The sequence below is a fragment of the Thunnus albacares genome, chromosome 18 (assembly GCF_914725855.1).
Source record: "Thunnus albacares chromosome 18, fThuAlb1.1, whole genome shotgun sequence".
In the NCBI taxonomy this organism is placed as follows: Eukaryota; Metazoa; Chordata; class Actinopteri; order Scombriformes; family Scombridae; genus Thunnus; species Thunnus albacares.
This window is the reverse complement of record NC_058123.1, coordinates 15,920,055-16,130,924: the sequence shown is the minus strand read 5'-3', so window position 1 is coordinate 16,130,924 and position 210,870 is coordinate 15,920,055. Positions and strand designations below refer to the sequence as shown.

Genomic DNA, 210,870 nt, shown 5'->3' with positions numbered 1-210,870 from the left:
AAAAAATATTTGTGAATGCACTCGAGGCTTGCACTTCTGCTTTACGCCCTCTCTCAGCCAATCGGTTTCCCCCTCTCAGCCTCAAGACCAAGTCAGTCATTGCTTTTCATTCATTTGAATTGATTGTGGAGATTTTTTTTTTTTTTTCCACCAGTGATGTGTATATTGTATATGATTACTTATTGTACAGAAGATCTAAAAGCTTTTTTATCGTCACAGGGGTAACACTTTTAAGATGCATCTTTCTCTCTCTCTCTCTCTTTTTTTTTTTTTAACAAAAAGACTGAGTATTTAATAATATTTTCAGGGATCTGTAAAAGGAATCTGAGGGTTTAAAAGGCTGTTTATTTAAAGATAAAAAAAAGGTCCACTGTGTACAGGAAAAGTCTCCACCTCCCTTTTTGAAAGATTGTTTCTTGTAGAAACGTCTTCATTTTCTGCCTGTTTGCTTTGTAATCCTACAATGTGTAAATACTGTAACTGTGAATACTATATAAATATATATATATTTTTGTTCCCCGGGGATTTGCTACACAAACACAGCTCAGAGATCTATGTAACATATGAGGTGAGCGACGAGCTGGGTAGCAGGAAATTCAGCTTGTGTCAAGCTTTGTTTTTTTTTTTCTTTTTTGTTTTTTTTTTAATTTTCTGTTGTAAATTCTATGAAAAGTTGTTTGCGGTGTGGAGAAAAAACAAAAAGGTGCAGAATCGGCATGTGAAGAGGACTGAACAGTCAGCCTGTTTCTCATGTCTATTTATTACACAACAAATGTATGAAAAAGGAAAAAAAAAAAATGGAAATAAAGCAGTTTTGCATACATCCATAAACGGTGGTCGTTTTTCATGAAGACGGGAACAAAGAGAATTAGTGATAGATTGATAGTCTGAGATAAAGCCGCACAGTCCTACTGATGCTGAATTTTCATGAATGAAATCAGCTGACGAAACAATGACTCCGTGTCCGGCAGGTCATGTGATTCGTTGTCCTCAGACACACACACACACACAGTCAGGATGTTCACACTACAGATAACTGACTGAGTAATAGAGTTTATTACAAATAAAGGCAAGCAGGACATATTTGATTAAAAAAAACAAACATTTGTTTAATTTAGGAGAATTTGTTGTGTTAAAACTGTAAGTGAATAATTCTTTATTTAGCATTTTTCACAGCAAAAGCGACACAATAGTTCACATTAAAAACATCTAACAAGCATGATAGTGACAAGATTTTTATTTACAAAATAGCATATTGAAGCTCCTTCATGCAGAAATTCATGATCCGCCATGTGACTGAGGTTTTTCCTTCCAGCTGGACTCTGCAGCAGCTGGTTTTTCGGAGCTGTTTTGAAGTATTTTGGAGAGAGTCACAAGTTTGTCAGAACAGGTCCCAAGCCAATTCTCAAATCTTTTGAGAGTTAGTCTGACTCTTCTCCCGAGTCCTCATGAACAAATTGCAAGCTAAAAAACAATCTGATTCATTTTTTTTTTTTTTTTTACAACCCCTGAGCAGAAATCCAAATGAACTGGAACCCAGTACTCTGTTCTTGTTGGAGAAAGTGGATCTGCACCGGTGAACCGTGTCCGTTTATTTCAGATTTGTCCACATATTCAGCTTTAGTTTTATTATTGGTTCATTCTCTCTAAAGGTTTGTCTACCTCCTGAAAATCCTCATGGTTGCAAGTAAAAAATGGCATCAAACTCTGGCATCAGAGAAGCATCTTCTTTTCTTTTAGACACTCAACTATATACTAATACTGGATGAGATGGGATTGTTACTGTAAGGACACATAACATTTAACATTATTTCTCTTTTTGTCTTCAATTCTAGGGCGGCGGTGCTTAAATCTCTGTATAATAAACTGCACCTGTGTATTTAAATTTAAAATGTTACAAAAACTAAAAGTTAAAAACAAAAGATGTCAGTGGGTTGAGGTTAGAGACCGGCAGGATGAGTCTGGATCGTCTGGTTGCCCTCAAACACAGCACAGGTATGAATGTGTGTGACTGAGTGAATGTGAGCGGGGCTGCCAGTCAAACTTCCCTCCAGAAATAAACATTGTTTTTCAGCTGTCTGAATCCTGAGCATTAAAATCAGCATGCCATTTGAACATTTTCCTTTTTATTTTACATAGCTGACACAAAATCCCTTTAATGCAAATACGTAAATATGTATTTGTGTGGCTTATTTTTTTTAGTTTATTGGGTCAAAACTTGTGATTTTAATGTTATTGCTTTCAAGTCTTAAGTCAAATCAAGTGTTTAGAGAGTCCAGTATCAGATAAATCAACTCTCAGGTCATTTTTGTGGCTTAAGTCTGTCTCGAGTTAACGGTTCTGCTGATTTTCGCTCATCGTTTCCTCCTCTGATTAAAGCTTTGACTTGTTAATCAGTGAGTTCAGCTGCTGTTGTGTTTGGTTGCAGTGAAAATCTGCAGCCTGACGTCACCCTCGCCCAACCCCGAGCTCACATTCACATAGTCCAGAGAGTGAGAGAAAGGCTGACAGTGTGTGTGTGCGTGCGCATGCATATGTGTGTGTGTGTGTGTGTGTGTGTGTGTGTGCCGACCACGAGGCCGTATCAGGAGGAGGATGGTGTGACCACAAGCGGAGAGGATGGGCTAGGAGAGCATGATGGGAGCCTTTTTTTTTTTTTTTACACTCGTCTCCAGCTGCTGAATGATATCAAACACACCAACAGATGAACACACACACACACACACCTCCACACCGAGCCATCTGATTGGTCAAACGTTATCAGTCCAACTGTGCTCTCTTGTTTTGTTGGTTTTCTTTCCAACTCCTTTGATAAACATGGACCTTAATGATGTTGAGCAATAATGAGACCAATCTTAGTTACAACCAACAGTTTAGCAACAGTCACACATATATAAAAAAAAGAGGTTGTCCTACATTCTTAAGAAACAAACAAAGAGCAAAAAAACTGTGAACAAACCTCCACAACAATGTGTATCTAGATGAGATGTGGGGTGTTCAAGTCCAAGGACCCTCAAATCCAGATGTTCCTTGAGCCAGATCTCCAAACTGAAACAGTTGGGTTTCCTCACTTTCCACTGGATGAGTATTGTCTTCTTCACTGAGAGACATGCCGGTCCAATCAGCACCAGCATCTGTCCATCTTACTGCCCAGTAAACACACTGTAAGACAAACTGGAATATTTAAAAATTGGAATTTCTAACATCAACTCAAAATCTGTTTACCGCTGAGTGATGCGTTAGTGTCCCGTCACACAATCATGCCAACAGAAATCCAAAACATTTGGATGCATTTTCTTTAATCTTTGTGAAGTTATATTCAACCTAAATATATTTTTTAACTGGATGTTATGTTTTTATTGTTGCACATTTGCTGGTAAAGAGTGACAAATTCAATAAGATTCTTCCACAGGTGATGTGCTGTCACAGACTTTTTTGTTTTGTTCTGGGAAATCATGTCTTTTTTTACCCTTAGATGCATATGTGGGTCTGTGACTGAACTATTTCAACATGTCATATTTCAGGTGTTGCTCAAAGATCCTCTTTATGACATCTAAACGTTGACACCTTTTATTTACCTCTTTTACAGAAGAACAGTTCTGTGTCATTACCAAAACCTTCAAAAAGTGGACCAAAAATGACTCGTATGCATTTTCTATGGACGTTCATGGGAACTGTTCATCGTTATAAGTTATCTCTGTCAGGTATCTACAGTATTTACTGTGGACCACATCTCTGTCGTTAGCATCAACACTAATGCATCATTTTACACAGCATGTATTATGTATATTTTTATTTCACTACATTTTACACACTCTTTGCACATTTATTACAACTATGTTGAAGAGAATCTGATATTACAATCATATTAGCCAACTAGAGAGATAGGACCTATATGTTTGTAGTTTGATAGTTTGATGAGAGCTTTAATTAAGCTGTTTATTGATTGATAGGTGGCATTCTGTATGTGTTAATGTCCTGTATACGCTGGACGGAGTCAGTTTTAATCAAAGGACTGCTACTAACACTCCAGTTCATTGAAGGAATGGGGAGGTGTTGGGTGGAAAAAGCCACAGCGTAGCGACACAAGAGGAGAAAATAGGGTCTAGTGGAAAGAATGTCAGATCTGATAAAGTAAAAGTCAGCATGAAGTAAACAACTTTGTAAAATGCAGCACACCAGCGTGTGGTGATCACAGCCAGAAACAAGCTGTCTAAAACACAAATGTTTCCTAATATTTTCTCATAAAATGTGTATAAAAATGACAAATCTTCAATCATTTTTGAGTGAAATTCAGATAATTACTTATGAAGAAAGTATATATTTATTATTAATATGAAGAGAGTGCAGGTTCCAGTGACCTATCAGTCATAATTAACAGGAAATGGTCACAATGTCAAAAAAAAACCTGGTGTTCATGCCTCATATTTAAAGGTTAAAGGTTTAATTGCTGCCAAACGTTCACAGCACAGTCAGTATTGTGTATTTAAGTGGATTATGAGATGATCAGCTGTAAATGTGATGTTATTCTTCTCTCCTTTATGTGAGGAAACAGCTACTCATGTCTAAAAATGTGTCTTAATAAAGTTGTCAGTGATGATTTTGCTATTAACTAAAGTCAGCAAGGTTCATATGTGATTTAAAGTATTTACATGCAGTTACTAAAGTTTTGAAATGATATAAAGAAAGATTTCACAACAGCATACATTCACATCTATGATTTATCCTCACTTTGACATTGTTGCAGTATTTACACAGATTTTCAGCGCTGTTGCACATCAACATCTATTCAACACCTGTACGTACCTGCTGACGTGTGTGATTTTAATATTTCATGCTGCTGACACACCTCAGCCGCAGATTTTCAACTCATCGGAGCCTTTTTTGCATGATCTCCATCACCTCGCAGAGCAGGAAACGATGCAAACGGGGAAAGCAAATGTCTCTCGCTACTCAAAAACAACAACAGCAAACGTGACATTGAATAAAACATGTTTATTGTTTGAATACAGAAAATGTTATAACACATTCAGTAAAAAAAAAAGAACTTTAACACTGATATTAAAGCTCATATTTGATATTTTATCTTGCAGTTTTTCATTCAGTGTTGCCTATTTGCATGCTTGAAGCGCTTCTCTACATGCTGCTAGTTTACAGCGATGCTCGGGGGTCCAGGCAAATATGCAAATTGAATTGACACACAAAGCAATGATGCACAGGCTCACACACAGAATATTTTGCATGTTGGATGCAGGAGAGCCGGCTCATTAGGAAAACATTACTTCCACTTTATTTTAGGTCTTTTTTCTTAATGGGCTCTTTGTTCTGCGACAGGCCTTTTTTTCACAGCGGATGTTTTGACTTGTCACAGCAGGAGAAGCACAGGTGTAATTAATCACGTTAAACGATGGCTCGGTTCCATTTAAAGTTCATCAGCAGGTCAAATGGAATAGGTAACGCTTAATATTATTAATAATACCTGTGGTTTTCCTGTTATGACATGTCAAATGTCTGCCAAGAAGAGACCATTATAGGAATAGCTTGATGCAGTAGAGCAGACGTTGTGGTTTGTTTGGGGTTATAAATAACTTTCAGTACTTTCTATCCGCCTCTATAAATTCCAGCTGACTAGACTAGACTTCAAGGTGAGTTGCTGCCACCACATACTGTTTGTTTTCAACTTACACTTTGAGATCTGTATTATAGAGACATTTAATGTGAACAACAGCCAAAGATCTTCATGATTAATACTTTCTATTTGCCCTCCCTTTTCTTTTCAGCCATGCTAGCAGCATATACAGTGTCGGTCTGTCAGCCAGTTCAGCACTTTGGTCCAGACTGAAATATCTCAACAACTATTAGATGGACTGCCATGAAATTTTGTACAAATGTTCGTAGTCCCCAGAGGATGAATCCTACTGACTTTGATCCTCTGATTTTTCCACCATCACCTTAAACCTTGACTTTTTTGGGGGTATTTAATGAAATATCTTGACAACTATTGGATGAACTGCTGTGAAATTTCAGAATTTGTCCAGTTCTTTGTTTTATGACCAAATACCTGCAAAACTCATGACATTCCCGGCTGTACTGGGTGTTACAAATGACCTCTGACCCCAACCTCACCTAGCCAGCTAATGCTAAATGAAAAGACAGTGTATGTTAGGATTATACCTTTTCAAGAGCAAGCTATAAATGCAACAGGTCATAAATGCATATAAAACATGTTTCAACACCAGTGTTCAATTCACATTGTTTTAACTGTTAGTAGGTTAAATGCACAAATGGAGTTAAATAATCCTGCAGACAGCAGGGTACAATCACAAAACATTTAGTAACAATCCAACATATTACAGTACTCTTCTTCACAGTTTGTTTTTTTATGTTTATTCTTTGCTGGAGCATTTCTACTGATGTGAAAACTCTACACGGTACCTCAGGTTCAAATAATAAACTTTACTAACTCCTACACGTTGCTTTCAGGGTAAAAACTGAGTGGCAAAAACATTAATTCATCTTTGTAGTGTTTCAACGCAGCGCTAAAGTCCAGAGATAAAAGCTCCCAGCAAAATGATTTGAAGCAGATGCACTGACACGGCTGACCTGAGGGGATGACTCGCCGTCCCTCTGAGCAGTTTGGCATCTTTGGACGCAGAGACGATGCGACTGAAGGTGGGATGGATGTGTCTGAAGTTGTTCTGTAGAGGTGTGACCTGCTCTGCGTCTTCCTCAGTGGAGAAGATCTGTGAGGTAAACTGAGCCAGCTGAGGAGGAGGAAACATAAACATCATGTTCAATCACAGCACTCGTGTAGAGGGTATGATTTGAAATGACTCAAGAGACCTACTTGAGACCATGAGATGTAGATGGGGACCTCATACAGGGTCCAAACAACCACTTGAGAACACGGAGGAGTGGTGAGGCTGCCGTAATAACGATAATACTGACTCATGTTGTGCTTCGGCAGAAGGCTCATCAGTGGAAATGGTTTGACTTTTGCAGTTTGGCCTTGGGGAAGGACACACAGCCGTAATGAGAACAGAGTTACAAAAAACAGAAAAGAAGCGGAAAGGACTGAATATTTTGTCTCTCTTCCAACCTTTGTAAGCAACAGAGGACAGTTTTTGTGATATGTGTCCAAAATGCACATTGTCTGCATAAACAACCTGCAAAAAAAACACAGAATCAGGATTTTTTTTGACTGAAAATAACTACAAATGCTGTAAAATAAAGTTTTAAATTCAACTAACATCAATGAAGAATCCAAGAACAGCGAGCCCCGTTGGATCATCCAAGGCCGCCGACATATTCGGATGGATGGACTTCATGTTGACAACGTGCATCTGGCAATAAATTAAAAAAAAAAAGACTTTTAAAGACATTAAAGGGTGGCTGCACACAATCAGTTTGCCAAATCAGTTGTTTTGTGACAGTGTAGAGCTGTCTACTGACCGTACTGTACCTCCATTGGGTATCTGCGTCTATCCATCGTGTGCTCTGAGCCGTTAGTGGCCGGGCCTCCCCAGTGGAAGTGCAGCTGGACGGTGTGGTACACATCTGGCAGGCCTCCGCCTCTCACTGACATGCCGCTGTTGACCTGCAGCACGACTGTACAGCACAAACATGAGATCACTAACTCAAACAGACAATAACACACACACACATACACATGTGCGTGACGACATCTGCTGTATATTCACCAGAGTGTCCGTCGTTCTTTAGCGTCCAGTGGCCTGTTTGGAGCATGTCGAAGCCCTCCAGATGCAAAGGCCCCAGAGATTCATTTCTGGTCATCTCGTGGTCCAGATTGATGGGAGAGTGGTGCTCTTCGAGTAAAGGGTGACATGAGGGGAACGTGTCTCCCCAGGCGTAAGGATCTGAGGGTGGCAGAGAGACCACATGAGCCCCAAATACACCAGTGGAAGACTGTGTTTCTCCCCATAGGGTTGCAAGATAAATCTGAGGCGTCTCGAGATTATTATTGTGTCAGGAAATAAGAAAAATATTGATTCTGAAAGTTCATTCATGATGTTGTCTACCAACAAGGTCCCTTTAGTAGCTGTTCTGGAGCTTTTGACTGTAACACACGATCTTCAAGTTATTGGAATTGTACATTTTCAGTGCAATTTTCAGTTTTTCTGAGCACTTTAAATTACTTATTTTGTCAACAAATGTTCCCAAGGTCAAGATAGAGCAAAATCCATCTACTGAGGAAAATCATCTGACAGAAAGCTCCAGAACAAGGACTTTGTGTTGTCAGTATTAGAGAGATACTCTTCTGCCACTTAAATTTAAATTATTTTGCACTTCACTTTTCTCTGTTCTTTGCCTTTTTTTTCTTACAAATTACCCAGTAGTTAAACCTCTTGAGGCCTTTGACAGATATTCATATTCTACAATCTGAGAGCTTCAGAGTAAAAAAAGTCACTCGTTGGATGATTAAAACCTTTTCAGCCTGTAATGAAGGATCGCAAACAGACACTGCTTCATTTTAAGGTGGCACCTGCCAAAAAAAGCTACACACTTCATTTGGATTTAATTTGAATTTTCAATAATAGAAACAGAACTTTTGTAACTTTCCCAAACTGTAAAACTAGTCTTTTTTTAAGTTGAATAATGTCTTTAATTGGCCGGTAAGGTCGTCTAAGTTATTCACACACAAGAAAGCACACACTTTAAATATTCAGCAAGATATCAGAGTCTTTGAGTTACTCTTTTTTTTTTTAATTAAAGTGTCACTTACCACAATGTGGTTCATTATAACAGTAGTCATCTGGAATATAAAAATAGCAACATGTTAACATAATTACTCCGTCCTCCTACCGTATTACCTTAAATTGGATATAAATGACACATTTATATTTTCTATATGAGACTCAAGCAGCATCCTCACCTGAATCCACGTACGAAACAACGATCACCAGAAGAGCAGCAGCTAAAATCATGGTAGGATCCCGCAGCGCGACGACTCCGGACAGGTGTCAGTATATCTGAGGTAGAGCGAGCAGCAGTGGAGCCGGAGGTGAAAGCCGAGTTTTATTTATTCTCCCGGTCTGATCAGTGAACCGTGTCATTACCAGTCTAGTGGTCTTTTCTGATCAACAGGCTCATTGATGCAGGGACAGCTTCACTTCACCGCCCCCCCCCCATCCTCCTCCTCCACCCTCAGCATAGATGCCCAATGACTAGTAACAAGACCCATTCATCCCTCCACCATGGGAAGAGGCAGAGGATGTGTAGCGCACTGAATTAAAAGGTATCAGAATTTAAGGTTTTTCTTTAAATGCTGAACTGTTTGTGTATTTTCAAAAAAAAAAAAAGGTGGAAATATAAAATTCTAGTTTAAAAAGAAACATTACTTTCATCACTTTATGTGAAAGCACATTTTATGTATGTTTATTGTTAAACACATTAAAAATAAAGGGAATGTTCACTAATTTCCTGTCAGTAAAGTGGATTATTGTTGAAATTTTATGCTTTAATATAAATGACTTTAACATGTTCTTTCCAAAAATGTGAAAAAAAATGATGAACTACTTATGTAGCACAAGAATGTGTCCTTAAACTTGAAATATAAAAGCTCAGATTCACATTCTGACATAACTATAATACGTTTTTATGTGATGTTACATTTTCCCACCGTCTCATAAATCCAATCATCATGGACAGCTCAGCGTTAAGTGTTACGTCTCTCCCATCCAGGAATAGATTATGTGATTCTGTCACTACTTGGCCCGTGTGAACAAAGCCTCTTTTCTTGCTCTCCAGCAGGGTATCACTATCTCTGCTCTGGCTGCTGCCTTTATGAGTCACAGCGAGGTGCGCTATATCCACTTTCTTTAAATTATCTGAATCTTTTTGATTGCTGCCGTGGGTTGGGATTTAATCGAGACAACCTACGTCTCACTGTTAAGGGGAAGAGAGGGATTTTCCCTTCCATCCCACCTTAATCCTCTTTGACATTTGGTCACAAACGCAGACGGGAGGAATTTCCTAAACAAGTCACAGAGCGGCTGAATGTCGTGATTGATGAGGCTCGATGTAAAGTTCAGTCTGTGTTCACACTGATGCAAGAGTCGTCCTTCATGGTGCAATTTATTTGGCATTTGATTAGATGTACATCTACCTCAGAAAAACACAAGCCCCCCCCTCCCGCCCCCACCCCTGTAAATTTAAAGGCTATGAAATAAAAGACAATGAAAATGTAGCATCTGTTGTTTTATACATAAAACATTTCAAATCCAGTAAAATGAGTCGTCACACCGCCATGGTCGAGCACAGAAACTACAGTGTAAATGCAGCTGTTTGGGTCGTGGGCAGGTTTTTTTCGATGCATACGGAGATATTAAACTATATGCAAGAGTCTTTGAACCTACTATACAGGACTGACCGTTTTGGCTGTTTCCATTAAAAAAAAAAACAAAAAAAAAAAACAAAAAGAAAAAACATCTGAACAAAACAAAAAAAATCTCTCAGCATGCCAAAAGATAAAAACATGCACTGCAGGTCCAAAAAGCAAGGTTGAAAAAATAAAAACCAAACAAACTTGATGATGGGAAAAAAAAAAAAAAAAATCCAAACCAGTACACCATCTCCTATACACACATGCATGTTACTTTTTTCCCCACAATTTATGAGAACATGAGTTTGTTTGTTGGATAATCCACGGTGGATTGTCAATGCCAAAAAAAAAACAAAAAGAAAAACAGGGGAAAATAAGCTTGACAAAAATAATAATAATAATAATAATAATGTTTTATACACACAGTACATTCAAACATGAGATACGCAGATGCTCAGACACACAGTTTTTCTCGAGGCAGATGAAAAGCAGGTTGAATGCTGGTGGTTGCGGGTCGCTCTGACTCCGACCTGAGCTTCTCAGGCCTGAAGATCTGACTCCTTCATTCATGTAAAATTCATCCTTGAGTGAATCAAACGATTGTCGTCATAATAGGGGGTCTAACTCGCTCCTAATATGCAATTTACACTTTTTCCTTTTATTACAATTTTTTTTTTTTTTAATCCCATTAAGAAACAAAAACGGTTAGACCCGTCAACACCAAATCAGAAACAGACTCGCAGCTGTGGTCGGTGACGTCACCTTCATCAGTAGCTGAAAACATCATCGGTAACTAAGATCACGCATAAAGACACATCAGCGATGGAGTGGCAGCATCCAAATGTGACACCTGACAAATTGTTCTCCCCCCCCCCAAAAAATAGTTTTTCCCGAAAAAACAGAAAAAAAAAACCTGATTTAATGAACAGATGAGCGTGCAAAACATTTTAGCAAATACACAGTTCATGATAAAGAAGAGATGATAATGTAACAATGGGACCATCTGCATGATTCAATGACTTCATGATTGGAACAGTTATTTTAAATAAATTGATTTTTTTTTTTTTTCCAAATTCAATGGCAGGATATCATCCCTAATCTTAACACACATATACTCGAAAAGCTTCATCGCTTTTCAACGGGGAGTTCAGACTGCTTCTATCCAAGAATAAAACAATCGAGATTACAGCCTGCGGTCATAAATTATCAAAAGAACACAATACCAAACTCAGATTTATCAGTACCACAACATTCGTTGATACATAATGCTTCTGTGCCAGCATTACTTTATAAAAACCCACTATAGGAGGGACCTAACCGTACCTTCTTGCAATGTTAAACTACAAAACACCTTTTGCTGCAAATATGCGCTATAAACCTGGAAGACAGCTTCATGTATCAGACTAATAAGAAAGTGAGGGGACAGCAGGGTTTCTTTTATGAGCGAGTAGAAATCCAGATGTGGGACATGCCGCGACAGGCAAGGCTGATAAGAATGTTATTGTAGCCTGGAGACGGACAGATCGATTCAGATTCATCCGCTTGACTGACGGTATGATGCAAAAAAAAAAAAAACAACAAAAAAACAAAAACGCACAAGCTGGCTTCATTGTCCCGTCTGTCATTCTTCGCCTTGTGCTGGACACACACACACACACACACAAGTATAACAAATCTGACTGGCACAGACCTGAGGGGGTATTTACATCAGGGCTTCTCGACCAATCAGGCCAACTCTGAGATGTTTGGAAAGCTTTGCTCAGTCGATGCGTAAAAGTAAAAGTGCAGCCATCTCAGCCTTAATGTAGTGTTTTTCTTCTCTGTACAGAAACAGTCTTCTCTGCTCCTTTTGATGCCAGTGTCTTGAAAAAAACTCTGACTGCAGAGCCTTCGCAGAGTGATCCTCAAAGAACCAGGCGGCTCCACCTCCTGATATGCCTGTACAAACTTTTAACTCTCTCTGCAGTCAGCATTTTTGATAAACGACAGATCAGTCTGCTGCGTCCTCTCCCCGGCGCAGTGGGTGGAGCAGAACACACTCGTGACCTTCCTCAACCAGCAGGGAATGTCCTGCTGTCCGTCTGCAGTCCTATACCATGGTGCTGAGGGAGGAGGCGCAGTCTGCGGGCATGGGAGCGGGGGTGTGGCCATCTGTCGGGGTGTCGGGCCCCACCAGGAGGGTGCTGCTATCTATGGAGTCCTCCCTCTCCTGAGAGGACGGCGCCAAGTCTGGCACGGGACCAGAGGTGTTGGAAATGTCGGCCTGGAGCCCATCTACCATGACGTTCATCTGGCTCGGAACCATGGAAACCCCGCTGTGACCTGCAGGTAGCGACAAAGAGAGAAAATGAAGACTCTCTTCTGTACATAATGAGATAGATGAATAACTAAAGAAAGGATCTGCGCCTACCGAGGTCCACGTAGAGGAGGCTGTCTGGGTTGATGGAGGCTTCGTACGGAGGAGGGGGGTCATCGGGGTGCTGGATGTCGGGGTATTTGTAGGCTGCATACGGCGGAGGAGGCTCTTGGAAATGGAAAGCGCCGCCCTCTCCATCATCAGACAGATGCAGGGGAGTGAGGCCGGTGCCAAAGGCATCCGGGCCGTAGTCAAAGCCTGGGACTCGTCTTCCAAGGTTAAAGTGGTGCACTGAGCAAATAAAAACAGACAGATACACAGGATGATGTAGACAGCACTGAGAATGCACAAACGCGTCTTATTAAAAAGAAACCCTCAATTACAGCATAAATTAGATCAGCAAGAAAAAGTAGAGGGTTTTATGTGACTCAGGTTTTATAGAAATGGAAAGATGTTTCCATCAATAGTCTTGAGCTGCAAGAGTCTCAACTGTTTAATAAGCAATGACTGTTTAGTTTCGAGCTCAAGCTTCATCTCCCACAGAAGCTGAAAATAACACAAAGTAACACTTGTTACAGTGTTTTAACTGACAGGAAAGTATGACAGGAAAGCCTCATTAAATAACCAAAGTATTATCAGTCAGAGAGGGGTGTGTACGAGTGTCCAAAAGGCTTAATGCTTACAGTTCCCACCAATCAGTGTTTCTATGCGTTCGCGCCTCCGCTGACGGAGTCTGTGCACCATGAAGAGCAGCAGAGAGAGGATGAGGAAGGATGAGATGCAGCTGACGATCAGTCTCATCCCGCTGGCCATTGAGTCAAACAGACTGTTTCCATCTGAGTAAAGAGAGATGGAAAAATGACAAAATAAGAATATTACTTCTTGAAAGCTTGTTTAAAATAACAAGTTGCTAAAGGCTAAAAGTTTCTGCTGGCTGAATGTTCTTGTGCACAAGAAAATATTTTGCTGAGATGAAACACTGCTTTGATCAGCGCGATGTGTCAGTACCTGGATCCAGGCAGGTGAACTTGCAGCACTCTTTGGGATCCTTGCGGAAGTGCTGGCAGCCCTGCGGCCGCTCACACAGCGCGGCCACGCACATCTCAGGCTCGCCGTCGTGACATGTGCAGCTCAGACACGGGTCGTCCCCCTTAGGGGTGAAGTAGTAGCCCTCGTTCACGACGTTGTCTTTAATATCCACACACGTTTGTCCTGTTGAGGAAATACGACATTAGGGCAAAAAGTCAAAAACAATCATATGACTGTAATGAAATAAAAACATGACGTCTGATGGACAAAACACAGAACGAGCACATACTCCTCTTGCAGAGAAAGGGGAACTTCTTGTAGCAGTTCTCAGCGTGCCAGCTGTGCAGACCTCGTTCATTCATGCTTTTGATCTGAAAGCGTTGAAGCTGGGCGCAGAAGACGTTGTCCTGGGTGGGAGACGCCTCCCCAAAATTGGTCAGACCCTCAGGTGGGAGAAACACCTGCATTGACCCTGCTCAGAAAATATTTTTAAGCATTACAACACTCAAGTTACAGATCAGTAGTTAGCTTTCTGGATTTTTTTTTTTTAAAAAGAGCAAATAAATCTTAATTACCTTTATATGCTACCTCCCAGCGGCCCTCGAGAGAGTGGTTCTGATTAGTGATCACATACTGGTAGCCTACCCAAAACCTTAAAGAAAAGGAAATTACAATAATGTTTTCATGTAAAACGGTTTATACATCAATCCAAAGCCAATATTGAGCACTTTAAACTGCCGCTACTGGCCACTAGATGGCCTGCAACAAAGCGCAGAGCATCATCACTGACACCATCCTCTGCTGGGACATGCTGAAACTAGACTCACAAGTCAGTCTCTAAACACTTTGCTCAACCTGAGACCGAGGACAATATCCCAGCTTTCCTTGTTAAAACTGGGTGGAAACAATTAGAGAGTTTTTTAAAAAAAGCCATTTATTCAGAAATCCCCAGATGATCGGTAGGCTGGGAGATCTCCGATTGTCTGGTATCGCGAGACTGTGCTGAAACATGTGACTGTAGATTTTATATCATATGAACTAAAAAGATCAACAAGGGCACAACATGGGGTTTGATAAGTTAGAAAGAGAAGCAGACAGGAAACTTAAATGTTTTAATGTCTAGAGATTGAGCTGCTTCCTCTGTGACTGAATAAAAAGCTTGACGGTTGTGATTTCAAGCGCGCATGTTCAGCCAGTTAAAGTTCATCACACTGTATTAACTAGTAAATGTCTGCAGAAAACCACAAACTTCTGATTACACAGTAAAAACATCCATACAGTTAAGCTCTTTCAGGAACTTACAATTTAAAACTTCTGCTTGTATGTGGAGCGACAATTCTGATGTTAAAACATCTTTCTAACAAATCACAGTGAAGTAAAAAACTCACTTGCACTGATCTCTGCGCTCGCAGACTTTGTCGTCAAAGTCCACCTCGATCTTCAGTATGAACTGCAGCTCCTCGTTGGTAACGAACGTGGCCAATGAACCGTTGACTTTCTGACAGGTGTCCACAGCCTGCCAGTAGTTTTCATTCCTCAGGTACACTTTGTAGCAGCTGGCTGTCTTCTCGTAGTGGTGCCACCCGCTGGGGCATTTCTCTGCGGATGAAAAAGAAACTTTAGCGTCGTGGTTGATGAAAGCTGTGTACGCGAACATAATGCAGATTCAACAACCATATAATTAACTACAATCAAGTGAGGGAGAGTTAAGCGCTTACTGTTGAAGCGCACAGGCTGAGCCACACCGATGACGTCTTCCACCTGGTCATATCCGTTGCCGAAACGAAACCTTTCTTCCTTTATAGCTGCAAAAACAAACGACTCAAAGTCAACAATCAATCATCAGTTCTCCTAAACTTTGGATGATCTTTTAGTGCAGATATTGGTTTGTATTGTGCAACCTGTTAAAAGCCTGTGATGTAATGAAGCACTGTCAGGCCGCTCCTGAGGTTATCAAAGCCCACACACATAAAGTGTTTGCCAGCCAGAATAAACCCCTTTTCATTTGTTTGATAGCCTGACAGATAAATGGATAAACTGTCGACGCTTTTAAAGTTATCTGTGTGCACAAGCGACAAAACAATTCAGCTACAAGTTCCCATGTGAAGTTAAAATATCCATTTATAGCTCTTGGATAACTACCTCTTTCTTTCACTTGTTATCCACTTCATGTTTTTTCTGATCAACATTTCCGCCCGTGTTGAGATACATCACTTAAGATAGGAATTTAGCAACATGAAGTTTGTGTCATGACAACCATCTGTGTCTCAAAAACATGATTGAGGAAGTTGATACAGGTTTGGGAAGATAAAAGCAGAACCAAAGCATTACTTAAGTAAAATTAAAATTCGATGAAACTGACGTCAGGATGAATCTCCTGTAAATATTCCTCTCAAGCGTTGAGCAAGTCCTCGGTTTTATGCAAGATTAGGAGGGAAGGAAGAGGAGTCCTGCTAAAAATGACAAAAAAAGAGAGATGCATCACTGTGCCTCTTTTTGATGTAAAATTCATGAAATTGGCCAAATACCAACAGCCATATTTTAGTTTACCCACTTTTCTTAGTTTAGCAGTGCTGTGTTTTAGTTTGCAGCACTGAATATACAAAAAAATGAACAGGTAGAATTGCTGCTCTTAAAAAAGGGGAAACATAAACACACATTAGATTTGTCTTTTTTTGTGTGAATAAAAACACTGAACAAATGCAGGCTGATGTTCACTATTACTTGTGTGCTGAAAATTTAATTATTTACAGGTAGCACTAAACCCGATCAACTAAAATAATCTCAGCGTTGATTCATTCCAAAACTGAAACAAATCTGCTGACAGATCGAGCAAAAAAAAGCAGGAATTACTGGTTACAAAAATAACAATAGAGGTTACCTCTGCTGCACCGTTTGAATTATTGAGCAAGAGCAGCTCCTCGAATTCAGACATTAAACTGAACTGAAAACATAACTGGTGACATTTTGAGAATCTAAAAACTTAAAACTCTCCAATTTCTTTAATTTTATGATAATTATTTCTATTCTACTTTGTTTCCTCCATCTTTAGACTGTATTATTTATGTATTTTGTATTAATGTACAATGTAGAATAACAGCGACTGTTTGCAGCCTGGTTTACTTCTGTACTTTTGTGTGTGTGTGTTTTTTTTTTTGCCAAGAGTGTATTTACAGTTTCCTCTTTTCAGTTTTCTCCATTATGAGCTTGAACAGTTTCATCTGGTGTTTGTCTTGCTAGAATTTGTGTGAAGGATTTCTCCACCATGCCATGTTATTCAACAAATAGCTAAATCTCAAACCAGATTGATTTCTGTGTGTGCTGTTGATTCAGTCGACAATAAGGCCTCACTGAGGCGAATTGAGTGAGCATTGTTTAGGGTTTTCTTGCATTTAACCATGAAACCACAACAAGTCTGCACATTAGAAATGGGCTTAAACATAATGTTTTTTTTGCTTATGATCACACAGATTATACTGTATATGCCTTTGTGGTAAGCAACCATTTAATTGGTGAATAAACATTGTTCAGTGCTGCTGTTTATCTCTAAACAATTCCTGCTTTTATTGCCTGTTCTGAAATTGTACTTTTACTCAAGAATAAATTATCCAATGTAAAAACAAAAAAAACTGTGTTGTTGGCAGGCCTGCAGTGTTAACTCAACGCATGCACCACTACTGCTGTATGGAGGTCACATGCTGTACTCAATCCTTTCAATAATTCCCATTATGCGGTCAGAGATCTGGGGATAAGGTCTCTCTGGATTTAAGAAGGGAAAACAATAGGATTTCGGTCAAAAGGCTTTGCGCTGAAACATCGATGCAGTGTTGAAGAGATCAACAAATGGTAAACAAAAACACAGACACAGACACATGTGCAGCCACTCAGAATAAAACCCAGCCTCCCCTCTGCCATCTGACGCTGTCAGTCCAGAGCTGCCGGTCCTGCATTTTGATTCACTGTTGGCTGAGGACTTAAAACCACGTCTGAGCTGTTTGGTTAAAGCAAATCAGCTGCTGTGTTTGGGGGTTTTGTCGAGTTACGCACTGCTACACATACTATGAATGTGTCTGGGTCAAAATACATCACTTAACCTCTCTGAGTACTGCTTGATTAGATCCCAGTGTCTTAAAGGCATTTTTCTAAAGCATTTTTCTGTGTATTCCAGCTGTGACCCCATTGTCCAAGTGTGAAAAGGCGCCCCGTGTCGCTATTCTTTCCAGAAATCAATGGTGTTATGGGTGTTAGGTAACAGGGTGGCTGTAAAAGGGCTTAAGTGAGATATACTCACGGGGACAGTCCATCTCGTCGCTCTTGTCCTCACATGCTGTCCAGCCGTCACACTGCCAGGACATTGGGATACACTGCATCTTCCCACTGCGGCAGGCAAACTGCCCAGGGCTGCAGCGCTGCTCTGAAATACGACAAGAGAGTTCGTGTGGTCATACCTGCACGTGACTAAGCCTTTTTCTATACAAGAGAAAAACGTTTTAAATTAGAGTCCAGCAGAGGAGTCGGTGAGGCCACGTGAGATTTTATGGCAGCTAATAAAAGGAAAGACCTTAGATGGTGATGGGGTGAAAATTAAGGGGATGGAATAGATAAAACTGATTTTTAATGTTCTTCCCGAGAGCGAACAAAGAAATCACAGTCAAATAAGACCGGTAATAAATGAACTAAACCAGCAGCAAGTGGACATTAAAGTGTAACATAATATAGGCTACATTTCCTTTCAGCCTTTTTAGCTCATTCGCCAATTTAATATACAGAGACAGCAACAGAAGGGGGGAAAAAAAAAGATAACTGGTCGGACTTAGAAAAGGGATCCTGGCAAAAAGGAAAATCCGCAGTGGTTGATAACTCAATATGTTCAGATTAGTTCAGACAAACTTAGAAATCCACCAAAAGAACATTTTTCTGTTTCATGTCAGTAGACAAGTTTGATCATGTCTTAAAGCTACTGCAGTTCGTTTTTTTTTTTTTTTTTTTTTTTTAAATCAGGCCTCTGAAAATAAACCAACTGACTGTTAGGAAGGAAACTAAGAAGTGGTAAACCTACAGCAGACACACACTTACACACACTCTCTATAGGCCTTTTGTCCGCTTTTATCCTCCAGCAACACCGTTTTGTGCTAAGTGGGTCTCCACGCCATGTGTGATTAACATAAAAGATGCCTTTGCATCAGGGCTGCCAGTGCCGAGCCTTCCCCATGTGATGAATGAACGAGTCCATTGAGGGACTCAAACAAGACCCAACAACGTTATTGATCACGGGAGAGGAAGTTCAACGGGCCTTGTTTTGAAATAGGTCAATAGATAAACTACATTAGCTACTTAGAGAAGGATTTAGAATAATAAGGGATGACTCTTCTTCTACTTTAAAGTACTTTTAAAATGTGAGACATTAAGATAATAAAACAATCACAGGTCTTTTCAAACTGAAGGAGCTTTTTTTTTTTTTTAAATATTCTAACAAAAAGATCAGACAGCTACACTGAAACACATACTGCTTGCTTACCTGACAATAATCTTGCCAGAGCTAGCCGCGGACCTGAAACAAATAGAAACAATAGAGTGAACTATCCTGTATGTCAGTGTGATGCCAATTTTTTTTGTTTTTTTTTGCACTTGAGCCAAAAAAAAGGACAATATTCATCCTGTTGTCTGTAAGGGAATCTATTATTTAAGCTGTCAACACTTCTCTGGCATTTGTCAGTGATTTCCCAAGCTGCTTGCACAGTACAGGGTGTATTAAACCATCTGTTCTTGGTATACAGGTGGCTGTGTTTACCTAAAATGAAGCTGGACCACCCACTCACCTCACAAATAAAGCTACACTATTTACTTAGATAAACCTCAGAGCTATTTCAAGACTGTGACTGTTGTTTCATCTGTGTACCAACCACCTTAGTTGATGTACTCAAAACACACCGAACGACGTCAAACCTAATCTGAGCTTTGACACAAAGATAAAATAAAACTGGTCTTTTGTATTACTTGGAAATGTACTGACAAATTCAGATGTCCCACACGATTATGGATGTACTCTTCAAACCAGATGTCACACTACATCCTGTTTATGGCCCAGAAAAGAAATAAAAGTTATTAAAATATAATAAATAAAGTTTTCACTTTGTATAACATACAGACCTGTGAAGTTATGCTGTGAGCTTCAAGTTCAAAAAGTTCACATAAGGTGATTTTTGAAGGCCTTCACCATTTCCCCATTGGACCCAGTTTAAACCAGTGTGAGACTGCAAAACAATGTTTATAGTTTCAGAAAGCTAAAGCTACATTAAGCTGTGCTGTTATTAACTATAAATGAAGAGGAAAACAAACATTTAAATATAGTCTGGGCTAAAAAAAAGTGAACCTTTACGGCTGACCTCAACGCCAATAGAGGTGTTTTGAGAGCCCTCTAACACAGCAGACGTCACCTTGTCTTAGTTGATGCTAAGTGGATTGAGACGCATTACAGGCCTGTCTGAGTCTCCTGGGACTGAGTGCATTACCGCTGATCCCATCAAACCTGAATATGTGTCAAAATGATGGATAACATTAGAGACTACATATCCCGAAAACATTAGAGAAGATTTGCGATGTTAATAATTAATGTAATAAACGTTCTTGGCTTTAAAAGATGACAAGTAAATCTTGTTTTGAAGTTCCCTGAAAGATATTATAATAATGTGAAAGTATAACATATCCGTCATATTTAACTCTCACTCTCATGCTCTGTATATTTGCTAATTTTCTGCAGACATCAACACATGAGCTTTAAACACCTTCACTGGAGCGTTTTCCTGGCCTGTACACGTCTGCCAGGCGATGAAACAAATTTTCTAGCTCTTTTCAAGTTAAATCTACATTTTCTCGGGGCTAAAAAAAAAAATAATGCCCAATTTGTGCTTTCTGATGCACGTGAGCTCTGTTTGAATAAACTCTCGCTGCCTGCATGCATCAATATTTATGCTTTCTGTGCTTTTCCTGCTCAAATATCCACATGAGCAGATTTTATTCAGATACCAGTGCTGAACCACTCTAGGTTATCAGATATTACTTGTTGAAGGCACAGCTCGAGCATTTCTAGATTAAAAACAGCCTTTATCTAAAGCTATAACAGCTTCGATTTGAAGTGCACTTCGCGTGCCATTATCTGAGCCGCCTGGTGATTGGAGTATCTGAATCAGCTGTGGTCAATAGCTGATTGAAAGCTCATTTTTTTTGCTCCCTTTTTGGCAGGGACTTCACACATTTGATTAAGAGGTTAATGTTTCGGTTTTTGTGATGAGGCAAGCTAGAAGAAGACCGCTAATGGCTCATGATTAACCACAAGAAGTCCTATGCGAGGTATCATGCAGAGGTCTGTTTGTAATTCCTAGATCAAGTCTGAAAACCAAAGGAGACTGAGACTTTGGAGCCACGACTCTGGAACGACTCAGAGGAGAACAGGCAGGCATGCTCTGTGTCTGCTTTTAAATCTCTCTTAAAAACGCACTTTTTCCAGAGTTGCTCTCTCTTGAATTGGTTATTCATCTGTTTTTTAGTAATTCATACTTCAAATGTCATTATTACTGTAACAATTCTACTTTTATTTATCTAGTAATTTCTCGTTTTTATGTCTTTGTAAAGCACTCTGTAACTTGTGTTTCAAAAGTGTTATATAAATAAAGTTATTACTGTTAAACATGCTTGACAGTTTATATGGTTTGCGTGCACACTGTGAAAGCAGGATAATAATCTAGAGCTATTTCTCTCACAAGCTTTGAATTTTGTGTCTACAAATGAGTGAACAGTAGCTACCCTGAGAAAAGTGAGCCTCTGAATCTCTTACATAACCAACAGGAAAATACAATAAAGAATAAGAGACTGCCCTAACCAAAGTAGAACGGCACAGCGAACTGGCCTTGTGCACACACACACACACACACACCCCATCATCTCCAACCACTGATGATTCACATCAACACTGAGACTCGCTGTTAAAAGCAGTGAGTGGGTACAGGCACTCATTTCTTTTTCCTTTACATCTCACATTTAAAAAACTATTTATTTTCTCAACAGTGTGTGGATGAAAGCACTTAAAGTCAAACTCCTGCACAAACCAAACTGTTTTGCATAAGTGTTGACACTTTTATCACCACACCATCAATACTTAAATGGTTAACAGAGAGAGGATTCATTTAAACAGCTGATGTGTTAAAGAGACGATAAGGATGATCTTTACTGACCTAGAGCTTAACATAATCTATCTTGGTGGGACATCAGGTCCAAGGCCTCGTATTGTCATCCTGACTGAAATCTTTCTGCCCTGTAGCACTCTTCAGTCTCCCGTGACGTCTCCATTTCCTTCACACGCACTTCCCGCTGCTCAACAATACAGGACAGCGACATGGACAAGATGTTGCTAACCATTTCAGGTGCCGTGGCGTAAAAGCCGTGTGCTCGAGCCAGAAATGTGTAGAAGGTCAGAGCTGTCCCACAGCTCCCTGCAGCAGGAAATAACTCTTCTGTGTTCTTTTACTCGTTGCTAATGTAGGCCAATAAAACACAACTCTTTAAATACTTAACTAGGCAGAATAACATTAATTTTTCCAATTTTTAGTATCTGTTTTACTGCTGATTGAAAGAAAAATATTTATTAAGCACTTTTAATTTTTGGTGGATCATTTTTCACCCTTTACATAACCTACTCAAGGATGAGAGTTATGCTGTATGTATGAGTCAATGGCTCTGAGGACTACAGCTAGGATGATTTTATGAAAACTCATTAAGAACAATCACAATGGTGCCATAATTTAGCTCGATATTTGGAGAAGGCTTCTGATGAATTTCAAGACTTTATTAACAAGCTGTATAATCTCCTTTACTGGTGCTTGTAGCTGCCAGAAAACACTTAACTGTCAAAATAATTAACACAGCTTATTTCTCAAATGTTTACTTCAGTAGTCTTTCAAAAAAAAGCACATCAATGTAAGAATTAGTGACTGTATTTCATGTCTGCTTCATCTGGGTCACTGCAATTTGGGTCAACCCTAACTGTAGTCTCGTCGGTTGGGTATCAGGTAAAAAAAATAAAAAATCTGACTGGGTGTCGACGGATGTTGCCTGCCAAATGTTAAACTACGGCCAACTTTTTGTAAACGCAAGTGCAGTCTTTTCATGAGACAAAGTTAGCAGTGTTGAGCCTCTTTACATTTATTTAGAATCTGGATTGAAGTAGTCCAGCCTAATCCAGGCTTTGTAAGTGGCCTACAAATGCTCCGTATCTGCTGTGCAGTCTCACATTCAAACCTACAAGCTGCCTCCAGCTTCTAATAACACATTTATGACTGTTGTGTTTAAGTATGTACGTAAGACCAACTTGACAGTAAGTCTTTATTTCTCAACTTTTAACCCTGCTTTGAGTAGGAAGTTGAGTAACACAGTGGGATAAATTGCCACAAGTACACGTTTCAGTCAGTCTTATGCTGATGGACAATGTATTTATGATCACATTCATATCCTTTAATGGTTTCAAGACTACAAATCACCTGACATGCATGTGTTTGTATCATGGGAAGAACATACAGCCACCACGGAACACATGTGCACTAACCACCGAGCCACTGTACTGCTTTGTCATGTGTATATGATCATATCCATTCCTGTTTTTACATTTGTGACATACTTTTGCACTGTTATGTAGTGTTATGTGTAATGTGCATTTACGAGTTAAATCACATATTTTTATTTTAAAGTATCATTAGCCAAACTGCATGCAAATTTTTGTACTTTAAAGTTGCCTAGCGCAAAGGTAAAAGTCCAGACCTAAAGGTACAAGAATGAAGGCTTTTTTTTTACAAATATCTGAATGTGGAAATCAGCTAAGCCAAATATAAAAGTTTGAAATTCGTCAAAATCAAGTACTGATCGGTGATTCAGAGATGGTCTGAAGCAATAACTGTTTATGTGCCTCTGCTAATCAGATTTTGTAAGACACCGTGTGACATGAAAAGTGTTTGAATCTTTGAATTGAATTATATTACAGCAAACTGGATTATTCTTCAGCTTAATGTCCAAGTCATGCAGGCATCAAGCTTCGGGAAGCTCGCCCTGCAATTGATGTGCACCAGCACTCTGCAAAAAAAAAACAAAAAAAACCAACTTCTCCAAAAAATCCTGTGAAAAATACAAGAAAATATGGAGTCCCTGTGTAGGAGCACTGGCATGAAGGTCACAGTATCACCCAAACAAATAGCAGAGCACGAAATACTCTATTCAAAAGTATTAGGCACAAAGCTGAGATATAGATGGATTACCCACTCCACTTATGTAAACAAAAAAGGTGTTCACTCAAGAACACTGCAGCAGATAATGAATTCAATTCACCTTTGAAAAGGTGCATAATTACAGCTGATTACACTCTATAATTGAGTGAAATGAACCACAGAGAGCCTCCTAATACGAACTTAATATCTGCCCGAGAGCTAAAGCTGCAACACAATGTAACACCAAGAAGCATGCTGCGTTTTTGTTGTGTAACATGTTCTCAGGGCAGGCGTTGCTCCTCTGGATCGGGCCAAACAATTCTGTGTTTATCCATAAATTGAATTGATAAGTTTCTCCCTACCACCCAACTGTGAAGATCACAAGACAGAGCCTAAAAGAAAAACCCCGAGTTGCATCTGTCTTCCTGCTGATAAGAATGTATCCAGGGACAACAATGTATGTATTTGCATTTGAAGTCAGAATACATGCCTTTTGTGTCAAACATGTCGTAAAATCTCAAGTGGATTAGGCCGATATTGTATTGAAAGGGGCCAGTTTTTGCAGGAAGGGATGCAAACACTTACTAGAATTTAATTTTGTTTTATTCTCAAATTGCGTACCGTATTGTGTCTTTAGTATGTGCTGCACCTGTGACAATACATCAACCTGGGATACATTTTTTCCCCATTTCGACATATAAACTTACAAATCACATAAATGAAGTTCAAGGCATGTTTATGACAGTGTTACGACATTGTATTGCTGTGTAGTGCAGTGTTTGTCAATCCTGGTCCTGGTGCACCTCTGCCCTGCATGTTTTAGACGGTTCCCTGCCCCAACACACCTGATCCAAATTAATGTCTCATTATCAGGCTTCTGCAGATCTCGATGAGGAGCTGATGGTTTCAATCAGGTGTGCTGAAAGAGGGGAAACATCTAAAACATGCAGGGGCAGGGGTGCCCCAGGACCAGGGCTGAAAAAAAAAACACTGGTGTAGTGTATCAATCTACTATGTTTAACTGTGTAACTAATGGATGAGTCAATGAGAAGCAGAGGTTTTTGATGCAGGAGCATGAATCTCTGACATGCATTTCAAATTACATCTTCACGGATAAAGCGGAGACCGACGAAGGGATGTAGTTGAGGATAAACACTGTTTACACATGTAGACGAATACAGACACCCATCTTTTATTATGAGTCAATATATATCTTTTTGATAGTTTTCCAATACAGCTGCATCAGTTAGCTAGAGTCAAAACTACTTATAAAGAAAGGCAACGGTCTTTATATGGAAAAAAACCCCAAATAGCGTTAATTGTTGTTTTTTTTTTTCTAGAAACAAATGTGGCTAAGTGGGCTGCACTCGCTAGGTGTTTGTCGTTTATAATTTGCCGAGTGAAGCTTTTAGTTGCCTAATTTTTAAAATAAAAAAATCAAATACTGTCACAGTGCCGACGGCAAGGGGTCAAGCCACGCCGTCCAGCAGGAGCACAGCTGCGGTTTAAAAATCACCGGAGCCCGTGGTTTCTCCAACAGGCCTCCTCTCCTGACCTGCCGCTAGCGTTACAGCTGTAATCCCTGTTTCTCCCAGTTTCACGTCGAGCCGACGGGAATGTATGCAGAGGAAGAAGGGGGGAAAAAACACAACAACAACTTGAGATTTATTTACCTGTCCGTGGCGGGTCCGTTAATGTGAGGACGAAGAGAAGAGAGAAGAGGACGAAACTGCTGCTGTCAGCCTTCGGCAACATTTATCCTCCATTCATAGTAACTCCTCTATCCAGAAATGTAACAAATATACAGAGGATCTGCGCCGCCGTCGACCTCTTCGGATTTATAACGTTGAACGTTTAACTCGATTTACGCCCATTTTTTATGCGCCCAAAGCGGCAGCTAACGTAGAAAAATAACGCCTGAAACGCATAGTCACAACGCACAGCGACGGTTTAATCTGACCGAGCAGCTAACGGCAGCCAACTGGCTCAACCGTTAACGTCCTCTGCTGCTGCTCGGTGTGAAGCGGCGCTGATCCAAGATGGCTGCGTCGTCCCATCACAACAATCCCAATCATGCAACGCACAGGCTATCAACCGGAGGAGCTGCCGGGGCGGAGTTGAGCCGATTATACCCAGCGTGACACACGATAACTAAACGTGTGTGTGTGTGTGTGTGTGTGTGTCCGTTTACATTATTATATGATGAATCCAACCCAAAAATATAATCGCTGGTTGACCTGAGTGTGCAGCGCTGACGATGGACGCAGTTTATCACAGCAATCATGAAAGGGGCTGTTATTGTAGTACTAATTAAAAAACTAATTACATGTGACAACATCACTTACCCCAAGGTCATAAATGAACATGACCCCACATCATCAATCACTCCAGCCAAGCAGAGATTTATTCTAAGTCATTATTTTACTAAAAACACTCATGAAATTAGATTTGCATTTTACTTTTGGGGTCCTTTGTGACAAAATAAAGCATAAATATGCATTTCTACCCTTAATGTGATCATGTAATTTTCTCTATTTTATGGTCTTCCTTCCCTTCTTGGGGCAGTCTGACCTATTTGACCTTGTGAGATGGCCCATGGGTCAAACTCAAAGACTGCAGTTATCATAAGGAGTCAGTCCCTGTCCCTGTCCTTTATGGGAATTCACAGCCTACTTTTGTAATCATGATGGAAGACATCTAATGTCTTAACATCCGCTTTCAGGCTTTCATGTGCACATGATTTGTGTGTGAGTGTGGAGAACCATTATCATACTATCACAAATCATACAACCACTGAGCCACAGTTCAAACGCCACACTCGAAATGAAAAAGAAGTTGTACAAACACTCCTAAAAAATCAAAAGATGGTGCTATTCAATGTTTTTTGTCCTTTTCAACATGTACATCCATAGTAATCCATGCTATTTACCAATAATCTCACAGTATCATTATATGTTCACCTATAACCAGCTGGATGAAACTGGTGTTGAGTATCAGAGCCCTTGATAAGATAAGTTCACTTTCAGGTTTGCCTTAAGACAATACTCATACGCCCATAGGCACATTGAATAAGTTATGACTGTTGTAATTATTCCCACTGTGCATACAGGCTGTGAAGTGATCCCCTCCTAGTGTGACTCAAATATAAGAGATGGGGGACAAAAATTCACAATCCTTATTCTGTGCATAAATGCATTCTTAAATTCAGCTGTCGCTAAAATGAGGGTAAAGCAGTCTGAACAAGTCTTTCTAGTACAAATTTCTATTCAATTCTTCCACTGCAGCACAGCAGGAAAACGCTGTCTCTGGGGAAACACAAAGGGAATTTCTTATTAAAAAACCTGTACTGCTGGAAGATACCCACTTGACTTAAAGACTGCTGAAGTCTCATATTAGCTTCAGCTCATGTTTGAAATGCATTTTGACACAGTGTTGCACTAGTAAGGAATTACTTCACGGCCACTATGGAGAGAAAGACAAATTAAAACAACCGATAACACTTTTAAAGTACATATAGGCATGCAAGCATTGTTTTAAGGCAGATTTAAAATGCACAACTATCCTATTACTGCTTTTGTGGAAGGATATTTCTTACCAGAGATAAACATGCATATTAAACATGAACTGGAAATCATTTTGGGTGTTTGTGACTAAGCGCATATCGTAAACAACCAATTTAAAATGTTTGACTCACTCCTGCACACCATCCTTAGTTTTGAAAACACTGCCCGATGAATCATGACTCCCCTGTTGACTTTCACACACAACTTCAGCCTTGTAAGCTCTAATGTTCAGAAAAACAAACTTGAGATCATGTTGAACTATTTCTGTTTGTAGTTTAAACCCAGAACAGTATAACTACATCTGTACATTTGAAGCTTGCTAAAAAAAAAACAACTTATTATCCACAGTTCTGATCAACCACCAGTAGAAAACAGACAGGAAACAGAGCTGTTGATTAGGTTGTCATCTGATGATACATGGTATGATATTCTTTTGCAGACCATTTTACATCAAAAAGGTCCTATTCCTTTATAGATTTTTTTTAAAAAAGGTGGTCCAGTTTTATGTTGCTGAGTCCAGCTCTGCTTGTTGCATTTTCAATTTTAAACTTGAAGGATAAATGGCAAAAAGAAACATGGAAAAAACATTCATCATTTAAACTCCACGCCAGCGAGCTGTCTGACTGAAACCCATTTTTGACACAAACACAAAACAGTGAGATTAGTTGAACTTGTTTTAAGGTAACAAAACAACACTTTGTCTCTGCATCATAGAAATGACTCAAACACTGAGATGCGACCGCTCTTGGATGCTGTGTGTTGAAGCCACATTTGTGTGTGTGATTCTCAGAAACAACTGCTGGATTACAATCATGAAATAAAAATATCAGTTAAGCATGTGCTGCTGGGTATGAGGCAGGGATAACTAAAGTTTGCAAGGGTGTAAACAACTGAACAAAAATCAATAAAAACTGGATTTTTGAAACAAAACTTAAAAAAAAATAAAATTAATTAAATAGAATATGGCCACTAAAGTGAATTTTACAGTGAACTACATTAATCCATCTCTGCAAAAATGTAACAAATAAATCCTTACAAATTCTTAAATCCAATGTATGTTCCTCTATCCAGTCATCCAGCCCAAAGATGTGCTCTGTAATTCGAGAAAACTCGGTATTTAAAGTTATAATTAAGTTCTCCACATTATAAGAACTGTGTTTTGTACGATCCCAGCAGAGAAAAGGGTCCTTCTTAGAAAAAGTCTGAGGCTTTCCGTCTCTTGGGAAGCTGCAGCAGATTGTCTGTGAGTGAAGTGAGGTCCTGAGTGCCTGGCGTTTTGGCTTTGTTTGGTGTTGGTGTTCCTGAGGGAGTGGACGGGCCACCGAAGGGAGACTTGTAGCCAGGGACTCTGTGCGAGGGTGATGGGGTGTAACTTGCCCTTAAGGCTTTGTCCGTGTATTTGCTGGATGTCCGATTTACAAGCCTCTGCAGGGCGGGGGTGAGGGCTGGGCTCAGACCTTTAGGCGTAAGACTGCAACACAAAGGTTGATGTAATCAGTTAATGATAGCGGCAAGTAATTCACTAAAAAAAAACACTGTGGTAACTAGTGAAACTCTCTGTTTTATGGAGAGGAGGTGACAAATGTAGTGATCTTTTTACTTGCAGAAATACTCTAAAGAGTGCAGACGGTCTAATGTCTTTACCTTGCAAGGTTCTCTGTGACCTTTCGCAATGCCTCCTGCTTCTTTGCGCGGTTTTTAGCAGCAGCTTCGTTGGCCATCTTTATACCCAATCTCTCTCGTCTTCCTGGCTCTGGGATCTTTCAAAAACAGCGTATTTTAAGTCTCAACATTTTACAACTTAACAAATAACTCAAACTTAATGATTTACAAATCATTACAGCCACTGAAACTTTATTACCTTAAACGATGGGCCGTGGTTCCTCTCGACATATGGAGTTTCTGATCCATCCAGACGAAACGGGGTGCTCTCGATCTCACCCCACGTCATGAGAGGTGACTCAGCGACACCTGAGAGGACAAAACGAAGCATTCAAAACTCTACTAAGTAGGTTGCATCATTAACCAATGTAGTTTGATCTGTCTCAGGATTGTTACAATGTTCAAGAGGATTTTTAGACTTGCTTACCAGGTGCAGGGGAAGGCGTTCTTTCAAAGCCATATCCGTTGACTGTTGGAGATTCATGTGGGATGAGCTCTTTCCCATCTGGGCCAACTTTACCCTGTTTGAACTGGCCAGAGAACATGATAGATGAGCTACATAATTCAGGGATTAAAGTATATTAACAATGAAGCTTTCCCTAATGCGGCATCATGCATTTTGTGATTTCATAATATATCATAATCCTATATTTTACCTGTGCATTTAGGGCTGCAGCCTGTTGAATCTGGCTTTTGTTGAGAGCTTTGCTGAATGGGTCTCCAACGAAGCGTGTGTTCTTGTGAACTACTTCCCTTGGCTTCTTAAAGATAGCATCGTCGTCTTTAACACCTGATTTGAAGAAGAGAAAAACGCATGAAATTCACTTCCCCCCCCTTTCACTTAACTTTATTTAACTACAAGATGTGTTTTCATAGCTGCCTTTACTCAATCCAAGTTTGATCCTCTTACCTTCTGGATAATACATCAAGGCATTCTTCGCTTTGTACTCCCATGTTTCCAGTCCAGCTTTGACACATTCAAGAGCTGCCTTCTCCACTGATGGTAAGGCAAGTTGCTCTTCATGGCGCTGGAAAATATTATTGAGTGTTTATAAATGTTATCAAAATAGACTAAGGGTGTGTCATAAGTTAAATAATCATCTGGATGACAGTAATCAAATGCTGCTACAAATAAATTTAAGCAACCTTTCTTTTCATAGCTACCTTACAAGCCTACTGGTGGCAAGTGTTTGAAACTCAACGGACTGATGCTTTTAATTTTAAGTCCCCCTCAACTCAAAAATGGATTTTGGTTACAGTTTTTTACTTTGATGTTTGAGCTTCAGAGTGCCTACCTGTTTGAATTCAGCCTCAGCTTCATATAACCAGGCGTGCTTGAGCTTCTCCTTATCTTTTGCTAGATCCATTATCTGCTCAAATGATGCATTATCCTCGCTGGTATTTTTAGCGAGGAAGCGATCCAGACAAGGCAGCTCTTTCTCTTCCTTTTCATCATACTTGTTCTCTATAAAACACAACATCAATAGAAATCGGGTTAAATTTTAAGTATTTGAAACTCCATTTGTTAGTGTATTACTGCCAAACATGTCCATTCATAAGACCGAGGAGAGGAAGAGGAGAAAAATATACAGAACGGAAACAATTTAGGTCAATTTAAAAGTTGGAAACAGGTCTGTGGGTTCATATGAACACACAGATAAACATTTGAACATTATATCACCAACGTCTTGAGAGTTTCGGCTCTTCATCTTAAAAAAAAAAAAGAAGAGATACTTACCACCATCTATACCCTTAGCACCATGAGTGGAGGAGGGAGATCCTGAACGACCCACTGGTGTCTCAAAACTAGCTGGTGTCACATCTTACACACAAAGAGGACGGAGAAAAAACAAACAGATGTAAAACATGTTTATGGGAACCAGAAGAGATATCTAACAGATACAATTTGTATCTTTTGTGATATCACTAACTAATATAATCAATTTTTACATGGTATAACATGAAAATACAACTTTAAATGTATTACTCACAAGGTGCAGTTGATCGTGGGGTAGATTTTGTCAGAGATGATCCATATCGGATGGATATCTCTCTCATTCTCTCAAGATCTCCATTTTCCTCTGCATCAAGATAGTCCTTCTGCGCCTGCAATTTTGTCACATCTGGGAAGAAGTCCCTCTGGATGATCTTCTCTAAACTCTGTTAGAAGTTGACAGGTAGGAACATTCAGCTTTGTTTAAGGGCAAATAATGACATGTTCAGTTACATAAGGGACCTGTATTTCTCAAGCAAGTCTCACTTTCACTCTCAATGTAGTATGTTTTCTAGCTTGCTAGTGTCCAAAACAAAACAAGGTAGGTCAGCAACTAACTATTATTTTGACTCTTGATCTCAATCTGTAGATTATTCTCTTAGCTCTTCAATCCTTTCGTCTATGAAAATGAAACACCAGGAAATAGTGAAAAATGATCACAATTTCCCAGAGCCCAAGAGAGGACGTCTACAAATTGTTTGTTTTGTCTGACCAACAGTTCAAAACCGTAATATATCCGAGTTACAATTATATAAAAACAGAGAAAAGCTGCAAATCCTCACAGTTGAGAAGCTGTGGGGCTTATAGAGAAATGTGAGGCTTTATTGCTTGAACATTTATATAATCCAATAATCTCTTATCAAGCTTGTTGATTTTTATTTTTCTGTTGATTGACTAATTGTGTAATCAAATTACTATTTCAGTTTTACAAGATTGTATCTTGTGACCAGGATAGTTTTAGTGAGTGAGCAGAATATTTCTGGACTCAACAATTTGATATAATTAATATGACAAGTCCCAACACATCTCAAATCCTAAAACATGTCTATTTAGTCTTATATCATGATATGACTCCAACATTTATATACTGTACATAATGTTACCACCTTAATTTGTTTCTGAAAACAGCAGGTGGGGTATCTCTGATTTGTCACATTTCTCACAAGGCACTAAAGAGTTCCTTAGTTACTTATTCCCTCCTTAAAAACACACAGAGCTCAACACCAAAAGTAATACTTGTTTCACTGAATAATTAACCTGTTCAATTGTTTTTTTAACCTAGTAATATGAAATACAACACGTCTGTTATGATGTCTGATAACTAGCTAACGTTACTGATAGCCCGTCCCCGCAGGTCTCCCTATCATAGACCATCATTTAGCTACCTCAATGTACTCCTCTTCATCGAGGACCTTTCTCGTCAGCTTCTCCTTGTCCGTCTCAGGCTGCTGTCGGAGAGCCACAGTTGTGACCGCTGAAGGGACGAGAGTACCGGACAGCGATTTCCTCACGCTAGCGCTGCCCTCCATTGTGGACAAAGTTAGCCTCCTAGGCTAACGGCTAACGGCGAACCTTCTACGACAAAACACCCACTGAATGGAAACAGAAGGTGGCCTTTGTATTTAACAGGTACCGCTTCAATAGTTTAGTCTTATTGTAGAAAATTACACCTTTAAAGTAGCGTATATGTCACCAACTGTAACCCGTAAGCTAACTTTTAGCCACCTCAGGGCAGCAGCATACAAACAACGTAGTGATTACGTACAGTCTGACTAGTTACGTCACCGGAAGTTTACTTCAGCTCAAGAAATTTCCACTACAAAAGAAAAAATGCCTACTTTTTCTGTTATTCTTTATTTTTTAAGTTATTTTTCCATCTATTTATTATTATTATTACTTTGATCCTTTGTCCTGTTACCATGTTGATTGTATCAACAAACTGAAAGTGAAGTCATGTCCTTTAGGTTATCTTTATTTCATTATGATGCCCAATTGTTTTATTATTGTAACACATGTTGTAAGTGATGCTTTCTATAAATAAGGTGATGGGGAAAAGAAAGAAAGAAATTTCTAGTATACAGGCAAGAAAAGGAAATGTATTTCCAGTAAACAATATCTCATTATTTCTAATATAAATTTTATTATAACTTTAAAGTTAAAACGTTGTGATATATGATCAGTTTATCAGTATATTTTTGTGGAATGTGTTTCAGTGCTTCATTAGTCTGATCGACTCATATGACTAAACTAACACAGTACTACTCCATATAAAACATCTCTGATTATGTTTTTGAGCCTCCAAGGGTTATTGACCCCCACACTGACAACTATTGGTCTAAATTAACTACGTTATATGAAGATCTTTGATATAAAAGTTGAAAGTTGCTGAAAACCTTGGAAAATTTTCACTATTTTTTTCATCCACAAAAACCTGCATGAAGGTGTTTTGTAAGCTGAAAAGAGGAGATGTATGATGTGTATATTAATATTCTAATTCTAAGCCAGCTTTTGAATTGGTATGACACTTCAACTTGTGCAGCTTGTGTTATAGCTTGCGTAAAAAATGAAGTTCCTCCATCTCTCTGAAAAGAACTTTATTTGTCCTCAAGGACACTTTTTTCACAACCAGTGCAAATTAAATCCATTCACAGACTCATGATTTAAACCATCATAATTAACATCATAATATACAGTCAGTCTTCTATCATTCACTCAACAATCAAATAGGCTACAAAATCGTCTACAGTCACGCAGTTTGACTGACAAAAGTCCCATGTTTGTTTATTTTCTAAAACAAAAAAGTCTGGCTACAATATTTGATAATAATAGCAAGAAAATTTCCTTGTATTTATGTAACTCTCTCTCTCTCTCTCTCTCTCTCTCTCTCTCTCACACACACACACACACACACACAAACACACACACACACACACACACACACACACACACACACATTGCTGGACACAAAGCTGTGGTCCAAATATACATTACAGTACACAGTCCATATATACAGTACAAAATCTAGTTTTCTGTGTTTCCCACAGTAAATGTAAGTCTTTTCTGGCGCCTCCACTTCGCTCTTCGGTTTTTAAACCAAACCTATAAACAGAAAAAATATAATGTTATTTTTTATTGTTTCAGTGACATACTGTACTTATATTGTTTGGCCCTTACAAATTCACATTTACATAAACAAGTGGAACAGCAATGGCCATCATTATTAAACATTATCAACAAAAGTATATAATATAATATATATAATATAATTAAAACATGACAAATTGAACAGAGCTCAGGTGTGATCATATCCAAGCTCAGCTGAAGTATTTAAACTATGGTCTAGTGGTCTTGAGATTCTCCTCATTCACACACATATAGATGACAAGCTGCAACACAACATCCAGTTGGATCATTTTGAAAGTTATTTAATCCTCTGTGTGGCTCGGCAGTCTTACCTCTACTCTTTCTTCTCTTAAGTGTGTGCGCTCTGCTAGTTTTTCCCTCGTGTTCACATCTGGATACTGGTTCTGCAGGAACAGCTCTTCCAGTGCGTCCAGCTGTTCCTCGGTGAAAATAGTGCGGTGACGTCTGGTCCGCCTCTGCACCTGACCGGGCGACTGCTCTTCTCTGTGAGCCTCTGCCAGCCTGCACGGGTCCGAGAGCATCGCTGTGGCCCATCCATACTGACAGGCAGCAGGCAGGAGATCTGATTTGAAGTTAAAGTGTTATTAATCTCAAAATCAGTTTTAAAACAAGTACCAACAGAGCTGATTCTTCTCATAAAGAGAAAAGGTTTTTATCTTACCTTCATGCATGAAATCAGTCTGGAATATGTCCCCACAGTGGGAGCAGTAGCAGCAGTACAGGCAGGCGTGATGAACAGTCTCTGTCTGGCCTCCAGCAGGACTCATTGCCTTTTCTTTTAGTCCAGCACCACTTGTTCCACATGACTGTATGTCCCCATTACTGTTGGGGTATTTTCTCAGAATGTTTTCAATAGTGAAAGGAAACTTTTGTTTCTCCACCCTGATCAGTCCATCCATCTCCAAAGTATCTCCAGTATAACAACGTCTGGGATATCGACACACGGGTCTTTTTGATAGTTCAGCCTCTGCTTCTCTTCTCCGTCTCTTCTCTCTACAACAGTGTGTCAGACCCTTATAGTGAAATTGGGAGGCAAAAAAAAAAAAAAAAATAGTAAAACTATAATCCCTCTATGGACCAGACACATAAAACGGTTGAAACTTAATTCCAAGCTAATCTGGGCAGTTTTGTGAAGAGGTTAGGGAGGACGGCAGATTCAGTTAATCTTACCTCATTCCTTTCTCCAAAAGAAATCAGATTTCACTGCATAAAATGAGAAGTGGAGAGCTCCTAAGATCCTTATTGTTGAGGTTTTAGAGAAAAGGGGATTGCTTGGTATTAGAAACCTGGATTTAAAGATGAACGTTTCTTTTTTTTTTTTGGTGTGGCCAGAGACTTGTGTATGCTGAACTTGAGGATTGACTCTTGAATTTCATAATGTCACTTTCCCTGTTTAGCTTTATTAACAAATGATCATGTGCAAATTAGTGGATACGTTCAGTAAATGGCACAAGCTGAGGCAGCACTGATGACAACAATGCATGCAAACGACACACACGCTTATTAGCCAGTTGCAGATGAATGAATGAGGCAGTTATCTTGCTGGTGATGTGTGTGGTGACACTAATAGATTTGTATGTGTTACTCAATACAGATAAGTAATTCAGAGAGGGGGCCCTTCTATGTGGTTTATATTCACAATCATGCATCATGTGTCTTATCTGTGTGGTGCAGTCTTTTCAGTTTGACTTCTCTGACAATGTGTACCGCTGAGGTAAAGCTATTACAGGTTAAATTCATCCCCCCTCAACAAATCCTGTGATTTCATACAAGGCAATACACCTTCTTTTTTTTTTTGCCCAGAGAATTAATGGATTTCCACAATCTGTCTTAAGCTCCTCTTCTAAGGGCTTTTGAAAACAGATAACAATAAACACCATCCCATCCTTTTCACTTGGGTTTAATAGCGCCCAGATTGTTGATGTATAGTTTGCGGAGCATGTGAGATCGCTTATCTGCAGTTATTGTAGTTCTCAATAGAGGGAATTGTACCACATCCGCATTGGTTCAAACAGTTCAAAATTCATTACTGGGGATTAGAATGATAAAGGTTCATTTTGTTGTTGTAAGAGCAATATTTGGTGCAAGAAGGAAAGTAAAGAAAGCCACCGCCGCCTCATGGCTGATACAGTTTTTCTGGATTTTAAAGAAACAGCTTGGAATGCTGTCGTCAATGTAAAGTGATTTTTGCCCCAAAAATGTTGGTAAACATGATTTGTGATGCATCAGAAATTATTCCATTTCACAAGGCCTTCAAACAAACAACATGAAGTGACATATAAAGGGGAAATTGACAATAGTGAGATCTGCAGAAGTGTTTTGATTTCTTTTATCCTCTTTAGACTCAAAGTTAACCCAACACTGGTCCAGATATGGTGACAAAAAAAAGGATATCCACGCCAGGCTGAGGCTGAGAAAGAAATTGTAATTGCTTCTCTGCTTTATTGGGATGTGATGTTGCAGCTCAAGACAGTAATTTCTGCAAAAAATTACATGGCTAACATGCAGAATTGTAATTGTTCTGCTGTTGCTGATGTGTGAGATTCTATTCAATGTGATCATCACTGACTAATGTGCTCTTTAAGTGAGGTGTTGGGATCCAACGTATCAAATAGCAGGTCAGGAGGAAAATATTTAAAACATGAATAATAAAGGACACATGAGTACAATTCAGACAGTAGACATAAACACTCCTACACTGGCTGTTGATGAATGAGCAGAGAAAACCCACATAGCATCAGAATATTCACATGTGAAAAAGCTCAGTGTCTCTGCTTACTGCTGGACTGAGGCCCTAACCCTCCTGGGGAATCGGAGATCGCAGCTGTGTGACCAGGAAATGCAGAGGATCAGCCTCCCCTCTCTGTGTTTACTCCAGTCTTGCTTTTGAGCTTTTCGCAGGGAAACACATTAACTGCTAAAAGCTCAGAAAAAAAAACTTTTCAGATACTGATACCCTGGAGACTTGAGAGGAATCAAGAAAACCACCCTGTTGCAAAACTCCGTATCGAATAGCTGTGTAAAAACAGATGTTATGGGGTTTTTTTCCCTTCTCTCCCCTGAGATCTGAAAATGAACTCTAGGATCTGGTGCCTTTTTTGTTTGGCTCCATAATGTTTTGATATTTATATATATTTATGTTGCTGCAATTGACACATAGAAAGTAGAATAATATCCTACATATATATTCTAAGTTGTGTTACATTTTGTTTACCGCTTTTGTTACATGTACATCTGTCATCCTTTGAACTTTTTTTTAGTTTGTTTAAATCTTCTTTTAATGCTTTCAAACCTAAGTGAGACTACCAAATTCCACCAAAGAGTGTTTTTTGTGTTTCATGTAAAGGATTTATAAAGGCCTGAAAAGCTTGTGTAGTGGGCTATTTTACAAGAAAAACTCAAATTCACAAAAGGTCAGAATAAAATAAACAGAATTGATGATCTTCTGTCTTTCTCATCCCTTTAATCACCTGACAACTCCTCAGGTTTATGTTGAGACCCCTCCTCTCCAGGTTGAGTACCATTAAAAACCCTCTATCAGTGTGATTTGCTGCCTCTAAAAGCTGAAGTGAGACCTGTAAACCCTGAAATGTAATAACAGATTATGGGAGCTTATTTTCTTTATTATCCTCACAATGGAGCAGAGTATTAATAAGGGCCAACGCAGAGTCGTTCGTGCGCCCCCGTGCGACAAAAAGACTACAATGCCCGCCCACCGTTGAACGGCAGAGCGACAACAGCGCGGCAGACAGCTCGCCACTCGCGATAACTCGCAGCAGCTGGGCGGAAAAGGCGGGAGAAGACTGCCGCTTCCGCGTCAGCGCAGCACAGATACAACACTAGGGCAAAATGGACGATAAGTTAATATTGACTGTATTTAATCACCCAGAGCTGTACAATGTCACTTTGCCGAATTACCGCTGCACAGAAAGTCGGGCAAATGCTTGGAGAAACATCAGCATGGTACTGGGTCTCCCGTGTGAGTATTTTTGATTGTTTTTTGTTTATCACAACTTTACTGCCAGTTATTATTTGCTCAGCCGTTGTTGGAAAGGGCGACTAAACAGCCATAAATGACTAAACGCTAGTTGTATCTAGGATAATGGAGGTATTTCGCATGTCTATGGCTGCCAGTTTGTACCTTTTTTTCATCTTTTTATCCGCGCATGTACAGCCCGGTGGTGTGGATGCAGCGGCGCGCACCGTGCTAGCGGTAGCAGCCGCGGCCCGCACGCCGTAGCTAGGCCGCGCTGCACCGACACGGCACGGTCCGGCTCCGCCACTGCGCCGCCAGCAGCCGCGTCTCCAGCAACGGCACGGGGCGGAGGAAAGGCAACATGCTCAGCGTCGTAGCGGACTCGCGGCTTCATCGACCGAGCCGCATGTCTGTCGTCTCGCTCGTTAACACACCGCGAGGTCCGTGAAAGTGAAAGCGAAGTCTCGTGGCAGCGAGCGCGGTGGCGGCAGCAGCAGTATGTCGGATAAAGTCATACATACATGGTGGAAATAAGTCAGAGTCAGAGGGATGGAGGCCCCCTGTCTGAAATATAACCTGAACTAGCCATGAACTCCAGATGGGATCCATGACGAGACAAACCAATATAAAGAAAAGGTCACACTTAGCACCAGAAATAAATTATTTTTAGGCCTCGTTCTTGTGTTACTTTATAACTTGCATCGGTCATTTGGACTTCATTTTACTTGGATAAAGTTTTGCTCCATTTTCATCCACTTTCATGACACACATAAAAACACCATAATGCTGAGAAAATTAGTCAACTTTTTGATTGACTTGAGAGTCATCATTTAAGTCGTTTATCAAGAAAAAAAAGGGAAAAATTATAAACTTCTCATATGTGAGAATTCAGTGTCTTTTGGATTTATTGCTGCTTGCCAGAGAAAACAAGCAATTTGCGCAGCTTGGGCTTTGTGAGCTCTTGACAAGAATTGTTCACACTTTTCTGATATTTTATAAATGAGGAATTGAAAAATAATAATAAGTAATGAAAATTAGTGATGCAACAACTGATTTTTTTTTTATCCTTAGGCTTTCAGGAAATAGTGGAAAATCCCAAATTTCAAGATCACATGGTGATGCCTTGAAATGATTAATGGGTTCCCACAGGTCCTTGAATTCCTCGAAAGTTTGTGAATTTTAGAAAAAAATCGAAGGCCTTGATAGTTTTTGAAAGTAGATGTCAATAGCTCAATAGGTCATTGAAAGTGCTTGAATTTATGTATTTTGTACCAGAGTAGAATATTATTTAGCTGTTAGAAGAAGACCAAAGACCACATAGTCTGAGATTCTGCTAGTTCTCATTATAAAAATTCTGTGTTGTAACAGTCTCAAACTATGCTGTGTTGTGTCCTTGAATTTAAGGGAATTGGGTCTGGAAAGTCTTTGAAAGTCCTTTAATTTAGTGATTAAGAAGGTGTGGGAACCAAATTTACAAATAATATAAAACAAAGCAGCACATTTGAAAGAGTGGAACAAGCTCGTTTTTGCTCTTCATGTTTGATATATTTTTCTGTTGATCGATTAATCAACTAACTGTTTAACCTCTGATTAAAAAATAATTAATTGCCTCTGTCTGCAAAATGACCACACAAGACAATCAACGTCACATAATGTTTGTTCAGGAACTCCAACAAAATTGTAGTTGTTAGAATAACTTTTCTCATGTGCAGCTGTTATGAATGTCCAGGTTGCAGACTGTTTCACTGTTGCTGTCACTATTATTTACTCATCAAAACAGTCATTTTCATTGTTATTAAATGGCAGAATTTTGATTTCTTGCTTCTTACACTATTTTTCTTTTCCAGCCGAGGAGTGCAAAAGAAAATGGAAGAACATGAGAGACAGGTATTTGAAAGAAGTCCGGATGGAGATCAAAAGTAAGAAGCAAGGAGAGGTGATGCAAAGCAGATGGAAATACAGACAACTTATGAACTTCATTGCACCCTTCACCGGATCCAGAAGCGGAGTGGCAGACATCTGCGGCAACAACGACGATGACCACGACAATCCAGACAACGAATCTGGCTGCCCGGAGGGAGAAACCACATCGTCTGAGACGGTCAAGACACCGCAGTCCACAATGAAGGTCCCAGCGAGCCCAGCTGACCTCAAACCCCAGGTAGCGTTCGTGTCGCAGCTTCCTTCAGTGTCTCAGGACTCACAGATGGCCCAGCTGGCTGTTCTGGCTAACATGCCGTCAGGCTCACAAATCACCCCCATCAACAAAACTGGACGGAAACGGCGCCTGATGCAAGAGTCGCTTTCACTGTCTTCGTCCCAAACTACACCGTCCCCGACAAAATGGCTGGTCAAAGACAATGGCTCCTCATTTCCCAACAGGCCACGGGACGAGGACGAACTTTTTCTGCTGAGCTTCGTCCCCGCTCTGAAGCGACTCGCTCCACAGAAAAGATGCGAGACAAAAATAAAAATCCAGCAGATTATGTACGAAGCAGAGTTCAACATTGCACAGCCAGAATCTCATGAGAAACAGCCGGATTCAGAAACGCGGGACTAGGCCAAACTGACTGTTTGTTTTTTTTTTGTTGTTTTTTTTTAAAATACTTAATTGTATTTTCTGAAAAGCTCGTCCACAAAATGAACAAAATATCCTTTTTTTTAACAGCGCAAAGTGGTTGAGTTTGAGGTACATCCTTTTTTCATGTGAAATAATTAACAATGAATAATAATAAAACTTTACTTTTGAACAGATCTCAGTACGGAACGATTTGATGATTTTTTTCCACAAGTTTTGGTGTCTTGATTTGCATATTAATGTGCAGACTTATGTCAGAATGAAGCCCCAATAAGAAAAACAGACAGACTATGATTAACTTCTTTATTTACATAACTTTACTGTCAATAGTGAATTCACATTTAGAAAAGTGGTTTTATGTTCGACCAACCAATCTTCATTGTAATTCTGTAACATTCTACAGTATTTTACAATTAATTACAGTAATATACAGCAAACTGAGCAAAATAAAACCATCTGGAGAAGAACACTGTTTCATAAATTAATCTTTCAGCTGCTTGCATGCATCAATATATTCTTTTTAATCTCATCTATAAAAAAAAAAATAGAGACAATATCTGACATTGTTTTGATTCCATGTGTGTAATCTTGAGTACATTTTTCCAATGAGATGCATCATTGTAAGATCAGGTAGAGCGAGATTAAAAACAAAATAACATTCGTAGTAGTATTAGTGAACAGAGAGAGAATACCGGGAAAATATATGATTGTATTAGGATTCTGTTCATTTTTACATGTCAAAGTAGAAAAAGCGCAGGTGTAAAAGATAAAATTAATGATGTCTGAATTCCATTTAGCTGCTTCAGTTTCAGGGTTCAGGGACAGTTAAATACAACAGAGACATCGTTAATCTGATTAGTAACACCTGTGCTTTTTCCTACTATGACAAGTTAAATTATCCGCTGTGAAAAAGGCTCCATTTTTTCCAATCCTGAGCTGTCAAGTTGAGCGAACGCTGTCCAGAATACACATTTTCAGCACAACATAAAAGTAAGGCTGAGATGTTTATGGGCAAAGTATCATAACTGTTGGGCCAATGTCAGTATAACAGTATAATCTTACATACACAGTCATATAAAAGTAGGGCCAACTGACTCAAATCCTTTTTTTAATAAAAGCTACCCCAAGAGGGATCAGGTTAACTTGCCACATATAAGCCGAAAAGTGGAAATGTGCATGAAAGTCCAAGTAAACGAGCGCTGATTTGTCTTTGGATACAGCAACAAAACTACACTCAAAAGAAACTTAATTAAACGTTTTAATTAACGTGATTAAAAATGCAACATAAAATGAAAGAGCACCAAGAATCACCTCTTCCACTCTCTCTCATCTGAACAAACTTCTGTATGTGTCTGATAAAAAAGAAAAAAAACACAACAGAAAGACAGACTCATGCATAGGGCTGGGCGATATGACCAAAATCTCATATCCCCTTATGGGTCATTTCATATCCTGGTAACAATACCTATCCCGATATAGCACGTTTAATTCAATGAATAAAGAGTTTCTGGTCTGTGCCCCCCCCCCCCAACCCCTTGCAAGTGCAGCAGAATAGAGACAGATGGTGGTGGAGTGTTGGAGAGTTACGTTACTGTGAGTGCAATAAAAGCTTCACCAGTAAAAAGCTGACAAGAGTAATTTATCAATGTAATCCGCGCATAAGATGGAGAGACTCCAAATGACGCAAAATATTGCTGTAAAGAGTGTTATTTGCATCACAACGAAATAAACGATAGAACATAATATGAAATAATTGACTTTTTCTATCGTCACACAATATATATTGATATATCGTCATATCGCACAGCCCTACTCATGCATGTAGATATTTGAGGGGAAAGCTTGTATCAGGTTTGAAGCTGTTACTTGATGATGTTTGGATGAAAGAAATATAAGGAAGAATTTTGGTGTGGTGCTTTGTAAGCACATTACATAACCATGTTAATCAGTTCAAGTATAAGACGACCAAAGTTGGTTCACCTTGAAAGTTGTTATCGTTAGATTAGCATTGACGCCTTTATTTTTTAGAAAAAACAACTCGTTCAAATGTCATGTAGCTCATAAAGGACTGTAAAATGTATGGAGGCAGAATTATCGAGGAGGAAAACTGTGACGATGTGCAGTAATGTCTCTGTCAAATCTTTTGGGTTAACTTGAGATGTTGTCTTTTCATGCATCTACGCAATCAGGAGCCAGAACATAATCACCAGAGCGACAAATAGGAAGAGTCGAGACAGGAACTGTTCATCCATGTGCTGCGGTGTCCCAGGGGCTGCTGTTTGGGGAAATTGACAGAGGTTATTTAATATGTTGCTGATAAAAGGCGCAGTGGTCATGATGAAGTATGTAAAGCACTAATACCTGGAGGAGGTCTTCCATCATTGATGTTAAAGGCTGTAGCAAAAATACCGAATGGAAAAGCACCGATTCCGAATGACATCTGAAAACCTCCATCTCCAAAGCCAAATCCTTGAAAGCCCTGTAAAACATATATTTAATCAAAAAACATGAAAATGTGTTGATTCTCTTAATGTTTTCACAATACCTGAGGTGCAGTTTAACAATACAGCAAGCATGATGTGACGCAACACTGTGTGTGATTTGTGGTCATTCTCAAGAGAGGCTCCTGCACCTCGGCGCATCTAATAGATCCCAGAGGGAAATGTCCTTTTGTCAATGAATTAAGTGCCGGTTTGCACAGCAGCGCCTACATCATCAGATGTAATGGTTTCATCATGAATGCATAATGTTACTCAACAGCTGACATAGCATTGAGAAACTTCATACAGCTGCCTGTCACGTTTGGAATCAAGAAAACTTAAAAGGTATTGATTGATGCGGCAAAAGATAATGAAATCATGTGCTTTGTTGTTGCCGTGTGAGTATATTTGTGCATACAATAGTACTTACACCACGGTTTTCTGGCTCTGGCCTTTGTCCTTGTGGTCGAGGGGGTGTTCTTTCTCTAAAAGAGACAAAACCACATCTTGTAGAACTAGTTTGCACGATTTGTATATTCAGAACATTTTATAACTGCTAATTTTAAGTAATTACTTGACCAGTGGTGTTAAATGTTGCATCACAAAATGTGAATGGAACATATTCACCACTGGATTATCATGGGGAGGATTGTGATTACGAAACACAAGAAATAACAGGAAATTTAGAGTCAGCCTGACACGTTATACTAAACAAAGGTTCCCACCTGGGGTCCTGTTGACCTGTGCTTCCCCGGCCATATAAGGGGATAACTTTGTCTCTGCTGATGCCAGCTTTACACACCGGACACACTTGTCTGTTAGGTCTGGTCTCCAACCACTGCATAAACACAAAGAGGTATTAAGGATCTGACTTCAGTTACAAACCATCATTAACAATGCATGATGTCACTGGTATTTAAAAATAGTGAAAAGGGAGAAAACATTGAAAGGGTCAGCTTACCTGATGCAAGCAAGGCCAGCTGATCGTGGAGGGAGGAGAGATAAGAGGTAGTGTGTTGGACAGGAAAGAGGTTTGATTAGCAACACATTACACGCATACAAGGTCAATCTGGCTGTGCAACAAATACACAAATATTTAAAGAAAAACAGATTGAAAATGCATCCATGTGACGGGACTCACTGGAAAATGAGTAATACCACCACTGAAATGAGACCAGATGCTACACACCTGACCTGTCCTGAATGGATAGAGGTTGAGATATTTGTTTGTGGACGTGGAAGATGATTACATCAAAACATGTTGACTTACATATACTGTTTTGTACTATAACGTAACTATAGCATGGTATTAACAGACTATACTTTTTCACTATTAGACCAACTTTTCTAAATTTTAAATCAGCAAAATGAATTCATCTCCAAATTCAAGTATTATCATATAAAGCTGGAAAAAAATAACAAATTCATATTAATAACTAGTAATAACAAACATTGTTTTCATTGTGGAGACATGCTTGTATGTATCACGTGTGGAAATACATGAAATAAACAAAACCTTTCGACTCATGTGATACAAAAAATCTTTTACACCATTACTGTAATGAGTTATAATCACAACTGGCCAGATATTAGTACAGGTGATGATGGTTGTTGTTAGTTTTCAAAAGTGCTATGGACCAGTAGGATGTATGCCAACAGACTGGTGTTCCCCCAATTCATCCCAAGATAGATCTGAAGATCTCTCAGCTTCTTACGGATGATGATGATGGTTTGTAACTGTGTGCTTGAGTGACAGACAGCAGCTCTTACCAGAAGAGGTGTCCACACAGGCTGATCACTGCATCCTTAGCTGTGTCCAGACATATGTTACACTCGAAAGTGCTGTCCTGGCTGCCGCTGTCGGCCGCAGTCGAGCTGCTGGCTCCGGGACTTGTGTTTTCAGTGGCCGCAGTAGAGCCAGAGGCTGGAGGAGGGGCAGCGGTGGCCATTAAAAAACAGATCCACTCAAAAAACAAAAAACAAACTAATAAAAAAAAAAAAACAAGTTCCAGGTGGCGAAATCAAATCAAATCCATCTAGAAAAGGTGTCGTTACGGCGTTGCTAACGTTAGCAACGGAAGAAGACTGAGCAAAAACGTTTATTGTCTTACGGATAAAACAGAATACAAAGCAACAAACAGAAAAGCGTTAAACTATCGTTCAGGGTGTAAATGTTATTCCAACCGAAAAGCCTAAGATGTGTTGAGAAGTTGTGGGAATATCTTTACAGCTGGTTGCATCACACATCGGCTGCAGTGCTAACCGGAAGTATATCCTGAGGGGAAGGCAGGGGGCGTGGCTACCCGTATGCGTGGATTTGTGTTGCCCTCAGTTCAACCTATCAGGTAACAACAACAAGAAGCTCTACCAGTCAGGCATCTTTACCTTTTCAGATGTTTATACCTGCATTAATGGACTCTTTTTGGCTTCTTGGGGGGCAGCGTCTTATAAACCTTATAAAAACGATTTGATGAACGTGTTTGGAAACATTTGCTACAGACGCTAACTTCCTTTTTAGTGTTTAGTAAATCCAACACTTCACTTTCTCTCTTCTTTCTTCTTCTTTTTTCTTTAAATGTTATAAGACGGGTTCACAATTTTTCATGTCTGTCTTAAGACAGTCAGGTGCCCTTTGAAATAGTTTTTCTTGCCATAATCATTCCTCCTGTTCATACTGACCATTGGAATATCCCTTCATAATGCACTTACCGTGTAAGTGATGGGGGGCAAAAAACAAGCCTCCTTTCATGCAAAAATGTATTTAAAAGTTTATCTGAAGCTAATATAAAGTATGAATAGGAGGAATGATTATGGCAAGAAAAAACTATTTCAAAGTTCATTTGGTCAGCTGACTGTTGACAGACTTGAAAAATTGTGAAGGTATCCTTTAAATCCTCCACCATGTTCACTAGCAATTCATTAAGTAGCCTGTCACCATTTGGTGCTTGGCAGGTAGTATATACTTGGTTTTTCAAAGTTTTTTTGTCAAAAACAACTAAACAGCTGTGGCTGGAGACGGGGTTGATGAGAGCTGTGAACCGGGCGGCGGCAAAACCAAAACAATGACCTGAAAGACACTAAAATGGTCCGTAGAGCTGAGGGATATTATATGGTCGGATGATAATTCTCTGTGGGTTCATCACTACAGGCAACTTTCTCCACCTTACATGTAGTCATTTCTTCCATGGTAAATATAGAAATATTGACAAGTGCAGCTCTAATTTTTTATTAACTTAATTGAGCACAAAAAACACAAATACAATGATTGACAGTACTGCTTACTAGTAGGGCTACAATAATATACAGAACTTTTCAGTAATTACAACAATGTAATTACTTTTTACATTTAGTTTATTTTCCATTAAAAATTCTAAATATGAGAACAAGATTGAGAACAAAGATATTTTTCAAGAACATTAGCGGGCACATGGTTTTCAAAGCAGCATAAATCTTTGACCTGCAAGAATGAAACCTGACCAACATTGCCCAAATGACCAAATGTTGTCATTGTGAGGTTTTATCATAATGTTAAATAAATCATCAATACATACAATATACATCCTTACCAATATTTCATCCAATCAATTTTGTCCTGACATATGATTTTGTAAAAATCAGTCAGATCTATAATCATTTTTGTGCATTGTAAGGCTTCTTGTCATTGATAACAAAGGTTTCAACTTTAATCAGGCAATTTCCATCGATTTTGACCGTGAGTGATTGAGACCACCTGTGCGAAAATCCTCTGCCATTGCCTCCTCTATCCTTGATGTCAAAGACCGCCTTAAGGTTTGCTTAAAGTCATGACCAACAAACACATATAGAACTGGGGATATGAAACTGTTTGCAGCAGCCAGAGTTGCCCCCACTTTTAGCCCAGTGTTAATTACTTCCACGCTGAGGTTCCTCAAATCTAACTCGTAAAGAACAAAGATATGGTAAGGGACCCAGCAGAAGACAAACGACACGATGAGCGCTGCCATGATTTTGTAAGGCTTTGTTGACCTGATGGTCAAACTTCTCAGCTTCACACCAAGCACCAAGCAGCAGAACATCATCACGAGGACAGGAATCAGGAAGCCGCAGATGAATCGAATCAGTGCCACTGCCTTGTGTTTGGGGTGGTCCACGTAGTCTGTGTAGCACTGAGTGACGGAGCCGTGGACTTTGGTTTGTCTGAAGATCAGTGAGGGCAATGTCAGGAGTGCAGAAAGAACCCACATGAGGATAACGATGCCGAAAGCTTTCCGCACTGACCGATGGTTATGCGACCACACGGGAAATGAAACCATTACACATCGGTCAGTACAGATAAGAACCAACAAAAACACACTGCTGTACATATTGAGAAACAGGGCGGAGGATGTTAGCTTGCAAAACAACAGTCCGAAAGGCCAATCTGAGGTAATCATGTAGTATGTCTCCAGGGGCAGAAAGGCACAGAATAAAAAGTCTGAAATGGCCAGACTGATGTACCAGGTGTTGATGACCGTTCTTTTCATTTTCCATCCACAGATCCAGATCACCAATGAATTTCCTATAAGGCCAATAACAGATATGATGATATTGACTGTCACCAGGGCATGAGTCCAAGAAGACTGAGAACTGTCAAAATGCAGTCCAGCTGTGGTGAAGTTTTTTTCAGTTTCATTGTCAGGAGTGTAGTCCTCATATTCAATATAATCCACATTCATGTTGGTTACTTTTCCTGAAATATGAGGCACAATTTATTTCTTAATAAACATATAAAATCATAGATGAGATAGACAGATAGATGTGTTTATATCATATAAAACAAATTTACTTAAGTACTCACCTTATGTCTTAGCTTGTTAGGCAGGAGTCAATATAAAGTGCCTTCTCACTGAGTTCCTTGCGACTGAATGCGACTTCTCACTTCTCTTTCCTGGGCAGTGTCTCTGACGACAGTGATGAAATTCATCTGAAGTGATTTGTCATGGAGAAAATTATGCGTCTACATTCTGTGTGCGTCTATATTCTCTGTGAGAAAGGTTTTTGGCAGTTTAAAAGGGCTGACTTGGTCACAGAAGTTAAAATAACAGACAAAATAATATATTGAATATGCTTTTATATGGCTAGTCTCATTCAGTAGTTTATTTCAGACTACAGGTCTGTAGTAAAAATGATCAAATATTGAACCTCAAAAACAATCATCATACACTCCATCTTAAGAACACAGAACATCAACAAATTAGAGCCCGACCGATATGTTGGTCAGCCGATATTATTGGACCGAGCCCAAAAGGCAGAAGACTACTGTAAAACAATAGTCCTCACCTAAGGGCAAGGACCCTGTTGTTTTTCGTGTGTTTGTTTGTTTGTTTGTTTGTTTGTTTCTTTCTTTCTTTCTTTCTTTCTTTCTTTTTTATTACGGGACATCACACCTAAATTCGATCCCCTAAACATGCTCAAAAACTCACCAAATTTGGTACGCACATCAGGTCTGGTGAAAAATTTGATAAAATGTAAGAATGAACCCCTAAAGTGCCAAAATGTGCTCTCTAGCGCCACCTATCTAACTAAAATGGCCGCCACGGCCCGTAGGAATGTCGTAGAGAGATCAAACCAAAACTCAATTATTCGTCTCATCAAGACCTACAAATCATACACTGACACCCCCGACCTAAATCTGACAGGAAGTCTGCAATTAGCCTTTCAAAATAAGCTAATACTAATAAAAAATACTTTGCCCCAATTTTGGCTCCCGAACAAACACTATCTCCTCTGAGGGTGTTAATGGTATCGGCTTCAAACTTAAATAGGTGACTTATGACACTATGCTGAAAAAAGTTGTTAAAAACTTTGTAATAACTTGAACGGTTTGGATTTTATAAGCCCTGAAAGTTGCAGTGCCACATCACTCTTACAATGTAAAACAATGGAGAGGCAATCTATGGGCATGAACTTTGTGTCAAACAGAGGCTTCTGACATCTAAACTATAAGTCTGACCACTTTCAAACCTGTATCAATGGATTCACAACAAAATTTCCTACTAAAAATATGATTTTTAATGTAAGATTTGGCCAAAGTCATGGGATTTATGAGGAAATTTCACAAAAAGCGTACTTGTAGTGACTTGATTTCGACAAAAAAAAAAAAAAAAACCTAAGCCACAGTGAGGGGCTGTTACAGAGATATGTAATTGACGCGTCGTCATGCGGGAGCTCCATGTAGTAAATCAAACATCTGTGGACTTGTGCTTAAGATGTATTTATTTACCATCGTGTACCAATAAAGCATTTGCTATACACACTTGAACTATCGTTGTGATGTCCTTGTTGTTCATAGTCAGGTTATTGCATAGCCACACTGCTAGGTTAATGTTAGCATGCGTAGCACGTTACACCCAGTAACTAGGCCTTGCATGCAACTAACCTCTTCCTAACCTGGCACCTTGATCCTACATCAATTGGTCTTGAACAGAGAACCACACAGTTAAGAGGTTTAAAACCTAGTTTTGCAAACTTTGGTTCAGGCAGCACATGTGGTTTAAGACACCACATGGTCTGGCCTTTTGTCTCGGTATTTCCCTTTGTCAACCACATTGTCGGCATGCCATGTGCTCAGTCACCAGGTGACTGCAGCCATCTTGCCATTGTCTTCCCCACACACACATACACACTCACACATGTATATAGGTACACTTAGTTAGATTAGTATTGTGTGTTTTGCTCTTTTACCTGTTTGTTAAATAAATGCTTTTGTATATACCTGTTGTCTGTTTTAATGTTGCACAAGAATGAGTTTTGCCAACCTCTGCTCTGCAAAGAACTCCAAAATCCTTCAACCTTAGCTAGCTATTGATATGGTAATTTTGTTTATAGTTATTAAGTTAATTGTTAATCAAAGTTCCAAATTGATAGATTAGTACACTTAGAGACTGAATTGGCTATCTTTTTCCCTGACTCCAGGGAGGTGCCCTGTTATTATTAATTATATTATTAATTTTTATTGATTTTAATAATTAACGATTATCTTTGATAATCGTTAATTATTGCTGATAGCCAAACTTGTAGCCACGGCCCAACAACAGATATGTCTCACCCTGCAGAAAATTCTCATCCTGTCAATCAAACTTTCAAAAATAAAAGCACACCATACTTGTAAGAAATATCCCTCATATTTAAAAAAAATGATCTGATCCTGACGGGCCAGAGTGCGAGGTCCCGATCAACACTGCTTGCAGCTTTAATTTTTAAATTTATAATTATTAAATTATAGTGAATTATACTGTTTCAGTGCACTGATATCATTTTAACTATCATGCCTCCATTACATATCTTTATCACAAGTGTTTGATAACCATATTTGAGAGATCATTGCATATTCTGTATATATAAGATTATCAGCCAGTATATCGATATAGGAATTTTTTCACTCCCTAATATCGGTATCGGCATCAGCCCCAAAAATCCAGAATCGGTTGGGCCCACATGTCTTAGAAATGTAGCATACAACTTTTGGTAGATTTGTGATTGTCTCAATTATGCTCCTATCTGTAAAAAAAGGCCATAACTGCTTGAGGTGGTGACAATTGAAACTGTGAAAAGCTCTGTACCCATAAGTGTTAAGGCCTGTTAGTATCTTTTTTCTGAGTAGCGGTATGGCATGTTCACAGTTAGATTTCATCACCATCCTATAGCAAGCTATGAAACAGCTGTGGTGTTTGTAGATTATTAAGGCTTTCAGTCATCCAGGTAAAGGAATATGTGAAGGTACTTACATTTTTTTGTGTACATGGTGAACGGTGAAACATCTTCAAGGTCAAGATGCATTGACCATTGTTCAAGAGCATTATTCAGGAGCCCCAATGCAGAATTCCTACTTTTACCTGCTTAGGTGACATATTACATACCTACCCACACAGTCTGATTCTGTTCATTTATCAAGCAAATGTACATTTAAATTCAAATTCCCACTGACAATGTTATTCTAAGTAAGCATTTCTAAGTTCCCTAAAAATCATATGATACAGTTACGTGAGTTGTGGCTATTGCTGAGTCAATTATTTTCACTTAATGAATCATCACGAGATAACTAACCAAAAAATCTGTTTGATTCAAGTAAATACTGTATTTCCATAAAAGCATTCATCTTTTAAATCTTTCCATATCCCCATATACTTATTGTTTTGTATGACTTATTAGGAATGCTGGAAGAAGTATTCATATTCTTTTCTTAGGTAGAGCAGGTAGGTTACAATAGCTTAACATTTAATTGGATTTAATGAATTGGAAGTTACATTGAATTCTTTCCAAGAAACTTTCCAGGGAATTATTAGGAAGTTACAGACCTGTAAAATGATTTTTTTTTTTTTTACCAAATATTACATGTAAACATACAGTACTGTGTGATCAGATTTTAAAATATAATGCATTGCTAGAGATTAAACAACCCAAAAGTACATTCAGTTGTTAGAATTATCTCCATTTCAACTCACTACAACATTAAAAAGATGCTTAATCAATAACATCAATAACAATTCATATATCACTTTAAAATTGACCATTCTGAATATGTACTTATACTTTTGATACTTAAAACAATGAAGTATGTAATGCTTCTGTACATAAGTGTAATTTTGAATGAATGACCATTCATTCAGGTGTTTTCTAATCATATCAGAAAAGAGAAGGCAGATATCACATTTGGAGAATAAATAGCAAACTGAACTACTGCGATGCGTTCTTCACAGGGATCCCTGGCAGGAGCATCCAGAATCTCCAGCATATTCAGAACAGGATCCTGATGAGAGTGCAAAAGCATAAACAGATAATTCTGTTTTCATTGCATTAGCTGCCTGTCTCCCTCAAGATTAAATACAAAGTCCTGCTATTCACATATAAATCCATCAATGGACATGTGCCTCCCTACCTACAGGAACTGGTCACACCACAAACCTCCAACCGCACCCTCAGATCTGCCAGCAGCTTGCTCCTCCGGGCCTTCAGTACTAAGATCTGCATCATGAGGGTCCAGCCGTCTGCTCTACTGCACCACACTTGCGGAGCAGCCTTCCTAACCACCTGAGGGCAGCACAGACCCTAGTCTCTTTTAAAAAAGGCCTAAAATCCTTTCTATTCAGGAAGGCTTTTTCATCTTAACTCTTATTATTATTAGTTTCTTTAGGCTATGCTGTGTGTTCTATGTTATTAATACTGTAGCACTGCGAGTTTTACTACGAATGAAAAGTTAAATGTGTTATTATCATGTATTATTATTAAATATAAAAGTGTTCCTTGTGCCAAATTGTCCCAGATTATGTGCCTTTCCTGATATGGGACAGTTAACGCTGAAACCTGGGACACTCACTGGGAGGCTGGAAAGCCTTTGCTGAAAGGTTGGTTTGATTATTGTTGCTGTTACAAATAGTATAGTGTTGTATTATACTATGTATTATTAAGTATGAATATTAGTAATAACATAATTTGCAATCTGACTAAAAAAAACTAAAAGTCAAGCATTACAAGACTAAGACCCCTGAATAACTATGATATTACACATTTATTGTGCTTAAATGCATATGTCACTAGTTTAAAAATGTATTTGGCTGTCACACATTAGTAAAACCGTGTTGTCCTACATTTCAAACCAAATTTTTAAACTGGGACACTGAAAAATGGATTGAAATTAAACAGACAACAACTATGAAACCTGTTTCACCATATTGTAACTATATTTTGATGCTTGAATATATCATAAACACAATCTGATACAACTGGCAACATTGCATCATTTTTAGACAGATTTATATCCTTAATCTAAATCACTGAGAATTAACTTTTTAAAAATAATATAAAAATAATATTAGTATTGGTGTTATATATCTATGGTAACAATGTCCCATATTTTAGTAAAAAGAGTAAAAACTACAATATTTGCTTCTGAAATTTAAGTATAATGTAGCATAAAATGGAAAAACTCAAGTAAACTACAAGTAGCCACTTAGTTTATAACGTTGTTTATTATTAGGAATAATAACTGTTTATCTGTTTACCACAGATTATATTGCCTACTATATTATGGAAGGATGTTTACCCTCCTCTGGTTAAATAATCTTGTGCGCATGCGCAGACGTAATTAGATTATAACCCCGCCCTCTAGCGGTGACGTCAGACCCGGTCTACTGCTCAGAAGCTGCTCTTCTCTTTCAAACTGCGTCATTCCTACACTGTATCTCAACATGGCGGGTACAGTGGCAAAGAAGTGTTTCAGTCCTCTTGCTTTCCTCACCAGGAGGCTTTCTGCTCCGGAGTTCATCACCCAGTGCTGCTACCACAAGAAGGTAAAACATCCAAGTCTGTTTATTAATTATTATTAACTCACTAAAGGTGATTTAACGGCTCCAGCGTGCTAGATGCTATTTGTCTAATGTTTACAAATGTTATCATTTAGCTTTGAGTAGCTGCAGTTTAATCTCAGAGCATCATAAGTAGGAAACAGTGGTGACATGGCTCAGGTAAGTGAGGTTAAACCATAGGAAGTTAGCTTGGCTTTATGAATGGTTGGGTGAACACATCAGTCTGCTTTCATGTGGGTTACATATCACAGACATAGTGGGCAGTGACAGCAACATAAATAATCAGTTATGAAATCCCAGCACATTAGCTAGTTAACATTAATTGTTTAAAGACCAGAATAACATCACTAATCTGCCCCCCAGATGGCCACTGAGACAGCTTTAATACTTGAATTACATCCGATTAATAAGCTTTAAAGGTTGTGAAGAGGCATGGTGTGCTAGAAATCTGTAAATTCTTATTGATAATGCACAATATTTCAATTATCTGACACTAAAGCCAGTTTGTGTCAGATAATTTAGATGTTTAGATGGAGTTTCATTGTGTGATGTGACAGTCTGATGCAACAGGGTTGTGACCCCCAGAAACAACAATGCTTCAAGTTGCTTTATCAATGTTAACAGGTGATTTGTGTCCCTGGGTGTTTCTATGACTTCAAACTGATGAATATACATTTTTATTGAAAGACTTTTGGCTGTAAAGTCTTGTAACATGTGGTTATTATTGGTGAGCCTGGCTTTAGAGTTGACATCTCATTTGGCAAAAAACGGTTAAATATATCTGCTATCATTTGATGTACAACCAAAAAAAAAGCTTTAAGATCATAGAAATATCTTAAATATTCTATTAAATACCATAAAACTGGTTAAATAGCTGACCGATCATAAATATGTTGTTACACAATTTTGAGAAAAACAAAAAACACAGAAATACTGTTATTTATTATTAGTCACATGTCATTTTGTTTAATGAATATAGTCCTTGTTAGGACATTGTCTTGATACAAGCTCAGCTATGTTCATGTTGTTTCTAGTCAGAATGACTCAGCAGAAACTAGGGGGAGATGGCAGGATGCAGCAGCGGCTAACGTCGACAATGAAATCCAGTCCTAATCTGTTTATTTCAATGTCCCTTATGTAATGGTGAAAACTTGCCGTTGTATAACAGTGATATGCAAGATGTCTAGACGTTATTTTTCTCATGGTAGAAGAATATAAAAAGCATCCCAGGTTTCTACTGTCATCTGGTTTCCTCACATTTATTTCCGTATTATGGAATATCCTCAACAATGCATTTTTTTCCTAACACAATGGCTCCCTTCTCTATTGTCTGAAGGTGGTGGATCATTATGAGAACCCAAGAAATGTGGGCACACTGGACAAAAGCTCCAAGAACGTTGGGACCGGCTTGGTCGGTGCTCCAGCCTGTGGAGATGTGATGAAACTTCAGGTATGTTTGTCACACATGGATTAATTACAGCCTTTTATATACACACAAGAGCCATTAGTCCTGAATTATAATAACAAATCTTAAGAGTCCTCAGAAGCACCACATATCACTGATACATAACTCTCTTGTTTTACCAACTAGATGGCGCTAAGTAGTTGATGATTTAGTTTAGCATTGCTATTGAGCATTTCCTGTTTTGTTTTTTTTAAGCATGCAGTTAACTTAAACAGTAAAAAGAGTAGTTATTTAAATCTACTGGATGAAAATGAAATGGTCACTTGTAGTTGTTAAGAATACAAACATTATCATTAACTTGTAAAGTGATGTAAGACTTCTTTTCTCCTCTGGCACTTGTGTAAAACTCTAAAATCTTTGAAAAAACCTCCAACAGATTGAGGTGGATGACGAGGGGAAAATTGTGGATGCCAGGTTCAAAACCTTTGGATGCGGCTCTGCCATCGCCTCCAGCTCTCTGGCCACCGAGTGGGTGAAGGGCAAATCTGTGAGTGAACACATTAAATTCTTTTTTTTAATCTTTGCCTCTTGGAGTGTGTTATTTAATGCTTTTCATATTTATTCTCCTCTGCTCGTGTCTTATCATTGTCTGGAAGGGATTTTGTGGTTAGTTGAGCTATGTGCTTTTTCCTTGCAGGTGGATGAAGCTCTGATGATAAAGAACACTGACATTGCTAAAGAGCTCAGTCTTCCACCGGTTAAGCTTCACTGCTCCAGTAAGTTTATTCAGTTATATATATATATATATATATTTTTTTTTTCCTGTCTTTTCCAAATTACTCCACACATGTATGTGTATTTAACCTCTACTTGTTTCTCTTCAGTGCTTGCAGAGGATGCTATCAAGGCTGCCCTGGCTGACTATCGCGGCAAGCAACAGGATGACCAGCAGGAGGCAGTCAGGGCCGTGAATTAAACAGAGCGCACACACTCTGTGCTGGACGCCTCTGTTTGCTTCCTACTTTAAAGAAGAGAAGTAGCAGTGGTCCAATATCACTCCCTAACTTTCCTGCCGTGTTGATGTGGAACACCTAATATGTTGATGACACCATCGTCAACCCTCTGCAGTAATGTTACACCAGGCTTCTGTGTTAGTCAGTGGTCTTCTACCCTCTATACTGTATCTTTAGCCTGTCACGTAAACGCACAATGTAAGCACTTAAGTATCGTGTCTGCACCCAAAGCACTGACCTTTTGATATGTGAAGAAGTAAAAGTGGCTTGAAACAATGAAGGGGTCCACTGGTTTTGAGTGTAATTTATAATATTTTAGAAATGCTTCCTTGAAAGTCTGCAATAAAACTATCCTGAATCACATTTGTTTCAAGTGCAAATTTATTACTTTGAACAGCCAGAATAAACACTAGACATTTTGACCTGGAACAGCACAGGTGAGACTAGTTTAGTTAACGATGGCTCATTTCCATTATGTGTCCAAGTCAGCCATGTCAGTGAACTAGATGCATGATATGATTTTGGAGCTGCCTCACTTGATGTTGATGAAATGCATTTAAATATTTGTTTGTTATAAATGCTATTAATTACTCCTGTTTAAATGTCAAAATCTCTATAAATGTGGAGGTCTGCTGATAAATTGTATGAATTTTACTGTGCTGAATGTAAACCAAAACTTATCTTAGGCAGTAATTTTATACAATCCTACTCATGAACCTTCAAATACTGGTTTGTAAAACTTAGTTAATGTTAAGTGTTTTGCATGGAAGTACAAAGTATTTGGGACCACACCACACGATGTTTACAGAGTTAACTTCTCTGCAAGAATGTTTAGGGAATTAGACAAACATATGCAGTAAGCAACATTTCAGATACTCAAAAATCACCTAATAAAAAAAACAGATGTTATTCCATTAGGCATGTTTATGAAATGGCATAATGATATATCCAGTCAAAGCAAAGCAACAGATTGCTGCATGTATCGTCCCTGCGCTGAATGAAAAATGCGTGATATTAACTGATATGGCAACTTTTTTGCTTTTTTCTCTGTAAATCTGTAGAAATCTTTGAGACGGTTTAGAGGACAAACTGCTGCTTGTGGCTTCAAAGCTTTAGAAAATATAGTCAGCTTCTAGTGTTCAGAATAGTTAGAAGGCAGTTTTCTCTCCGGCGATCAGCTGGAGTGTTGCAGAGTCATTGTGAATATGCAGAGAGGGGGGCCGGGGACTCCTGCCAGTTAAAGGCTCCTCTGGATCGTCTTCATCTGGATGAGGCTGCTCTGGAGAATTCAGCTCAGGGCTGCCTGCTGCTGCAGCTGCTTCACTGTCAGAAAGCTGATGAGACAGCTCCTTTTCCTCAGGGAGACTTGGTAGCTCCTTGTCTAGGATGCTAACATCTGGTTTAGAGCTGCCCGCAGGACTGTGGTCTGCTACTTTCTGACTGGGGTCACTTCCCTCTGCAGCATCGACAGATTTATTTGGCGTGCGAAGGCTCTTGGCAGCCTTCATGATGTCTGCCTGGAGCTGTTTGTGAGAGTCTACTGGTTCACTTTCCTGTTTAGGAGCGGCCTTTTCTGGCACTTCAATAAAGGGTTTAGCACCTCCGGTTTTGTCTCTGTCGTCCACATACATTTTCGAGGGGAAGGAGGAAGGGTAGTAGGCATTGACTTTCCGCCTGCGGCTCATCACAATTGCACAACAGATGATAAGGAAGACAACAAGGATTAAAGTGCCAGCAACAAGGATGAGGAGCATGTTCTCCTCTAAAAAGCTCACAACCTGACTGAGAAAGTCAGCATCCACATGCGTGGGGCCGATAGGTGTGGTTTGGTAATCAGTCGAAAGGTCGCTGGTAGGCAGAGAGGAAGTGAAGTGGTTGAGCTCTTCCTCATCTGTACTTCCCTCCAGTGAATTTAAAAAAGGTATAGGTGTGGCCAAAGTGCTGCTGATGCAGAACACCGCAGACAGACCAATCACACGAAGGGCCATTGGGAGCTTCATTTCCCCTGAGAATCTGCAAATGACAGTAGAAGTCAGTAATGGAAGTGTCCCCAGTTTGTTATCGCCATTTCAACATGAGTCACAGAGCTAAGCATCTGATATTCTGAAAAAGGAACAGTGACCTTTGAAACCCCAAGATGGTCGTTTCACAATACTTACTGCTGTGCTGAAGATTTTTCCAGATTTCTCAAAGACTTTTCTGTCCATTTTAATGAAAAAATATTGTGTCGACTGTACAATAAAAAAAGATTTTAACCCATTTCTCAAGTTGTGCCACAGTCTCTTAAAAGTGTGCCCAAATGTTTGACTGGTACTGTATGTCAGTGCTCAATTTGTGCAATATGGAACAAAATAAAAAGGTTTTATTACCATTGTCTATATTCATGTTACATTAAAATGTGCATTTTTTTTCTTGTAAATGAACAAGGAGATATGTCATTTCTGGCTACATGGATGGGCAATATAGTCACAACTTGGGATACAGGTTAAAGATCTTTTCTATTGTGCAGCAGAGAAACATTTTTTTCATCCACATGGACAGAAGATTCTTTGAGGGTTCTGGAAATACAAAACCACAGAATGTAATAATAAGATAATACATGAGAGGCTCAAACTTGGCCTTGGCCAATTTTGTTGAAAGGCAAGAATCCATTTGGTGAAAACATCCATGTAAAATACATTAAACCTCCAACAATCTATACTGTTTCTCAGTGGAGGAAAGTAACTAAAATGTAAAAGTACATTTACTTACATTTACTGAAGTACTGTACTTAAGTACAATTTTGAGGTACTTGTACTTTACTTGTATTTCCATTTTATGCTACTTTATACCACTCCACTGCATTTCAGAGGGGAATGTTGTACTTTCTACTCTACTACATTTATTTGACAACTTTAGTTACTTTTCAGATGAAGATTTGACACAATTGATAATATAACAAGCTTTTAAAATACAACACATTGTTAAAGATGAAACCAGTGGTTTCCAACCTTTTTGGCTTTTGACGTCTTACAAAAAGCAGCGTGTAGTCGGGGTCACATTTCAGATGTCTGTGAGTTGTTAACAGCAAATAATGATTTTTCCCTCTAAACTTCTCACATGGCTTCAATTCAATAAGAGAAAAGAGAAAAACTCCTAAAACTGAAAACAGATTCGTGTATCAGAACTTTGTTTTTTCTTCTTTCCTCTCACAATAATCATCATAATAGATTTATCTGGTGACCCTTTGGAGGGGCCCGACCCCTAGGTTGGGAACCACAGGACTAAACTAGCTAACTGTATATAAAGTAGTTCAAACTAGCTCCACCTCCAACAGCTACAACAGTAAAATACTGCTAACACACTGATGTTTCAGTATTAATCATATAATGATGTGATATGTAATGATATATCAGTCAGAGGGACCAAACCTCTACTTTAACTGCAATAGTTTATCTACATTTTGTTGCTAATACTTAGGTACTTTTACTTGTAATGGAGTATTTTCACATTGCTGTATTGGTACTTTTACTTAAGTAAAGGATCTGAATATTTTTTCCACCACTGCTGTTTCTGTGTAACATGCAAGAGGCATATGTTACACATATTGAATGCATATCATAACAATATGAGGGTGGCATAAATCCATGATATAAATTCCCTGGACTGTAACAAAACAATAATTTTATCAGTTGTTAATCTTAATAAATTCTGCAGAAAGTTATTGGCTTCAATCCAGCTCAACCTGAACTTTTCACTCACATTTAGACTGAACTGGACTGGTGGATCATTTACAACTTAGAATTACTTTGTGGGGAAATGGACTCCTCATTCATCCAGACTGCTCCAGTCTCTCAACCAGTCAAGTTGAGGACTGCTGAGGTTAATCTTATTGCACTTAAGTTATTGTGTGTGTATTATATTTTTGGAGGGTTTTGTGCGGCTGGTATACAAAAGAAAACATTGTGTCAGACTGAGGTCTGACTGGCACCCAGACAAAAATTATACCAAACCGCTACAAAATTAGTCTACTGAATGTGCATGTTGTACAGTAGAAGAAACCTAATAAAACCCAAACCTTCTGCATAGCTAGATGCCACAAGGGGTAAGTGGGATTTTTTTTTTCTCACAATAGATGATCTAACCCTTTAAACACTGCTTATATTTTATTTTAGTTCTGCATTTAAATCACAATAAGCTCACTGCTCAGTCTGTTTATCAACTGACTGCAGCTCACACACACTTTTATCCTTATTCAGCTCCATCTGTGTGCAAGCTGGGCCACATGAAACTCTGCTCTCATCTGGAGAAGGGGGTTGGAAGTTTTTTTTTCAGAATTAATCACCCACTCGCTCCAGACCAAATAGTCGCGGCCACACATGCCAGTGCAATCAGACGCATGAACACATAAGGCAGTCAGATGCACACTCACGCATACACATGGAATGAATCTTCACTACGCAGATTAAAAAGAAATGTTGGAAAACAAAATGAAAATAGAACTGTGACCTAGATTCACTCAGTTAGTCAACTTAAATGTCTTAAAGTCACACAAAATATTGTCCCTACTAACTTTAATTAGCCATTTTTTAAATTCCTGAGATTTGATGCTGCTCTGAAGGCATCATGATGCTTCCACAGCCCTGATGCTGCTTGAGTGTGAAACATTCATATTGAGGAAAAAAAACAACCCAATAAACTATATGAAATATCGAAACATTTTACTCACCATTCACTGTAGCAGAGTTGTCTGTGTTGGAACTGCCTCTGATGGAAGATGAATGACACCAGCTTATAAAAGTGAACTGAGACAGAGAGGCAGAGAGAGAGGGAGCACAGTGGAGACCGGCGAGTGCTCCGTGAACCACGCCACTTCTACAGTTTCAAATTTCAGGCTTGAGGTTTGTCTGGATACTGCGAAAAGATGTCGTTAACCATGAAGACAAATCCCTCCTTCCTCCCTCTTCCATCTCCACTTTTCTCTCCTCCCCCTCGACTTTTTCCCTGAGAGTGTCTGAGCTCTCCGGCCTCCACACAGATTGTTCTTGTTAGGTAGGAGTTTATAATGTGCTGTGGGGGCAGGGACCTCTCCTCCACGCTCCTGTGTGGTGAATGTGCGAAGCCAAGACACAACACTCAGGATGACAGAATATTTAAGAGACAAAGAGATGTAGACGGACAAGAATTTACTTTAAAGACCATTTCTGTATCTTTATGTTCTTGTCTCAAATATTCTGCAGAAGGAGCCTCTTTGATTGACAGCCTGGACCTCCCTGTTACCTCCCAGACGTCTGACACTCATGACTTTCTGCAGGCCTGCTGGGGTAAAAAGAGTCAGTTTGTAAGAGTGACCAGCAAATGCAGGAAAAGGTTAATGTTTCCTGTGTGGACAAAACACCCTTAACAGCCAGGAGAAATGGGTGGGGGGTGTGGAGAGGGGGAGCACACGCGGAAGGCTGTTAGAAACAATGCGGTGTTATTTTCTCCAGAGGCGAGGCAATTAAACTCACACGGTGTGTGTGACCAGTTTAGGGAGTGAGTGTGACTGCGTATGTGTGTGAATGCAATTTTTGGCAAGTCCGCTGTGTTTGTGATCAGTCAAGACAAGTCTAACTTTATATGGTCATCGAGAGCATGAGATGAAGTCCTGCATCCTCCAGGTTTACATTTGTCTCAGCTCTGTTGAGAGTCACAGCTGGCTGTTTTAAATGCTAGCTGAACATGAAAAAAAAGAAGAAGAAGAAGGGAAAACAAAAAAAACAAGGCTGCATGGCCCTAATAAGCATTCAGGGCTCTGTTTTCTTTTCGCAGGAAGGGAAGTGAATATGAAATCCAGTCCAGGCTAGAAGAAAAGCCTTTTTATAAAGTCTTTCATAAATAAGGGAACTGACTGAGTCTACAGAGCTCTCTGTTTTATTGTGACTATGTACAATATAGAGACACATAAGGACATATAACAAAAAAATCCACTTTTAACATAGAAGAAATAGTTATAATTGTACTAGTTGCCTGATTTTCACTGCAGCTTCTTATCTTTAATCATTTTCAGTATAAGGTTTATCTGATTTCCTCAGAACAATGATCCATCTTACTTTACAGGTCTGTCATATTTTTTTCAACCACCTCTTGAAACTTTTCTGAGAAGAACTTTGTAGTTTGGTACACATTTTACAGAAAAACAAAGTTCAGGGGATTTCCAGAGGAAGTTCCTTAAAAAAAAAAACCAAAACAAAACCAAAAAAAACGCTCAATTTAAACCCAAAGAAAAAGAGATTAATGGAAACTGTACTCTTCATATATGTTGAATTCCTCACTTTCTTGTAGACAAATTGCACATTTTTGTATGTTTAGCTGACCTTGTGCACACTGCTTAGCATTTAATTGGATTTAATTAGTCACTGTCTGTATTTTGCCTATAATAGTTCTTTTTAGGAACCTTCCTAGATAATTCAAAGGAAGCGATTAAGACTTAACCTGTAAAATAAAGTGTTACCAAAACTTTAAATAAGTTTAAGATAAATAAGCACAGTACAGCAACTGCATCTGTACACAAACAGAGTGACATAAAGGTAACTATCAATTCAAACAGTGCGTTCATACAATGGCGGCTCACAGCTACCAGAACAGCTCTCATAAACTGAACAGTGTCAGTGAAGAACAGTAATCCCTTGACAAAACAAGCCTTCCTGTCTCCCGTTGCTAAGTGAAATACCATCAGGGCTCAGCTAAGGATATTTAAAAAAAAAAAAAAAAATCTTTGATCACTCTCCTCCTCCTCATCCTGACTGAAAGTCTCCAGTGGATGGCAAGTGTAAAAATATGCAAAAAGTCTTGACTCTTGCCAAAAATGCACATTTGATAAGCTGACGTCACTAAATGCTCGCATGGTTAATAGTACGTGAAAATGAAACAGCAACTGTTGTATTTGTGTGGTTTCTAGGCTTCTTCCTCTACACGAATAGGACGTGCAGCGAAACCAAACCACCAACATCAAAAGGGAAACATGAGTTGATTCAAACAGAGACTGTTTTCACATCACTGACATTGACAGACCAGTCAAATCTGAGGCCTGATCAACACATGTATGCACAATAATAATAATAATAATGATAATAAGTCCATCTAAGTAAAACGGTCATGTTCTGGAAGGAAGCTGCTGAGAGTGAGGTTATCGCTTATATCCTCATCGCTGTCTCCGCAGTGGGGGATCACCAGGACTCCGTTACTGACTGGGTTGCGTTGCCTTGAGTAGTTGTAAGTCCTGTCAGGCAGCAGAGACGAGATGCATATCATCTCAGTCTCGCGCTGAGGTTTCTTGACCTTGTACTTCCTTGCTGAGAGCTTGGCGCAGAGTGCAATGGTAGTGACCATGAAGATGGTGGCCAACCCAGCCAGAGAGGCGATGGCGATGAGGCAGTGCTTCACCACGCCATGGATGGAGCAGGGTTTGACCTCAGTGACCGGTGGACTCTTTGACACTTCTCGAGGAGCTGTTGTATTTGCCGGAGTTGATTTGTTTGTTGGAATCGGCAACCTTTTCGGAACTCGAGGGATCAAGATTCCCGCAACACTGGTGGAGACAGCGGTGGTGGAGTTGGCAGAACCTGTTGAGACTGAGGGAGACTCAGTGGTAGAGTTCGGCATTGCTGTGTCAGGAAACTGTGATGTGGAGATCAGGCTTCTTGTGGCAGAAACAGGCTGAGATGTAGAGGAGAGCTCAATGTTGACAGTGGATGTCTCACTTCTTTTGACAGGAGGAGAAGTGCTGTCGGGGACAAACACATGGGACGCCTCAGAGGTTATGTTTGTTGATATTGTGGTTGGAGTAAAAGCTGAGGGACTGCTGAGGTTCTGGTTAGCCTGAGTAGAATTATCAGAAGAAGTGGTGGAAAACACAGCTGCTGTTACTGAAGATGTTTCAGAAACTGTTGCAGGAGCCGTTGCAGGAGCCGTTGGAGGAGCTGTTGGAGGAGCTGTTGGAGGAGCTGTTGAAGAAGCTGTCATGTCAGTAGAAGTGGTTGTTGACTTCTGCCCCTCTGTAGGTTTAGCTGTTTCTGACATAATCGTATTGTGGAAAGGCTGTACTTCACTTGTAGCAGTGGTCACAGCTGGAGCATCTGTGGAGCCATGAAGCAATTTTGGACCTGAGCTGCTTGTAGTTGCAACCAAACCAGCCGTTGAGGTGTCAATTTTGCTGCTGACGACTGCCTCATCAGTTTCCACTGTGGCTGACAAAGTGAACTCTGCTGCTGCAGCAACACTAACTTCTGCAGGACTGTGAGTTGGATCCCAGGTCGCGGGCTGCGTCTCTGTTTCATTGTGAAGTACATGTGAAGAGGTCAGCTGCTTGGTTGTCTGTTGGTTGTTGGGTTCAGCAGTTGTGATAGAAGCACTCCTGGACTCCATAGAGAACAAAACAGATATTCCCCATAGCAGCGCCAGATACATCTTCATGCTGAGGACTATCATTGTTGAATAAAAGATCTGAAATGACAGAAAAGATTCAAATTTACTGGTTCAAATGCCAGAATTTAAGGAGACATTTAAATAGTTGTAGATGTATAAAAAGACACACACGGCTAACAAATCTGTGTCATGTGGTTTCTAGTGACATCTTATGATGAAACAGTCATGCGTCTTACACCACACCCTTTGCAACATGTTCATGAGAACTAAAAGTACTCTGTTACTGAGTAAATATGAAAGTTTCGTAAAACCAGTCAACACGAGGTAGAATCCACACAAAATGTGTTCTTCTATCTAAGAAAAGTTAAAAACTGTAGTAAATGAATCAAAATCAGATATTCTGTAACTTGAAGTTAACTGAAGTTAAGACTACAACTGTGACTTAAGGCAGGAATCAAAGAATGTAGATAAATCAATTTCCTTTGGTAAAAATGATCATAGTAGAGCATAACATTTTTACAAAGCACTTTTTAAAAAAGTTAACTTCATCCAAAACCATTACAATTTAAAACAGTAGGTTCCAAATGCAGAAACACTCAACCAGAACAATAAATTTTAAAAGTGGCCTCTGCTCTTACCGTGCTGCTGGAGAAGCAGGGAGATGGATGTGAGGATAGAAACTGATCAAAGTAGATTTCAACTCATTTCAGTCTCTCGGGAGATCATCCTGTGAGTACTGACACGTTGACTGTGGCACTGCTTGACAGAAGAAACAGGAAATGTCACAGTCTTTTTTTTTTTTTTTAAACCAGCACTATGAACCATTTTGAGATAAGTGTGATACAGTCGCTTCCAAACCCACAGCTGTGGTTTGCATCAACAAGGAAGTCAAATTCATGCGCAGCTTCCCTCTAATTGCTACCATGGTTATGATTTAGATTCAAGCATTTTAACATTTTTTACAAGTGTCTTACCTTGCTGGTGGAAGCTCAGGTGATATGAACGTGTTTGCTGGTTCTAATAACTAACTTATATAACGTATCAGGAAGTACTCAGTTCTGTAAAACTGTTCAGATGTTTCTTGCATGTCAGTGATGTCTGATCACGCTTCGGTTCTACAAGATTCAAAGCTGCTGTATATGTCATGTGGGGGAAAGAGGAGTGACTCAGGAGCTCCAAGGCACTGACAGCAGACCACAGTGACAGAAGATCAGCTATGTGACAGAAAACAGTACAACAGTCAAAACACAAAGCTTTTGCATTTATACCCTGAGAGGAAATAGACATGTTCTCCTAGTGTGGAAATCATAACTGTCACTTCCTGTGTTGGTGAGTCATACTGCAGTATGGTTATAAAAAAAACTGTTTAAAAAAGGTGAGACACCATCTATTTGTTGTCAGTCTGAACGTTGCCATGATGACAGAAACACGTAGTACAGAATTGGCCCAGACTGAGTCTAAAAACAATGAAAAATGTATATACTTCTTGTCAATAATTTTTACAAAACCTGCTGTAAAAATGACTTTGGCACAAGTATATATACAGTTTATTACTCTATTCCATCTATATTTACTGCTTTAAGTTTTAATCTGATGATGCAATGACTTTTAATTAAAGTATTTCTTGTATATGTGATGGAGACTTGTAAGAATAAAATGTATATTACATACACAGGGCCATAGCTACTATTGAGGTCACAGACGTCATGTCGTCTGTTATTTTTCTGCAAATTTGAGGATGAGGAGTGCAGTTTTATCATTTAAAATGATACATGGTACGGTGTTACAAGGTGACACAGAATAAAACGGGGCCTCGTATACACAAGACTGAGAAGAACCTTAATGAAAAACTGTTGGATATCAGGGAAGCGTCCACCAATAAAGAGTCACAATTTCTCCACCTGCATGTAACATGCAAAGTGTTGAATAAAGGAATTCTGGGAAATGTAGTCATTTGTATGTATGTCAATAACATAAGTGTTAAAAAAGTGCGTATGCATTACGTAAAATAAATATCAGCCAAAATCTCATAAAAAACTGAAGTAGACCTCACACTAAAACAAAATATTTATTTACCACAACAGAAGAGCCGAGATCATCGGATCAGCATTTAAATGACCACAAGTACACTCAGTTTCCTCAATGTGAATGTGTATGTTGTCTTCGTCTTCTGGGCTTTTTTTGTTTTTGCTTTTTTCACTATGTTCTATAAAATGTTTTCATGGACTAAGCAATTAATTGAGAAAATAGTTGATAGATTTATCAATAATAAAACTTATGGTATTATACTTTGTATTATACACATTGATGATATATTTTGTGTTTAAAATATTAACCTGCAATGCAACTTATTAATTACAGTCGTCAAGTAAGTGTAGTTGAGTAAAAAGTACAGTTTTTACCTCTGAAATGTAGTGGATTGGAAGAATAAAATATAATGGAAGTAAAATGGAAGTTCCCAAGTGAAGTACCTCAAAGTTGTGCAGAAGTAAGCGTACTTCATCGAATCTTTCTTGGCACCTCATGCTAACTGATGACAGTTCAGATATACAGTACTTCTCCAGCAGAGATGTTTTTAAAAGGGCCTGAAAAGTTCAACTTTGTTTTTCTTCACCGTGTTACTCACTAAGATTTCAAATCCATATCTGATGTTACTAGTGAACCTGAGTAAATATAACACTCCCACTGACACAATGAACACCACACTTGACTCAGAGGTTGACAGAAGTCAAAAAAAGACAAAGCACGGGAGGAAAAATAGAGGTTTTCGTGTGTAAAATCTTTATTATGTGCACAGAACTGTTTTTCAGGGGTTCAGTGAAACACAAGCTGGGTGAGTGGTCCCTTCCCAACACCAAATATGCACCGGAGAGGGTAGTTTTGACCCTAAACAGTGACAAGAGGCACCACTACATTTGCACAACATTTACACCAGAGATGCAACCCCACCCCCCTCCCCTCCCCATAAAACTCAATGTTTAATTTCAAGCCCAGAAGAACAGGAATAAAACATTTTAGAAGGAATTCTTCCACATTCATAAATTTGATGGTTATCAATGAGCAAACTGGTGGGAGGAGAAAACGAGTTCAACAGCTATTGTTTAAAAAAATCCTGCTCGACTAAGTTATTCTACCGGGTTGTGACTGGAATGTACAACAGGAGAGAAAATAAATGTAAAAGCAGTGCATAAAAACCGCACACGACTCATATTTGGCAACACAAAAAAGAAAAAAAATGGAAATACTGATGCTACATACAGTTTTTGAGTAGTAAGTACAAACTTCACATGAGAATGTTTTTACCACAATTTGAAACAAACAAACAAAAAAAAAAGTTAAGACTTTTCCTTCAACAAAAATGTCTTTTCTTCAAACGGGTACATGAGCTGCAAGAGTTTTTCCTTTTCTCTGCGTGTGTGTTTGTGTGTGTGTGTGTGTGTGTGTGTCGGGGCAAAGTGTGAAACAGGAGGCTTGATGAGGAAAAATAAAAGTTCATCTTGGAATGTAAGCTTGATATCATCGCGTGGGGGGATGACGCCAAGCTGAATGAAGCCGAATCTTCAGAATTTGGCCGTGGCTGACCCCGTCTGTTCGACTCTCTCCAAAACAAATGAACGGTCCTGGGAAGGGGCCGCGTCTTACATGGCAACCTTGGCAACCTGCTCTTCCAGTCTGGCGATTCGACGGTCTTGAAGGATGACACGGTCCCTGAGTGACTTGAACTCTCGGAGTACCTCTTCCAGTTTGTCTTCCATTTTCTGCTCAGAAAGTGAGGAGGAAGTTAGCTCGACATGGTTCTTTTTACATTTCATATGATTCTTAAAAGACCTCTTTTAAGAGGTCTTACAGAAGATTTTACAAGTTATTTGTCTCATATGTCAAAAATAAATCTGTTGTTATTCCTGGCAAAATGAATAGAGATGTTACAGCAGTTAACATTTTTTTCCTGGCTTTACCAAAAACAGACTGAATTGTGACCCAAATACCAAAATATGTGCTGATTCATAACTTTTCAAAGTTGTTCCAACCATAATAATTACTGCGAATCGGGAAAGTCCAAATGTCAGCACAAAACATGTGCAAGTCTGAAAAGTGTGAATTATTACAATGCAGAGAGAACAGAAATGTTAATCTATCCTACTTTATATGAAGAGTCTAGTTATGGTGGGGAGTAAAAAGAATCATCTGTAAACAAAAATAAAAGGTAAATATGTCCCAACACTCACTACTGAGGGCTGTGGAGATGCTTGCTTCTGGACAGTTGGCATTTTCTCTGCTTTTGTGGCTGGCTTGGTCTCCAGAACGTTTGTTTTGACCACTTTCAGATCCCGGTTCTTCGTGGAGACGTAGCCATCTTTGAGCGAGATCAGGATGGGGCCTCCGTTCTTCCCGGCGAACCACTCCTCTGCCTCCAGGGTGGGATCGGGGCCGGCAGTGTCTGGATACAGGTCGTCCTGGAACAGGTCAGACTGGGGAGGTGGAGAGGACGCAGGAAATGTCATGAAGGTCTTTATAGCAGCAATTCAACACCAGTGTAGTTATTATTAGATATCAAACACAGACTTACCTTACGTGGGACTGTCATGATGATTGGTTCACATTTTCTCTCATGTAATTTGTAAAACCTATAGAGAGGATTCATGGGATATTAATTTCATCATCATCATACAAAGCATTTCAGTTTTAAAACATATAAAAACAGCTGCTCAGACATAACAGTTCTATTAATTTAACCTTTATTTTTATCCGAAAGTCCATTGCTTAAATGTACACATTAGTAGCGTTTGTTATTTAGTTATTTTTTAAGTAATCAGAGTATTTTTCAGAGTAATTCAGTAATATATTTGCTCCAGAATCCACAGGAGCACATACTACATGAACAAAGGTAAAAAATAAAACATGATGTCTGCCATACCTTGCGATTTCACATTTGTTGACATCCAGCCCCCTCTTGGGCATGTATCCCATGCCCCTCTGAGGCTCCTTGGTGGAAAAGGTGTTGAGGTAGTGAACATACGGCGCCTCGTCGGTGATCTCAAAGTACCGAATGCTGCTGTCACCCTGAGGACACAAGGTCACAGCTTAAAGTGAGGCTGTGAATCTATATGCGTATGGCTACAAAAACAGGAATTTCTTTATTATAAGCCTTGCTCACCTTTCCACACAGGTAGACTATATTGGTGTCAGGGTCATAAAAGGGCAGCAGGACTCCATTACTGGAGTCCATCTCTTGGACACATATTGGCTCATCCATGTTTTCCTGGTGAGAGAAAATTCAGCATTTGAAGTGATTTTAAACTTTGCAAGAATCTTAAGTTGTATAATTTACTGGCTGTGATTTAAGTCCAGTAATTGCTGACTGTCTGTATTAGTTGCTCCTGGCAAACAAACAGGAGCAAATCGCATTCAGCACACATATAACAATGACTCCTCACAGGTTTCATGTTGCTCTTTGTGTTCAACGCCACCTACTGGAGCTGAGTTGTTGCACACTCAAGTGGCACAGAGAAAAAAGCACAACTGCATGTTTTCCACACAGGAAGAACTGGTGAAGATTATATTTTGACTTACATCACAGGCAGGAAAATGTACAAAACAAGGTTCTATAAAAGTTCAAAATTACTATAATGTGTGTGTGTGTGTGTGAGATGTATCAGTGTTACAGATCAAATGATATTCACTACAGTGACATACAGTTTTCCACAGGGCTAGCTGGCGCTCGCTCATGCGGCTGAATCCAGTGGTGAAAATGTTTCCGTCTGCTAAAAAGATCGCTCTCATTGGCCGAGCTCCCTCGTGGGCTTTGTCCTTCTCCTAAAAGCAGAAACATACTTGTGAAATTGGGCAGCAGTGTTTGCAGGCTCTGTGGGTGATTCGGGGAAAGATTACTCCACATGTCAAGCGTCCTAGCCCCAAAGCCCCTCGACGTTTTAACTTACCGCCACAATCTTCTTTTTACGGGGGTCGATGACGCGAACCTTCTTGTCCTTGCAGGCAGTGCAGAGTAGGCTGCCATTGCGGCTCCAGCTGATACTAAAGATAACATCGGGGTGCATGTCCTCCAGGTTGATCATGGCCTCTCCCGTGCCCACATTCCAGATGATGATCTGGTTGTCACACCCTAAAATGGACACACACACACACACACACACAACACAGGCTGAGTACACCCACCTCCATGTCCAAGTTTATTTTAAGCACTTTACATCACACAAAGCAACACAACAGAAGGCAAACTGTGAGATAATTGGTCAGATTTGGAGCTCAGCTGTGCACAGTGGACAAATGGCAGACCAATTACCTAAACAGACGTCATTATTATACTTTGAGGGCATGAGGGTGTACCAGAGGCTCGAAAAGTTACCTGCACTGAGGAGAACGTTGCGAGCGGTGGGATGCCAAGACACGATGCCGACCCTCTTAGAGTGGCCCTCTAACACCACCACTGGCTCTGAGAGGGGATTCTCCAGCCCATTCTCAGGGATCTGCCAAACCTGAGTCAGAGAAAAAGAAAAGTTACATAAGAAACACAGAGAATTACAGTACTAATACTAAAGAGTAGATGACAGAAATACAGCAGATTAAAGCTGAGTGTTCCTGCAGATGATATTCATAATCCATCTGACAAACAAAGGAAAACAGCTCTGGCAAAAATCAAAAAATAGACCCATATCTGCACTTACTAAAAGATGCTGGACAGGATACTTGCTCAAAAACATTACAGATTACTGCCTCAATAAGTGGTGAATATATATTAAATTCAACAGACATGTAACTTGTGCTTTGAAAAGGTACCAGAATATAATCTATCATGTTCACGATTCAAGACTATTTGCCATTTGCTCAGGTACAAGTATACAAGGGCATTGGAATTCTTATGTGTATTTCTCAGTCAAATAATAAGAAATACAATAAAAATATGCACAAAATAACGAATAAAAAAGATACACACCATTAACAGATAATAAATGAATGTGTGTTTGTTTTACATCTTACTGTTATTTGGTCCATTCCCATATTCATTCACCCTCACCTTTCAAATTTGTCAACAATTTTGTTTCAAGTAAATAAATTCTTCAGATTCTTTTGGATCATGCAACAAAAAATAAAAATGTCACAATAATATTTGTGATATTGAGTTATTCATACTTACAAAAACAGTTTTTGTTGTTTGTATTGTTATAACAAATACAGTTATTGTTCAAAATAGTTTGAAAACGCTACAGTAAAAATAACCAAACCTAAAAAATTGTATTTATTCATTACAGCACATCATGTCCAAGACGTCAGATCAAGAGATGTCGGGTTGTAGTGTAATTGATTAAATAAGTACTTAATAAACAAGGAAAAACTCATGTGATCCTTTAGAGATTAAGCGCGTCCTTACCATGACTGTGCAGTCCTCTGAGCCGCTGGCGATGACAAGGTCATTGTGAGGACACCAGTCGATGTCCAGCACTGGGCCCGTGTGACCGCATACTGTAGGGTAGACCTTGTCTATACGGCCGGTCTATGAGACAGAAGACAACTTTGTTACAAAGGGGCGGAAGAGTGCGAGCTGAAGCAGAGCAATAAAGTTAAGTTAGGTGATATCTGCTGGAGAGATATGAAAATGACTGACGGACGGAGCTCATTTAACTATCCTGTGTTCTATCAAAGTTTGTATATTTAGTCCTTTGTGTGACTACAAGACTATTCTTCACTCTTCTATTACCATCGTCATCAAACATTAAACACCTGACTTCATGCTACATTTAATTATTTAGTTGCTTTACTGGCTAAAATGAAGTCAAACATTGTGAAATCAGCAAAAAGAGATCTTTACATGCAAACACTGAACTAGCAGCTTCTCTTGAGGCAGAACATTATACAGTGAGTGAATATAAATTTAATTAACCCAGTGCCCTAAAATAATAGCACAGCACCCATCCCCTCCGTGAGTATCATGTTCAATGAGGCATACATCAGAAGCCTTTACTATCAGGCAGATTGAAACATTGATTATCTCTGGTTTTTACTATAGATGAGAGCCTCAGGGACGAACAGTAGGACAGGGTCACAGCAGCAGAGCGCTGAAGGTCTGGTGACTAAGAACAAACCTATACTGTAGAATTGAAGTGCTATAAGCTCTGAATGCTATTATATGATGATACAGCCTTGCTCCTCTGGGTATGCTTTACACACTCTCTCACACTTTGTGTAGAACATTTCTGACTTTGACGTTTGGATCAAAAACTTGCCACCAGAATTATAAACATGGCTGGACGATAAGGACAAAATCAAATATCACGATATTTTTGACCCAGTACCTTGATATCAATATTGCAACAATATTGTAGGGATGACTATTGGTGCTTTCACAAAATATTTACACAATGATATTTTTCATAATCATCAGTAATAGAACAGCTATGCAGCCTTTAAAACCAGCAGAAAACAACACTTGCCATATCACGATATTACGATATCCAAAATATATCGTGATACTAACAAAATCTAGTCTCATATCACAATATCGATATAATATCGACAGATTGCCCAGCCTTAATTATAAAGATGCCATAATCACACAAAAATTGCAAACTTAGTGGCTGTAATGACAATGTGTTCAATGGGAAGGACTTGTGAGCATTAGCATCATCAGACGGGTCAAGAGGGCAACTGTCAGTGTTCCTATTGAAAGTGTAACGGTTGATGGTTGTATGTAGAGGTGCAACTTTACCATTTTCCAGCCGAGGACCAAACTGAGTAGATCAACCCATGCTTGAGTACTAATGTGAGTATTGTCTCAACTTCATGCAGCTGATTCATCATGCAAATACATCAATGTTTATTCAAATGCTAAGTGGCAATAACATTTGATCTTTAATAACCCCTTCCTCTAGAAATACTAGGTTGTCTGATACTTAATGCAAACATAGATGTCACAGCTCTTCTGAAATGGGCCTTCAAAAGATCTTTTTCATCTCTTGACTGAAACAAGGAGGAGGTGATGGAGGAGCGCTCACCTTTTGTAGAGGAAGGACAAGAAAGGCTCCGCCCCCGCTGGCCTCGATGATGATGGCAACAAACTTGGGATTGACGGCACAGAAGGAGCTGTCCCATGTGACCCTGGAGACACGGATGTCATCGTAGCACTGGTCGTTCCTCAGGGCCTGACCGAAGACGTGACGGAACTTGCTCTGTCGCACAACTCGCCGCAACATATCTGCAGAGAGAAATAAGACACGGTGAGTCAGAGCTCATGAGTGTTTTAGCGTTTATGCCCACAAGTGTCCTAATTTCAGAAATGTGGAACTGTGCATGCTGAGGAAACCTTGGGGTAAATTTGGTTTACTGCCAACTTGGTCTGTCTGATCTGAGATTATGTTTATTAACTGTGACTGAGTTTGTTCCTGAGCATGCAAAGGAAATAAAGCAGCTCCACCTACTGGCAAACATCTGAGGTAAACTGTACAAGTGACAGATTTTCCTCCAGCTGTGTTTACTTCCTTATATCTGAGAAAATCTTCCAGGCTGTTGTAACGCCAAGTTCTGTCAGATATCAAAATCATTTTACATTTTAACCTAACATATAACAAGAAAAATGGGTCATTAACTAGCAGGGAAAGTACGATGAATGAGAATCAGTCAGGTTGGACATCTTATTACATCATCCAAAAGGAAAGATACAAATATTGCAAACCATATGAGTAACATTGTGGGAGTAGTTGGAAAAATAGAAGTTTCCAACAATATGTAATAAACATACTCAGAGGGTGTTTAGTGAATTTCCCTTCCCTATATGAACGTATGATTTAAGTCAAGAAATCAATATTGTGACACAATTTTAATGCCTCCTCCCTGAACAAGCTCTGTAGATTCTCCATTTTGTTTATATATGTTAAGGTATAGGTATAAAGGTGTATTTGAACTAGGGCTGCAACTAATCTTTATTTTCATTATCGATTAATCTGTCGATTATCTTCTCAATTAACTGATTAGTTGTTTTGTCTAAAAGATGTCAGAAAAAGGTGAAAATGTTTATCACTGTTTCCCAAAGCGCAACCTCAAATGTCTTATTTTGTCCCGACCGACATTCAACAACCAAAAGATATTCAGTTTACTATCATAAACTGTAAGACTAAACAAACCAGAAAATATTCACTTTTAATACCAATACCAGAAAAGTTTAGTATGTTTTCTAAAAAAAAAAAAAAAAAAAAAAAGTTACTCAAAATGATTTATCGTTTAGTTAATTAGTTGGCGATTCATTTTCTGTCGATCGAGTAATGTGAACAGCCTGATTAGGCGACAGAGGCAGTTCACTCTTTTTTGGGTTCATATTGTAGATATTTCTTAATTCCATCTAACAACTCTTTTTTTTCTCAACTCAGTAGCGCTGTGGCTCATTAGACTTTCAACTAAGAACTTTTTCAACTAATTAAAATGTAGGCCAGAAGAAATATGCTTCACCATTTCAAGTGAATTCATTTAGAAGCAGACAGTATACTGTTAATTTCACTACATCCATTTTTTTAAGTGTATGGGTGTCATTTATACTGGAGAGCACTCCCAATTTACTGCAACTGGATGTTTTAGTGGTCATTAATATATTATTTTAGGGTTTACTGATATGGATACAGTAAAAATGAAGCATTTATTGATCATATCGTGTCTCAGTACACCCTTAAACATGTTCCCCTCTTCCTTCTTTTAACTCTCATATCTGTTTCCAGTTTCAAGGGAAGTCATTCATCAAGTGTAGACACAGACTCTACTGTTGGCATCCTGACAGATTTGGAGATGGATAGATCTGATCTGCAGCCAAAATATGAGGACCAAACACAGTGGAATTTCTCCAGAACGTTGATTTATCTCATCGTTGTCTGTTGTAATTCTGAAAACTCAAGTCTTAAGATTCCTGAGGCAGGTTTTTCATCATTTAAGTGAAAACGCTTTGCAGTGTAATTATCTGGAAAATACAGTGTCTCAGGGTGGTAATTAAGCTGCCAGTCTGAAGCAACATGCTGAGCCGTTTCTTCAGGCTGCAGGATTTTTCTCCAGTGATCCACAGATCCGTCATCACACCAGACCACCTGCTCCTTCACATTCAGTCACAGATTTTGAAAATGTGTCACTGCCTCTTGGATCAAATAAATAAACTTGGAATTTCTCTAAAATCCGATCATCTTCATGCATATTCCTCAGCAACACTGGAACATATTTTACATAGTTTTGGAAAGGATTCAATGAACTATACTTGCATCTGTAACATCAGATTTAATTTTGACTTGTCAATCTGTATTTGAATGTCAGGTTTGGTTTTTATGTAAGTGCATAGTTTTCAATATTTATGAATGATGTACTATATAAATATTCAGCAAAATACACGCCAATTAGACACCCACACAGGTGTTTTTTTTTAGTTATTTGGCCTGATCAGACCACCTCAGGCCTGTGTGGGTGTACAGACTGTGACTGACTGACATGTGTCTCGCTCTCTTGTTAGTTCTGTTGCACCCGTTATAGCAGGACAACTTTTTATTTACTTTGTTATGACTACTTTTTGTACATCTTTATAATTATTACAGAAGTTGGGTTCATATTGGGTGCCCAACTTCAATCTGAGCAGGAGATCTTATCAGCCAGACAAAGTGAGAACACCTGTGGGGGTATGTAAGGGTTTTAAATTGAAGAAAGAAAAAAAAAGTGGACAAAAATGAGTATTTAGTAAACTTTAGAGAGTTTTCATGCCAAATCATGACACAACAAACCAGATGTAAACAGTGCATATAGTTCAATGTAGATACATGTTTATTTTTTTAAAATTTTAGTTCATTTTACAGGTGATTCTAGTTTAGTTTTGGGTTTTGTGTCTTTAAACTTTTTATTCCTATTTTTTTTTAAAACTTTAGTTTAGTTTATGTCAGTATACTTGGTTAACTGAACAAGTCTTTCTTAAAATGTGGAAACAAATGAGCTTTTCCTTTAAGAAAGGAGTGCTGCTAGTGCTACCACACACATACAGGCTCACAACTTATAGCAATACTACTTAGATTGCAGAGAGTGATTTGTCCTCTTATCACAACAGCACATATACACAGCAGCATACAAGTACATGTAGACATAAAGGCCATTTTCCTCTTCATCTATAACCATAATTTCATCTGAGACTGAGATATGAGAAAAACTGGTCAGTTTCCAAGTGGATTGCTGCACATGTCCGTTTTTATGAATCAAATACTCACCCTACATATGCTTTGATTCATATCACAATATCCCACAGAGCCGTAAACACTGATCACGCTGCTGCAGGGCAGCATAATGCCTGGCCAGCACAGGACTACAGTTTACAGCCGACCAGAACAGCATGTTCCCTCAGCCAATATTAGTGCTTCATTCAAGAGCAGCAGCCCTCACTCTAAATATGCATCTGACAAGAGGAGCTGCTTCATCCCCTGTAGGCTTTAGCTGATGCCATTCATTATAACATGCTTCTCTCTGCCTTTAAACCAGATCACTATTAAAACAGCAGCACATATATGAGCATCATGATGCTGGCTTAGCTACTAGCAGCTAGCTGCATTCAGTGCTAGGCCTTGTTACAGCCATTGAGTATGTGTATACAATCAATAGTTACAGCAGACCAATGCTAAGACATTAGTGTAAGCTGAAAGTGAATCTGATGGGCTTCTTTGATATAAAACTGCTGCCTGCAGGAGTCTGGCCTCACTGACTGTCTGGACAATACATGGGTGTGCACAACACCACCACAGATGCAATCACTATCACTTTATTTCAGCCTCAGCTTATCATAATACCGGTATTTAAATTGTTTTTGAATAAGACTCATGATACCCATTTTGTCTTATTCAAAAGGAGGTGGAAACAGCTGCACTGTGCTAACAATGGTTAGCTGATGTTACCACACATCTCGGCGTGTCCCCTCCTCCCCTCTCGAAACAAGCAGCTGCAAACTAATGAGAGCAAAATAATGAGACTGGGCTGTCATTTATAAAACTATCTCGCCACTAATTTCATAACAGAGTGTGGGAAAGCTTTAAAGATAACTTTGCTAACAGAAACAAGGGGGGGTGGATCGAGTGTGCAGATTTGTATTTTGGTGAGTACGCCCCAGATGTGACCATCACTTGAAAACGCCACAAAGCCTGGCGGGGGAGGGGGGAAATGGTTATTGTAATGTTTAGGGTTCGTAAAAATGAGATATGATAATTAAATGAGATATAACGTTGGAGATGATGGTGGCGATAATCGTAGCCAGTGTTCCGCCGCACTGCCCGGAGGATGGTCCCCGTCTTCAGCAGCGTCTGACACGGACACAGCGAGCGAGGAGGAGGCGGCTACCCGTGGGGGCTGTTTTTAAACATTTTTCTGTAAAATACCACACAAGTAGCCATAGGTTGCATGTGTTATATCCACACATAGCTGCCCACTTAGAGTAAAATGTGTTATTTTTCTATGAACTAGCCTGCCGGTGTGTTTCCTCAGGATAGCGAGCTAGCTTAGCTGCTAACCTGCTAGCTGCGGTGGACCGCTGCCAGCTGACGCAAGTGCAGATATTTCCACCCAAGGTTTTTTAGGCTGCTCCCATTCTCAAACCCATCCAGCGAGCTTAAAAGGATGCTGCACAGCCCCGACCGACCACATGCAAAATGCACAATGCAAAGAGACTTTTCAGGCTTTCTTACCTCCTAAATCTATGCAAGATTTTCGTAAGCACGGGGGGGGCAATCAATCACAACACATGAATGTGGTAGTTTAGGCGCGCCCTTATCCTGCAGGACGTTGCTCTAGTATCCCTTGTCTCCACACACACACATACACACAAAAAAAGCTCAGCCGCTGTGCTGTTCCCCCTCCTGGCTGCAAATGTGTGGCCCGGAGGCAGCGTTTTAGATGTAGTAGTATTTCAGGATGCCAGCTGACAAATAGAGCATCTCTTGTCCGCTCCTCACCTGCGGAAGACTAGCAATCGCCTATTCTCATCGTTATTAAATTCAATAGGGTACGCTGACGACCGGCTACGGCACATGCGCAAACGAAAAGTCAGATTTCATTACCCAAGGCTGTGAATGGGGATGGGGGGGCTGCTGGACAACTGGGGGGGGGGGGGGGTTCTTGCTGTGTATCCTCATGTGTTTTGAAATAAAGTCCAGACAATTTAGCTTGTGCATTTTGCTGTGCGCATTCATAGCCTACAACATTTTGTTTTTTTTAAAATCAGGGTCCCTCCCTTCCCCCCTCTGTCCCATCCCACCCCATCCTATCCTGTCTTGTCTTGACACAATAAAGAAACCTCCCAGACTGTGATACAGCCACACATCACAAGCTGTTAACCCTCTGTTTGCCTTTAATTAATAAATAATTATGTTGTCTCAAAACACATTTGCACTCCTCGGGGACTCGCATGTAAAGGTTATTCTGCAGTCTGACTCAGTGTGAATTGATGCCTAATGAGTTTGCATACCAACAGATTTATCTCCATGACAACTGAGAGGAAGCGTGATACAGCTGAAAGATCCGGAAAAAACCTAGTGAGTGGACTTTGAGTTGGGATTGTTTTGTCAAACTATAATGTGAGACTCCAAGTTTCTGGTTCTTTTTAAAGACATCTATTCTTTGTCATATTTTGTGAGTTACTGAGTGATAATTGCATAATCTTTTAATCTAATCTAATCTAATCTAATCTAATCTAATCTAAATCTAACAGAACACTTTCCTTAGATGCATAAGTATGATTATCTAGTTTAAATCCAGATCAGTGAATGGGAGATGAGAAGAAAGTAAGAGGATTAATTTGTTAATTTATTATTTCTTTACCTGCCTATAAGGACAACCGGTTTGGAGTCTATCCCAGAATGAATCTGCAGAAGGCGGGGAAACACCTTGGACCCTTCCCAAGAATGCTACAGGGCTTACTAAGGTAGACAAACATATTAATACTCACATTTACACCTCGGAGTAATTTGGAGCCTCCAGTTCACCCTGAGCTACATGTGTTTGGACTGTGGGTTAACACACCCTGAGGAGAACATCTGAACTGCACACAGACCAGGGCCGAGATTAAAACCCAGCAGGGTCCTTGGTTAGAGGATTAACTAGTTGAAACGATAGGGAGATGAAACTTTCCTTTTTTTTGTCTTTAACAATCATAAAGTTAAATGCTTCTAAATCACAGTTCAGCCATGTGAAAGGTTGTTCTGTTTTATATTGAATTATCCTTCCAACCAGACAGGAAGAAACAAGACTCTTGATAGAAGTACACTTAAAAGTGTAGATGTTGTATATTACGTAACTCGACTTGGATCCTGTTGGTATGTTACTGTTAGAGCTGTTGACTTTTTCTATTGAGCATGAACACATCGGTTGCTTTCAATAAAGTACAACTTTTAACAAAAATACCTGCAAAAACAGAACTAGCTACCAATAATAACAATACTAATGTTATTGCCAGAAGGATATCTTTAAATCAGCAAAAATATTATTTTGCATTAATAATAATTTGAATTTTTTTGCTTCTTGGGAACAACAATGACCTGTGACCATGATTTGTGACATCACAACTAGTTTGGAGCCAATCGTGGTCCAGTATGCAACTTACACAAATATGATGTGGAAATTTGAAACCTCCAGTGCACATATAGTGAAGAACAGTGAAGTTAAATGTTTTGAAAATTAATATTATTTCCATATTCATAGATTTTGGATTTTTCAAAAAAGGGATAAGGAGTAGATTTTGATGTTTAGAGTTTGTCAGATTAGTTTTGTAATGGGTTTTATACGCGATTGAAAAAATTGTTTAAATCTAGTAAAGTTAAAACATGAACATTATTAAATTTAAAATGAAGAGTTTCTCACATGGCAGTGTATGGTATGCAGCTTGGAAAGTACCCTCGAATCCTAAATTAACACATGTACTTATTCATGAATGAATGCTTTGACAAACTGTTGGATGATAAAAAAAAAGACAGAACTGATGTGTTCAAGCATCTATAAGCCAAACAACATACCTTTCTTTGGAGATGGCTGAGCTTCTTGTGGTCTCTCTTTGGATTTCTTTGGGACATCAAAGGTGTTCTTCATCTGGGATACTTTCACACTTGGGCTCTGCTCTGCCACCCGAACCTGAGCTTTGGGCCCTTCAGGTTTTACCCGGCCCTGATGTCTCTGCATTTGGTTTGTTTCCTTGATGATTTCAGCTACAGGCCTGAAGGAACTGATCTCACTGTCATCTACTCCATGTCTATTACTCCTATGGTCAGTTACTGCTTTATGGTTACCATAGTTGCCATGGTCTTCATTGCAGACCTGTGATCTGACTTTTAGGAGCTCAGGGTTGATTTCTCTTTTCCCTGAAGAATCAGGTTTTGGTCTTTGCATTTCATTGTCTGGTTTTACCTCGGATGTGTGAAGTGTCTCTGTGGACGAAAAAGAATTTGGGGGCTTTTTCGCAACAGGTGGAGGTGAGTTTTTAAACCTAGATCGTCTCTCCAGGAATGTTCTTCTCTGCAACATGTCCAGGTTTGTTGGCTCTTCATCTGGAGATAGTTTTGCCATACGTACACAATAGTCAAAGTCGACCATATCTCCATAGTGATCGTCCATGTGTCTGAGTGACAGGTGTTCCCAAGGGCCAAGGTCAACTGACAGTCGACGTATGTTGGGTGGAACGGTGTAAGTGCCCCTTTCGTCCCACAGCAAGCACATGTCCTGATTAGGTCGAGCGTTGTATGGAAGGTCTTTGTTAAAATGAAAAGTGTGTCTCCTCTTGACCTTCTCCTCAGAACGCAGATGATCTTTGCCTCTTCTTTGCACATCAGTAGACATTAATTGCCTAGTTTTGAGCTTTATGAATGGGTTTTTAGGTTTTTTGGCGACAGGTGGAGGTGGACCTTTGACTTTAGGTTTTTCTTTTGGAATAGATTCCGCTGCAGGAACACATGAGGCGGGCGTAGCCTCTGGCACCATCTCTGAATTGACTGTACTTGTACTGGGTTGCGTTGCTACTGATGTGTCTCTTTTAGGTAACACATGAGTTAGAGGTGGAGGTGTGATGACAGCCGAGAAGCAAACCAGCTCACTCTCCCTCTTTAAGCTTGCGACTTGCAACTGTCCACCACAGACGTCATTTTCTGGCAGAGGAATCAAATCGCATTGTTCCAATGTAAATGAGGGCTTGTCTTGCAGTTGTGGTACTTCAGAGCTAGGCGTCTTAGCATTCGAAGGGTGAGAGTCGGCTGCTCGATCGAGCGCTTGGCCACCCTCTTTCATGGTACCTGAACTAAGAGTACCTGCTTTAGCCCTCTTAGAGACAGCACTAGCAAAACTTCTCTGATGGGACTGATCCACTCCTTCTTGGGTATTTTGTACAAGAAACCCTGAATTAGGGTTTCTCATATCTTGATTTTTAGATTCTACTTTTTGCAAGCATGGTTCCCAATTTGACTCCATCTCTCTCTCCTCACCCAGCTCCTGTGGTTTAATCATCTGGACTGCTTCATCAAGCATGTTCTCTGAATCATCACCACCCTTTCTCATTCTTTTCACCACACTGCTGTTGTTCTGTGTTGACCGATGAGAAACTTGCCCCTTGCTGTGGTCATTCATGTTTCGCTCCCTGTCCACTTTTCCTCTACCAGTTGTCTCAGCGTGAGCAGCTTCAACATGACTGGCTCCTTTTAGCCGACACCTGCTGCCTGTCACTTCAGGCAAATGTTGACCCTTTTCCCTTTCAAAACTAGCTCTGGATGAACTCCCAGCATGTGCTTCCACAGCGTCAGTCGTAACAAAATGAGTATCCGGTTTTCTTCTGCTTTTCTTCTCATAACCCTTTTCTTGAAGGGTGTTCCTGGAGGGTTGTGGAAGGTTATCATCACTGTAGGTAGCAGAAGTGTCTTCCTCAACTCTCCTTTTAATAGATGATTGAGGATTCTCTGTTTTTATTCTGTTGCCAAAAGTGATCGAATTTTCCCCATCAGATGACATCCAAGTCTCATCCTTCTCAAGCACCACAAAGTCTTCCTCGTTAGAGGCTGTTAGACTTCTGAAATGAGTGTCAGGACCTGACCAGTTACGGCCAGTTTCAGATTTCTTTCCATTTCCTTGCTCCTCCATAGCTGTAGTCCTTGTATAGGCCACAGCCTTTTTCTCAGAACCTGAGGTTTGTCTGAACTCCTTTGGGCTCAGGATAGTTTTTGACTCTGTAGTTCGAGTGGCACTCTGGCTCTCCCTGTCTCCACCCACCCACTCTCCCCTGGTGTTCAAAGGGTGCTCTTGCTGACCTAGAGGCCTGATTGGCTGCCCAGTTTGGGGGTCTGTGCGTGCAGAAGTGACTGTGTGCTCCCCTGTGTGCCCTGTGGCCAGGCGGGAAGAGACACCGATCCCGCTAATCCCACAAATACTCTGCGTATTCACAAAACTGCCACTGTCCTGATCTCTGTTCTCATCTTGTCCGGCAATCTCTGACTGTTGTGTCTCTCCGGTTTGCTCGGACCAATCTGAATTATCCAGTGACTCTTCATCCTTCTCCGACAGCTTCTCCAGCTTCTGGCCCATGGTCGCTGTTCTGTCTTACCATTAGGGAAAGATAAAGACAAATGTCAAGACACAGCAGCGGATTTATAAGCAGGTCACAATGGCGTAATGAGATGCCTTGCCTCTGCATCCCAGTGATATGAAATCATACAACAGGCATTGCTGTCTATCTTTAACCATCCTGGACCTTCTATCTCTATTTTTGTATATTCCTCTATATCGCTCACACTTGCCCTCCCTTGGCCTCCTTTGGCTTCTCTATCTATCTCTCCCTATTCTGTTGGGAAGGAATGCTGTGGTGGCTATAATTAAAGTTGGTCTGACTGCTGCCAGTGAGTCAGGAGGCCAAAAAGGAAACGAGACAAGTGAGATAAGAGGTCAGCCGCCAGGCGCCAAGGTCAAATAAAACGGTCAGAGAAAATGTGATCTGTCAAATGCTGCTAAATTCACAAACACTAATTCATATAAAATCATTTTGATTCTCTCTGGAACAACATTAATAAGTCTTGAATTACACCAAAGCCTTGTTTTTGAATGATTTGCAAGTTTAGTAGCTCATTCTGTAAACATGTCTCTTCAGAGCCAGCACAGTGTGAGACATCATGCACTGTCAATTACTGGTTTGGAGACAAGGCATGTTTGTCCCATGTGTGTGTTTCCCTTCAAACTATCTGAATGTTTATGATTGTTTTGGTTACGGGGTCTACAGAAAGGTCACCTGGAATACGTGATTCAAGTCACAAGTTCCTTGACTTCCGAACTGAATTGTTTGTCTGGGGCTTGATGAGAGCAGAGTTTAACCACAGACATGATGGATGGTGGATGAGAGATTATGCCAGAGGGGAAAAAGCTCAACAGGCATTAAAGCGGCATGTGGAATCTGAGTATTTTTAGGTTACAAACAAACAAGTAAATGTGTAGTATTGTGGTATTGTTACATCAGGTGGGTTTTGCAGGCCTTAGTTAAAATGTATCTAGACGAATCAGATGAAATTTTGAGCTGCCATGAAAACATTTTCCCTCGTAAATGTTCTTTGATTTCGTTGGCTGAAAAGTGAGTGAGGAAAGAGAGGTGCCTGAACCTCTTCACCCTGCATCTACAATCATGCGCTCTGCTGCTTAAGCTATTTCAAGCCTGAGAGGCGTTGAGTGACACTTCACTTCCTTCAAGCCTATTTAACCAACGCGCCTGTCCACGGCACGTAAATTAAACTATTCCCCTCGAAGCTCGGCTCCTGTTTGTCTGTAAATTATCTTGTTCTCTACATCATACATTCACATGACTAGAATTTGCAGAAAAGTTGGTTCAGAGCTGATTTTATTTTTGATGTGTTGGAAGTCCTTTTGCTGAATTTTGAGTCTTTCACACTTTACCTGGTTCCTGGCTGACATTGTTGAAATACAGCTCTGGTTTTCTGGTATGACATGACTCACAACAATCCAACAACTTGACAGATGTATGCGCTTGCAGCTTTAGTGTATCTGAAGTGTTATTTTGGGACGTATGTGTTATAATGGCAGCTGTGGGAGGCATCTGTGACATTGGCTTGTGAAACCCCGTCTCTCATTCCCTCTATCTATCTCTATCTCTCTTTCCATTCCCAATTCTTATGTCTCTCATGCGTCCAACAGTAAGCACACAGATTATAAGAGACTTGTGACTTAGAGTACACCAGCTATTAGCCCAGTCTTAGGATAGGGCTTGTTTTTCCCAATAAAATAACCTGCTAGCCCTTTAGAGCATGAACTGTATGACATGTAGTGTAGCTCAAATGCAAATAGTCTGTACAACAGAATGATGTTCAGATGCATAATCTAGTTAGTAAAATTTTCATAGCATTCTGTAAGGCAGGACTTAGGGTCATAAAATAGATAAATGTGCTGTTGCTTTAAGGTGGCAAGGTGGATTAATGCAATATACCAGCTCATAATTAACAATTTCTGTGACTTGAATAATAATAAATAAATAATAATGCATCATTATTAACCACAGGTGTGTACAGTATGACCATATACATTACAGACATGGCACTTTTTGACACCGTAAATGGAGATTGTTCCTTTATTAAAGCAGAAAATCTTAACTTTTGCTTGAACTTTATTATTTAAGTTCTCCTTCTGGCCTGCTGTTACAGTACTGTGGGATTCAATAGTGGCTATTCTTATAGATACTTCCCTTTTAAAGAACTTAACTGTCTGCAGTTTGGGAAGTTATCTAATAAAAAGTACAGTTACAATGACAAAAAGACATTTAGGAGGCTGCAGGGCACGAGATTAGAGTAAGTAGGTACTTACTGAGGTTGGTGTTTCAAACTGATGCTCTGCCTTCCCTCCGTCCTGTACGCCTTTGGTCCTTCTGGGAGATCTTCTCCTTCAGCTGTCACCTGCCCCGTGATGTCAGAATGACTTCATTTGACTAACTCAATAAGAGAGCTCTCAGCCCTGTCCATTTAACTAAAAGAGCATGTCAAAACCAGAGGCGCACAGAGGCGTTTAATCAACGATTTAAATTGCAGTTCTGACTTCTCTCATATTTTTCTATCTTATAGTGATATTACGTAACTTACAGGAAAAAATAATATATTCTCCGTGTTATGAATGAAAAGTTGAATTTATAAGGAATAAAGTGCACGCTTTCATACCACTTACTATCCAAAGAAGCAATATTTCATTTGGTAATGCAAATGTCTTCTCTCTAGTACTGAAATAGTAAAAAAAAATCCTGTTAATTTTTGGGGGGGTAAAATTTTAAGATAAATACAAAGTTATTTCTTTAGTTTGAAGATTCTACAGAACAAGATTGTTCTACATGCACAACAATCAACAGAACTGGATAAACAGATTATGCAGAGGAAATGGTTTATTTCCATGATAAACATTACATCATTTTAACAAAATGTAAAAAAAGTGCATCACACATGAACATTGGCAATGTACAGTACACAAAAGTTAACAAAAAACAATTAACGTAACAAAATCTTACTCCCAGGTAGGTTTTTCATGTTCTACATTTTCCACTCATTCAGTCCAAACAAGCTCACATGCTTTTGGGGCAGACTTGTGCTCTATAAATACACTCTATAAATGCCTGGATCCCCTTTTAACTTACAATATGTCTTAATGTCCTTCCTCACAAAGTCCTCAACATCTGGCTCTTAAGTAGGATTGTCAGTGTGACGCCTGCTGCCTGGGAATAATGCGATAAAAAAATTAATCATTGCCATTTTTAATAGAGCCTGAAGATGTTTGCCTAAATTAGAGATGGCCCAAAGTCATTTTTTGCAGTGGTACAAACACGAGAACTTAATTATGAGTACTTCTCAATACACAGTAGCATTATCCGTGCTTTTCTTAATATCGACCACATCTGCAAGCTAATGTACTCAATAGCAAATTGTAGAGAAAAATATATACAGACTGGTAAATTTCAAAAACTTAAATCAATCCTATCTAATGTTTTAATGTCAATGATAGTTCTCATTCCAGCAAGTAAGGTTCTTCAGCCAGCTATTGAACCAATACAGTGTACCACAAGTTTCAACAATATCAAACAAATACGATATTAATATAGGCTATTAATAAATGGAAGTCCATCAGTTATGTGTGTGTTGGGAGGGAGGAGGAGGCTGCTGTGAATGAGCTTATGTGTGTTTGCATACATTATATTATGTGCCAAGTTATACATTGCCAGGAGCATGGTTATTATTGGGAGTGAGGGTAATTAATGTACAAAAAAGCCAGACCATCAACACACACACAAAAACTTTGCAAAGCCGTGATGCTTTATGATAGAGCTAAGGCCAAGGTTAAGGCACTTAAATACAAAAACAAACCCAAAACATGAAGCAAACATAGTGCTGTGGTCTGGGAACACAAGGATTTAGTGCGTATAACCTCACACGAATGTTAAGCACCCTGATCAGGCCCACCTGTCGAGAGCGTTAACACACTGAGAACAACTGGCTTAAATTAGAATCAGATTCATGATATATTAAAAGAATAGTTCGACACTTTGTGAAGCACGCTTATTCACTCTCGTGCTGAGAGATGACACCAATATTATGTCTGTATGGTAAATATGAAGGTACAGCTAGTGGCGGTTAGCTCATCTTAGAATAAAGATTGGAAAAAGGGTGAAACAGCTAATTTGGCTCAATCCAAAGGTATAAAAAATCCATCTAATAGCACTAATGCTAACACTTAGAAGTGTAAAAAGCGCCTGGTTGAGATATAATGTGCTGATTAGTGAGGTTTACAGGTGCTTGTTGGTGGATTTTGTTACCTTCTGACAGAGCCAGGATAGCTGTTTCCTTTTGTTTCCAGTCTTTATGCTAAGCTAAGCTAATTGGCTCCAGGATGTAGCCTCATACTGAACGGACAGACACTCTCAGATCTTCTTATCTAACTCTCTGCAACAGAGTGAATAAGCTCATTTCACAAACGTTTGAACTATTCCTTTAATCTGTTTTTCACAGCCTTTGGCAACCTTTCCACTTTGTAACATTTCTTAATTATTATAGTTGCAATATTTAACAACAAACTTATGGCAATTGCAGCTTTTTTCAGTTTCAAACGGGCGTCTCACCAGTTGCTGTCAACAACTTTGCTGAATGTTAAGTTACATCATGCTTACATGGCCACGTGAGGGAAAGAACAGGTTAAAGGCAAAACCAAATTATTTAAATCTAACTAGTGGAGCAAGCCTGCAGCTCCCTGAGATCCAGTCAAGGGAGGAGAGGGAACAGAGGATGCACTGTTGTTTGTCTACTGATCTAATTAAAGAAAAAAACAAAATATATAAAAAATATACAATTACCTCATGGTTTGAGATGCTTAAATAATTTGCATTCATTCCTTGCACAGTTCTTCTGAAGCACTCAGCTCTTTAAACACAGTAATAACACTTGTATGTGCTGTTCTTGCATACAAACAGGCATCACTCAGTACCTTTCTAGCACACCCAGCGTGCCAAAAACGGGAAGAACACAACATTGACCAAACAGAAAAACTTGCCTGTGGCACAGCAACTTTGGATTGGTGGCACTATTTTTTTTTTTACAAAACTGTTTAAAAAACATGCCTGAAGCTGTCTGAACATGTACAAAATAATTCCAAATAATAATAAAGAAAATAACTTGAAGAAACAGATTGTAGTGGTAGAATAGTTGAGATGTTAAAACCTGTGAGTGCTGGCTCGGCTTTGCAGTTTTCTGATTTTGTTATGTATTTAAAATAAAGGAAATCTAGTGTAGTAAACTGTGATTTGAGCTTTTTTTTTTCTAAATTCACACAATAAATTTAAGTATTTCAGTTGTCAAATAAACTATACTCACAGCTTTACACTGCAAACAAATAATTAAACCTCTTTTGAAGCAGATTTAAGATTTTTAATTCTTAATGTATCTTTTTCTCCTTTCAGTTCACTTCAATTTTAAAGAAATGTAGCTATAGATCTGAAATATGTCTGTGCACTGTGTGAAAGGATGCTAGAATTGTGCTCAAGTGCTAAATCTATACATCATTAGTGTGCCTTTGCAAATGTTTTGTAGGTGTAGAGAAAGGTAGTCTTAGGTTTTTTCAACATGTAACCTTAAAAGGTAGCCAGAGAAGTTACCCAGATGTAGATTGGGTAAGAAAGTGATAAAAAAAGAATATATCAAAGAAAACGTCTTTGCCATCTTAAATCATGAAAGTGATGAACTGGACCTAGTGTCATGATATGGCTTTGGTTACGTCAGAAATTATCTGACCATTAGTGGAAAATAGTGACATTTATGCTTATGAATGTTTCTTGATTTCTTAATTTCATATGTCTTACAATAAATGAAAAGTACTTCTTCAGTATTCTTCTGTCATTCTTTTGGGGATAAGAGAAAGGGTTGGGTTGAATTACGCCATAAATACCGCCAAAAGTTTTTCCATTGCTCAAGAACTCTGAAAATTAGAGATGACTTCAATGTTTTCTGTCTAAGCGCATTTAAGATATGTTTTGTAATACTGCAAAGTCATGCGTGAGCTAAAATGAGCACTTTAAGGACATGATTACATTAACTTTAATGGAAAAGATCAGGTTGAACCAGCCGCTGAGCAGAGACAACAGAACAGTCTTTGACCAAAACAGTCCCGAGATGCTTGTGGTCCGAGGTACGACGCTTTACAAAGAGGCATAAGAAGGCTCACATTTGCTCACATCCTTTTTTAAAAAAAAAAAAGAAAAAAAAAAAGTTATGCTTTCACATGAAATGCCCTCTCGTGATGCAAAAAGCAGCTGCGGCAGGGAACATGTAAGTGAAGGTAAGTGAGGATTCAGTTGTCAGTGGTAACATGAAGATATAGTGAATAAACTCCAACAGGCTCAACTGCAGACATTCATTGAGCTCCTTCATGGATACTGTTGATGAGTTGGATTGAGAAACATACAGTACACTGACAGAAGCGTTTTCGGGTATTTTTCTTTTCATCAACATCAAAGTGCTAGCTAGAGTTCTCTCAGGAGTCAGAAAGGAATTACCAAGTTGGCAGATGTTCACAACAACCAGATCTTACAAACCACCACTGTCCTGTTTTGGAAATAAGCCAAACCTGCCAGTTGAGGGTAAAATAGCAGCTTAACGCTCATTTCTACTGGGCTGTGTGGAGGTCTGATGATCCTGCATGTGTTGTGGGGCAGGCGGGCTCAAAGAGACCAGTTCAGGGACAAGTGGAGGACACCGGAAAGTCTTCAGTCCTTACCTTGCCAGAAGCATTCAAGCCTGTAGCGTATGGTGAAAACAACCAGCCTCATCTGGATTTTAATGCCAGCAGACAATAACAGAACACTGTAAATGCAGAGAGGGCTGCTGCAGCTTGTGACAGTGGCGCTATGAGGCCAGGACATGACAGTACAGGTCTGAGGAGAGCTTTTTGTTTCTGGTACAACACCACAGTGCCAGTCATCTAAAGGCCCACAGCCATCATAGTGGTTTAGGTAGTCCATCCTCCATCTCATCCATGCTTAGGCCGCTCTCTTAAGGCCCCACTGGGAGCTGGCCCTCCATGGCTAAGCTTGGCAGCTTCTCGAGCTGCTCTGCCCTCTGTCGCATCAGTTCCAGACCGAACTCTATCCCCAGTCCTGGCATTTGCAGCTGGGCTAGGCCCTGCTCCTCAAGCTCCACTGCACCACCACCCTCCCTTGACGTCTCTTCTTCCACCTCATCCGCCTGCGGTTCGTCCATGTCCTCTGTCTCAACTGAGTTGCGGTCATTAGGGGTTTCCTCGCAGCTCATGGGCGAGACCTGTTTCTGGTGATTGGCTAGTGGGACATCTGGGGTGCAGGTGGCACAGCGGTAGAGATGACTACTAGGCTGGACCAAGTTAGGCGGGACAACTGCGGGCGCTGGCAGAGACTGTAGAATTGGGGTGGAAGTAAAAATGGTCCCCGGCGGATCTATGCATATGGAGGGGACAGTGCAGTGACGGGAGGGGTTAAGGCGGTGGGAACGGCCTCCTGCTGGACGGTCACAGCGCCGCCCTTGTGGTAGACGCAGGCAGTCTTTACAGGATTGATAGGAGGGCTTCACTTTTAAAGGGTTTCCTGTGCTAGCACTGTCCTAAACGGAGGAAAAACAGGACAGAATGCAGTATTAGGTCAGTGGCAAGCAGAATATTTAAAATGTTAAGCTGATAATATTACAAATAATTCTTGTGCAAAAGTAGCTTTAAAGTGTGTAGTTTAACACAAAACATGACTTAACCACATGTAGAGAACTATATTTTTTCAACTCACGTCAAAGGCCGCAGGGCAGCTGCGCTTGGCAGCTAGGCGGTTGCTGTTGTTTGTGTTGAGATTGGCTAAGCCTAACCGGCTTTCTTCCCTCCTCTCAGCCTCCTCCCCTGCCTTCCTCCCCTCTGAATTTCCGGGTGATTGAGCCAAGGCTGCCATCTCAGCCTCCTCTTTCTTGGCCTCTTCCTCGTCCTCTTCCTCCAAAGTGCTGAACTCGAGCCTTAGTCTCATGTCCTCCAGGGGGTCAAGGCGCCCGCACGTCTGAGCAGCCGTGCCCTCGCCAGGCAAGGCTAAGTGGGCCATGGGGAAGCCCTCGTCCTCCAATAGGGCGTCTCTCTCCACGTCTTCGATCTCAATGAAAACTCTTTCCATACCCAGCAGAGGCGGCCCCCGCACTGGGGTGGAGGGCTCACTGTCTAGTGCAGAGTCCGACAAACGTCTGAAGTAGTAATTGTAGTTAAGAGAGTCAAGAGGTTCCATCTCTAGACCCATACCCCTGCAGGGAGACGCCCCGCAGCCTCCCCAGGCTTCCTCCTCTCTGAGCACTGGTGTCCCCTCCCCACCTGCACAGTGGCCGGAGGCTTGCAAATCATCCGACCCCTCCTCATCGGTTTCAGGCCTCCATAGCTTGTTGTGGCGTTGTTTACTGTGAAGCCAAAGTATACTGTTGTTTACATGTGGAGAAAATGACTGACAAGCTTTAAAAAGCATCAGTATAATGTTTTACTGCATGTAAGTAATGGCTACTAGCTTTTAGGCAGCTTTTTATAATCAAGTAACAGCCCTAAAGATGTAAAAAGCTCATTGCTGCATTTAAATTAAAAAAAAAAAAAAACACCCAGGTAACTGCAAGCTGCTGAGCGCAGTGAAAACTTGAGTGAAACTGTAAACTTGCTTACCTGGCATCCAAGATTCCCTCGTATTCTGCCAGCTGTTTCATGAAACCAGCGTTCGGCTGAGCTATACTTCGTTTCTGCTTGACAAAGTTGTACGCTTTCTCCAGAGACCAGCCATACTCCTTCATTGCATAGGCAATAACTGTAGAGGCAGACCGGCTCACACCCATCTTACAGTGCACCAGGCACTTGGAACTGTTCTTCCTATTGGACAGAAAAGAAAAAAAAAATATATATATATCTATATACATATATTCTATTTGATAGATAATTTTGATGGTAGTTAGTACAGTGTGCAGAAGCATGTAGTAACAGTAAGATATTTTGTTAAATTCAAGAAATACAAAGATGTGTTTATTTGTGTATGTGCTGATTTTCATCTGTGAGCACACCACATTTAACATGCCTTAACCTTAACCTTTTTATTTTTATAAATCTTTTTTTTTTTTTTTTACTTCAGCTTAACATGCTTAGACAGTTGCATAGCAACCAGGGTGATTGCACCATTTTGGTTTTTCCACTCTCTCAGCTCACAACTGTGTCTTTGGGCAGAAGAGAAATATGTGCTGTGTGATCACGGCCTTGTACTTGGGGGGCAAGCTTGATGGAAGCCACTCAAATTGTGATGACTTGAAAAATTCCCCCTATTAATACCAAAGTGCTGTGGAAGCACAGTTCTGTTGACTGTTGTTTCTGATCAAACACTTCTTGGATAATAGTCTGTCAGTTTAAAATGTACATACTGTACAGTTATTTCTCCCTCACAGCCCCCCCACTTACTCTCCAATGCACTTTAAGAACACATTATTATTGTTATGTGTGGGGTCTCACTTTGCTTTGACAATAAAGTTGTAGGTGTCGTTCCAGTGGGCCAGCAGGTCGGTAGCATCCTCATCGTACACACGGACGTTGTGATAAGAGAACATCCCCGGGAAGAAGTTGTCAATCTCTCTGGTGACATTCAGAATATAACCCACTCTGCAAAAACAGAACAAAACAAAACAAACAATAATACATTAGCTTTTTTGGCTTACAAGTTTAACTGTTACTCATTAAATGTGTAGAAGTGTATTTGTTTGGAGAATCAGACTATAGACACTGCTGCACTCATTAAATTACTGACTGAAAGCCATAGAGAGGCTAGCCTGTCTTTTGAACAGGATAACTTGATATAGTTTTATGACTTGCCTGTCAAAAGCTAAGATTTAAGATTGGAATATTGCTTTATTGAATGTATTGAGTGCTGTCAATACAGTGTGCAGCTCCATTTCTGTTTCCTAACTAGATAAAACAACCACAGCACTGTGCCAAGGCAATATTGACATGTGAACCAACACTTTCTGCAAATAGTATTTGGCTCATACTGGCGCTGTAACATTGCATATCTCACTTTTAAAATCATACATGCAGTGCATTTTGCTTGCTCTTTGAACTAAGAGCTGTATGTCAAGACTTCAGCATGGATTCATTTTTCATGTGGATTTTGAAGATCAGAAAGACACAGTTCTACTACAGTTTTCAAAATGCTGTTTTTAATGCACAATTTTGTATTATGAAGGAAACTAATTGTGTAGAAAACTCAGTTAGGAAAGTTCAACAGATTTAAGTTGTGTTTTATCTTGTAGTAACAGACTTAATCAAATGAGAGCTGAAACAGATCAATGCATCAAGCAGTAAATCATTTATTGAAATACAACTAGAGTTGATCTAACATGAACATAAATATACCTTATTTACAGAGAATAGTACATTTCATATAGAAATAGACACATGCATAATTGATGTACTCCAATATAAGAATAATACACTTAGGATTAAATCAGGGAAAACATGTTATGTTAGTGTTAAGCTATCAGCTCACCCGCAGTCTCGTAGTTCTTCCAGGTTGGAAGCGTTCCACTCGGAGCCCTACAGACGCAAAAAGACAAACTTTATCACAATAATTGCTTTTACTATAAGGTTAAAGACTAAACTCTCAGTGATGTAAATATAAACCACTGAGTGACACTATTTAGGTATTAGCATGGAGGAAAAGTGGAGAAAACATTTTAAAAGTGATATAAGAACACATCAAAGTAGCATAAAGTAATAAGAGGCACAAAGAAATTGTTCTCACCAGGTACACATGCTCAAAGATAGGTGTAGCCTTGTCCATCTGACCCAGAATCAGAAGCATCTCATTATCTATAAACTCCTTGTACTCTGTGAGGTTACAGCTCATATGCTGCTCCAGCTCGTTACGGATCTGAGGACGAGGATAAAAGATGAAACAATTTACTTCCCACAACACTGGATCTTTACTGAAGAACAAAACTTTCCTCCTTAGTCCTACTTACTGAAAAACATTTCACAGCCCACAGTGTCTTTCCCACAATTATGCATCAAATAATACTTTTGTTTGAATTTTTGTCTTCATGTTTTAAATTGTATCTATGCAAAATACAAAGGTGACTCTGAATTATTTCTCTGGAATACTTGTGTGCTAAACTCAAAAGACATAAAACAAAGACATTTACATAATACGTTTTTCCAAAATGCATAAAAATTAGGTCTGTCATGCAGGAAGAAAGATATCAAGCAAAATGGGATTACAGGACTCTAATTGTACAATTAATGACTGTAAAATCATATTTTCATGTTTTTAAATGTATTCTTTTCTAAAATCTTCAAGTACAGTATTATGGAGAGATCTAGATCAATTGGTGAGTTGCTAATTTGGGACACATACCTCCTTTGAGGTGATGTTCTCCAGGTCTTGAAATGTCATGATGGTGCGTAGTTTGGCTTTAATGAGACACTCTGTTCTCTCTCGTTCTGTTGGCCTGCACAGAAGGAGTCAAAACATCATTTCTGCCGCCTGAATGAAAATTAGCATAACAGTGTGACTCTGCTCATGTTTCTACAGCTGAAAACAAAAGACAGTAACAAAGGGACAACAGAGTCAAAAACACTAACATCTATTCTTAGGTCACACCAGGTATATTAGCAACTCAGCAGCAGTTGGTCTGTTTGGCCAGGTGAAACTGTGAAAACTATTTGGGGATAGTTATGTCAGGTGTGTGTATTGTAAACGCTTGATTTTCCTACATTTTCTCTTAACTAAAACTGTTGTTACAAGAAGCAGCCTGTAAGGTCTCACCGGTCCACAAACATTGTGGGAGAATCGGGCCGGGTGGTCTCCAGGTCTGTCATAGTGTTCCACTCATTGATGCAGCTTTGCTCCGAGTTGATGCAGCTCTCATAGAAGGCCATCCACGTAAGAGCGATGCCCCCTGGAAAGTAGTTGAACCGGCGCGACGCCTCGCATGCCTTGTGGAGGACCTGCAAGGCAGACCTGCAGGACACAGAGAAAAGGCTTGACAATCAAAAGTCACTATGGATGTATTATGATAGAAACAGAGCAAATAAGGAATCTCAGGAAAAAAACAAGGCAGATTTATTTTGTTGGTAATGCTGATAACTGACCAGCAGGTGGCAGTGTATGGTAACAGTGGCTCTAATAGACATAGTGGAAAATGAATATCCAGTGTTTGATAGTTGTTATTTCTATCAAATAGTTTTTAATTTGTTAGATGAGTGAGACTGAACACTGCTAAATTTAAGGAATCGGTCAGTTTAAGAGTAACAATACTTTTCTCCTTACTCTCACTGACAAGCTGAAAGTAAGGGATAAATGGCATCCACACAAATTCAGAGAAACCTCAACAAACAAACAAATTTACAAGTTGTAATTTACATATTCACGAAGTCACAAATTTCAGCGACAAGAAAATCAGATTAATGTCCAACCCTTTTATTTACATATGCCAACAGGGATGACAGAAACAGTAGTTCCAAACAATACTATAACATCTCATTGTGCTCTATGTGTATATGGATTTATGTGGATATGGTTAGAATGAAAAATAAACAAATTGTAGGCATTTTCTAGATATGTTTGTTAAAGAAAATTGTTTATGTTACAGTAGGCTAACATGTAAAAAGCCACAATGTTGGACAAAAGTGTCAGCTATTTCTCACCGTTAGAGAATCTTCCAAGAGATGTAAAAATGGGTTGATTTCACTATTATATAATGCCTTTTGATTTACTGTATATTCCAATTTGCCCTGGCAGCAAACTGAGTAAGACATTAAAAAAATCTGACAACTCAAATGAACTTGAACAACATACCTCTAAGGTCGTACACATGCTCTAAAAACTGACTGTTTTGATCTACCTGGTGTAAGTGTCTAAGATAACTCATCCAACGTAGAACACTGTCCTTATACGAGTACACACACACCATAAACAAACAAAAGTAATCCCAGGTAAACATCAACAAATCACTCACCACATGGCCTGCACAGAAACAGGCTTGAAGACATGTGACCGCCCTGCTGTGTTCACACTGAAGCCTCTGGTGATGGGGAGGAGGAGGAGGAGGAGGAGAAGAGGGAAGATTAGTTTGGGTGGACATGAAGTGAGACCGGGGGATGTAAACACAGACTGGACTGGGGCTCGTTCGTGGGACTATTCAGGACGCCGATCTGTGGAACATTCCTCTAGCTTACAGAGACAATGTTAACAGGTCAGCAAGAACTGTTCTCACACATAAAATGCATGTAATACACTCCTCTGCCACAGGGAGTCAGTAAAAACAAAAGCTAGAGAACAACCAAAAAACAACATGTCTGACATGTACAAGGATGCAGCTGGAGAGCCAGGGTTGAAAATCTGAAACTATTAAGTCACAATCAAGGTGGAGTGTGTTTCATATACGGCCAACTAAATCTTATTGCCTTCAAGGACAAACTGTGACTTACCCATCTCCATCTAAATGTATGTTGGTATCACTCCACAGTGGTAGCACCATCCCAATAGAGCAATTTTTACTGAGGGTCAGAAAGATTGAAGAATAACATTTTAAACAAATCTAATAATCAGATTCAAATGTGCTAAATGGAAGGCGGCAGAGAGATTAATTACCTGTCCTTGTCTGTAAAGTCCATTCCCAGGACGATATTTTCCTCTGTGTCCTGGTGGCCGTTGGTGTAGATAACAACCATGTAGCGCACCCGCTCCGACCATCCGCTCTCTAAACGTACAGCCTGTGGAACACAAGCAGTGTTACGTTTACTTCACTTCACCCAGAAATTGTGACAACACTCAGAGCTTACTCCTGCTATCTGAGATCAAACAGACTGATCTGCAATAAAATACTTTTTCCCTAATATCAATAAAAGAATCAACACTTGTGGTATCAAATAATGAAAATAAATGTTAGTTATACTGACCAGCTTAATGCGATCTTCAGACCGGAGGACCTTGAACATGACCTGCAGGTGTTGAGGTAAGTCACCTGAAAGTGAAACAGGCAGGAAACTGAATGAGTTTACTACAAGTCAACAAGAAGTGTAACCATGTTCGGTTCTGTTTTTCTGACATAGACTCATTACAACCACCTTGAGGTCATCATCACAGTCTGAACATCCTTATTGGACATTGAACATTTTGTTTAGTTAACAAAAATCCTGACACAAAATGACCTAAGCATTGCAGTCTTTACCAAATTGCCTCTACAGTAGCAAGCTGAATACCATCACTAAGATAAGACCTAACAATTTAGACAAAAACAAATGCACATTTTAATCACTAACAGGTTTTTCTATGGAGACAGTATCGGCCACAAACTCTAGCATTCAACTTCTTCTAGTGTACATTCATTGTTGGTTTTCTTTTCCAGTGGGAGGAAAAATGTTCACAGATGTATCTCGATGAAGTCGAATCTAAATCCTGCAACCTGCCAGCTGTGCTAAACTACAGTGAGACAGAATATTCGTCACAGCCTCAAAGGTAAAGCAGCTGCATTAAGCAAGCTGAAGATATTCAGATAATACTGATTAAAGACAACTGGTTAAATCTTTCTTTTTTTACTTGAACTTTTATTGTTTTTTCCAACAAATGGAAAAAAGCATACTTTGCTTACATACCAACACAGATACCTGTGCAAACTGAAAGAAAAATAAGAGACAATAAAGGAGTAAAATTTAAAATAACAGAGTAAAAATAAATGAATGTTTAATATGTAACTATCCCACATTAACTTTTTATATCTTGGTCATCTTTAAGTGTATCTTTTAACCTGATGAAGGATTTTAGTCATCAGAAGTCTGGATCTTAAGTTGTCAGAGAAACAAGCTGAGCAAACTCTTATCAGACCCCTAGTGGAAGAAATTACATATTGTGCGTGTAAATAAAAATAAATAAAAAAACAGAGGGGTTATATATAGCTTAGTGAGATGAGCAGGCTGCTGGCAATATGGCAATTCTGGCAAATGCCAGATAGGCCAGTCCACCTATTGGGCTGCAAGGCCACCAGCAGTGTGGGGAAAAAAATATCAACCTGCCAACCGCAGCCCACTTGGTGTTGGAACAGCCCACCTGATTGGGGGTTACATGGTCCCAATTGTCAATATGCTACCATTGACTGTATATAAATAGTCAATGTAGGCTACCTATACTGTATGTAGGGCTGCTCGATTATGGCAAAAATCATAATCATGATTATTTTGGTCAATATTGAGATCACGATTATTTAACACGATTACTTTTTGACTCTGATTTTTGCCAATCGCCAATGCCGATATACGCACATATTTTTTTCGCACCTTGCTGAGGAGACTATTACACATGCAATCATAGATTGTGCTAATGATCAAGAAAGACAATATATGAGGGAAGAATTTAGGAAGACTGGAGTTCAGGAACTCAGCATTAAAACTTTAATGAACCTGCCAAGTGGGTGCAGCAGTAGTTTTCTTTGAGTTTATTAGACAGACAGGATCAATGTGTAGGATTTAATCTTTGGTCCACAGTCCGAAGTAGAGGGTGGCGGTAATGCACCTAATACACTGGTCGCCAATGCTGTTATAAACCAAAAAGAAGAAGAAAAAGTTTTTTCAAACAGAGTGGTACATCCTGTTAGCCAAAGTGTTTCCTATCTGTGCAGCCGAACACTGCAGCACCTCCACGGACTATTACATCCGGATGGTCCCAGTCTTTCACAGGTGAAGCACCGGTTATCCCCGGTTTTACTACAGGCTGATTCACTCGCTACAGTGGATGAGGAAATAAAACCAATGAATCAATAAGTACAAACACTGGTGATTTCTGGTAAATTTCAGATGTCGGTTAGCTTGGTTAGCAAGGTGTGATGCGTGCCAGTCCGAGGCCATCACCCAGTTGGTGTGCAGAACGATTGCGACCATTATGCTGCCAATCAGTGTGGTAGAGGGGGAGGGATCCTTTCTTTTATTTCTTCATCTCTTCTCTAAACCTTCAACAAATACAATTCGTGTAAATCATTTTCTTGAGAAGGGATGAATTTTCCAGTAAACACACAGGTAGACTCATATTCAGACTTGAAAGGCATTTGGTTTCCTTATGTTGCTGTTTTCATGAGTTCCATGGATACTATGCAGTTGGCTGTTGAGGATATTTCACTTCACTATGGTAGTGACAGTATTTAGGTGAAATATTTCATGAAAATGTTTTGTTTGAATATTTTTTTTAAATATTTTAATAATTATAAAGTGTGTTTATGAAAAACTACCCTTATTCAGCCACAGTGCTCTTTAACAACGCATTTTATGGCTCATTCAACTGTGAATAAGTATAAAGATGAAAGACTTTTTGTGTGTATCCAAAGGTGGGCAGGACAGTATTTTTACCCAAAACACTGCATGTATATTTGTGTCTTTCAGTCTTGTGGACAAGTGTAGCCTGAAGATGTTGCTTGCAAACGTCGTCCAAGACAGGACAGCCTTGCTGAAGGAGTGCAGGAACACCAGCGTACTCCCAGCAGAGTCCAGCACACCCTGAGACAAGCCCTTCTGGACTGCAAGGCTGAAAATAATCAGCTTGTTTCAGAAAACACTGCTCTGGGACAGATGATAGCCAACATGGAGCTCAGATGGATACAGGAAAAGAAGAAGCTACTGGACGAAACAGACTCTTTTTCTCTACTTTGTTCATGGCATGCGCCTTCAGGAGATGGAGACTAAGAAGGTCACAAAATACTGGAAGGCAGAGTGCCAACAGGTCAGTGAGATGGAGGAAGCAGCTGCAGAGCTGAAGACTCTGCAGGATGAGATGGAGAAGAGGGTGACCCAGATCTCCCTTGAAAAAGGACAATCTGGTCCTCACCTCAGTGATCGACAAAGAGAAGGCTCTTGCTGAGACCATGGTTAAGATCAACCAGCGAGAGACCGAAATCCACCAGAAAGAGAGAGCATGGCGTGAAAAATACCACACTCTGGAAGGTCATCTCACACTGGAACAGGCCAGAAATAGTCATGAGAGGATGCAGGAGCTTCAGGCTGAAACAAAAAAATTGGAGGGGCGGTGGCGCCACGAGGAAAGCGTAATGGAGCAGGAGATGAAGCTCCGGATTCTGAAAAATGTTGAACTTCAGGTACGCCACATCAGCTGATCATTTTGATTTGAATTATAAATCGTTGGATTGTAACAAACTGTTACAATCCAAACTGTAACAAACTGTTACAATCCAACAAAGAGAAGGAGAAGAAGGAAAAGGAGATGACGGGGAAAGCCAAGAGAGAGAAGAAAGAGAAGAAAAGAAGAGAGAGGAGTAACATCTTTCTCCCTTCAACCCCTACACCCTTACCTTCTACCCCCTAAAACCTACAAACATCACTTTATCCCTATCTATCTGTGTCTGTTTCTGTAAACTATCATAACATAAATAAACCTGTCACCATGACAACTTGAGAGCAAAGCTTCCAGATATTTACCTTGTTTAACTTTCTGTAAGCTGAAGATGACCCTTCACTTTCACCTTAACACAATATAACGTGATCATGGAGCCTGGAGGCTTTACTGCAGCTTTACTAACTGTAACAGAGAAATACTGCCCTCTACTGATAGAGGTTTAGTACTGCATCAAAGAAGATGCAAATTTCATTGAAGAAACATGTACGAGAGTCTGATATTGAATGAAGATTGGAGATTTTATTCATTTTCAAGATTAATTGCAATTAACTGTTGTGATATATGAACGTGAATGATGAAAACTGTTTCACTGATCAAAACTCCAACACTAGAAAACACTCAGATGTAATTCTGACCAGGAAGAAGATTTTGAATGTCACGTTTTGAAGATCCAACATATAAAACTACATTTGTCATTGATAGACTTGAATGTCCATATGGGCGATTTTATGTGGGATGCACAAAAAGGAGATTTAAAGAGGACGGTTGTAAGGACACAAATAGGCCATCTGCTCAGTTATCTTATGGTCCTACATTATGTGAGTTCTCATAATTCTTTTGAAATTCACTTGGTTAAATCTGTTGGACTCAAGTCTGCATGACAGTAAATGACAACATTGTCACTGACCGAGGGCTGGATAACGACGTCAGCAATTTTACAGGTTGGAGGTTCAAAGAATATAGTAAAAATATACAAAATAAATGCACATTTTAATCACCAACAGGTTTTTCTATGGAGACAGTGTCAGCCACAGACTCTAGTATTCAACTTCTTCAAGTGTACAATCACTGTTGGTTTTCTTTTCCAGTGGGAGGAAAAATGTTCACAGATGTATCTCAATGAAGCCAAATCTAAATCCTGCAACCTGCCAGCTGTGCTAAACTACAGTGAGGCAGAATATTTGTCACAGACTCACATGTTGTGGCAGAAAGGTAAAGCAGCTGCATTAGGCAAGCTAAAGATATTCAGATAATACTGATTAAAGACAACTGGTTAAATCTTTTTTCTTTTTTTACTTTTCATTGGTTTTTTGAGCTCTGGACTAAACCCTCTCTGTTATGCGAGTGGCATGTGGGCGCAGGTTTTCAACTTTAAAATTCACCAAGAATAGATTACAGAGCACTATATCTTGATGCGTTCATGATTGTGGCTACAGAAAAACACATTTGTTTGGTTTTGGACATTGTTGGAATAACGTAATTGACAGGATGGCAGAGAAGAGTGCACTATATGAGTAGGGCTGGGTACTGAACTTCAAAACTTTTATGGCACTGAACTGAACTGCTTCGATACTATCAACTATCAAATAAATTCTTGTCATTTTTTATTTATTTATTTATTTTTTTTTTAACCAAATTTCGATACGTAGCAGGAGTGGAGCTGTTTGGAACATCCAGCTGTAGCTTCTCAACATAAACAGCAATGGCGGAGGCAGCAAAAGCATCTACAGCAGCTAGATCAGTAACAGGAAGTTTGACCAAAACATGTAACCTGCAGATAAGACAAGACGAAGCTGTATTAAAATATTGAAGATGATGATACTGCCCATTCTTGACATCAACACAGCGGTGGTTTAGTGGCTGGCGGACGGCTAACAACAGCATCTTGTGAGGCTCGGCTAATATTAGCTAATGTTAGCTAACGTCAGCTGTGGACTCTTGTGTTGTCACGTTCAGTGTTATGGTCACTTAAAAACTGCTTGTTCGAGGCCAGCAGCCGAACCACCGCTGTTTTGATGTCAAACGATAGGCAGTATCATTATCTGCGATATTTTAATACAGCTTCGGTTTGTCTTACCTGCAAGTTACATGTTTTGGTCCAACCTCCTATAACTGATGAAGCCTCTGTTGAGGCTGCTGCTGCCTCCACTTGCTACATTTTGAGCCATTAACTCAGCTACCAACAGGCAATATACTATGCAAAACAACAGTCAAAAAGCAAAGTGATAAAACCATTTATGCTAAAGTTAACTAGCTGTATACAGACACTCAACACACTTTCTCTTTAAAACTAATCAACGTTAAAACTAGTGAGTTTTGCTGGTTAGTTTGAATGTCATTACCGTCACAGCACTGGGTGCCACATCCACACTTCATTAGCTGACATTGTGGGTTGAATTGTTTATTGTGCTTAGATTAATTTGATGGCGTCAACAGTATGAAAGTGATTGTAGTTAATAGGTTTATATTTTTTATGTTATGAAACTGCTTTGAGTGTGTAAAAATGCTAAGGACCTGAAAAATAAAACTAAAGATTTGTACTGTAATGTAATTTTCTTTTTGTTAAAATGAATTTCATAAAGTTAGTATCAAAAAAAGTATTGTTCAGGAACCAGTACCAAAGTCAAGGTATCGGTACTGGTATTGTAAATTTTTGAACGATACCCAGCCCTACTGATGAGACGTCTTCTACCACCTAATGTAAGACATGCTATTCTATCACTGCTTAAGGAGCAACTTGCAGGTTGAATATTTTACTGGATTTACAGTTTATGTATCATTAAAATTATCCTGTGAAATGTTAATGTTTGATTTTATTAGTTTAACGAAACATAAAGGCAGAAATTAACCACTCATCACATTACCTCGCATAAAGGATTTGCTCTACCAATCCCCGTACACTGTGCGTTACTAGGTATCAATGAGTCTGAGCAGTCGTCAATTAGTGAGTTTGAATTTTTTCACTAGTTATGTTTTGCATCTTATCATTTTTCATCATCATAAATAATGGTGTTTGTGCAGACCGCACAAATTCCAGCCTGTTAGGACCAAAGTCCACTTTCCTAGCAGGACAAAAAGCAGCTAGTTTTCGTGCAGGTGAAGAGACAGACTTCACTGCTGCCTCTGTGATGGAGGAACGGGGTTGTGTGTGGGCTCACTTTAGACAGGAGGGTAATGTTATTTGTAATATGATGAAGTTCAGGATGGGATGTCGAAGCCAGGACTGTGTGAGGCTTGTAGCTTATGTGGTTCCTTTGGTACACACAGCTGCCTCATCAGCTCCGCTTTCAGCAGCAGCGCCACACTGACTGCAGATCATCACAGATACAGCTAATCAAAGACATGAACTTTTTTCTAACTGTTTAATCTTTAACTTCCAAATCAGACAGCATTATGGCTTGAATTGAGAAGTAACATCTAATGTGTGTTTATTGTTGTTAGGCAGCATAACTAACTTGTAAAACCACCAGTGTATGAGGTATAATGCTAACGTTAGTTAGCTAACATTGTTAGCATCCTACTTTGTTAATGCGGTTACTGTTTGACACAGCATGACGTTAGTTATTGATTTATCAAACACAGGATCCTGGTGTACAGTTACATAGCTTGGTGATATTCTGTTTGCTCAGCTAAAACATTTGTAATTTTCATCCTCATTTGGTGTTATGTAGCTTTAACATAAGGTTTTGGGAGATGCTGCAGTAATGAGAGCATTTGTTCTATATCACACAATTAATAATGACTGACCTTCACCATATTCTCCAGCATAATAGTGTACATATGACATTGCACAGTTATGTAAAATAAGAGTTACTCTCAAAAAGGAGAGACACATATTTGCAGCTTTCTCTGTTACTTTGAAACCATCTTCAGAAGCAGGTAGAGGTATCAAGAAATAACGAATAAATACAAAGTGTGCCAGCTGATTGTTCAGAGACATCTGATGATGTCTCAACATCATGTAAACATCTTCAGTTCCTTTGATATCCGACATCTTTTTAAAATATTGTATCCAGAAGGAAAAACACATTTCTTTTATGCCTGGCATGTTGGTAAAAACTGTATCCTGATGTTTGTAGTTTAGTTTAAACATTTCTTTTATGCCTGGCATGTTGTTAAAAACTGTATCCTGATGTTTGTAGTTTAGTTTAAATTGACTTTTTTTAATGTTTTCTTTTCAACATATTGTTCATGTTCTGAAACCAGTCCAGGGAGGCTTTAGATGCAGGCATGAAGGAGAGGGAGTGGAGGACCTGAAGCTGTGGAGGCCAGCCATCATCCACCAGTTAGCAATTTCAGTCAGTCATTTAATCTAAATTATTATTTGGGTCAGTGAATGTATTAAATATTATATCACTGAATGTGATCTAAATATTTTTATCTCCCACAGCACATCAGCCCTGATGGAGTCTCTGAGGAAGGACTACTCCACCTCACCAAAGACTCTATGTGGCAGTAGTGCTGCCCTCTCCTCCACTGCACCGGAGTCGCTTACCAGGTCCTGCCAGCAGAACACAAAACATGAGGCAGTTGGCCTGTAACTTGCACAGCCTTGATGGTTTAACACAGGACGTTAGTGTGAAACTCAGTTTTTTCATTTGACCATATGTTTGAGATACATCCAGATGCATAATTTAAAAACTTCAGTATGTTTATATCTATGTCTTACCTGATTCTTGTCAAAAATAGATATTATAATAGATAGTATATTTCATACCAGTGTACACGTGTATATTTGTATCTACACTATTACATTATTTTATGAAACCCTGTAAGTACATCTGTTGTTAGAGTGTCAGCTTGATATCTATTGCTTAGCCTATATGTTATAAATAGCCTAATATTGTTTTAAAATGGGGCTGGTCCAGACTAAAATATCAAGGGCCAGATTTTTCTTCCTAGTCTGTCCCTGGAGATGAGGGTCTAGAAGCTAAACTAAACAAAATAAAGTATAGTAGCCATCTATCCAAAAGAGTAATAAACAAACATGGACAATTTATGTCTCTTCAGGAGTATGTCTGAAAATTCTGGGGAAAGAAGTTATTTTACAAACAACATCCATTATGACTTTCCACACTTACTGTTACTCATCATAAACATCAAACACAAATTTCAATGCAATTTTGTCCTTCTGTCTGACAATTAATTCTAATTTAAGCTCAGTTTCTGTCAACCTGGGTATGATTACATCTTCTCCTAAATATCTGGTCAATTGTGATTTTACTTGTATAAACAACTGATTAAATCTATGATAAACAACAAAAAGGAAAAGCGCTTTTTGGATCTCAGAAGCAAAAAAAGGGAATGAATTCCCAAAGAAATTAAGGTACACTCCCTCATTGACCTACATCTGTACTCAATCAGTACACACTTTGTCACAGGTAATAAAGAAAGCAGATGGCCTGTTAGTGTTGTTAAAACCTATCTTTAATATTATTAAGACATATAAAATTGCTCACATGGACACTGAAGTATTTTTACTGTAGTCACTTTTAGGTTTTTAAAATACTTTACGTGACTATATAATATGTTGTTGTTATGAGTGTCAACCTGCAGTTGTGATTTTTGCACTTTTATTTGTCAAGTAGAAAGCATTAAGTCTATAAAGTGAAAAGGTTTAAATCAAAACATGTCATTTGATAAGTGAGACAAGTGAAGGTTTGTCACATGACATGATGCTTATGACATCATTAAGTTCCGGGCCCTCTGTGACACTACAAACACAGAACACAGAATGTTCTACTGAAATAAACCCTCCTGTTAAACTCCAGTCACTTACAACGTGAAATCGGACATAGACGCATCTCTCAGAGAGAACAGAGCGCCAACTATCGAAAGTAACTACAATTTACTACAACCGAAACTTTAACTCCAGCCGAAATGGATAAAAGTAACAACTCAAGACAAAAGGTCAGATTTCTTTAGCAGGAGACACTTTTGTGCAAACTTTTTTGGTGGTACACTTTTTTGTATGTTTTCTTTTATTCATTCATCTCTTGACTAAAGCTTCAACAAATACAATTAGTGTAAATAATTTTCTGGAGAGGGGATGAATTTCTAACAAACACACTACACTGGTAGACTCATATTAAGACTTAAATGGCATTTGGTTTCCTTATGTTGCTGTAGTATCCATGAGTTCTAAGGATATTATGTTGTTGGCTGTTGAGGATATTTCACTTCACTATTGGGTGACAATATTTAGGTGAAATATACAAACACCGTTGACATATTGAAACAGTTCCTCAGAATGTGACTGCTTTGGCTAAAATAATGACACAGGGAATTTTGACACATGTATACATTAACTGTTTTGAGTGAGATTTGGCTTTTACAGGCTGTACAGCATAATTTCATATGATGATTACACTCAGTGTTTTGAAAATTTAACAGATAGATAATGGCCTAAATGAGTGAATGAATTGATGGATGTAAATTCATATTTAATGAAAATATTTTATTTGTCTTAATGTTTGTTTTTTAACAATTTAATAATTATGTTTATGAAAAAGTACCCTTATTCAGCCACAGTGCTCTTTTACCACACATTTTTTGGTTCATTCGATTGTGAATAAGTATAAAGATGAAAGACTGGATTGAGATCCAATCACTCAGACCACATTCAGAGGTGGTCTGGGCCGCATGTAACTACATTCTTTTAGTGAGATCTGATCACAAGTGGTCACTCAGGACGCATGTGGAGACGCATATTGATACCGGGTGTAAACAGGGCCTTTGTGTGTGTAACTAAAGGTGGACAGGACAGTATTTTACCTAAAACACTGCATATATATTTGTGTCTTTCAGTCTTATAGAACAGCCCAGCCTCAAAATCCTGCATCCAGCAGAGTCCAGCACGACCTGCGACAGGCCCTTCTGGGCTCCAAGGCTGAAAATGAGCAGCTGGTTTCTGAAAACACTGCTCTGAGAAACCAGATTGCCACCATGGAGCTCATTTGGAAGCATGAAAAGAAAAGTCTGAAGGACGAAATAGACTCTTTGGTCTCCACGTTGTTCATGGCAAGAAATGACATGGACAACCTGGTGAAGATGGTTGAGTCCACCAGAGCCAGTCTAACAAAATCTGAGACTGAGTGCAGGCAGATGGCCAGGAGGGTGACCCAGATCTCCCTCGAAAGAGATGATCTGGTCAGAGCAGTGATGGACAAGGAGAAGGCTCTTGCTGAGAGCATTGTCAACCAGCAAGAGACCGAAATCCAACAGAGAGCATGGTGTGAAAAATACCATGCTCTGCAGAATCATCTCGCACTGGAGCAGGAAGAAAAGAAGGCAAGCTGTGAGAGGATGCAGGAGCTGATGGCTGAAAGAAAGAAAACGGAAGAGCAGTGGCACCGCAAAGAAAGAATTATGGAGCAGGAGATGAGGCTCCTGATTCTAAAAAATATTGAGCTTCAGGTACGCCACATCAGCTGATCATTTTGATTTGAATAATAAGAATAATAAGAATTGGATCGTAACAGTTTGTTTGTCTCTTTTCAGGAGCTCGCCTTGAAGACAGACAGAGAGAAGGTGCAGATGAAAAAGCAAGAGGAGAAAGCCAAGAGGGAAACAGAAAAGAGGCTGAAGAAGGAGAGAAAAGAGAATGAGAAGAGAGAGAAGGAAGAGAAAAAGGAAAATGACAGGAAGGAAAAGGAGAACCTGAAAAGACAAAAGAAAGAAAAGGAGAGGGAAGAGAAGGAGAGGAAGGAGAATGAAAAAAGAGAGAAGGAAGAGAAAGAGGAAAATGACAGGAAGGAGAAGGAGAACCTGAAAAGACAAAAGAAAGAAAAGGTGAAAGAAGAGAAGGAGAGGAAGGAGAATGAAAAAAGAGAGAAGAAAGAGAAAGAGGAAAATGACAGGAAGGAGAAGGAGAACCTGAAAAGACAAAAGAAAGAAAAGGAGAAGGAAGAGAAGGAGAAAGCTAAGAGGGAGAAGAAAGAGAAGAAGAGAGAGGACTAACATCCTTTCTCCCTTCAGCCCTCACCCCCACCTTCTACCCTCTTCCCCCCTTCCTCTCTGTCTCCTACCCTCTTACTCTCTACCTCCTACCCTCTTCCTCTCTGTCTCCTACCCTCTTACTCTCTACCTCCTACCCTCTTACCCCCTTCCTCTCTACCTCCTACCCTCTTACTCTCTACCTCCTACCCTCTTACCCCCTTCCTCTCTGTCTCCTACCTTCTTACCCTCTTACTCTCTACCCCCTACCCTCTTACCCCCTTCCTCTCTGTCTCCTACCTTCTTACCCCCTTCCTCTCTATCTCCTACCCTCTTACTCTCTACCCCCTACCCTCTTACCCCCTTCCTCTCTGTCTCCTACCTTCTTACCCTCTTACTCTCTACCTCCTACCCTCTTACCCCCTTCCTCTCTGTCTCCTACCTTCTTACCCCCTTCCTCTCTATCTCCTACCCTCTTACTCTCTACCCCCTACTCTCTTACCCCCTTCCTCTCTGTCTCCTACCCTCTTACTCTCTATCTCCTACCCTCTTACTCTCTATCCCCTACTCTCTTATCACTTTACCCCATTCTTTCTTACCCCCTTCCTCTCTATCTCCTACCCTCTTACTCTCTACCCCCTACCCTCTTACCCCCTTCCTCTCTATCTCCTACCCTCTTACTCTCTATCCCCTACTCTCTTATCACTTTATCCCATTCTTTCTTACCCCCTTACTCTCTACCCTCTACAATCTTACCCATTTACCCCCTTCCTTTTTACTCCCTATCCTCTTACCCCTTTACCCCCTACCCTCTTACCCCCTACAATCTTACCCATTTACCCCTTCCTTTTTACTCCCTATCCTCTTAACCCTTTACCCCCTTCCCGCTTACCCCCTTGTCCTCTACCCCCCCTAACCCAACTGGTCTGTGTCTTCTGTGTTTGTGAAAACTGTCATAAAATAAATAAACCTGTCACCATGACAACTTGACAGCAGAGTTTCCAGATATTTACCTTGTTTAACTTTCTGTAAGCTGAAGATGACCCTTCACTTTCACCTTAACACAATATAACGTGATCATGGAGCCTGGAGGCTTTACTGCAGCTTTACTGAATGTAGCAGAGAAACACTGCCCTCTACTGATACAGGTTTAGTGCTGCATCCAAGAAGATCCATGTTACATTGAAGAAATATATACTTGAGTCTGATAATGCATGATCGGATATTTCATTTATTTTTAAAATTAATTGCAATTAACTGTTGAGATACATGAACATGAATGATGAAATCTATTTCACTGATCAAGACTCCAACACTAGAAAACACTCAAGCATATTTGTGACTAGGAAGACGATTTTGAACACCACGCTTTGAAGATGCAATACATAATTATACATTTGTTATTCATAGACTTGAATGTCCATGTGGGCAATTGTATGTAGGATGCACAAAAAGGAGATTTAAAAATTAAGGTTGTAAGAACACAAACATGCCATCTGCTAGGTTATCTTATGGCCCTACATTATGTGAGTTCTCATAATTCTTTGGGAATTCACTTGGTTAAATATGTTGGACTCAAGTCTGCCTGACGGTAAATGACAACATTGTCACTGACCGAGGGCTGGATAACGACGTCAGCAATTTTACAGGTTGGAGGTTCAAAGAATATAGTAAAAATATACAAAATAAATGCACATTTTAATCACCAACAGGTTTTTCTATGGAGACAGTGTCAGCCACAGACTCTAGTATTCAACTTCTTCAAGTGTACAATCACTGTTGGTTTTCTTTTCCAGTGGGAGGAAAAATGTTCACAGATGTATCTCAATGAAGCCAAATCTAAATCCTGCAACCTGCCAGCTGTGCTAAACTACAGTGAGGCAGAATATTTGTCACAGACTCACATGTTGTGGCAGAAAGGTAAAGCAGCTGCATTAGGCAAGCTAAAGATATTCAGATAATATTGATTAAAGACAACTGGTTAAATCTTTTTTCTTTTTTTACTTTTCATTGGTTTTTTGAGCTCTGGACTAAACCCTCTCTGTTATGCGAGTGGCATGTGGGCGCAGGTTTTCAACTTTAAAATTCACCAATAGATTACAGAGCACTATATCTTGATGCGTTCATGATTGTGGCTACAGAAAAACATTTTTGTTTGGTTTTGGACATTGTTGGAATAACGTAATTGACAGAGATAGCAGAGAAGAGTGCACTATATGAGTAGGGCTGGGTACTGAACTTCAAAACTTTTATGACACTGAACTGAACTGCTTCGATACTATCAAGTATCAAATACATTTTTGTCATTTGTTACCAAATTTCGATATGTAGCAGGAGTGGAGCTGTCTGGAACATCCAGCTGTAGCTTCTCAACATAAACAGCAATGGCGGAGGCAGCAAAAGCATCTACAGCAGCTAGATCAGTAACAGGAAGTTTGACCAAAACATGTAACCTGCAGATAAGACAAGACGAAGCTGTATTAAAATATTGAAGATGATGATACTGCCCATTGTTGACATCAAAACAGCGGTGGTTTGGTGGCTGGCGAACGGCTAACAACAGCATCTTGTGAGGCTCGGCTAATATTAGCTAATGTTAGCTAGCGTCAGCTGTGGACTCTTGTGTTGTCACGTTCAGCGTTATGGTCACATAAAAACTGCTTGTTCGAGGCCAGCAGCCGAACCACCGCTGTTTTAATGTCAAACGATAGGCAGTATCATTATCTGCGATATTTCAATACAGCTTCGGTTTGTCTTACCTGCAAGTTACATGTTTTGGTCCAACCTCCTATAACTAAGCCTCTGTAGAGGCTGCTGCTGCCTCCACTTGCTACATTTTGAGCCATTAACTCAGCTACCAACAGACAATATACTATGCAAAACAACAGTCAAAAAGCAAAGTGATAAAACCATTTATGCTAAAGTTAACTAGCTGTATACAGACACTCAACACACTTTCTCTTTAAAACTAATCAACGTTAAAACTAGTGAGTTTTGCTGGTTAGTTTGAATGTCATTACCGTCACAGCACTGGGTGCCACATCCACACTTCATTAGCTGACATTATGGGTTGAATTGTTTATTGTGCTAAGATTAATTTGATGGCGTCAACAGTATGAAAGTGATTGTAGTTAATAGGTTTATATTTTTTATGTTATGAAACTGCTTTGAGTGTGTAAAAATGCTAAGGACCTGAAAAATAAAACTAAAGATTTGTACTGTAATGTAATTTTCTTTTTGTTAAAATGAATTTCATAAAGTCAGTATCAAAAAAAAGTATTGTTCAGGAACCAGTACCAAAGTCAAGGTATCGGTACTGGTATTGTAAATTTTTGAACGATACCCAGCCCTACTGATGAGACGTCTTCTACCACCTAATGTAAGACATGCTATTCTATTACTGCTTAAGGAGCAACTTGCAGGTTGAATATTTTACTGGATTTACAGTTTATGTATCATTAAAATTATCCTGTGAAATGTTAATGTTTGATTTTATTACTTTAACGAAACATAAAGGCAGAAATTAACCACTCATCACATTACCTCGCATAAAGGATTTGCTCTACCCATCCCCGTACACTGTGCGTTACTAGGTATCAATGAGTCTGGGCAGTCGTCAATTAGTGAGTTTGGATTTTTTCACTCGTTATGTTTTGCATCTTATCATTTTTCATCATCATAAATAATGGTGTTTGTGCAGACTGCACAAATTCCAGCCTGTCAGGACCAAAGTCCACTTTCCTAGCAGGACAAAAAGCAGCTAGTTTTCGTGCAGGTGAAGAGACAGACTTCACCGCTGCCTCTGTGATGGAGGAACGGGGTTGTGTGTGGGCTCACTTTAGACAGGAGGGTAATGTTATTTGTAATATGATGAAGTTCAGGATGGGATGTCGAAGCCAGGACTGTGTGAGGCTTGTAGCTTATGTGGTTCCTTTGGTACACACAGCTGCTTCATCAGCTCCGCTTTCAGCAGCAGCGCCACACTGACTGCAGATCATCACAGATACAGCTCCACAAAGACATGAACTTTTTTCTAACTGTTTAATCTTTAACTTCCAAATCAGACAGCATTATGGCTTGAATTGAGAAGTAACATCTAATGTGTGTTTATTGTTGTTAGGCAGCATAACTAACCTGTAAAACCGCCAGTTTATGAGGTATAATGCTAACGTTAGTTAGCTAACATTGTTAGCATCCTACTTTGTTAATGCGGTTACTGTTTGACACAGCATGACGTTAGTTATTGACTTATCAAACACAGGATCCTGGTGTACAGTTACATAGCTTGGTGATATTCTGTTTGCTCAGCTAAAACATTTGTAATTTTCATCCTCATTTGGTGTTATGTAGCTTTAACATAAGGTTTTGGGAGATGCTGCAGTAATGAGAGGTGGTGTCTCTGAGGTCCTCTCATATCTAAGTTATCTGCATTTGTTCTATATCATACAATTAATAATGACTGACCTTCACCATATTCTCCAGCATATTAGTGTACATATGACATTGCACAGTTATGTAAAATAAGAGTTACTCTCAAAAAGGAGAGACACATATTTGCAGCTTTCTCTGTTACTTTGAAACCATCTTCAGAAGCAGGTAGAGGTATCAAGAAATAGCGAATAAATACGAAGTGTGCCAGCTGATTGTTCAGAGACATCTGATGATGTCTCAACATCATGTAAACATCTTCAGTTCCTTTGATATCCGACATCTTTTTTAAATATTGTATCCAGAAGGAAAAACACATTTCTTTTATGCCTGGCATGTTGTTAAAAACTGTATCCTGATGTTTGTAGTTTAGTTTAAATTGACTGTTTTTTTTTTATGTTTTCTTTTCAACATATTGTTCATGTTCTGAAACCAGTCCAGGGAGGCTTTAGATGCAGGCATGAAGGAGAGGGAGTGGAGGACCTGAAGCTGTGGTGGCCAGCCATCATCCACCAGTTAGCAATTTCAGTCAGTCATTTAATCTAAATTATTATTTGGGTCAGTGAATGTATTAAATATTATATCACTGAATGTGATCTAAATATTTTTTATCTCCCACAGCTCATCAGCCCTGATGGAGTCTCTGAAGGACTACTCCACCTCACCAAAGACTCTATGTGACAGTAGCGCTGCCCTCTCCTCCACTGCACCAGAGTTGCTTACCAGGTCCTGCCAGCAGATCACAAAACATGAGGCAGTTGGCCTGTAACTTGCACAGCCTTGACGGTTTAACACACAACTTTAGTGTGAAACCCAGTTTTTTGTTTGAGATACATCCAGATGCATAGTTTAAAAACTTCAGTATGTTTATATCTATGTCTTACCTGATTCTTGTCAAAAATAGATATTATAATAGATAGTATATTTCATACCAGTGTACACATGTATATTTGTATCTACACTATTACATTATTTTATGAAACCCTGTGAGTACACCTGTTGTTAGAGTGTCAACTTGATATCTATTGCTTAGCCTATATGTTATAAATAGCCTAATATTGTTTTAAAATGGGGCTGGTCCAGACTAAAATATCAAGATCCAGATTTTTCTTCCTAGTCTGTCCCTGGAGATGAGGGTCTAGAAGCTAAACTAAACAAAATAAAGTATAGTAGCCATCTATCCAAAAGAGTAATAAACAAACATGGACAATTTATGTCTCTTCAGGAGTATGTCTGAAAATTCTGGGGAAAGAAGTTATTTTACAAACAACATCCATTATGACTTTCCACACTTACTGTTACTCATCATAAACATCAAACACAAATTTCAATGCAATTTTGTCCTTCTGTCTGACAATTAATTCTAATTTAAGCTCAGTTTCTGTCAACCTGGGTATGATTACATCTTCTCCTAAATATCTGGTCAATTGTGATTTTACTTGTATAAACAACTGATTAAATCTATGATAAACAACTAAGAGGAAAAGCGCTTTTTGGATCTCAGAAGCAAAAAAAGGGAATGAATTCCCAAAGAAATTAAGGTACACTCCCTCATTGACCTACATCCGTACTCAATCAGTACACACTTTGTCACAGGTAATAAAGAAAGCAGATGGCCTGTTAGTGTTGTTAAAACCTATCTTTAATATTATTAAGACATATAAAATTGCCCACATGGACATTGAAGTATTTTTACTGTAGTCACTTTTAGGTTTTTAAAATACTTTAAGTGACTATATAATATGTTGTTGTTATGAGTGTCAACCTGCAGTTGTGATTTTTGCACTTTTATTTGTCAAGTAGAAAGCATTAATTAAGTCTATAAAGTGAAAAGGTTTAAATCAAAACATGTCATTTGACAAGTGAGACAAGTGAAGGTTTGTCACATGACATGATGCTTATGACATCATTAAGTTCCGGGCCCTCTGTGACACTACAAACACAGAATACAGAATGTTCTGAAATAAACCCTCCTGTTAAACTCCAGTCACTTACAACGTGAAATCGGACATAGACGCATCTCTCAGAGAGAACAGAGCGCCAACTATCGAAAGTAACTACAATTTACTACAACCGAAACTTTAACTCCAGCCGAAATGGATAAAAGTAACAACTCAAGACAAAAGGTCAGATTTCCTAAGCAGGAGACACTTTTGTGCAAACTTTTTTGGTGGTACACTTTTTTGTATGTTTTCTTTTATTTATTCATCTCTTGACTAAAGCTTCAACAAATACAATTAGTGTAAATAATTTTCTGGAGAGGGGATGAATTTCTAACAAACACACCACACTGGTAGACTCATATTAAGACTTAAATGGCATTTGGTTTCCTTATGTTGCTGTAGTATCCATGAGTTCTATGGATATTATGTTGTTGGCTGTTGAGGATATTTCATTTCACTGTAGGGTGACAATATTTAGGTGAAATATACAAACACTGTTGACATATTGAAACAGTTCCTCAGAATGTGACTGCTTTGGCTAAAATAATGACACAGGGAATTTTGACACATGTATACATTAACTGTTTTGAGTGAGATTTGGCTTTTACAGGCTGTACAGCATAATTTCATATGATGATTACACTCAGTGTTTTGAGAATTTAACAGATAGATAATGGCCTAAATGAGTGAATGAATTGATGGATGTAAATTCATATTTAATGAAAATATTTTATTTGTCTTAATGTTTGTTTTTTAACAATTTAATAATTATGTTTATGAAAAAGTACCCTTATGGGTGTGCTCTTTTACCACACATTTTATGGTTCATTCGATTGTGAATAAGTATAAAGATGAAAGACTGGATTGAGATCCAATCACTCAGACCACATTCAGAGGTGGTCTGGGCCGCATGTAACTACATTCTTTTAGTGAGATCTGATCACAAGTGGTCACTCAGGACGCATGTAGAGACGCATATTGATACCGGGTATAAACAGGGCCTTTGTGTGTGTAACTAAAGGTGGACAGGACAGTATTTTACCTAAAACACTGCATATATATTTGTGTCTTTCAGTCTTATAGAACAGCCCAGCCTCAAAATCCTGCATCCAGCAGAGTCCAGCACGACCTGCGACAGGCCCTTCTGGGCTCCAAGGCTGAAAATGAGCAGCTGGTTTCCGAAAACACTGCTCTGAGAAACCAGATTGCCACCATGGAGCTCATTTGGAAGCATGAAAAGAAAAGTCTGAAGGACGAAATAGACTCTTTGGTCTCCACGTTGTTCATGGCAAGAAATGACATGGACAACCTGGTGAAGATGGTTGAGTCCACCAGAGCCAGTCTAACAAAATCTGAGACTGAGTGCAGGCAGATGGCCAGGAGGGTGACCCAGATCTCCCTCGAAAGAGATGATCTGGTCAGAGCAGTGATGGACAAGGAGAAGGCTCTTGCTGAGAGCATTGTCAACCAGCAAGAGACCGAAATCCAACAGAGAGCATGGTGTGAAAAATACCATGCTCTGCAGAATCATCTCGCACTGGAGCAGGAAGAAAAGAAGGCAAGCTGTGAGAGGATGCAGGAGCTGATGGCTGAAAGAAAGAAAACGGAAGAGCAGTGGCACCGCAAAGAAAGAATTATGGAGCAGGAGATGAGGCTCCTGATTCTAAAAAATATTGAGCTTCAGGTACGCCACATCAGCTGATCATTTTGATTTGAATAATAAGAATAATAAGAATTGGATTGTAACAGTTTGTTTGTCTCTTTTCAGGAGCTCGCCTTGAAGACAGACAGAGAGAAGGTGCAGATGAAAAAGCAAGAGGAGAAAGCCAAGAGGGAAACAGAAAAGAGGCTGAAGAAGGAGAGAAAAGAGAATGAGAAGAGAGAGAAGGAAGAGAAAAAGGAAAATGACAGGAAGGAAAAGGAGAACCTGAAAAGACAAAAGAAAGAAAAGGAGAGGGAAGAGAAGGAGAGGAAGGAGAATGAAAAAAGAGAGAAGGAAGAGAAAGAGGAAAATGACAGGAAGGAGAAGGAGAACCTGAAAAGACAAAAGAAAGAAAAGGTGAAAGAAGAGAAGGAGAGGAAGGAGAATGAAAAAAGAGAGAAGAAAGAGAAAGAGGAAAATGACAGGAAGGAGAAGGAGAACCTGAAAAGACAAAAGAAAGAAAAGGAGAAGGAAGAGAAGGAGAAAGCTAAGAGGGAGAAGAAAGAGAAGAAGAGAGAGGACTAACATCCTTTCTCCCTTCAGCCCTCACCCCCACCTTCTACCCTCTTACCCTCTTCCTCTCTGTCTCCTACCCTCTTACTCTCTACCTCCTACCCTCTTATCCCCTTCCTCTCTATCTCCTACCCTCTTACTCTCTACCTCCTACCCTCTTATCCCCTTCCTCTCTATCTCCTACCCTCTTACTCTCTACCTCCTACCCTCTTACCCCCTTCCTCTCTGTCTCCTACCCTCTTACTCTCTACCTCCTACCCTCTTACCCCCTTCCTCTCTGTCTCCTACCCTCTTACTCTCTACCTCCTACCCTCTTACCCCCTTCCTCTCTGTCTCCTACCTTCTTACCCTCTTACTCTCTACCCCCTACCCTCTTACCCCCTTCCTCTCTGTCTCCTACCTTCTTACCCCCTTCCTCTCTATCTCCTACCCTCTTACTCTCTACCCCCTACCCTCTTACCCCCTTCCTCTCTGTCTCCTACCCTCTTACTCTCTACCCCCTACCCTCTTACCCCCTTCCTCTCTGTCTCCTACCTTCTTACCCCCTTCCTCTCTATCTCCTACCCTCTTACTCTCTACCCCCTACCCTCTTACCCCCTTCCTCTCTGTCTCCTACCCTCTTACTCTCTACCCCCTACCCTCTTACCCCCTTCCTCTCTATCTCCTACCCTCTTACTCTCTATCCCCTACTCTCTTATCACTTTACCCCATTCTTTCTTACCCCCTTCCTCTCTATCTCCTACCCTCTTACTCTCTACCCCCTACCCTCTTACCCCCTTCCTCTCCATCTCCTACCCTCTTACTCTCTATCCCCTACTCTCTTATCACTTTACCCCATTCTTTCTTACCCCCTTACTCTCTACCCTCTACAATCTTACCCATTTACCCCTTCCTTTTTACTCCCTATCCTCTTACCCCTTTACCCCCTACCCTCTTACCCCCTACAATCTTACCCATTTACCCCTTCCTTTTTACTCCCTATCCTCTTAACCCTTTACCCCCTTCCCGCTTACCCCCTTGTCCTCTACCCCCCCTAACCCAACTGGTCTGTGTCTTCTGTGTTTGTGAAAACTGTCATAAAATAAATAAACCTGTCACCATGACAACTTGACAGCAGAGTTTCCAGATATTTACCTTGTTTAACTTTCTGTAAGCTGAAGATGACCCTTCACTTTCACCTTAACACAATATAACGTGATCATGGAGCCTGGAGGCTTTACTGCAGCTTTTCTGAATGTAGCAGAGAAACACTGCCCTCTACTGATACAGGTTTAGTGCTGCATCCAAGAAGATCCATGTTACATTGAAGAAATATATACTTGAGTCTGATATTGCATGATCGGATATTTCATTCATTTTTAAAATTAATTGCAATTAACTGCTGAGATACATGAACATGAATGATGAAATCTATTTCACTGATCAAAACTCCAACACTAGAAAACACTCAAGCATATTTGTGACTAGGAAGACGATTTTGAACACCACGCTTTGAAGATGCAATATGTAATTATACATTTGTTATTCATAGACTTGAATGTCCATGTGGGCAATTGTATGTAGGATGCACAAGAAGGAGATTTAAAAATTAAGGTTGTAAGAACACAAACATGCCATCTGCTAGGTTATCTTATGGCCCTACATTATGTGAGTTCTCATAATTCTTTGGGAATTCACTTGGTTAAATATGTTGGACTCAAGTCTGCCTGACGGTAAATGACAACATTGTCACTGACCGAGGGCTGGATAACGACGTCAGCAATTTTACAGGTTGGAGGTTCAAAGAATATAGTAAAAATATACAAAATAAATGCACATTTTAATCACCAACAGGTTTTTCTATGGAGACAGTGTCAGCCACAGACTCTAGTATTCAACTTCTTCAAGTGTACAATCACTGTTGGTTTTCTTTTCCAGTGGGAGGAAAAATGTTCACAGATGTATCTCAATGAAGCCAAATCTAAATCCTGCAACCTGCCAGCTGTGCTAAACTACAGTGAGGCAGAATATTTGTCACAGACTCACATGTTGTGGCAGAAAGGTAAAGCAGCTGCATTAGGCAAGCTAAAGATATTCAGATAATACTGATTAAAGACAACTGGTTAAATCTTTTTTCTTTTTTTACTTTTCATTGGTTTTTTGAGCTCTGGACTAAACCCTCTCTGTTATGCGAGCGGCATGTGGGCGCAGGTTTTCAACTTTAAAATTCACCAATAGATTACAGAGCACTATATCTTGATGCGTTCATGATTGTGGCTACAGAAAAACATTTTTGTTTGGTTTTGGACATTGTTGGAATAACGTAATTGACAGAGATAGCAGAGAAGAGTGCACTATATGAGTAGGGCTGGGTACTGAACTTCAAAACTTTTATGACACTGAACTGAACTGCTTCGATACTATCAAGTATCAAATAAATTTTTGTCATTTGTTACCAAATTTCGATATGTAGCAGGAGTGGAGCTGTCTGGAACATCCAGCTGTAGCTTCTCAACATAAACAGCAATGGCGGAGGCAGCAAAAGCATCTACAGCAGCTAGATCAGTAACAGGAAGTTTGACCAAAACATGTAACCTGCAGATAAGACAAGACGAAGCTGTATTAAAATATTGAAGATGATGATACTGCCCATTGTTGACATCAAAACAGCGGTGGTTTGGTGGCTGGCGAACGGCTAACAACAGCATCTTGTGAGGCTCGGCTAATATTAGCTAATGTTAGCTAACGTCAGCTGTGGACTCTTGTGTTGTCACGTTCAGCGTTATGGTCACATAAAAACTGCTTGTTCGAGGCCAGCAGCCGAACCACCGCTGTTTTGATGTCAAACGATAGGCAGTATCATTATCTGCGATATTTCAATACAGCTTCGGTTTGTCTTACCTGCAAGTTACATGTTTTGGTCCAACCTCCTATAACTGATGAAGCCTCTGTTGAGGCTGCTGCTGCTTCCACTTGCTACATTTTGAGCCATTAACTCAGCTACCAACAGGCAATATACTATGCAAAACAACAGTCAAAAAGCAAAGTGATAAAACCATTTATGCTAAAGTTAACTAGCTGTATACAGACACTCAACACACTTTCTCTTTAAAACTAATCAACGTTAAAACTAGTGAGTTTTGCTGGTTAGTTTGAATGTCATTACAGTCACAGCACTGGGTGCCACATCCACACTTCATTAGCTGACATTATGGGTTGAATTGTTTATTGTGCTAAGATCAATTTGATGGCGTCAACAGTATGAAAGTGATTGTAGTTAATAGGTTTATATTTTTTATGTTATGAAACTGGTTTGAGTGTGTAAAAATGCTAAGGACTTGAAAAATAAAACTAAAGATTTGTACTGTAATGTAATTTTCTTTTTGTTAAAATGAATTTCATAAAGTTAGTATCAAAAAAAAGTATTGTTCAAGAACCAGTACCAAAGTCAAGGTATCACTACTGGTATTGTAAATTTTTGAACGATACCCAGCCCTACTGATGAGACGTCTTCTACCACCTAATGTAAGACATGCTATTCTATTCACTGCTTAGGGGGGAACTTGCAGGTTGAATATTTTACTGGATTTACAGTTTATGTATCATTAAAATTATCCTGTGAAATGTTAATGTTTGATTTTATTAGTTTAACGAAACATAAAGGCATAAATTAACCACTCATCATATTACCTCGCATAAAGGATTTGCTCTACCAATCCCCGCGGTAGTACACTGTGCGTTACTAGGTACCAATGAGTCTGAGCAGTCGTCAATTAGTGAGTTTGAATTTTTTCACTACTTATGTTTTGCATCTTATCATTTTTCATCATCATAAATAATGGTGTTTGTGCAGACCGCACAAATTCCAGCCTGTCAGGACCAAAGTCCACTTTCCTAGCAGGACAAAAAGCAGCTAGTTTTCATGCAGGTGAAGAGACAGACTTCACCGCTGCCTCTGTGATGGAGGAACGGGGTTGTGTGTGGGCTCACTTTAGACAGGAGGGTAATGTTATTTGTAATATGATGAAGTTCAGGATGGGATGTCGAAGCCAGGACTGTGTGAGGCTTGTAGCTTATGTGGTTCCTTTGGTACACACAGCTGCTTCATCAGCTCCGCTTTCAGCAGCAGCGCCACACCGACTGCAGATCATCACAGATACAGCTCCACAAAGACATGAACTTTTTTCTAACTGTTTAATCTTTAACTTCCAAATCAGACAGCATTATGGCTTGAACTGAGAAGTAACATCTAATGTGTGTTTATTGTTGTTAGGCAGCATAACTAACTTGTAAAACCACCAGTGTATGAGGTATAATGCTAACGTTAGTTAGCTAACATTGTTAGCATCCTACTTTGTTAATGCGGTTACTGTTTGACACAGCATGACGTTAGTTATTGACTTATCTAGCACAGGATCCTGGTGTACAGTTACATAGCTTGGTGATATTCTGTTTGCTCAGCTAAAACATTTGTAATTTTTATCCTCATTTGGTGTTATGTAGCTTTAACATAAGGTTTTGGGAGATGCTGCAGTAATAAGAGGTGGTGTCTCTGAGGTCCTCTCATATCTAAGTTATCTGCATTTGTTCTATATCACACAATTAATAATGACTGACCTTCACCATATTCTCCAGCATAATAGTGTACATATGACATTGCACAGTTATGTAAAATAAGAGTTACTCTCAAAAAGGAGAGACACATATTTGCAGCTTTCTCTGTTACTTTGAAACCATCTTCAGAAGCAGGTAGAGGTATCAAGAAATAGCGAATAAATACGAAGTGTGCCAGCTGATTGTTCAGAGACATCTGATGATGTCTCAACATCATGTAAACATCTTCAGTTCCTTTGATATCCGACATCTTTTTAAAATATTGTATCCAGAAGGAAAAACACATTTCTTTTATGCCTGGCATGTTGTTAAAAACTGTATCCTGATGTTTGTAGTTTAGTTTAAATTGACTGTTTTTTTATGTTTTCTTTTCAACATATTGTTCATGTTCTGAAACCAGTCCAGGGAGGCTTTCGATTTGAAGGAGAGGGAGTGGAGGACCTGAAGCTGTGGAGGCCAGCCATCATCCACCAGTTAGCAATTTCAGTCAGTCATTTAATCTAAATTATTATTTGGGTCAGTGAATGTATTAAATATTATATCACTGAATGTGATCTAAATATTTTTATCTCCCACAGCACATCAGCCCTGATGGAGTCTCTGAAGGACTACTCCACCTCACCAAAGACTCTATGTGGCAGTAGTGCTGCCCTCTCCTCCACTGCACTGGAGTCGCTTACCAGGTCCTGCCAGCAGAACACAAAACATGAGGCAGTTGGCCTGTAACTTGCACAGCCTTGACGGTTTAACACAGGACTTTAGTGTGAAACCCAGTTTTTTGTTTGAGATACATCCAGATGCATAGTTTAAAAACTTCAGTATGTTTATATCCATGTCTTACCTGATTCTTGTCAAAAATAGATATTATAATAGATAGTATATTTCATACCAGTGTACACGTGTATATTTGTGATATTTTCTACACTATTACATTATTTTATGAAACCCTGTAAGTACATCTGTTGTTAGAGTGTCAACTTGATATCTATTGCTTAGCCTATATATTATAAATAGCCTAATATTGTTTTAAAATGGGGCTGGTCCAGACTAAAATATCAAGGGCCAGATTTTTCTTCCTAGTCTGTCCCTGGAGATGAGGGTCTAGAAGGTAAACTAAACAAAAATAAAGTATAGTAGCCATCTATCCAAAAGAGTAATAAACAAACATGGACAATTTATGTCTCTTCAGGAGTATGTCTGAAAATTCTGGGGAAAGAAGTTATTTTACAAACAACATCCATTATGACTTTCCACAGTTACTGTTACTCATCATAAACATCAAACACAAATTTCAATGCAATTTTGTCCTTCTGTCTGACAATTAATTCTAATTTAAGCTCAGTTTCTGTCAACCTGGGTATGATTACATCTTCTCCTAAATATCTGGTCAATTGTGATTTTATTTGTATAGACAACTGATTAAATCTATGATAAACAACTAAAAGGAAAAGTGCTTTTTGGATCTCAGAAGCAAAAAAGAGGGAATGAATTCCCAAAGAAATTAAGGTACACTGTTTCATCAAACCTCAAACAATCATTGAGAAATTCGAGAAATTAAGTGCAAGCTTCAATCACACACATGAAAATTTTCACTGTTGTGATTTTTGCACTTTTATTTGTCAAGTAGAAAACATTAATTAAGTCTATAAAGTGAAAAGGTTTAAATCAAAACATGTCATGTGACAAGTGAAACAAGTGAAGGTTTGTCACATGACATGATGCTTATGACATCATTAAGTTCCGGGCCCTCTGTGACATTACAAATACAGAATACAGAATGTTCTACTGAAATAAACCCTCCTGTTAAACTCCAGTCACTTACAACGTGAAATCGGACATAGACGCATCTCTCAGAGAGAACAGAGCGCCAACTATCGAAAGTAACTACAATTTACTACAACCGAAACTTTAACTCCAGCCGAAATGGATAAAAGTAACAACTCAAGACAAAAGGTCAGATTTCCTAAGCAGGAGACACTTTTGTGCAAACTTTTTTGGTGGTACACTTTTTTGTATGTTTTCTTTTATTTATTCATCTCTTGACTAAAGCTTCAACAAATACAATTAGTGTAAATAATTTTCTGGAGAGGGGATGAATTTCTAACAAACACACTACACTGGTAGACTCATATTAAGACTTAAATGGCATTTGGTTTCCTTATGTTGCTGTAGTATCCATGAGTTCCATGGATATTATGTTGTTGGCTGTTGAGGATATTTCACTTCACTGTAGGGTGACAATATTTAGGTGAAATATACAAACACTGTTGACATATTGAAACAGTTCCTCAGAATGTGACTGCTTTGGCTAAAATAATGACACAGGGAATTTTGACACATGTATACATTAACTGTTTTGAGTGAGATTTGGCTTTTACAGGCTGTACAGCATAATTTCATATGATGATTACACTCAGTGTTTTGAGAATTTAACAGATAGATAATGGCCTAAATGTCTTAATGTTTGTTTTTTAACAATTTAATAATTATGTTTATGAAAAAGTACCCTTATTCAGCCACAGTGCTCTTTTACCACACATTTTATGGTTCATTCGATTGTGAATAAGTATAAAGATGAAAGACTGGATTGAGATCCAATCACTCAGACCACATTCAGAGGTGGTCTGGGCCGCATGTAACTACATTCTTTTAGTAATGTAAATGCAATGCGAAGTGAGATCTGATCACAAGTGGTCACTCAGGACGCATGTGGAGACGCATATTGATACCGGGTGTAAACAGGGCCTTTGTGTGTGTAACTAAAGGTGGACAGGACAGTATTTTACCTAAAACACTGCATATATATTTGTGTCTTTCAGTCTTATAGAACAGCCCAGCCTCAAAATCCTGCATCCAGCAGAGTCCAGCACGACCTGCGACAGGCCCTTCTGGGCTCCAAGGCTGAAAATGAGCAGCTGGTTTCCGAAAACACTGCTCTGAGAAACCAGATTGCCACCATGGAGCTCATTTGGAAGCATGAAAAGAAAAGTCTGAAGGACGAAATAGACTCTTTGGTCTCCACGTTGTTCATGGCAAGAAATGACATGGACAACCTGGTGCAGATGGTTGAGTCCACCAGAGCCAGTCTAACAAAATCTGAGACTGAGTGCAGGCAGATGGCCAGGAGGGTGACCCAGATCTCCCTCGAAAGAGATGATCTGGTCAGAGCAGTGATGGACAAGGAGAAGGCTCTTGCTGAGAGCATTGTCAACCAGCAAGAGACCGAAATCCAACAGAGAGCATGGTGTGAAAAATACCATGCTCTGCAGAATCATCTCGCACTGGAGCAGGAAGAAAAGAAGGCAAGCCGTGAGAGGATGCAGGAGCTAATGGCTGAAAGAAAGAAAACGGAAGAGCAGTGGCACCGCAAAGAAAGAATTATGGAGCAGGAGATGAGGCTCCTGATTCTAAAAAATATTGAGCTTCAGGTACACCACATCAGCTGATCATTTTGATTTGAATAATAAGAATAATAAGAATTGGATTGTAACAGTTTGTTTGTCTCTTTTCAGGAGCTCGCCTTGAAGACAGACAGAGAGAAGGTGCAGATGAAAAAGCAAGAGGAGAAAGCCAAGAGGGAAACAGAAAAGAGGCTGAAGAAGGAGAGAAAAGAGAATGAGAAGAGAGAGAAGGAAGAGAAAAAGGAAAATGACAGGAAGGAAAAGGAGAACCTGAAAAGACAAAAGAAAGAAAAGGAGAGGGAAGAGAAGGAGAGGAAGGAGAATGAAAAAAGAGAGAAGGAAGAGAAAAGGGAAAATGACAGGAAGGAGAAGGAGAACCTGAAAAGACAAAAGAAAGAAAAGGTGAAAGAAGAGAAGGAGAGGAAGGAGAATGAAAAAAGAGAGAAGAAAGAGAAAAAGGAAAATGACAGGAAGGAGAAGGAGAACCTGAAAAGACAAAAGAAAGAAAAGGAGAAGGAAGAGAGGGAGAAAGCTAAGAGGGAGAAGAAAGAGAAGAAGAGAGAGGACTAACATCCTTTCTCCCTTCAGCCCTCACCCCCACCTTCTACCCTCTTCCCCCCTTCCTCTCTGTCTCCTACCCTCTTACTCTCTACCTCCTACCCTCTTACCCTCTTCCTCTCTGTCTCCTACCCTCTTACTCTCTACCTCCTACCCTCTTACCCCCTTCCTCTCTATCTCCTACCCTCTTACTCTCTACCTCCTACCCTCTTACCCCCTTCCTCTCTATCTCCTACCCTCTTACTCTCTACCTCCTACCCTCTTACCCCCTTCCTCTCTGTCTCCTACCCTCTTACTCTCTACCTCCTACCCTCTTACCCCCTTCCTCTCTATCTCCTACCCTCTTACTCTCTACCTCCTACCCTCTTACCCCCTTCCTCTCTGTCTCCTACCTTCTTACCCTCTTACTCTCTACCCCCTACCCTCTTACCCCCTTCCTCTCTGTCTCCTACCTTCTTAACCCCTTCCTCTCTATCTCCTACCCTCTTACTCTCTACCCCCTACCCTCTTACCCCCTTCCTCTCTATCTCCTACCCTCTTACTCTCTATCCCCTACTCTCTTATCACTTTACCCCATTCTTTCTTACCCCCTTCCTCTCTATCTCCTACCCTCTTACTCTCTACCCCCTACCCTCTTACCCCCTTCCTCTCTATCTCCTACCCTCTTACTCTCTACCCCCTACCCTCTTACCCCCTTCCTCTCTGTCTCCTACCCTCTTACTCTCTATCCCCTACTCTCTTATCACTTTACCCCATTCTTTCTTACCCCCTTACTCTCTACCCTCTACAATCTTACCCATTTACCCCTTCCTTTTTACTCCCTATCCTCTTACCCCTTTACCCCCTACCCTCTTACCCCCTAAAATCTTACCCATTTACCCCCTTCCTTTTTACTCCCTATCCTCTTACCCCTTTACCCCCTTCCCTCTTACCCCCTTGTCCTCTACCCCCCCTAACCCAACCGGTCTGTGTCTTCTGTGTTTGTGAAAACTGTCATAAAATAAATAAACCTGTCACCATGACAACTTGACAGCAGAGTTTCCAGATATTTACCTTGTTTAACTTTCTGTAAGCTGAAGATGACCCTTCACTTTCACCTTAACACAATATAACGTGATCATGGAGCCTGGAGGCTTTACTGCAGCTTTACTGAATGTAGCAGAGAAACACTGCCCTCTACTGATACAGGTTTAGTGCTGCATCCAAGAAGATCCATGTTACATTGAAGAAATATATACTTGAGTCTGATATTGCATGATCGGATATTTCATTTATTTTTAAAATTAATTGCAATTAACTGTTGAGATACATGAACATGAATGATGAAATCTATTTCACTGATCAAGACTCCAACACTAGAAAACACTCAAGCATATTTGTGACTAGGAAGACGATTTTGAACACCACGCTTTGAAGATGCAATACATAATTATACATTTGTTATTCATAGACTTGAATGTCCATGTGGGCAATTTTATGTAGGATGCACAAGAAGGAGATTTAAAGATTAAGGTTGTAAGAACACAAACATGCCATCTGCTAGGTTATCTTATGGCCCTACATTATGTGAGTTCTCATAATTCTTTGGGAATTCACTTGGTTAAATATGTTGGACTCAAGTCTGCCTGACGGTAAATGACAACATTGTCACTGACCGAGGGCTGGATAACGACGTCAGCAATTTTACAAGTCGGAGGTTGAAAGAAAAGAGTGATGAATAAGTCCACCATCCAAATCTGCAGGTTCTTCTGTCTCTCTCATCATCTTAAATATTCATTATGTTCATGTTTCAAGATCAATAGTAGTTTTTTGAGAAATTTCCAGAGCTTTCATTGCACTGTAAACTTAATTTTTCTATAGGGTAAATATATTTGTGATTGTGATGTGTTTTCTACTTAAATTATCATCTCATTTCACATATGCTAAGTGTTCCAATATCTAAATAACAGATACTGTTTGTATATTTCTTTGAAATCGCTTTAAGCAAACTGCCTGAGACTCAATCTTGTTTGAAATTATTTGTGAGCATCCCTGATGTGTTCAACTGCGGGTCACTTCAGGTCAGACCCAGCTGGGTAAACTTTCCTGACTCAGTTTAGAAAACACACAGACAAACCCACAGAGAGAAAAAGCCTCCTCAGCCAACACAATTTTCCTTTTGTCTAGAGCTCATTTATGCAGAGGAGATGGGCAAAAGAACAAGAAACAAAGCTTCTTTTGTGTGTGTTTGTCCCTACCTGCGTGTTTGTGGTGGGTCGGGGTCTTTGGTCCCTCGGCATTGCCGCCCTGCTGGAGGAAGAGGGCGGCTCCTTTGACCATGAAGAAGCTCTCACTGAGGCTGAGATGCAGAAATGGAAAATAAATTTTGTGTTATTGAAGTCTTGAAGAATACATTTTGGGAAACAATTTTCATCGAAGAACTGTCTTAATTTTTACTATGTAGGCTGCTCTAACTGCCCTCTATTACAAGTCAGGTGAGACTCTTTAAGTGTACTTGACATCTGCTACCGGCACAATTGGCTTTCACAGGTACAGATGCAGTTTGACAAATCATGTTCAGATTTCCTTCAATAACCAGCTGAAAACACATGATCATGTTTAGACTCCATTATTCCAAAGTAAAACTACACAAATTCCCTCCTTTTCCTCCTCAGTTTATTTTGTTGTCGTCACAGTTCCTGTAATTTTCACTTACTGACTGAATGTCAAGTGGATACTTGTATAATGCATCATTTGGCTTCATCAAAGGGGACGTATTATGCACATTTCTACGTCTATATGTATATTCTGGGGCTCTGGAATATCTTTGCATGATTTACAGTTTAAAAAATCTCATTATTTATCTTATACCGGCCCTTTATGCAGCCCCTCAGTTCAGCCTCTGTTTGAAACAGGTCGTTTTAGCTCCTGTCTCTTTAAGGCCCCCCTCCCAATGAGCCCACTCTGTTCTCACTGGTTAGCTCCTGGAAACTGCCCCTCAACAGACTTACAGCTACGCAAACAAACAGTAGTAGTAGGATTTCACTTATTGTTCTAGTTCTTTACTCTAAATGGAAACTTCTCATATACATCTGTACGTGTTTGAGCCTGAATCAGATCTGAAATATGCAAGTGGACAATGTGAACAACATGTAGAGCAACCTTAACAACAACAGCTATGGAACGGACGGCCATTGTGGGCATGCAGGAACAACCTGATGTCATCACGAGGAGGAAGTAGAGGTAACATTGCAAACCAAGCATTCAGAGGAAGTTGAAGCCCTGGCTTTTGACTTACATACGTTCACCTCATGTTTTGGCACTTTGACCATGTTTAACATAGACATCTGACATCGTAACAGTATAAAAATACAGAAAATCCCAAAAAGCATATGTCCCCTTTAAACTGAGCAACAACTAAATCATTATTAAAATAACTGACTATCCACAATAACCTACCAAACTGTAGTTGGAATCACACTTAAAATATTGTAGTGTGTTCAAGAATTGCGATTAACAAAGTTGAAACAGAGGCACATGAAATGGCTGCAGTCAGGATACTGTACGTACAGTGAGCAGCCAGGTGTAGGCTGCATACTTATTTCAGTCTTCACTGGTTCAGCGAGCAGGACAGGAGGCTCGGCAGTGATTGAAAGTCAGTAGAGTCCTGATCCAGCAGGTTTTACAGCCCTGTGTTTTTATAGCATGATGAACAGACTCCATTTTATTGGGTTTGATGACCTTCGGCTGATCATACGTTACACCCTGACTATCCATATGTGTCCTGGCTTTTAATCTCATAACTGCTTCCTCTCCTGTCCAACCTGCGCTTGATGTTACACTCCTGGGTCACGACTTGGTTATTATGAAGGCTGCAGTGAGCAGGAGGAGAGCTTTAGTGTCTTTTCTTACACAGAACAGAGAGCAGCTTTGTTTAACCACAGTCTCATTCCCTTCTCAACCAACACACCACAAAGCCTGGCATGACTGAGTGGGACCATAACAAGGCCTTTTGTTTCAGCTGCCTCGCTACGTGGTATCATTGTTTCTTTTAAAATTTTGTAAGAGATGAGTGATTTTGTGACGAGGGTAAATTAACCACAAGGCTTAATGAAACTGGAATGAATAACTTTCCTGACACAAGTTTAGGCGACACTGGTGGCGCAGAAATGTTCAAAGTAAGAACTACAAAGTCTTGACAAAGCTCAATCAGGCTTTTCTCTTATAGTAAATACAATTATGATGAAAATAAAAAAAATGAATCTTAAAGTATGACAGATGAAGCTCAAACATTATTTTTTCATAGGAAAATAATTACTTTAAGCTTTAAAACCTTAAAATATACCTGACTGCATTTTTGTTCTACACAATCACCTTCTGTCCTAAAAAATTAAAGTCCCCCTCCACTCAAAATTGTGTTTTGCTCATTGTTACTTCACTGTGATGTTTGACACTAGAAGCCTTTTTCATATTAATCTTTTGAAGGGGGAAAGTTTCTCTGCACTCATCTTAAATCTGATTTTAATATGTGTACCTATGAACATAGTTGGTGACATCACAACAGAAGCCAATCATGGTCCTGTATGCAACTTACACAAGTGTGATGTGGAAACTTGAAACCTTCAGTGCGCATATACTGAGACTTTACAATGAAGTAGGAAACATCCTGTATCCAGCAGGAAAATATTTTCATATTTATATATATTCTGGATTTCTCAACAAAAGGAGAAGGTGTAGATGTAATTTGAAGAATTTCTAACTCGGTAATTTAACTTTTTTTGTGAGAAAAACATATCAAACACAAATAATTATTTAAAGCACAGTTTTTTTTTATGACTTAAATCATTTGGATGGGATCTTTAAGCTTTAACTTACTCACACTGCAACATTATCACTATTCATTTAAGTTTAACCACTGATTCCAGACATCACAACCTGCCACAAAGTGTTAAGTTACACTAATAACGTAATAGGTCTAAATGTTAATGCTGCTGTGAACTTACATGCGACAGATCTCCCTCTGAGTCAGAGCAGCCTCCTCCACAAAGTGAGGCAGCACGGTGAACATGGATTTATGTGACGTTTTCACCACCAGATGCATCCTCCTGGTTGTTAGTGGACTATCTACAGTTTAGTCTCCTCTTAAAACATCCTTCCATCCATCGTCTACACCTGCATATTCCTGTCCGTGGTCACAGAGGACTGCAACCTCCCCTTGTAGCATATTTCGTTTTAACTTCTGTCTTCCTGGTCTTGGTCCGATATGTCCTTCCTCTCTTCCTCCCACAGCTTTCTCTCCATCTTGCTCCCAAAATCTCCTCGTCTGTGCCGCTCTGCCTGTCTCGGATTCTGCTCTCTATCTCCTCCTCGCAGAGCCTGCTTCACCAATCAGCTCTCCCTATGTGACACCCGGCCACAATAACATCATTCATGCGAGTGTTGGGAGGCTTGGCGTCAATCTCAAAGTTTGACATGCGGAATCCTAAATTAAGACTCTACACTGATGAATCACTGAGCTTCAGAGAAACATGTCAGTCATTGAGTAACTCCAGACAAAGCATGACATGACTGTTTCAACTGTGAATGACCCACACACACACACACGCACACACACACGCACACAAAGCACAAAGACAGAGACTGTGCCAAAGTTTTGCTGACATAAATCATGACTTTTCTGATGTCGAGTTGATTAAAGGAATGCTTTGTAACCGAGCAGGAACAACAATTTTTGTACTCTGTTATGTAACTGAGAAAAGGAGGTATTTTTAAACCTGTCAGGTTAAATCAACTTTAATTTCAGCAGATTTTTCTTCTTGACAACAGTGAGAAACTAAGGACCAATATAGAAATAGATCATTTGGCCTCGTATGGCTCAGAGAGCCAGATTTGCTGACATCACTGAATCTTCACGACTGAGGACAAGACAAGCAGCTCATCAGTTGCCAAAGTAGTTTTTAACAATCCAGGGAGTGTGGTTCTTTGACAGTCTAATTTATTCTATACAAGTCTGAGACACTGTAAATAAAGCAAATGTGCGGACGGAGTGACAATGTTGAAATAATCCTCTGTTTCTCTACATCGCTATAAACCATTATAGAATCAATTGGGCAGCGAGCATTTGGCAACAACACAACCAAATAAGAAGTATCAACAGCAGCACATGAGATGGAAATCTAATCAAGAACTAAATTAACTTAAAAAATAATTTTCCATATGTACGCTTCTTTCGTGCAATGGAATTTATCATTATTTTGTGTGACACCTCCCAGAATATGATAAGAAAATGTTTAACGAAATAATTAAAAGCCAGTATGATGTGTAAAAAAGAGAGACATTGTTGTCTTGCTGGTATTTCCCCTCGTTGCTACCACTGAGTAGGATCATCCTCTGATTGACGTCAATAGTAGCTACTGTAAGGTCACAGAGGTCAGAGGTCCCACTGACCAAGACAGTGGGAGTGAGAAATACAGTACGTCTGTATTTCTTTGTAAATGTGTTTCAACTCTCTGTATCTAGAGAACTTCAAATACATGACTTCTAAAAACAGAAAGATCTTACCTCTGATTAATTTTTCGGTCATCGTCACTTCCGAAATCCTGAAAGACAAAACAAAACAAGGCAGATGCTATAAAGAAAGGATACGAAGTAATGTATAACTGCAGTTTAAAATGGGGAAAAACTGAGAGAAGAGTCAGAGAGGTTTTGACATTCACCTCGTGTACTTAAAGCAGCCATCTCTACTGGATTACTGAACAGAGACTACTTCACTGTGCACAATGAAGCGTTGTTTGAATCATCTAGCGGCTAGCATTCATCATGAACATGATACATTATCGCTGTGTAATAGGATTTCTGAATGGACCTTGATTTATGTTTTGTTTAATCTGTAAGACATGAGGTAGTACAGTAGTGCAAATGGATGTTGAGCATCATGCGTGAGGATTATTAAAGTGTTCCAGCACCATCTGCTGGTACTTCCTAGTCAGTGTCGTGATCTCATCTGCTATGAATGTCCCATGGAACTGACACTTGAATAATTACCACCACCTTCAAACAACACAAAGTTCTGCAAAAGCACATCCAAACATCACAAACATCTACTTTTCCTTCATGCCGGCTGCAGAAAGTGAAGGAAAAACATCACTGCTTATTTTTGTGCCTCGGTTCAGTCAGCCTACTTAAAAGGCGCATAATCCACCTTCCTAAATCTAGAAACTGGAGCACTAACCCTGATGTTATAATTTCACTGGGATGTAAAATGTGGCACTGCTCCATATGTGAATGCTGACTTTGTTTTCTGCTGGTTGGGATTTAAATTCTGCTTCTCAAGCCTTAAACTCCTCTAAGTCAGTGTTACTTCTCATTGTTTCTGGAGCTAAACCTGACTGCAGTAACCTGACCGCAGTTTCCTAAAGATTTTTTTCACTAAGATGTAAAATATTGGACTAGTCTACAGACAATGAATACTGACTTGGTAGATTTTTCTATGGATGTGTTGCATACAAATGGCATTTCTCACAATCTATGACAACTCAGCATCTCACTTCACTTGCATCCCACATGTTTTCTCTGAAGATTTTTTCCCTCTTAGACTTCATCAACACTTGACTGAACCGTCCTGGGCCACAGACTGAACGCAATTCAAAGAATAATTGTTGGCATTCCCCTTTAAAAGACTCCTCCCCAGCATTGAGGCTGCATTACTGCAAATAACAGCCCAATAACAAGGAGGGAGAGCAACCTGAGTGCAACGCAGCAAATGTTTGTGCAGCAGGAAAATGAGCACTTTGTTCTGACAGCTAAACCCCAGCAGGCCCCCCCCCCCACCCACCCCACCACCACTACCCCCCACCTCCCCCCCTTCTCCCCTCCCGCTCTTGCAGGATTTTGTTTACAAATCCGCTGCCACAGTAGCCACAAACAAGACTCTGCTGGTAACAATGCAACAATATATCAAGTTTATGATACACACACAGCAATGACGGTTAACCCTTCCTGCAGGATATTTAACACCATCCGGACTGTACTGATACGGGCTCCTGCAGGCGCATTCTCGGCGTTTCCTCACACCGTTTGCACAAAGACCGAGCCCCGACTTTTCTGCTTACCTCCCCCGCACTGCTGTTGGTCGTGCTGGCCGAGGATGCTGCACTGGGGGTGGGAGAGCGCTGCAGAGTCACCAGGGCCATGGTCGGTGGGCTGCAGCCGTGGAGGGCAGTAGAGGAAAGGAGAAGGAAGGGGAGTAGAGGAGAGGGGGGGGGGAGAGAGAGAGAGACGGAGAGAAAGAGAGAGAGAGAGAGAGAGAGAGAGAGAGAGGAGGAAGAGCGCCTGTGTGGGAAGATGCGCCGCTGAGATTGTCTCTGTCACCGGGGAGAATATGCCTAGTCAGACTCTCATCCAACAGCACCTGACTCCTGAGTCCAGGCGCTGCTCCCTTTCGGTCCTGCTCCGTGCGTCCTCTGCGGTTACGGGAGTCCTCATGAGCGGGAAGTCAGGAGAGATTCCCTCCGTTTGTACCGAGTCAGTAGACCCCGCGATTTCATTGCTGGTGCGCAGACAGACAAACAAAACACGGTGCGGGCTGCAAGCGGGGCAGAAATGACATGCAGCTTTGCCGGATGCCTGTGATTGGCTGGCCTAGTTTGCGTGTGCGCTGTCATTGGGCCAATGTTGTCAAGGTGACTGGCCAGACTAGGTACTCCCAAATACAAATGTTGATGAAATGATATTCTGCTCATGTTATGAAACGCAGCGAGGTTGTCATAATGTAGCACCATAATAATAGAACCACAATGCGTCTCTTATTGTGCACATTCAACAAAATAAATAGAACCTAAAGCGGACTGAATGACTTTAATTGGCAAAAGGCACGTGGCTTCACATATAAATATATACAAGAGGTCATTTTTATCCAAAATGTAAAAAATAAAATGTTCAAGTCTTTTAAATACAAGTCTTAAACTGTATGCACAGTTTATCATAATTTTTCAAAATGTCCCCCTGCCGCTTACCATGGCCTAAATGGAAGAGAGGGGTAAACAAACCAAAACAGAGGGACACCAGTCCAGGCACAAGTGTGCTTCCGTTCTCATTAGACATGGGCAGTAGGCACTTAATTATCACCCGCCTGTAATGAGATCGTCCCCTGCTGTTCTTCACCCATCATCGCTCAGATCATTCAGTCCATCATTTAACAGACAACTGTGGCGTCTGCAGCAGCCTGGGAGGTGTCTTTTACATGTTTTCCATCCTTCTTGGTCGCTGGTCTACAGCTGGTGTAAGGAGTCTGTTGTACCATTTAACTGGTTGGTTGTGTTGGTGGTCCGGCCTCATGGTCAAGATTGGACTCCTGCAGACTCCTGCCTGACGTCTCAATAGGCAGGATCAAGGATGCAATGCCAGCCAGCAGACTGCAGCCACAGTACACTGACAGGGTCAAATACACTGATGTCCTGAGCATCACCTAGAACCAAAACACAAGAACTGAGGAGCCAGACGGAGCCAACATACACACATATTGTACGACAAACAGAAGATGTTTTATATCAGACAGGTGCTGGAAATCTAAACCTGCAGTACAGCATTTATCACAGCTAATATCAGTAATTTGTCTTTACCACTAATTTCAAGAATATAGGATGAATCATAATGTTGATTCCTTTATCTTATGTTTCAGTCATTGCTAACAACTTACAATAAATTTGGTTGCATGCAGGGTGTCACAGTGCACTCTAATATCTAGTAAAGTGAGACTGTAAGGCTGCAGAGAGTCTAGCTACATTTCAAACCGAAGTTGCATTTATAAGCAGCCAGAATTTCATGTATGACTTAAATATTTCACACAAAAATGTTCATTCACACCTACGGGCAACTTAGAGTCACCAATTAACCTAAAATGCATGTTTTTGTCTGTGGGAGGAAGCACCCGGGGAGAACATGCAAACTCCACACAGAAGGGCCCCAGCCGGCCAGGGTTGAACTCAGAATATTCTTGTTGTGAGAAGACAGTGCTAACCACTGCACCACTGTGCCGCCTTGGTGAAGAACTAAATGAAGAATATTGGCTGCACTGGACAAAACATTGCATTGTTCTCAGATTTAAACTCTTCATGTTTTTTAAAACCTGTTTTTTTTCAGATTTGCACAAAATCTGCAATGAATATTTAATGGTCTCCTGAGCACAAATCCTTATGTTTCTGTTGATCCTCTGACCTTTCATATTGTGGAGTTTAGCAAACATCGCAGCATGTGGTGGGATTTGAGAGAATTTGAAGAACTGTTTCAATACATGCCATAGCTAAACCTGCCTTAAACAGAAATATTAAACTTGGAGATACAAAATGACAGCATTTTTATATTTAGCAGTTATTTTTGCACAGTACCAACAGAGGTGGTCACTGCATACCTGTGCCACAAAGGGAGTTATCAGGGAACCCAACCTTGCCATCGCACTAGACGTCCCCATTCCTAAGGCTCTGGTTTCTGTGGGGTACACCTAATGAAAAAGCAGAGAGAGCATTTTTGACCGAATCAAGTTGTCCAACAAATTCATTTAATGGACAAGTGGTCAAATTTGTAGACCTACCTCTGGTGTGTAAACAAAAGCAACTTGAAATCCTCCAGAGATGAAGGCTCTAGCAATAAAGATTAAGATTGCAAGAGCGATCCTATGAACACAGAGAGACACAGAGAGTTAGAGATCAGCCTTAATGTTTTAATGTATTACTGTTGGTCCACAATGACAAAGTAACACACACAAACTTACCTCCCAGTACAAGCATATAAGGGCAGAATGAACAAAGAAAACATAAAGAAACACAGTGCCATGCTTTTCTTCCTGCCAATACGGTCAACTGCCAGGATAATTAAAAGACCTGAAACAAAGACAAACAGTAAACATACCATTTCATAGCTGCGGTTAAGAGTTGTAAAACAAGAATGAATTACAAAGGAGCAGCCTAAACCACTGTAGGAGTACTGTAGGACTGGTGGTGTCATAAGTGAGCTTATATCAACAAGGCTAAAAGATTTTTTCAAGAAAGTCAAAATTATAATTATGTAAAGGTGAATCTAATGGCTAAAGATAGCTATATATTTTTACCAAATGTGATGTTATTTAGATGAAATGCTTGTTTGACCTGAACTTATATACTGTATATGTGAGAGAAAGAGAGAGAGAGAGAGAGAGAGAGAGAGAGAGCATCTATTCTTGAATTTTGGCAGAAATCATATCCGTGTTGTCTCAAAGTTTTGTTGTGATGGATGAATGATGAGTAAATACAGAAGCACCTCATGTGCATAGGCTTACACAATTCTTGGCAACAGCATCACATTTTTTTTAAACCTTACAGTTTCAATTACACACAACAGCTCTGAGAAAATGCTAATAGGGATCATTTCACCTGGGAATTCAGCCAAGGTCGTCCATAGAAGGTCTTTGTAGTCAGCTGATGTCAAATATTTGCATTCCAGACTACAGTTCGGTTCAAGCTTGGCCCCTTGGGTCGCTATAAGGAAAGAGAGAGGACAGTTTTATTTTGTTTTTGCTTGCATTTAAGAGGTATTATGATAAAAGCTGATGTGCATGGAGCCACATGTTACTTACTCCCACATGAATCTCCACTTTGGAACAGCTCAGTTGTCAACAGGACTATTCCGTAATAGGAGAAGGCATTTGCAAACCTTTAGAGAAAATAACAACACAGTGTTCTGGAAAATAAGATTTCTAATAATAGTTGAAAAAGCATTTAATACATGGCCGGATTAACCAAGTATGGGGATGGGGCAAAAAACAGCTGTGGGTCCCCACCGACGCCATGTTGCTCACAGCAGACTACACATGGCACTCTCAGTATTATTTCTCCTGATGCCCCAGATAAGAGTCTTCACAGGTCCAAAATGTTATATCCAATCTGAACTGGGCCTTCTATGATAATTTATCTCCTTGTTCATTTCATGTAACACCTATATGAGCCAGGACTCAACAAAACTGTACCTCTACACCCATTCTTTGTAGTCTTAAGAACATGTATATTTCTACCATGACATTCTCTAACAGTTTGCATTGATGACAAACCTCTGAGGGCTGCTGCTGAATGTGAGCATATGACAGGTTTTTACAGATTACTGTCCTTTTGCATAATCTTTAAACCTGCAGTGCCAAACTTTTACATGTAAATGAATGTCAGTTACATTCAAGCCCTTGCCAAATGAGTTCACACAATGCTGATTAAGCCTAACACTCCCAGATAAATCTCTCTGTATTTCACAGTATACAGAGTTTTTAAATCTCCTGTTGGGTGGGGGACAATCTCGCACTGGCTGTGTGGATGCACACCCAGAGACTTCCGCTGGCTGAGGCGGCTAACTTATGGTTAGCCCTCTGCTAACTTGAATGGGGATAAAATAATTGAGTTGTGCGGCTCTTCTAGATTCTTCAAATGTTATCGGACTGAATGGATCAAATTCTGATAGTGAAGTGAGTCATTTCACATGGGTTGTGTGACGCTCACAGCAATTTATCCACCGTTTTACTGCCACAACAGTAGCGAGGGACTAGGCTATGGTATAGCCTATGACTTAAGCACATGTTGACAGTGTTTTTGTAATTACTCTCACTGCCAGAAGGGGGAGACAAAAGTCCTGCACTCCAGCTTTAAGTGTATTTAACAATATATCTGTTTCTGATTTAGTTCTTCTTTTCCTCAAGTAGCTGTAAATTGTAACATGTAAGATTGAATTAATAGAATAGAAATGTAAGATCAAGAGGTTCTCTGTTTTCTCTTAGTTCTTCAGAACTGAGTGTATCTTTTATACAGTTTAAAGTTACAGTTTACAGTGCACATTAATAGACACTTCTGTAAATGTGCCAGTTTACCCATCTTAGCTAATTAAAAATTAAATTTCAACTGCAGTCCCTGGGCAGGTGTAATGACAGGCTACAAAAGACTCAAACAATACATTAAAACAGGGAACAGCAATACTGTACATATAGCAGAGCACACTTCATAAAAACACACAAAATACTTTAAAACAAGGACAATAATACATAAAACAAAGCACACTGGTTATTTGAATAAATTACAGAGTATGGTCACACACTTGATTGTCTCTTAACCATGATTTTAAATTAATTTTAAATGAACGATGTGTGTGAACAAGTGGTGCATACTCTCAAACATAATCCAGCCTTGATTAAATACTAACCTGGTCTTTTTTTAAATTTTTTTTTACCAAAGATAAAATTTAAAACGCTAAAGTAGAAAAATATGTTAATCAAGCTAACCATATAAACCACAGGAGAAGAGTAGTACTCCGATACTGAGGTGTGAAGAGGTCTTTGATCCGTCCACGGTAACCCTGTGAAGTGAAAATGACAAAAATACTTATTTGTTACTTGGGCATGCACAGTTCCTTTTTCTGAACAAACACAAGGACCCACATATCTTCCACCTCACCTGTTTATAGACGGTCACCTTCCCTGGAGGCAGGGCCTTGCCGTTCTCTTTGGCGATGCGTGTTAAAGTTGCCATGGCATTTTCTTTTTTTCCCGCCAGCACGTCAAAACGAGGACTTTCAGGCAGCCACTGTGCAAGACAGAATCATCAGATGAAAGTTTGACTCTGGCTGGTTTGAGTTTAGGGATCTGATTTCACCACCGACATACTTACAAAGCAGAAGCAAACAAAGATTGCCATTGGTATCGTGGACAGGCCGAGCAGCCACCGCCAGCCGAGAGTGGGCATTACCAACAGGGCCAGGAGGACCTCAAACACAGCACCAATGGCCCAGAATGCCTGATGTACACAAACACATCAATCAGGTGGGAAATAATGAGCGTTATACTTACTAGATCAAGGTTTCAACTCTTAAATACGGTGAAAGTCATACTTTAATAACAAAATTGCCACAGTACCGCAATCAGCATGATGCAGGTGCCTCTCGCCTTCACTGGAAGGAATTCTGAGTACAGTGTTACCCTAAAAAGATACCAAATATTTGTTGCAAATAATGTCTTGGCTCTTAAATTGTCTGGTTCATGGTGCAGGATCAGTTCCGTCAATTTTGAATATCTGTTTACTATATGTGAAAAAAGTTCTATAGAGCCTTTCGTGGTTGCAGATAGATTTGCGCAAAGTCTGATAAACTCACGACTGAGGAGCTCCTCCGATGCCGAAGCCTACGAGGCCCCGCAGGACCAAGAGCCAACCGTACACTGGAGCAAAGGCACTCAGCAGGCCGTAGTACAGAGTCCAGCACATACAAAATGTCAGCCCCTGTTTACCACAGAGACAGAAGACACACAAGTTAAAAATGAGATAATGTACAAAAATCATCCAGTCATGTACTGTATAAAAAACTCAGATGTGAGACTCACTACTTTTCTGCCGTACTTGTCGGACACATTCCCCCATACAGGTGAACTAATCCCTGTCCCGACAAACACCACCTGAAGTAAAAAAAAACAACAACGTTTGCACAAATCACAAAATCAACAAGGTGTAGAACAGCACATTACTGAGAAGACCTAAAGGACCATTACCGATGTTATCAGAGCCACCTTATAGCTGGGCAGTCTCCACTCGCAGTGCAGCTGGGGGCCCAAGATGCTGAGAATCATCATCTCCATGGCGTCTCCTATCTGCACTCAGAAGCAAAGCGCCACATGATAGACATTCAGTGTCTGGAAATCAAAGCGAGGAATTTTGCGCATGTTGTAAGCTTTCTTACCCATGACAGTCCAGTGAGGAGAGAGATTTTCCACTGGAACTTTCCAAAGCCAACGGCCTCCAGTGCTTCATCTAGAGTAAAGGTTTCTGTAAAGGGACGAGTCAGTCACTGCAATTTCACTCTCGCTTCTGAAGAAATTCATGCAGAATCGTTCAAGAATCAAGCATAACTTGGTGGCGTTACTATTTAAACACATCTAAAAAAGATAGTCACATCACATAAAAAAAATGCAAAATAATGATGTTCAGATAATACTTTAGCTAGGAGCTGATTAGAGTTAATCAGGTGAAGGTGTTGCCAACAGGCTCCAGACCAGAACAGAAACTGAGGAGAGTTGTTGACTCAACTGCGGTCCATTATTATTAATAGTATCAGCTGATCTACATTTAGTACAGTGTTAATCTCTTCCTCTTGTTTTATGCAAATTGTCCCCTGTCTTTTCCTCACAAATCGATGCCCGGCCAGGACATCATCGAATTTTCAGGTTGCAAAAATTAGATACGTACTGTATATTTTTTTTATTTAAGGTCACCTTGATGATGTGTGTGTTTTTTTTCCACAAACATAGAAGACCACATAAAGAAAGATCAAAATCTGGATAAACTATAACTAATAGTGTTACACAAACCTTCAGTTTTATTAGATCCAGATGTGGATGCAGACTCTTTGCCTCGTGAGTCGACTCTTGCTGTGGCTATAGTGCAGATCTCAGCGTCTGTCCCCTGGTCCTCATCACTGTTACCAACAAAATTCACCTCACCCCTAAATGTCAGCACACCGAAAGTAGAAATTCAGGCATTATTAGGCATTACAGGTTGGATTTCATGTTTTTTTTTTTTAAAAAAAGGACATTTTCCTACGTGTGGATACACCTAGCCCCATGGCAACAGTCTGGTGTGTAAACACAACAGGATAGATTTATCTCAGGGTATAATTTCTTTTAGCATCACAAATGTCTACATGGGGAAAACACAAAAATGTTGTTTTACCTCAGTTCAGCATTTCTCCAACGCTTGTAATTGATCCTGGATGGTCTGCTCCAGTTGTCCATTTCAGTATCTTTGGGAGCTGTTACTTACAGTGGACAAACACACCGGTGTCGCTGTCAAACCTGCTAGTCAAGTCACTTCAGGTTTCAGTGAGACACCCAATCAGAGGACAATACCTTGATGGAAGAAAGGGGAGGAGTTGCAACAGGAAACAAAGGTGCTATTTCAGGGCTGAATGGCTGAGGCTTTATGGGTTAGCCCTTGACTATAGCAAAACAGGTCATACAGGTCATATTTATTTCAACATTCCCTCTATATGACCAGACTCATTAGATAATAAGTAGGAATAATAAGATTAAAAACAGTGAAACAACACTTACATATTTCAGCCTTAAAACTTTGTCTTCCTTAATTTTCTTAGGAGTATAAAGTAAAAATAAACTGTTCTTAAGATGAAGTCAATAGGGTGATTAAAACACAACAAACACTAAGCCAGTTTTTTTTAAAAATATATTCTTTTTAATATTGTCAATAATTAAATTACAAACTAAAATATAAGCAGCCGAGTTAAAGCTGACAGTAATAATCCCACTTCATCCCCTTAATCGAGTCTTTTAGCTTATGTTCTTATCCACTGAGACTGAAAATACATGCAACAGTAGAATTAGTTTAATTAATTAATCATCAAAATGTAAAGCAAACAGAAAGAGGGTGTGTACAGTATGTCAGTGTGCTTACACCCTTCCTGTGACCACGGAAAGATCCTATATGAGTGTACAAAGTGTTTAAAATGTTGTTAGAAGAAAAAAGGGATGTGAGAAAAGGTTTAAGGTTTCAGCAAGAAGAAGGTGTAGCCTACAGTTACAGGCACATTTTATATCAGCGCTGTTGTTCAGTAGCTGTGTGACTGATGGTCCTGCAGCAGGTGTGACGTCCTTTAGTTCATCAATGTCCAAAAACATGAAATCAAACAAACATTACCTTATACTAGGTTAATGTGAGCTAATGGAGTAATTGTTATAGCCTGTGGCTAACAGCAGGTTGTGCTCTCATGCTGCTGGTGTTGTTGGTGACAGTTGGTCAAAAAGCCAGAGGGCTCAGGATGTAAAAACTGCCATTGTCAGAGGTAGACCTTCTCGAGTTCATAGTTCTGTATTTTTAGGTCATATTCACACACCCAAAAGTGTTAATTTCACTGTCTAAAGCCTATTTTACGTTTCCTCAGAGGCCACATGACAGGAAGGAATTCAGTTAGGACCTGGTAGTCTCTCTAAAAATAAATAAATAAATAAATAAATATATATATATATATATATATATATATATATATATATATATATATATATATATATATATATATATATATATATATAATAACAACATCTTCTTTCTGTGTTAACTCACTAGACTCAGACTTTATGAGGGTTAGTTTGACTTCAGTATGTGGTTCAGGCCTGCTGCTCCTCTGACACTGGGCTCTGGATTACCTACAGTACCACAGACAAGTTTCAGTTCTCTGTAAAGTGATTTTCACACAGTAAATTGAAATGAACTAAAACTGCAACAATTAGTTGAATAATTAATCTAACTATCCAACTATCTTGATAATCGACTAATGAATTTGAGTATATTTTTTTATGAAAAAATGCCCAAATTCTCTTGAACCAATTTCTTAAATGTTCTCTCTATGACAGTAAACTGAATATCTTTGGGTTGTGGACTTTTCGTTGGTACAACACAAGATGTTTTAAGTTGCATCTTGGGTTTAGGGGAATAGTGATCAGCATTTTCTGACATTTTATTGACCAAAATGACTAAGGGATTAATTGAGAAAACAACTGACAGATTAGGCAAAAATAATCATTAGTTGCAGCCCTTAAAATGAACTGAAACCGGTCAGTGCCTAAAAAGTAAAAAAACACATTAAAATACCTGACAAAGGCATACTTTAGAAAATGGAATAAGGAGTACAGCAGTGAATGCGTTCATAAATTTCAGAAGCACTGGTACAACGCCCAAGGTCACATGTTGCATGACCTTTTCAAAACTCATTATCAGCAGTGTAATGTCCTGATAGCCCAGCTATCAACTGATATATCACGTAAAATACCACAAAATTACATCTAAAAAAACTCACTTAAATTGTAGAGTTGGAACTGAGTATTTACTGCTACACTAAGAATATCTTCTCATATGAGGGAACTGTATGTGACTATTGCGTCTCTCTGCCCCCCTGCAGTGAATAAGGCCAACCTGAAAATAAAACCTGTAGAAAAGTAGGACACTGTTAGGGACATGCTGAGGCTGCTGCATTATGGGACGGTCATAAATACAGGTAGAATATATAGCACATCCCTCCGTCCCCGCATCCTCTGGTCACATCAGCTGCTTAGCCAGACTCACACTGAATCTCACCAGAGCTTTTCTGATTTTACACAAAGAACTACAACATGGACTCAAAGGTAAGCGCTGCAATCTACATGATTAAAATCTAAATGCCAAAATATTGTAGTCCTATGAATTGAATTGCTTGTTGAAATCACAATTATTGTGCGATTTCTTCACTAAATGCACCACTTCTGAAACTAATAGTCTCACAGTTCGTTTTGGCCTCCAGAGCTTTGTCCCGGCGACAGCAATCTGTTTGCTCAAATGAATCAGTTGAAAGTTTAGTTTTTTGGAACTAATTTAGCTTGTGAATATTTATTTGGACATGTAGTTGATCACAGTAGTGGATCCAATGTGCCCTTCACCTTGTTAGTAACAAGATTGCAATAGACCATATTATTTACCTCTTATCAGTGGTTGACATTTGGGGATGTGTGTGTTCCTGTGTGTGTGTGTGTGTGTGTGTGTGTGTGTGTGTACGTGCCATACCATACTGTCTCTGGTTTGATGAATAAAATATTAAGCATTTTTAATTACTCAGGTATATTATCACTGTAAACCCTCAGTGCAGAGAGGTGAGGCCATGCATGAAATTAATACAAAGGTGAACCATTATTTTTGTGTTATCATTAGGACTCAGTATCTGACCACAATAGTTATCAAGGATTGACTAAATTGTGTCCATTGTGGTGAAAATACTGAAAACTGACAGTTAACGCTCAAATTCTGAATCATCTTGACTTTCTATACATTTTCCAAATTTTATGTGATTTACAATATTGTTTCATCATACTTATATCACACCTTTATTATATTATACTGCATTTAATTTAGGAACCGTTATTTTATGGACTATTGTGTTAATACAACATTCAACTTTGACGCATTTGAAGAAAAAGTTGGGGTTTTTTTGTTTGTTTTTTTTGCATAAAGTGCGTTTATGCTCACAATAGGACCATAACTCAGAAATCAATGGCATGTACAATAAAATAAGAATTGGGAACAAAATAGCATGTGTGCAGGTGGTTCTTTTGACTGGATTGGCCATGGACCAGTCCTATAACCGCGGTTGTCCCCGAGTGAGTGAGTGACTGAGTGAGTGATAAGGTTTCACCATTGGTCGGCCGGCCGTACAGGCGTTTCCTCATTGGCTGTTGTTCTTTCGAAATGAATCAGCGCGAGATGACAGAAGCGGAGGACAGCAGCAGTTTCCTTCTCTTTGACGCTCTCAGCTCCGATGTTAAATGCAGCAAAGTCGGTTAAACTCCTGTTTAGACAGACACGTACCAGCGCCTCCTCCTTTACCGTCCAGGGTGATTCACTCTCCGGCTGCTGACAGCGCTGCCAGCCGGAGAGACGCTCCGCGGTGCGTAAATACCAGGACACAAGCTTCTTATTTCTCTGACGTTTTCACATCACAAACAATAAACAACAGCATTAAAACACGAGTCTTGCAGGTAAAACGTGCGACTCATGTAGGCTGTTATGTCAGTTTACTGTGGGGCAGCTGCTGCTTTGCAGGTGCGCTTGATTTGACTAACTGGGCGGAGATAAGCCTCCTGAATTTGCATCCAAAATGCTGTTTAAGCTTTCTTTTACAATTTCCACAGCACCCTCCATGTTCATCAACCAGGAAAGAGGCAGGAAAAAAAGGCGTATCCACAAGTAAAGCACCCCAAATATCCCCATCACTATGACAAAACACTCAATACAGAGTGAAAAACGAGAGACATCTGCAGTGAAACATATGAAAGAGCAGGGGGAGTTAACATATAATTAGAATAGTTAGAATTAAAATAAGTTCTCCTTCAATTCAAACATCCCAAGATATGAGTGGAAAGTATTGTTCTTACAACTGCATTCATAATCCTTTTTTGTTGACTCAAACGTTGCTTAACCATGTCATGTGATATACTACTTCAATACACATCAGGCCACTACAGAAAATAGCAGATGAACATTTAATATCCAGGTATTAACATAATAGACACTATCACTGACTATCCCTGTGACAAATTGGCCACAGTTTCACGCATTGACCATACACGGTCCAGCCATATACTAGGTTTTGACCTATAGTCTTGTTTATTTCTTAGTGCAGATTTTTGTTACCCAACACCTGCAAAGAATGTATAGATGTAAATGTGCCTTGTGGTGAATGACAAACACTTGTAAATATTATTCTGATATGTTGTGTTTTCATGAGAGCTTAAATGATATTCAGCATGAACAGTAATCAGTAATAAAGGAACTTTGTTTTCAATGGATGCGCTGTAAATTAGTAAGTGTCACTGTGTGTGTGTCTGTGTGAGTGTTTGGGCTCTTATTCTAAAAGCAGTGGTCTTTTTTAAAGATTGAGTGGATCCTAGAAATTAATCAGTATTTGCATAATGGGTTACATTACATTAATGACGATTTTTCCAATGTGCTTCTCTCACCTTGTGTTTTGGCCTCTTCAGGCAGTAATGTAAGATGCCTTTGTTGATGCTTACAGGAAGCACAATGTTAAATTTTAAACAGAGGGCAACATTACGCCACCCGCAGACATGTCACAGTTGACCCACAAGAAGAAGCTGAGATAAAAGATGTAATTTTTATAAAATAGCAAAATGTATTTTAAATATTTTCGGCAATTTGGTTATGTTCCTAACAGCTGATAGAAAATATACTAGTCTATAATCAATCAGTATATGTTATAGTATATTCAAATCAATTTTCATTAAAATTTTTATTCAAGTTTTATTTTAAAGCTACTCTATGTTGCTGATATTAATTATAGGAGTATATTTGGTTTGAATTTGTAATTTTTGACCACAATTTTTAGATGCGAAGAATCTTCAGTATTTTAATCCCAAACAGGTCGGATCATTCTGGCTCTGATGAGCAGTTAGTAATTAGTTTGAAATGCATCTGCCTAATCAAAGATCAGTAATTGAATACCTGTGCTGTAATTTTGTGGCGAGGAGGGTGAGGATGGGTCTCTGGGAGGATAGAGTTTCTACATCCTTGTATTACATACCTGCACACACACATACACACACACACACACACACACACACACACACACACACGCACACACACTCGCTTCCTTAAACACATAGTGTAGCTGTTCAACACTCAGGTGAAGCGCTGAATGAACATTTGCTGCCTGGGCTCCATGAATGTTTAACAACCCTGGTGCCTCCAGAGCCACATAACTCATTACTGCCTCACTACCTACAATGCAGGGACACCAGTCCAACAGGAAGCAGCAGTGCCACCCTCCTCCTCCCCCTCTTCAGCCTCTCTGTCCCAGGCCGTGGTACCGGGCCTGCTCCGAACCAGTATATGAGAAGCCGATGCAAACCTGAGCAGCAGAGGAGAAAGTGGCAAGAGTAGTTTATTGGTGAAATATCTTTGCTGACCTACAGAGGCTCCACTATGGGAGAACTTCTCAACAACTAAAACTCAGACTATATCTGTCTGAGTTGTAAACCTGAGGACTGTAGTTCAAAATAATTTGGATTTATCAGGTTCATCACACAAGACTGATCCAACCATGACGCACATGGCTCTGGAAGTAAAGGAGGTAATTATTGGCTGTAGTTTCATTGTGTGTCATTGTATGTAAAGCCATTTTTTGTAGATTTTCCTGTGATTTTAACATCTTTCAAATAATTCTGATGACATCATTTTATTTGTTTGTAAAAAAGAAATGTTTATATGGGTGAAAATTTGATTTGCTTTTAGCCCATTAATCCATCAGGTCAGATCACACTGAGTGACTACCACTGAGGGGTGCCAAAGTCAGAAACGTCAATATGTACAGTAGCAGCTTTAAAGCTGCACTTATCAATATTTTTATATTAACAATTAATTGAATGACAATGTGCAATGTGAAAGGTGTGGCTCATACTGATCATCTGACTTCAGTAACTGTCAGCTCATTGTTTTGTTTTTACGGCCGGTAACTTTACTGTTTTGGTTCACTCTGACTGTTCTCATCAGTGTTGTTTCCAGCAGCAGCGGGCAGCTGTTTCCAGAGAAAAGGCTCTGATGAACCCTTTATGTTCTACTCACCCAGCACAAAACAGCAGGCAAACAAAGTTAGCAACTAGCTTGAGAACATTGTGGAGCATTAAGCAGCTTAAGATCCAGATATTTCCCTCAAAAGTTGGTGGAGTCCACAAAAGAGCTATAAGGAGTTATATTCAAGACTACCCATTGCCAAACCACAGTCCAGATTTTTTTTTTTAATTCTTACATATGAGGTGGCAGCTCAAAGAAGTTTACACCCATGTAGGGCTTATATTTGCCAGGCGGCCAGAAACACAACTCCAAATAAATGTTAATGTTGCTCCATGTCTGCTGAATGTGGAAATAAACAATTGTTTGCTAACTTTATTATCTAAAAGATGATAATTTTGTGTTTTTGCCCTATTTCCACAGCCCCCAATTGGCCAAAAAATCAGTCAATGCTGCTTTAAACTTGCATTAACCGATTTCATGGCCACTTGGGGGAAACAAGAAGTGAACACAACACCAACATATAACCTTTTAGACAACCAGCAATTACAGAGCAACATTATCATTAATTTGGAGTTGAGTTTCAGTCCACCTAATGTAAGTCCAATATTCACTTTTCTTTAGCTCTGTTTTTTGGTCTCAATCAACTCCTGAGGGGAATATTTGGCTCTTTAGCTGCTAAATGCTCCACTATGTTCACCAGCTAGGTGCTAAATGTGTCTGTTTGCCAATTGGTACTGAGCAGGTAATGTACAGTAGAGCTTTTCCTCTTGAAACAGCTGCCTGCTGTGGCTGAAAACGACACTAGTGAGCAGTGAGAGTGAACCAAAACAGTAGTTGCAGCCGGACAGCTAAACAATGAGCTGAAACTCGGTATAATCTCTGTAAAGCCGAGAGCAGCTGCAGAGTCGGGTGATAATTTTCTGTAGGTTAATCACTATGGGCGGTGCCTTTGACATTACACACTGTCATTTGATACATTTTTATCACAAAAAATATTGATTATAGCCACAACTTAAGGCTAACTTATTTTTACTGTTCACATGGATGCAACACATTTTGTGTCTATTAGCCAATCAGGATAACCAGCTTGCATCATGGTATGACTGTGTGAAACTGTAGCAACAGAGGAGGTACTCTACTCTACTGGTGCGATGGAGGTCTGTGATGGTCAGGTTTCTCTAGACACCTGGAGCCCCCTAAATGTGTGTTGCCCTGGGTGATGTATGGTGTCAGTCAATGGCCCACGAGGAGTGCTATCTCTTTCAGGAGCCTAACTGCCACTTTGTGGCTACGTAACAGGATCCTGCACCATACTGGATAGACAGGGACAATGGAGCGCCCTCTCGGGTGATGGTCTCCGGCTCAGATAGACTTTCCTCTTCCACTGTAGCCTGACATCAAAATTTGATGTTTGCTGTGGTTGTGCATTTTGGACTTTTGTGTATTACCTTGTACACGTGACTGTGTTTTATTTATGGGGTTAACTCTATGTTTATGTTGTTGCCATAAAGTCTTCAAGGCACTCTGCACTGTCAAGTTTACATGAGATGAAAATGCTGTCAAGAAGAGTCACCTCTTATCTTGTGGCTCTTTGCTTTAGCATAATTGTCCATCCTCTTACAGCATAGTGTTGTTTTACCATCTGCCAGGTGTTCAGTAGGGGTCACGTTTCCTTTGAATGGCAGAAAATCTCTGCCCAGCGCTCAGTGCCCAGCCAGCAGCCTGCTCACAAAGACGTCCGCAGTGTGCCAACAACAGAAAGGACTAGCTGCTTGCTGCTTTTTAGGAAATGTCTGATTTTGCTGCAATACATGTTGGGCGTTGACAACAAAACTCAGGTCAGAAGGTGTTTTTCAGAATTGGAGTTACTTACTGACAATGACAATGTAAGCCAGAGACTTTCTCTGCTTCTAGTTTTATTACTCTTGTAATGTTTTTTGGGGGGGAGGGAATGTAGATATTAAGTATGTTTAGAAAGGCTCTCAATTTCTCAGATTATACTATCACTACTGGTTGTTGGTGTTCTCTCCTTTTTTGTTTAACATTTGATGAATTTGCCTCTCAGGTAAATCTGTATTGTGTTTGGGCCACTAAGTGTAAAACTGACTGTGTCATTTGATTTGTACATATTGTATATACAGTAAAATCAAATTTTCTGTCATTTTAAATGACATTCTTTGTCTTTTCAATATGTGAAACATTTTAAAACACTATAAGAAAAATGCTTTAAGTGGGCACAATAAAGCTCAAATTAATATTTATGAAATTACAGTGTGAGTTACAACATGCAGTGAATGTTTAAGTATTCACACATAGTTTTCACATAAAATAATCATGTGGAATAAAAAGAGTCTTTTTTCTGGCATGGCCTCCAGTCATGAAGCCAAATAGTAATATTCTGTTAAAGTGGTTGTGATCATGGGTGTTTAGTTGAGTTTTGTCTTCAGCATCATTTGATCAGTAAGTTCTTGTTTTTCTCCCTTGATTCATTTTTCTTTTTTCAAATGTATCAGTCGTGCAAACTAATATTTAGAGGTTTGCTGTAAATAATTAAAAATGTGTGTGTGTGAAAAAAACAGACTATTCTAGTTCTCTTTTTTAAAATGAATAAGGAGGAGGACAACTGAAATTAATTACTAAAATATTCCTTCCTGTGATTTAGATTTGAAATTAAAGTTTGAAATAATGACTCTGACAAAGTACAAACATTTCATACAGAAAATTGTGAGAAGTATTGACACAATAATGCAAGGATATTGTACGTATGTGCTCAGGCAACACATCTAACATATCTCTACAAACACAAAAAACAACACACACACACACACACTCACAAATACATTTTTAGAATGAGATTTGCTTCCTTCGTGGTACATTCACTACATTATTAATGGTTTCCTATTGAAGGAAGTAGAGACTGTAATCTATCAGTGTTTCCTGTCATTCCGCTGTCCTTTCCCCTCAATAAAACCAGATGTTTAGTTGTGAAAAAGGTACTGAGGCACACACATCAGGGACCTTCAGGGTAGGTAACTTTTTTGCACTTTTTCCTGGAAAAACTTTGTTGAACATTTTAATGATCATATGCGGGTTTCAGGATGTGATTTATTGTGACATTTTGCAGTAAATTTCTGCTGGTTCAGTAGAACAACAGCTTGTTTTACTGGAGAAGGATCTGTGAGTGTCAGTTACTCCAACTTGGGGACCGCTCAATTTGGCAGTGATGAGAGCCAAACTACTGAAGCATAATACTGGGTGGCTCTTTCATAGCATCGTAATTAAAGTGCATTGAGTTTTCCGATTATTTTACCTGGCACATCTTCAGTTGTGCTTTTAAGTAGCAGAACATCTTCTGTGTTTATGCATAATGAACATAATTACTTCTGCATTATTTACTTCAGTTAAGTTTATATTTGTGTCACTGACTGTTGAAGCCTGTAGTGAATTGTCATTTAAAAAAGTGTAGGTGGAGTATTTGGTGTTTTCTCTGTCCTTGCCACATACGTGACTGATGGCTCTTTAGGGAACACAGAAACAGATTAGATAGTGCCGGCTGAATTTATATTTATCATGAGCATAAAGGATGTAGCCAAGGCCACCAACTGTTCTGACTACAAGTCACAGATAGAGAAAAACAGGCAGGAAATGAGTTCCCCTTTTGGGAAATATATATATTCTAGGTTGTCCATATTGGGGCCATATGTGTGTATGTGTTCATGGGTGGTGACAACCTCAACAAAAACAGATAACCTTTGAGGAAAACAGGACACGAAGGACCGGACATATAGGCCCGGTCTTAACAGAGGGGAGAACTGGGCCAAAAATAAGAAAAATGTCATAGAGAGCGATTAATTGTATCATCAAAGTCTCATGAAATGCATAAAACAGTTTTTTCATGTTACATACTTCTGTTTTGATGCCTTGTCACTTGTTTACTTGCCATGTCACTTATGTGTTCCTGCTCGGGCGCAGAGCCTGGATGAGCGGTGTAACCGGATCCTGAGGAACATGGAGGCCTCCCTGACAGCCCGGGATCGCGTGGGCATCCAGGATTTTGTTCTCCTGGACGCCTACACAAGTGAAAGTGCCTTCCTGGACAACCTGAGGAAACGCTTCCATGAGAATCTCATTTACGTGAGTCCTTCCTGTGTGCGGTGTCATTCTGGATAACCAACTGCGCTTTTTCTCTTACTCTAATTAAACCTCGACCTTCAACCCAACAAGGTTCCTAATGCTGTGTTCCCTTCTGCTGAATCTGGCACCTTGTGTTGCTGAAACAGCAGCTCCTGTTCTTTTCGTTTGCAGAGTGAGCACTCTAAAGGTCACCGCTGTCTGTGAGGTCATGACAAGTGATTAACCAAACTTATTGCTTTTGAGAAGGACAAAATTACTTATCAGTGGAGTGATACATAGATACCACACTGCAGGAAGCGTTATTTTAATGCCATATAATGTTGAAGAAAAAACATGATTTATGAAATAACAGGCCAGAAAGCTCATGTGAAAGAGGTGATGACCATGACTTGCTTTTCTTGTCTTTCTCTGCAGACCTACATAGGGACGCTCCTGGTGTCAGTCAACCCGTATAAAGAGATAGACATCTACAGCAAGAAGCAAATGGATACCTACATGGGTGTAAACTTCTTTGAGCTGCCACCTCATATGTAAGAATTAAAAAAAAAATCTGGACTGTGGTTTGGCAATGGGTAGTCTTGAAAAATGTTGCTTATGCAGGAGTGTTGAATGCTACATTGTGTTCAGGACAAACATGTAGACGTTGCGAGATGCCAAAAGTCAAAGTCTGAATTTTAAAAGCAGACTGAATTTGACCCATCACTGTCCTTTCAGTTATGCGCTGGCGGACAATGTCTTCCGCACCATGCTGTCTGAGTTCAACAACCATTTCATCCTGATCTCGGGGGAGAGTGGGGCCGGCAAGACTGAGGCCTCCAAGAAAATCCTGCAATTCTATGCTGTCAGCTGTCCAAGTACCAAACTCCTGAACAACGTCCGAGACAGACTGCTTCTCTCCAATCCAGTGCTTGAGGTCAGTGTCATAAAAAGTGGATCTGTGTATTGTGTTAGCCCATTGTTAAATTTAATTTATTTTATACCTTCCAGGCTTTCGGAAATGCCAAAACCCTGAAGAATGACAACTCAAGCCGCTTTGGGAAATACATGGACATCCAGTTCGACCACCAGGTGGGCTGAAATAACCTCATTATTACTAGTGTGTATTACAATGTCAATATGAAGTTGGGTTATGGATTACCTTTCTCCCTCAGGGTGGTGCAGTTGGTGGTCACATTCTCAGTTACTTGCTGGAGAAGTCACGCGTGGTCCACCAGAACCACGGAGAGAGAAACTTCCACATCTTTTACCAGCTGGTGGAGGGCGGAGAGGAAGATCTGCTACGCTGGCTTGGCCTGGAGAGGAACTGCCAACACTACAGTTACCTGGTGCAGGTCAGTGAAAAAGCACTTTTTTTTTTACAAAATCTGGTGTAACAAAAACCTTCAAAAATGTTCTTTGTTCTTTGTCTCCTCCAGGGTGATTGTGCCAAAGTGAGCTCTATCAATGATAAAAGTGATTGGAGGACAGTGCAGAAAGCCCTCTCTGTCATAGAGTTCAGTGAGACTGATATTGAGGTGAGGTTATACTGTACACATTAAAACCTTTATATAAAAACATACATGACACATTTTACTGGTGATTCATCAACTATTTCTCCCCGGGTGTAATGCAGCACCTGTTTGGAATTATTGCTAGCGTGCTCCACTTGGGAAACATCAAGTTTGAAGCAGATACTCGAGGATACGCCACTCTTAACGGCAACCAGGAGATGCACTGGGTGTCAAAGGTGAGAACCAAACAAATTCTTTTGTCTATCTTCATGTTATTTCCTGATGGAGATCGGGGAGAGAGAGTTGCTGTTGCATAACCAGTTTTGCTTTGCCTTGCTTTGCAGTTGCTGGGGATTCCTATTCAGGTGCTACAACAGGGCTTAACCCACAGGAAGATTGAAGCCAAAACCGAGGAGGTGACTTGATTGCTTTCGCTTAATTCATATAATAAAATATGTTATTTGTTATGCTGATTTTTTAAAATGATCTATCTTTTTCTGACATTAAAGGTGTTAAGTCCCTTCTCTGTGGATCACGCTGTATACGCCAGGGATGCCCTTGCCAAAGCCATCTATGGCCGCACTTTCAACTGGCTGGTCAACAAGATCAATGAATCATTAGCTAACCAGGTGAGCAAACAATATAGATGTACCTAAAAAAAGCAATTTGCTCTCTTTTTAATCTTGACCAGCCAGACCTGTCTCATCAATCTCATAGAAAAGTGGGATAACAAGAGTTTAGTAAACCTTTAAGAAGTCATATGAGTGATTGTGGGTTTGAAAACATCCAAATCTGGAAACAGCACATCTGGCTAATATTTTCTTTGGGCTACCTTTCTCTATGTAATGTAATTTCATTGTTTTGAAGTAACACTATGAGCTTGAATTTCGCAGGAGAGGCCTGGCTACACAAGATTGCTCCATATCTAGTCTATAGCACATAATCCATGTACAGTTAAAAACCAGAATGCATGATGTCTGGGTAAATTTTATTTAGGATTCCTCCAGGAAGACAGTAATTGGTCTACTGGACATCTATGGGTTCGAGGTTTTCAATGTGAACAGGTGAGAACACATACAGATGAATTGGTTCTTCAACGGTGAAATGAAGTGTGAAATGAAGAATCCGGAGCTGACGGCACCTGTGGTTTATTTTAGCTTTGAGCAGTTTTGCATCAACTACTGCAATGAGAAGCTGCAGCAGCTTTTCATCCAGCTGACCCTGAAGTCAGAGCAAGAGGAGTACGAGATGGAAGGGATTGAAGTAATAAACACTTTTATTACCAACTACATTTATGTCTCACAGCGCTATAAACAACACCAACATTATAATTCACTTTTGTCTTTCTCATTTTTTAATACACAGTGGGAACCAGTGCCATTTTTCAACAACAAGATAATCTGTGACCTTGTGGAGGAGAAACACAGAGGAATCATCTCATTATTGGTTAAGACATGATTGAGTTATGATTCTGCAAAAAGACAAACAATACTAAAACTGTTGAATTACTGATGCTTGTCCTCTCCTACAGGACGAGGAATGTTTACGTCCCGGAGAGGCCACAGATCTCACCTTCCTGGAAAAGATGGAGGAAAAGATAAGTGGTCACCCTCATTTTGTCACGTGAGTTCTACGCTTCTGCTTTACAGTAAATGCACATTACATGCACATGGCGAAGGAATATGACCCAGCAGCCAGACCTGCTAGAAACACTCATATAATAGACACTAATCTTTACAAACTTTTCCCCTCCTGCAGACATAAACTTGCAGATCAGAAAACAAGGAAAACACTGGGCAGAGGAGACTTCCGCCTCTTACACTATGCTGGCGAGGTTACATACTGTGTAATTGGTGAGATATAGCTTCAACACTGAAATATTGTCTCTTGTATATTCATTAACACACACTTGAACCTGAAATACCGCCATATTTTTTGTGCAAGCTAAATAATATGTGGCTGTCTCTAATTAAATTAGAGTTTTTCTTCTAAACTTTCAGGATTCTTGGACAAAAACAATGATCTCCTGTATCGAAATGGAAAAGAGGTAATTTTGTTTCATTTTGATTGGATGATGATTCCTAGAAAATTAAAAAATTTATAATTTGATTGATTGTTTTATACATTGCCTGTCACAGACATAGATGCAACATCTCCTACATATCTATAGTCATGTATCTATTTTTTTATCCTTGAAGAAAGTAAATAGTAATGAGAATTAAGTTGTATAACTGCTAATTACTATTTCACATTAAATTATTATTTACGGGATATATTACTATAATGACGGGTGGTCAACAGTTTTCCTGTTCTTTTTAAGGTCATGCGACAGTCCAAAAATGCTATTATCAAACATTGTTTTCCTTCAACTGAACCAGACAGCAAGAGGAGACCAGAAACTGTAAGAAATTATTCAAATGATGATGCTCAATGACTCATTGATTTTATTATTTACATAACTACTATACACAAACTGTCAATACTCAAATCCCAGCCATTTTCCTGTGTCTCCTCAGGTGGTGACTCAGTTTAAGAGCAGTCTGGTGGGTTTGACCGAGATCTTAATGTCCAAAGAGCCTTGGTACGTCCGCTGCATTAAACCCAATGAAGCCAAACAGCCAGGTGAGGTCTTGTGTCCTAAACATCCTCCATTTCTGTAAAGATATTAGAGCTTCAGCCAAGCTTTGTAGCATAATATATAGTCTACATGTATGTTCAGCCTATACTCAGTGAGCACATGTAGAACAGAAGCACTGCTGTGTCTCCTGCAGGACGCTTTGATGACGTGTTGGTGAGACATCAGGTGAAATACCTGGGGCTGATGGAGCACCTGAGGGTCAGGCGTGCTGGGTTTGCTTACCGCCGCAAATATGAGATCTTCCTCCAGAGGTAGCTAATCAAAAATCCCAATGCACAAGAAATTACTTTTTCTTGCAGAAGACGTTTGGCACACTCTCATTTTTGCCATGGACACATTCACTGCTGGTGTTAGTCTAAACTATAAAGCTGTGTGTGAGCGTGTGGTCTTCTTCTTCTTGTGCTCAGGTACAAGCCTCTGTGTCCAGACACCTGGCCCAACTGGAAAGGTACTGCTGCAGAAGGTGTGCGGTGCCTGATCAAACACCTGGGCTACAAGTCTGATGAGTACAAGATGGGCAGGTAGGCAGATGTTAATGGACGGGTGTCATATGGGTGCTGGTTCACCTGGAATAGATTCCAGTCTCATTGTCTCATTGTTTGTCTCTTTCCCTCAAGGACAAAAATTTTCATCCGCCACCCCAGAACTCTATTTGCAACTGAGGATGCTTTTCAGGTCTGCAAACACAAGCTAGGTGAGACATGGCTCTGTCAATTCAATTGTAGTAACATAATGAAACTTCTGATGATTAACTAGTTCACTGTCATTGTTGCAGCAACAAGGATTCAGGCCAAGTACAAAGGCTACAGGGTGAAAGGAGACTTCATCAAGCAGCGAGAGGCCGGTTAGTGTTAAAATGCACACAAGTTTGTTTAAAGGCAAAAAGCTTTCTCCTGACTCCATGGCGGTATATTTAAGATATTACTTTTTATTACCTTGCATTATTTAAACAGCCACTAAGATTGAGAACTGCTGGAGAGGTCTGCTGGCTAGAAAGGAGAGAGAAAAGAGGGCATGGGCTGTCAAGGTCATCAAGAAGTAAGTTAAGAGATGAGAGGTGGCAATGAGATATGATTTTGATGGTAATGGGAACGATGGCTGTGAGAGAATGAGCTTACCTGTCTGTTGATCTGTTCTAGGTTCATTAAAGGTTTCATGACCAGAAATCAGCCAGCCTGTGTTGACAACAGTGAGTACCTGGCGTATGTAAGGCAAAACTACCTCACTCGGCTGAGGGAAAACCTTCCCAAAACAGTCCTGGAAAAGGACTCTTGGCTAACCCCTCCGCCTATAATGAAAGAGGTGTGTGACGCTTTCTTTTCTCACAAACTGCTTCCACAAGACTGCATGCTTGTTGGGCTCATGTTGGTACTTTTGGTAATACCTGCGCCCTGTAAAAGTGTAAAATCAAACAGCTCATGTAAAATCTTTTGTAGGCGTCCCAGCTTCTGAAGAAACTCTACATTCGCATCATGGTACAGAAGTATGTTCGAGGAATCACTCCACAGAGGAAAGCACAGGTACAATGCACTGTCTTTCACACACAAAGTTACAAACATTAGTGTAGGAATCACAATACATCCAATCCATTTAAATTCATTTTGGAGGTAGTTTGAGGGCAATGCTTCAGTGCCAGATACATTTCTCTCAGGAAGTTTATCTTATCTCATCTTACTCTTTGTTTTCATATTATCTCTGTTTCCAGCTTCTGTTAAAAGTACAGACCAGCTCCATGTTCAAAGGAAAAAAAGAAAACTACCCCTTCAGTGTGTGCAGACCATTCATGGACACCAGGATAGGAAAGACCCCAGGATTATTTTCTTATCATTAAGTCTTATGAGGAAAATTACATTATCATAATAATATATTGTATGTTTTTTCTATTAAGGTGTGGAAGACATAAGTATCAAAGTACTTCAGATGATTCGGCATGAGCACATCAAGGTAAACTAACATTGGACCTTGCTTAGCATCTTTGTCATCTTTTTTATCCACCCTGACCTTGTTTATTTCCCTCCCACAGTACAGCGTGCCAGTGGTGAAGTACGACAGGAATGGGTTCAGGCCTCGTCTCCGGCAGCTCATCTTCACCCAGGAAGCTGTCTACCTGGTTGAAGAGGCCAAGATCAAGCAGCGGATAGATTACACTTCTCTGAAAGGTAAGGAGTGAGATAACAAGATAGAATATCATTATCTGTAAGGAAAGCCATACACACATTTGAAACTTGCTGCTGTAGTCACATGTGATTTAAGCTTTAAAGATGACTCCTTTACAGGTGTGTCGGTCAGCAACCTGAGTGACAACTTCCTGATCCTTCATGTCATATGCGATGACATCAAGCAAAAGGTAGATGGATCAACAAACTGTTGTCTACAGCGTCAGTGTTTTGTCTTTTTTAATCTCTAAATCACCATATCTAATGTGAAGGAACTGATGGAGAGCTGGTTAACCCAAACTGAAGAAGTTTTCAGGAGACCAGGATGTCTTACGCAGGAACATTTACTTAAGGAGATCAAGGAGAACAGAGTTAACAGTACAAGTGAAATCACTGAGTAATGCCACTCAATTCTGCTGGTCTACTTCGAGACATGGAGTATTTAAAGCCTTCACCAAATTCTTACCATACTATGTGTCCAAATAAGGTTATTCTTTAGCCATCTATGCCTCTATTGGATATTGAACTATAGACACTTTACTATAGACAGTTAACTGAAGTCATGTAGACTGTGCATAGGTCACATGCAATACATTTTTAGAGGAGACCAGTCTGACTGTCTCTCAAAACACAGCATATCTCTACCAGACCTTGGTTACCATGGGAGACAGCAAGCCTTATCAGGCAGAGAGATGAACCGCTCTGAAAGAAACAGGTCATGACCTACTGCTCCTAGAATTGCAGATGATCAGAGAATGACCCGGGGAACACTGTGTCATTTTACCTTTAGGTAAAAAGGGAAATTATTCCCCCACATCTAACATTTGCAGGACTGATAACTTTTGTTCTTTCAGGGAGATCTGGTTCTGCAGTGTGACTACCTGTTTGAGGCCTTGACTAAGCTGTGTGTTATTGCCAACAAGCAGAACTACATCAAAGTGGTCCAGGGCAGGTAGAGAGTCTGGATTGTATATAGCAATATATAAAAAAATTAAATAAATATTTAAATTAGGAGTAAAACCCACATTGATCCTAATCGAGTGAAAACATGTTATTGTCATGTGCAGTGTGCGGTTTGACATCCAGCCTGGCAGAGAGGGGTTTGTTGACTTCAAGAGTGGTCAGGAGTCAATGGTCTACAGGGCAAAGAACGGCCATTTGATGGTGGTGAGTGTTGAGGGATCAGGTTAAGACAATGACGAATTGTTATTCATTTTAACAACTGACTAAGATCTTTTTTTTCTTTAGGAATCGACAAGAACAAAGTCCAGATGATGACGCCAGTGATTCGGGATGTTGCTCCTCTCTGTCTCAGAGCTGCAAAGTTTAGTAACAGCCATGCTTTCTCTGGCTGTTGCCAATAACTTGGGTTTTATGTCAGCTGATTTTTACTTTTTGCATCTTTATGATAATGTTACACAATGAAGTATATGTTATTTTCACACCATTACTGCCAATACTTTAGTTTTAGAGAGTGGACAACATGCTCAGAGCAGAGCCTCGCCAGAATATCAGTGGGTCTGCTTGCTCCTAATGTCTACAATATATATCACCCCTGTGTGTATTAAACAGTCCACCTCAGATTCATGCACATATACTGCACCAATATTAATATTAACAGAAGCACTTGTAATCATTTTTAAGTAAATGTACTGTACCTGAAATCCTGTCTGGATGTTAGCAATAAAGAAAAACATTAACGTGTGAAGCCATGAATGTAACAATGTTTATAATACCTCACCCATGTTTACCTTTACATTAAAACATGTTAAACCATGATACCACTTCTGTGAAATATCCATATCTCTTGGAAATTAGTTGAAAACACACCAACACATTTCATATGGATGCTTGACAATCACTGAAGCACTGTGATGATTCCCAAGGCAGCAGCTCCTCCCACTGGTCTACTGTTGGCCCTACAGGTCTCCATCTCAGCATCTCAGGGAATGTTTTTATCAGCACTTTCAATTAGTCATGCAGAGAATGAAATTTGCACACACCGTCATCTTTAAAGTCACATCATGATGCCAGAGGCGAAATAAGCACATGATACACAAGACTGTCATCAGTCAAAGCTGTATGTTGACAGTAGTTTACCATGTTGGCATATTAACATTAGCATATCAATATGCACAAAGTTTCACACTCATAACTCAGATTTTTATTTCATTTTATTCCTAATCCTATGAATCAATGTTTGGCACATATTGTCCTCTTCAGGACAAGATGGCATTATTATCAAATGCATCACAATTACAGATGTGCAGGTCTTCTCCCATCTCAAATGTCAACCTTTAGTTCAAGAGTTCAACATGCTCAAAGTTAGCATTTTAACATGCTAAAGTACATGCTTGCCTAGCATATTAGTTTTATATTATTGTACACTGATACAATATGTTTTATTGAGCTGTTATCTCCAAAAGTAGTGTCTTGATAAATTGGATTTGTGTCTAAATGTGATAAGTATGAGCCAGGATGAGGTTCTGATATACAATCTACACTAACAAACTCAAAGGTCAAAGGTGATCATGTGAGGGTAAATAAAAGTTTGTTACCCTAATGACGTCTGGTTGATGATTAAACAGATGCTTGTAAAAGCCTGTGATCAAAGGGCCAAGGTTTCAAAAAATGCTGAGTATATCTACTCGTGATAGTAGTAGTAGAAGCAGCTAAGCGTGTGAAACGTATACTCTGTCATGATGGAAAGATTCACAGCAGTAATATTTGTCCTGCTGGTTTCATCTATCTGCAGCACATTAGGTAAGTACCTGCACACTTCTAAATATAATCTTGAACAAAAACATTATGAAAATGAGTATAAATTTAACATGCATTGTAAACCATCTTTGACATTTTGAGAAATATCCTTGTTTTCTGCCTCTAGCTAGACGAGAGGATCAACGTAATTTCTATGTGTGTAGAGCAGAGATGCATAAAGAATGAATCCAGAAGTAAACAGTTAACTAAGGTTGCAGGAAATAGTCTTTAAATCAAAGCACTAAACAGATTGTAAATGTTAAGAGACAAGTGAATTGTGAGGCGGAACATAAAATAAAGACATAAAGACAGTAAATTGAATGACAAAAAGTAAAAAGTATATTTAAGTTTCGATTATCTTTTTATATTTTAAAGACAGAATAATGAAATGTAATAATTTGCAAATTAAATAGCTTAAAATATTTGCATTCATCATTAACTGTAACATTTTGTACATTTTTTATCTCTCAATTATTGTATATTCTATCCTTTTTTTCTAACAGGACAGACATGTGAGGGAAACTGTGGGGAAAAATTAGATTCATGTTCGTGCCACTCAACATGCACATCTCTGAAGAACTGCTGTGTCGACTATAAAGACTTCTGTGTTGCAATCTTTCCATATTCTGGGTCCATTTTTGGTGGGGCAGATTTTGTTATCCTTGATGCAAGTTTCAATAAAAGCTCCCACATTGTATGCAGGTAAGACTTGCTTTTACACCTCAGTGCTTACAGGTTCCTAAACCGGACCTGGTTATACATTTGATTGATTGATGGTGTTTAAGAGAAATACACTGGCTCATTTGTAACACTTGACAAAAAAACAAAAACCTTCATGGTCCATTTCAACTCTTCTAGCTTTTGAACTTACAGCAGCATCTTGTGGTCTTCTTTTTTTGTTAAACTACCGTTTCCAAGGTCAAGAAAGAAGTGTTAAACACTCAAGTATAACACTTGTTTCAACATTATACAGTTGAAGTACTTATCTTTTTTTTTTTTTTTTTTTTTTACAATGGCAGGTTCAACAATGATTTCAATACTATGGGGTATGTGGATGAAAACGGTCGAGGTCACTGTATCTCCCCACTACTGTATCAAACTGGATGGGTTCCTCTGCACATCTCCTCAGATAATGGCACAACTTTCAGTAGAGTTGGAGCCTGGCTATCAGGTACAATAATCCTTTATATCACTTATTCTTACAGTACGAGGGTGGTCAAAACAATTTCTTAGCTATCAATAACAATAATAATAATAATAATAACTGTATCTGTATAGCACCTTTCATACAAAAAATTGTAGCTCAAAGTTCTTTACAACAAAAGAAATTAAATGTACCAAGTGTTTCACATCAAGAAAGACATAAAGACATAAAATGAACATAAAAACATGTAAATGTACATAAGAGGGAAAATAAAACATTTTGGTAAAAGATAAAATAAAGGAATAGGAATAGTGATGAATATCCTGGTGGTCGATATAATGTAATGATAAGTACTGATAATTCTGCTTTGAGTTCCAGAGTAAGATATTCAAATGACGTAAATTCACCCAAGTCAATGTCATCACACACAAACTGTGTAGAGAAAATGGCTGCAATCCCTCCTCCTTTCCTATTTTGTCTGACTGACTGATAGAAATTATAGTTTGGAGGTTAAGCCTTTATCAGTGTTGCTACACCAGTAGTGCTGTTTGACCAGGTCTCAACTAAAAACATACAGTCCAAATTCTTTTCAATATACCATTTTCTTCAATTTGGTGGTGAAACTACATTAATATATGATTTATTTGATTCAAATGTCTTGCAATAGTACACACTGGCAAGTTCGATGCTAAGTTCAAGGCGATTCTGGACAACTCAACAAAATGGCAGTACTATGGTACACCGGGTGTTGGAGGCACTCTTGGGATGACTTGGAATACCTCTTTGGTCAAAGGGGAGAAGGTCAATATAGAGCTCTGGGGATATAGAGAGACAGGTAAGTACACCTGTACAAACACTTTTGAGATCACATGAATCTGTTAATTGGGGTAAACACTGAATTCTATAAATATTTCCTTGCAGGGGAGCCTTATTCAAACTCTTGGCAGGGCGAGTGGAAGTATCTGTACTCACTTGCAAAGGATCACCCAAACAACGGTTCCTTTAGCTTTTTACCCAAACCAGCAGAGAACGGCTTTTCAAGCTGGGAGCTTGGCGCCCTACGTGTCAGCTCCAGCGCCTACCCTGATGGCATATGGTATGTACAAATGCTTCCTGTAATATAGAGAAAGCATTTGAAAGATGATTATTCTTGCTATTCAATTATGGTTTCCCACAAATCCTCTAAAAATCAATGATAATACAAAATGATAATCTATGCCTGAACAATCTACTTCACCATGATGGAAAAACTCATGTAAAAATGTACAATTAATATGTAAAAAAAAGTTACAGCTACTACTTTTTGTCACATGTTTCATTTAGGAATGTACAAGCTGCATGGACAGAGGATCACGCTCTAGCCTGGCATCTGGAGCAGAAGTTCAGGGACAACTCAATGGTTTGGGCCCTGGACAAATGTTTAGCATGGGACCAGTTGGAAAATCAGCTGCCCAACTTCCTCAGTGAGATCATAGACTGCCCCTGCACTCTGGCTCAAGCGAGAGCAGATACAGGGAGGTTTCATGTAAGTGTGAAGAGTCACTCATTTAGATTAAGCTGCATTCACTTGAGACAGCCTTGAAGTAAATGTTTAATGACAAAGAATGACAAAGCAGAGGTGTGTCTGCATTTTTGTGTGTGGGCTGAAAGAGGCACATGGAGAGTCTCATGTGGGACCCAATCCTGTATTGAGAAGTACACACCTTGTACCTTTAGTTTACAGATTAATGACTCAGGCAAAGGCTTAAACAGAGAATGATAACTTCATTTTAAAAATAATATAAAGCTTAAATGTAATGTCTTAAATGAACAGAACAGAGATGTCATCAGAGTTTATAAAATTTATTTTATGTGCTTTCTAGATAAAAGTTTGGAATTATTTTATGTGTTTATTGAAGTTGGCAGTGGCTGTAGCGTTTTGCTAATCCTCACTGCTTATCTATTCAAAGTCAAGGAGAGGTCTCCCCTGATTACAGCATTTACACACAGTTTTTGCAAGCGGAACAAGTGTCATAATATATCTTATTGCCTCAATTCAATGGCGGGTGAGTCTCAAATACAGTGTTTGTATTGCATGTCTGCAGCTAGTGGATTAGTGTATTGTGAAGGGTTCACTGTGAAGTATTTGTAACTGTGTAACTGTGGTCAAATTGTTGACAAGCAAACTGAAAAACTGAGTGGCCATTTCCTTATCACAATTATGCCTCTGAACTGGAGTTAATACTATACATGAACAAAGAGAAGCAAATACTAGGCTGCTAAAGACGTCGTATCTCTCCCCTCAGACTGACTATGGCTGTGATATAGAGAAAGGGAGTGTGTGCACCTACCATCCTGGGAGTGTTCACTGTGTGAGGGCTATACAAGCCAGGTGAGTCCAGACAACTCTGTTAACATGCTGTAAGTGTTGTGTAACAACATTATATTCACATTTTTAAACATGCATTGACGCCATTAGCAATACATCAGCAACATATCTTCACATATTTTGTAGACTATGCCTATATAGTGCAAATTTCAGTGTCAGCAATAAATGTATGTGTAGTCATGTGTAAATAGTTGCAGCTTATAGTTAGTTTGGCTGAATCTGTGACATTGAGCAAAGAGAGGCAACCTCTAGTACCTGCTGTCAAGATTAATATGGAGTAGTATGTATACAGTACTCACTTTATATGAGCAAAACAAAAATATAAGATCTGCATTTTATGAAGCTGACTTTCCAGTGCTCTACTAATTTATCTAGCATATGTCATGAATATTTGCTCATGAAACATTTGTGTCTGACAACTTTATGAATTTAATATATATTTTGTTGACGTATCATAATGCTAAACTGACAGATAGATTAGCATTTTGCAAATTCCACCTAAGTAAAACTTATGTGTCATGCAGATTTTACGGAATATTTTAGCCAATTTTAGTCATAAAAAGGAAACTTTTGTTCTTACAGTATATTGCACTTTGTCACCTTTTGGCCACCTATCTACATCTTTATTCTTATCATAAATCCCAATTACATGCCCGCACCCTGCCCCCCCTACCTTATCCTGAAAGTAAATAGTAGGAAATTCCCTCCTCGTGCTCATTTGCATGTTAGCACATACTTTGGTTAAACTCTGTGATAGTGCTTTATATGAATGTCCTTGGATTATGGCACCTTGGATATTAGCATTATACTATGTGTACTGATTAAAGGTGCTCTCTTTTGTTGAGACAAAAACCATACTCAGTCATTACGGTACATTCATACTTAAATAACACAGTATATCAAAGTATACTGATGGAAATGTTATTGTTATCCATTGCTTGGCAATATACTAACTACTATATACTAAATACTAACTACGCTGCAATACATTAAATATAAAAAACTGATGTGTGCAACTAGTACAGCCTGCCCATGTCAGACTGCTAGACCACTAATAGTCATTAGCAACAACTTATAACCCTATTTTAAATTAATAAATATGCTTTTTTTGTGAATTTATATCATATTTTCAGCTACAACAGTGTCCACTGTTTCAACTGACAATACTTTGTAAATGTATCACCAGTCCTAAGTATGGAGCAGGGCAGCAGTGTTGCTATGACAGCACCGGTGCTCAGATCTTGACAGCAGACTCAATCGGGGGGAGCACTCCAGACCGAGCACACGACTGGGGCTCACCTCCCTACAGGAAACCCCCTCGAGTTCCTGGAGAGTCCCACTGGGTGTATGATGTCCTCAGCTTCTACTACTGCTGCCTCTGGTCTGACAACTGCCACTACTACTTCAAACATCGGCCCTCCAGTGACTGCAGGCGTTACGAGTCACCCAGCTCAGGTGGGTCAATTATTCTAAACTATGGTACAGTTTATGTGTTATATTATTGTATTATATTATATAAAATTGTTATAATTATTACGATTTTAATGTGTATCGCCAGCTGTGGTGTTTGGAGACCCACACTTCATAACATTTGATGGTGTCAGCTACTCCTTCAATGGCAAAGGGGAATACACTTTGGTACGGTCGGCAGTGAAACAGCTGATAATCCAAGGCAGAACAGAGCCTGTGAATGGTGAGCTACTGGAGGCACTGAGCTTTCTGTCTTTCACAAAAGTGATCAACAAAGTGCTACAACTAAAGAAAGATAACAGATATCCCTAGATAGTAATGCACATGCAGAAATTATTGTAATGAACTGTTACAACAATTCCTTTTCTCTGTGTCATTGATTTGATTCTTTCGCTCATAGGAACGATAAAAGCAACAAAGTTGTCGGCTGTAGCCATGAGAGAGGTGGCCTCTGATGTTGTGGAGGTGCGGCTGGTCAGCGGTCACAATGGCCTTGAAGTGCTGCAGAATCAAAAAGCTCTCTCTTTTACTGAGCAGACCTGGATGGACCTCGATGGTGAGATGCTGATTTACCTTGCAGCACATGATGAAGTCTTTGATTACTAGTTGTAATGAAATTTTGATGACAAAACCAAAGTTTTACAACATCAAAATTCTGCTTACACATGCAGTTATTCCATCAATTAATGAATGCAGTACTTTAACTTGCAATAGAGTACACATATTGTACACAATATTGTGTGTTCATGTAGGACCCCATTGCTCACAGTGAGTTCTTGTTATCATCTTGTTAAAACTACCAGAACTATAATTATTCACACCAAATCTCTCTTTTAGGTGTGTTTGTGTTTTCTCCGACTTCTACAAATGTGACTGTGATGTTCCCCTCTGGTGCCGGGGTGGAAGTGAGACTGAGAGAGGGAACCATGACAACCACTGTGCTCCTGCCAGAGGAGTTCAAAGGCTCCACTCTGGGATTGTTGGGAAAGATGGACGGTGACGCCAAAGACGACCTTGTTCTTAGCAACGGAGAACTTGTGCAGAATCAGAGCAATCCAGGAGAGCTGTTCAACTTTGGGGCAAGCTGTAAGAAATTAGAAATAAGAATCTGTGGTGTTTAAAATTGATGTGATGGCTTCTTCTGTTGTGAACCTACTTTTATATATAAATTGTCTGTTGTGTGAAAGGGTGCAGAAGCAAATTGTAAAAGTAATCTTGGTAAACATGACTTCATTTCAAGAAACCATGCTCATTTAATGAAATATCACATTTTTAAGTGCTTTTAATGGTAAGTGGTAACTGTGTGTTTCTTTCGTCTTACAGGGGCTGTATCCAACGAATCTGCCTTATTCACGTATGATTCAGAACATCTTTTGGACACATATTACTATGCTCACAGGCATGACCATAGTTTTATTCCAGTGTTTTCTGTCCCCGAGAGCCCAGAAGATCCGCTTGAAAATCAGGCGTCTGAGATATGCTCTGGAGAGGGCTCTCAGTTCTGTAGGTATGAGAAGAAACACATTACTACTTTTACTCATAATAATAATAATAATAAAATCATAATGAAGTGAATATTATCAGATACAGAGCAAACCTTTTATGACATGTTGGTTACCTCAGAATGAAGTAGGTCCATTCAATTAAAAAACTCACAATTCAGTAAATAGTTATTTCCATTTTCAGTGAAATAGTTTTGCTAACTATAACTAATTTTCTGCAAGGTATGATATCCTGGTAGGTCGTAGTCCAAGGCTGGGAAATGCTACCAGAATGTCTTACCAGAGTCACATTTCTCTTGTGGAGGATCTGAAGCCAGGTGAGTGTAGACGATAAAAAACTCTGAAAACATTTTCATTGTTTATCATGTGTAATATTTACTTGGTTTCACAGTGGTAGTTATTGTTATACTGTGCAGTGATATCCTGTGGCTGGCTTGCACCACCAAGTAACGGAAAGAAGGAGGGAACCACATATTTACTAGGAGCTACGGTGCGGCTTTCCTGTGATGATGGCTTCACTCTTGAGGGATCAGCAGAGCGCACATGCCAGGAGAATGCCCAGTGGTCTGGAGAGGACACAACCTGCGTGGCTTCCAGTATGAATAAATAATGAAACCAGTTTTGTCCGATGATTTTGAGCTTTACAAATCAACAGTGGTGTGAGTGTCTGTCTTTGAGTGTGCATGTGTGTGTCTGTGTGTGTGTCATTTGATTCATCAAATCAGCTGTGATGTGTTGAAATGCAAAAAAAAAAAAAGAAAAAAAAGAAAAGAGAAATCACTCTGATCATTTTATATAAATCTATAAGACTACTGACTCAAATTTAATGCATAGTATCAAATCAGAATTTAGCAATGCAACAACTCCATTGACCTACTCTGCAGGAGGGCTCCCTCTTTGTTAAACACAATATAGGCTCATCTTAAACCTATAATTTATAATATTATAGGTTTAATATATTTAAATCTCCTCTCTGGGTTGCCTAGAATAAGAAAACATCTAATAAATTAATGACAGGGAATACAGCAAAACAGAAACATTCCTATTACAGGCTACTTATTTTCATCAGAATTGTAATAGCAACTCTTTCAAACTCACATTTATTAGAACCGTAGTATATTACCAACAAGTTTTGCTATAGTATTGGCAATTAAACGATGATAGCATTAGCCAAAAAACTTGGCCTGAGACTACATTTAAGCTACCTGCATAGTGGTGACATATTTTAAAAAGAGGGCCCCAGGATAGTGTGGAATATTCACAGATGACAAGGATGAACTTTTTTCCTGCTCGGTTCCTCTCCACTGGAACGACTACATGCAGTCAAAGACAATACTAATCATATGTTTGAGAAAGTCCTTTAATCCCATCTTTACAGATGTTTAGTATGTTGAGTAGCATCACAAAAAATGCTTTCCATGAAAGACAGAAGTACATAAAAATACCTGAACTAAAATACAAATATGAACACCTTCATGAAATAAAAATTTGATACCTTTCTTGTAGTAAGAACAATTTTAGTATGACAATGGTGTGTGATGGAATTGAATCAAACTTTGGGGAATCCTGGCGACCTAGTGGCAAATACTCATGCCAAATAACTGCAATGTTCCCAGTATGATTCCTGTTTAGGAGCTCTGCTGCATGTCATACCTCTCTCTCTCTTCCTGTCTGCATCTATACTATCTAATCAATACTCACTGCTTTGCAAGGAACTCTGGTTTAAAAACATATTTGTCATATTTCAGATAATATCGCAGGAATTGTGGCCGGTTCAGTCATTGGAGCTGCAGCACTGATTGTAATGATAACAACAATCACACTCCACTGCAGAAAACAGAAAAGGTGCGGTACAGTATCTTCAACTGATCTGTTATTAATCTGTAAGATAATATTTCTAAAATTCATTAATCCATTTACTTGGTATGAGGTAATTTGGACAGATATGTATTGTAGTTTTCTGCTCTGGAATAAAAGTCAATTTTCTCTCCTCACTGTTTTTTTTCCCCAATTTCAGGAAAGCTGCGCAGTCAGAAGGATGCTAACCAGAATTGGAGCTTTGATGTCTAACTCTTCATATTCATATTTTCATCCACCGACAAAATGATCAGTCAGAAAAAAAGAATTATCACCTTACATGATACATCAAGGCCTAAACCATTTCATCATTTCAGTTTAACAAAGTGTGTACAAATGAAACATAGAAAAATACAAAAGAGATGTCTGATTTTGGTAAACCGGCCATGATCCAGACTAAAATATTGCATATAAGGTTGAACTTGAGCAAAAGTCCATTGCACCATTGGACCACACCCACTATCTCTGCACTCCATTCTGGGCTAAAAACTGTAGCTTTAAGTTGATTGTAAAGCAAAAATACTTTGCTGAGGTTTGTTGGTGCTATACCATCAATTCATTCAGTAACAGTTATTGATAAAACTCCTGTCAAAGGCGGAGCAGAGTGCCACCTGCTCCCACGTAAATACTCATTAATGCTAATGTCATAGAGTAAATCTCTCTGGAGAAAGTGTTTGGACTACTGAGGAAAAAGAAAATCTTTGATCAGCTCTTCAGAAAACCTGTGTATTGACAGAAAATACAGATAAAACAACTATAATATTAAATGAACTCAGTACTGTGTATGTATTGTTTGTGAGTTGTCCTCAAATGCTGCTGAATATTGTGGTTCATTTTCCAGCTTATTGGACAAACAAGCAAACTATTCTGTAGCTTCCTCTCAAGGTAAAACTCCTGTATGACTCCAACAACTATGACAATTTAAACAAATTGAGAAAAAAATGGGTGATGGGTCACCCTAACTACTATTTATCAGATGTTAAGGCTTTGGATAAGAACTAAATGTTAGGAAAATGTTATCAGGAGACAGAAGCTAACAGATACCACATTGACTGATTGCTGGTTGCATCAATTACGCTGATAAGGCTTGTCGTGTTACTGTACTTCTACTTGCTCCTGTTTTAACTGATAAAACTGAAAGCTTGAAAATGCAAATATGCCTCTGTCTTTTTTTGGAGTAACTTACTCATCATAATTACAACTATAACTACGTAATAATTGTTATTATTCTCAGAAATAACACAAATATTGTCTCTTGCCAATATTGCAGGCTATTACTATTACCTAGTATTACCTATAATTCACAGTATGTAGGTCTTTGCTTTGATAATAGTAGTAATTTTAATAAATCAGGTCATTTAAGATGGTTGTTTCTAACAATATTAGCCTATTTTCTTGGCAATGGCACCACTCAGTTATATAAGTATTATGTATTTACTTGCTCCAACCATAGTTACTTTTGAGACTATTTCTATTGCTCAGTATATCTGGCTAATACCTTTAGCTACTGCTTTGGATGAGCACAGATGGAAAGGCTACAGATATTGCCTCATTAATAAATACCATCCCTCTGTGATAGCGAATGGCGAATTGATTTATTCCTCTAAAGCCTGGTTCATTATTTGTTCAACATAACACTCATGAAGATGTAGCTGTCGTAAAATTCCCCACCACCATGCGACTGCGTCAGTCTTTCAATCCATCACTATGTCCTGGATGTAAATACTTCTTTAATGTTGTAATATATTATTTATATTCTAAAATATCTGCCCCATACTTATCACATGATGGTGTTTGTTTGGTCTTGAGTTTTTTTCTTCAAACTTGTGTTTAGGAACTGGAAGTAACCCTGTTGTTTACTCTCCCTGTGCGACTCTGAATGTACGTGCTGTTCCCTCACATAACACAAGGCTGTGATTTCTATGGACAAAGAACACCAGTATGTGACAAGACTGCAGAGGCCACTGCTCAGTAAACTATCGTCTTTCTGCTTTCAGAGTCATTCACCAACAACTTGCCATAGACATTCGAGAGATATAAATACAGATAATTTGCATTATCCTCTTCAGGTCCCAGGGCAACGGAGAGGTAACACCCCCAGCTCATGACATACCAAGTCATTCTCATCCCTTAGATCACATTAACTGCAGGACAAGTGTTAAAATGAATCAGCTGGGTATATAAAGTGTGCGAAAGAAGCATTACAGGTGCCAAAGCAGCCTTTTCCTCTGAACTCCTGCACACTTAATGGTAGCATTTGAGAAGTACTGAGTAAAAATACAGCTGCCCTTTTTGTTTAGTATCCTGGTCATCAATCTAAATTGGTTTGTTAGGGTGGAGCTTCAGGCTTTGTAGCTTCAACAGCTTCAACATCCCTTTCCTTCATTCTGAGCTTATTTCTTAGGACATGGGTGACCAAAATAAAGTATTATCCCGTCCCATTTTCCGCCGAGATGTGAGCTGGGATAATTTCCCAAACTGGACACAGCCGAGCCGCATCTTTGCGCAGGATTTTGGCCTCCCACCTTTCTTGGAGCCTAGTGATCTGGACTGGTTAGACTGGGCAAAGAGGAGGCTGGCATCTTTCTCCTGGCCAGGGTACACACAGACTCCCATTCTGCCACCACTCAGGGGTCAGCACCCTGCAGCGTTAGACCAAAGGGGTCTGAGACAACTGGCAAGCGGGGTGTCAGAGATCAGAACAGGGAACGACAGCTGGAAGATTAACTTGGACGTCAATCACTTCTCACCTGAGGAGATTACAATCACAACCAAGGAGGGTTATTTGCAAATAGCAGGTATGCTGCACGTGCTTCTGTGATTGGCCAAGCTTTAAGTGAGATTTGAGGAAAAATATGTGTCGAAACATGAGTAAAAGCATTGTAATATGTTGTAAATTCACCATTTTATGCCATGTGATTAATTTTTGTAATCATTTCTGTTCTTCATTCCAAGGAAATCATGAAGAAAGGCAGGATGAGCATGGATTGGTTTCAAGGTGCTTCACCCGGAAATACAAGTAGGTCGTCTCTGAGAATATGAGGAATTTTGACAACTGAAATCCATATATTTTCAGATGTCTGGGTGATTAACATCATTTCTATGTATGTCTATGTGTGAACTGTCCTACTATTGCTGACAAATAGTAAAACGTTGAAGACGAACATGAACACAGATGATAAGGTATCCTGAAGCAAGAATAGTTTTCATTGAAAGATAGAAAATGTTATCTGATTATTTGAGACTGTCAAAAACTATAAAAGCATCAGTGAAATTGGTCTGCTCAGTTGTATAAGATGACAGGTATTTGCTTGTGTTAGTTGTTGATACGCTTTCTCTTCATTTCTTTAAGGCTGCCAGAGGGGGTGGATTTACAGCATATCAGCTCCTCGCTGTCTGGTGATGGAGTCCTGTCTGTAGAGGCTCCCGTCCCCGGGACATCCATCAGCGACCCAGCCAATGAGATGGTCATACCTGTTCAGATGAAAGAGAAGCAGGATGGTGAAAAGTGAAACCAGAGAGCAAAACTCGAAACTACAATCAGATGTAGCCCAAGTTGTGTAGAAAACCTTTGTGGCATGGCATAAAAAGAAAAACTAGTTTAGTTTGGGATAACTGACTAAATGTGATTCACTGTAATAACAGGCTTGTTTTTCTGCTATGAGACAACATCTAATACTGTAATGTATCATCACCATGTCACAGTTACCTTAAAACTCAGTCATGAAATACAGAGCTGACTTAGTAGATAAGGAATTATTTTTGCTCGACAGCACTTGGAAAGGGTTAAACATGACCTAGAATTTCATGTAACAATTGTTTCATATTTCATGCAGTTTTAATGTCTTCATTATATAAAAAATACATGTCAGATGTTGTTATTCATATTAGGCTATTGAATATTCTAAGATGTGTCCTGAAGCTACATTTCACAGCTCCACAGTCTAGTTCTATGACTGAGTTTTTATCATTGAAAGCTACACAAGGAACATCAGCTGGACATCTAAATAGAACCTGATCAATGAACTCAGCTTCAGTTTTTCACATGGCACACCCATGTGACTTTGGAAGATGGGGCTTTGGAGATTATGTCTGACAATGGATAACATTTTTTAGTGTCCTGGATAGTTACTGACTATTTACATATAAACAGGTTATTTACTGTATGACAAATAGATACATGAAACGTATCTGGCCTCTGTATAACAGGGCAGAAAGTTAGAAAAATAATAAGTTGAGTTGAATTTTATTTTGCTTTTGAAGCAAAGACAGCACATCTGTAGTATAGATTAATTGTGTTTGTTTTTACTGAAAACTGTATATTGATGTCTTGAATAGCATGAAGTTGTTCCTGATATCATATAATTAATGTGTTAAACAGCTTCTGCCATATAAAAACATGAATATAATTTTCTTATCTTGTGTCTTTTGTTACTGACACCTTTTTGGCAGATTGTAAAATCATCTATTGCTCTATTTCTCAAAGCATGATGAAAATGTTCCACAAGAGGGCAACGAAATCCTGTTTACTGCAATATTTAGACTCTGTGTCTCATTTCCTGTTATGTCAACAGTATCATTTTTTAAAGTTTATCAACAATTTCTCTTGAAGACCTTCAAGCAAAGGAGATCTTTCTAATCAGGTGTTAGATGTTTTCAACACCAAATTAAGGTCCTAAAAGATTTGCACATATTCTCAAACAGTATATATTGCACCAAAAGTCTGTTTTAAACTCACTTTACATGTAGTAATGTTCCCAGATGTGGTTTTCCACAAGACTTGTGATGTTAAATTTAAAGCAAACACACAGCAGCAGCAGTAGCCTGAAGCTGGATGTAAAAAAGGTATTTAGAAAGTTGGAAATTACACTGATGTACAGTAACAGCTTAATCTCTGGAAATGCAATGGAGGTTGAAAGGTGCTGGAATAAAAACCAGGTGGTGAGCTGAGCTGATCAAGGCCATGTCACTTAAAGGTAAACAGTGACATCCAGTGTTTGAACTGGGTAATACATGGTAACATAACTAAGTTACTGTATCTACTGTACGTCATCACTTGGAATGAAGCAACGATGGAAATAACTGTTGAAAATACAGCAAAAATACAGATGATTTTAATAGAAATACATTCATGTTATTGGTTACCTTCTTGGCTTGATCTGTTGATTATCCAACTAAAGGTTGGCTTTAATATGCAAATACTTAAAAGCAATTTGATGAGGTAAGTAACAGCTGATTCATTAAATGTTAGTATACAGTGTAGAATGGCAAAGTAAGTGATCAATAGAAAACAGAAAAGTAGCTGCCCAGTCGCTTTTTCATAGAAGCAGAGAATCTAACCATGTAACCACTGGCCAAATATCTTCTCAAACTGACAGAAGAAAGATGTACAGATTCTTTAAGGGATGCTGCCAAATTGTCTCTTCACAGCAATCTTTTGAGGTTTATTGTATTTTTTATTATAATACACTGAATACGTCCTTTTTAGGAATTCAGGCCTTCAGTGCTGAAATGTTCCTGTTCTTGCTTTGGTTTGTCAATAAAGATTCAAGCCAGCAGGGTGGAAATGTAACACCGAAGATTTATATGGGATGAAAGTCTTTGCATGACCAAATCATTTTTTCTTTCTCCCTTCTTTCATTTCTTTTTTCCCTTTGTTCTTCCTGACCCACAGTGGGCTCTTTACCAATAATTAATTGTGAGTCAGTTTGGATAATGAAAACTTAAAAAAGCTTGAAATCACCCCAGACCTCTCAGGCCTTCAAAAAACACCTTCAGAGCATGCCTTATGAGTAAAATTCACAGTATTACAGTCCATTTTAATGAGTATACACTTGTCTATACAAGTCTTCTAGATCTATAGGCTAAATTGAGATTCATGCAAACTAGATAAAGTAAAAATGTCTGAGGAAAAATGCCTTCGGCCTGAGCAAAATTACGATTTTATTAGGGTGTTGCTATAGGTGGTTGGTAGGTGGTTGGTGGACTGTTAGGTGGTTGCTATGTGGCTCCTAGGATGTTTCAAGTATTGTTCTCAATATTTGACTAAGTTGCTATGGTGTCATTAGACTGTTGCTAGGAGGTCTCTGTAGTACTTTGAATGTACTTTCTGGCAGGGTTGTCAGGGCATTTCCAGGTGGCTACTAGGTGGTTGCTAGGGTGTTATGCAAGGTTGCCAGGGTTTTACTAAGTGGTTCTCAAGTGGTTGCTATGGTGTTCCAGGTGATTTCAAGGTGGCTGGTATGCTGGATGAAGTGGTTATCATGGTGATTTTGGGTGGTTGCTAGGGAGTACTGTATAGTTGCTAAGGCATATTTTGTGTTCACAGTAGTCATAGAAGTATTAATAGTGCTAGTGGTAGAAGCAGTAGTAGTAGTGATGACAGTGCATTAGATTTATCGATACATTCAGCACCATGGACAGAGACAGAGAGAGTGATTTTTTTTTAATGTTTCAGCACCTTGGAGAGAGACGCTGCATTTAAATGATTTTCTCTGCTGTCCTCTAGCGGTCATATAGGCCTAAACTACCGACGGTATAATGGCAGAGTTTGTCCCTAAGTCTCTTCATGTCGTCATTATCGAAAAATACAGGTGATGTTCTCAGTCCACACAGGAAAAGATTAATATGCGTATTAAGTTGATCGGTCTGGATCATTTCTCTTGAAAGAACTTTTTTTTTCTCTCTCTCAGAAACGATAACACGTAAAACTGTTCTATTTTTAAATACAATGACGTTTTAGTATTTTAAAAACGAGAATATAAACGTGCTATTATGTTTAGCAAGTAGCAGTAAGTGGTCACAGGGGATTATACAAATATTATTGAAATATTAATGAAACATACTACCTACCACTAATAATAATATTAATATATTTACAATATAACACTATATATATATATATACATATATATGATTTTTACAAACACTGATTTCCATGTATGGTATCTAGAAATATTTTAACACAAAGTAGACATCGTTCTTACCATAATAGTTCATTTCATTATCGATATTTACTATTTCTAAAAATCATGTGATAGAGTCTGATGCTTAATAACTTTAGGCTTGCTGAGATGTGCCTGTAGTATTGCGGTGTCTCTTTAAAGGAAGGGGGAGTGTAGAAGAGGGACAGAGAAAAGAGATGAATAGAAGGCACCAGAACCACCTACCATGACCAAGTGCGCTGTAAATGTAGGACAGAAATTCGAGTGGAATACAAACGGATCATCAAGCGACATATTCGAGGGAAAACCATGTTTGGATGTGCCTTATCTGATTCAAATATTTTTAAATATGGTACCACATGCGATCATGGGAACACAGGAAAAGTATTTTTCTTCCCAAACATTTCTTGCATTTTGAAACGGAAAAGAAGAGTGGCAGTAAAATATATCCCTGTGCTATCTTTCTCCGATTATCAATGGTAGGCATTGCATAATTCACCCTTATCCACCGGAGCCATTTGTTTCCTCCTCTTTGGGAAGAGGGGGACGCCAGAAAAAAAAACCCGACTACATTCAGTTGCTGCCTTCTCGGTGGTGCCTGCAATTGTTTGGCAATGCCCTTTTCTCTCTTAGGAAGGACTTGCAGACAGTAGCGGGGGAACAAGCAGAGGAAGGATGCATTTAACGCTGGATGTGTGCTGCATTCAGGGAGATTCGGCAGTAATAGCAGCTATAGCAGAAACAGCGAGTGCGGAGGGCCTGGGAAGCACCCAGCCCCACTATCTCCTCCTTTTCCTCCCCCCTGCAGGACCATGCTTGCGTGAGGGATGAGGCTGTGCACAGGGACACCAGGCCAGAGCTGCGGCCTACTTCTCACAAGAGCCGGTCTCTCGACTGCAAGATCAGTGAACACATTGCCACCATCAAATCAGCATCTTTGGTACGCAGCTCCCTCTCTCCACCATTTGCATAAAAAATACGTATGTGTACGCGCGCGCGCGTGTGTGTGTCAGCGTGTACGTGCGTGCATGTGTGTGTGTGCGTGTGTGTATGTGTGTGTGTGCGTGCTGGCGGCGGGGGGTGAGGAGGGGAGGGAAGGGGTGTCTGTGTTCTCAGCTGTACATCTGTAGTCATGGCAACCAGATCCTGTTAATGGATGTCATTTTTTCCATCCTCAGCTTCCCTCTCTGCCTCTGCTTTTATGTGTGTGTGCATTGCATTTATATGTATTCCATGTAAATCTCTGCCTGCTGTTATTTTACCAGTGAGATTTTGTGTTTGTCATAGATTGTAAGGTGTATTTCCACATGTTTTCTCAATAGTCACCATAAAATGTTATTGCACAAATTGGTCTTGAACCTAATATTGACATTATATTGATACATGCTTATTAGAGATGACACTGAGGTAACTGATTGATTAACATGTTGCTTGGCATTATAAGAAGTTACTCTAATCAAGAATATAAATGGGATTAAACAGCAGACCCTTTCTATGTTGATGAACTTCACCTCTATTGTGTGACAGTGTTGCTGAAAAGCACTGATATTGTTAGCCTTCACCCTTGTTAAGTTCTTTGGTTATAGAGGATGTGCTAGTTTTCTTTGAAAGACATTTGTTTGCCACTCTACTGTATGTGGTCTCTTTTTAACACAAGGCCATGGCCCTTGACTTTCCAGCTCTCTATTTCTTTGTGCGTGTGTGCGTCAGTCCTGGCGGTTGTTTCTTTCTGCTTGCTCTGTTTCTTTTACTTCCTTCTTCCTGTGTTCCTCTGTCTAGGTCATCAGGTAGATCCAGGAGCATGAGCAGGACTTTGAGCTGCGGGAGCAGATGTCTGGGTATAAGCGCATGCGGCGGCAGCACCAGAAGCAGCTGATCGCCCTGGAGAACAGGCTAAAGGCCGAGATGGATGAGCATAGGCTCCGGCTGCAGAAGGAATTAGAGACACAAGCGAACAACACTTACATTGAGCTGGAAAGACTGGCTAAACGCCACGTTGCTCAAACAGACAAAGAGGTAGAGCCTCAACAGCAGGTGTTATTTGTGAATGAAGTTGAAACTAAGGAGTGATGTCATTCACTTCAAGCCAAACAGTGTCCTTATAGCATTTTTGTCAGTAAATAGATCAATAAAGGGTGATCATTTTCATGTCTCCTCACAGATGAAGTCAGTTGCAGCTGAAGAGAGGAGGATCCAGCAACAGATTGTTGCCCAGCAAAAGAAAGAGCTGACTACTTTCTTAGAGAACCAGAAAAAGGAGTACAGGCTTTGCAAAGACAAGATCAAAGAAGTAAATATGAAACACAGTTAAAGCACAGTTTATTACCTCATACATTATATATGTACAGACTCTATTCACTCTGTTTGTTCTGTTATTTTTTTGTTTTTCATTTGTTGATGTGTTATAGGAGATGAATGAAGACCTGTGTACACCCAAGGAGGAGAAGCAGGAGCGTCTGTCCAGGCACAAAGAAACAATGCAGCGCTCTCAGGCTGAGGAGGAAGCTCATTTGCTGGCCCAGCAGAGGCTGGTCTACGACCGGAGCTGTAGGGCCCTCAAACACCGGAGTCTGGTCAGGAGGCATGAGTTTGAACAGGAGCAGCTGAGAGAGGTAATGTGTTTTCCTGACATTACATAACATACTGTATTGAGTAACCAAGACTGCGAAGAAATTCACAAAATCAGCAGAATTTTGGATAGTGTTTTCAGAAGATTTTTGGACAGCAGAACATTTTGGCAAATTATCATTGTCAGTGAGGATATGATGATCAAATCAAGACCTTATTTATCAAAAAACTTAGTTCCCTGATATGGATGAATCTGGTTGATTAAAATATCAGGGATAAGGCTGCAACTAACAAATATTTTTTATTATAAAACAGAAAAACAGCAAAACTTGATATTGGGAACATTGAGAACAACAAAGATTTGGGGTTTTCCCAAGCTTCTCTTCTCCAGTGGGAAAGGGTCTGAACAAGGCAGACTTCAGGACAGCCCACAATATTTTGACTAAAATAGGTCATTCCCACCCCTACGAAACATTTTCAATCTGGACCTTAAGAAATGATCATCCTCAGCTGTGTCTCATGCCACCATGGAACTGTTTAATACACAATCTCTCACTGATAAATCCCTCCTCATACATGACCACATCTTGGACAAAGAGCTTGACTTCATATGCCTAACTGAAACCTGGCATAAATCAGGAGATTACTCTCTGCTTAATTAGGCCTGTCCTCCTGGCTATAGTTACATGGAAAAAATCTGCAGCACTGGTTGTGCTGGTGGTTAAGCAATCATACACCGGGCTGAACTGAAACGGTCTCCCCTGCCAATGCCTGATCTTTCTTCTATTGGATGCCTTACTCTAAAATGTAAACCTCTGTACTCCATGATGGTGCTTCTCATCTATGGCCCCCAAACTCATCTTTCCTACCTGAGATACACGACCTCCTCACCTCACTCTGCTCCATGTCAACCAACATTGTCATTGTTGGTGATATGAATATACATGTCGACAACCTTTCCTGTCATTTGCAGTGGAGTCTGAATGAGTGTCTTGGCCTGAAGCATTATGTTGATGTCCCTACTCACACCAAGGGGCAAACACTAGACCTGGTCATCATTAACTCCACCCCCATCAGTAACCTACAGGTCTATGATATGGGTGTGTCTGACCACAAGGTGGTCTCAATGGCTTTGACATTCCTGTCACCCCCTACTAAACCTAAGCATCAAATGCTCTTTCGGGACCGGAAAAGCACGGACCCAGCCATCATGACTATGGACCTCCAGCACATCACTTGCCCAGCTTCTGCATCAGTGAATGAACTGGTGGAGCTCTAAAATACATCTCTGAGCAGTGTCTTTGATCTTCATGCCCCTGTCAATACGTGTGAGGTCAATTTTTCACGCTCCGCTCCCTGGTTCACTCATGACTTGCAGAAAATAAAAACAGCTGGACTTGTCCTGGAACGATGCTTCAGACACTCTGGGCTCGCTGTCCATAAACTGGCCTTCCGTGAACATCAAAGGGCTAACTCAAAGTCCCTTAAAGATGCTTGGTCACAGTTCTACTCCAATCTAATTAATAACAATCCTGGCAACCCTAAGCATCTTTTTTTCCACCATAAACTATCTCCTGAAGCCCCAATCATTTTCCCCAATTGAGGCTACAGAAGAGCAATGTAACAGCTTCATTGACTTTTTCGGAGCCAAGGTCAACAACGTCCACTCTCTGATGTCCAGCTCTTCCTCTCTGCCTCCTCTGGCCATCGACCCTCTGTCTGGGAGCTCGCCATCTCTACTCCATTTTACTGGTGTCAGGTAGAGCCACATTGAGGAAATCCTCAAGAAGATGAAACCCTGTACTTGTGCCCTGGATTCTATTCCCACAGCTCTGCTCATATTATACATCCCCAGTCACAGCTCCCTGATCACCCAAACTGTCAAGCTCTCCCTTCAAGCTGGTAGTGTTCTATCTGCCCTCAAGGTCGTAATCATCCGCCCCCTCCTCATGAAGCCCACCCTGGACCCAGAAGTTCTTGCCAGCTACAGACCTATCTCCAACCTCCCTCTCCTGTCCAAGGTGTTGGAGAAGGTGGTTTCTTCCGAGCTTCAGGGCCACCTTAAACACAACAACCTATTTGAAAAATTTCAGTCAGGTTTTCATTCAGCACACAGCACTGAAACAGGTCAGCTCAGGGTTGTGAACGACCTTTTTCATGGCAGCTGATGCAGGGTCCCCTTCTCTCCTGATTCTCCTTGACCTGAGTGCTGCATTTGACACTGTGGATCAAACTATCCTCTTAGAGTGCCTCCACACCAGCACTGGGCTGTCAAACTCTGCACTTAAGTGGTTTCAATATATTTCACTGGGTTGATGCAGGTCTAGATTGCTCCCTGTCATCTGTGGTGTTCCGCAAGGATCGGTTCTTGGCCCCACCTTGTTTACCCTCTACATGCTCCACCTTGGACATGTCATCATTAGATATGGGATGTTTTTTCATTGCTATGCTGATGATACCTAGCTGTACATCAAAATTGCCCCAAGCCCTTCTGCAGCCATGTCATGTCTCAGCACCTGTCTTAAGGAGATAAAGGCCTGTATGTGCACAAATTTCCTACAATTAAACAGCAAAACTGAAGCTCATTTTATTGGTACTCCACATCAGATTCAGTCATCCCCCATACCTCATCTCACCTTTGACGGCCAGGACATCCCCCTTTCCTCCTCAGTCACAAATCTGGGTGTTAGGTTTGACCCTGAGCTGATTTTTGATGACCATATAAGACATCAAGGCAAAACCTCTTTCTACCATCTCAAAAACAACTCTAAACTCTGCCCCTCTCTAACCCTGTCAGATGCCCATGCCTTTATCTCCTCAAGACTGAACTACTGCAATGCGTTCTTCACAGGGATCCCTGGCAGGAGCATCCAGAAGCTTCAGTACATTCAGAACAGTGCTGCCAGGATCCTGATGAGAGTGCAAAAGCACAAACACATAACACCAATTCTGTTTTCATTGCACTCGCTCCCTATCTCCTTTAGGATTGACTACAAAGTCCTGCTACTCACATATAAATCCATCAACAGACATGTGCCTCCCTACCTACAGGAACTGATCATACCACAAACCTCCATGCGCACCCTCAGATCTGCCAGCAGCTTGCTCCTCCGGGCCCACAGTACTAAGCTCCGCACCACAGGGGGTCGAGCCTTCTGCTCTGCTGCACCACACTTATGGAACAGCCTTCCTAACCATCTGAGGGCAGCACAGACCCTAGTCTCTTTTAAAAAAAGCCCTAAAAACCTTTCATGCAGGAAGGCTTTTTCATCTTAACTCTTATTACTATTTTTTTTATGTTGTGTGTTCTATGTTATTAAACTGGGGCACTTTGAGTTGAATGAAAAGTGGGGTGCAAATTAAATGTATTATTAGTACTAAGATACATAGCTCTGGTCATTCATGTTAATCTAAACAGATGCTGGTACTATTTTAGTCTCCACAAAGGAAATTAGCCAGCCTTGCAAAATGGTATAAATCAGATTGTGATTTCTTTGTCCTTAAAAAATGACATTACATCAAACTTTTTGTCCCAGGAGTTGAACAAGAAGAGGACCCAGAAAGAGATGGAACATGCCCTGATGATCCGGCAGGACGAGTCCACCCAGGACCTGGAGCGGAGGCAGCTGCAGATGCTGCAGAAGCTACGTATTGAACTCATGCGGCTACAGCATCAGACGGAGCTCGAAAACCAGGAGGAGTACAATGGCCGGCGGCAGAGAGAACTACACAGGAAACACACTCTGGAGCAGCGGCAGCAGCCCAGAAACCTCAAGGTGCCTGGAAATTTTCACTTTGGCTTGTCATTCGTCTGCTGAATGTTATTTAGTGAGTTGATATCCAGTAAACCTCATTTTAAGAAGTTTTAAAAGTTTGTTTATAAAAACAATGTGACATGTTTTAGAGGATTACATAATATAGATGAAAGACTGAAATGTACCTTGTAGTCTTATTCTAAATTGCCTAGTAGAGAACTGTAGAAAAAACACTAATCATGAGAACTGCTTCTTCCAAAATATTACTGTGATATCCGTTCTTTCACAAATTTAAATATTCTCTCCTCCTTTTATCTATTAATTGACAGTATTTTTCAGTTTGAGCTACAGTGGAAAGAAGTGAAAGCTCAATTATGCAAACTTAACAGTTTAAGGCTTAATGAGCAAATTATTTATACCTCTACATCCACTTTAAAATGATTTTCTCTACACTGAGAGGGTAGGTTGAGAGCAAGGTGAACATGTATACAGGTTTGTGTCTCATGTACTGTGTGCACAAGCGAAATTAATCAGTCGGATTAAGAGAGATGTTGAAAGAGTCATATAAATAACTTTTTATTACTGTTTAATTGCTTTACTATTTATGAGAATCATTTTTCATCCATGTTTAAGTCAAATGAACCAGCACCAAATCTGGTTAATGCAATATTTGGCTGACTTTTGATTTGTGACATGGAAGAACAGGAAACTAGCAGCAATGATTTGTCTTTTAACAGACGCTGGAGATGCAGATCAAGAAACAATTCCAGGATACCTGTAAGGTGCAGAACAAGCAGTACAAAGCTCTTAGGAACCATCAGCTGGAGGTCTCTCCCAAAGGTGACCATAAGACCATCTTGAAGGGCCTGAAAGAGGAGCAGACACGCAAGTTGGCCATACTGGCCGAGCAGTATGAGCAGAGCATCAACGAGATGATGGCATCACAAGCGGTATGAGGATGCTGAAGCATCTTGTCTTGAATAGCAAAAGTGGGCCCTGTTTATCATTTGTATGTTGTGTATTTACTTGTGCAACACATTTGCTCTTCACATCAGCCGGCAGCAGAGACAATATGTGGATCTGTTCTTGTCTCCACTCAAATCTGTGTTTTACTTATTTTAACTTCACTTGGATGTTTGAGCTTCACTGTTCAGAATGATGTACCGTATGTACAGTTTGACATTAGAAGGCTGTTTTCACATTCATCTGCTGAAGGGGGAAAGTTTCTCACCTAAAATCAATCAAGTTTCAAATGTGTATGTATGAGCTTGATTTTGTGACAATCACAACTAGTATGGAAGCCAACCATGGGCCAGTATGCAATTTACTCAAGTGTGATGTGGAAAAGAAGACTTTTTGCACATTCATACATTTTGGATTTTTCAATAAGGGAGGAGTAGATGTAAGAATTTTTAACTAGTTAATTAAACTTCCTTGTGGAAAAACCATATCAAATACAAATTATTATTCCAAGCACTTTCACTCTGCTGAATAATGATGGCGATCCGTTTTTTCTGTTTACACAACACTTTGATCCAGAGCAAAACATCTAAACTTGTGGCATGGTTGTCATGAATTAAGCTGTGGATATTTATGGTCCACAGTGGCTGATTCCTAAATGACACTGAACATCCACTTGTGCACAAGAAATATTAAAATCCAATATTTATTAGGGGTCCAATTAGGAGTTCAACCATGTTGGTGCTTGTATGCCTAATTAGCAAAGTGGAAATTTACTGAGTACATGTATGCTCCTCTGAGGATGAAGCCTTTTTTATTTTGACACTCTATGAAGTTTTCTCCAGCCCCACCCTCAGGCCAAAATGTGAACTTCACACACAATATATCTCGTAATTAAAGGGTAAAAATTATTTTTGCTCACCTTTCTCACTTACAAAACCAAGAGTTTAGAGTCTATCAAGACACTATTAAGTCTATCAAGATCAAGTCACCACATCAGGTTTGTCCCGATCTGCTTCTCAGTACACTTCCCTTTATAGCTGCAACTAATCTGTATTCCCAGTTATTATTTAATTACTGATTGTTGCATGAGTATAATGGTAGGTATATTATATTATTAATCTATAGAAGTCTTATTTGCAAGTTCCAAAAAATTAAAGATTGAAAGATTCATATATTCAAACGTCTTTAATGCTGTTTAATGCTACAGTGGTTTTTGTAAATCATTTTCCTAAAATTGTTGGTGTGTTGTTTGATAAATTATGCCCAACCTTGGGTTGTTGTTAATGTGTTTGTAACTGCCTCTGTCTTGCCTGGTCTCTAGATGCGATTAGATGCAGAGCAGGAAACAGAGTGCCAAGCTCTGAAGCAGCAGCTGAAGCAAGAGATGGAGCTACTGGACGCCTACCAGAGAAAAACCAAGTCACAGATGGAGACCCAACATGAGCGAGAGCAGCAGAAACTTGAGCAGAAGGTCTCCATACGCAGAGCCCACCTTGAACAGAAGGTAGGTTTAAGATCGAAGCCGAGCTTAATTTTTTTAAATTAATGCACCATAATACCATACTGTATAAAAATGACCTGAAGACCTTAGGATAGGAGGGCAGATAGATAAGTGTCCAGAAAGAGACTTTATAAGTTTGCAACACTATTACAGTAACAATTTTGTTGGGAGATTTGTCAATTTAGTGCCATGTTAGTGACCCCTAGAGGCTGTACTTTTCATTACAACCACAAAAGTGTTGCAAAGAACAACAAACTCAAAATTTTGACCTTACCAGTAGTATGGCTGAAAATGTACATTTTACCACAAAGACCTCAGGCCCGTGACTTCCTGGTCATGTTTTCCAATGAATTGCAGAGTTTGCAGTTAGGAAGGCAACTCTTACTGGTTGACTGGGATATCTACAGTGTGTAGGGAATACAGCATTTTGAAATTGGAAGGAAACATAGACAAAAATGCAAAAAATAAATACATGAAAAAAGGAAGTTTGTTCTTTGGGGTGTGATAGAGGAAGAGTAATGGGGTCATTTAAAAGGTTAATTCAAAAGTCTTTATTAAGCCTTGTGTTTTGTTGGCATTGTCTTTACTTCCTTATTGTTTGGGGTTCCACTTAGACCCTAATGCTGTATGTGCATGAAAAGTATTTTGTAGTATATTATATTATTTTATAACCTTTATTTAATCAGGAAGCCTCATAGAGATCAAGATTTAACAAGAGAGGCCTGAGAGCAGCAGAGGAAATAAAACTGAGATAAGACACCTGACAAAAACAGCGACAGTCACACACAAGTATGTACAGACAGCATCAGAAACAATTACAGACACTTCTGTAATTGTTCCAAATTAAAAGTCAAAATTCATCCAATGTGATGAGACTTTCTGACTTTCAAGTTTTAATGTTCTTTGCAGTACTGGAAGGCAGTACTCTCAAGTTCAGTGTTAACTCATGAAGTGGTAACCCCTCCCTTTCCACAAACTGAGCTTGAACATTTGAGGAAGGCGACAAATACAGAAATGACCATGAAACATTGTTATTACACCAAAGAAATATTTCACTCATATGTCATATGAGATATGCATGAATAAATATATATTCCTTTTGTTTGACAAAAAGTCTTTCACAGACAAAAAAAAAGCATTTTGGTGATGGTAAAGTAAAGCTGCTACAATGTTCACAATGGAAAGGGTGTCATCTACGAGGGAGCATGGGAAAGCATACTGTATTTATTTTTATTTTTGGGGCAATTTATGGTCTATTAGTGAGTCAACAGTTGAGACAGGAAGTGAGGAGAGAGAGATTAGGAACGACATGCAACAAAGGGCCCCAGCTCAACTCGAACCAGGGATATTTCATTGTGGTCTGTGTCTTTACCCACTGAGCTCCACTGATACTTTCAAATCCAGGCTGAAAACACATCTTTTTTCGGTTTACTATGACCTTTCCTAATTTCACCGCCTGGGAACCCAAATCACGAGCTGTTCCTCCTTGACATGTAGCTTACCCCAACCCTATTAGGGTTATATGATCTCTGTTTTAAAATTACTAACCTCAACCTTGTTGTAATATTAACATTACTACCTGTGTATCGGTGTGTGAATGTGTGTGTATGTGTGTGTACGTTTACATGGAATATTATGTGCTCCTTTTTCCTGTTGTTGTTGTTATTGACTTGTAAAGTGTACAGAGACTCTCTGGGACTTTAAATAAACTGAAGTTGAAGTTGAAGTTGAACCCCTACTATAAGTCACAGGGGTGCCTCAGCATACTGTATTATAAATACTCAGTACATGTGGTAATCTACTTCTTGGATTATTTAAGTTTTCTTTTGGAGAAAAACGTCTATGGAGCCACTATAGCGGTCAGATGCATCCTTTGGGAAGCTTGAATACTAAATGCATGAATGCTACATTTTAATGGAATCTGGAGAGTAGCTTTTGTGACGTCTGTGAACCAAAGTGTTGGAGTTAATGACCAATAATGCTCCGTTGCTGGCAGGGCAAAACATAATCTAAAATTTCACGACCATATGAAGAAATATCATGTTTTTCCATCGCAGATTGAAGAGGAACTGGCCGCACTTCAGAAGGAACGTACTGAAAGGGTCAAGCACTTGTTGGAACGTCAGGACAGAGAAATGAATGCTTTTGACACAGAAAGTAGAAGCCTCGGCTTTGGAAGCCTGGGATCTCTGGACTTCCCCAAAGAAGACAACAGATGAAAGTGGATTTATCTTTAGAGGACAACATATCCGTGCCCTTTTCATGTCCACTTGGCCGTTTGTCACATCCACGGTGACGAAGCTGGATAACTTTCTCTATTGCTTTCTTCTCTCTTAGATATTGCATCTTTGAATCGAGGTGTTACGTGCAATGAGAACTTCTTTTGTGAAACTTGAAGGGTTGGGGGTGGGGGGAAGTAAAACAAAAGAATCTACAACAACATGTCAGTAAAAATCAAAGCTAGTCAGTGTAACTCAAAACTTATGTGTTTAAAAATAACAGACTCTTTCCTCCATGCCATTTTCTCCTTTTGGTATGAATTGAATAAATCAGGAAATTTTAGTAAAATGGGCACTTTGATATGTTTAAGTAGAAACCCATCATGTTCATACGATGCTTAATGTGTGTGTTACATGGAGGGACATTGTGGAATGTGAGCTGCGGACTCCCCCGTGGTGTTAAGCTGCTTTGTCTTTTTTTTTTGTTTTTTAAAAATCTCATTTTATTTTTGTTTTATTTATTTTTACTTACTCAGAATGTGAATATTACTGTATGGGGTCACTGGATAAAGTCAGAGTTTATTCATTTTTTAAAATTTTTTGGTCATACTTCCATATTGTGCTTATGCATACAGTATACTGTGGTCCCTCACTTTTCTAGGCAACAGTTCTCAACTTTTCTTTACTTGATATGTAGGATCAATTGGCATTAGCTTGATCAACCCGTTTATCACAACTCAAGATCCCACTTGGTAAAACTGCTTATTATTGCATGCACTTTAAGGACAAATTCAGGTTGTGAAGTGAAGCATGAATCTGTCAGAGATTTTAGCTGTTTGTAAATAAAAGTGGTCATAGCATTTTTGTTTTAAGCCTATGGATACTGGACATAAGCGCCATATTTGATATGATAATTTCACAAATGCCTTTATTTAAGTTGTGCCTGAAGCAGATTTTAGTTATGTGTTTGTTATATCTATATTTTATTTACTGAGGCCGGCACCATTTTTTTTCCTTTGGTTTCATCTAAACTTGTCAATCATTTAATGTTCACTTATCAAAGTTCTTGTAAAGGAAAATGGTGAGAATTGTGCTGTATAACTTTTGATATGAATATTTGTACTTGAGAATATAGCTAGAACATACAGAGACACTGGTCTATTACTGATAACAGAGCTTAACGATAAAGATTTTGCTTCACTTTTGTTTTATATTATATAGAGATATGGTCATACAATAGCTCAATATATTGCTAAGTGAAATCACTAGACTCTCAGATTGTATAAATGCTGGCAAATGGAACCATAGACTTCCTGCAGTATCAGTATGATGATCTTTTCTGGATCAGCGGTTCTACTAAAAGCAAACACAACAACATGTGGGTCCAGATTGCATTTGAGTAATTAGTGTCTAATGATCAGATTTACACATTTTTTGCCATGTTCATAATGGTCATTGAACAGGTTGCACAATGTTTCCATTTATATTGAATGGAAAGAGAATTGTTTGGTGCTTAATTTCTAATACCACCTTTAGCCTTGTAGTTTTTTGTCTTGGAGAGACGATTGATTTTTACAAAATGTAACCGTGAAGCATTTTGAAACCCCTCTGAGTCAAAACACTACTAAGTTTTTCAAACACTCATGACATATTTAGAGTACCCCATGCAGTGAAAACCCTCTCCAATGAAGTATATGTATGAAAAAATAAATACTATTTTATCACGGGTCAGTTTTTTGAAACATTGTTTAATGTGGTGGTCTTGAATGCAACCCTGTTATGTTTGACAGGTTTTTCCTTTTTTCTTTTCAGAGCCACAACTTGTATTAATGGTCGGTCATATTCCTCACAGGGCTGAAAGGAGGAAGATGTCCCCTGAATTAACAAAGTATTCTAAATGGAGGAATATAATGACATTCAAATATAATTTCTGATGGCAATAGAACTCAAATGCTCTTGTTTTACATGTTAAAGAAAAAAAATCTAAATTATGAGTGTGAAGTTGAATGGCTCCACTAGATTTTTCAGCCTTTTACATTTTCACAAACTTTCTGAAATTTGATGAAAACGTTTCTCATATGCAGTAAGGCCTTTTGTCTGGTCACATATTACTCAAGCCTTGTGGACAAATGGCTCCATAAAAAAAAAAGTGCTATTGGGGTGCTTCGGTGTCTTGAATAAGGTTTGCGTGAGAGCTTCAGAACAGCAACAAACCTCACGATTTATGTGAAGTTTACGTTACTAGAAAGATGTATTTAGTTAGAATAAAGGGGGACTTTCCTTAACAACCTTATTCACCATTTCCTGTGCAGTTCAAAAACAAAATAAAAGAGATTCTGTTGAAAAATAAGGAGTCTCAATCAACATCCTGCATCTTTTGAAAGTGCATTTCATATTGTTTGTGGTTGTATTTCCTTGCAATGCTCTCTCATGTGGTCTGGGGCCTCTCACTTTTCTTTTTTCTGACCCAATTTGACCTCTGTGACCCAGATTGTTTCAAATGCTTTTCATTATAATTTACTGTAAGCTACAAGCCATCATCCATGCAGGTCAAAGAATTCTGTAACTTGTGAAAACCAAAACCTTGAAATGGTAACAAGAGGTGAGAGGGAAGTTGAACTGCAAAGCGTCCACTGTTTTCTAAGCTTCCTTACATTTCACGGTAAACTGATTGAGGCGTTGATCGGGGTTTTTTTTAGGCATCTGTACTGTATATGCTGGCGGGAATCCCAATGTAGTTTCCTTCAACTGTCAACGTCTGCGGCACTGTCTGCAGCACCACTTGCAGCAGTTGTTTTTCTCACCGCAACCCCTCTACTCTCCCCTGGGACGTGGAAACCCCCGAGGATGGCAAAAGAGTGGTTAGACTTTACCTGAAGAAGTGCTGACATGGTTGTGGTGCGTTGAGTTCCCCCGTCTTTTCTCAAGTAGTCAGTGGTTTGTCGGCAATACAGCATCTAGTGTGGATGCTTGAAAACCAAAACATGATTGCCATCAAAAAACGTGGACGCCATGTCAGCTTTTAATGAGCTGTTTCAGTTTCACACTGAAAAAGATAACCTGTATTCTCCACCTTTTAGCAAAGCTTATCTGTCCCACAGTCTGACCTGTCATTAACCCCATGATACAGACTGCTTGCTAAACACATCATAGGATGTCTCCAAGCAGAAGTTGCCGTCATTCTTAGATGTAAGTCCTGATGACGATGATGAGATTAGACAACACATAAAAAACCCAGTTTGTGTTATTTTCATATTGTTACATATCCTGGGCCGCTTCCTCCTCACATCGCACCAAAACAATTGACAGGAGGATGCAAAAGTATTACATGTCATGATGAAACATCCTTGGATAACACCGCAGCCTGCCAGAGGCTTCATCTTGTGGTGTGATGACACTGACATATCGCCGACTTTGGTTAAGAGGGCCCACCCCTTTACGCACTTGTAAAAGTCACTGATTGAGAAATGCATTGCTGTGACCTTGCCAGCTTCCTCTGCAAAGGCCCGCACGAAAATATTGCAAAATTCATCATGAATGCAGTCAAAAAGTCAATACACTACTAATACTGCAAATACAAACAACAAGAATATTAATTGCATTTTCTCAAGAGTCGGCTTTGTATTAATTTATTAATCTGTATTAATTTGAACTTTGCAAGTTGACTGCAGGAGTTTGGTGAATTATCCAAGTCATGTTTAAGCCAGTAAAGCCATGTGAAGAATCACTCAAGTTCCTTAATTGATGTTGAATTAAAATGAGATTGTTACAGCATTTTATTCTCAAAGAACATATGAATGCCTTCAGTTGAATTCAAGTAACTTAGTAGAAATTGACAAAGAAACACCATATCTGTGCAGCTTTGTGCACTGTGGTGAGCTCACTATTAGTGATTTGGCACTCACCCAGGTTCACACGTTCTCACCAACACTCTAGGGGGCAGTAAAAAAGCATCTGAGAGAACTATATCAGAGGGAAAAGGAGACTAATTAGACAATGTCCATACATGCCTGCTGATGCATGGCAGGCATGTAAGGACATTGTCCACTCTTGTTTAATAAAAAACAAGAGACCAAAAAAAAAAATGCACATCTGTAAAAAAAGGAGGAAATTCTGGGAAATTTGGTTGCCTCACAAGTGCACGTCATTTCCTCCTATGACAAATGTGTGGTTTCTGTCTTTAAAAAAAAAAAAGTTTTTAAAGGAGTGTGATTATGACAAGTCTGCGCAATGTGCCTGTGATACTGAGAGGAGAATGAATGGTCATGTAAAGAGCATGCATTTTCAACAGTTTATGGAACCAGCAACAAGTAAGTTTGATTCCATTTACACTTATTGTAAAATGTGAAACAGCTTTAGAACACTTGCATCCTTTTTTTGCCATTATGCATGCTTTTGTGGCTATTTTTACACATAGCTGTTGTGAAATTCATTGAAGTTTCAGATTCAATTTCAGTGCTTCACAGTTTTTTGAACACAATATAGTTTTGTCTTAAACTGTTTGTAGAATCTGGCCAATATTTAAAAAGACTGAAAATGTTTAATGGTATTTATACATACAAACTATAACTGTATAAAATACCTGCACTGATAATATCATAGACTTCTAGGCTGACGCTGACTGTTTGCCACATGAACAATCTATTTTTACATCTACACTTGTGGCTTTGTAATGAAGTTCCCCTCACCAATGTGATGTAGGATAACCTAAACTTACCAGTTCCTTTCTTCTCAGCATTACTCTCTCTCCTGCTGCTTATGGCTGTTTATTCAACAAGAACTGTGGCAGCAAGCAGAAACCAGCAGTGTTGGAATTCTCTGCAACAGACTTTGAAGCAGACCAGACTCATACACAAGGAATCTGTTGACCTAATCAAAACATATGTGAGTACAGACATGAATCTGCAGTATCTTGTTTTTGTGCTGTGTGAAATTCTCATCTGCTTATTCAGTATTTTACCTTTTTATAACAAATGCTGACTACTTACATGCCTGATTCCTTCTTTGCAGAAAGACTCTCAAGGAGACATGTCAGAATTCTTCTGCAAGGTGTCAATGAACGACGTCCCCGATTCCAACATCTCTGGTATGGAGCCCTCAGAGAGGATAATGAGCATCTACACACACCTCCAAGTCTTCTTCCCACATTTAAAACGTGTGTACGAACAGCAGACAGACTTACAGTCATCTACGAGCCCACTGCTGGCCGAGCTCACCAGGGTTAGCAGTCGGAGCAGGTATTTGGCTGCTCTCCTAAACAGCTTTTATCAGAGCCTCTTCCCAAACCTGCCTCTACCGGAGCCTGCAGGGTGGCCGACGTCACTACCTCCACCTCAGAACATCTTCCAGCAGAAGGTCTACGGCTGCGTGGTCCTGAAGACCTACAAGAATTTCCTGTCAAATGTTTCAAAGGAATTGAGATCTCTAAAAAGCAAAGTGTGCAGGATATAATTAAACACATTCTTTTTCTAAGGATGACCTAAGGCTGGCCTTAGACAGTACATTTCCAACAACACTTGTACTCACTGGGTTGATAAAGACTTAAAAAGAAATGTGAGGATGAAGGTGGCTGGCACATCAGTTAATGGAGCCTATTTATGGTATTTATGGTATTTATTTTCTTGCATGTTTCTGATGAGAGGAATGAGAATGAGAAAAGAGTGTAAAGGTCTCTCTATCCAAGTTTTGGTAGTGGTCTATTTAATATGTTTGTATATTATGTAAGTTATGTATGTTAATGCAACCATTACATCATTAAAACATATTTTTCTGATGCATTTCTTTGTGATCTTCCATTTCTTTGTGTTGCATGTACACTTTCAAAAGCATGGCAGTGGGGAAAACACAATATTTCAAAAGAGTAAACTAATTTTGACAGATTTTCATGCATTAGATGTGTTTTTTGTTGGTCTGAATTTAAATAAAAATATATCTCTACACTGTTTTTCGTGTCTGAAAAGTATTAAAAAAAATGCAAAAATTAGATTTTAGAGCAGCGTAATTTGTGCTTGATGTATCATGTGCTGTCTTCTGTGCAGAATCAGTCCATGAAGACAAGTTAAAAGAAAATCAGGAAGCTGCTGAGACGCTGACTGTGTGATATCAGCTCAGAATGACGCATGTGTTCAACACAAGGCTGCATCAGATAGGAAAGATTTCATGAAACTGGCGGGCTGTCTGGCCGGTCACAAGGTGTGGGTGTGTGTGGGTCAGATAACTGTATGTGTTAATAGTGTTGCATCCTCATATAGATGGAGAATCAAATGTGTTAAGGGTGGAGCGAGGAGAAGAGAGGAGAAGTTGAAATTCTGCAGAAAAACCCATTTAAAAAAAGACATGAGACACTGACTGCCAACGTGTCCTATATATACATATAGAATAACAGATACCAGAAGTTTTTTTTTGTTGAAATGAAGTAATGCTTAACTAAACCTTCCTTAGATCACAAGCTTTCGGGAAACTGGAAGTAGATAGGGATTCACTCTGGGTCATAAATCAAGTTCCCTCTAATAACCACGCTTTATTTAAAGCACCAACGCAAAGGGTACCTCAGGGCAACAGTCGACATTATTCACTCATTTTCACTACCCACTTTGTGCTTTTCAGGACCTCAGATACGGGTGAAGTCCATCTTAGTAAGTTCTACTGAAAATGCCTCACTGTGACACACTCTCTACTCTGACTTACATGGAAAACCAGATGACCTGCACAATTTCAATGAAAACCCCAACAGAACTGGATGGGGCTGACGGTTAAACCGAGAATCTAATGTAGCTACAATGATCCACCTGCCATCATCTACAGTGCAAGAATATGATGATTTGTCTACTTTTGCTCAACTGCAACTTTTTTTTGGCACACCCACCACTGTGTCTTAGGTCAAGAAATGAATTTCACTTTAAACTGCAGTGTCACTTTCTGCAGGGCGTTGGCTCTGTGAAAGACAAATGACTCAACAAATTATGAGATAAAAAATACAGCTTGCTATTCAGCAAGAGTTTAAATCAATTTAAATATCCATAGCAACAATATCAGAGTGACCTAAAGCTACATTTGAACTAAAATTTTGGAGAAAAAAAATCTTAAAGCTGACCATATAATATACATCCAAATACATGAAGGGCTTTTTAGATATGGAAAAAATGTTAACCATCTGTCATATAATGGATCTTGAAGCACATTTGCAAAAGTGTTTCTCTACAGAACCACAAAAAATCAATGTACAATGTGATAAACACTCCAGCACAGGTACTGACAATAACAAATCTGAACCACAATTATATATTTCATATTTTATTGCAAAACATGCACAGCTTTACAAAGTAAACGCCTAAATGATACAATGTCACAGACTGTAAGGATATTGTGACAAATCCAATCCTTCAAAAAGCGCTGCATCATACATGTTTTACTATCTGGAGTACTATAAAAAATAACATATCATTAATAAATCAGGTGCAAGTCCATTATTTCACATGCCTTACATATTTTGACATGTAGAGGGCAGTATACACCAACAACTGAGGATGAAGTCCAGCATTCTAGACAGTCTACCAGCAGTATAACACCAAAAGCTGACGACATATAGTCATTGAGTCGTTGCATGCCAGTATAGATAATATGACAACAACAATCTGTAAAACAATGAAAAACAATTGTAAGACTCCTCTTCCTCTCAAAAAAAACCCCAAACAGTTTCTGTTTTTGACTTGCCTTCAATACACTTGTGTTAGTATTTCTTATATTCTTATATTGCTTTATGTTTTTCACTGTGCTGTTAAGGATTTTGAGCCTTTTCAAAAAAGGGCTGAAATTACTGTTCTTCATGTTGTTGCGAAAATATGTATTTACAAAAAGAGGTCACACCCAAAGATTGGAGTAATAGGACTGGTAATAGCTCTTCAGATGAGCATTTAGAACTTAAATTTAGCTTGAAAACGTATATGATAAAACTTTAAAATCTTTTTTGTTCACAATTGTATTTTATGTCAGAATAAAGAGGATTTGTGGTTTTAAACACAAGATCTTATGACACACTGAAGGCTGATAAATAGTAATTGTACTTCTCATGGGAAACAAAATGAACTACTTACAAATTAGTTAACAGACATGTCATGATGTCCTTACATTGTTAAAGAGCAGTTCCCAAATATTGGAACAAGATTACCACAGACAAAGCAGTTAATAAAGGTTTTTCCATGATTTGATTGAGTCATTTACTCTCTGTGAATACTTAAACTGTTTTCATACTGTCTCTATGACTAATTCATGTGTGTGTGTGTTCTAAAAGGTCATAATCTTTGTAAGGTGAAACATAATTATTCATTACAGTAAACTGACCCTTTTTCTCAAACCAGAACCAATATGATACTGCCTTCAAGCATTTAATCTTGCATGACAGCACTCCCATTTCCTTTTTACTAGAAGTACACATCATGTACTATTGCTTTGATTGTGCAAATGCAGTGTGCAGAGCATGCACCGCCTTAACTGTGACAACGTGTCACAGTTGTATTTATTATGCAATTACAAACCTCGATTATTAGACACATCTAGACATATTTAAAACATTTATATCCCTGATTATTGAGAATTATTGATTTATGGCGTTAACAGTTTTAAAGGTTCTTCAAGCATCCATATTTGCATGCATAGAGTCATTTAATTATTGCTTTGTCAAACTACTCAGAGGCTGATTGTTATTTAACTGATCATGTTATTGCTTACAATCAGATAAACTACGACTAACACATCCACAAAATATATATTTTCTTTGAATTTGCATAGTTATTCAAACATGAGCGAGGCATATATCTAATGTAAGCGACAAACGATAGTGTGGGAAACTATAGATAGTTACTGTTGCTGTGAAATAATTACTACAGTATGTGTCCTCAGAGTTTTCCCAAAGTCATGGCATCGTTTAGTGTACCAACCTCACTTGCACAGGGTTGTCGTGTCCATATTCGAAAAGCGAATGTTCATTCTTGATTCAATTTCGAAGCCATTCAGTAACTGCAAAAGAGAGTTTTATATCATTTATTTTGCACAATGTACTTTCAAAATATGGTAATTAACTAAGAAAGTAGTTTTAGTGAACATATGGAGTATACTATGGTGTTTAGTCTGTTGACCAACCTTCAGGAAATGCTCAAATGTGATTCCTTCATAGAATTCATCAGGTTCCTGTGTGTAAAACAAAGTGACATCAGTGATGCTGTCCAAACAAACAATGAATTAAACTTAATATTATCTTGAGATACTACAGCTTACGTACCATGTGGCCCACTGAAATACTGGCCACCTCCAACATGGCTGCATCAGCAATGCTTTTGGCCGTATCCTTCCCCAGCGCCCCGCTGCGAGACAACAACTCCTCCACCACCTAGGCAGACATGATCAACGGTTAAAATAAAATATTAATATGATGACTACGACAATCAAATCCCTAACCACGAAAAGGCTTGAGGAAATGACTCCTTCCTTCCCTCATTGGCCACCAATTAAATATGTTGCAGGAAGGCAGCTGACTCTCAAGTGCTGGAGATGTCCCAAAAAACAAAACACAGAGATAACTTCCTCTGTTTCTGTGAAATCAACTTCTAAATGCTGCTGAGAATTATCAAATGATGCTGATAAACACACACTGATAAAAATAAAACCACCAACTTGAGAATCTTATGATGTGTGCAAGACTCAATAATGATTTCCCCATATTGTAAGTAAAGGTTATTGCAATCTTCATGCAGCTTACATGTCTGTATTCTTCGAGGGTTATTGTTCCATCGTTGTTCGTGTCATGCATGTTGAACAAAACTGGAGACAAAAATAACCATCAGTTTAACAGCAGTGTGTCAGCCATAGATAATGTCAAGTACGTGATCATGTGATTTGTTGCGAGACACACATCTCAGTTTCTCCCTCCTGACGCTCTCACGCTGCTCCTCTGTCATGTGCAGTGAAGGGGGCCTGAAATGAGACATGACCACCAGAAACTCCTCGAAGCTGATCTCCTCGACTGTCCCCTCCTCATTCAGTCGAAAGTTTCTGAACAAATACACAAAAAGTAAACATAAATAAAAGTCTTAGATTTGATCCCACACAGTATTAAACTGAGAAAGTTGTTTGTGATACAGCTACAAATATAGAGTGAAAAAAGTTAAGTTCATTTAACTTTCAGACATACAGGTATCATGACTCTACCTTCTGTCAAAGAAGGCCCCTATAATCTGGGAACGGATGGGATTGCACGCCAGATCTGGAATTTCATTGAAGTGATCCCTCCTGGAGGAACAAAAAGGATTTTCAGGAGTGGCACATGGTGTCGTGTAATACTTTACTACTCTCACAGGTTGCAAAGCTGCATGTGCTTACATGAATCCTGTTAGGCAAGTTTGCATTTCCTAAGAAAGTTGGTGAAATGCCAGGCCAATTTGTTAAGAACTGTTAGTTTATGAAAACAGAAACCTTATAGTGACACTGAAAAGTTCACATCACTCAGCACTTAAAAATCATAAAAACCAACTTACCGCAGTGTTTCTTCATTGTGGCTCAACTGCTTGAATCTTTTATGGAGGACTCCGATCTGTTCACATGAAACTGGAAACAGAAAAGAGGCAACCTTAAGACAAGTTCAGCAGCATAAGATCTCAGTAAATTCTACTGAGCCATGTACAGACAAAGATTAACTTGTACATTAATAGCCTAAATTTATCCAAATACCAGGAGACACAAGGTAAACTTAAGTTAACTCTAAAAACCAAATAGGAATTAATAATTTTGACCATTCATATAAAGAAATCGTTGAATCTGATAACAATTTATGTTTCCTGGTAGCTTTCAAGGCAGCAGATTTGGATATTCATATTTCATGTAAAACACTTCGGTTTATTATGACGCTCACCTCTTTCGTAAGAGGCTACAGGTGACATTAAAGCATATTTTGACATGTCAAATCAATGATCATGGAGGTACAATATACAACTGTTGGATTAATCTCTTAAATTGTTTTGTCAAAGCTTTCACCTATTGGCCAGCTGTGTCTAATCTATTATTTACTGCACCTCAGTTAAGTTACACTTCCATTAACTTGCAGTTTAAATTATTTATTGCTACTGCACCAAACAGACTGGTTTTCCTTTCACTCAGAGATGTTGGACATATGTCATGATTATTATAGGCAAAGAACTATCATCTCTTTGTTTAACACATATTAGACATTATTGAAAAGGTCGAATTTCCCCTTTAAGAGAGATAAAAGTAAACTGAACTACACCATATTTCCGGTGTAGTGAGCTAATGTTTACACACATCCTGTATGTCTGACTGATGTCATATCAACAGAAGCGCTGATCATAGCCAACAATAATAATATGACTACTCACATCCCGTCTTTTCCGCCAGATCAATGTACTCATGTTGACCAGGTAAGGACTGTAAAGCGCCCATACCTCCAAAAAGCTCTTCAAAGACTAGTCCAGTTCAAACGAGGACTCAGACACGTCAGAAATTCACCGAAACTGTTGAAACTGAAACGTATGTCAGAGGATCATGTTTCATCTCTATGGGAATATTTCTACAACAGATGCAGGCTCTCTGTGCGGTGGCAGGTCTCATCCTCTGCAAGCAACGCAGGCTATTTCCGCAACTACTCTACTGCCGATGACGACACACAACAGGCTGCAGTTTGAATTATTAATTCAGACTTTTTTATTTATTCAAGGGCTGCGATCATTGACTGTGACCTGTGTGGAAGACAAAAGTAGTTCTCTTGTCATAACAGACTTTTAGTAACGTGAAGATCTGATCATAAACTGTTTTAAATTAGTAAAATGAAGTAATGTTCATTTGTTTAACTCTGCAAACATCCTGGTGGACAGATGGATCAATTTCTATTAACTATTTTGAAGCCAAGTGTCTAAAATGACTAAATTACATACAATACAACAATTTTTCATACAGTCATTTAACTGTGAAATTACATGTCATGTTGTTTAAAAGCTCCACACTCATCTGGGTGGAGACAAAATTCTTTTTTTCACTTATTCATCTTTTTTTTTTTGGTCAAATTCAAATAAATGGGATCTAAAAATACTTGAATACTCCGTTAAAACACCAGCTAAGTGTAAGTTTTTAATGGTAACATATAAACTTCCCAGGTTGCTAAAACCCACATATTCCCAAATAAATACACACTAGTGTGCACTAGTGGCTTTAAAGTTACTACAAGGAACTTTTATTTTGTGTTAGCGTCCCCTGTGGATAAAAGCAGTGGTGTTTTCCCAGAATGAAGACTCCATTTCCCATGAGCACCAATCGCCTCGTGTTGTAAAGATCTTGGCTAGCACGTGCATTTGTCTTGGAAGTTAGTGAAAGACAGACGCTACTTATTTTACATTCTGTTTTTCTTTTTTAAACACAGCTGTTTGCAGTGTGCATAGTGATGAGGTAATATATCCATTTGTAAGTTGTAAGGTCATAGGATATAATAGTATAAATTTAGAAATGAATGGCATCTTTATCAAGTAGGAAGCTGTAACTGTTTTTGTTTTGTACCATAAAATGACTCCCTCCTGCTCTAAATATTTTAAACCACTTCACACATAAAGATTTATGGCTTCAGTTATTGAAGGTGAAAACCTAAAACAGGAAACTGGTGTGAAACCATCAGTGTTGCACTTTCCACTCTGCCAAAACACCTGCTTTGCCAACCTTGCATGGGGTGCGACCTGAGGTTCACCATGTTTGAATATTTCAAACCACAGATGAGTCAGCAGCAGGTACCAACCCCGTATGAGTCACTGTTGAGAGCCTGAACACTCAAAACTTACTGTCTTATAATGACTCAAACACAACATGTAGAGAGTGTTCTTATCTAATATCCAGATATCCTGTAAGAGGAACTGAAATGAGCTCCAGCAACAAGTAACATTAAAAACTATGCAGTACTAATGTACACCACATGGTGGTAGCATTTCATCAAGTGTGTAATATAACACCAGTTTATATAGAAATGTCAGTTATTAACACAATTTATCCTACCATCTCCCATCGGACTCTTCTTTTATATGTTAACTGACAGTGATGTAGAATAGAAACCACCTCCTGAAATGATCTGCATCCCTTCTAGACATCATTATCCACGTAGATCTCACAAATCAAAACCATTAAAGCTATATTTCTCTCCTGTAAAATACTGTATCCATACTTGAGGAGGCTGTAGGAAATTATCATGTTTGAAGCTCAAGTACTCAACAGGTTTTCCCACCTTCCTCTGTCCTTATTAACAGTCTATACTGTGACTCTGGATGCCCCAGTGAGACACTAATGAATTATTAACTTAATGAAGCTGCAGTAATAGAATGGCACTATATCTTGAGCTTTGGGGGAGGTTACTTATTACGATACAACTTGGTTAATAACAGTTTCCCCTTCAAGATCAAATATGTGAGAGCTTTTTATACTTTCTGGGCCAAGAGTGTGTGAATGTGATGAAGATGCATGCTGTGTCGAAACATCAGTCCTTGCACTATTGCTGGTTAGGGGCCCCGAAGTCCCTGCACCATCATATCCAGACCCAGAAACCAATCAGACCTTTGCTGGAGCACTACCTGGCTCCATTTCTGTATGTCATTCAGTAAAATGATTGAATTGACACAGTGAATCTAGGGCTTGTGGAGCCCCTGAGGGTTTTTGGCCCCGGGGCAGTTGCCTAATTTGCCCAGTTGGTAATCCTGGCTCGCCTTACACATTAAAACATAATTTTTAATTGTCTCAGCCACAAATAATTATATACGGCATTAAATCTTTGAATACAGAGTCAAAGATTATGCTTTATAGTCACTGCTAATGTTAAATAATTGACCATTTCATAAATATTGCAGATTTCTTTTTTCTGTTTCTGTTAAATTTTGGACTATGAGAAACCTTTTCAACCACTCTCAATAAAAAAAAAAAAAATCATGAAGCATAGAAACTGTTTGAAATGACTGAATTCCCTGTAAGCCACTGGCCTCTGACAGCTGAGAATAAACAAAGATGTTCATGGTCAAAAGAGGCCGACCAAATCAGAACGTGTTCATTTATTTTCTCCGTTCAAGAGGGGAATTGATGCACCTCGTAGTACAGAATCAATCTGGTCTGAAAAAACAAAAACACACACACACACACAAAAAAACCCTCCAACACATTTTCTTTTCTTTATCAGTCTCTGCCCTTGAAATGTTCTTTCCTATAAAATTGTCTCACTTGGTTCGTGTTGTGTTTGTGGCTGTTGTAACTATTATTGAGTGCACCACGTTTGATGGCTTGAAATTGATTTGAATAAAGGCTCTGCTTCAGAGAGAGAGGAGGAGAAAATAAGGAGGTGTTTGTTATATACGGAGACAAAAAAAAGGGGGCGGAAAAGCATGGCCAAGGAGAGAGGGCAGACTGTGCCTGTTTTGCATGCACGGGGGCTTCTGTGGGAGAAGGAGTTGACAGGGCGCCGCAGTGCTGCCTCCAGCTCTCAGACAACAGCTGCTCAGAAAGAGGAGACATCCTGAGGGTGCTGCGACATGTCTCGCTCTTTCTCCATCTCTCTTTTCACCTGTCTGCCTCTTCCTTTCACTGAGAGAGGAATAAGCTGTGCAACACACTGCCTTCCCTGCACTTATACACACACACACACACACACATACACACACAAATCTCTTTCTCAATGACATGCACACCTCAGGGCATGTGGGTTGTGAGATTCATAAGAAATTGGCAGGCTGCTTGTGCTCAAACAAAACACTCAAAATAAACCAGGTATAGCTGAATGTTTGATGGAATCTGGGGTTTTTTGCTCTTCTTATTTGGAAAGGCTTTCATGGAGAATAATTATCAGCATTTTAATGGTAATGTCATGTTCTTCCTCCTTTCTTTTTTCCCTGCTAGTGATGATCAGACATTCGAGTAGACAAGCCTTTTGTCAAAAACCCAATTTTTAAAATTTGCATTGGTGTAATTTGGTTACTTATGAAGTTTGTGTGAAAGCTGTCGATCCATTTCCCCCGCCGGCGAAGAATAGAAGATATCTGCTGAGTAATTTTATTCACAGCCTGGGAATCACACAATGCAAGATTTTTATTTCTGTTGTCACAGTAACTTGTGTGAGAGTGATGTCTTCGTGTGTAATAATAATATTGTAAGTTTGTTTGATGTGACAGCTCCCATTTTTATGTTTTTGCCGACAAAAACTCATTAAAGAAAGAATTTTCCTATAATAAGGCATCAATCTGTGTTACCTCAAGATGTTCTTTGTCTCACATTAAAACTTTAGAGAAATTCCTAAATAAGTGTATGACAAATTTATGAATGCTCATTCCACATTCACGAGGCATGCTATACATGAATATAAATGGATCTGAAATAAGACTCAGTAGCCAGTTTTTCGTTTGGGTATTGTTAATTACTTTCATCACTTTAGAGATGACCCAGTTCTAAAATAAAAACATCCAGAAAGCGTGGGTGGGGTGCTGAGAATTGAGTGAGAAATAATTACAGTATCTCATGAGAAGGATTTAAGCTGGAAATATCCTCCGTCTGTATGACTAAAAAAGAAAAAGTATTTTAACTTAATCTTGGATTTCACAACTGAAGATTCTGTGTCCAACTGTGAGGAGGACTCTTTGAATGACAATTCTTGTAAAGTCGTCTTAATCCTATTACTCATTCCAGTGCAATAAATAAATAATTCCACAGCTTTTTGTCATTTTGCTTTAGTTTTGATAGCACATAAAAGGACAGAGATATGTGTCTTTTTCGCCCTTGGTGTGTCGATATAGAAAAGGAGAAGGGATTGCAGAGAGGCGTTGACAGGGCATGCTCTGATCTCCAGACAGAAAGAAATCAATTTTAGAGTACAAGTCGTGTAGAAGAAGACAAAGACGAAGCTAACTTACAGTTACAGATGATAAGGTGAAAGGTTTAAAAGTTTGTTTGTTTGCTGTTTTTAGAAACATAAAAGTCATTATATCACGATCAAAGGACGGATTCACAATTTATGAAGTCTCTTCTTAAACAATAGGTGCCCAAATGAACATTGGCACATGTTCTTCTTGCTGTAATAATTCCTCCTATTCATACTGATCGTTAAGAGATCCCTTCATAATGCACTTTCACTGTAAGTGATGGTGGACAGAATCCACAGTCTTCCTTCTGTGCAAAAATGTATTCAAAGGTTTATCTGAAGCTAACACGAGGCTCCAGCTGTCCAAATGATTCAAATCAAGTCAATCTTTTAAAGTTACTGTCTTTTTAGTGCCAAATTCTCTCTTTTTGTTAGACTTCTTTCACTGCAGCTAAAAAGCAAAGCACTGTCAGTCAAGACACAGAGAGGGAATTTTCCCACTAAAAAGACTGATATCCACTTTATTTAACTAACTCAAACAGCTAAATCCTCAGACAGTATTATCTTCAGATAAACTTTTAAATACATTTTTGCTGAAAACAAGCACTGTGGATTTTGTCCCTAATCACTTGCATTGAAAGCATATTTGAAGGGGATCTTCTAATGGTCAGTATGAACAGGAGGAATGATTACAGTGAGAAAAACCTGTTTCAGTTTTCATCTGGACACCTGACAGTTGTTTAATGCATCCTTGAAAAATTGTGTACCTATCCTTTGATTAAGGCTTTAAAAATCCATCAATGTAGTAATTTTCATGTGATGGTGAACTGACGACTTCCTCCAGCTCCTCTGGTGGGGTAGGACCCTCCATCTCTCATAGGCCAGACAGTAGATGTAATCCCTCAAGTGTGTCCTGGGTCTGTTCTAGGGTGTCTTCCCAGTTGGTCATGCCTGAAGAAACCTCCAAATAGAATCTGGCGTTTTTTTTTATGAGAAGCACCACCTCAATGGGCTTCTCACAGTGCAAAGGAGCAGCGTTTCAATCCATTTTTCAGAATCACTGAGTTCTCTTTAACAGCCAAGAAACCTCATTACAGCCACTCGTGTCTGCGATCTCGTTCTTTGTCACTATTCAAAGCTTGAGATAGTAGGTGAAGATATGAATGAAGGCTGTCTTATAAATTGAGTTTTGCTTTATAGCTCAGTTTTCACTTCCCCACTACATTCTGCCTGCCAGTCGATGCCCTTAACTGATCATCAATCTCGCAATCCTTTGTATCGTCTCTCTTTAATACTTCACCTGAACCCCTTCACTTGTGGCAGCTGCTCCCTTCTCATCCAGATAGAGCAATCCACTCACATTCAGCTTCAAATGTGAACATCGAGGGTCACAATCTGATGAAGCCAAAAGGGGAACATCATCCACAAAAATGTCCCATTTGCATTTGTTCTGTATTATTATTATCATTATTTAAAGTATTTAGTGAACTGATTAAATAAAATATTTCTATCCAGATGTAGATGTGGATAAAAGACATTTTATCTAGCGTTTTTCAGGTCAACAATATAGCTTCTTGAACTCCGATGTCCCCTTCAAACTTCCCCATAATATTTTGGCTTTAAATTGAAGGAAACAAATTAAACATTTATATGTTGCAGTGTTTCCTTGAAGCTACAGCCAGCCCAGAGTGGAGGCTGAGCTGGGTTTAGTCTTTTACTAACTGTATGAAATTTGCAGTTAGCTCTGCTCCTCCTGTAACCCTTCAGAAAAAAATAAGTGTTCTGGTCCTGTGGCTTAGTGCTCACAGCTTGCCCTTAAGATGGATTGCCTTATTGGCTGCTATCTCTCTTCTAAAGCCCTGGTGAAGGGTATGTTGGCCTTGCTGTTAAGCAGGCAGCTCATAGTCGGTGTGTGAGAGTTGTGCTTACAGGCTTTAACCTATAATACACAGTAATGTCTTATTTGTCAATGTAATTATCTGAATAGCAAGTGGAGGAAATGAATGTTTTACACCCTATAATGTTGTCTAAGTGGCATAAAACGGAGAGTTTCCATTGATTTCATGGTGAGGAAATAATAAAGTAGAAAGGTCATATATGAGAGTACTGATCATAATATCCATATTGTATGTTCAGGAGTTGCAGATCTCAAGGATTCAGGTCCAGTGCTTTGACCTTAATCAAACTATAATGGACATTTCAGTCTTCTAGGTTCTGAATGTCAATATATTAACATTGCTTTGACTTTGAATTAGGAGTAAGTGATGTTTTAACCTATTCAACTTCACGGACGCTTCAGTAGGTTGATTATTAGAAATGCATATTATCTGCCAAAACTTTATACAAGTTCAGTGTGCTTAAATTTAAAAAAAAAAAAAAAAGCGATCCATGCAATGCAAAATATGTTGCAATAAATTACAGATAAGTAAGCATAAAATGATGAAGACAGATTAAGAATTTTCTATTCGGAGGAATGATACACCTAAGAAAAATGGCATCTTGGGTTTCAATATTTCACTCAGTATATACAGGATGTGATATGCATATGTTTTGATGTCAAAAGCAAGGACAGCTGTTCAAACCATGAGAGAGAGAATATTGAGTAGATGTGGGGCGTCACAGAGGTGGTACACTATATGCTGCTGAAGAGTATGTGATGATTGGATGGAGCACAAGAAGCTGCGATTATGAATTACAGTCACCCCATGTGGACCAGGTTCTGCTGCCCCCCGAGCACCATGATTTAATTACTGATTTTAAATGAGACCAAAGTTTTTAAAAGTGTTCCCTGCACCTCAGGCCTCCTCTGGTCAGCCAACTGGAAAATAAAGTGAATATTTTGAAGAACACATGAAAATAACTCAACATAAGCCTTTTTAACTTAAGACATTTTGACAGGTCACAGTAGGAGAAGCACAGGTGTAAATAATAAAGGTTTGAATCCATTCAGCTGCTTCACTTTCAGGGTCCTGGTATTGCACATGCTCACTGTCACCCTGTCATGGCTTACTGGGGCACCTGATTAGAACAGAGCCATCGTTAATGTGATTAGTAACACCTGTGCTTTAAGTTAAAATGTCTGCTGTGGAAAAAGTCATTTGGTAACAAAATGCAAATGCAAATGAGCCTTTTTTAGCCTTGATTAAAGTCCTCACTCAAAAATGTGTTTTGCTTCTTGTTCCTACAGTTGAATGTTTGAGCTTCACTGTGCAGAATGATGTATGTGCAGAGTTTGAAACTAGAAGGCTGTTTTCACGTTGATCCGTTAAAAGTGGAAAGTTTCTCTGTGCTCATTGAAAATCCATTTTGAAGGGGCGAGCCAACGAGTATGATTTGTGACATCAAAAGTAGTTTGGAAGCTAATGTGGTCCAGTAGGCAACATACACAAGTGTGATGTGGAAACTTGAAGCCTACAGTGTACAAACACTGAGAATGCACTTTACAGTGAAGTAGGAGACATCTTGTGTCCAGCAGGAAAACTTTTAAAATGAAATATATTTGCATATTTCTAGATTCTGTGTTTTTTAATGAGGGAGAAGATGTGGATGTCATTTTAAGGATTTTAATGAGATAATTTAACTTTTTTAGCAGGAAAAACTATATCAGACACACATTATTATTCAAAGTAGAGTATTTTATATACATATCTTAAAACATGTCTGGAGGGGATCTTTAAACATTTTCCTCCTCCCAGCTGCATAATCACCCACCTAAATGCAAAAGTTTTTTCTTAAGTTATTTCAGATATTTTTATCAAAGCTCTTTGATCCAAAATCCAAAAACTGACTATAAATAATAGAGTTGAGTTTGCTACTACATGCACACAAAAATGTCCCATTCTGAGAGTCTAAGTGGGATTTACCTTGTGAATGGAAACTGAAAACTTGACTGCATGGGGACTTTTGAGTTTTTACAATAGAACAAGGGAATTTCTGAATATTTACTGTAAATATGAGTCAATATGTTATAAGTTTACCCCTATACATTGCCATACAATAATTAATCTGTGCTTATGCTGCTCTTATGATGTTGTAATTAGAACGGATGCCAGAGTTTGGATGAAAAGATGTTAATGTTCAAAGATGTGTGTTCATAATACCACCAGATAGTAATCAAAACTGAAGACACAACAGAGACTGTCTGATTTATTTTTCATGTACTAACAAGGCACACACACAAAATGTGTTGAAAATCCTATTAGCTAAATGTTAAAACATGGTTATTTCCATGCAGCTACGGTACAGTATACTACTGATCTGTATCTGTGTAACCAATGTAATATCCTATTTCACATTCATTTTCTTAAAGAACACTGTTCCTGTTTATATAGTGCTTTGTACTTGACCTCAGAAAATAAATAACAACATATAAATCTACATAATCTACATAATCTACGTCATGAGCCAAGGTCAACAACACTTCGCTCCTCAGCCACATTTACCTGCATTTTACAGGACTGTGGAAATAAAAAACATATTTATTCCATTATTATTTTGGATATCAGACCTCTTTAAACTAAAACCACACAATTTTGAAAGGTGTTTTTACATTAATGTCAAAAGAATACAAACAAACTAGGCACTCAGGAGATTGCTGAACATGAATCATCAGTGTAATTTATTCAGTGTTGGTTAAAACAGATGTGACCCGAGTATAATTGTTTTCATCCTGAACAATTCCGGCTTGTAAGGCTCCTTCAAGGCAGACAAGGGAGCTTCAAAAGATTTTTGGCCATCATGGGAATTTCAACTGGTTTCATCCTGTTGCTCCTGTTCTGGCTGCTTTAGGAGTGAAAGGATTATTCCACAGAGAGGGAAGCATTGTAGTTTGTAGTTTGAGGGGGAAATGTTAGCAGAAAAAAATATGTTTATGGGTTATATACTGTATACTGCCATTGCATACACAAAAAAAGGAAAAACAAAAAAAAAATCAGGAGTTTTGTGCAAGAGCATGTTTGTGGCCCCTGTTTTATCTCCTGGTGCCCAAATGATATATGAGATCCACCCTGAATCTGTTCCCAGTTAATGCAAATACTGCGCAGAATAGATGCTTTTTTATATTCTCACCTTGAAGAAGTTCTTGGACTCGGTTTAGTCATGGAATTGGTTCACCTCAAACACGCTAACTCACATTTTCACGCTGAGAGGAATCCCCCGTCCCTCCTGCAGGGCACTGTGGTCCCCTTGTGTCAGTGTGCCTTTTTATATGTGACCTGTGTCTCCTCTATTTTCCCTTTATTCGTTTTCCTGCACAGTGTGAAAGGCTTGATATGCAGTGTTCCAACAGGACGGATGGGGCTCTGGAGAAGCCACATTATGTTATATGAGGCTCAGTCTCTCCCCGGGTCCCTGCTTAATGCTCAGGAAATACCTGTCGTGTTGAGATAGCGGCCTGTGTCACGCTGTGCTGTGGCACGGTGGTGCTCAGTTGTAATGTTATCCTGCTGCATTGCAGTCAAGGTCAGTGGATTGTAATGGCTGTTGCCCAATTCTTGGGCGTCAAGTGAGACCTGTATAAGGCAAGGAGCTGTTGAATGTTTTAGTGCAGCTTATGTCTGCAATTTCACCAACCTCTTTTTTGAATTGCAAACTATGATGGATGATTATTTAATGGTGGTTCTGGGCGATTGTCCTGCAGGTCAGTCAGTTAATCAGTCAGTCAGGCTTGACAGGAAGTGTGTGTTCTTGCTCACCCTCTTCTACAGTGATGATCGGCTCCTGTGATTCTTCTTGGCAAGGGTGGACTTAATCCCATGAGCCTGTAGAGCTGAGTTAGAGAAAGAGGTGTAAGTAAACTACATTGAAACCCTAATTCTATAACATATCTAGAGCCAGGTAGTTGTTCTTTTAGAGAGTTTCACCTGCGTTCATATAGTCTAACCTTCACTGTCATTGACATCTCTTATGTTCTTGCTGCAAATACAGATTTTAATTGTTTATCAGGGTCATTATCATTCAGTCATGGCAGTGGATCCATAATAGGGTAGTCGTAAGGGTAATCAATCACAGTGTTGGACAGCAACACTTGACACATGACATCTAAAATCCAGCAGCCATGTACGCAGCTCTGTGCTACTTACAAGCTTTGCCAAATTAGTTTCAAGAAGATTCAAGGAGAAATTCACAGTGATCTCCAAATCCCAGCAACGTTTCATGTGGCATTACATCTGGCCAATCAGGTACAGTTCTGATCCAGAGACCTTTGAGGTTTTTGAGCTGTCTCACTGTCTGACATCCAAAGGTGCCTTTCCAAAATGCAAATTAAAAAACAACTTTACCATAGATGTCTGTACTGCATTTTTCTGATGTTCTTCAATGCATGTACCAATAGTTTTCACTTAATTGAGCAAGTTACAAAAAACAAAAAAGTAACAAAAAAAGTACAAATCTAACTTTATCAGGAAGCTTCATTTATTGAAATGTACTTAGTTTTACAATTTCTTGCCTCCTTTGTTTTTACCCAACCGCTAAAATAGAACAAAATCTATTAATATAGTATGAACAGTATAACAATTTAAATCCAACTAAATATGCTGTTAATCTGAAAAAAATGTTTTCACATTTAAGTCCTGCAGACCCACACAGGTGTCTCTAATTATTCTGGCTGGTTAGACTTCTGCTGTGTTCACGTCACATGAGATGGATGGTAGAGATGGGAAAAATTTCCAGTTTACAAATTGTGAGCATTCACATCACATTCACGACAGTTGTGTGATAACAGAGTTGGTCAAGTGAGGGTTAAAAATACTGTGCATTGGCAGTACAACACCATATCCAGTAAATGTTCAAATTCAAGTTCAACTTTATTGTCATGTGCATTAAAAATACAATGAAATACTTGTGCTCCTTACGCAAAGGACACACCATCCCAAAAACAACAAAGAAAACACTACAGACCTACACAGACTATGTACACAGTGTATTCATATGTATACATTATATACACAATATACAGTAGACGATAACATTACAACAACAATGTGAGGAGCCTATGGGTGCATCAGCTGTTCAGCAACCTGACTGCCTGTGGAAAGAAGCTGTTATTGAGACCGTTGGTGTGTGATTTGATGCTCCAATAACATTTTTTACATGAAAGGAGCGAGAACAGAACATCAGCAGAGTTACTGGTGTCCTTAATGATGTTTTGGGTTTTCCCTTTGCAGTGAGTGGTGTAAATGTTATGAAGTTGAGGTAGTTCCGTACCAATGACTTTTGCTGCTGTCTTTACAGTTTTTTGTAGCAGTCTGCAATCCTGAGCAATCAGGTTGCCAAACTACACTGTGATACAGCCTGTCAGGACACTCTCAATGGTACAGTGATAAATGTTCACAAGAGTTTTGGTGCTCATACCAAACCTCTTAAGACGCCTCCGAGAGTTCAGTTTCTGTTGTGCTTTCCTGAGGATACAATTGGTGTTGAGAGACCATGTGAGAGTGTCTGAGTTGTGTATGCCAAGAAATCTGAAGCTATCAACAATTTCAACAGATGACCCATAGATGGGAATGGGAATGTGAGTTTCTCTGACCTTTCTTAGTTGAACAGTGATTTATTTTGTCTTATTGACATTTAGAGAGAAGTTGTTATCATGGCAACATATGGTTAGATCTTCCACTTCCCTCCTTTAGGCCCTCTCATCACTGTCACTTATTAGTTCAATGTCACTGTGGTATCATCTGCAAATTTTAAATTTAAATTTTATTTTTGGAGCATTTTCACCAAACGCTTCAGTCCATGTTGCATGTGTGCTGTAGCCAAATGAGTGGGGACTGGGAAGAGGGTTTGCCCTGGCTGTTGTTAGCTGCCAGGGAAGTTGTCCAGGAGAGGACGCGGTTTAGCCTCAACGACCTTGTGTTCATACTGTCCGGTGTCCTGTGGCACTTTTGTAGGACAATTGGAAAGAGGCAAAACCACCACAAAACCTTGCAGAGTATGTCAGCAGCTTTAGGGATTGACTTTATAAAGCCCGGGAGGTGGCTAAGAGCAAGTTGGTGTCTGCACAGAGCAAGATGAAAAAACTTTATGATCTCCAGGTTGAGAATTGTGTTTTTCTCCCAGGAGATCAGGTGCCTCTCCATTTCAGGCAAAAATTTTCTCATCCATATTCAGTTGTAAAGAAGGTGTCAGATCAGAATTATGTGATCACTACTCCAAATCGTAGGTCTTCTACTCAGCTATGTCATATTAATTTATTAACATGCCAATCAGGAAGAGCAGTTATCGGGTGCCCACCCTGCTCGTTTGTCAGTGTCTGTGTCGCCTCATGCTGTGGCAGGGCAAGGGGAGGACTTGCCTGCTGTACTTTATGGCCGGCTTAAAAACTTGAAGTCTCTGCAGAATTTGGATAGCTTATTAAGCCATTTGTAGGTTTCCAAGTACAATCAACTAGCTGATT

The 210,870-nt window shown here is 39.3% G+C and overlaps 19 protein-coding genes across 27 annotated transcripts; 7 read left to right on the top strand and 12 right to left on the bottom strand.

Annotated features, from left to right (window-relative positions):
* Window positions 1-5,353: 5,353 nt before the first annotated feature.
* On the bottom strand, window positions 5,354-10,150 carry car15 (carbonic anhydrase 15). The gene is made up of 8 exons (XM_044333602.1): window positions 8,894-10,150; window positions 8,744-8,773; window positions 7,701-7,877; window positions 7,463-7,608; window positions 7,251-7,343; window positions 7,100-7,166; window positions 6,848-7,008; window positions 5,354-6,764 (listed from the first exon to the last, which is right to left on the bottom strand). The coding sequence occupies exons 1-8, from the start codon at window positions 8,943-8,945 to the stop codon at window positions 6,540-6,542; spliced, it is 951 nt and encodes a 316-aa protein (XP_044189537.1). The 5' UTR covers window positions 8,946-10,150; the 3' UTR covers window positions 5,354-6,539.
* An 874-nt stretch (window positions 10,151-11,024) lies between these two features.
* On the bottom strand, window positions 11,025-26,056 carry dgcr2 (DiGeorge syndrome critical region gene 2). 2 transcript variants are annotated; one of them, XM_044333599.1, is made up of 11 exons: window positions 25,651-26,056; window positions 19,246-19,278; window positions 18,019-18,141; window positions 15,446-15,532; window positions 15,116-15,326; window positions 14,303-14,379; window positions 14,017-14,199; window positions 13,707-13,910; window positions 13,382-13,534; window positions 12,753-12,989; window positions 11,025-12,664 (listed from the first exon to the last, which is right to left on the bottom strand). In XM_044333599.1, the coding sequence occupies exons 1-11, from the start codon at window positions 25,730-25,732 to the stop codon at window positions 12,432-12,434; spliced, it is 1,623 nt and encodes a 540-aa protein (XP_044189534.1). In that variant the 5' UTR covers window positions 25,733-26,056; the 3' UTR covers window positions 11,025-12,431. The 2 variants fall into 2 exon arrangements, with proteins under 2 accessions (XP_044189534.1, XP_044189535.1); XM_044333600.1 differs by lacking the exon at window positions 19,246-19,278.
* A 1,732-nt stretch (window positions 26,057-27,788) lies between these two features.
* On the bottom strand, window positions 27,789-32,751 carry ess2 (ess-2 splicing factor homolog). Its single transcript, XM_044334333.1, has 10 exons — window positions 32,362-32,751; window positions 31,194-31,362; window positions 30,941-31,024; window positions 30,498-30,667; window positions 30,113-30,230; window positions 29,859-29,992; window positions 29,630-29,732; window positions 29,402-29,511; window positions 29,185-29,300; window positions 27,789-29,011 (listed from the first exon to the last, which is right to left on the bottom strand). Exons 1-10 carry the CDS (start codon window positions 32,503-32,505, stop codon window positions 28,732-28,734), a joined length of 1,428 nt encoding a protein of 475 aa, XP_044190268.1. The 5' UTR covers window positions 32,506-32,751; the 3' UTR covers window positions 27,789-28,731.
* Window positions 32,752-33,553: 802 nt separating this feature from the next.
* Window positions 33,554-37,765, bottom strand: LOC122968549 (homeobox protein goosecoid-2). The gene is made up of 4 exons (XM_044333886.1): window positions 36,900-37,765; window positions 34,782-35,133; window positions 34,432-34,682; window positions 33,554-34,075 (listed from the first exon to the last, which is right to left on the bottom strand). Exons 2-4 carry the CDS (start codon window positions 35,017-35,019, stop codon window positions 33,998-34,000), a joined length of 567 nt encoding a protein of 188 aa, XP_044189821.1. The 5' UTR covers window positions 35,020-35,133; window positions 36,900-37,765; the 3' UTR covers window positions 33,554-33,997.
* A 106-nt stretch (window positions 37,766-37,871) lies between these two features.
* si:zfos-128g4.1 lies at window positions 37,872-40,850 on the top strand. 2 transcript variants are annotated; one of them, XM_044333883.1, is made up of 2 exons: window positions 37,872-38,099; window positions 39,944-40,850. In XM_044333883.1, exons 1-2 carry the CDS (start codon window positions 37,970-37,972, stop codon window positions 40,654-40,656), a joined length of 843 nt encoding a protein of 280 aa, XP_044189818.1. In that variant the 5' UTR covers window positions 37,872-37,969; the 3' UTR covers window positions 40,657-40,850. The 2 variants fall into 2 exon arrangements, with proteins under 2 accessions (XP_044189818.1, XP_044189819.1); XM_044333884.1 differs by lacking the exon at window positions 37,872-38,099 and adding an exon at window positions 38,636-38,732.
* Window positions 40,851-40,963: 113 nt separating this feature from the next.
* rnf185 (ring finger protein 185) lies at window positions 40,964-45,442 on the bottom strand. Its single transcript, XM_044333885.1, has 6 exons — window positions 44,925-45,442; window positions 44,116-44,134; window positions 43,880-43,992; window positions 43,585-43,639; window positions 43,036-43,153; window positions 40,964-42,949 (listed from the first exon to the last, which is right to left on the bottom strand). The coding sequence occupies exons 1-6, from the start codon at window positions 45,101-45,103 to the stop codon at window positions 42,852-42,854; spliced, it is 582 nt and encodes a 193-aa protein (XP_044189820.1). The 5' UTR covers window positions 45,104-45,442; the 3' UTR covers window positions 40,964-42,851.
* A 906-nt stretch (window positions 45,443-46,348) lies between these two features.
* On the bottom strand, window positions 46,349-48,628 carry LOC122968561 (chemokine-like receptor 1). Its single transcript, XM_044333903.1, has 2 exons — window positions 47,971-48,628; window positions 46,349-47,862 (listed from the first exon to the last, which is right to left on the bottom strand). Exon 2 carries the CDS (start codon window positions 47,846-47,848, stop codon window positions 46,841-46,843), a length of 1,008 nt encoding a protein of 335 aa, XP_044189838.1. The 5' UTR covers window positions 47,849-47,862; window positions 47,971-48,628; the 3' UTR covers window positions 46,349-46,840.
* Window positions 48,629-53,313: 4,685 nt separating this feature from the next.
* LOC122968652 (iron-sulfur cluster assembly scaffold protein IscU-like) lies at window positions 53,314-56,257 on the top strand. Its single transcript, XM_044334040.1, has 5 exons — window positions 53,314-53,461; window positions 54,813-54,926; window positions 55,318-55,428; window positions 55,579-55,657; window positions 55,766-56,257. The coding sequence occupies exons 1-5, from the start codon at window positions 53,360-53,362 to the stop codon at window positions 55,855-55,857; spliced, it is 498 nt and encodes a 165-aa protein (XP_044189975.1). The 5' UTR covers window positions 53,314-53,359; the 3' UTR covers window positions 55,858-56,257.
* Window positions 56,149-61,673, bottom strand: tmem119b (transmembrane protein 119b). Its single transcript, XM_044334039.1, has 2 exons — window positions 60,603-61,673; window positions 56,149-57,907 (listed from the first exon to the last, which is right to left on the bottom strand). Exon 2 carries the CDS (start codon window positions 57,892-57,894, stop codon window positions 57,043-57,045), a length of 852 nt encoding a protein of 283 aa, XP_044189974.1. The 5' UTR covers window positions 57,895-57,907; window positions 60,603-61,673; the 3' UTR covers window positions 56,149-57,042.
* Window positions 61,674-61,768: 95 nt separating this feature from the next.
* On the bottom strand, window positions 61,769-65,495 carry selplg (selectin P ligand). The gene is made up of 3 exons (XM_044334038.1): window positions 65,254-65,495; window positions 64,918-65,035; window positions 61,769-64,357 (listed from the first exon to the last, which is right to left on the bottom strand). The coding sequence occupies exon 3, from the start codon at window positions 64,340-64,342 to the stop codon at window positions 62,996-62,998; it is 1,347 nt and encodes a 448-aa protein (XP_044189973.1). The 5' UTR covers window positions 64,343-64,357; window positions 64,918-65,035; window positions 65,254-65,495; the 3' UTR covers window positions 61,769-62,995.
* A 1,542-nt stretch (window positions 65,496-67,037) lies between these two features.
* coro1cb (coronin, actin binding protein, 1Cb) lies at window positions 67,038-82,837 on the bottom strand. 2 transcript variants are annotated; one of them, XM_044334032.1, is made up of 11 exons: window positions 80,293-82,837; window positions 73,288-73,487; window positions 71,667-71,789; window positions 70,644-70,773; window positions 70,219-70,400; window positions 69,974-70,093; window positions 69,435-69,539; window positions 69,195-69,340; window positions 68,847-68,904; window positions 68,506-68,748; window positions 67,038-68,037 (listed from the first exon to the last, which is right to left on the bottom strand). In XM_044334032.1, exons 1-11 carry the CDS (start codon window positions 82,835-82,837, stop codon window positions 67,918-67,920), a joined length of 3,972 nt encoding a protein of 1,323 aa, XP_044189967.1. In that variant the 3' UTR covers window positions 67,038-67,917. The 2 variants fall into 2 exon arrangements, with proteins under 2 accessions (XP_044189967.1, XP_044189968.1); XM_044334033.1 differs by lacking the exon at window positions 80,293-82,837 and adding an exon at window positions 77,971-78,231.
* A 2,821-nt stretch (window positions 82,838-85,658) lies between these two features.
* Window positions 85,659-133,621, bottom strand: ssh1b (slingshot protein phosphatase 1b). 3 transcript variants are annotated; one of them, XM_044334036.1, is made up of 16 exons: window positions 133,129-133,146; window positions 131,579-131,616; window positions 130,021-130,415; window positions 127,276-127,376; window positions 96,749-96,813; window positions 96,441-96,562; window positions 96,278-96,346; window positions 95,806-95,871; window positions 94,614-94,808; window positions 94,203-94,296; window positions 93,591-93,719; window positions 93,336-93,382; window positions 92,306-92,452; window positions 91,478-91,678; window positions 90,582-91,224; window positions 85,659-90,405 (listed from the first exon to the last, which is right to left on the bottom strand). In XM_044334036.1, the coding sequence occupies exons 3-16, from the start codon at window positions 130,116-130,118 to the stop codon at window positions 89,824-89,826; spliced, it is 2,559 nt and encodes an 852-aa protein (XP_044189971.1). In that variant the 5' UTR covers window positions 130,119-130,415; window positions 131,579-131,616; window positions 133,129-133,146; the 3' UTR covers window positions 85,659-89,823. The 3 variants fall into 3 exon arrangements, with proteins under 3 accessions (XP_044189971.1, XP_044189969.1, XP_044189972.1); XM_044334034.1 differs by lacking the exon at window positions 130,021-130,415 and having other exon boundaries at window positions 133,129-133,621; XM_044334037.1 differs by lacking the exons at window positions 127,276-127,376; window positions 130,021-130,415; window positions 131,579-131,616; window positions 133,129-133,146 and adding an exon at window positions 100,268-101,893.
* A 246-nt stretch (window positions 133,622-133,867) lies between these two features.
* LOC122967901 (synaptic vesicle 2-related protein-like) lies at window positions 133,868-145,327 on the bottom strand. 2 transcript variants are annotated; one of them, XM_044332696.1, is made up of 17 exons: window positions 144,242-145,327; window positions 140,740-140,915; window positions 140,379-140,512; window positions 139,751-139,836; window positions 139,563-139,661; window positions 139,398-139,469; window positions 139,172-139,296; window positions 138,936-138,999; window positions 138,691-138,816; window positions 138,478-138,606; window positions 138,306-138,379; window positions 136,626-136,702; window positions 136,423-136,527; window positions 135,786-135,894; window positions 135,606-135,687; window positions 135,426-135,515; window positions 133,868-134,483 (listed from the first exon to the last, which is right to left on the bottom strand). In XM_044332696.1, the coding sequence occupies exons 2-17, from the start codon at window positions 140,799-140,801 to the stop codon at window positions 134,319-134,321; spliced, it is 1,599 nt and encodes a 532-aa protein (XP_044188631.1). In that variant the 5' UTR covers window positions 140,802-140,915; window positions 144,242-145,327; the 3' UTR covers window positions 133,868-134,318. The 2 variants fall into 2 exon arrangements, with proteins under 2 accessions (XP_044188631.1, XP_044188632.1); XM_044332697.1 differs by having other exon boundaries at window positions 140,379-140,485.
* Window positions 145,328-151,143: 5,816 nt separating this feature from the next.
* On the top strand, window positions 151,144-159,279 carry myo1hb (myosin IHb). 2 transcript variants are annotated; one of them, XM_044334629.1, is made up of 31 exons: window positions 151,144-151,269; window positions 151,684-151,799; window positions 151,984-152,182; window positions 152,257-152,337; window positions 152,421-152,600; window positions 152,685-152,783; window positions 152,882-152,995; window positions 153,104-153,175; window positions 153,269-153,388; window positions 153,756-153,823; window positions 153,917-154,022; window positions 154,125-154,205; window positions 154,291-154,382; window positions 154,518-154,612; window positions 154,760-154,806; window positions 155,080-155,160; window positions 155,276-155,381; window positions 155,531-155,648; window positions 155,805-155,918; window positions 156,015-156,091; window positions 156,173-156,241; window positions 156,351-156,435; window positions 156,537-156,699; window positions 156,834-156,917; window positions 157,103-157,194; window positions 157,284-157,341; window positions 157,421-157,556; window positions 157,674-157,744; window positions 158,408-158,505; window positions 158,621-158,720; window positions 158,802-159,279. In XM_044334629.1, the coding sequence occupies exons 1-31, from the start codon at window positions 151,144-151,146 to the stop codon at window positions 158,826-158,828; spliced, it is 3,075 nt and encodes a 1,024-aa protein (XP_044190564.1). In that variant the 3' UTR covers window positions 158,829-159,279. The 2 variants fall into 2 exon arrangements, with proteins under 2 accessions (XP_044190564.1, XP_044190563.1); XM_044334628.1 differs by having other exon boundaries at window positions 157,103-157,200; window positions 157,290-157,341.
* A 924-nt stretch (window positions 159,280-160,203) lies between these two features.
* Window positions 160,204-169,017, top strand: LOC122969053 (sushi domain-containing protein 2-like). The gene is made up of 16 exons (XM_044334630.1): window positions 160,204-160,316; window positions 160,817-161,015; window positions 161,333-161,484; window positions 162,125-162,292; window positions 162,379-162,553; window positions 162,781-162,982; window positions 163,743-163,828; window positions 165,012-165,280; window positions 165,384-165,518; window positions 165,696-165,851; window positions 166,133-166,381; window positions 166,619-166,802; window positions 167,020-167,114; window positions 167,214-167,393; window positions 168,546-168,642; window positions 168,815-169,017. The coding sequence occupies exons 1-16, from the start codon at window positions 160,253-160,255 to the stop codon at window positions 168,840-168,842; spliced, it is 2,439 nt and encodes an 812-aa protein (XP_044190565.1). The 5' UTR covers window positions 160,204-160,252; the 3' UTR covers window positions 168,843-169,017.
* Window positions 169,018-170,630: 1,613 nt separating this feature from the next.
* LOC122968716 (heat shock protein beta-1-like) lies at window positions 170,631-172,982 on the top strand. The gene is made up of 3 exons (XM_044334132.1): window positions 170,631-171,452; window positions 171,610-171,673; window positions 172,007-172,982. Exons 1-3 carry the CDS (start codon window positions 171,062-171,064, stop codon window positions 172,164-172,166), a joined length of 615 nt encoding a protein of 204 aa, XP_044190067.1. The 5' UTR covers window positions 170,631-171,061; the 3' UTR covers window positions 172,167-172,982.
* A 2,678-nt stretch (window positions 172,983-175,660) lies between these two features.
* Window positions 175,661-188,954, top strand: taok3b (TAO kinase 3b). Its single transcript, XM_044334633.1, has 8 exons — window positions 175,661-176,538; window positions 177,378-177,614; window positions 177,760-177,888; window positions 178,007-178,210; window positions 181,703-181,942; window positions 182,659-182,871; window positions 184,206-184,388; window positions 186,443-188,954. Exons 2-8 carry the CDS (start codon window positions 177,429-177,431, stop codon window positions 186,602-186,604), a joined length of 1,317 nt encoding a protein of 438 aa, XP_044190568.1. The 5' UTR covers window positions 175,661-176,538; window positions 177,378-177,428; the 3' UTR covers window positions 186,605-188,954.
* A 1,837-nt stretch (window positions 188,955-190,791) lies between these two features.
* m17 (IL-6 subfamily cytokine M17) lies at window positions 190,792-192,381 on the top strand. Its single transcript, XM_044334046.1, has 3 exons — window positions 190,792-190,914; window positions 191,340-191,488; window positions 191,615-192,381. Exons 1-3 carry the CDS (start codon window positions 190,860-190,862, stop codon window positions 192,053-192,055), a joined length of 645 nt encoding a protein of 214 aa, XP_044189981.1. The 5' UTR covers window positions 190,792-190,859; the 3' UTR covers window positions 192,056-192,381.
* A 1,517-nt stretch (window positions 192,382-193,898) lies between these two features.
* Window positions 193,899-198,258, bottom strand: tescb (tescalcin b). Of its 2 annotated transcripts, XM_044334696.1 has the most exons (9): window positions 197,989-198,258; window positions 197,134-197,203; window positions 196,808-196,888; window positions 196,512-196,651; window positions 196,359-196,420; window positions 195,882-195,989; window positions 195,743-195,790; window positions 195,541-195,619; window positions 193,899-194,238 (listed from the first exon to the last, which is right to left on the bottom strand). In XM_044334696.1, the coding sequence occupies exons 1-8, from the start codon at window positions 198,050-198,052 to the stop codon at window positions 195,542-195,544; spliced, it is 651 nt and encodes a 216-aa protein (XP_044190631.1). In that variant the 5' UTR covers window positions 198,053-198,258; the 3' UTR covers window positions 193,899-194,238; window position 195,541. The 2 variants fall into 2 exon arrangements, with proteins under 2 accessions (XP_044190631.1, XP_044190630.1); XM_044334695.1 differs by lacking the exon at window positions 193,899-194,238 and having other exon boundaries at window positions 194,963-195,619.
* Window positions 198,259-210,870: the final 12,612 nt, after the last annotated feature.

Excerpts from the sequence above, each read along its gene's own strand:
- car15 (XM_044333602.1), bottom strand. The coding sequence starts at position 8,945 with ATGATTTTAGCTGCTGCTCTTCTGGTGATCGTTGTTTCGTACGTGGAT. Across the intron at positions 8,774-8,893 it reads TGTTTCGTACGTGGATTCAG|ATGACTACTGTTATAATGAA; the intron begins GTGAGGATGCTG and ends TTTATATTCCAG. Across the intron at positions 7,167-7,250 it reads TTCTTGGATTCTTCATTGAT|GTTGTTTATGCAGACAATGT; the intron begins GTTAGTTGAATT and ends TTTTTTTTGCAG.
- dgcr2 (XM_044333599.1), bottom strand. The coding sequence starts at position 25,732 with ATGTTGCCGAAGGCTGACAGCAGCAGTTTCGTCCTCTTCTCTCTTCTC. Across the intron at positions 15,327-15,445 it reads TCAGCCTGTGCGCTTCAACA|AGAAATGCCCCAGCGGGTGG; the intron begins GTAAGCGCTTAA and ends TTTCATCCGCAG. Across the intron at positions 12,665-12,752 it reads CCTCCTCTACGTGGACCTCG|GTCACAGCGGGGTTTCCATG; the intron begins GTAGGCGCAGAT and ends CGCTACCTGCAG.
- ess2 (XM_044334333.1), bottom strand. The coding sequence starts at position 32,505 with ATGGAGGGCAGCGCTAGCGTGAGGAAATCGCTGTCCGGTACTCTCGTC. Across the intron at positions 31,363-32,361 it reads ATGAAGAGGAGTACATTGAG|AGTTTAGAGAAGATCATCCA; the intron begins GTAGCTAAATGA and ends AACTTCTAACAG. Across the intron at positions 29,993-30,112 it reads CTTGATGTATTATCCAGAAG|GTGTTAAAGACGACGATGCT; the intron begins GTAAGAGGATCA and ends TCTTCAAATCAG.
- LOC122968549 (XM_044333886.1), bottom strand. The coding sequence starts at position 35,019 with ATGGATGGACTGATCAGGGTGGAGAAACAAAAGTTTCCTTTCACTATT. Across the intron at positions 34,683-34,781 it reads GACTGATTTCATGCATGAAG|ATCTCCTGCCTGCTGCCTGT; the intron begins GTAAGATAAAAA and ends ACTTCAAATCAG. Across the intron at positions 34,076-34,431 it reads TAAGAGAAGAAAGAGTAGAG|GTTTGGTTTAAAAACCGAAG; the intron begins GTAAGACTGCCG and ends TTCTGTTTATAG.
- si:zfos-128g4.1 (XM_044333883.1), top strand. The coding sequence starts at position 37,970 with ATGGACGATAAGTTAATATTGACTGTATTTAATCACCCAGAGCTGTAC. Across the intron at positions 38,100-39,943 it reads CATGGTACTGGGTCTCCCGT|CCGAGGAGTGCAAAAGAAAA; the intron begins GTGAGTATTTTT and ends TTTCTTTTCCAG.
- rnf185 (XM_044333885.1), bottom strand. The coding sequence starts at position 45,103 with ATGGCCACCGCTGCCCCTCCTCCAGCCTCTGGCTCTACTGCGGCCACT. Across the intron at positions 43,154-43,584 it reads CAGAGCCAGAAAACCGTGGT|GGCTTTCAAGGATTTGGCTT; the intron begins GTAAGTACTATT and ends TATGTTTTACAG. Across the intron at positions 42,950-43,035 it reads TGATGGAAGACCTCCTCCAG|CAGCCCCTGGGACACCGCAG; the intron begins GTATTAGTGCTT and ends TTCCCCAAACAG.
- LOC122968561 (XM_044333903.1), bottom strand. The coding sequence starts at position 47,848 with ATGAATGTGGATTATATTGAATATGAGGACTACACTCCTGACAATGAA.
- LOC122968652 (XM_044334040.1), top strand. The coding sequence starts at position 53,360 with ATGGCGGGTACAGTGGCAAAGAAGTGTTTCAGTCCTCTTGCTTTCCTC. Across the intron at positions 54,927-55,317 it reads GAGATGTGATGAAACTTCAG|ATTGAGGTGGATGACGAGGG; the intron begins GTATGTTTGTCA and ends AACCTCCAACAG. Across the intron at positions 55,429-55,578 it reads AGTGGGTGAAGGGCAAATCT|GTGGATGAAGCTCTGATGAT; the intron begins GTGAGTGAACAC and ends TTTTCCTTGCAG.
- tmem119b (XM_044334039.1), bottom strand. The coding sequence starts at position 57,894 with ATGAAGCTCCCAATGGCCCTTCGTGTGATTGGTCTGTCTGCGGTGTTC.
- selplg (XM_044334038.1), bottom strand. The coding sequence starts at position 64,342 with ATGATAGTCCTCAGCATGAAGATGTATCTGGCGCTGCTATGGGGAATA.
- coro1cb (XM_044334032.1), bottom strand. The coding sequence starts at position 82,837 with ATGGGCCAGAAGCTGGAGAAGCTGTCGGAGAAGGATGAAGAGTCACTG. Across the intron at positions 69,341-69,434 it reads TAGTCTACCTGTGTGGAAAG|GGTGACAGCAGCATTCGGTA; the intron begins GTGAGCAAGGCT and ends TTGTGTCCTCAG. Across the intron at positions 68,038-68,505 it reads CATCTCCACAGCCCTCAGTA|AAAATGGAAGACAAACTGGA; the intron begins GTGAGTGTTGGG and ends CTTTCTGAGCAG.
- ssh1b (XM_044334034.1), bottom strand. The coding sequence starts at position 133,209 with ATGGCCCTGGTGACTCTGCAGCGCTCTCCCACCCCCAGTGCAGCATCC. Across the intron at positions 94,297-94,613 it reads CCCACAATGTTTGTGGACCG|GCCAACAGAACGAGAGAGAA; the intron begins GTGAGACCTTAC and ends CCTTCTGTGCAG. Across the intron at positions 92,453-93,335 it reads GAAGAACTACGAGACTGCGG|AGTGGGTTATATTCTGAATG; the intron begins GTGAGCTGATAG and ends CTGTTTTTGCAG.
- LOC122967901 (XM_044332696.1), bottom strand. The coding sequence starts at position 140,801 with ATGGACAACTGGAGCAGACCATCCAGGATCAATTACAAGCGTTGGAGA. Across the intron at positions 139,662-139,750 it reads TCCTCACTGGACTGTCATGG|ATAGGAGACGCCATGGAGAT; the intron begins GTAAGAAAGCTT and ends TTCTGAGTGCAG. Across the intron at positions 135,688-135,785 it reads TTATATGCTTGTACTGGGAG|GATCGCTCTTGCAATCTTAA; the intron begins GTAAGTTTGTGT and ends CTGTGTTCATAG.
- myo1hb (XM_044334629.1), top strand. The coding sequence starts at position 151,144 with ATGGAGGCCTCCCTGACAGCCCGGGATCGCGTGGGCATCCAGGATTTT. Across the intron at positions 152,784-152,881 it reads TCAGTGAGACTGATATTGAG|CACCTGTTTGGAATTATTGC; the intron begins GTGAGGTTATAC and ends GGTGTAATGCAG. Across the intron at positions 154,023-154,124 it reads ACGAGATGGAAGGGATTGAA|TGGGAACCAGTGCCATTTTT; the intron begins GTAATAAACACT and ends TTTAATACACAG.
- LOC122969053 (XM_044334630.1), top strand. The coding sequence starts at position 160,253 with ATGATGGAAAGATTCACAGCAGTAATATTTGTCCTGCTGGTTTCATCT. Across the intron at positions 167,394-168,545 it reads CACAACCTGCGTGGCTTCCA|ATAATATCGCAGGAATTGTG; the intron begins GTATGAATAAAT and ends GTCATATTTCAG. Across the intron at positions 168,643-168,814 it reads CACTGCAGAAAACAGAAAAG|GAAAGCTGCGCAGTCAGAAG; the intron begins GTGCGGTACAGT and ends CCCCAATTTCAG.
- LOC122968716 (XM_044334132.1), top strand. The coding sequence starts at position 171,062 with ATGGGTGACCAAAATAAAGTATTATCCCGTCCCATTTTCCGCCGAGAT. Across the intron at positions 171,453-171,609 it reads GGGTTATTTGCAAATAGCAG|GAAATCATGAAGAAAGGCAG; the intron begins GTATGCTGCACG and ends CTTCATTCCAAG. Across the intron at positions 171,674-172,006 it reads TGCTTCACCCGGAAATACAA|GCTGCCAGAGGGGGTGGATT; the intron begins GTAGGTCGTCTC and ends CATTTCTTTAAG.
- taok3b (XM_044334633.1), top strand. The coding sequence starts at position 177,429 with ATGTCTGGGTATAAGCGCATGCGGCGGCAGCACCAGAAGCAGCTGATC. Across the intron at positions 177,615-177,759 it reads TTGCTCAAACAGACAAAGAG|ATGAAGTCAGTTGCAGCTGA; the intron begins GTAGAGCCTCAA and ends GTCTCCTCACAG. Across the intron at positions 181,943-182,658 it reads AGCAGCCCAGAAACCTCAAG|ACGCTGGAGATGCAGATCAA; the intron begins GTGCCTGGAAAT and ends GTCTTTTAACAG.
- m17 (XM_044334046.1), top strand. The coding sequence starts at position 190,860 with ATGAATGGTCATGTAAAGAGCATGCATTTTCAACAGTTTATGGAACCA. Across the intron at positions 190,915-191,339 it reads GTTTATGGAACCAGCAACAA|CATTACTCTCTCTCCTGCTG; the intron begins GTAAGTTTGATT and ends CTTTCTTCTCAG. Across the intron at positions 191,489-191,614 it reads TTGACCTAATCAAAACATAT|AAAGACTCTCAAGGAGACAT; the intron begins GTGAGTACAGAC and ends CCTTCTTTGCAG.
- tescb (XM_044334696.1), bottom strand. The coding sequence starts at position 198,052 with ATGGGCGCTTTACAGTCCTTACCTGGTCAACATGAGTACATTGATCTG. Across the intron at positions 196,652-196,807 it reads GGGGCCTTCTTTGACAGAAG|AAACTTTCGACTGAATGAGG; the intron begins GTAGAGTCATGA and ends GTATTTGTTCAG. Across the intron at positions 195,990-196,358 it reads CCCTCGAAGAATACAGACAT|GTGGTGGAGGAGTTGTTGTC; the intron begins GTAAGCTGCATG and ends ATGTCTGCCTAG.